This window comes from Mustela erminea, chromosome 20, assembly GCF_009829155.1.
Source record: "Mustela erminea isolate mMusErm1 chromosome 20, mMusErm1.Pri, whole genome shotgun sequence".
Classification (NCBI taxonomy): Eukaryota; Metazoa; Chordata; class Mammalia; order Carnivora; family Mustelidae; genus Mustela; species Mustela erminea.
In genome coordinates this window covers 7,700,361-7,963,280 of record NC_045633.1, presented here as the reverse complement: position 1 = coordinate 7,963,280, position 262,920 = coordinate 7,700,361, and the positions used below count along the sequence as shown (strand labels likewise).

The window sequence follows — 262,920 nt, the reverse complement described above, 5'->3', positions numbered from 1 at the left end:
AAAGTTGCCCAGGTATACATACAGTGAAGGCCCTGACATTATCTTGAAACTGACATTGTTGCTGGATTCTTTTCCTACCCCCAGCTGAGCTCCAACGCTCTAAGAGCTTAGCTGCTGTTTACTTCTTGAGACTCCAGTCCGGAGACAAAATAAGATCTGCCTTTGAATATGGGCTGGCACTTCAGCTCTGCTTCTGGGTAAGCCACTTACTCTCATCTGAGTATATTTTCACAGCTTATAAAATGAGAAAAAAGTATCTTTTTAAGGATTACTGTGAAAATTCAAAGATCCAGCTTGTGGAAAAATGACAGAATAGTGGGCTATGTGACTTTCCCTCTCTGAGCCTGTTACCTCACTTATAAAATGGGGACATTAGTACCTACTCCATGAGGTTGTTACGATGATTAAATTAGGGAAAAACCCACATTAAGTGTTCAGTAAGTGACATTTACTGCGGAGCATCTTCCAAGTGCAGGATCAGACAACAAATTTAGGCTCCATGTGCTAAAAACACCTTTACTCCTAGGAATAGCCAAGGCCATTTCCTTCTCCTAGATGGGAGGTTTCCCAGTGGGCCCCCAAGTCCAGAACTCTACAGAGATGGGCCCAACCATAAGGTCTCTGAGGCCTCAGTCTGCACACACTGTTCTTTCAGCTGATGCTCCCACCTTTTGGAAGCCAAAGCTGCCAACTTGGCCTCTTGCAAAATACACATTCCATTCATAAGTGCGTTTGTGCATTTTTCCTCCCACACCCTTCTAGGCAGCCAAGGCAGCTGCTAGAGAAGCAGCTTCTCATTTGGGGGAGAAAAGCAATTCCCAAGGGTTTTTGCACAACTCCTCATTGAAGCTTTGAACATATTACTCCAGTTTTCTGACCTCCTTGCCCATAATGGAATGGTTTAGGTCACTCAGCGATGTTTGTTTTCATTTCCTTTTCCCCCCCTTTTGTAAATAACTTCTTCCCTATTATAAAGAAAACCAATTAATGGAAACTTTAAAAACCCAGAAAAGGTAAAATTGCTTCTAATGCTACCACTCAGGGTCAACAACTGCCACTATTTCAGTCTTTCTTTCTTTTTACATCATTCAAAAGCAATTTTTAATAGCTGCATAATATTCCAACATGTTGTGTGCCATAATTTCTAAAATAGTCCCCTGTTGTTGACAGTGAAGTTGCCCCCAATTATATCCTTGCATAATATCCTTGATAAATATTTATCCTTGATAAATATTTGTCAAGGAAAAATTCCTAGAAGTGAAATTGAGCTAAAGAGTATAAACACTTAAGGTTGTTCTAACTTCACATAAGTTTTTTACTGTGTTAGCTAGCATGGACATGTTCCAAATCTTTGCTAATTTGTTAAGTTAAATCTATTTATGTAATGGAAAGTTTTTTAAAATTTCTATTTATTTGAATATCCTATAGATTGGCATCTATTTTTTTCAGAAGCTTTTTGGCCAACTGTTTTTCTTTAAGGTTTCCTTATGGATTAAGTATAGTGTCCATCTGTTGATTACTGCAAATATGTTTTCTACTTTTTTATTTTAGAAAATAAAATAGTAGTAGTTTTAGAAGTCTTGTGATTTCTTCTATTTGCTCTTATACTTAGAAAGTCTTGACTGATCCCAAGATCAATTTAATAGCCACTGGCAAGTATATATGGTTTTGCAGGGTAGGGGTGGGGGGGAGGAGCTTGTTTTTTAAGTAGGCTGTATGCCCAGCATGGAGCCCAGCAAGGGGCTTGAACTCACAACTATGCGAAGGAGACCTGAGCTAAGATCAAGTGGCATGCTTAACTGAGCAAGCCACCCAGGCACCCCTATGTTTTTTTTTAAATAATGTAATTTTTACACTTACACATTTATTCCTACTCGAATTCATTTTGGCATACAGCAACTTCTCCCCCAAGTATATTTTTACCTGTTTATCTATCTTTACTTACCCAGTCAAGGAGAATTTGTCCTTTACTATGTAAGTCCATGTATACGAGAGCCCGAGTGTTTTCTTCTGTCTTGTCTTACACTAGGTACCATACCATTTTGTAGCTCTTTATTTTAATATACTAGCAAGTTCGGCAGCACTACCCCACATAAAACACAGGGCCATGGAGAGTCTCCATCAGCATGGATTATAAAACACTAGTCAGATGCCTTGCTCTTGATTGCATTGCTGCCATATTCTAGTAGGACTTTTTCAGCACCCCTAAGGCAAGAGAATCAAGGTTGGAACATTACATAGGAAGAACATTAAGCCCAGAGAAGAGTGTCATGACTTTCGTAAGACAGGGCCTCCTGAAAAAGTCACAACAAAGGAGAGGAAATGGAAAGGTTAGGTTGGCTCTTACCTCTGCTTCCCCAAGACTAACTAGGTCACAAGCCAGAGCTAAAATGGGACTTCCAGAGCCAACCCAGCCATGCGCTTTTGGCAAATGAATTTGAGGAAAAAGAAGATGCCAGTACTGAGGTAACTCTTCTGAACTTCTCTGGACCCTCAGGACTACCTTCTTAAACTTTTTTTGATAGAAAAAGTCCATTCTACATGCAGTTAAGTTCATTTCTGGTGTGAAGACATTGCTTGCCCCTCATCTAATCAGAAATTGGGATTTTAGCCGTATATAATCTGTACAACACCATATTAACACCTCGAATAGCTCCAGGCTCTATATAAGAACCCAAATCAGTATCTTTCACTTTCTAATTCCCCAAAACTCTATTGGTTAAAGCCCTGGCTGGGCTCAAGTCAGAAAGGCCCTAGACCAGAAGACACAAGCCCAAGAGCCAACTGGGGAACAAGTACCTGTTTTGGAGACAGACCTTTTAAGTGAGGGAAAAAAGGTAACCTCCCTCCACCCCCACCCCATTTCCTTCCAGCCTCCATCTGACGCTAACCCTGGTAATAAGAGAAAAGGAAAAAAAACCCAGTTCATTGAGGAAACCTTTTTTAACCTTCTAGCTAAAGTATGTAGCCATGACTCCCAAGTCCTTTCCAACTGAAAGGAAAAATAAAAGCACATCTAGTCCCACCACTGTACTTACTTATTTTTAGGAGGTACCAACATGAGGCTGGAAATCTTTGGGAAGGTCATTAGGGCCTCCATCAAAGAAGTGAGTAAGATGGCTGGCCAATAGCTTTCCTGAATACAAACAATAACAAGACAGAAAATACAATGAAAGGAAGCTACGGGTCATAACTGGTCTACCATCATCAGACTTCTAGGATGTAAGAGCCAAATAAAGCCATCGGGGACCGTGTTAGTCGAAGCAACCCCCATCCCCCAACTCCACCCCCAATTTGGCACAGAGAGAAATTCAGCCCCCAGGAGGGGCAGTGACCTGAAAGGTCCTGTTACCATGCCAACCCCCATCTCTTCCTCTCTGGATTCCTTGCATTACTCACCTGGTATCCTTTAGGAAACCTTAAACTTACGTGATTTAGGTGCTTTTTAAAGACTTAAATCCTAACCCTCTGATGGAATTCTCTTGATTTTACAGATGAGTATAAGGAAACTTGGAATTTCACTAACTTGCCAAAGGTCACACAGCAGTGGCACTTGACAGTTTCAGCTTGTCTCCTTTGCCTTAATCCCTGCCAGCCTGATAGATGTAGGAGCCATCCATTAGCACAGTGCTCAAATTCACTTTTTGTTCCTCATGGGAATCCACATCAGTTGCTACCATAAGACTATTTAGGTAGTGGCCCTCTGAGGACTCATTTGCTTTTTGCCTACAAGTATCAGGACCCCAAAGGCCATTAAGCTGGTAAGTGGGAAGTCAACATCCATGTTTGAAGTCTGAGGATCCTGTACCATCTGGATTATTTTCCAAAGCAAAGGAACTGCTATCCAATATCATGTTGGAAGAGGCTCCCGATGGGTAAATCTCGCCCCAGAATAAAGTCACTGGTTTGGTTTTTTGTGGGGGTATTTTTCTCTCAGAATTGTCAATAGTCAAGTAAACAAATTTATTAAATCCAACAGCAGGTAACCTTCCAAATAAAAAAAACATCAAAAGAAAAATGTAGACAAAGACAGAAGTGTGTGTAACAAGTTAATAAAAATATTCAAGGGGCCATTTGGAGAGTGCAACAGTGCAGAGAATACAAACAAAAGTATTGACCTTTGCCAACAAGTTTGTACATCCTCAAGAAACAGACACACTGGTCACAAACCAAGAGGAATCCACAAAGGTGGAGGGTCACATGAGTAGCAGACTCATCACCTCAGTTAAGGCAGGGTATCTGTAGGACCAATTCATCCAAGTCCCATTTGCCTATTGTTTCAAGTCCCCCCCCCCTTGGAAACCTAGAATCATATTCATTAGTGCAACAGGTAAGAACAATTAATTACAGACTCAGGGCTGAGGACCAGAGTCAGAGGGAAGACACTTATCCAGGAATAAAAGGGGGTGGGGGTGGGGAGAGACACAGCATCTGCTGAATGGCTTCCTTTGGCAATATCCAAGAGTATGTCATAGTAAATAGTAAAAAGGGAAGGTAGGTGGTGGAAGAAGGTATCTATGAAAGCAGGCTTAGTTTCCAAGAGGAGTAGGGAGGATGTGAGGCCCCAGCACCTGAATCAGAAGCAGAACTTGATGGTTACTCAAAGCTATTTGAATCATCTTGGCTTCTGCAACCACTGCTCAAGCATAACTCTCAATAAGGAAAAACACCTCCAGATCCTCATTAAAACCCAGCCCCCAGTCCAGGTTAAACTGGATGTATGCTATAATTACAGCTAACCATAGAAATAATAAACTTTTGAAAGGGGGTAGGTGGGAACCCACTCTAGGATTCAGCAACAGATTATGGAGGAGGAGGATCAATAAGATAGGTCTTCAAATGAGACCCAATTAACACACGTTAATAACTTTAATAGTCCTTTCAGCTGCTTAAACAAGTTACTGCTAGAGTCCCAGCAAAGGAAGACCTTTGTCAGTTACCAGTATTTTTCAAGTCCCTCCAAGGGAAGACCTTTGTCAGTTACCAAGATGTTCAAGTATCACTAAGCAAACATTAAGAGACACAAGAAAAACAGCAAAGCAGGCAGCTAAAACAAACCTAGCAGCAGCTTCTCTCCAGCCTTTGTAATGGTATAATTGGGCTTCCCTACACTCAAGACTTCTCTTTAAATGTGGCAAACCAGTCCTAAATCTAGATGTTTTGGTTTTCAAACTTTTAGACCAAAGTCCTTATCCCCGTAACTTCCCACCGTTGTTTAATGCAGTTTGGCATAGTTTAGCATTTGAGGCCATCACATGAACTATGGAGTTCCACACCCTGCAGGTTCCAGCACTGAGGACTGAATTTTGGCACGAGTCTCTGGGAGATCAGAACTGTATCAACGATGAACTAATAAATACTCTGTGGCTTAATCCCTTCTTCCTTTCCAAGAAGGCTAGTTTGTGCCTTCCTTAGGGAAGTTTAATATTGAAAACACTGCCTTGTACATGACATTTCCAGTCGGATTACTTTGGGCCTCTGGGCTTGGGTTAAATTTGGATCTTTACCCAGCTCTAATTTTTCTTACCAGAAGACTAGATGGGGGTCTTGGACCCAACTGGCACAACTTGGACCACAACTGGCACAGATAAGGGAAACTATTGAGGCATCCAGCTAAAGCATAGCAAAGTGTCATTACAGAGGTCGGGTTAATGATACATTCAAATATGGCAGGAATGGGGGAAAAGCATTTCAATGAAGCAACACTTCATCTCATACAGCTTTCTAATCCCTAAAACATCACAAACTCAAAGCCATTTGCCAAAATCCAAGGATTTCCCAATCCATATTCAATTTCTTATAGTCACCTTCAGGTAATTTGTTATTTTCAAAATGGCGTCCACATCCTGCCCCTCTTCACACCACCCTGATGTTACACTGTTAAAGTGAAGAGCGCACTGGCTTACCTGAGGGGCATGCATCTGGCATCTTCTGCACAATTACGGCTCACTCATTAAACAGCAAACCTATTTCTAGGTTAAAAGGAATAGGGACCTTTCATTTCTCGATAGTGTGACTAGAAAACCCTACACAAACCCCACCTTCAATCCCTTTGAAAAAAAACTGCTTTTTCTGTGGTCAAGTCAGACATTGGCCCACAGGCACTACAGAAGCTTGGAAACCATTGCATCAGGAATGCCAACCTGGATAGAACCTGTAAGTCCTTCCCTAACTGCTCCCTCTTCTGGTTTCTCAACTGTATTTCTGTAACAGACAGATCATTAAAATATAACCAAAAATAATTTAATGGCTCTTTTTGTGGGGGATGGGGAGGCTGAACAGTTAACAAAATCCACCCACTCTAGCACACCTAATGCATGGAATGCCACCTTGTAGGCCGGGGAAGGAATCCAGTTCCTCCAGAGTCCTCAGGACCCTCGGTGCCAAGCCCTTTTGTGCACTTCTCTCTGTATACCCTTGTAATCTAAGAAGAGAACCTTAACCTGGCTAGATGCAGCCTGCCTTTCCCTTTTTCAACCTCTACCCAGTCTACAAGCAAGAAAAACTGGGGGTTGCAGGACTGGCTAGATGAGAAGGCAGTATAGTATCTTTAAGACTTCAGTCTGGGGACCCTGACTACAGTTGAGCCCACAGAACCTGCTGGGGCCCCTAGAAACTCCATTTATGGGGCACCTGGGTGGCTCAGTGGGTTAAGCCTCTGCCTTCGGCTCAGGTCATGATCTCAGGATTCTGGGATTGAGCCCCGCATCGGGCTCTCTGCTCAGCAGGGAGCCTGCTTCCTGCTTCCCCTCTCTCTCTCTGCCTGGTTCTCTGTCTACTTGTGATCTCTCTCTCTCTCTGTCAAATAAATAAATAAAATATTAAAAAAAAAAAAAAAGAAACTCTATTTATATAAGGAACTTGTGTCAGGCTAGAACAAAGCCAGATATCTGGACTGAGACCCTCTTCAGCTTTCCAGCAGTACTGCTAACTTGCTGTGGCTGATTTTAAAAGCTTCCCTTCTGCCCCTCTAGAAGGGGCAACTGCCAGGTTTAGGATCTTCAAAAAAAAAAAAAAAGAAAAAGAAATCAAACCAACCATTTCCTATGTCAATGTCAATCTTGGAAAAACATCGACTGCAGAAACTCCCTAAGTAATCGTCTTTGGAAAGATGGGAGCCTAGAGCCATAAGCTTCCTAATAAAGGAATTCAAAATAAGCAATTCCTGCCCAGGCTGAGAAACATATACCTAGGAGGCAGATGGAAGCAGTTAGGGAAGAAATTCCAAATGTTTAATAGACAAACTCTCATTACCTCAAAAGTATAAATATTTTGTAAGTTTTTATTTAAAAGATTCCCTTATCAATCTGTTCCCAAGTGTTGGGAGCTGAACTGTACAAGTTCCTGCCACCCACCCTTCCAGTACAGTTTTTTGAGGACATGTTTTTTTAATGGAAAAATAACAAGAGGACCCTCTACTGAAACCAGGTAGGACCAGAGTCAGCTCCTGTGTGGCAGTTTGGCCAAAGCTGGCCTTATGGAGCAAGCACGTGGAGGAGTCTGGGGAACTGGGCCTCCCTCTTGTGAGGAAAAGGCTGAGAAAATTCATCCTCTCTTTAGTGAGGATGGTCCAAATTCAGATTCAAAAACCTCCATTTATGATGTTCCCTGGCACTCTTCTTATGCATTATATATTGAAGGCAGCTCCCTCTTTTATGGCCAGTTTTAGCAGGCAAAGAAACAAAGGAATATAGATACATATATGTGTATATATATATTTTATATAGGTAAAATATATACATATCTTATATATGTATATATACATATTTGGGGGTAGGGGAAGGAGAGAAGGGTCATGTAAACCTAAACAGTCATCACATTACCCCAAATGAGCCTGACATTAACAAAGAAGATAATAAATAACTCCTGGGGGTTAAGTGACAACGTGGGTGCAGCAAGAAGGGAAAGGGCACACGTTTAACTATTAAATACACTTCTGTATTTGTTTGGCAGAGTTCAGGCCAGCCCCAGGCATCTGCACTTGCCAGAAAAGTAAGCTGATGATACTCAAAAAAACTTAAAAACAAAAAAAAAAAACAAAAAAAAATTCAAGCAGAGCTCCATACCACAGTTTTCCTTCAAGTCAGTTGGCCGGCAGGCACAGTTTTCCGACCACCAGGAACAGAAACTTTGGCTCCAAGGCAAATGAAAAAAAAAAAAAAAAAAGGTATTTTCACTTACAACATGAAAATACAGAAAATTCATCGAAAAAAGAAAACTATCAAAGTCTACTTCCAGCAAAACTGAGGTAGCACTGCTTTCTCTGCATTCAATGCTTAAGTGGTTCTCAGTACTATGTGTTCTAAAAAAAAAAAAACAAAAAAAAACAAACAAAAAAAAACCGCTCACTTGACTGACAGGTGCAGCATGTTGATGGATAAACTCAACATGAAATGCAATAGGTCAAAGAAGGAATGAGCAAGAAGTGAAGAAAATAAGGGTTTCGGATAAATTAGCTTAAAAGGGGGTTGTCACCAGACTACAAATGCTCTTGGCTGGCCTTGGCTCTCCAAGAGCTTTAAATTGCCTGGGAATTAATGCAATATGGTTAACAGTTAACACTGCTATTCAATTCTGTGTAAATCTTTTAAAATAATTATTACAACCTAAATTCAATCATGTAAACAGCACTACACACAGTACAGACCTGCCCTGAAAAACAGAATATGCAAAACTGAGATCTGGCACTGTATCATCTTGTAATGTTAATTCAACCTAACCGTCCCATTCCCCCCTCCCTGCTCTATACCCTCCCCCACAAAGAAATCTAATTTGTGCAAGAAATGGCAGGCTTATTCTATCTGAAGGCTTCAAAAAAAAAAAAAAAAAATACACAACATGTAGCCAGGTTCAAATATTTTGGGGAACCCCCCCAAAAGAAATAACCAAAATAACCAAAAAGTGAAGAAAGTGCCTAAAACATGATACAGCATTTTAGAGCCCTTTCAGATACAAGGCAGAGAAAGGTGTAAAGTAGAAAATATCTGGATCTTCAGTAATTTCCAGAAAGGTCCAATTCCTCGGTTGGCTGCAGGGCAGCAGGCAGATCCTTGCTGCTGCTGCTGCTCCTGGGATAGAGCCACTAAGTCTGCTCCCCGGGACACAAGCCCTCGGGCCCTGAGCTGAGTGCACCTCTCCCTTCCCCTTCTCTTTTCCTTCGCTCCATTTCCCACTCCACAAAGGTATCGAAGAGACTTGGCCAGGCCTCGTCTTCACTGTAGTTGCTGAGGTCAGGACCAATCACCTGAGTGAAGTTAAGGAACATGTTCCAGGTGTCCCGGGAGATGCCCTTGATCCCCGAGGGGTTCTCAGTTAGGAAGTTTAGCCACTGGTCCAATACTGGAGGATTGTTCTGGGTAAAGACTAGTTTCCACAGGGCAATGGCTATTTCCCGATGCAGTGACCGCTGCCCTTCTTCAGAGTCCAGACCGAACTGAAATGTAAACCGGTAGAGATCCTTAAATTTATCCTCTTGTTTGGCTTCCGTTAAGAGGCTAGGGAACCGTGCACAGATCCCATCAATGCTGTCTGCACTTATTGCTTTGCAGCCATCAAAAAACTCCTTCCTGCAACAGGAAGGAGGGGGCACAATTAATATTTATAAACAGTAGCATCTGCTGAGAAGCAACATAGCAAAGTAAGAGCATGGCTTGGAGGCTGGATGACCCGGCTTTGAATTCCAACTCCTCCACTAATTAGTCCTATTTCTTCATCTGTCAAATGGTGAGAATACCACCTTACTTCATAGGGTTTTGGTGAGGACTAAAAATATGTGACAACTGCTTCTAACCGTGTCTGGCACATGGTAGGCAGCTGATGGTCTTTGGTTCATTCACTTATTCATCCTTTCAAAGCAAAACTCCAGTCCACCGCTCGATGCCCTATGTCCTATTCTGCAACAGTGATTAAGCTGCAGACTCCCCTCTCAGGCGGGGAGTCTTCCTGCTTTCCTTTTGATTCTCTGGTTGCTTGTTTTTGGAATGTTTTTGGTGACTGCCAAGAGAGATCTTTAGAGCCAAAGATTCTGGATAAACCTGCCTAACTCTGCTCCAGAGATCAAAGTTCTGTTATTAAAAAACGAAAACTGCATATGTATTTTTAACATCTACATAATACTTTCAGGTTACAACCTGGTCTCTCACTGATGATCATCTCAGAGACTGCTGTTTCAGCTGAAGACACAAGGCATCCGAAGTCTGCCGGGCAACCTACCTTGGGGGGCAGGGCTCAAAGTCAATTCTTATTTATAACCCAGTGCTCTGCAAATCATACGTTGGGTGACCCTGCCACTCCCTCCCCACAAACCACCTCTACAGGGACGCGTGACCACAGCAATGTGCACAACTACTGTGCTCACCGAGGCCAACTGTCCTTGCTGACACAGACGCCGGCCAAGGGCCATGCGTCCAGAGCCAGAAGGGGCAAGGAGCTCAGTGCACTGATGGAGGCGGCTCCCCAAAGGCGCTCCCCAGCCCGGCATTCACAGTGCCTGGCAGACGAGAGGTGTACAATAAATATCCAGTGGGTGAGGGAGTGAGGGAATGAACAAGCCAAACGGTGGAAGAAAGATTAAAGGTCCCAAAAGGGCAGCGGGGCTGGGCAGCAGTGCGGGGCCCAGGCGTCACATGGGCTACTCCTTAACCTCAGGCAAAGATGGTCCCTGCCTGTTCCTCTGGGGCTGCACCAGCTTTAGAGAAACGGGTCAAAAAAAAGAACAACTTACCCCAAAGCCTAAGCAGCCAACCCCGTTCTCCCCCAGCTGGGCCCCGCTGCCCCAAAGTGCACTTGTCCTCCTCGGCTCACCTGCTGACATGAAGTTTTTGTGACTAACCTGGTGAATTTGCACATGGTAGCGGCCTGGAACTTCCAAGCCAAGAGCAGCACTCGAAATTCCGTGGGGTCAACACATAAGTCATTGCAAAAGCGCTCCATGCCTTCCTCCAAAATTGCATCCTCCCGCTCGTCCTTGTAGCGCCTGAACAATTCTTCCAGCCTCTGCAGGGAAGACTCCTCGGCATTGGACTTGGGCTCCCTCCCAGCATCTCCAGAGGACGTTGGCAACTGGCAGGGCTCGGTGGCAGTCTCTGCCTTCTTGGTCCCATTGACAAGGATATCCCCACCTGGCTTGCCACAGGCTGGTGGCTGTTCCTCGCGGTGGCCTGCGCTCCGCCTGCTGTGTGACTTGCTGCCAGGGTCACGGTCTCCGTTCTTGCTGCCCAGGGTGGATGAGGGATTCTTGCACTTGGTGACACACTGGCCCATGGTGCTGATGGCCTGGCCCCTAGAGTGGCCCCCTCTGGATCAGATGCCCTCGCTGCCACTGGCCCATGTGCCTCAACATGCCATCAGCCAGAGGAGCCAGCCAACCTAGAAAAAAAATACAAAGCAGTTACCACTGGACAGGGAGACGGGCATTCGCAAACTCCATTCCCTTCCCCTGCAGGGACTGCAGCCTGGGGCACCATTCTATGTCCGTGAGCCAAGCCTGAACCAGGGGAGAGACCCAGAGTTCTTCGCCATCCCCCCCACCCCCCTGCAAGCTCCAGACCTTCACACTGGAAATGCAGGGCTAGGACACGTATGGAGAACCAATAAGAAAATCCCTAAAATTCTTAAGGTAACATAGGCTACAAAGAGGTTGATTCATGTGCAGAATGCATCAAGGAAGACTACGGTTTTGCCAGAAATATTCCAGAGGAAATCTGTCTTGCCAACTTGCCAGAAGAAAGCTATTTGGTCCTGGGTTAAGCCAGAAGGTGTAAATAAAAAGTTCATCTTCTAGTCTCTCATGTCAAAACCCTCCAATTTTCTTTTTAAGTAGGATGAGTAGGGAGAAAAGGGCCCAAAGATGAGGTAAAGGATTTGTAGAGTCAGGACTACAAGCAGGGTCCTAGCCCAACAGCAAACTAAAATTTGTCTCTGATCTCTTCCGATTCCTTTCTCGGGCTCCCCCGACGGTAGGTGAAATGCCCTTTCTCCACCCTTCCTCTGCCCACCCACAGGAGCCAAACACCAGCCACAGTTCCCGGGCCTCCGGTGTCTTGTTCTCCCCTACCAGGTCTCTGGGAGGCTGCATGAAGAGTACAAGCCAAGGCCACACTAAACAGCAAGGTCCTACAAGGCTGCAAACTCAGTCCTCCAAGGGAGTGTCTCCACCTTAAAAGAGGGGCTGATTTATCCAAATGTCTCTAAATGGTAGAGTAATTGCTAGATAAAAAAAGAAATCTGCACTGATATATTACAAACTCATCATGGTGGTTTATTTATTACCTATGCTATTTAAAAGTGTTTCTAAAAGAATTGCTAGAGATTTCCTGGCCAGGGGTGAGGTGATATCTCTGCTAACTCTGTCTTCTCAGGACTCTTTTTTTTTACAGAGAGAGGGAGAGATCACAAGTAGGCAGAGAGGCAGGCAGAGAAAGAGGGGGAAGCAGGCTCCCTGCTGAGCAGAGAGCACGATGCCGGTCTCGATCCCAGGACCTTGGGATCATGACCTGAGCCGAAGGCAGTCGCTTAACCCACTGAGCCACCCAGGCGCCCCCAGGACTCTTCTTAACTTCAACCACTCGCGAGAAGATCCAGCGACAACTTAGTAGGAAAAGTCTACCTGCAGCGGCCAAACTCACAATGTTAATGAACTTTAGACCAGGAGCCAAAAGTACAGTAGGTTAACGGGCACCAAAATCAAGGTCAGTCCCATGCCTCTCCAGCTCTAGGAAGAAGCATTCATGGCCCTTCATGATCCAAATTCAAAGCCTTTAGGAGACAGGCAGTGGGGCAGAGGATGCTTTTTATAGAGGATGGACCTTTCAACTTTAGTTAAAGAGCTTTCATTTCCTCCAAATGGTGCCTGGATAAATTTGGGGTTATCTTCAAAAGGAATCCTATGGGTAAATTCTGAGTGTAGCAGTTTAAAATGACGAGCAAAATCATTCTTATAACTTATCGGAAACTCTGTCACAAGGAATGACAGAGAGACATGCCCATACATGCCCTCTAAAGATCTGCAATTTCACTTAGACTTTAAAAAAAAAAAAGAAACACACACACAAAAACCACTGAAACCTGAAAGGGTTTTTTGGTGTGGAAAGACAGATCCAAGTATGTTTTCTTGTCTTTTTATGCTTTAACAGTATAGGGAATAAACCTTAACCACAACCTATTAAAATTTAAAAGGCAAGGGATTAATTCTTGGAAGACCAGCATACAAGGAAAGCAACTGTTCGAGCTGAAGTATCTCAAAACAAAAAGGACTATACCATGTGGAAGGTCTGGTTTCCAGATTTGTGTTTCTAAAGACTACAGTGCTAAAAGAAACAAAAGGCCCAAACTTACACAAACCCCACATGCTCACAGACTGGCAATTCTAATTCCCAGGCATGCTGACTCACCAGGGTTTGCTGCTCAGCTCCTGCTGGGGAGGGAGGCCCAGGTACCTGGCAGGGTAAGAGGATTTCCTGGCCTCTATCTGACCCACCTACCCCAGGCCATGTTCCTCCACCCCCACAGGACAGATGCTTCATTGAACCAGCTTCCTCCAAATCCCGGCGCCAAGGCCTTCAGGTAGGGACAGAACAGATGGGCCTCCCAAAGAGGCCCTAATCCCATTTACCCAAACGGCCCTCCACATAAGAGCATCTCTGATGACCTGACACAGCAGAACCTGAAGGCTTTTAACATGCCCAGCAGATGAGAAAAAGGAGGGGAAAATCAATTTGAACAGATGATCAATCAGCAAGTACCAGAAGGTCAGATCTTTCTCTTCCATTCTGGTCCCTATCTGTAAAAGGCCCCCACGCTTGAGGGAAGTGATGATCTCAAGCCAGAAGAAAACATTTTCAGACCTGGTGGGGACTGCAGCCCCCTGATTATTCAATGGCCTCCCTTCTGCGCCTACCTCTTTCCCCAGGAAAACAGCTGTGCCCCCAGCGCCTTCCCCAGGCTCAGTCTCACACAAGCCCAGTGCCCCAGGCTGACAGCACTTCAAGTGTTTTAAAGCTGAAAGTCTCCCTGGGCTTGATAGCTGATGGCTAACAGCTAATAATGGCAGTTATCAATTATTGAATACTTGATATCATGTCTGGCACTACGCTTATAAGCATTTTATGGACTTCAAACTCATATATCCTCACCACAACCCCATTTAAAGACAGGGAAACTGAGGCACAAAGTAACTCATCCAACATCACACAATGTCTATCTTGAGAAACACACCTTTAGCACTAGGCTAGACTGCCGAGTACACCTCCCATCAGAGAACTGAGGGAAAGCCCACCAACACATGGGTCCTGAGCTCTGAAGTCACCACAGTGATCCTGGAAGAGCAAGTTTTACCACCAGCTACTGGAAAGAGAACGCACTGTCCATGCCCGGTGTTCAGGAAGAGCGTCCTACCCACTGCCCTCTCCCAGAGAGCCCTGCCACCGAGATTCAGGCAATGCTGATGCCCTTGGACTCAGCCTCGCCAAAGATGCCCTAAAGCAGTGCTGTTTCGGTCCATGGGCACGGTTAAAAGCTGCAGCTTGGAAATCAAAGCTCAACTCTGCCAGTGATTATGGCTGACCCTGATCAAAACCTGTATCTGCTCAACCCACAAAATGCTATCTGCCTCACAGAGCTGTTGAAAGGATTCCGTCAGTAGGGGCACCTGGGTGGCCCAGTCCTTAAGCATCTGCCTTCAGCTCAGGTCCTGGGACCAAGACCCACGGGCTCCCTGCTTCGTGGGAAGCCTGTTCTCCCTCTCCCACCCCCACTGCTTGTGTTCCTTTCTCACAGTCTCTCTAAAACAAAATCTTTTTTTTTTTAAAGATTCCATCAGGAAATGCAGATAAAGGGTACTTGCCACACAATGCCTCCTGGCCCCCACTAACAATGGAGGACAGCCATCAGTCATTATTATTACCAGCCAAGCTCTTAAACTACAACACTGACCTTGCTCAAATGCACCACTGCCCAAAAGCACGCAAGCTCGGGTTCTCCATAGGGTAAGACTTCCTTATGATTAATAATGAGTAAAATCAAGCTGGGTATTTGCTTTGTTCTAGGGACACCTTGAACCCAGTAGTTACCCCCGTCCCTAACCTGGGGCAAGCTTCCAGCTAGTAGTTCCAAACTCCTTTCCCTTTTCTACTTGGTCCTAGCTCTGTAGATTTGAAAAAGAATTTCTAGGGCGCCTCGGCGGCTCAGTGGGTTAAAGCCTCTGCCTTCGGCTCAGGCCATGATCCCAGGGTCCTGGGATAGAGCCCCACATCAGGCTCTCTGCTCAGTAGGAAGCCTGCTTCCCCCTCTCTCTCTGCCTACCTCTCTTCCTACTTGTGATCTCTGTATGTCAAATAAATAAATAAAATCTTTAAAAAAAAGAAAAAAAAGAGAGAATTTCTAGCTTGAAAATCACGTATACCACTTTAACGGAACTGCCTTTCCAGCTGGTCATCTCAGCTGCCTCTCTGAAGCAGACAGCCTCGGCACCACCTGGGCGCCCCAAAAGCCAAATTTTACCAGCAACAGAGCACCATTATTAAGGAATACCACTCTGTATTTAGTAGTACATTATAACCACTATACCCAAATGCTCCGTGCAATAGAAAAGAACTGGAGGCACAGCAAGGTCAAGGAGCTATCCAGGAAGGGAGAAAACAGGGTCAGAGTAATTAAGAGGAGGAGCTCTTGGAGCAAACAAACCTGGATGAGAATCATGGTGATGCCACCAACATGTGACTGTCAGCGTTCACTTTAAAACAGGGCGGGTGGACCTCAAGATAACGTAAATGAGATAATCCACGTGAGATGCTCTGCCCACAGAAAGGACTCACTAAGTGTTAACCTTTATCATAGCTGCTGCTGTTACCGCCAAGTCGGTGACAGAATCAAGCCTCTGTGCTCCTAGATCAGTGCTCTTTCCATTGGCCAGGGCAGCTCTTGGGGGTATGGGGTGGGGGGCAGCCCCGGTTGCAGGACTCCCCAAGTACCCAAGGCAGCTCCTTGTCCCCCTGTCCTCACAAGGACTCTGCTCTCCTGCTTCTGCTAAGGGGCATAGAAGAGTTCAATGGAGTCAGGGGCAGGCAGAAAGGAAAGGAAGAAGAATAAAGAAAACACACATACACACACCCCGGGAAACCTATGTCTAGGCACATTTAGAGAGTTCTGGGGTTTACCCGAAAGATCGATGACAGTAACTCTGCTCAGTTTATGCTGGATCAGGATCAGCCTCCAGCTTTTCTCCTTCAATCTCGGCTCCAAATGCTTCTGTTCCCCCTCCCTCTCTGCACATCAGCCCCAGCCCCCCACCACCCCGCACCGTGCTGTGCCAACCCTGGCTGCTACTCTTGGGGATGGGCTTGGCTGCCTGCCTGGACCCAGGCCTGGAGCTGGCACGGCCGGGCCTGGGGCAATCCCAGAGGCCGTGGTCCCTGTGGATGCTCTGGCTCCAAAGAAGGATCTGGAGCTGATCTATCTCATGGGCGGTTCCATGAAGCGAGACGCAGACAAGTCCCTGGGTCTCCTGGGCTTACTGTCTACTGCTGAGACAGGTTATGGAAGAGAAGTACCACGAAGGGCTACACCACACAAGGACCCAGGTGACTGGAGACAGGAAAAGGAGAGGCGGGTGAACTGGTGTCACGGAAAGAAAGGTGGAGGGGCTGCCGGAGGGGAAGTGATACGTCCGGAACATGGGGCGGCTTGCTTCCCATGCATCGTCGCCTTCGACCTCACAACCACCTAGCCTGTCAGACCTTTCGCAGATGAGGAAACCAAATTTTCTTAACTATGAAGCAAGCTGACTAGGAGATAAAACCAGCCTGTCAGACTCCAAAGTCTGCCCTGTGGGAAAGTTTCAGAGAAGTGCCTTTTGTTTGGTCTTTAAATGACTGGAAACACCAAATGGAAAGGAAAGAGTCAAAGGGCCAATCTGGTTGGTCCTGCGGGAAGCTGATTTAAAACATTCAGTACGAGCAGTATCTTTTTAGATTACACCTATGTACAGAGGGGACTCACGTTAACTGTCACACTTAACCCACTGCAACCAATGGTATGAGGCAGATATTATGTAAACTTTTTACAGAGAGGAGAACTGAGAGAGGTTAAGGAATTTGGCCTGAAGTCCCACAGCCAGTCTACAAAGGAAAAGTTCTGGATTCACATCCAGGCCATTTGATTCTAACTCCCCCATTCTTCCTCGCTAGCCTCACTACTATTCTCTGCTATGACATGTCCCAAAGACACACACTTCTCCTAAGAGATGACGATGGCCCAAGATGAAAAGGTATACCAGGAACACTTAAACATGCCAGAGATACAGAATCAACTCCCAGGTTTGGTCCTGGTCTGGCACCTCTATGCAGTGTGGGCCCTTGAACAAGTCACTTAACCTCTCCTTAACCTCGAGTCTGTGTGACCCCAACATTAAAGTGAGGGGTCTAGTCCTTCCGACTTTAATGTTCTGGGACTCCCTTCACTTTTATGCATCCAACAAGGCTCAAGTCCTAAACGTGCAAGCCTTCTAAGGACTGGCACATTGCCTGCTCAGGGAACGGCTCTCATACGTCCTGCCCAAGCCTATCAGACCCGAGAGAAAATGAGACCAGAAGTCCAAAAGGAGGAGAGAGAAAGCAGGGACGACTCTAGTCTGAACAAGGGGTGAAAGATTACACTGTTTTTGCAGGCCTGCCTCTCCTTAATCATCCTAGTTTGATCTCTGCAGGGTCAGCAAGAGGCCCTGGCATATGGAAAACAGACCAGAGCGAGCTGGCTCGCTGCTGCCACTGGTCAGGTCAGGAAGCCTGCTCAGGAATGTGCCCTGGCCGCTGATGGGGAGCCTGTCACCCAAGGAACAACCTCATGAAATGAGGAGCTAAAAAACAGGAGGCCAACATTGGCACCAAGCATCAGTGTCAGCAAGGCATTTGTGATCTACTTGGAGACTTCCTGGAGAGAAGGGACCCATCTCATTCACCCAGCCCATTTTGCTCCCATCTAGTGTCTACTCAGAATCAAAAAACCACTGGCAAATACTGGTGTTTCTGCAGAAAGGCAGTAAGAAACCACTTTCCAACTTTCATCTGAACAGTCTGTAGAGCTAGCTGGGTGCATGTTTTTATTTCTTACTATATATGCCAGACACCCAAAGGCCAGAGAACATGAGCACATGAATTCGTCAGATGGCTTTTCTCTAGCTGCCAGGGGTTAATGTGCCGTCCGTCCCGTCCTGACAGAGGCCACCCCATCTGAAAGTCTCCAAGCAAGACCACAAGAGCCCCCTGAGCCCACCTGGCAACTAGAAATGCTGAATGGCCTGAGAAAAAGATAGGGAATGGGTGGTGGCCGTTTGTAAACTACTTCCTAGAAAGTAAAGTTACAGAAGTAACAAAGAGGTAAGACTGAGGGAGTACTCGAAATGCAGAGTCGCCTGCTGTCACTTGGAACTTGGGACTTACAAGATCACCTTTGGAGTTTAGGTCTCTTACCCAGAGCTGCTTGGGAGGGAAAGCCGTTCCCTCTGCCAAAGCAAACGAGACCCGTCTGCTGCTATTTTCATGCTTTTAAAAGACTTTTTGTCCTAAAATGTACTACAGCAGCAAGCTCAGGCAGCAGTTCCAGTTCGGGTTGGGTAGGAACGCATGACTTTCTACATCAACAAATCTCAAAAGCACAAGAGAAAAGAAAAGAGGGATGCAGGGGCAGCGGGGGTTGGGGTAGGGGATAACTTTTTTTTTGAGAATAACTTTTTTTTTTAAGAAAATAAATCAACTGGTTTTATTTCTGTAAAATAATCTTAGGTCACATGGCTAAGACCAGCCTGCTTTCCACAGAGTAATTTTCTTTTCTTTTTAAAGTGTTCTTACTGTTTCTCACCTTGTACACTTCAAACAGACTAGAGCAAGAGTATATATCCAGTTGGAGGACGAGGCTGATGTGGGCTGGCTAGAACCAATACTACTTGCCAAATCCAACCAAGCCAACACACGCATGTACTTTATAGTTTCCAAATACCAAATAATGAGGCATTTTTGGTCTCTGAGCTCCAGGAATGAGCCATGTTTAATCCCACATGACTCAAAATAACCAAAAAAGGGCCGTATCATTTTACTGACCCACACTTGGAATCTTTTTTTTTTTTTTTCTGCTGTCACTACTGACCAGGACAGGTCAGGCTACCCACTTATGTGCAAAGCAGGCATCATTAAGGGGCACCGGACTGCTAGGTTGACTATTCTTTTTGTTTCTGCTCGAGCTTTTTCAATTTCCTTCCTTAGGAGGCTTAGGAGCCGAGGGCTGTCCTGGATCTGTGCTCCGTGGTAGCAGAATAAAAAGGGCAAGCCTGCTGCATTCTTCATCTCTGCTTTTATGCTTACTGCTTGTCTTCTTTCTTAAGAGACAGCCGCCTTAGGCCCTGCTAAAGGTAAACCACGGATGAGGCACTGATTGCTGGCTTCCAGTTGGCAGACGGGTACCAGCCCCCTAGAGGCTTACCTGACTGCAGAGGATTAGTCCTCAAACACCCAATTACCACATCAACTGTTCACTTTTCAATCTCCTTCTGAGCAATTCAGAACTCAGGAGTCACAAAGTGACTGAAAAATAGTTTAACTGAAGATAAGCTTTGGTTTTTTGCCCCTTAGTAAAAGAAAGGCAAGAAAGGAAACTGAAATGAGTAGAGAGATGAGGAAGGAACCCAATACAAAGATGATAAATGGCTGCATCTAAATGTCTTAAAGGGGCACCAGAATTACCACAGATGTATGGATGTGGTTTCTAGAGCCATACTTCCTCTAAGAAGGCCTCAGGTTCATCATGTGGTAACTAATCAATCTCTTAAATGTTTGCTAATTCTCAAAAAAAAGGAAGAAAGAAAAGAAAAGAAATCCAAATCCATTAAGGCCACATTAATCAGGTTTTTCCTAGAGGCCCATGATGGAAACTAACTGCTAATGCACAGTAGACGGGAAGAGGGAGAAAAGAGCTGTATAATAAAAGAATATCTGTTTCAACCACATCAGTAAACTGATCAGAGAAGTGAGGCCACTAAGTCTTTCTCTCCTGCTGCCAAATTCAAAAGTATTACATAGTTACTCTGTAAAGTTTAGAAAACACAGAAAAGCATAAAAAGGCCCCCAGTATCCCACCTCTTACAATTAATATTTCAGTATATCCCTCTTAGTCTTTTATATGAGCACATATGGACTGCACATGTAAAATACATGCATGTCCACATGTGTTTGGAACTTTCAAACAAAAGTGGGGTCATACTGTACAATCTATTTTGCAATCTTTTCCACTGAACATTTTTTTTAAATATAAAGCTTTTCCTCTCATAAAATTCTTCTAAAGAACAGCAATTCTGGGGCACCTGGGTGGCTCAGTCAGTTAAGAGTCTGCCTCCAGCTCAGGTCATGATCTCAGGGTCCTGGGATAGGGCTCCCTGCTTAGCAGGGAGCCTGCTTCTCCCTCTCACTCTGCCTGCCACTCACCAGGCTTGTGCTCCCTCAGTCAAATAAATAAATAAAATCTTAAAAAAAAAAAAAAAAGAAACATATTTAATATTCAGATAAATCTTCCACTGAATGGAGGTACCATACTGAATCTGGTCAATTTAGTCTCTTATTGTTGGACATTTAGCCGCTTCCAGTAGTTCCCTATTATAAACATTACTCTGATAAAACAGCACACACTTAAAACTCAGCACACTTATAATTCTTACTTGAGAATAAAACCCTCTAAGTGAAACCAACAGATCAAATAGGCAAAAAAATTCTGTGTGTGTGTGTGTATATATGTATATATATATATAATCTAATCTGAATTCCAAAGAAGATCAACTTGTACAACGTACTAGGAGTGTATATTTCTCCCAACATCATCTTGTGATATTTGCCAACTAATTCAACTTCTTGCCAAAAGCACATTAAGACATTGTGTTTAAGGGAAAATACCAAACCACCTAAAGAGAAACAGGTAAAAATAGATCACTGGCTTCACTGTAAATCACATCACAAAGGCTGACAAGAGCCAATGATTCTGGCTTCAAGGATTCCAAGCTGCTGTCGTTACATAAAAGGGGTACGGGGAGAAAAAGATTAGTCATAGGACACCTTTTAATTATATTTAAATTTCCCAATTATTCTTTCAAAAGAAAATCAACCTGGCCCCACCCCCATCAAAAAGCAGTAGTAGTAGCAGAAGCAGCCACTGCCGCTACCATCACCCATCTTAAGGCCTCATAATTTAGCATCAGGGTAGAAGGATCTGGCCCATGGAACAGGCAGAACCGGAACTCCTGGCCACATAGTTGGGTGGGGCTCAAAATGGACTTTGCAACTCGGCCCACCTGAGTCACACATGCCCTTGGCCTCGGTGACTGGGTCAGGGACACACAGGGTGACCTCAGCAGACAAGAGTAAATCTTAGCACTGAAAGTAAAGGAAGCTAGCGCTGCTATAGCTTTCCCGCCAAAGAAAATAGTAATGCCTATCGAAGAGTCACTGTGATGATTCAATGGCCCCTTTTTATCATATAGGTCTCATGTCAAATGTATGTAGAACCCAAGAATGAAATCACTGCCAAAAGACAAAGATAAAATGAATTCTGAAGGTATTACCTGCACCCAGAATCCAACTCTACTACCTAAAGTCAGACCAAAGCCTGAACTCCAGTTATGGGAGTCAATGAATTCCTCTTTTGCATAAACCGGATGTCAGGTTTTCAGCCACGAAAGATAGAGTCCCTACTAACCCACTGCTAAGTCACTTGGATCTCTTCTACTCAGAGAGCAAACAAATGATGCCTAGGCTCTGATTCATCATCCAGGACCAATTTACTAAGCCACAATTTCACTCCTTAGCTGAACACAAGGACCAATAATCCCAAACTCGAGTACACTGTAACATACCATTGTACTGGGCAGACCACCAGGATGCCGTTTAAAAGCTGATATGACTAACGAGAGTAAGAACCTTTCCAACTGCAATTTTTACAACCTTCGGCCTCCTTCAGACAGGCCACAGGGCACTTATAGCTACTTTCTTCTGTTGTGTACGCACGTTCTGTCATCTTCACGTTCCTAAGGAGGAACCTCTTCCCAGCACTCAGACACCACGTGAAAAGCTGTAAAGCAAGACTCCTGGAAGTCTTTCTCTGTGCAATAACAACATGATCAATGTTCCAGCTGAAACAGGTATTTGATCTAAACCACATCCTATGAAACTGAAAGGCCAGACCTGACCAGAATCTGGCTACCCTCTTGGTTTCAATTGCTACTGCTGAAACAATTTCTCTCTGGTTTCAAGCACTGAAGAGCCTATTTAGAAAGTACTCAGGTTTTAAAAACTCTAACAGGAAATGCTTGTGTTGTGTGCCTTTATTGGAAATATATTCCCTGCAGGGTGAAACCTGAGGCCTCAAGATTTGGGCTTTATTTTTTTTTATTTCAAGCAGTTACTTATTTCACCAACGGGCACTCATATGGCATGAGGCCAAAGGACTCATTAACACGTGTAAAGATAGGCAGATAATTAAATCAAAATAGAGCTCTATGCCTGATGGCTGGCAACACGGTCCCAGAGGCTTGGCAAAGACAGACATCTGAGGATTCCAGCCCCATTCCTGCCCACTTCCCGCCCATACTGACCTGCCAAAACTGCTGCCATCAAAGGGCCATTCCAATGCTGTCTATCAAAACTCCGCCCTAGGGCGCCTGGGTGGCTCAGATGGTTGGATGTCTGCCTTCAGCTCGGGTCATGATCCCGGGGTTCTAGGACTGAGGACCACATCGGGCTCCCAGCTCAGCACGTAGCCTGCTTCTCCCTGCTCCAGTCCTCTCTCTGTCTCGCGCTCTCCAATAAATAAATTAAATCTTTAAAAAAACAAAACGAAACTCTGCCCTAACAGCTAGGCCCTATTTTCATAAAACCGATTATGAGAAAATCCTAAAGTTAAGCAGCAGCACCATAAGCACTTTGGGTCATCAATATCTCTGAAAATCTAAGGATAGCTTTGGACCCAGAATAAACTGTGCATACGTGCACACACTCATACACTCAAATTCTGCATTCAATGCTTGGGATCTAGGATATTATATCTTAACTCTTCTGAAATGTGTCAGGGTTTTACCTACACTGCAACCACATTCATTCCCCTCGCCCAGAACCCAGCTGAAGACACGGCAGCTCCTGCAGCTGCCCCAGGATCGTCTCACCTCTCCTGAGCAGGGCAGGATGGGCTCAGCACGCAGATGACTGCGTGTGGACAGCTTGGCTGTATGTGCTCCCCTGCGCATACTTCATCACCTGTGCCTCAGTTTCCTCACCTGAAAACTGGGAAAATCAAAGGGTCACAGTGAAGAATAAATGGCCCCTTCACATCACATGGGTCTAAGTTAGAGGCTGAGGGCGCCCCCCCCCCCCCAGCCTACAAACCTAAACCTAAACTATTTCATTTCTTCCCAGCACATTTCACTTTCTGGAATTCTTGTTAACTTCCTTACTGTCTGCTCCCACTCCTAGAAGGAAAGTGCCCCAGGAGCTGGGATTTTATCTTATTTGCCCCTTTGTCCTGTGCACCCAGCTACCTCACATAAGCAAGTGTTGGATACATAAATGTTGAGTGAATAATAATCACTGTTATTTACTGAGTACTTATATGCAAGGCACTAGTTTGCGCCCCTGAAATGTATTCACTCATGACTGAATAAATGCTAAGTCCAACCTACTTAGTGCTGTCTCTAGCACGAGTTAGTATTCAATAACCGATAGCCATTTATACCAATTCTAATGATGATGTCACCAAATACTCAACAGTAAAGGGTGTTGAGCCCTAAGGATGTAGAACTTAATTAACTTCACCTCTCCAGAGCGGCTTCCTAAGCTCCAACTTCCCCTGGACTCCTCTCCTCCCAGGACTCCTCTACCTTCAGAGAGAAGGGAAAGTAGGAATCGGCTCCTTGTTCCATTTACTCCCTACCTCATCGGTTCTCAGAAAATGTCATACAAATACGGCCTCTCAGCCAGCATACACCACGCCATCTCTCTGCATGCCGCAAGCTAATTTTCACCTCAAACCTGACAAGAGCCAAAGTTAAAGGTGAAATGGGACCATGTTCATCCTGTCGTGCCTCTTTCTGATGTGCACCCCAGTCCCTTGGAAAAAATTCACAGACATGACGGTATCACTCCAGCCTCTCCTCTTAGCAAGGGACAAAGTCCAGAGAGTTCATGCAAGCCGTGGCCACACAGCACTCTAGGAAGCTCCAAGGGTTTGCCGATCAGGTGAACTCCAATGAAACGCCTTCTAGTGCTGATCCAAATTGCCTCTTCTCTACCTAAGTCAATCACACATTTAAGGTGTTTGGAAATGCAAGGGCAAAACCCAGCAGTTTTTTCTGACTACTGCATATTGAACCCGAAGGACTCACAGCCAGTATCGTATTTCTATTCCACTGTTATATTTTCTAAAATGTAGTCGATGACCGAGTGGCTTTTAACTGAGGGCTGAAGCACATACCTCATCAAAGATAGTATGAGACGTGGACCAGGGCCCTGCAACTTGTTGGAGCTGCAGGGGGACATTGGACTATGTTTTATATGACAGTAAGAAAAGGGCAAGAACTAAAGTCCTAGGCAGGGCCTTCAAAGCCACATGCACTTGCCAAGAAAGCAAAGGGCAGCTTCCACCTCCGCCGGCTGGCAGGCAGACCCACACATTCTGCTTAACCATGTGAAACAGCTAGCTTTTGCTCTCCCTGCCCCCGGGCCCAGTTATGATATTTGGGTAGCAACACTGGCGACTTTTCTAGGAGAGTGTTTTATAAAAATAGAGCTTCCAATTTTAGGTCTAGAATTGAAAGGAAAAATAGCCAGAATTAGAAATTTGTTTTAACACAATACATTGAAAATTACAAGTTTAAGGGCTGGTCGCTGAGGACGGGGATCACACCACCACGTGATTTCTCAGTGAGTCATAAAAAGTAGTATAGGCTTGTTTAACAGTACTAAGAGTTAAGGAGCCCACTTGAGTCAGATGATGGAAAGCCAACCTGACACCCCTGCGTTTGTTTCAGCTGTGGCAGGACTGACACAAATGAATTGCAGCAGCAATTTACAAGATAGAAACGTTAATAAAACGTTTTCTGAGCCTAGTCAAAGAGGAAATGTTTGAAACCCCGAATATGACTCATTTTTCAAAAGTTCAATCAGTTTAACAAGAAAAAAAAAGAGCTCTAAATATTAATAAATCAAAACTGAAACATTTCTAGATTTCTAATACCCATTCTTGATTAACATACCTTTGTGTCAAAGCAAAAACCAAGTGCAGCCATGTAACAGCAAGTTGCCACCCTTCCAGTTATGAGAACCGCTCTGGCGGAACTCGATGAGGGCAACGAGAATTAATCTTCAGGCCTAGATGGATACTGTCTTGGTAATAAGACAATAAAGACCTCCCTAAAGGGCTTCTGGGTGCCATAAATTATATAACAAATCCACTTCTGCCAGGCAGCCAGGATTAACTCCTATTCACCCAGGGCACTACTCTTACTCAGTATCACCAACTGGCTTATCGAAATGAAACAGTCATTATCCACCACTGCCCTTCGAAGGCACAGCATGTCTCTCACTGCTCATCAGTCTGCTGACACCAGCTACTCATCGCAGGAGAAGCCAACCTAACAATCTTTTCTATTTTTTTTTTTAGATTTTATTTATTTATTTTCAGAGAGGCTGGGGGGGGGGGGGGAAGCAGGCTCCCCGCTGAGCAGAGAGCCCGATGTGGGGCTCGATCCCAGGACCCTGAGATCATGACCTGAGCCGAAGGCAGAGGCTTGACCCACTGAGCCACCCAGGCGCCCCCCCCGCAACCTAACAATCTTAAAGACAACTTTGATACTTGTTTTTAACAGGCCAAAACATTTTTTAAAAACCAGAAACTAGGGAAGCCTGGGTGGCTCAGTGGGTTAAGTGTCTGCCTTCAGCTCCAGTCATGATCCTGGGGTCCTGGGATGGAGCCCCATGTTGGCTCCCTGCTCAGCAGCGGCATCTGCTTCTGCCTCTCTGCTCCCCACGCTGCCCCCCAGCTGTTCACTCACCCTCTCAAATTTTAAAAAAAAAAAAAAATCTTAAAAACAAGTAAGTAAAAGGGCACCTGGGTGGCTCAGTGGGTTAAAGCCTCTGCCTTCGGCTCAGGTCAGGGCCCCAGGGTCCTGGGATCAAGCCCCCCATCAGGCTCTCTGTTCAGCAGGGAGCCTGCTTCCACCTCCCTCTCTCTCTCTGCCTCCTTCTCTGCCTACTTGTGATCTCTGCCTGTCAAATGAGTAAATAAAATCTTAAAAAAATATATTAAAAAATAAAAAAATAAAAAATAAAATAAAAAAATAAGTAAAAATAAAAACCAGAAAGTATTTCACTGGTTTCTCCCCAGTGATTTCTTCTGACTGAATTTTTAAAGAATTGTCTATTATGACACCTTATCATAACAGACAATTTGTTACTCCTAATATGCATTCAATGCATTATATATTCTTTACTCTTCAGGAACATGAACATTCATGGCTCCCAAACAGGTGGTCAAAAATAACAAGTCCACAGAAGAGAAAGGACACTATTATTTCAGTGACCACATCTTATATTAGGAGTTCCAAGAAGACAGGGAATGCATACGGTAACGTGGAAAGGTCTAAATGGCACCTGACAAACATCTTCTAAAGAAGCAAATGTAGGGGTGCCTCAGCAGCTCAATCAGCTAAGTGTCCAACTCTTCATTTCAGCTCAGGTCAGATCTCAGGGTCCTGAGATTATCCCATTTCGGGCTCGTGTTCAGCAGGGAGTCTGATGGAGATTTTCTCCCTCTCCCTCAGCCCCTCCCCCTACATGCTCTCTCTCTCTAAAATAAATAAATCTTTTAAAAAGGAATCTAATGTAAAATAAGCACCTACTATGTACCAAGTGCACTGCACAAATCTACCTACATGCTCAGTATGAGCCACTTTTACACAATAACGTTCACAAATGCTTACATAAATTTTACAACGTAATATCCATCAATTTCAAAACACTTTTACACATATGCACTAACCCAACAAACATACCCTATGATATAAGTATTATCATCACCTGAGAAAACTAAGTCACAGAAAGTACCAGTAACTTGCCTAAGGATAAACAGCTAGCAAGTGACAAAGCTAAAATTCTAACCCATGTTCTACTCTTTCTCACAATTAAAGATACTGCTTTTCAAATCCACTCTTTTAAAAATATGAAAATTTAAACTGCAATTTAAACTGTCTCTTTGCAAAAAACATATTAAGTAGAGTAGTTCTTTTGGGAGCCTGGCCAGGCATGCGACTCTTGATCTCAAGGTTGTAAATTCAAATCCCACCCATGCTGGGTGTAGAGATTACTTAAAAATCAAATCTTTAAAAAAAATTTAAGATTTTATTTATTTAAGACAGAGAGCAAGCAACCAGCCATAAGTGGTGTGGGGCGGGCAGAGGGACGGGGCATTGGAAAAGGGAGAGGTAGGCTCCCCACAGAGAAGGGAGCTAGACATGGGACTCAATCCCAGGACCCTGAGACCATGACCTGAATGGAAGGCAGATGCTTAACCGTCCAAGAGTTCCAAACATCTAGGAGTTCCACCACCCAGGTGCCCCTCAAAATTTTTTTTTTTAAAGATTTTATTTATTTATTTGCCAGAGACAGAGGGAGAGAGAGCAAGCGAGCACAGGCAGACAAAGAGGCAGGCAGAGGGAGAAGCAGGCTCCCCGCCGAGCAAGGAGCCCGATGTGGGACTTGATCCCAGGACCCCGGGATCATGACCTGAGCCGAAGGCAGCTGCTTAACCAACTGAGCCACCCAGGCGTCCCCCCTCAAATTTTTTTAAAATAAAACATGAGTAGTTTTTTGCTTGGTATGTGTAAGGCTTTATATAGCCCAGTGTCTTTCAAACTTTAAGCACAGCCTTCATTGAGAAGTAACACTTCACCTCCTGACCAAAGACACGTATGTAAATACAGGTATAACTCAAAAGTTTCATGAAGCAGCATTTACCCTCATTTCTAAGATTCACTCTATGCTATTTCTTTCCTTCAGTTTGGTTTTTAATTGTTGTTTATAACCCACTAATTAGATACGGCCCATAATGAGAAAATCTCAATCTCAAGATCGAACTTAAAGGTTCCCTCCAACAGCCTTACTGTGCCAGACACAATACCAGGTGTTACAGAGTCATGACAGCAGTTAATCCCCACATCTGTCCTCTGAGGCTGGTACTAGAGTTACACTGATGAAGAAATCATCTCAGAAAAAAACACCTCACTCAAATCCCTACACTGTGGCACAAAGAAGCTCACCAAACAGTCCATCTGCTCCCCCAATTTCCCAGCCTCTTTTCAGTGAGGTGGGGAAATGTACTATTTCTGGCCAATGAGCTGTAGGCAGATGTGTTTCTTCTCATTTCTAAGCCGAAGCACAGAACTGGCACGTGACATCCCAGCCATCTTTCCCAGTGCCACGGTGACCAAGACAACACACAATAGTGGGATCTTCATCGGCCTGGGTCTTTGAGTTCAGACTGTATGGAACAGGGCACCCTTCAGGCCACTGACCCATGTGGGACATGCAAGCAATCACGTTTTATCAGATTAAGCCAGATTTTGTAAATTCTTCCTCCTGAGTATCTGCCCATCCTCAGTAACCCTACAGTTCAGGCCCCTGACATCTTCACCGCAGCACGTTCACAAATAGCTTCCCTGCTTCTGGGACTGTTCCCTTCAACCTCTTTCACGCTATTGCTGACATGATCTTACACACACGCACACGCGCATGCGCACACACAGACACACCCCATGTGAGTATGCCATGTCCCTACTCAAAATTACTTATTAGTTCCCCTTCACCTACGAAAGAGAATACAAACTCAGTAAGGCATACAAAGAAAGCCCTTCGGAGTTTGTCACTCTCCCCATCCCCTTCGCTCCGCATCCCCAGGCATACTGAAACACCTGCCGTTCCCCAAAGCGCCACAGCTTCTCCCACTTCTGTAGTTCTACAAATACTGTTACCTCCACTTGGAATGCCATCTCACTCTCTAGTCTGTGTCTTTCAAGCCCAGCTGAGATTTTACCTCCCACAGGACTCCTCTCCTGACTCCTTTAAGCTGACCTAGAACCTCTCTGCCCCACTCCCCACATCTTCATTTACAGCACTGGTATTTCGGGGTGCTGATTTTACCAGTTTCTAATTGTTCTGATATTTGTTTTCCTACCACATCGTAAGGTCCTAAAGAACAAGATCCACAAAAGACACTCAAACGTATCAGCATGAATAGCTGGCAACCCATAAACACATTTTTCCTGAAACACTGTGTATCCAACCCCAGGCTCAGTCCTTAAGAAAAATTCAGACTACACACACTTCACTTTGAATACAATGGTGAAAGCATCAAATCTGGAGGCCAAATTATCCTATGTTACAAGACTAGTTTTGGATTTCAGAAGTTCCCTATGAATGATCCACATTCTGCCCGGGAAAGCTGGTCCCCTGCTCAAATACAACTAATTTGAAAACTACATAGGCTTGTTCCTCTTAGAAAATATATCTGTTTGGAAATCAAGAGTGCTATTAAAAGCATGTTTTTAAAAGTTTTGTTCTGTTAAGCTGCTACTGTAATCAAAAGCTCTTTTGCTTAACCAGGCTGAGTCACAAGCACTAAATGCTGGAGACCTGCAGAACTTGGGTGTTGAGTGAGTCAACTTAAGCACTGTATGCAAATAGTAAAGCTACAAATCAGAAAGAGGAGGAACTTTGGCTAAACTACTCAGAGGGAAGGAAAACTGTATCCTTCCAAATGGGGAAAAGGCAACTGGAAAGATTTTTTTACCTGTTGCATAGCATTATTCTGGTTGCTTTGACTAGGGAGGTTTAAAGTTAAAGTCTTTGATTACATATTTGTATTTTTTTACTTGCAGTTACCATGAAAGTTCAAGTTTCCTACAAGATTTAAAATGTTAGTTTACCATGAGAAGACCACAGTGGTCTTACTCCAGTTAAGTGCTGGAAACATGGAAGAATGGCTTGAAAGGTTTTGAACTCTACCAGTATGTTTGTACATCTTTCAATCTGATCTAAATTACATTTTATCTTTTTAAGTGTGTGGTCTTGAATGCTTACACTTCTGTAGAGATTATCCTACCATGGAGATAATTATTTGCCTGACTGGGAAAGAATAGTCTTTCATGTGGCTCTCATCTTTAAAGCCCCAAAGACTCAGCTGCCACAAGAAATCTTAACCAAGACTCAATTGATCCAATGGCAGTTTTCCAAGATGAGAAGGAAATAAACAACCCCACTCTAGCTGTGCAAACCCTAGTCTAGAGACCAAGGGCAAATGTCATAAGCCCCCCCTCCAGCCCCGTTCAGAATTTCCCCAGACTCATCAGCAGTTATCTATAAATAATGACTAAACTCTGCACCAAGGGAAATGGACTCCGGAAGATGTCTACTCTGAGTAAGGCAGTCTTGTGAATCGGCACAAAGGATGAATGTCATACATGAAACAGATTTTAGTGAGAAAATAGATTTTTTAATACTGCAAAATATAGGCCTGAGTAAAGGCTTCTCTGCCCTTTCCCAACATGCCAAATACCACAAGTCACCACTTCTCTCAGGAGACAAGACCGTATGAATGACAAAACCAAAACTTACAAAGTATGAGGGCTTGTGGCTTGGAACATAAGATTTCACCTCAGCTGGGAAACATCTGAGAGCTTCTCATTATGAAATCAAGTAGAAACTCTGTATTAAATAAACGAAGTAGGGAAAATAATCTTGGGCTATATCGTTACCACCATTTTGCTCTATTTTGACCTCATCTTGACTAGATAACACATGGCACAGAAAGATAACAGACATGGAACCATCTTTATAACAATTTTTAAAAATTGTAATTTGAAACATTAAACAATTTATTACACGGAGCCATACCAGACGCATGGGCCTTTATGCTAAAGTAATTATAGAACAAAATCACTTGCAGATACAGGCCAACAACCAAAGTATATAATGAAAGATGACAGTGTGAAGATACACAGAAAATGTCAAGGGAACACAGGTAATTAAAGTTAAAAAAAAAAAAAACTCAAGTAACCATAGACTACATCTGAAAGCAACTTTCTTGGCTCCTCTTATACAATCGAGATTTCAGTTTTATTCTGGGGCTTTACTTAAAAAGAAAGCATCTCCTACAATAGTTTTGTTTCATTTTTACCACTGCTCATTTAACTTCTCAAGACCCCCCACTATATTGCATTAGAGCAGTATGACAGAAAGTGAAATAAAATTTTGTTTTATTATTTTTTTAAAGATTTTATTTGTCAGAGAGAGAGAGGGCGCACACACGCACAAACAGGGGGAGCTGCAGGCAGAAGCAGCAGGTCCCTACTGAGCAAGGATCCCAGTGCGGGACTCCAGGATCCCAAGACTCTGGGATCATGACCTGAGCTAAAAGCAGACACTTAACCAACTGGGCTACCCAAGCATCCCATGAAATGAAATTTAAATAGTTTTTCTCAGTGTTTAGCTTCATTTTAGGGCACGTGTCACACTGTACCTTTGAAGAAGTTACCAGCTGAAATTAACTAACGAGACATTAAGATATGGCAGAGCCCCCTGCCTTCCAGAACCCAGAATACATGCACTGACGTGCATTCAAGAAAGAGGGTTGGCCAAAAAAGAGAGAATGGACTGGCATTTGCAGGTCAACAGAACAGATTCCTAGCTGCTTCCATGGGGAGTCCCAACCCCAAAGAGTGAAAGGGACAAAAGATCAATCCAGGTAACAGGAAAACTGCTTGGGGTGAAAGAGGAAGCAATGCTACTTATTTTTCATTTTTTTTTTTTTAAGATTTTATTTATTTATTTATTTGACAGAGATCACAAGTAGGCAGAGAGACAGGCAGAGAGAGAGGGGGAAGCAGGCTCTCTGCTCAGCTTTAACCCACTGAGCCACCCAGGCGCCCCTATTTTTCATTCTTTAAAAAAAGCCATCACTACTAATATCTACAATATTTCAAATTCTACATCACTTACTTATGGGTATCTTCACCATGAATGCAGAAATAGAAAGCTGTCAATTTGTTTGAATGAGGCAAGTCTTTAAATCCACCAAATTTGGACCTGCTCTACTGTGTCCATCACCACAGGACTTCAGGCAGGTGTAGTACTGCAGAATTACTTGAGCTCAGAAATTCCAATTTTCAGCCTTTTCTAGACAACCTTTATGATCTTCCATATACATTTACCATTCCAACTACTGCTCCCCCAATATTTTTCTTAAAAGCTTCAAAAAAAAAAAGGGACCCCTGGGTGGCTCAGTAATTAGGCATCTGCCTTCGGCTCAGGTCATGATCCCAGGGTCCTGGGATCGAACCCCACATCAGGCTCCCTGCTCAAGCGGGAAGCCAGCTTCTCTCTCTCCCACTCCCCCTGCCCGTATTCCCTCTCTTGCTGTCTCTCTCTGTCAAATAAATAAAATCTTAAAAAAAAAAAAAAATTGTATCCACTTTAACATCATCCTAAGCAACACTATCCATGAAGACAAAGGTCTGACATGCTAGTTATGTTTTCATTAATACACATTAAAATACAGAACTAGTAAACAAATACTCATCCATGTACCACTGAAAATCCCATGTACTATCAACAGTACAAAAAAATACCACTCCTGAATACTCATTTCAGCAGCAGATACAGTAAAAACGTAACCAATGCCACACTTTGAGAAACAGTGATTTAGTCTCAAATCCTATGCCACAGTTAAGGAAACAGCCTCAAAGAGGGGCTGTAATTTGCCCAAAGACACACAGTAACTGATGGCAGAGGCCTAACTAGGATCTAAAGTTAATCCAGTGGTGGTCCCACCAGAGTACAAGTTCCAGATGGGTGAGTGACAGGAATTAGAGACTGACTTCGGTGAAGTTCACCAACAAGTGAACCTCAAGAAGCCAGTAAGCTCTTTACCAGTATACCTGGGCTTTTTACAGCCTCTAAGAAGCACACACACAATATGGTACTTGCCAGCTGACTCTCAAAGGTTTTCTGCACCAGCTAAAATAAATTTACAGTTTCCTTCCCAAAGTCTCAAGTAGTTTTGCCTAACTCAATAAACCTCAAGGTCTACTGTAAAGATAAAAAATCTCCTGGATCAGTTTCCCATTTTTTGGTTCAACAGTACCTGTACCTGTGCTACAGAGCCCTGGTCCCCACTGCTCACGCATGCTCTATACAATTTCAGGAAGATTTTCCATCTCTTGATTTTAGGCCAGCTCTGGAAACAGGCTGGAAGTTTCCATCACAGAGCCACTCCTATACTTCCCCGATACCCAGAGCAGGTTTTACTTTCAAGTGATAGATAACCTATGTCTACTGTGTGCCCAGCAATGTTTCACACACAGCCTCACACATCCCCCTATAAAAGTAAAATGACAGAGATCCTGGCTCCTTGGGAGTTGTCAACCCAGGTGAGCTTAGCTCTGTATGCATGTAGCTAATAACAGCTCATGTTCTTAGATGTTCATATTTATGCCAGGCACCGTGCCATATCCTTCAAACGGACTGTCTTATTGAATCCTCACAACTATTTACCATGATTATCCTCCGTTTATATATATGAAGAAGATAAAAATGAGACTTAGAGATGTTAAGTAGTTCATCCCACATCAAATTGTTAAGTAGGTGGTAAAAGTTCAGACTCAAACCCAGACCGACTAGGCTGATGTTCTTAACCACTGCACTATCTTTTTAAAGTCACACTGAAAGGAAACATGAATTCTGTATATTTTATATCTTACAAAGTGAGCTTATTTCTTACACTAGGGAAGTCCAGAGCTAGAGCACCTGTGAAGTATTCAAGAAACAGTAACACATTCTGGAAATGCCATTTCATACTGACTGAGGAGGGACATATCTAGTGTTTTGTAGTCTGAAGCTATTCAATTTGCACTTTAACCAAAAACTCCATCAAAGTAACAGTAAATGCATACTGTTACTTATCACCTAAATCAATTTTAGGTAGGTTTATTCCATTACTACTTATGCAATGCAAAGCTGGAGTACTAATGTGTTAATTAAGAAATACATTTGAAAAAAATAGATAGATAGATACACATATTTGGTCTTTGTCCCCAGTTTGCGCCAGCTCCTAAAACTCCTGGTTTGTCCTTACTGAAAGAAGTGTCCTTTGTTATTCATAAGGATCCCCTGCTGGACCACACTGGGGTTTATGCTAATGAGGTGACTCAGGGAAGCCCCTTAGATAGCTTCAAGACCGAGGTTGGCCACACCAGAAAGACCAGGCATTGATTAGAAGGTTGAAACTTTTAGTCCCATCTCCAGACCACCAGAGAGGGGAGAGAAGGGCAGCTGGAGCTCAAACACCAGGCCAATGATTGGATCAACTGGGCCTACTAAAGGGGCCTCAACTGAAACTAAAACCAGGCTAGGGGAGCTCCACGGTTGGTTGAACACAGTGATGTGCTAGAAGCCTGGCATGCCCAGAGGGGACAAGGAAGCTGTGCCAATTCATATCTCATCCCATGCATCTCTTCCAATCAGCTGTTCCTGAGTTGTGTCCTTTATAATCAAACTATAAACTATAATCCTAAATACACCTTCCCCAGTTCTGTGAGTCACATGTTCTGGTAATTATTGAACTTGGGGGAGGGCGACTGCGAGGAACCCTGGATTTACAGTCTGCCCGCAGAAGTGCAGATACCCTGAGGCTACCTGATACTTGTGGCTGGTATCAGGGAGAATCTTACGAGAGTGAGTCATTAACTTGGGGATATGCACTAACTCCAGGCAGTTTGTATCAGAATTGAATTGCTGGACACTCAGGTGGTGTCAATTGTTGTTGGAACAACGTAACTAATAACCTCAGAAAAAGAGGCCCACATTAAAACCAATTAAACTGGTGGCTCAGAAGCCACTTCCCTGCTTGATCTAATCATTACATCTACAGCTGTCACCAATTCGGAGCACTGCTTGCCATTTCTAGTGCGAGTAGGAAATCTGGCTCTATGGACAAATCCACAAGTATCTGGTAAAATAAAATTTTTTTTAAGAGAAAAGACTTACAAACTAATCTGATCGGCTAAAGAAAACATGGAATGTTGTAGAAATGTAAAGTAAAAAATGATTACTCTTTAATACTTTTAGTTGTGATTTAACTCCACATTTATTATAGTCTCCATGAGAGAACCAGAAATTACTTCAATAGTTTCCATGTAAAACTGTTCCCTTTGGATAGTAAATATTCTTAAATGACAATGACCATCACCTAGTATTTGCTACATTATGTACTTTTACCCAAACTCTAATGTGCCCAGGGACATCACATTCCCTCTTATTTACCAGCTTCTGATTTGTCAAAAGTAAAATCAAGAGACAGAGATCTCAAAAAACAGGCCAGCACTCTGCAAGCAATCTTTAAGACCAATCTGGTCAAACCAGACACTGCATGCCTGCATTCACCCCTCCCCATCAAAAATACACTTTCCAGTAATGGGAAAGAACACTTGTGGTCACAGCCCTGTTTGGGGCCACTGGATTACCAGACTCCACAGGCTCCCTGTCCCCCCTCCTTGTGAACGGTGTTCCCTGGAGTTGGGCAACCTTGTGGACCTGCTCCTTCCTCACCCACTCTTCCCCCAGCTTGTGCCATTGTTATCATTTTCTACCCTTTCCCAGCTGGACCCCTGGTGGGGGCATTTCTCTTCACCCTATACACCAGCCCATAATAACCCCCACTCAGGCTGTCCTACACATCCTCCTCCCCTACAACTCAACCTACCTATCTAAATGCCTTTAGAAGTTTTTAGACTTTTACATAAACTGTTAGGAAACCCCCAAACAAACTTCTCCTTACCATAGACAGGCATCAGCTGTAAACCAACTGTTTTGAGTAAATTACTGAACCCACTGACTAGTTATTACAAAGAAAAACTAATTTACTAGGAGTAAAAGAACCATGGAAACATTCTTAAAAATGGACACAGAGAATTCATTCTATCACTACTTGCTCTTGAATTCCACTCACTTAGAAGAAAGAAAATGTCACTGAAACAGAGGGCCTGGGACTTCCAGCATGTTCATGATCCTAACACACAGAACCTACGCTACTAGAATGTCAGCACCCTCCCTGCAGTGGTATTGTTAACCTTCTTCTGTTTGAAGAGCAGCTGCTAGCTGGGGTGCCTGAGTGGCTCACTTAGTTAAGTGTTCGACTCTTGGTTTCAGCTCAGGTCATGATCTCATGGGTCCTGAGAATGAGCCACAGTGTGCTCAGTGCAGAGTTTCTTGAAGATTCTCTCCCTCTGCCCTTCTTCCCACTTGTGCACACACACATGCATGTGTTTTCTCTCTCAAGTAAATACATTTTTTTCAAAGCTTTCATTTATTTGACAAAGGGACAGCGAGAGATGGAACAAAAGCAGGGGGTGGAGGAGAGTAAGAAGCAGGCTTCACACTAAGCAGAGAGCCCAATGTGGGGCTCAATCACAGAACCCTAGGATCATGACCTGAGTTGAAGGCAGAAGCTTAACTAACTGAGCCACCCAGGCATCCCAGGATCCAATTCTTGGCTGCAGCTCAGGTCATGATCTCAGGGTCATGAGCTCGAGCCCCATGTCTGGCTCTGCATTCAGCAGGGAGTCCACTAGAAACTCTCTCTCTGTTTCTCCCTTCCCTTCCCCCGTTCCCTCTCTAAAAAATAAATAAATGTGGAGCAGCCACTAGGTAATCATCAAGTAGATATAAATGAAAAAGTAGATTTAAATGAAAACAAATTTGCTTTACCAAAAAAAAATAAAATAAAATAAAATAAAAGGAGGGGAGGATATAGCCATTATAGTTATTTCCTGGAGCTATTCTAAAACTGTTATATCAATGGATATACCCAGGTTTTCTCGTTCAGATTCCAGGGCAGGTCACAGGGAAAAGGAAGTAATCCGTTCAGCATTTTGCATAGGTATTCTCTGCAGCATGCCTGCTAACTTATCTTCAAAATGTTTGAGAAAAGAACAACAGATATATAAAAAACCAAGGAGGGTCGCCTGGGTGGCTCAGTGGATTAAGCCTCTGCCTTCCATTCATGTCATGATCTCAGGGTCCTGGGATAGAGCCCCGCACGGAGCCCCACACGGGGCTCTCTGCTCAGCAGAAAGCCTGCTCTCCCCCCTTTTCCCTCCCCTCCCACTGTCTCTGCCTGCCTCTCTGCCTACTTGTGAGCTCTCTTTCTCTGTGTCAAATAAATAAATAAAATCTTTTCTAAAAAAAAAAAATAATAAAATCAAACAACAAGGATTCAAATCAAACCCAAACAAAGTGCCTACAAGGACACTTATGAGGCAGTGTAAATGTGAAAACAAAATTAGTACAGGGAAGACCTGATTCTAGTCCTATAGCTGCCAGTACTTGACTCTATAACTTTAAGCAACTTTTATTATAACCTTTCTAGATTTATATTTCCCTACCAAAATCACTGCTTTTCAACCTGTTTTCAGCCTCAGAACATTTTGTTTGATTGAAATCTTCCGGGGAAGCCCAATATAACAGAACATATATATTTTTAAGATTTTATTTATCTATTTGACAGAGATCACAAGTAGGCAAAGAGGCAGGCAGAGAGAGAGAGAGGAGGAAGCAGGCTCCCTGCTGAGCAGAGAGCCCAATGTGGGGCTCAATCCCAGGACCCTGAGACCATGACCGGAGCCAAAGGCAGAGGCTTTAATCCACTGAGCCACCCAGACATCCTAGTATAACAATATTAAAGTTAACTTTCAGAGTGAAGAATAGTGGGGTAAAATGGGAAGAAGACAGAAAATGCCCACATGCCACCACAGTGTACTCCAGCAATGACCTGCAAGAGGGTTCCAGTGTGAAAAAACAGCACACCAGATATTCTAAGGTTCTTTGAGGGTCTTTCTCCTGCTTCTTCCTAAACTGAAGGAAGAGGAATGCGCTACATCCAATTCAGTAAATGCGAGGACTTGAGTGTTCTTCAGAATTAGAATTACGATCACACACCAACACACCTTAAGTAGACACGGCAGAGTCCAAACTCTTCATTAACCAACAAGAGCTAAAACTTATAACCAAACTCTAATCCTGATAGTATGGAAGCAATCTATTAATAAAATAAGGGGGCAAGTCTTTCCTGCATTCTGTCTCCTGGAATGACAGGCAGAGACTAGGACAGTGGCTACAAAAGATGCTAAACACTCTCCAAAAAAAATGAGAAGTCCTGCAAGGTTGCTATCCAAGATTCTCTGTCAGTCATCATATCTGGTCTGGATCTACAGGCCTCAGTGACAGAATTATTTCCAGTCCCTAGATCCTCAGGCTGAGCCCTCCAGCAGGGCAGAACAGGAACACATATGATGTTTCCTAAAGCTCTAAAATCTAAGGTTCCAAGCTGCAATTCGGCCCCAAACCCAACAACACAGCACAGCTCACAGATCTGTCCTGAGCAAAGCCACGCACACCCCCATCATTAACATGATGCCTACCTTTCCACAGACTCAGAGTGGTACCAGGGCACTGGCCACGGGTGGCCTATTTTACCACCACAGGGCTAATCACCACCTCAAGAAGTGACTTACTGGGTTTCTCTATTCTGATGTATGGTATTTTTAAAAAGTTTCATTCACGCACATCTTAAAGAAGATTCTTTGGGACTCTCCCCCTCCCATTTTTTTTTCCTTCTGGCATATCACAACTTCAAAGAATTAGAGTTTGAGCTACTTCCAACCTTCTCTCTCATCATTTTGCTAAATTAATATGTTGAGTTCTAGTTTGTAATCACTCATTAATTAAATGGTCAGGTGCTATGGTAATCCTGTTTCCCCCAAAAAGAAACAGGACCCTCCATAACCTAGAAAAAAACAGACACCAGAACCAGAGAAACTAGATTTGAATTGAAACTCACGAACTCAAATAACCTGGTCCATAAAAAAACAAAACAACAACACACACACAAACACCCTGGTCCATTGTGCAAACAGCTTCAGAACACGTGCAAGATTTAGGGAGAATTGGTCCTGGTGCACTGGTATCAACATCTGTAAACAGACACAAAGAGGTAATTGTAAGTTATCAAGAGCTGGGGAAATAGGAGTTACCAAGTAATTACCATTGTTTCAGTCTGAGTTACCACATCTTCACCTCAAAACAACTGGCAGCTAGTGTACAATTAACTCTCCTTACTGCAGCACAGACATCAAAACAGTAGCCATATCAGATTAATTTTAAGTCACCTAATGCAATACAGAACACCACAACTTCAAGAGTGAGTGGCATCAACTGGCTCCCTAGCTTGCCCGTCTTTCAGAGGAGTGTCCCAAAACCCCCAAAGTTTAAGAAAGAAATCAACCGGTACTCTATACTAAAAGGCTAGCTCAGCTCCAAGACTCCAAATTCATTTAGATTTGTGGATTTTTTTCCCCCAAACTCAATCAGTGGCCAACGAAGGAGTCAATGGCTTCTCCCTGTGTTCAAGTCCCCACCTACCCAACCACCCCCTTTCAGAAATTAGAAAGAAGCCACCAGTCTCCAAACTGGCTGATGACATTTCAGCCTACAAGATATTTTCATACTTTCATTATAATAAACCACTGAAACGAAGATGAATAGTGGACACCTTATTAACCCACTGGCTAGAGCATTTAAAGTCCAGCGTTAGCATATGAAGTCCAAAATTCTTTAACCCAGACCAAAGCCCAGTATATATATGTTATATACATTTCATTATCAGTTCTCCATTCCTTTGTGTTACTCTGCAGTGTGGAGAGTGGAATCTATTGTTTGCCTGGTCCGAGCTGTCCACTTTCGTCACTAGCTTGCTAACTAAAAGACTTTCCATTTGTATTCAAGTCGGAATTCGGTAATTCAGTACCATGCTGTATTCCACTCCCTTCATTACCCTCAGGACTGCCCAGGGAGCGCTATTCAAATTAGTTCTCACAATCCATTTACCAATGCTAGTAAAATACCAGAACTTAAAACAGGTGATAGTCCTCAATTTCTAATTTTTCTCCAAACACTTAAAGGTTTTATTTCGCATTTCTTAAAGATTTTTATGTATTTATTTGACAGAGCGAGATACAGTGAGAAAGGGAACACAAGCAAGGGGAGTGGGAGAGGGAGAAGCAGGCTCCCCATTGAGCAGGGAGCCGACACAGGGCTCGGGCTCACGGGCTGACACGGGGCTCATGGCTCCATCCCAGGACCCCAGGATCATGACCTGAGCAGAAGGCAGACGCTTAACAACGGAGCCACCCAGGTGCCCCTTATTTAGCATTTCTAATACGGACTTTACTACAAATAGCCCAAGCAACATTTAAGTCTCTCAACCACATGGCTCAAAGGGCCAATTCACTCAAAGAACACACTAGTCACTGTTGTGGGGTTCAGAAGAAAAAAACAGTGTATTCTTTCTGTTTCGGCCCACTGTGACATAGCAGAAGAGGGCCAAATCAAGGAGGAGTCCTGATTGGGCTTCTCAAGTGGACAATCTGGTCAAGGTGAGGCTGAAAAGCAGCTGACTACTGGAGATGAATAGCCCCAACAGAAGGCAAAAGTAGGTTACATCCCCTGGTTACATGCCAGCCCAAAGATGCGGACATAGTGGGATTGAGCCCGCAATGGTCATTTATCTAATGTAATCCACTGAGTGAACTTTTAGCACCAACCTACACCTCAGCTGAGTGTTATTAGTCAGCAGGCAGACCAGACAAGAATGGAAATATTGCAACATAAAACCTCCCTACAAAAAACAACTTGAAACTTATATCCTGATGGACATCTCTGTAGACCAACAGGGGTATTTATTATCATTTGCACAATCTTCAACCCTCAATTCATAAATGGCTGGAAACTAAGGAGGATTCATATATTAGAACATATGCAGGACACTTGTTATGCAATTTTAAAGAGCAGCTTCTAAGACAAAATTCTGTAAGGAAAAAAAGCGTGCTTTCAGTTGAACATTCCGTTGAATTCTGAACACAGCTTGACATTTATCTGCCAGAAAAGACCCAGGTGACCACAGCTGCCTTGCCTCCTCTCCCACATTCAAATTGCAATAGTCCAACAGTACCTGAAAAATAATAAGTGATAATACTCTAGGAAAAGAACTGATCAAAAAGGAACATCGCTATTTCCTTCTTCTTACTCTTACTTTGCCTACCTACTCTGAGCCCAGCCTCCACCTTTCTGACCTAGACTTTTTCATTTCCTCTTTGCTCACTAGGCTCTAGCTGTTATTGCCTTTCCCGTTCTCCCTCACCTCCCTACACCCACCTTCTCCACCCTACCCCTTTCTTCCCAAACCCTAGAACTAGCCAAAGTCACTCCTGTCAGTTTCTGCACTAGCTAGTCCCTGAATCTTTAAGGCTCCTCCTCTATACCTGCATGGCTGGCTTCTTTTTATTTAAAACTCAACTTAAGTGTTAACCTCCTCAAAAAGGGCTTCCTTGACTGCATCCCAATCAGACATTTTCTGTCACATCACTCTTTCTTCAGCATTTACCAAAATCTGATTTATATACTTATTTCTTCTGTCCCCACATACTCTGGTGTAAGCTCGATGAGAGCTCAGACCTTATGCTTGCATGCAACTTCGTCCACCCAGAGCCCAAAATAATGGTTGGTCAATAATGCCTGTTGCATGAATGAATTTTGGACTTTTTATTCAATTATTCCAAATCAATTAAGGTGAGAGCAGGAGTCATTCTTCTCTTTTGTGACAGTTCTGTGAAACATCTAAACATGCTGTTACTTGCACAATCAAATCATTAAATATTGTTTTATCAGGCCTGAAAGCCCTGCTGAGGATGGGATCCATTATGATTCTTCTAGCAACACACATGAACTCAGTTATAGAGGGCCAGGATTTAGGGACACGCTCTAATCAAAGGATCCCTAAAATTCAGGCACTATCTCTTAAAGTTCTTCAGAAAACACAGTTCCACATTCAACAGATGACTTCCAAAGAAAACATCAATACCAAAATAGGAATCATCATTACATTTCACTCGAAAATTCCTACAACAAGCTAAAAGAGCACTACTTGATTTTTTTTTTAAACCAATAGAATATCAGTAAAGAGATCTTCCTAAACATTCTCTGCTTTCTTCAAATAATTTTTCCGTTACTGGTTTATATTCTTTTTTAAAACAAAACAGATCACATTTTCTCATTTAAGTCCATCTATACACAAACAATCAGCTAAATAGACAGAAATCAGCACAAGCCAAATGTGTCACTTAAGACTTGTGTGCCCCACACACAAACAGAGAAAGAGATAAAAGAGCTATTGTCCAATTGCAGAAACAAAAAAGTAATATGGGGTTTTCTGTTCTCTGAAGTGCCTCATGAAGTGTGGGTGGAGAGAAACACAGAAATCCAGAATTAGCCCAACATCAAATCATTTTGGAAAGAGTTGACAACATGTAAATTCCTCACACATAAAGTATTTAGGACAAGAGACTTTGATTCCTGGGCTATGATGCCATTTAGGAATCCCTGCAAGGGCTTCGGAATTCCAGTATTCATAGGAGAAAACGCTCATCTTAATTTGGAGCTACCAAGCATTGAGAGGTACTCCCGATGTGACACAGCCTGTAACTGAAGTATTACAAAGCTTGCAGTAAGATCTGGGAAAGAGGCTGAACACCAAATTCAAAACAGGTAACCAAGGTACCAAGTGCCATAAAGGAAAAACAGAAACAAAAACAAAAAAACACCATGATTACCACCTAGCCATGGAGAACTGAGGTGGAAACGAGGGGTGTATATGGGGGAAGGTAAGGGGTGAAGGAGAATGGAAAAAAAAATACATTTGTCACCCCGTCCCACTTCCTATACAGGATACAGGCAAAGCTTCCAGCCCCATTACCTCAGGCACAGATGGTTATCGTTTATAGCAAAGGTGCATAGAAAGGCCTTCAGGTTTGAGCCCCTTAATTCCAAGGCTGTTAATGATTAAAGAGAAAGATGGGGGTGGGGAGGAAAATGAGGCAGGAGGGCGCTGGAGATTCACCCACCACCTCCCGCTTGGACTCCTACCTCACAGCGCTCACCCGGGCCAGAGGACCAGAGCCTGCGACCCTCGCCAGGGCAGCTCCAGTCCCTAGATTCCCAGGCCTGGGGTGAGGGGTGCTGGCGGTGAGGAGGCAGGGACAGTAGGTAAGTTTTCTTGAGCCCTGAGGCTGACACGCCACAGGCTCCCCTCACAGCCTCTTCTTCCACAGGCACCAGTCCAGACAAGGAGCTGATTTCCACTCCTCCCCTTCCACCCCCTTTTCTCGAAGGTACCCAACCCCCGCCCCTTCATCTCTCAATGCTCCCCGCTTTTCCTCAACCCCCCCCAAACTCACAGCTGCTCCAGAGGTTCCTCCAGTCAAACCCTTTCTGGAAACGACGGCGGCCCGGCGGGTCCAAACCACCTACCATCCCCGCTCGCGTTTCCAGGCTCCCTACCCGCGCCGCCACCGCCTCTTCTTCCACCACTGCCGCCGCCTCCTCTTCATCTGCGGCCCACCGGCGGCGGCCGCCCCCAAGCCCCGCCCCCTCCATCGCCTCCTGCATCATCACTTCCGGTAACCCCGCCGGCCGCCAGCTCCAGGAGGGAGAATAGAAGAGGGGCGGGGAGGAACGGGTGGACGATTGCGTCACGACGTACGCAAAGACGTACGAAGCCGTCGCCAAGTAAGGGCAAAGACCTAGGGACGCTGAGGGAGGGCTAGGAGGAGCTGGACTGGACCATTTTTTTTTTTTTTTTTTTTGGCTGGAGTAGCGGGTAAGGATAACGAAAGGGTAAAGGGAAACCAGGGAGAGGATGAAGTTGGCTATATTGTTGCGTATACGGCGGAAGGTGGGTTAGAGTATACAGTTTCAGAGAAACTCGAGACTACCTCTGACCTGAAACTAATGCTCCCACAGAGATCCTCCGGTGGTTTAGTCCGGCCTGGCCTACCGGACCTGCCCGACCGTCGTCGGCCGCAGCTCAGCTAAGCTCCCGGCACCGCCTCCTCCTGGCCCGCGGTAGGCTGCGGCACTTCTGTGGGTGGGGGAAGGCGGGACTGACGCAGAGTGAGTGTAGGGGATGGAGGCGCGGAGTCCGGGCGCGGGAGACTGGGGGAAGGGGTTGGCTCCCCAGGGCAGGGATGGGGTGGGGGCGGGGGTGCGACGTTGCTAGGCGACGTGCTTGTGTGACCCCAGCCTCGCGAGGGCGGCTCGGTGTCATCGCCACTGGCCTCGAGAACCTGCCGAGGGAAAGCGGCCTGAGGGCCAGGAAGCGGAGGCCTGTTGTGGCGACGCTGAGATGCCGGTTGGGTCCATCCGAGACTCTCCTGAGTCCTTTGGATCCCTGAATATAGATGGGAGGTTAGTAAGGGCAGTTCCGGGAGCGAGAGGCGTCAGGCCGAGGAAAGTTGACCCAAACGAGGCCCGGTAGAGGCTACGGAGACTTTCTAGGATAGTGTGAACCTGCTTATTTCCTCGGTCCACAAACAAGAACAAGACGGAGGCTTTGCTCCGTGTCTTTTTATTCGAGCCCAGAAGAAAATTAAAATGTAAATCAGTAAGGATATGATTTCAGCCAAGTGAGATATCAGCAGGTGCCACATGTCCCCGAAAACCGTAATACCGCGTGAAGGGGTAGAAGATGGAAGGAGAGACAGTAACTCGGGTCAGGCTTTTCAGACAAGGCCAGTTTTCATAGAGATTCGAGAAAAGGGAGAAGCTAGGGAATGGACTTTCTAGGTGGAGAAAAGAACCAACGGGAAGGGTTCTGAGGAAGGAGACGGTGGGAAAGCCGTGTGGCTGGAACTGAAAGAACAAGGAGAAATGGCAGGGCCTGGTCAAGCACAGCATTTTAGCCCGAGGTAAGGAGGGCTTGGCTGTTACATTACCTGAGGGTTTTGAGAAGGGCAGTCACCTGATGGACATTTTTTAAAAATCCCTTGCCTGCTAGATAGAGAAGGGTAGCCATTGGCAAACCTATTAGGAGGCTGCTACAGTAGGCCAAGGGAGAGATGGGTAGTGGCAGTGGAAATGCAAATAATTAAATTCATAATGCATTTTGAAAGTAGTGCTTGCGAGACTTGCTGCCGGTTTGGATGTGAAGTGTATGGGAAGAGGAGGAACCAAGGATGACTCCTAAGGGGAAACAGTTTGGGAGGGAATATCCTACATTCTCTTTGAAACATACCAGATTTGCTAAGTCTCTTAACCATCCAGGTGAATTTGTCGAGAAGTTAGATATACAAGACGGGGGGAAAGCCCTAGAGAAAATAAATAGAGGGGTTTTAGAGGCTACCCAGAGAAGAGAAGCCAGCAGAGACCCCTGACACAGATAAGGCCTCAGAGATAAAAGAAGGCTCCCTTAATATCTCACAATAATGAGACTCACTCTCATAATCAGTGAGACTTATCCACCCAGTAGCCAGCTTCTGCTCATCCTCTAAGCCCTGGCTCAAATCCCTTTCTTCCCTTCCACTCCAGCTGTCAGTGCTTTTGGACTTATGCGCGGGTGATTTGTGTCCATTACAGTCAGCAAGCCTGACTTTGCTTGTTAATTGTTCATATGTCTGACTCCCCATGGGCTAGTTCTTCTTTGTGTCCTGCTGGCTCCTAATAACAGAGCTTTGCCCATAGGGCCAACTATATGATTATAGCTAGGTGGGGACACTACTCATAAGATACTAGTCATGGACTTCAACAGTTCTGACAAAGGGGCTTTTGTCTCACTGCTGCTGCCACTGCCAACTACAATGCAGATATGGTTAATCTCATAAAATCTAGAAAAGAGATCAGAAGAAGTTTGTTTCAGAAGGCCTGGGTTTCAGTCTTGTATCTGCTACTGACCAGCAGTGATATTGGATAAGGTCCTTTTCTTTGAGCTGGAGAGGTTGGCCTAAATTAGAGATTAGAGATACTGCATGCAAACATATTGTTTATCCCACAAAATGATTTAAATTCTTTTTAAAATTTACTTACCAACATTTAAAAATTGGACATCAAAATTCAGATTTTCAGCTTCATTTGAAAAATGAGACAATCTGGCAAAACTAACCTGAGGTTTCTACACTGCAATAGTCGGCTAGAGCCAGTAAGCTTCTCCTCGTCACCCTCTTTATTACCTTCCTCCTCTTCAACTATCTGCCTGACCTGTTGGCATCTGATTGGCAATTCTTGGCATAGGAATGTGCAGTTCCTAAAGAGCCATTAGCTACATGTAGCTATTTATTTGTTTTTTGACATGTAGCTATTTAAATAAAAATTTAAATGCCAGGTCCTTCCTCAGTTGCAGTAACCATATTTCAAGTGCTTAGTAGCCACATGTGGCCAGTGGCTAGCTACCCTGTTGAACAGCGCAGTTATAGAATATTTCTGTCATTGAAATACATTCTGTTGGCCAGCGCTAGACTGGAGGAGCTTCAGGGTAGTCCAGGTGCCAGGTGTTGCACATATGTAAGGATGGGCAGTCATTGCTCCTACTCTCAAGGAATTTTATCTAGTAAGGAGCTCTGTTGCCTCTGCAGATGGAAAAATTGCTTATCTGGTAGTTAGAGGGCACTTAGAAACTCTTCCAAGGGCAGGGACCCCCAACTCAAGCAAGGTGAGGTTGTTCATCAGATGGTTGGATCAAGGGTCAGATGCTAGAAAGCTCCAGCTGTATCTAATGTTCTAACCAAAACTCTTTTGTCGGTTTTCTAATCCATTTCCCTAGGAAATTATCACAAAGGAGGGATTTAAGTGTTAATTTAAACCTAAGTGTTTCTTGTTCTGGACTTCCCCAGTTCCTATGAAGGGGTGAGATCCTCGGTAGTTATGAATGAATGACTGGGGTTGATTTTTAGCATTGACCTAGTTTTCATCTATTTCCAGCACACACACACCCCCACACATGTCTAACACCTCCTCCTACTTCTGGTAACTGGTTCTCACTACCTCTGACTGACCCTTCTTTTGAATTTGTCTCTTAAAATATGCAGATAAGGAAATACTTGCATTTCTTTTGAATTGGGGGTCCAAAACTTGGTTTCCATTTAGAATTTCTGTCTCTGAGGGGAAAAAGAGCTTATCTCTCTTGGTTACAAAAGCCTGTTGGAGTTCCCCTTACAAGTATAATCTTGCATGTGCTCCTATGCTGGTATATTTAGAATGAGCATACTTGCGTCCTATGATCTTGTTTGGGATAATTTAGAAGTCTTTCAGATCAGTATTTTTGGTTTTCCCTTGTGTTCTGGAGATTTCCCACTTACAGGACCTAACCTAATTTCCTTAACTTTAAGTAAAATGAAACCACGATCCACCTTCTTTCTGCCTCCTATCTCTGACACACCATATTGTCACTTTCTGTGTAGAAAGATGCTGTTTCAGAGAATAGCTGTGGTATGATTAAGTATACCACACAAGCATATCCTGAGATTTGCAAAACAATGTGTGGCTTTACACTTCCCTTTTTGGATTCTAGTAACCAAAGACTGAGCCCAGGACAGGAAACAAGTCCATTGGGTGTGTCTGTGACTGTCTGTCTATTAATGAAGAGGAGAGAGGGTACAGGGGAGAGATGTGTAGAGCACAGATTATGTTGAAGGTTATTCGATTTGGGTAAGGATGGATGGTACTGTATAGGGTATGGGTGCACACCAGAAAGTAGGATATATAACAGATGTAGGAGAAAAACACACAAAAGGATAAGCAAGGAGTAAGAGATAAAGGAAAAAAAAATAGGAAGGGAAGTCTGGGCATGCTTTCGATGTTGGCACCTGCATTATATTTCCAGTAAGAAGTACGTGCTGTGGTCTGAAGATAAGCGGTGCCTCTGACAGGGTTATTTACTCATACTGAAGAACAATAGCCCTTTACTGTACAGGGATTATTAATGATCAGAGGGAAACAGCTTTAGGAAAATCCATTACTATCACAAAGCAATAAATTCGCCAACAGGCCTCGTGCTTCTTTGCCCTCCTCTGCAGACAAAGCTTAGAAAGAGGCCTCATGGTTTCTTCTTTATTTCCTCCTATTGAGGTAACATTTGCCTTTGTTAGCTCCCAATGCTAAGTGATTACATGGATTATCTCATGAATAATCCTTATCACAACTCTTTGAAGGGGGTTCTGTCATTAGCCCTTTTTCATTTTGTAAGAAACTGAGGCTCAGAAAGACTTGACCAATGTAGTCAGAATTCAAACCCAGGTATGAACATTCCAGAACGCATTTGCTCATTAGTTGCATCGTATCTTCTGTTCCTTGCATATGTGGAAAAACTCTGACTGCCTAAAACCAAGACAGTCATTTTCTATTCTTTCCGGGGCAATAAAAACTGGTTTGGCATTATGAGAGCATTTCAGTTCCCTAGAGGTTTTCCAAATTTCAGAAGCTTTAAATTACAATTTTGTAGGTTTGGGTGATCATTTGGGTGCAATGGATCTATTCCCCAGAAGAATTTTTTTCCAAGAAAAAATGTGTTAGAACCACATTTTTTGTATGTTTGGTTCTAAGCTTCATGGAAACACAGTAAATCATTTCAGTCCAGTGCACCAACCATTACTGGCTTTTAAAGAATTTAACTGTGTAGCTTATACTGCCTTAGATGGAACTGAGAAGGCCTCCTCCCCAAATAACAGTCTTAAGTTCCTTATCCTGACCCCCATAGCACCACTTTTTTTTTTTTTTTTTAATTTGACAGGGACGCCTGGGTGGCCCAGTTGGTTAAGCAGCTGCCTTCGGCTCAGGTCATGATCCCAGGGTCCTGGGATCGAGTCCCACATCGGGCTCCTTGCTCGGCAGGGAGCGTGCTTCTCCCTCTGCCTCTGCCTGCCTCTCTGTCTGCCTGTGCTCGCTCGCGCTCTCTCCCTCTGTCTCTGAAAAATAAATAAAATCTTTTAGTAAAAAAAAAAAAAAAAAAAGATTTTATTTGACAGACAGAGATCACAAGTAGGCAGAGAGGCAGGCAGAGAGGGGGAAGCAGGCTCCCTGCTGAGCAGAGAGCCTGATGCGGGGCTGAATCCCAGGACCCTGGGATCATGACCTGAGCAGAAAGCAGAGGCTTTAACCCACTGAGCCACCCAGGCGCCCTGACAGCACCACTCTTGAAAACATCTTTGTGTGGGTTACTTAGTATTTTTAAATAGTGGTCCAAATTACCACCATGTATGATAATGAGTGTTACTGGTGACTATTCTGTGTGTGTAAATTTATTCTTCTAATAAGTATATTTCAAGCTCCAACTTTGTACCAGGCCTATGAGTGTGATGAATGAGGCACAGTCCTAACCTTCTAATTTATCCTTCCCCAAAACACACACAGTGGAGGAAGAAAGGTAAGCAAACAGAAATTTAGGATAGAATAGGATGAGCAGTATGACACAAGTGTGCTGGAGGTGCCTGCCCATTTCAGCATGAAAGATGCACCCTGCAAAAACTAGGAGAAGTTCAAGGATAAGAATCAGCAGCTAGGCAAAGAATATTTCAGTTCTGTGAATTTGGACCTTCATGTGACAAAGACAAGGGGTGTCAGATCTAAGGAGATGGGACAGCAGGAAGAGGGACAGGCCAGCGTGGGTGCCCAGTGAACACCTAAGACAGCAATTTCATTCAGGTGTTTCACTATCTCTACCACCCCCACCCTCCCAGCCAATCATAAAGTAGTTGGGAGAGAAATTTAACTATAGCACATTCATTATGAGAAAAAAAAATATTCTACCTTGGAGCAGATACTGAAAGAATGGAAGGAGTCTTTCCTTCAACCTGGGGCTTGAAAGGCAGTTAACTCCCACTGCCTTTTCTGTCCCTTGTTTATACTGTAACACTTTTTCTTAAGTAGAAGGCAAAGCCTCATGAGAGTCCAACACTGGGAATTTTGACATTCCTGAGACCAGAGTCATACTTCTATAAATTTCATCTGGAGAAGGAATTTTCAAAGTCTCTGCTCTTCAGCTCCTCAGTGTTCATGCTGTGATGGTCTTTTCAAAGGTGGGGGAAAGGGTGAAGTGGGTAAATCTCCTAATACTAGCGTATCTTCGCACAGGCCTCTTATAACACTAAATCTGGACATGCCACGTGCCTACGTGTGCTATGTAGAGTGGGTTCTTGGAGCCTACCCAGACCTTTCACTATTTCCACTTACCATAGAGTAGAAGGGTGAGTGGGTGGTGTGTTTTGTTTTGTTTTGTTTTGTTTTAGATTGATTATTTCCCCATTACTCCAAAATAAAAATGGGAAAGCTCTTGGTCAAGGAAGTAATCGTGTAGCTTTATTGGCTCTTAATCCCAACTCTCCTGTCAATTAGATGGCATTAGGCAAGACTTTTTTTCACCATATGCAAGATACAATTTGAAATCCAGCACATTTTAAAAGATGTAAATTAGACCATAGTACTCCAGCTTGCATAAAATCTGCCAATGTCTTCCTTTTGTTTTTACACTCCAAACCAAACTCTTTTCCAGGACCTACCCTCCCCACCTGTGCTGGATTCTGCTCACCTGTGGCCTCACCTCCCAGATAGGTTCTGGCTGCACTGATGTTTACCGTTTCATAGCCTTTGTTGGTTCCCCCAAATCTTGCAGAAGCACCTTTCCCTCAAACCTTCCCTTTAATAGGCTCCTTCATGTTATTCAGGACTCAAATGCCACTAACTACCCAAAATAAAATAACCCTGCCCCTGTTCATTTGTTCATCATATTACTGTTTCATTCCTGGAGGGCACATATCACCACCAGAAATTGTCTTTTTCTTCTATCTCGTCTTCTCTGCCACTAGAACGTAAGCTTCAGGAGGGAAGGGACCATAGCTGCTTGATTGTAAGACTGTTTATCCCTAGAATCTCCTGTGCCTAGTCCCAGTGGGTACTGATGGATGGATGCTTGGGAGGGACCAGTGAGGCCTGCAGAGTGGGAGCACTGTGATGAGCCCTGGTGCCTCTTCTATGATGTTAGCTCCCTGTGGAGTGTCAGGGAACCAAAGAGCAGTGCAGTCCCGCCAAGTGCACAGCTTCCTTCAAAGCTGCTGATGTGCAACATAATTATCAAGGAAAGGCAGTTGCCTGGGAGGAAGAAGGGCTGAGCCCGCCAGGCGCCCCCTGGCCCCACTCTTAACAGCTGATGTGACCCTGGACTAGTTACTTACCTCTCTGCTCAGGTTCCTCCTTTATAAAGGAGATAATGGTAGTCATCTACCTTAAAGAACTGTGATGATTTCAGGAGTTAACATACGTAAAGCACCTAGTATAAGCCTCTTGGCACAGAGTAAGTACAAAGCAAAATGTAGTATTATTATCACTATTCTAATGAGCAAAACAGGCCAAGCCCTCCAGGAATTCAGAGACTGGAGAAGAAGACACAATGAAATTGCTAAATAGTAATGGTTGGCTTATGATAATAGCAGAGAAAAAGGCTCCCCCAGAAAAGCCAATAGGTGTCTACTAAGGACAGTAGGGTGGCTAGCAGAAAATAGGCGTTTTACTGGGATGGCTCAGCCAGAATAAACACCAAGGCAGGGCAGCAGGGTGCCTTAGAGCAATAGCTTTGAAACTTCTGTTTTTCAGCCTCTGTATCTCAATTTGTAGTATTAATTACTCATATTTTAAACCAGCTTTAAAAACTTTTGTAATACATTTATTTAAAGGAAGCTCTATATTGCTATATCAAGATCACTTTAAATTATGGGTTTGATGGATTATAGAATACATTAAAAGAATTCCTATAGGAAGATATTTGTACATCCAAAAAAACAAAAAACAAACACCTTCCTAACCAATCTTTGGGACACCTGCTATAGGGGTAACATCTCATAACTGTGACCAGAAGCCAAAAACATGCTAGCAGCAACATTTGTCAGTCTTTGCTTAGTGGCACAGGCTACAGTTGGCAGATGCTTGTTAGTGAATTTTGTCTTGGTACTGTGTTTATATGGGGGGTGATTTTAAGAAAAGACCAGTTTTCAGTCCCATTTCCTCCCAGGGACACTGCATATCTCTTACCTTTCCTCATTCTGGGGTTTTGCTGTTAAGAAAGTAAAATGAAACAGTTTGATGAAATTTAATCTCAGAATAAAAGTTACAAGACTTTAAGAATTCTTTAATAGTTGACTTTGTGGGCACCTAGGTGGCTCAGTTGGTTAAGTGTCTGACTTGGGCTTAGGTCATGATCTTAGGGTCATGGGATCGAGCCCAGTGTCAGTCTCCCCATTCAGCAGAGATCCTGCTTGTCTCTCTCCCCCTGCCCCTTCTCCTGCTTGTTCTCTCTCTTTTTAACTCAAATGAATAAATGAAATCTTAAAAAAAAAAAAAAAAAAAAAAAAAAAAAGGAATCGACAAATGGCCACTTGAGACTGTGGGTCAGTTGTAGTCCTCTAGGGGTGCCTGGGTGGCTCAGTCAGTGAGGCATGTGACTCTCTATGGTTGTGAATTCGAACCCTACGTTGGGTATAGAGATTACTTAAAAATAAAATCTTAAAAAAAAAAAAAAAGGTGGTCCTCTAGACAGATTGATATTCTTCATGCTGCCTGTGGGAAAATCCCAGCAGACCTCATTGCATCAGATCAACCCTTGAGATAAGTGAAGAAAAGGGGCTGCCTCAGCCTTGCGCCAGTAGTGAGAGATCACTGATAGTTTCAAAAAAATAAATGTTGATTTCAAGCCATTAAATCTATTGGAAGGAAAACTCAGGGAAAAGGCACTTTCTCTGAACAGTTTGTTTCCTAGGAACAAAGACAAAAATATAAACCAAAGGAAAAAGAGCTTAAAGAAAATTTTTTTATATGGTCAGTTTTGTTTCTAGAATCCCAAGCTTTCTGTATCATGAGATATTTTCATTTATTCAGCAAACGTTTGTCGAATACCAGTTATACGCCTGGCTAGGTACTCAGAATTGAGCAGTAAATAGGGTGGACATGGTTACTGTCCCCATAAACATGAGGATCAAAAGGGGGAAGACAGACACTAACAATCCATTATTACTTAAATGATTAGTGCTACAAAGAAGAAATTCAAGGATCCATAGGAAGGTTCAACAGAGACCTGATCCACTGCATGTGGTGAGGGGAGAGGGGAGGGTTTTCTGAGACATCCATGTTTGGGGAACTGAAGGAAGAGTAGGGATTGGTCAGGTAAAAGGGAGGAGGAGGTCAGGAGAGAGCCTTCTAGAAAGGGGTAACAACATGGTTATGCACCTGTGAAGTAAGAAGAACAAGATTCCCTCAAAGAACTGAAAGAAATCCAATGAGAAAATAACAAAAGAGGCATTTTTCTTGTCTGTTCTCTGAAGACTTGAAGTGTTATTAAGCTGCTGATAGTACACAATGGGGAAGACAGCTTTAGACCCTTGTCTCTGGACATCTTTGGGACTTGGGTTTTCTGGGTCACCTGATGTTGGAGAAGGAGACTTCCCTTATCTCGCTTTCAGGATTAGTTTTCAGAACACTTAAAACATTAATTAAAGTGTTTTGAAAATAGTCCTATTAAGTACCAATTGTTAGTACTACTCGTTACCTTGAGTACTCTAATTGCAGGGCTTGCATATCTGATTATGGTGTATGATCAGTTACAGTTTGAAGCTGTGGTTCTTTGGAGTCGTGGAAGGAAACCAATGAAAGTCAGGCTTTGGAGACAGTTGCTGCTATTTTAATATGCCCGACCTCCTCCTCTTTCCTCAAGTGCCATGCAGTCAGGGAAGTTTCATCTGTTAATGACAGGGAAGTGAAGCAATCATTAATAGAAGTTACAGAATCCCTGCTCCTCACAGGAACTGACTCACGTATTTTCATATGAAACCATGGAGTTTCAGGGAGAACCAGAAACTCAGAAACCTGTTTCCTTACCAGGAAAAGTCATCATCTCATCATCTCCTGGATTTTTATTACGATTAGCCACAAAGCATGATGTTCTCTCTTGGTTTTTACAAATTTCTTCTAAGCATTTTTTGGGGAGACATCATGGACGTCAGAATTGGTATTGATTGTAATTTTCACTTTTAACTTTTGAATTGGGTGAAGTAGTGCTTTCAAGCTTTTCAGCAAATGATTAAGCCGTGATTCATTCTGCGTTGCTCAAGAAAGATCACCAGGGTCAGGAAGGGCAATCATATAGTAATTCTTATAAGGTAAATTCCTTGCAGGTACTTAGAATTTCTGTCTAGATAAATATACCTCTTTCCAGCTTCCATCTGCATTATTCAGCTGCCTAAGTTCTCATAAGCTCAGGACCATCGTACAGCATACAATCTCCACGTTACCCCTCCCCCTTGGGTTGGAAATGGGTCCTGTTCCAAAGGGCTTACTTCCTGATTCTGATGAGCCTGTTTGAGGAAAGCCCAGTACTAGTAATGAGGTGTCCCAGTGCCTGGCCCTTTTACTCACTTACCAAATCTGTCCTTGTCTTCCCAGCCTACCCATTTGTTAAAGGCAGTACAGTATTCATTCTCTAAAACCTGACTAATCAGGATCTTCTAGTACTGGGAATTTTTTTTTTCTGTCTTCTTCTAGATGTAGAAGTAAATTATAAAACATAGGCTGAAGTTTTTGCATGAGTAAAAAGGAAGAGAAAAGACAAGTATACTGGGATATCTTCGTAACAGTGGACTGAATCACAGTGTTGAGAATATATGAACTAGAGCTACATGTAACAACCTAGATGAACACGGGCAAAAAAAAAGGCAAGTTGCAGAAGAACACAATACCTTAGAGAGAGAGTTGACCGTTGAACAACATGGGTTTGAACTACACAGGTCTACCTGAGTATAAACAGGTTTATCTCTTTATAAACAGATTTCTTTTGATAAATACAGAACAGCACTGTAAATATATTTTCTCTTTCTCATAATTTTCTTTTTTTTTTAAGATTTTATTTACTTATTTATTTAACAGAGAGAGACACAGTGAGAGGGAACACAAGGAGAGAGACAGAGAGGAGAAGCAGGCTTCCCACCTAGAAACCGATGCAGGGGTCATGATACAGAAACCTGAGCCGAAGGCAGACACTAAATGACTGAGCCACCCAGGTGCCCCTCTGCCTCATGATTTTCTTAATAACATTTTCCTTTCTCTATGTTACTGCAGTATAAGAATATAGCATATAGGGGCGCCTGGGTGGCTCAGTGGGTTAAAGCCTCTGCCTTCAGCTCAGGTCATGATCCCAGGACCCTGGGATCGAGTCCCGCATCAGGCTCTGTGCTCAGCAGGGAGCCTGCTTCCTCCTCTCTCTCTGCCTGACTCTCTGCCTACTTGTGATCTCTGTCAAATAAATAAATAAAATCTTAAAAAAAAAAAGAATATAGCATATAATACATATACATACATATGTGTTCATTGACTGCTTAGGTATTCCTAAGGCTTCATGTCAACAGTAGGCTATCAGTAAAGCTTTTGGGAAGTCACAAGTCAATCACAGATTTTTGACTGCGTGGAGGTCAGTGCTCCTAAGTCCCATCTTGTTCAAGGGTCAATGGTATAAGAGTTATAAACTTGCAAAGCAATACTGTATAACGTTAAATGTAAAGCTATGTGTGAGAAGATAAATAACAAGTTCAGGATAGTGGTTCATTCTAGGAGAGGGAAAGGGAAATTTGACTAGAAGGGGTATATACAAGTATATATGTAAAGTATTCTTTACGATCCACTGTGAATATATGGCTGTTAGTTGTTCTCTATATCTTTTTGCATACCTGAAATATTTCATAATAAAAATAAAGCTGACAAATTTCCTTTTTTTTTTCAGAAATTATCCTTTAAAAATGCAGTTAGCATTGGGGGATATACTTAGTTCGGAACTCACTTAGCCAAGTCTTCTGAAGTTAAAACTAATGTTTCAGAATAAAAACCCAAACCGGCCACAAGCTCTTCAGTCACCAGAAAGATTGTCAGTTGTACTTACTGTATGGTTCTTATGTGAATGAGGAAGCAGACCAGCAATTTTGAGAGAGATTTTCGATAAGATTAACGATGAACTAAAAGAGAGATTACAACTTGGCAGCCTCTGGGTAGGATAGAGCCTGTAGACCCATTTTGTCTGGATTTCATGGTACAAAAACTTTCAAAAAGAATGAAATAATGTCTTTTTTTTTTTGAGATTTCATATTCTAAAAATCTGAATTGCTACTTACTGTTAAAGTATCAGGAAATCTGGGATCCCTAGGCCCTCATTTCTTTTTTTTTTTTTTTAATTTTATTTATTATTTTAGGGGGCGGGGGGAGAGGGAGAGAGAGAATCCCAAGCAAACTCCGCACTGAGTGCAGAGCCTGACACAGGGCTTGAACCCACAGCCCTTAGATCATGACCCAAGTGGAATCAAGATTCAGATGCCCAACCAACTGAGCCAATTAACATCCTCTCCATTTGGCCACTGTCCCCACCCAACCAGATTCCCTCATTAGGCCCTAGAGGGGCTTGAATTTTCAACCCCTGCATGCAAGTCAAGTTACTTAACTAGAAAATTTAATTTTTTGAAATGTGCCTTTTCCAGGTCCTCTAGTGAGTGCTGTAGTTTTAAAAAAAATACACACAAAAAGCATCATACGTAATATAGTCTGGTAAAGAATTTTCTGCTTTAAGGTATAGCACATTTGAATTTTGGTTTACCATGTTTGTACAAAGGGCAGTCATGGCATTTGTATATGCCGTGTACTTCATGTATGTACAAGGGGTGATGTACAAGGACAGCTGAGAGATCGCTGGTATTCCTACAGCACCGTTCTGGCAGTGCTACCAAACAGATCTGTTGAGAAAGAGCAATTATTTCTAGACTAATTAAAGGGCTTGATTAAAAAAAGGTACATCTGCCTAGCTGCCTACTGTCAAATTGAATTTTCATGCAAATTTACCCTCTTCTATTTTGGTGGGTCTGAGGATGACAACAGCAACACGACAAGAAGTTCTTGGCCTCTACCGCAGAATTTTCAGGCTTGCGAGGAAATGGCAGGCGGCATCAGGGCAGATGGAAGACACCATTAAAGAAAAACAGTACATATTAAATGAAGCCAGAACACTGTTCCAGAAAAACAAAAATGTAAGTAGGCCCCAACTGGAGATCGTAAGGAGGAGGGCAGTTTCTTGGGATGTTTTTTCTTTTTCCTCTGAAAACTGAGGGACTGAGCTGTACCGGTCACAGTGGCAGTGTATGGGGCTGGAAGGGCGCAGAGGCACAGCCCAGCTGGCTTGCTCAACGACGGGGAAGCAGAGCCCAGCCTGGATTTCTCTCCCCATTTGTTTCAGGTCTCAGTCCAGCCAGTAAGTGGCTCAGCGTCCTCGGAAGACCCCATGAGCCAGGTGACACAAGCCAGGCCAGTGAGGGTGTTCGGGGGAGGAGCGGTTCCTTGCCCACTGTGCCTCTTACCACCCCGTCCCACAGGAGGTGTGCAGTTAAACTTTTTTTTTTTTCCAGTTCATAAACTATTCAAGGCCTCCAAATATAAACCCATTCAGAGGGAAGAGAATAGGATTAAGACACAGGGTTCCCTTCATAACTTCACTTTGAACTTGAGCCTCTTTGGCTAGCAGACTGAGTTTGCCCTTTGGGACCACAGAACTGGGTAAGATAGTACCTCCATTAGCTACTTTAATGGAACTGCCCACCCAGACACCAGGGAACCAAAGATCATCTGTAAGAGGCTTGATTTGACCCATCCCAACAAACTATAAAGCATTAGCTGTTGGCGCCTTACGAAGACTGCCTGGCACTGAGCATGGAAAGAGACTTTTCAGCTTCTGACTTTTCCTGCCTCCTTCTTACTGATCTCCCAGTCAATGCTATCCCTGTTCCCCTCATGAAATCTCCTGACAATCTATTCTCTTTTCCCTCTCTGACCCCCATTTCTCTATCCTTTTTGGCCCTGTCTTCTCCACACACCCTCCGGCCGGCTGTAAGGATCTCCTGAAGGTCAGCCCTCTGCGCTGAGGCCCAGGGATCATGCAGCCCCTTTCTGGTTCCAGCTCTCATATCCGAATACCCAACCTCAGCCTCTCACCAGCCACCTGAAGGAGCTCACGACCGGCACAATGACCCAAAACAGAACTCCTCCTCCCGCAAGGACACCTCCCCCTTCCAGTTCGCCTATTTCTGCTCTAGCTCCGGTGGCCACTCTGCGACTGTTTGCTCTCATTCTTTCAGTCAACAAGTGTTGGAGTGCCCATGCTGTGCCACACACTGGACTAGACATGGAGGATATAAAATGAGCGAAACCAAGACAGGATCCCTCAAAGATGTTTCAGAGTTAGATGGCAAGCAGTGTAAAATTGCAATTGGGGTAAGCGCTACAAAAGAAACCCTCCTACCCTGCAGTACCTTCTCCTTCTCGGAAGCCCTGAGGCCCCCCTGCTTCATAAAACCAACCTGCTTAGAAAGCTGCTTATCTCTCCCGTTCTGACCTCCAGCTTCTCCGACTTTTTGTGCCAAACACCAGAGTGTATTGAAAATGTCTGTTCTGTGTTTTTTTATGAGCTTATGGGTACATTTAATGAATTTATTAGTATATTTATAAGTCAATATAAGTACATAAGTGGTAGCCATGAGCTCAGAAACTTTTTATTGAAAGGAGTAGATAATCAAAAAGCTGGGAGACCACTAGTCTGTGCCTATACCTGAGGGGCTGGTCGTCCTCTTTTCTTGTTTTATTTCTGTTGCTGGGGTCTCCTCAACCAGATTGTCAGTTCCTCGAACACACAGTGTCTTATACTTTCTCCTGTATCCCGTGGGACCTGCCTTGTGGTTGTCCCTAAATTCACGAGCATTTACAAATACTTTGGCTTGACTTACCTTCTCCAGGAAGTCTTCCTCAACTTCTCTACACTCAGCCCCCAGCAGAAATCCGTTCTGAATTCCTGTGAGGCCGTTTACAGTAGTCACCCTGTTGATTACATGCCTCTGTGCCTTTTCTGGAGCTTCATGCCTCAGAGCTCTTCTGCCCAGGCAATAACCTTGATAGTTGAAGGCAGGGACCATGGCCTCCGTGTCTAGCTCAGTGCTGGAGATACCATAGCAGGATGGGCCTAGTAAATCTTTTCAGGCTGACTCATGTGAGGACTGCTCCAGACCCTTGGGTTTTCAGTTACGGCAGTAATCAGTCCTTCCTTTGCCTCTGCTTGAACTGGCCTGGTGTGGTGTGAGCCAGACGGAAGTGTATGTGCCAGTGATGCTACATGAGTGAGATTATTTTGTCGTGCCTGGGAAGGAGATATATGGGTTTTTAATTTTAAGATGTGTACTTGTTTTACCGTGTATTAGAAAGAAAATAGAATATCAGGTAATTTTACAGATACTATGCTTAGGAGGCAGTACCTTTATTTATTTATTTATTTTTGAGACAGCACATTTAAAGAAGAAGTTTAATATTAGTATAAATGGTGTGTGGATATAGCAGAATCATGAAGGCAGACTGAAAGACTGAATCTGGAGAACCCTAACCCCAACTTGTTCAGAAGGACAGCTGGAGTCTCAGGATCTCTCAGCCCCCATAACCATACATATCTTTATCAGGAGCTTCTTTCTCCCCAGGCCCTTATGCAGACATAAGTAGTTTCTTGGAACTTCAGTTGCTGTAAGTGTTTAATAATAATCCAAAGGTATCTCGTGAATTGCTCTGAATCCTAATGGGCAAATAGGAACGTGGAAATCTGTTCCCAATGTGGACATTAGAGCAACAGATTCTGAGAAGCACAGAGGTCAGAGAGCTGAGCCTCTGCCCAAGGGACCCAGCTGTAGTTCTGTGCATTGCAGTTCCTAGAACTCTTCTCTGCTCCAGAAGGTACCATATGACAGGCACACCTCGGAATTTCCAAGCCTTGCTGGCGCATTCGTCACTGGGGGTCATCTGGGACTGGTGCAATCCCAGCTCTGCTCTGAGGCTCACTTGCAAACTCTTGGCAGAGCCACGTGTCAGGCCATTTTCCATCCTTGGAATGAAAGAGCTTCTGCCCTTCTACCTGGCATTCTCTTTTTCAGAATGAACTTATAATTCCCTTACTTGAAACTGGACTGCCACGATTTGACTATTTGGGAATTTAAAAAGCCATTTTTTCCCCTTACCAGTGAGCAAGGCAGTTTACAGTTCAAAAGAAGATGTGGATCTTTCTCGGATACCTTACTTATGGGGTTTCTAGACAGCACTTGCTGCCACAATTGGATTAATGTTTCATCAACATGGGGAGGATGTGAAGAATCCTCCTTCAGTGTTGGTGGGAATATAAACTGGTACAATCTCTTAGAGGGTCTACTTTGAATCTAGAGGGAATATCTGTAAGAATTTAAAATGCATGAACAAATACCCTTTGACCCAGAATTCTCGAGGAATTTATCTTTTAGATATATTTGCATGTAAGCCAAAAACAATTTTAGAGGGATCCATAACAGAATTGTTTATAATGGCAAAAGACTGGAAATAACCTAAATGCCCATCAGGAAAAGATTGATTAAATGATAACAACAGCCTTATGTTGGAATTTTTGTGCAGCTATTAAAGAATGGGCAGCTGTGTACATCAGAAGGAGCTTCATGTTGTTAGGGGGAAAAGCAAGGTTCAAAACAAAGTGAGCTATTATTTGTGTAAGGGGAAAAAACTAAATAAGTACATATATGCTTTTATCTACATAGAATATCCCTGGAAGGACAAACAAAAAACTGCCAATAATTGTTGTCCTTGAGAAGGGGAACTATGACAAAGGTAAAAGGGAGACTTTGTTTTTATATTATATCCTTCTGTATTATTTGAATAATGTTTTACTGTGTGCTAGTATTACCTCTTGCAATAACTTTTTAAATGTTTACTCCACAGTAAATATTATATTAAATTGCTTTTGATTTTTCAGATTCTCAACATTTCATTTACTGGGTGGTGAACTAAGCAAGTTGAAGATGTACCCCTGTACATGAGGAACCTGAGAAGGATGCTAAGAGCCTCACCCATTTTTCTCTTTTAATAGCTCACAGACACAGACCAGATTAAACAGTGCATAGACGAATGCACAGCCAGGATTGAAATTGGACTGCATTACCAGATTCCTTATCCAAGGCCAGTAAGTGTGACTTCAGCTAAGTTGTGGTGGGTACTTATCCTCACCAACCCAGTTATTTCCAAGAATGTGTACCAAGAGTGCTCGTGTTTACCGAGAAGTCCAGAGCTTCTGTGGGAGGCATCTTGGAAGTAAGCTATCCTTGCATGCCGCCAACCCATCACAACAAACTAAAATGTCAGTGAATGCCGGATTTCTCCTACTCGTACAACTTTCCCACATTAGAAGGGAAAGCCAGCATATATTTATATAGCTTTCTCTTTTCGACTTTCATCTTTTTTATGGAAATATTTTTCTTTTTCTTTTAATGAAAGACAGGTTTGTTGTTAGCATTTTTAAAGAGGAGTACATGAAGGGGGAAGTGAAAATGGTCCAAAATTCTCACCCTGTAGAAGTTACCACTATAACTGTTAGGTTGGGGCATATGAAATTACCAGTGTTCTACTCTTGACCTACAAAAACAATTTTATACTGTACTAGCTCAACCTAATAGTTGGGGGCAATATATCCTTTGTCTTTTTTCTATATTCATGTACTACATTTTCTTAACGTACATGGAGTCCTGGGCATACTGTTTGCTGCTTGTTTGTTTTACTTCATCTGTTCTGGGCCTCTCTGCCTCCCATCTTTTTAAGTGGTTGTCGCCGTATCCTGTTACAAGAATGTGCCATAATTTACCCAGCAGCCATTTAGTAGCATTTAGATGGGTCCCAGTTTCCCACTATGCACAGGGCAGCTTTGTACACAAACTGTTTTTCTCGCGCTCCTTGGATTCTCATCTTACCATGTGATGTGGTCACTTTCCCTCCATGCAGGCGATATGACAAAGAAGAGCACAAGCCGTGGAATCAATCTGGGTTCAAATCCCGATTCTACCACTTCATGTATATATAAGCTTCAGCAAGTTATTTAACTTCTGAGCCTCCATTTCTCATCTATAGATAGTAATTCCTTATGAGATTACTGTAAGGATTAATGTATAAGGATCTTAAGGATTCATGAGTCAGTGTAGATTTAGAGCTTAGCAAAGAGCACAGTACCTAGTAAATCCTCAGTGGACATAAGCTGCTGTAATGATTATAATTCTTAATATTACCATTATTCTTATTCTCCTTATTCAGATTCATCTGCCTCCAATGGGCCTTACCCCACTACGAGGCCGGGGACTTCGAAGCCAGGAAAAACTGAGGAAACTTTCCAAACCAGTATATCTCAAGTCTCATGATGAGATTTCTTAACCCTGAAGAAAATTTATTTCTCAGAAAGATGAGCCAACTAGGTCTTGAATGTAAACCAGATGACAAAACCCTTCTGTTTGATTAGGGGCAAAAATTAAAGTATCTTCTTAAAAACCTCCAAAATATTGGTATTCACTCCATGATCTGTACTCACACATCCTTACAGTTAGTTCATCAGGGTCTCACTGCCTAGGTGAATGACACTAACCCTAGAGGTTACACCCTCACTGAAGCTCATTTGGAAACAAGACTAAGGCCTAGAGAAGGAAGACAAGGATGACAAAGCTTTTTCGTGGAAATGCCATTCACCAGCCATGGCCGCTGATATGAAGAAACTGGCCAGTTGCTGGACGTTCTCATAGCTACTATAAAACTGTACACCACCTTCAGAATATTTTTAGGCTTTTCCCCCAAAGTTTTCGCTTAAAAAACAACGGCTTGCCTGAATGTGAGTTTCTTTGTATATGTTTTGTTATCTTTTGACCTTCCCAATGTCTAGGATAAATTCCCCTTAAAAAGTGCATCATTGTGGGGGCACCTGGGTAGCTCAGTAGGTTAAAGCTTCTGCCTTCAGCTCAGGTCATGATCCCAGGGTCCTGGGATCTAGCCCTGCATCATCAGGCTCCCGCAGGGAGCCTGCTTCCTCCTCTCTCTGCCTACCTTTCTGCCTACTTGTGATCTCTGTTTGTCAAATAAATAAATAAAATCTTTAAAAAAAAAAAAAGTGCATCATTGGGAACACCTGGATGGCTGAGTCAGATAAGCTTCTGCCTCCTGATTTCGGCTCAAATCCTGATCTCAAATTCTTGGGATCAAGCCCTGTGTTGGGCTCCATGCTCAGCAGGGAATCTGCTTGAGGATTCTCTCTCCCTTCTCCCAGACCCCCTGTTCGTGCTTTCTCTAAAATAAATCTTTTTTTAGAAAGGTGCATCAGGGCTCCTGGGTGGCTCAGTTGGTTGAGCGACTGCCTTAGGCTCAAGTCACAATCCCGAACTTTCAGGATCGAGTCCCGCATCGGGCTCCCAGCTCCTTGGGGAGTCTGCTTCTCCCTCTGACCTTCTCCCCTCTCATGCTCTCTCTCACTCATTCTCTCAAATAAATAAAATCCTTAAAAAAAAAACCAGGTGCATCATTGGATTATTTTTTTCATGGGAAGTTTACATGAGACCCATCCCTCCCCCCAACATACACATACCCAGAAGTATTTGTGTTAGATAAATGCATATGTTTACTGTACCTTATAGCCTATGATCACTTAGCAATGCACTTAGGATCTGAAAGGCTCACTTGAAACCCATACTGCATTCATTATAAGAATTTTATCTTAACATAATTAGAAAGTACAAGGGCCAAGCTGGCTTTCAAATTATGTCTAAACAGAAACGGCACAAAGAGAAATCAAAATACAAAAGATTTTATACCCCTGCATGTGTGGAGTCCCATGGCAAGTCACGTGTACCTCATCATCATTCCTTCTGACCTCCAAAGAGGATGAGCATCACCGATAAACACAAATCTGTATCAGTTTTGGTCTTTCTCTGTTCTTTCCCAAAATGGCTTTGTGACCCTCAAAAGCAGCAGATAACTTCCTACCTATACCTACATGTAGGATTCCCTTGTCACACAGATCCTCTCATTCAGAGTAAACGTTATGGGGCAGCTGGGTCACCGGCTCAGTTGTTTAGTGTCTGCCTTCGGCTCAGGTCATGATCCCATGATCTCAGGATCCTGAGATCAAGCCCTGCATCGAGCCAGACATTGAGCCCCCCGCATCCGGCTCCCCACTCAGCGGAAAGCCTGCTTCTCCCTCTCTCACTCCCACTGCTTGTGTTCTCTCTCTCACTGTCTCTGTCCAATATATTAAATCTTTAAAAAAAAAAAAAAGTTATATTTCAATTCCCAAACCTGCTCCTGTGAGCAGAAGCATACACTTTTCATGCTGAGAGTAAGTACTGCAGAGTTCGTCAATGACCTGGAGAACAAATACATCACTGTAGCAACAGCATATGCGTATTGAACACAATTGCAGCTAAAGGGCTTTGGTGAAGAGAGACGAGAAATTTAAATGTGCCTGCAGATGTGTTGGCCATTGAGGGAGCACAAACCCTAGCTGCACTTGACTTGGGAGATAGCAATCTGCTATTTTTTTTTTTTAAGATTTTATTTATTTATTTGACAGACAGAGATCACAAGCAGAGAGGCAGGTGGGGGAGGTGGGGAGCAGGCTCCCTGCTGAGCAGAGAGCCAGTGATGCAGGGCTAGATTCCAGGACCCTGGGATCATGACCTGAGCTGAAGGCAGAGGCTTTAACCCACTGAGCCACCCAGTTGTCCCCAAATCTGCTATTCTGTTAGTCACTTTCCTTCTACCCAGTCTCACTGTGGAAGAGGCATCTCCCTGCTCAGAGGTGGTGCTAGTGTTTAAGCATTTTCTCATGCAACCCAGGGCCTGTGAAATCAAGTACTTCATCTGACAGTCAACCATTGAAACAGTGATCTGTTCTTGCATTGGAGGAAAAACTGGTTCTGCTAGACCCAAGTAAGGCATGGGTTACCTGTCTCCTTCCCGGTCCCTTTCCAAGTAACTCAGAGTGATTTCTGACAGTGCAACTTTTGTCTTTAACGCCGCTGAATCTGCAGAAAACACCCTTCCCCAGCCTCTTTCAAAATGGAAGTTCATCTAATTGCTAGCTAGCCTCCTGAGTATCTTCTGTGTGCCAGGAACCTTACCTAAATGTTCATTTTATATGTCTAGTCTCCTTTGCAAAAACGTATACCCTAATACACAGAAACACAACCGTCAATTTACTACCAAAACTACCACATAAGTTATGTTTATAATAGCGTTCCCTCTCCCCTCCCCACCCCCGCCGCCCCCGGCCCTCCATTTTTTCTCAAAGACTATAAGATCTCCATCTTTGGTCTTTGAAAGGCAGAACCTATCTTCCCTATGTCCCCTCTTTCAATGAAATTTTCTTCGAACACCAACAAGGACTGAAAACTATTTACCCAACAGCTAGAATTTTAAAGAGCAAGGACTATGAGGACGTTCGTCTGATGTTATCTGCTGAACTATTTATAGGCAGGACCTGCAGCTTCTCACTAAGCTGATTTCTGGCCATCTCTGCCCCAGGATCCCAGCCTCTAACTCACCAGGATTTCTGAAGAACATACTGCTCTTTCCCAGGAGGGAGACATTAATTACCACATTGGCCCCAGTAGAAAATGACCTCAAATTTAGGGCACTCTTTCTTTGCAAAGTCGAAATTTTTTAAATTACAAAAATTTAATCCATCGTACAGAAACATTCTGTCCCTTGACCCCTGAGGAATGAAACAGCCAGTCCCTGCTTCCCTCAGCTTTTTGTTGCTGAAGCCGGGGGTTAGAAAATTAAAATTCAATTGTTTTCTCAGCAACCCCCTCACTGCCTTAAAGCTCACAATATGACTTAACCTAACCATTCCAAGATTCAGGCATTTGGGATCCTGACCATCTTTCCATCTCACATGACTAACAATCTTACTTGGAACGATAATGACAGTTTCAGCTCTCTGTTCATTCTGATTCTCCTTCCCCCACTGGGGAGAGCGGAGGGCGGAACATCTTTCTCAACAACAACAACAGAAACTATTAAGCTACCTGCGATGAGCTGTAAGAGACTGCTCCTCTTCGCTGTTTCTTTATTGCCTCCTGGCAAGATCTGGAGAACTGCCCTTTCGTACTTAATCTCTAGGATCGCTGGGATAATTTGCTGATCTCAGAATTCAGGGTTCTTAATCAGAATTTGATCGATTCCATGTTTCCATGAATAGGTTTCTAGAAAAGGTTGGTTTGGTTCTCAGAAGCTTCCCATGTTCAGGAAAAATCAAAGACCTTGAGGACATTTCTTCTAGTGAAGAGGCAGAGAAACCAGCAGATGCATTAGGCTCTCGAACAGCCTTATGTCCTTGCTCAACAATGAACTGATCAGTGGAATGCCATGAAGGAAGTCACTTAGAGCCAAAGAGCTAAGTGAAGGAGTTAGCTGAGGAGTAAATATATCAACAATGTGATTTTCGTGTCCCCCAGGATTCTCTTCTAACTGGCCCCAAGGGAAAACAGTGATAAACTGGAAATTCTTTGGACATGGCTCTTGCAGCTACTCATTTAAGATTCTACATCATAACACAGACAGGTTGTTGGCAGGGAGGCAGCCTGTGGCAGTGAAAAATGCATGGGTTCTAGAGCCAGACAGCCCGTGCCTCAAATCCTCGCTCTGCAATGTGAAAGAGCTGGGTGATCTTAGGCAAGTTACATAATCTCCCTGAACCTCCTGAGAGAGAGAGAGACTGTCATACCTACCACAGGAACAAATGCCTAAAGGCCCAGGCACAACCCCTAGCACACAGTAGGCCTGCAGCAAATACTGGTTCTCTCATGTCTTCCTTCTTCCTGAAATTTCCACGCATTTTTGCAGGCTAATAGAGAAGTATTCACATCCCAGTGCTACAATAATGAACTGTGGAAACTTGAGCTCCTTATTTTTCTAAGCCTCCATTTCTGCATCTCTAAAATGGACATAATAATACCCTACCACATAAGATTGTTGTGAGAAGTGATTTTCAAATATGTCAAAACCTTAAAAAACGAAAGCAGCTCAGTCCTCTTTCAACCTGAGAGACTCTGATGTTAGTGCATAGAAACAGAGTAGGAAAGAAGCAATTAAAAGTTCAGTGGTAGTTAGAGCAAAAGCAGCAAGAGAAAACCACAGAGGAGCTTAGCCAAATGGCTAAAGGTCTAGGTTGAAGAAAGAGTCCCATTGTCAGTGTTCGAACCACTGCTTCAGTAGCTATCTGAATTGGGAGATCTGGCCTCCCCTGTATCATGGTTTCTACAGCCATAAAATGAGGATGATAATAATAACCTACTTTACAGGGGTGCTCTGAAATACTGGCTCACAGCAGGTGTCTATTAACTGCTACCATCATCATCATACCCTGTGCCTCTTAGGAAAGGAAAGTAAGGTTGTGGTCAAGAATGAAATGCCTTTTATTTTCTGCATTGAGACAGATGCCATTAATTATCCAGCTGGCACAGAGAGGCTACCCCTCGGTTTATCCAGTGCTTCTGGGGCCTGTCTGTCGGTAGTTCAATGGACAGGACGTAGTTGGTGGAGTGGCCCGTGGTGGACAGGATGCCTCTTCGGGCACTTGTTTTGTAGACTGGACACATGTAAATGTTCTGATGCAGAAACATCGCACTTTCCCCAGGTTTCAGCCAAATAATGGGCAATGGGTCATAGAGGATCTTGGGGAAAGACTCCCCGATCTGCTTTGTTTTCCTGTCCCAGCGGGCACCTTCCAAGAAGAGACCTTTTATGTAGGCCCCATCTTCTGGGTTACTCTCCATGACCGTTTCTTGTGTGGTTACCTGGAAGAGAGGAAGCTGTAAGTTCTATTACCTGCCATTTCCCTAGAGTGGGGCAGCATTAAGAGATGAGAAAATCTGCTGCAATGTTTGCCTTTCCCAATATGCATTTCCCAGGACCCTGGGACTTCCGTGATAATACTCCTGCCTTCGTACATGGACCAGGTCTGATTCCTAGTTAGCACAGTGGGCATAGGGAATGTATTAAAGTAGGAGTCAGGAGGCCACATTAACTATAACTAGCTTATCAACCTATGCACAGTCCTTTCCCTTTCTGGACCTGGATCAGTAAAGGGAGGGGTTAGATTCAGATGCATGCTCATAAAACAGTCCTCTGGTGGGAAGAAATAATGCCTTGATTTGTAGTTTTTGTTGATGTCTGTGGTGTAGTCAGTTAGTTTCAGGCTAGCAACTATGTAATAAGGAGCTACAACTGGCTCTGGTGAGTTGATATGGGCCAGCTCCAGCATACGACTGTTTAGGTTCCAAGGTGGTAAAGTCAGATTCCTTCAGTTAAGCACAGAAAATGGTCTAAGTGCAGGAAGATGAGGAGGGGTGTGGATTATAGTGAACCAGAGATCACAAGCTCCATTTAAATTCAAATTGTAAACTTTTTTTTTTTTGCGAATAGGATATTTTTCTTATTTTTACTTCTAAGTACTTACTGCCAGAATAGGAAAAGGTTACTGATTTTTGTATATTTAACCAGGATCTAGCCACTATATCTGTATTCTGATACCTATTACCTATCAGTATTCTGACAGGTGTGTTTTTAGAGTCTTTAGGATTTCTAGGTATGCAATCATTTCAACATCAAAAAAGATGGTTTTATCTTTTTTTCTCCAGTGTTTATCCCAGTTATTTCATTACTTTATTGCATTAATTTCAGCTTAACATTGTTTTCAAAGACCATCAATTTCATTCATAAACTAGATTAAGACCTAGGCAACCAGTCTGCAACCTCTGAACAGATGATCTTGCTCTTTTCTCTCCATATATGGGTAGAGTGGTATTTGATTACTGGGCATTCCTTTGACTTCACTCCAAGCAAAGGACTACCCAAGACCAAATGAAGAGTCCTTCCAAAGGAAGCGTCCATCATGGTGAATAAACAGTGGGGGAGAATGCTTTAATTTTTCTTGGTACAATGGTGGCAGAGTTTTCCTCTGGAAAGATTCCTTACATATATGTGTGTATATATATACATATACGTATATATATATATGTACACACACACACACACACACATATACATACATACAGAGACAAAGCCTTGGGAATCCTCTGGTTCTGTCAGGAATAACTTTGGAGCTATTTTAAGTTGTGCTAAATACTTTAATTGTACCATCTCAGAAACATTTGGGCCTTAACACATCCAAATGTTTGGACTCCTTAAGAAACAGGCAACACTGCTTTCCCTGGTTGGTCCCATGAGCTGGCCTAACCCAAAGCACTTCTACCTCAAATTCAAATCCGATGTGGTCAATGGGGATGGTGTATTTCCGGGCATAATTCTGAGAGACACCCGTCAAAAAAGACTGTGTGAAGTAGAATCCAGAGATCCAAAAGACCACAGGGGGCCCATGGTCAATCCATTCCTGGAGAGCCACAGAAATAAAAATTCAAAATCAACAGCACATAAAGATAGTTCAAAGGCAGATAATGTAAATGAGTGTCATTAAGAAAAATGGCTTTTCTCATTTTTCTTAAAACAGGCAGCCCTCTAAGTTTAGCTTATATTTTCCCACTTGTGAAATGAAGGTGCAAAGATATATGTTTCCACTTTAAGAAAAGCCTAGGTACAAGCTGGTGTCAGAATATAATAGAGACTGGCAGGGACTGTAGCAGTGGAAACTAGGTGTCTTTTCTAAACTGAGCAACAGCCACTCATCTCATAATACTTGCCATTCAGGAATGTAGGCCCATTGTTTCAGGTCTTCCCTCTTTTTGTAGGACATATATCTGGAGTTTTATGTGTAATACTTCAATTTTTACATGCTAGCTCAAAAAATTTAAATTACCAGGCAGCCAAACCAAATATATCTACTACTTGAATCTGACCCATGAGCCACCAGTTCATGACATATATTCTAGTTCCTACTCTTGTCTCTATAGGCTATAATCTTTCCAAAGATTCCAAAAAATCTCCCCCTGCCCCTTCTCCCCACTGCAATACTGGGAAAATTGTCTCTAGTAGGTGCTTGGTCCATTTCAGAATGTCCTCTCCACCTGAATGAGCATGCCAGGTACCCAGTAACCCTGACTCCCAGGTACCTGGAAGAAGGCCAGGCGGGCCAGCAGGTCAGCCACATAGCCCCCCAGTGGCTTTAGTGATGGGTAGGACTTGGCCATCCATATGGCTGGCACTTTACCCACGATCATGCTACTGAAGACATCCTCCAGCTCTGAGGACATCAGGACCTGTCCTTTGATGGCTCGGCCAAGATTAATGAGGCTTCTGCGAACCACTTTGGTCAGCCTGCAAGAACAAAGGAGCTGGCTCAGACAGGCTCTTCAGTTTTATTCTACCCAAGTATGCTGATTCCAGGTTTCCTTTCACTTTCCCTTGCAAGAGATATACACTCATGATAGAAAAATTATAAAGATGAGAAAAAATTAAATCATCCAGTATCTCATTACCTAAAGATAACTTACATATTTATTTTCCCATATTTTTCTATATTTAAACGTTCATTTTTTTGTATCTGTTTTTCTTTCTTCGCAAATAGGGAGCATCTTCTCAACTCACTAGAGACCTAAATCATCTTTTATAATAACTGCAAGTTATTTCATTTTATTGAATTATTTCCCTATTGCTGGAACATGTTAGTTCTAGGTTTGTTGTCACTGTAAACAACATTGTTAAGAATATCCATCCATATCAATCTTTGTAGAAACTTTTAATGATTTTCCTAGTAATGGTAGAATTTCTGGGTCAAAAGGTAATACAATTGGGGTGCTGGGTGGCACAGTAGGTTAAGTGTCGACTCTTGGTTTCAGCTCAGGTCATGATCTCAGGGTCAAGAGATCAAGACCCATGTTGGGCTTTGCACTGGGCATGCAGTCTGCAGTCTCTCTCCCTCTGTCCCTCTACCCCATGCTCTCTCGTTCTATTTCTCTCTCTCTGAAATAAATAAATAAATCTTTTTTTTTTTAAAGGTAATACAGTTTTAAAGGGTTTGTTCCATATTGTCCAGGTTGTTCTTTTTATGGATTATGAGATCCATGCCTGAGAAAAGGCAGCTGAAGGGCATCCTGAGAGATGCCAAGATTGCCTGTCTCTCTCTTTGGCCTCTATGTTATGAGACCTAGCCAAGCCTAAAGGGAATGCACCTGGGAATGGCAAAAAACATGCCACCAGAGAGAACTTGTCACGTCCAAAGACTTTTGGAATGCCTGCCAAGTAGATACAAGAATGATCAAATACAAGAAAGAGATTCCTAGATGTATAATCACTAAATATTCATATTAAGAGGAATTTAAGGGTCAGACATTTGGTGCATGTGCTTTGCTGAGGAGTCAAGGGGCAAAGTGACTATCTGAGGCATGATACAGCAGACCTGTAGCTATTATACCTAAAGACCTACTTGCAAGAGATTTTTCTATTTTTCAACTATGAGCTCTGCTAGTTTCAAGGTTTTAGTACCCAAGGAAGGAACAATTGCCCCAGAAGACACATTAATGTTTCCCCTGAACTGGAAACTGAACTGTCACCTAATCATCTCAGGCTTCTTATACCACTCAGTGAATCAGTCAAAAAAAGTAGGGTGGGGGGAATGTAAGAGTATTACTCAATGTGATTAACCCTGACCATCTTTGGAAAATAAGATTGCTGTTACCCTGTTCTCTTCTATTACAATCACCAGTGGGAAAGGCTAGTGAAGGTCCCTGCAATCACCAAGGAAGAGCTCCAGTGACCTTAGAAGAGGGAAGCCATGAGGCTTAGTATCTGGATGAATGACAACTCTCTTCCCATCATGCCAAGGTATCTGACTCACAGCAGAGCTGCTACATCCTAGCTCACAGCCCATACTTTGCTTGGTTCCCCCATATGGCCAACTGTCTGTTGACTCTAGAGAGTAATACTAAGACTGGAAGGCAAGGAATTTTTATCTAACATTCTTCCAGTTCTCTAGTCCTTCAGAGTCAGGGCTGTCCCTAAAACTGGGCAATGACCAAAGAGGCAAAAGGGAGACAGTTAACAGATAAAGAACTGGGAATAGTAGGAACCTTGGACTTGAAGGCAGAAGTGTTGAGTTTTCTCATTTGGCACAGATGGTCTTTGAGAATCCCTTCAGTTTTATCTAGAAGTGAAATCAAGATATCTATTGGGCTCTATGCTATATATAGTAATTGGAGAAGTGAGGAGGGCCCGAGACCCTAAGTCCCATGGCCAGCCCATAACAACCCTTTCCTAACTCTGTGGTTGGGGTAATGGGATAAGCTTCTCTCCACCACTTTCTCTGTTCATACTGATTTCACATATTGGCTAAGTGCATGGGCTCTGGGATCAGACAGCCTGGGTTCAAAATCAGTTCTGTCACTGAATGACTATGTGACCTTGTACTTAACCCTTCCAGGTCTCAGTTTTCTCATCTGTAAAATGGTGGCAGAGGGATTACTAACTGTGCATATTCCAAAGACTACTATATGCATGCATATAGTAGTACATATTCCAAAGACTATACATGCATGGTGCTTGGAGCACCAAGGGCTTAAGAAAAGTGGTTCTAACAGTTACTTTTACTGTTAGCCTGCTTGGTATTGGTTTTAACCTGATTTTACAGGTGTCATATGAATGAATGAGTGAGAATGAATAGAAAAAATGATTTAACAGTAGGTGAACGCATGCTTGGATGGTCCTACTTATAGCCCTCCCTATGGGAGGGGCAAATACCTCCTCTGCACAGCAGTCCTTGTCAAGTGTACACATCTGTTACTGCCCATTAGATCATACCCTTACACTCCAACTCCCAGGATTCAAGTTCTCAGGATCCAAGTAAGACCATCTGGCCTACCTGTTGAATCTGATGAGCTCCTGCCTTAGGACGGTGTTCATGGATTCCTCATAGACCACAGGATACAACTTCATAACCACTTCCAGGTCAAAGTCATTGGGAAGCTTGGAGAGTATGTCCTGGGCCAGCTCTTCAATCACTTCCTTAAAGCACAGACAGTAGAGAGGTGAATGAGAAACAAGGCCTGTACATTGTGGTTTTGTGTGGATAAACCTGAACCAATGGGCACTGGTCTTTTTAATCACAGTCTGTATGACCTTCCTGGGAATTCTCCCACAGAAGCCAACTCTGCCTGGCAGAAAGGAGGGCCCTTACCTCTCTACCGGTCTTTGGGAAGGCATCACCTCTTGGCCCAGAAAGCAAAAGAGCAGAGCAATGAGAGCCCTCTTTTCACACCTGAAGCAAGGGCCTGAGGGCTAGGCAGGGATTCCTGCTCTGTCAGGTAGCCTCCGGACAGAACGGAACCCGGCCAGCTCCTGTCTTTAAGGTCAGCTCTAGTAGAGCATCTCCCACAGCTCCCTCAACCAGTGTCTCAGAACCAGTTCACAGTACAGAAGGGACTCTTGCTCAGTGCCAGTGACAGGACAGGACGCCTGGGGAGGTATAGGCCATTCCTCAGGACTGAGCGAGAATAGTCCAGGGCAATGGAGTTGGCCAAGTGGAGAGGGGACAGGCCTAGACGACCAAGCAGTAGGACCAGGCCGTGAGAGAGGCAGAGACCTCCGCCACCCGGTGGAACATGCACTTTCTTAAGCTTCCTACCTGGTACCACTTACGGCACTATGAGCCAAAGCAAGAGAAACCCACTGGGGAGAGGGCTTGAACATGGGTTAGCTCAGAAGGTGGAGAAGGGAAGGAAAAGACAGGAAAGAAGAGGGTGTGGCAGCGTCGGGAGATGGTGGTCCTGGGTCTGGCTCCGCCTGAGGTATGAAAGCTATGAAGCAAGTGTCTTCCTTCCACTGCGTTCGTTTCACCCGTTTCACCCCCTTCTGTAGACTGAGGATGGTGGCCCAGGTCTTCACTTCATAAAGTGTGCACTAACTGGGAAAGGCACCCAAAATGATTGATGCTACGTGTCTCCAGGACATGGAACAAATCATGTTGAATCACATGATGAGAAAGTCACTCCCTTTCCGAGTTTCAGCCACCTTTCTCTTTTCATTCTTCTCAAGGACAAAGTCTCAGACCAGTGCTAACTAAATGCGCTGTAACCCTGGCCGAGCTTCCCCTTTCCACAAGGAGCCAGCAGGGCCTCAGCAACGTCATCTGCAAGGAATCTAATAACTTTCACTAGCTTTCATTTTCTTTTTTGTGGCTGTCATGACTTTATGGAAATGACACTGGGTTTCCATTTATGGCACTGATGAGCAGCTTTTAAATGAAATGTTTTTAAGCAAAAGAGATTTAGTTTTAAATATTATATATATGGAGTACAGATGATATATGGGTATAGCAACGAACCATGAGGAGTATCTGGAAACACTGGTGTTCTTGCAGCTCTGTATCTGAGGACTCTTAGCAGAAAGACTCAAGAACCCATGTCCTCATTCAGGGGTCTGCCAGACCGCCCCTCTTCTGCTTCCCTGGTCATCAGCCACAATCCTGTGTGACCACCAGGTGGAAAACTGCCTGGGAAACAGAATTATGTCTCCTGCCCCACACCTGGTTACCTGCGGGGACTTGCCACTCTCTCCTGACTGCCTAGGGAGGGTCAGCAACACCCCTTGAAACAGCTGGTTGGTTTCCTGGTTGTCCTTGGTGATGTCAGCGTTCTCATGGAGGCCAAAGACTTCTGGGTGGGCTGTGATGGGTAGATTCCTGAGATAGTCGATATAGGACTGGAAAGGAAATCTTCAATTGACACAAACCCAGGTTCCCTGGGGTCCCAGAGATCACTCAGGGATGGGCTGGACCTAACCCAAGCAAATCGTAGTGGGTTGGTAGCACGGGTCACACCTTCCCACCACCCACACACCAACCACCCCCTCCACTGACACACACAGGGTAAACACCAAGCTCTTTCTTTCTCAGATGGTTTTCTGGGGAGTGAAAATGAAGGCAGAGGTCTGCGTATCTCCCTTCCCACCCCTAGCTTCTCCTTATTTCCTCCTCATAGTTCTGGCTTTGCATTCAGACAGAGCTGGATTTGGATCCGGGCTCCACTGTAAACGAATTGTGTAAACTTGACCCCAGTTTCCTTATTTGTAAATGGGAAGATAAGTGAGGTTACAGAGGAATGGGCCTTGGCATATAACAGGTATTCAGTAAAAGAATTCCGTTCTGTTCTTCCTGTTCTCATTCTTCCTTCCAGTTTTTCTGTCCTTCTCCTTTGACTACCTTTTGAACCTTTGTTTTCAAGTACCAGTTTCCAGCCTATTTACTGCTAAACCCTCATCTTAGCCACCCTTCCCCTTAAACTCCCAAGATGGACCCCACATTCTGAAAAGACCTTATCTATCAAATGCCCAGTTTTCATTAAACAGTAATAATGTCTCTCTTAGAGGCTTTTTGGAATATTGAAAATAGCTTATGGACCTAAGTCAGAAAGCCCAAGGCTATCTCTGGGCCCTCCTTGCTTACACTGCAGCCCCTAGCCACATGGGGATTGCCGAGCCCCTCACCTGGTAGGGGCCATGAGGAGGGACATAGTAAATGTCTCCAGGAGCGAGACAGTAATGATCCTCCTCAATTTCCTTACAGTAGAACGTGGACAGAAGGGACAGCAGGAGACGCCTGTCTTTGTCATCAGTCACTCTGCCTCCGTAATTACATTCCCCTGGGGACAACCAACAGGAAGAAGATGAGCCCAGGAAGGTCATAATGAACTTGGTCATTAACCTAAAGCAGGATTCTTCCAGCCAAGGAGCTCTGCTGAGAAACAGGGTTGCTGAAACCAATGTTCACCTTGGAATGACCACCAGGTCTTTTTGGTATGATGTTTGCTACAAAAATAGTACACATTAACCATAGGAAAAATCAGGAAGCAGAAATAAACTGAGAGAAAAACAACACAATCACCAATAATTCCACCAGAGGTAACTACGAACATTTAGGTCTCTTCTTCATGTGTGCGTGTATGTGTGTATACGTACGTGAAAAGCATTACAGAAAGGTGGTTCAGGGCAAGCACTCTGGCATGAGACAGTCTTGGGTTCAATTCCAGCAATTTCTCATCCATCAAGAAGCAGAGATAATTGCAGTATCCATTTTATAAGGTTGTGGTTAATAAAGCTTATAAAACATTTAGTACAATGCTTAGCACACAGAAAGCATTCAATTTATTATAGCTATTACAAATACATATATATATTAGAAAATTGAGATTATCCCATACATCCTGCTTTGGGATACTCCACCCACTTCATTAATATCATTCATTGAGACTCAGGTTTCTACACTCAGATTTCTACAAAAAGAATTGGGTAATTCTTTGGAAGCCACATCAAATCCTTCTTAGTAACCCCATGACACGTTTTCTAGCTGGTCCAGATTCCACAGTATGTGGGTGCCACCTGGCATTTCGTAGTTATGGACAACACGCTAGTCTGCAGGGAGGAAACACATCTGTGTATATAGTGTGTGTGACAGACGGGCTCATTTCCAATTCCAACCATTCCAGGAAGACGCAGGTCTACAGACAGGAAACAGGAAGTACGGCCCAAGTTTGGGGCCAGACGCCTCGACTTCTCTTGGTTTGGGAAGTGTCTAAATGTCTGGGAGGAGGACCTGGGTGGTTCATTAGGGGATAAGTAAAGGTCTAAAGGGAAGCTCATACTTCTTGAGTCATTTGAGCCCTGGCAGAAGCTATTTTACCTGTGGACTTTTCCAAGCCTTTAGCAAAGCTCAGTTTGAACATTACAGCTTATCCTGGCTATAAACAAATTTTTAACCCACTGAGCCACCCAGGTGCCCCTATGAACAAGTTTTTGATAGCACTATATTAGATACAATAATCAAAATATGACATTAAAGAGACAGTGGTTTTTCCCTCACTGAAGTCAGCATGGCAGAGCTGAGGGCTCCCAAGAGGGAACCCAACTGAAGGTTAATCTCAGGCACAGAGTCATGGGGCACTTCCTTATCAGTGAAATTTCCTGAAGGCTTTGGGTTTTATGTTTGTTTAGGAAGGTCACCTCTTGGGGCCCCTGTATGGCTCAGTTCGATGGGTGTCTGCCTTCAGCTCGGGTCATGATCCCAGGGTCCTGGGATCAAGCCCCATATTGGGCTCCCTGCTCAGCAGGAAGCCTGCTTCTCCCTCTCCCTCTGCCTGTGCACACCTCCGCCCCCCAATGCCTGCTTGTGCTCTCTCTATCCCTCTGTCAAATGAATAAATAAAATCTTAAAAAAAATAAAAAAGGAAGGTGCATTTCTTTATAGCTACTTATGTGTCTATTCTGGTAACAAAAGCGTAAGTTCCCACAGGCCCCAGGATGTGTTTTATCTTTTCTAAGGTCTCTACTCTCTGCTCAAGGGCTGGGGGTATCAGATTAAGAATGTATTGACTTTGGGCAATTTAATTTGATAACCACTATCCAAAAGATGAGACTACTCAGAGACTACTGTCTCTTTGATCAGTGTCAGTACAGAGTTCTAATGATCATCTGTATCTGTTTTTTTTTTTTTCTTTCCTGCCGCACATAGAGGTGGTAGGGTCCCTTGCAGGGGGTAGGGTGTGCGAGAGGTGTTCGTGTGCACTTGATTCCTGGCGTGAGCTCTTCAGTGCTATCCCTGTGGCAGTGGCCACACACGTGTGTCCTGACACATGGCATCAAGAGTCGGTGGAGCTTTTGCCAGCTGTGCCCCTGAGAGATGATAACAATGAACACAGACCCTTGCCGATTCACGATGGACATGTAAAGAGGGTGAGAAATGGACCTTTGGTGTCTTACACCCTTGAGATGTGGGGACTGTTGATTAACTTAGCCTAACTAGTCCACCCTGACTGGTACAGGGGCAAAGTGAGGAAGCGCAAGCTGGCGGACACGGTGGGGGCAGGTCGTCTGACGAGCTGCGGACAGTCCCATACCAAGACCTTACCCCAGGGCAAGGACACATTCGTTCTGCTTTCTGAAGAAGAGCCTTGGCATGTGACTCTGAATGGCCTGAAATGCTGGGAACATGACTCAGTTCTTTAGAGAATGTCTAAAAGCCACTGCCTTTATGTTGTGTGTGTCACTTGGGATTTTGTTCAGGAGACAGGGTGCGGAGTTAAGGTCTGTGTGACCTTTTACAACTGAACTTGATGATTACTGTGAAGCAAGATTTCTCAGCCCTAGCACTACGAACATGTTGCCCTGGGTAGTTCTGTGTGTGTATGTTGGTGGGGGGGGTATGCTTTCTGTGCTTTGTAGAACACGGATGCATGGTTAGCAGCTCCCCTGGCCTCTACCCTGTGGTACCCCTATTTAGTGGTGACAACCAACAATGTCTCCAGATGTCGCCAAATGTCCCCTTGAGGGGAAAAGCTGCCCTTGGTTGAGAATCACTGCCCTCAGGCCTCAGTCTTGTCAGGTGTAAAACAGGGTAACTAACGTGAGGCTCAGAAGTTGCTATGGAGACTGGGTGCGACGACTGTGTATACAGAGCGCCTGCCTCATGACTGGAGAAAGGATCCAGCCAAACCCCTGAACATACGGAGCTGAGGAAGGAACTCGTGTGTAATCTTGAAAATGCCCAGGGTTTCCTGCTGAGCTGCATTTTGACCTCTGGCCATGGGATGGCACTCACTTAGCCCGTCTGTAGTTGATCTCCTGTTTCTGGGGTTCTGTGATCTGTTCCTGAGGGAAGCACGTTTACATTCTTCCATAGTATGCACTAGTCTACGCTGGGTGACTAATCAAAGGTCACGGATAGACTGTTTTTGTTTTGTTTTTAAAGCTTTTATTTATTCATTTGACAGAGAGAGAGATCACAAGCAGGCAGAGAGGCAGGCAGAGAGAGAGGAGGAAGCAGGCTCCCTGCTGAGCAGAGAGCCCGATGCGTGGGGCTCGATCCCAGGACCCTGAGATCATGACCTGAGCCGAAGGCAGAGGCCTAACCCACTGAGCCACCCAGGCGCCCCTCAGATAGACTGTTTTAATACAAAACAGCAAGTGCCCTTTTCACTGGAGGGAACCTCTGTTGGGGGTGCTCTCCTTCCTGCCCACTGCCTACCCTACCATCTTCTGCCCCTTATGAACTCATTCATCCCTCAAAACTCATCCTTCATGCCTTCATGAAGTTATCCATGATCATCCCCTACCCCCTCCCTGAGATTTAATCATTGTGTTACTTTTCTACTTTATAAATATTTCTCTTGTTGAACTTATCACTGTATTGTCTTTTATTTCTTTTTAAAAGCATTTTTTAAAAAAGATTTTTATCCATTTACTTGAGAGAGAGAGAGAAAGAGAGAGAAACAGAGAGAGCCCGAGTGCAGGGAGGGGCAGAAGGAGGGGGAGAAACAGACTCCCTGCTAAGCAGAGGGCCCTATGTGAGGCTTGATTCCAGGACCCCAAGATCATGACCTGAGCTGGAGGCAGAGAGACACCCAACCGACGGAGCCACCCAGGTGCCCTTCTTTGTATATATTTTTTACTTTACAGATTGTGAGCCACTTGAAGGTAGGAATTGTATCTTCGTTTTTTGTAACATCTGGTATGGTGACCAGCATTAGTAAGAGCTCCATGTTTGTTGACTGACTGAATGAATGAGCAAATAAATGGATAGAGATGGGATCAGAAGAGCAGAAGGGTGGAGTATGACACTGGAGATTTGTAATTGCAAAGCCTCCTCCCATAAGTACCTGTCAGGTAAGTTAGAGCCTCAAATGGCACCTCCTTGTAGTCATTCAGAAACATCTGGATCTGCCGCATACTGATCCTCAGGTCAGACTCGTTGAACTCATAAGGAATATTCCATCCTGCACGGAAGAATCGGAGGCTTCAGTGCCGAGAGCTCATAATTTCCATTCCGACATCGAGATGTACAGTTAAGCGTCATTACAGATCAGGAGCCTCTTTCAGCCCCATGAAGATCAAGCACCAGGCCAACTATTAGCTCTGACATTTACTGCCAACGTGGGAGCCATTCTGCCTGAGAAAACATCCATTCTAAAATCAATTTCCTTATGGATCTCCCCATTTGTTAAGGTAGATGTTAATATCGTGGGATTTGTGGAATGAGAAAGACTCTCCCTGGCTGGAATACTGTGGTAACGCACCGAGTTCCAAAAATAACACTAAAGCATAGCCAGACAGCAGTATCTGTGATTAGGCAACAGAACGAAGTCAGCTTTGAGAATTCCCCTCCTTGTGCTCATGGGAAAATGGGATGGCCGGCCTTGAAGAAACTACCGCTTGTATTTTCAAGGGTATCGTGATAAATGCCCAGTGGGTCTGGGAAAGGGGCACAAATTGCATGAACCAGCTGGGCATGGTGGGAGACAGCAGGGTACAGTCGGATCTGTGCTCAACAGAGACCTTTAATTTCCTCCCAAACATTTACATTCAAATAAAGAAATGTAGCAAAATAATAAAATTCGTGGTCTGGCACAGAAAACACAACTGGCCAGTTGGTTGCAAGCCAAACCGTTACATGGATTTTTGGAAATCTGACGTAGGTGGGAAAACAGTGGTGGGGGAACATGATGTATGAAACGCAGATGCAGGGGGAGTGCCCCCCCCCCCACACTGTCTCATCCCTGCTCCCCTCTGTGGAAGGGTCAGGATGGTAGAAGGAAAGAAGATGCTCAGAGAGAATCACTAAGAGGACAGTTTGCCTCCTTATCTAACCCAAAACAACAGCTGAAAATACATTTCAAGGCTTTTGAACAAAATCAGAGTCAGTCCAACCTTAAAACCATGTAGATGTCAAATCTGCATTTAGCAGTTTGATGTTCTGCTCTAACAGGAGCGTTAAGTTAATATAAAGTATTAAATTAAGTTAGGCCATGGAGAGGTTACACTAATAATGAAATTTGTTTTTATTTTTTCAAGAGGAAGCACAAATGTCCCGGCTGTATTTCTCTCATTCTTAAGCACATGTGTAGAGAGCTACTTACAATGTCATAAACTAGCTGCAGACAACTCCCTGGAAAGTGGCTATTGTGCCTAAGATAGGCAAATGCGCATCAAAGGGAAAGGCCTCCCATCTTCTCAACAACCTATTACTTTGGTAATTAGGAGACCTCTGATTCTGGAGCATCAGCTCTTTCCCTGACATTGATAGTGACCTGGTCTATGTAGGGGCTGCTGGATTTATTAAATAAAAGTACGGGACAGTCCACGAAAGTTTAATTTCAGATAAACAAATCATGCTTATTCTAAGTATGTCCCCAATAGTCTGTGGTATGTACTTATACAGCATTTTACTGGCAACCCTGAGTATGAACTTGAACATACACCTGTGATCTGTGCCCCAGCAGCCCAGGGGCACTGTCACCTCTTACCTAGGGGTCCGAAGTTTCTCCTCTCTTGAACAATGGCATGGAAGAAACAAAGGCCGAACAACAGCTTTTGCCACATGACTGCCTTTGTGCAGCTTTGGAAGAACACGGGGTCCGAGATGGGGTCATTGAGGTAAGAGCGCAAAAGGTTGGCCCGGAGCCCTTTGGGGGGCTCGTTGGTCATTTTGATCCCATTTTGGAGGATGCTGACTGGAAATTTCTCTGTTGGGTAGCTGGTTAACCAGAGTCTGCAAGAAAAACAGACCTAAGCAGGTAGAGCAATACAAGAAGTTATACTGAAAAACAGTAACAAAAAACAATAGCCCCCGTGTATTAAGCACTACTAGATGTCAGACCCCATGCTAAAAATTTAATATGTGTCCTTCCTTCACTTCAACCCTCATACAGCCACCCTGTGTGAAGGAATTAGCTATCCCCTGTACCACTGAAGAAATGGAGGCATGCAGAGGTCATGTGGGTTTTTCAAGGACACAATACCTAGAAGCAACTGACATGGGATGCAACTCCAAAGGCCCTCTCTTAAATGCCATGCCACATTCCCTTCTTGCTAGACTACCTGAGCATCTATGATGGCCAGATACTATCCCTGGAACCCCAGGAGTGGCCAGGAAGGGAGGGAAGAGGCCATAAACACATGGCCTGAGGCATTACGTCAGGAGGCAGTTATGTGGTGTTTCACTCATACCAGGCAAATCAATGCAATGTTAAAGCATAGTTTTGAAGTAGTTGCCAACTTGTAAAAATCAAGGGTTATTATTTTTTTTTAATTCTAGATTCCCACCTTCCCTTGAAAATGTTAGAAAATCTGATCACAAGGGGCCTGCCTTCCTGTATGGCATCAGTTGCTTGGTATTAGGCAGTCACTTCTCTAAAGGGCATGGGATTCTGGGCACCTGGGTGGCTTAGTGGGTTAAGCCTCCGCCTTCGGCTCAGGTCATGATCTCAGGGTCCTGGGATCAAGCCCCGCATCGGGCTCTCTGCTGGGCGGGGAGCCTGCTTCCTCCTCTCTCTCTGCCTGCCTCTCTGCCTACTTGTGATCTCTCTCTGTCAAATAAATAAATAAAATCTTTAAAGGGCATAGGCTTCTAGTTCACCGCAATCCCCACATCTCTCCATTGATGTCTGATAGCAAGGATGACAGCCCGTGAGTACTGTGGGAACTGCAAGACTTCTTGTGCCTGTCCTCTCTGCTCAGGTATGTTATATTCCTGCCTCCTGTAGGCACCTGAGGTAACAACTTTTGGGTTAGGACTGTAATATAGAAGAACTTAATATCAACATGAATAATTTTTGTTCATTGAGTGTGTCATTGATGGTAGTTAGTCAACTCATCATCCTGAGCCAGGTAGAATTCCTGAAACTGATGGATTGCCCTCAAAATCTTCCATGAATTTTATATGAGCCTTTCATGAATACAATAAGCTATGGCCTAATCTGGCTTTGAAAATAAACACCAAACACCTTCCTGTTTTCGGGCAGACATGACTAAAATGAAAATTACTAGCAAGTTTTGTGGCCTAGAACAGGAGTTGGCAAACTTTTCCTATAAAAGATCAAAGAGTAAATATTGTAGGCTCTGCAGGCCATGTGGTTTTGGTTACAATGACTTGTAATGTGAAAGCAGTCACAGACAGTATATGAATGAGCATAGCTGTGTTTCAATAAAACTTTATTTGTGGACACTGAAATTTGAATTTCATTCAATTTTCATGTGTCCTGAAATATTATTCTTTTTCCAATTTTTTCCCCTACCATCTAAAAATATATAAAACTCTACTTAGTTTACAAGATACACAAAAACAGGTAGCAGGCAATATTTCATCCATAAGCCATTGTTTGCTGACCCTTGGCCTGGAGTAAGAGAACATTTGAGTTGGAAACGGCTTTGAAGTCTGGTTTACCTCATCCTTCTGTATATGCAAAAACCAAGGCCCAGTGTTGCTGGGGTTAAAGTTCAGAAAAAACAAGTAGCTGTTTCCAATATTGATGAAATTCTACAGAGCCCAAGAAATATAGGATAGAGCAGCCTGGACAATTGTGCCCACACTCCAGGTTAAAAAAAACCCACATATTTTAAAAATCAGATTTGCTGACATTGAATCTACCTTCCCAGGCACATCTCATAATACATCCCCCAACAATGTCTCACTATACCCCATAGTCACAGAATAACATCTCAGTGTTACCTTCATACACATTTTTGCTTTTACAGATGCTGTCCCTTCTGCCTAAAGTGTCCTTCCTAGTAAACTCCTATTCATTTTTCAAAACCCCAGGCAACTGTCAGGCCTCCAGGCATTCCCCAACTTTCCCTTCCCTTTTCTGTGCTCCATGGCTCTTGTACTAACAAGTCCGGTAGGTAGTGTATGGTATCAACATCACTCATCTGTGGTCTGTCTTCCACTGGACTAAGAGCTTCTTAAAAGCAGAACTGTGTTCACCTTCGTATGCCCAGCCACCAGCATGACGTCTGCAGCTCAAGAAACAGGCCACGGGGCCTGGGTGGGGAGGACACCTCACCTGAATCTGATGTTGGTGCTTTCAGGAACAATCACCTCCTCACAGATCTTCTCTAGCATGGGCATCCAGCTCGTGGCCAGGTGGCAGTTCTGTAACACCACCCAGGTCCCATCTTTGATGGCAGTGTTGATCATTTTGGTAGCAATGGAGCCTTGGCCTTGGCCAAGGGAGATGGTCTGTGTTCTTGCACCTCCCATGCCAAGATCGTCAGCAAACTTCAGCAGGCCTGCAACCAGGAAGAAAAGGGGGCTTTTGAAAAAGGGCAAGCCAACTAAGACCATATTAACAACAACAATGCAGAAAAAAGGGTTGCATCAAAATTCTGGATGTGGAGGGTCACCTGGGTGGCTCAGTGGGTTAAAGCCTCTGCCTTCGGCTCAGGTCATGATCTCAGGGTCCTGGGATCGAGCCCCACATCGGGCTCTCTGCTCAGCAGGGAGCCTGCTTCCCTTCCTCTCTCTCTGCCTGCCTCTCTGCCTACTTGCGATCTCTGTCAAATAAATAAATAAAATCTTAAAAAAAAAAAAAAGTTCTGGACATGAAAAGAAACTAACTGGCTCCTGTTGACTACAAAAAAAAAAGTCTCTCAATGTGGAAGTTTTGGACTTTGGGTAAGAGGGTAAACAAAGCTACTGTTGATTCCTCTTTTGTTCTGAATACATAGACAGTCTTGATTTTTAAAAAAAATTACAGATATCGGAAAAAAATTCGGAGTCTGAAAGAAAGAGAAATTCCCAGGTGCCAAAAATGAAGAGAGAACTCAAAACTAGAGAGGTGAGCACACAACCAAAGAACTAGAAACTGGGTTGTTACTAATGTATTTTACTAGAAAAATAGGTGTTTTAATAGTGAAATTTCAAGTAAGTCTCTTTCACTTCTCTCTTCCTCAGAAGCAGCCAATGTTACTAGCTCTTTGTGAATCTTTTCAGAGATATTTTATACATTTAAATGAATGCATATATATGATTATACTTATGAGAATTGTAGAAAAATACATTTGCTTCTCTCATTTAGATCTTTTGCACACCAATACAGGCATACCTCATAGATACTGAGGGTTTGGTTCCAAACCACCACAATAAAGTGAATATTGTAATAAAGCAAACAAATGATTTTTTTTAGATTCCCAGTGCATATAAAAGTTATGTATATGATGGGGCGCCTGGGTGGCTTAACCCACGTTAAGCCGCTGCCTTCGGCTCAGGTCATGATCTCAGGGTCCTGGGATCAAGTCCTGTATCGGGCTGTCTGCTCAGCAAGGAGCCTGCTTCCTCCTCCTCTCTCTCTCTGCCTGCCTCTCTGCCTACTTGTGATCTCTCTCTGTCGAATAAATAAATAAAAATTTTAAAAAAGTTAAAAAGTTATGTATGGGGACACCTGGGTGGCTCAGGTGGTTGAGCAGCTGCCTTTGGCTCAGGTCATGATCCCAGAGTCCTGGGATCAAGTCCCGCATCGGGCTCCTTGCTCGGCAGGGAGCCTGCTTCTCCCTCTGCCTCTGCCTGCCATTCTGTATGCCTGTGCTCGCTCTCTCTCCCTCTCTCTCTCTCTGACAAATAAATAAAATCTTTTAAAAAAAAAAAGTTATGTATGATACATAATGTTATCCATTAAGGGTGCAATAGCATTATGTCTCAAAAACAATGCATTTTACCTTAACTTTATAATATTTTATTTCCAAAATATACTAACCATCATGTGAGCTTTCAGTAAGTTGTAATCACTGATCACAGATCACTATGACAAATATAGTAATAAGGAAAAAGTTTGAAATATGGTAAAGAATTACCCAAAGGTGACCCGAGACATGAAGTGAACAAATGTTGTTTGGAAAATGGCAATGATACTCTTTCTGCCACATTGGAGCCTGTGGAGTCTGCTGGGAACAGGACTCCCAAATCGACAAATGCATCTGGAAGGCTGTGGTCCAAGACCATTTTTCTTTGGAACCTGAGAGACCAGACGGCTCTTCTTAAAATTGGAGGTTTTTATGCTCAATATGAAACTGAATTCTGTCTAGGCAAGAGACGTGCTTATGTGTATGAAGCTAAGAACAACATAGTGACTCCTGGTGGCAAACCGAACAAAAATAGAGTAATGTGAGGAGAAGTAACCCGTGCTTATGGAAACAGTGGTATAGCTTGTGCCAAAATCCAAAGCAACTTTCCTGTTAAGCCATTGGCCACAGCATTGGGTGATGCTATACCCCTTAAGGATTTAAACTGACTGAGAAGTCAATAAAGGTGTAGATTTGTTATCTTTATTCTTTTTTGTAAAGATTTTATTTATTTAATTGACAGAGAGAGAAAGTGCACAAACAGGGAGCAGCAGGCAGAGGAAGAAGGAGACTACCCCTTGTGCAAGAAGCCCGATGTGGGGCTTGATCCCAGGACCCTGGGATCATGACCTAAGGCAGATGCTTAACTGTCTGAGCCACACCGGCGTTCCAATTTGTTCTCTTAAAAAAAAAAAAAAAAGAGGGGTGCCTGGGTGGCTCAGTCAGTTAAGTGGTCCTAGGACCTCAGAATGTGGCTGTATTTGGAGATGAGTTTTGAAAGGGATAATTAAGTTAAAATGAGGTCATTATGTCAGGTCCTAATCCAATAAGACTGGTATCCTTATAAGAGAGGAGACTGGGACACAGATACACTCAGAGAGAAAACCTTAATATAAAGATGCAGGGAGAAGCAGGCCACAGACAAGCCAGCAAAAGAGGTCTCAGAAGAAACTAGCCCTGCTGACACCTTGATTTGGGATTTTTAGTCTCCAGAATTTGGAGAAAATAAATTTCTCTTGCTTAAACCACTGAGTCTTTGGTAGTTGTTATAGCAGTCCTAGCAGATCAATATAATCTCCGAAAAAGACCATGAAAGAAACACAGCTAACAAAATCATTAAAGAAGGACCACAAAGCATAATAAAATTCCCAGTTCTGTGGGAAAAAAAATACATGGATTTGGAATAAAACTTCTGGAAATGGAAAGCACTGTCACTGAAGATAAAAACTTAAAGCACTGATGAAAAGAACAGGGTAGGCACAGCCAGAAAGAGAAATAGTAAACGGTAAGGTCTGCAATCAATGATGCATCTGGTAGGACCCAGACAGTGGTTTCCAAATGCTATGGCCTCTGCAGAAAGAGTCCTTTGAGGGGCGCCTGGGTGGCTCAGTGGGTTAAAGCCTCTACCTTTGGCTCAGGTCATGATCCTAGGGTCCTGGGATCCAGCCCCGCATCGGGCTCTCTGCTCAGCAGGGAGCCTGCTTCTCCCTCTCTCTCTCTGCCTGCCTCTCTGCCTACTTGTAATCTCTGTCTGTCAAATAAATAAAATCTTTAAAAAACAAAAAAAAGAAAAAAGAAAGAAAGAGTCCTTTGAGAAATGCTTATGCAAACTCAGCCTGGCATACACGGTAATTCTATACAACAAGGAAGCTATAAAAAACTACTGAGATTATGTGAGAACTTTAGGCGTGAAGGAGCCCCCACAGGCTGGGGACTAAATGACTTGAGAATCAGGAAGCTTGATAAATAATAAAACACTGCCATGTTTGAAACACCCACTACGTCAAAATTATGCACTCATGAGATGCCTGGGTGGCTCAGTCAGTTGAGCGTCTAACTCTTGATTTCGCCTTGGGTCATGATCTCAGTGCTGTGGGATCAAGCCCCATGTCTGGCTCTGACCTCAGCAGAGTGTTTCTCTCCCTCTGTCCCTCTCTCTCTCTCTCAAATAAATATATTTCCTAAAAAAAAACAAAAAAAAAACTATACGTTCACAATGATGCAAAGAAAATCTTACCAGCTTAAATAACTTTGCAGGTGACCAGGGTGCCAATTCACTAACCTGAAAGCTGAGAAATCAAGGGAATGAACTAACTGTCTATTCTGCAGGTCCTTTTTGAACTATACATCGAGTAAACCAAAGAGTTGACCACGGAAAATTCTTCTTAGTAGGAGAGTTCCAGCTAATAAATGTGGAAGGAGTGATAGAATTAAAATACCATTTTTCAGCCCCTAATGAAATAAGGGATCTGGGGAACGATTCTGTTAAGGCTGCTAAAAATCATCAGGTCAGTTGTTTCCAAAACATACTGGAATCACACGGAAAGTTTATAAAGCACAATGCCTGGGCCTCATTCACAAAGATTTTAATTTAATTGGTTGTGGGCATGGCCTGCACCTGGAGCTTTTTCTTAAAACCCTCTCAAGTGATGCCTGTGAGCAGCCAAGATTAAGAACCATCATCACGGGGTGCCTGGGTGGCTCAGTGGGTTAAAGCCTCTGCCTTTGGCTCAGGTCATGATCTTGGGTCCTGGGATTGAGCCCCTCATCGGGCTCTCTGCTCAGCAGGGTGTCTGCTTCCCTCTCTCTTGTCTGTCTGCTTCTCTGCCTACCTGTGATTTCTGTCTGTCAAATAAATAAATAAAATCTTAAAAAAAAAAAAAAAGAACCATCATCACGGGGCACCTGGGTGGCTCAGTGGGTTAAAGCCTCTGCCTTCGGCTCATGTCATGATCCCAGGGTCTTGGGATCAAGCCCCACATCGGGCTCTCTGCTCAGTAGGGAGCCTGCTCCCCACCCCCCGGCAGCCTGCCTCTCTGCCTACTTGTGATCTCTTTCAAATAAATAAGTAAAATCTTAAAAAAAAAAAAAAAAAGAGCCCTCATCACATTAAGTGTGAGCCCGATGGGGAGCCTTACAAGAGAAGTGCAATGGGGAATCGGATCGCACTGACAATGCCTGAGTCCCCTGATCAATCTCAATCAGGAAAGGAAAGACAACCAGATAGCAGGTGCTTCCTAGTGTGAGGCACTGTGAGAGACACAGTAGCCACGAGGTCTCCTGGGAAGTTATCCAAGCTGAATCTGATCAGGCCTCTAGCACAGACAGACAGGAATATGCAACATAAGGCTTTGGATGTAACCGGCTTGTCAACATTTTACAGAACATACCCTGACCTTTCTTCCATTTGTCTTCTTTACCTTTCCTGGTTTCCCCTCATTTCTCTTGTTTAAATCTGTCACGTGAGGGACACGGGAAAAAACAAAGCTACTAGAGAGGGGCCATGAATTGATCTTTGACTATTGCTTGGTGGTATGAAAAAGGGGAGAGGGTACCAGTTCATTTCAGCTCGCTCCTCTGACTTCCCCTGTGGGGCAGGGGTGCTGACCCAGGGGGATCTGGGTCGGGACAGGTGTCAAACTCCCCAGCTTCCACAGCAGAATGGCAAGCTTTGTCATTTGCATTTCTGGTCCTCTTTCTTCATTTAGCAAGAGACAGAACTAAAGCTTTGAGACCCAACAGAACAGAAAACGAATCTATTCCTGTCAACAACTCATACCTGTTCATATGCAATAATTGGTTTCTGGAAAGATATGCAAACTGGTAATAATGGTTGCTTCTGGAAGGAAGATGTACCTTTCACTCTGCACGATGGTTTCTCAACCTCAGCACTACTAACACTGGGGGCCATTGGGGCATAATCCTTTGTTGTGTGGGATGTTCTGTGTGGGTAGACAGTTAGCAGCATCCTCAGCTTCAATCTACCAGACTGTAGTAGCACCCTCTAGTTGTGACAAAAAAAGTTTCCCCACTTTGCCAAATGTCCCTTGAGGGGAGAAAATGGCACCGGTTGAGCCACAGTTCTATACTTTTCTGCAATGCTTTTTTTTTTTCTCTTTTTCTCTAAACTATACAAAGTTATGAACAGTATTAATTATCCAAAAGAATTTACTTTAAAAATCAAAAGAAAAGCCTAACTGGGAGAAGCAATAGTCAGAGAAAATGGTTTAAGACAAAGATGATAAATTCATAGCCAGCAGGCTTAAAACTAGACCCAGTCTGGTCCCCACAATTTTTAGGAAAAAATGTGAATGAGTTATTAAGATGTAAAAATGGGTGATTTCCTTAGTTCTGATTTCTCTTGAAAAATCAGATGATCTGGCCATCCTGGGAGCTGAGCAGCTGCTGCTTCCTTTGTGAGGGTGGGGTTGGGGGGGGCGGAGAAATCTTCAGTGGCTCCTTCCAGCCGCACATGAGCCTGTTAATGGTCTGGCTTTCAAAGCATCTGAGTTTGAGATTTCTGCTATATTTCTGCTATAAGGGACAAACATATTGTTACCTGACCATGCATTCTGGGCCATTTATATCCTTTATACAACATTCTACCCTTACCTGCCATTGGGTCTGCACCCGGAGACAACACGAAGATCAATGGGACACAACAACTGGAATCATTGTAGGACCCCTGGAGGTCAAATGTAGGGGCTTCGATGTACACGTCACCCATGTGTTCAGCAATGAACTCCCGAATGGCTGGAATGATTTTATCAGGCCGCAAACATCGTAGGATCACCATCCTCTCCAATCCCTTAAGGAACTTCCAATTTCCAGGGAAATTCTCCTCGTGGGGCAAAATGGAGTCATAGATGAGCCTCCATGCCTCAGGGTTTTGTTCTAAATGTTCCTTCAGGCCCTTCATTCTCGGCAACGCCGACGCACGAACCACTTCCGCCCATGCCTTCTCAGACAGCCATTCAGGAGCTGGGTTGGGGAAGGGGTTGTCCAGGGCGACTCCTCCAGTTAGAAGGAAATACCAAACCTCCTCGTTAATTTGCTTTCTCTCTTTCATGAGGCCGATGGTCAGAAGGAGGGAAAAAAGGAGCTTGTCCTTCTCAAACAGAGAGCGGCAGACGTTGTTGTAGATGCTGAGGGTAAAATGTCCGATGATGTACTCAATTCGAAGGTTCAGCTCTTCGCTCTTACTGCTTTCTGCCAGGGAATGCACATAGAGGTTTATAAACCAGGTCAGGGAGTACTGGTACATGGGCTCGATGTTGGCCAGGTCGGAGATACAGAAGAAGATGGTGGCAGAGTGGACAGCCACTGGCTTGTAGCCCATCCGAGTCTCATCGATCTGTGTTTCCGTTACTGAAGCAATTTCCTGTTTCTCAGAGATCTCTTCAGACAGCAGTTTGGAGGAGGACAAAATTTTGATGGCGGTCTCATCCTCGAGGATGTTGCCCTCAGACAGGGAGAGGACCTCTAAGATCTTATCTTCGATTTCTTTTAGCTGCTTCTTGTTCTTGGCACTTTCCACAATCAACTCATTCTTCTTCTCTTCCAGTTCTGGCTTCTCCTTGGCGGCCACGATGCCAAGGAGCTGATCTTGGAGGCCTAAGGGTGTGATCATGAAGTTGAGGAGGCAGACTTTCACGGCAACTTCAGGGAGGTAATGTGGGTTCCTCAAACGGGTTGTGATGTATAACTTAAAATCTCTGGAGTATTCTATGATGTTTTCACCCAGCCTCATGTACTCAACCCCTTGCTGCCTGAACGTGGACTTGAGCAAGATGGGTTCTATAAAGGCATCCAGCTCCTCTCCAACATTTTCTAGTAGGACGGGGGTGCCAAGCTGCAGAGCATTTTCCAGCGTCCTCACATAGGTGGCATCTGAGAATTTGATGATGGACAGCTTATTTGTTTTCTCCATGTTCTTGATCCATTTATTGGCCTGCCCCTGAGGGTCGATCATTAAGGCCCAGCGTCTGGAATTGGACACAATGATGCCATTGTCGATGGAGAAAGAGTCAACAGGTAGCCCAGCGATCTGCCAGGCACGGATTTTTACAGGATCTCCTAACGTGTTGCTGAGACTGAAGTCACTGGAGCTGGGGATGACCTTTTCTTTACACTGGGCCAACCACTGCTTCTGGCACCGTGCCCGATAATCCACAGTAAAGGCCCCAAGGTAAGCCACAGTCCCTGAGGATAACAGCACATCTCCTGTCAGATCAATATACCGGATCTCCAGCTGCCGGGCGGCTTCTGTCCATCTGTCCTTCTCTCCGCCAAGACCACTGATCAGCTTTTCTGCCCTGATCAGCTTTTGGGAGCAGATTTCAATGTTTTCCTCCAGCGTCTTTTTCTTGGTATTCATGTCTTCGAAGTCGTCGTTCAGGGCCTGGAGGCGGTCTTCCACCAGCTTCAGTTCTGCTCGCTTCTGGTTCAGTTTCTTCATCTGTGTGCCTAGCTTCCCCTCGGCCTCCCTCAGCCGCTCCCGTTTGGGAGCCACCACTTTGGCCACACGATCGTACACCTCCATGGCCCTCACCCATTTGCACAGACCTTCACAGGCAGATGACACATTTTTAATGACAGCTGGCTGGAAATCTGGGTGATCGATAAATCTTTCCCGGATCCGCTTCATGATCACTGGGGGGATGTTGTCTTTGTCATATGTCTTAAGACTCTCCAAGAATTTCAGATCTCCAAGAATCTTTCTTGAAACTCCCCAGTAGTCTTCTATCATTTTACCTGTTTGGAACAAGAAATGGAGATTGAACTACTAAGACCTTCTGGCTGAGACTTGAAGTCTTGCAGTGGTTACTCCTATTTGGGGGAAAAATCCAAAGTCCTGCCAAGAAGTTTTGGGCAGGGAAATACTCTGTATGATACGGTAATGATGGATACATGTCATTATATATCTGTCCAAACCCACAGAATGTGCAACACCAAGGGTGAACTCTAATATACACTATAGACTCAGGATGATAATGTGTCAATGTAGGTTCATCAACCTTAACAAATGTTCCACTGCGGTACATAACAGGAGATGCTATGCATTTGTATGGGTTAGGGGTATATGAGAAATCTCTGTACCCAGAAGGGTACTCAATTTTGCTGTGACCTTAAAATTGCTCAAGAATATAAAATCTTAATAAAATAAAACAAATATAAAAAATATAAAGAGAATATAAATATAAAATCTAAATAAAATAAAATAAAGAAAAATCTAAGCTTCTCCCAGTGGTCCAGGAGGCCCACTGAAGTCATCTACCTCATCTCTGCCTTGCTTCTTAGGCTTCAGTCAGGAAGAACCTTCCTTTAATTCCTCATTGATCTTAAGCGCTTCCCTAATGAGAGCCCATCACCTAGCCTGTAAATGGCATCTAGCTGGTTCCTAACTAGACTTTTCCGGGGTGCCTAGGTGGCTCAGCTGGTCTAGCCTCTGACTCTTGGTTTTCGCTCAGGTCATGGTCTTATGGGTCATGATTTCATAGGCTATGAGATGGAGCCTTGAGTGGGGCTCCACACTCAGCAGGGAGCAGGGAGGCTGCTTGGGATTTTCTCTCCCTCTGCCCCTCCCACTCTTTCTCTCTAATAAATAATTAAGCCTTTAAAAAAGATAAAAATCAATAATAATAAAAAATAAATTATTAAGTCTTTAAAAAAGATAAAAATCATCTCCACTGAGAGGTTTCCCTAGATTTTTATCATTAAGCTGGGCCACTCTACCCCTCTCCCAGCATTTTCTTTCATCTCAGCTGCTAGAATAGTCCATTCCCTTGACCGTGTTTATGCAACCTGTTTATGCAACCTTTTTTGGTTTCGTTTTTATTGTCTGCCTCTCCCTTAAAATTGTAAGCTTCTGCTCTGTTTACTACAATCTAGCACAGTGCCCGATACTGTTATCAATAAATATGTACTGAATGACTCTTGCCCCTTGTTCCAGTCATAGAGAAGGAAAAGGAGCCATGGGTATGTTTTTTGAATATTCCTTTTCAAGCTTGGTAGGTGGATTGGCTGGGACTCAATCAGTCCCCCTGAGGGAGGCAGTCTCAAGAGAAAGAGAAAGGTGGGGAAGCAGCATGTAGGCTTGAAACTATACCGAAGGCTGTCCTTGCCCTACCCAGGAACAAAGCAGGACCCTTATTCTCCCCAGCACCCATCCTGCTGACTAATGATTGAGTGAGCCTCAATTCCATCCTGGGGCTGTACCCATTTCATTCACATGCTAGAAATGAGTTGGAAGCCCGTTTGGCTCACAGCACTGTAAACACTTGCGAATCTCAGGCATATCAAAAAAATTTATACTTGAGAAATCATTTTAAGTACAATGGGTCAGATGTGTCCTGTTTCTAATGCAAGCACAGTAACCAAACAAATATTTCCCATGAAGGTTTTTGTCTGGAAAAGGATCTGTTTCATTTACAATCAAGGTACCCAAAATGAATTCAATTGCTCTTTTGTTCCATCTTCATGTCCTGGCTAAAAATCTGCAGGATCAATGAATAATATGCACCATTTGCTTCAACTTTAAAATAAGAAAGGGGAATGGTGGGCCCTTTGCAGATCATCAATGATCCAAGAACAGGATGACCTTTTGTGACCTTGGCCATGTTTTGTGTATCTTAGCCGTTCTCCACCCTGGCTGCCCCTTAGATCATTTGGGAGCTTAAGAAAACATACAGCTCCAGTTATACCCATTGACTTATACCCACTGACCAATGGAGTAAGAGTCTCCAGAAGTGGAGGCAAGGGCTTCAGCATTCTTTACATGCCCTGGGCGATTCTAGGGTGCAGCCAGGTGGAGAGGTCCTGGCCTGGCTCATCCTTACTGAGCCGCTTCCTTAAACGATTCTACTATGAAGTCCACTTCCTGCTTGTCCACTCCTGATCACCTCTGCATCATCTTCTTGCGGTTTTTGGCCTGACACCAATTAGGGAAGAGGAAATGTTAGTCAACGGGAAGCAGAAGCCAGAGGTTTCTGAAGCCAGGGATTTCCGAGCATTTCAGAAGAAACAGAGGAAGAGCAGGACTGTTCCCAGGACAGGAGCATTTAAAAGGCAGGGACTATTACTGAGGCTGTTTTTTAAAGTCCTTGTTCAGTTCTAAGACACTACTATTAATAATACAAAGTCCCACATCTCATTCGGATTTTAAGGAGAATAAATACTCTATTTATTAATGCTACTAGGTTCAATTACAGGGGGAGGCTTCCTCCCTGGCCTAATCCTTTCTCCCTATTTCTGATCCCTTGTCTCCCCACACCTCAATTTCTACCTCTGCCTCCTTTGCCCCTGTCTCCGTGCCTCTAAGTCTCCATTTCCAGCTCTTCTGTTCCCCCGGCCTTCCTTCCTTCCTCTTGACCTCTTGCTCAGTTCATTATCTGTGTGTCCGTCCAGCTGTCTGTCTCTTTCCAGCTCTCTGTAGCTCTGTCTTATTCTCTGTCTTCCTTCTCCGGTTATCTGTCAGCTTCTCTCTCTCTATCTTTCTCTACTAGCTATTTTTGTTTCTCTCCTCTGCAACCACTCACTACTCTGTCAGTCCTTTCATACCCATGCCCTTCATTTTTATAAAAAAAAGGTTATTTATTTATTTGGGAAAGAGAGCAGCAGAGGTAGAGAAAGAAGCAGAGTCTCCTGCTGAGCAGGGAGCCTGATGCGGGACTTGATCCCAAGACCCTGAGATCATAACCTGGGCCAAAAGCAGATGCTCAATTGGCTGAGCCACCCAGGCGCCCTCCATGACCTTCATTTTTGTACTGATTTGCTGTGACTAAGCTCAGCGTCACCTAAAGACGCCTGCCCCCCAACCCTGGATCCCCACCCCAGTGACTGAGAGGAGGGAGGAAGATGAAGGCACAGGAGAGAGCTGCGCACCTCCCGATAAGCGTGCACCTTCTGGCACCTCTCTGGTTTCCTCGGAGTCTCCAGACCCTGCCCACGGGCTTAGGGGTGTGAGGGAGGCTGCAGTACCCCTCCTGCAAGGGAGGAGCAGCCTGTGAAGGCCACTGGGTGGGCTGGGGGGGGCAAAGGGGGTTACCGCTGCCGCTGGAGTCGGGCTTCCTCTCTGGTTTCAGCCCTTTCATGACACAGATGCTTTCCATGACCAGCTTGACGGGGCCGGGTGGGTTCTGCATGGACTTCACCAGTGAGATGTCTGCTGGGTTCAGTGTGTCCAGTGCGGCCAGTGCAGCCTCCAGTGCCGGCATGGCCTCTGCCAGATCCCCCTCACATTCATCCTGCGGGCAGCAAGGGGGTAGAGGGTCGAGTGCCTGGTGCCCAGTGCACCCGCACTCACTTCATAGAGGAAGCTGGAAGAGGCTCTTCCTCCCCTCCCTGACCTCCCAGGACTGTGCCCCCTGCTGGAGGTCACCACCGGAGGTGGGCTCTAAGGGCTGAGGGGCAGCAGGGAGGTGTGCACAGACTTTTGGGGCTGTGGTTTTGATGCCTTGAACATTTGAGAATTCACCGGATTTGTGATCTTTAAAAAAAAAAAAAAAATCAAGCTTTGGGTTTTAAGCAAATTCCCAAGAGACGCACGCAGTGGGTAACTTCACACCTGCTGATCAAGGATGGGTGGAGAAATGGAAAAGGATGAAGCCTGGGGGGTTGGATGACAGCTGGGGAGGGGGTTAGGTCAAGTTTGGGGAAGAAATAAGGCATGGGGGTGGGGGTGGGAGAGGGTCAAGGATGCAGTGAGGGTTGGAATGAATGTATTGTAACTCAGAGATGAAGCAGGAGGAGAGTCAGGGATAAAGTGAAGCTTGGAGAGAGGGTGGAGTTTAAGGCAAGAGTTCAAGGATGAGGAATGGGAACAGAGATTAGAGCTGGGTAGGGAGCTCTGGGAAGAGGAGATGGTGCATGTTTTGTCCATTATTCATTCAGAGACAAACTTAATACAATGGAAAATGATTCGGCCATAAAGAAGAATGAAGTGTTGATTCATGTGACCACACGGAGAACATGCTAAGGCAAAGAAGCCAGACGCAAAACGCCACCTGCTCTACGATTCCATTTACATAAAATGTGCAGAAAAGGAAAATCCACAGAAGCAGAAAGTGAGTTAGTGGTTGCCAAGCATTGCGGAGGTGGTAGAGCAATGGGGAGTGACTACTCATAGATCTAGGTTTTGGTGGGGTGACAAAAATCATCTAGGATTAGCGGTGATAGGTGTACACCTCTGTGACTGTACCAAACACCTCTGAAATCCAACTTAGAAAGGTGATGGTGGATTATATCTCAGTGTTTATTCATTTAAGATTTATTTATTTTAGAGGAAGAGGGAAAGAGAGAGAGAGCAGTAGGGAGGGGTAGTAGGGCAGGAGACTCTCCAGCAGACACCCCACCGAGCGAGGAGCCTGAGGTAGGGCTTGATCCCATGATCCTGAGATCATGACCCCAGCCGAAAGCAAGAATCGGATGCTTAACTGACTGAGTCATCCAGGCGCCCCTCAATGTTTTTTTTTTTTTTTTTTAAAGAAAGCTTAACATTATAGGATTTTTGAACTGGAAGGGACCTTATGGATTATTTAGTAGCCAAATTACCAAATAAAAAAACAAAATAAAACAAACAAAACACAAGGTTTCAGGAGGCAAAATGACTTAACTCAGGTCACAAAGCTCCAACCATGGGCCCCTAGTTCCCACTCCGTGAATTCTCTGTCAGTCACCCAGCCCAATGAGAGGTCACACTGCCATGACTGAAGCAAAGTGTCACAAGGGAACAAGGATTCTTAGACAAAGCAACGTGTACGGAAGTCCACATCCCACAGGTTTATGGTAGGGAAGCACAATAAAGGTAGGTGCCCCTTCTTACATCTGTGTGTACACACCTGTGCCTGGGTGTACATGTGTGTACATCATGGATTCTTTATTTCAGGTTTTCTGGGGTTTTTTTGTTTTTTATTTTAAAGATTTTATTTATTTGTCAGAGAGAGAGAGAAAGCACAAAGAGGTCACAGCAGGCAGAGGGAGAAGCAGACTCCCTGCTGAGCTAGGAGCCTGATGTGGGACTTATCCCAGGACACTGGGATCATGACCTGAGCTGAAGGCAGACACTTAACTGACTGAGCCACTCAGGTGTCCCAGGTTTTCTGTTTTTTAAATACACTTGCAGCAATGTTTTGTTTGGGCTTATTCCTTTTTTTTTTTTTTTTAAGATATTTATTTATTTATTTATTTATTTATTTGACAGAGAGAGAGCACAAGCAGGGGGAGTGGCAGGCAGAGGGAGAGGACAAAGCAGGCTCCCCACTGAGCAGGGAGCCCTGGGGTCACGACCTGAGCCTAAGGCAGATGCTTGACCTACTGAGCCACCCGGGCGGGGGTCGGGGGGGTCCCTTGGTTTTATTATATTAAAATAACAGCCCTGCCCCCATGGCCCCTGTCAGATGTTCCCAATATTAAAATGGATGCTCTGCCTCAGGTGGTAGAAATGGCTCGGTCCCAGGGGCAACTTGGTTTCCTCCCTCTTCAGTCCTAGGATTGGTGCCAGAGGGGAAGAAAAGAAGTTGAAACCAAAACCCACTGTTTCTTACAGTCAGCTTCAGATAGAGTTTGGTGGCAGAGGAGGCCACAGGTGTTGGCTGAGCCATAGCTGTGGCTTGGTGGATTTCAGTGGTCCCAGGTACCCACAAGTGCTATCAATAGTTCCATGTTCCTTTCCTACAATGTGTCGGACAACTAGAGGCCCACACATGCTGCTTGTCCTCCAGTGGCCCAGTAGCTCTGCTCCCTTTCCTAGGGAGCACAGCCTGGCTCCCAGCAAGTTTCCTTGTCAAGTGCCTTGAACAGTCTCTAATTATATTATGGGAACAGTGATTTTCAACCCTGCCTCTGCCGCAGAGTCACTGAGGAACATATAAGGGCATCCTCGTGGTCAGGCTTCACACCCAGAGATTCTGATTCATACAGTTTGGGTGAGGTCTGGGTACCCACATTTTTCAAACTCCAAAGGTGGTTCTGACACACGGCGCTGTTGAGAAACTCCAGCTTCTACACTCAAAACACTGAAAATAGGGCAGGAAGGGATAGACTTCCGTGCCCAGTAGGAGAATGGCTACGTGATGAGAGAAACACTTACTTGAAATGGTCATTAAAATGATTATATGACATTTTGGAAAAACATTTGTGATGGGATGTTAAAGAAATACAAAAGCATGAAGCAAATTGCCATGCTACTATGACTGCGGTCACAGGAAGTTACTCAGGTGTATAGACAGGCTGGAAGGAAACTTGGGAAATTGAAAAGGCATTAAAGCTGAGTTCTTAAATGTTCTTTCATACGTGTTATTACTCTCATCATTTGTTTCTATGATAAAAAGCATTTTGATTAAAAATGACCCTGGGGCACGTGGGTGGCTCAGTTGGTTAAGCATCTGCCTCTTGGTTTCAACTCAGGGCACAATCTCAGGGTCATGTCAGGCTCCATGCTCAGTGAGGAGTCTGCTTAAGATTTCTCTCTCCCTGTCCCTCTGCCCCCTCTCCCTCGCTCCCCTCTCTCTTCCTTCTAAAAAAAAAAAAAGAAAGAAAGAAAAAAGAAAAGAAAAAGACCCCTGTTGCTTAGCAATACAAGGAGCATCAGGGCCTTTTGAAAGGTAGAAAGCACAGTGCCCTCTGACGACACACAAAAAAGTCAACTCTGCAATGATTCTGGCTTCAGTCATTATCCTCATTAGGGGGAAAAGAAATGATTCATTAGCTTAAAAAGAAACGACCTCTCTAAGCAAATTGCTGTACTTGGAAAGCAAGTGCTGGGGGCTTCTTTCTCTGCCAGTCTCCTCCCTGTCTCTGGGCAGATCCCACAAGCCTGGCCGAGCCTCTCTGCTGCGGGAGTCACCATACTGGGGGCTCTCCGAGGATGTCTCATTTCCAGGGGCGGGAGGAGACTGGAGAAAATTCTAGTCCTTGTGTGGAGAAGGACTGTAACTCTAAGAAGTACAGGGAGGGGTTCTGGTCCTCGGGGAAACTCAGAGCAAGCACAGCTTCTTTTCCTCCCTGGATGCACCTCGTGACTCACCTCCAGGATGTCACTCCTGACACTCAGGGATGAGATGCCAAAACCTTGGACCTCACCCTTGACACCGAAACCCAAGGGGGCGTTTACTGCCCAGGAATGGGTGTGGTGGGTCATCTCCATGTCACCTCCAGCGTCCCTCCTGTTCCAGCCAGTCCCTGTTTGCCCCTGCCATTATGCAGCAGAATCCTGGGGCCGATGGTACCCACACGTGGAAAGAGGCTGCCCTTTTTCAAACGGGCAAGTCCACTTGGTACAAGGTGAAGAACAATAGTTTTAGAGAATAAATGTGTGCCACTAAACTCTGTGTTTTGGACACACACTAAAAAATTTACATGTTTTTCCCTTGGTATCCCCATTTTATAGATGAGAAAACAGTTTTGAAAGAAGCAGAGCAAATACTGAGCCCCAATTCTAGTATAAAACCATGGAAGAATTGCAAATTCATGCATCGCTTGGGGCCAAGCCTGTGATCTGACTGTGGGAAGTGAACTGGGTGGGGCTTTGTTGAACTGGAACCTCCATGGGGCAGCAGCGAGTCAAAGCTGCTGATGGCCGCAACCCAGGAATGCAGGTCCAGTGCTGCCAGAATGCTTGATTTTCTTGTAAGAAAAACTGAACATTTAGAATTCTTACTTGAAATCTTTTGATTATTATTATTATTATTTTTTACAAATGGAGGATTATTTCAGATTTTTAAAAAATACTGTGTGAGTCACAGTGTAAATATGCACTCCCTCACTGCAAGTTTGCCACTTCTGGAATAAGAGTCAAATGCAAGGGCTTCAGAATCTGAGAACTCTAGGTCTGAACCCAGATTCCATCACTCGGTAGCCATATGACCTTGGAGAAGTCATTATAGTTCTTGTACCATAATTTCCTTATCTGTAAGCTGGTAATGACATCATGTGCTTTGCATGTTGCATGTTGGAATGATAAAAGGCAGCGTAAATCAAGGACGAGAGAATATAGTCTCCATGAGGGAAGGAATTGTGTCTGTCTTGCTCCACTGCCTAGGAAGGGGCCAGCACGCAGCAAGTATTCAATAAATATTTGTTAAATGAAGGATTACAAGAAACCAGGATGGTGCTGATAAGTAGTAGCTATTACTATCATCTTGGCCTGGCAAAACACCCCCCTGGATTCTGGACCCTGGTGGTCACCATCTTTTATGGTTCCACTGGGATCCTGGCTGTGCACCTGGGACTATGGGTGAGTACCCATTTCTCTTCTCCAGGGCATTCGCTGTGTGACTCTGAGACCAGGGAGGTATTAGAGGCCAGGTCTCAGGACTCACTGGAGAAAAGCCAGTCTGGAAGGCCTGCCCTTTTCAAGAAAGTGCCCCATGACTTATTTATCCTAGAAGCCAGACATAAGCAACTTCTCATTCAAGCTTTTTTTTTTCTTTTCTTTTTTTTTTTTTTTAAGAATGGTCAAGGAAGATTTTCTAACTGCTGAGGAGGGACAAGTATCTTGAGATCTTGAGCTAAGTGCCAATTGCCTTGGATTCTAAACCCACTGAGTAGCTGTGCAACTCTGAAAAGTTGCTTCGGCTTGAAACTTCAGTGTCATTGATACTGTAGATTCCTAAGTTCAAGGCAGTCATGATAGCCAAATGGAACTGAGCAGCTGAAAGTGCTGAGAAATACATATCACCTGAATTTCACATGAATAGGTTTTCTTCTAATACCAGAATGTTGATGAAGCCCTTCCCAGGGCTATTCTTTGATATACAAATCACCTTCAAGTAGGGTCTTCTAGGTTCAACATTCTGTCATTTGACAATGATTGATTCCACACTTGTAACATGCCAGGCACATCTGAGCAAAGACATGATGGAGGTGAAGGAGACAGACAGAAAACAGCCAGTGCAAGGGCCCTGGGGTGGGAGAGTGCCTTTGTGTTTCTCTGAGGAATAGTTAGGAGGCTAGTGGCCAGAGCAGAGTGAATGAAGAAAAAGTAATGAGATGAGGTTAGATCATGTTTGGTCTTGTAGGCCTTGGCTCTGAGTGAGATGGAGAATATTTGGAAAACAATCATTCTTCCTGGGGAGAGCTACATGTCACAGAGATCTTCTTCATCAGTTACTAGCTACATGATACTTGGAAAGTCACCTGTCTTTTTAAAGTCTCACTCTTCTCTGCTGCACGGTGGGCCTGACCATACACACCCTGCAGGGCTGTGTTAGGCTCTAGTGAGAGAAGGGATAAGCCTGAAAAATGCTGCTTCCCTCCCATTTCCTCTTGGCTTTTTATACCTTGATTCCTTGAGCAATGGCAGCGGCAGCATTGGCTTCTTTTTCATCTGCCTGCACCAGAAGTTTCTTGGCATCAGCTTCTCTCGTTTCCTCTTCAATTTTCACCATCATCTTGGCTGTCTCCTCGGATGTCTGGATGAGTTGAGGCTGGAGAGCAGTCAGTTGTACTTGCATTACTGCTACCTAGGATAGGGGTAGGGGGTGGGGAGTCAGTTATGTCAATGCTGAGAGTGGCACGGTTGGCAGGAGTTGAAACAATTCTCCAAACTGTCATATAGGCAGAAAGTACTAATGATTTTACTGTGGTACTGGGTATGCATTTGTTGGTTGGAATTTTCCTCTTTGATCTTTCAATGCTTAGTTGCTGAGTTCATACTAGGTGTTGTAAATTATCAAGCATGGGGCTAGACACTAGACAGAGAATGGTAAACTTAAACATTCTTTTAAAAGGTACAGTTTCCTCTGTGCTCTTGAGCCCATACTAAATTTAAGTACTGGGGGCAGGGAGAGATAGAATAAAAGTAAGTTAGGGAAAAAAAACCTCCCTTTTTTTTTTTTTTAAGTCAACGAAGAAAACATATACATCTGAGATACTCAGAATAAGAGGAACTTTCAAGGCCACTTTCCCCAATAGTCTGATGCCCTCTAAAGCATTCCTGCTAAGTGGTTTTCCAGCCTGTGTTTGAACACCTCTAATGGTGGAGAGCTCATTACCTTTCAGGAGAATTGTACCATTTTTTTTTTTTTTTATATCCAACAGCCCTGATTCTACCTTCTAAAGGCAGCTCAGAGGCATATTTGAGAAGGGTTTATAATCTTGCAACCACTCTCTCCAGCAAGCATGCTGGCCTGGTTAGGAACACAGGTTCTGGAATTCTGCAGAGCTGAGTTTCAGTTTTGGCCTGACCACTTGCATTGCCTACTCATGAGGCTGCATGTATGGCCTCGTCAAATCTTCTGGGCTCTCTGCATCGTGGTTTCTTTGTGTGGAATACAGCCCCTTCATACAGAAGACAAAACTGAGGCCCAAGGGGTGAGAAAACACATTCAGGGTTCATCCATGATGAATAAAATACCAAAATCTTAAAGGAATACAGACTCTCTTAGGGCTGGGTTGAGGCTGAGGCAAGCAAGGTGAGCTCTGCAAGTCTAGGAGTAGATGCTGTCTTTATATAGTGACCTCACCACATCTACCTAAGCCTGGACCTCTCTGTCCCCATTCTGTTGCAGCAGTGCTCACCTGTGAAGATGCAAACTCCAGTTTCTGCAGACCTGTCAGGTAACGGCTCCTCATCATATCAACCTCATGCCTCTTGGTATTGAGGAGGGTCTTAAAGGTTAAGATCAATTCGAGGTAGGAGGTGGGGGTGACGTAGTTATGTCTGCAAAGTGTGTTGTAATAATCAAGTGACAGGTTCTTCGCACTCTCCTGGAAATATTTGCACATGGAGATAACCCTACCGAGGACAAAAGGATGGTTAGGCAGGTGCCGTGTTCTCCAGATAGACCTAGCACAGCTGTGGCTATCCATATGAGGATTTGAGAAGGTACACACTGACTATGGCCTGGTAGAGCCCCAAATCCTCAAAGACAGGTCAAAAGAGCTTTGAGAAGTTTTGGAGATGTATATATCCTTACTAGAATGATTTTCAAGGGAGTAATTCCTACTTCTGATCACTTTGGTGAATCACCAGGGCTTAAGCAGGAACTCTTCATCTTTGACAGTCTGATGAATGATGTTTTAAAATGCATAAAGCAAAATACATTGGATTACAAAAGGAACCAATTATGTTGAAATTATTCTCAAAATATTTTAAAAATGAAATTTGTTATATGCCAGGGATCAGCGAACTTTTTCTGGAAAGGGCCAAATAGTAAAATCAATGGTACGCATGATTGAATAATGGTAACTACTGAAGTCTGCTGTTGTGTGGGGAGAAAAATGGCATGGCTGTGTTCCAATAATACTTTATTTATAAAAAGAGGCTGTGAATTGGACTTGGCCAGGAGATCATGCTTTGCTGACCTCTATATTAAATGATAAGACTGGGCAGCAGATCTAAAACCCACCACAACTTTGGAAATGATACACCAACATATCTATAATGACTGAGTGAATTATTAAAAACACACACAATTGTGAGTCCTGTTGGTAACAAGTCCTGCTAATCCTACTGGGATATACTGTCTACATTCATTATTGAAAGAATTTCAATATGCCAGTTAGATGTCCATGAAAATAAACGTATAATTTTTCTCCATTCACATTAACTGATCCTCTGAATTCTGTTCATGAGCCTATGGACCCAAGTAAAGGGACTTCTGGCTGAGAGCATGAAGTGCAACATTCTTAAAATGGAATTTAGAGCCATCAATATTCTGACCTTTACCTACTTCTTCATTTTCCATTCATTCATTTAATAAACAGTAACTGAATTACTATGTCCAGACACCTGCTAAACACTAAGGATATAGAGTCAGACAAAGCAGATGACATGACCATTGGCTTCATGGGGCACCCAGGAAGGTCAACATTCCCATATTTTCCTTTACTCTAGCTAAAATTAAGTGACTTGTGGGCTGTTTTTGTATATCTGTATTTTACATATAAAAGACTAAGTTTTTTTTCCCACCCTAATAATAACCAATTTTCATCTCCTTGACAGCAATGTCACCCCTACTGAGAAGGTATGCTCTATAACTATTGAAATAGCTATATTATTAGAGCTAGGTTCTCATAGTTATGACAACAGTGCACCTCCAGAACAATTCTGAACAATGAAATTTCATTCATTTTCAGCAAAGGTGTTTAAATATCTAACTAAATGTGATTTTCTATGCAGAAATTGAGAAATCTTAAAAACAATAATAACAACACAGCCAACATCTGGATTTTCATTCTGGAATATTTGGTTAGGGTACACAAATGCAGCTAATGCTTACTCTATCCGAATATCGTCATCCAGCTCCACATCTTCCAGAAATTTGTTGGCTACCAACTCCAGGGCATCCGTGGGCCAGGACTGGAACCAGTCAATTGTACAGCAATTGATCAGTGAAGGGAACATCCGCAGCCGGTTCCGGAAGGCGTCCCCAACTGGGCTCATGGCTGATGAAAAACAGACTTGGTTAGTTTCCTTCCTCCAAGGAAAGGAGCCAGGCAGTTATTTCCAAGGATTCTGATGGGTAAGGGGTTGGATTCCTGTAGCTACTCCAGGGGTGTAATGGGAATAGCTATGATGAATGCCTGGGAAGCACAGGGGAATCATTGGGTATTTTCATTCAACTTTATGATGGGAATTCAGAATATTATAACCTTCTGACTGGTCTCCCAAGCCCATTTGTTCTCCTTTCCAGATATTTTGCATCACTTAGCCAGCATGGTTTGTGCCCTTTGATCTTCTTGCTCTATTTGTGTTGACTCAGACATAAGGGAACCATGGATGCCCCATACTAGTTATTTATGGAAACTGAGTGGGGGCCATCGGCTTGTTTCTGACCCTATCTCCATCCAAGCACAAATTCTGGCTAAATTCCATACATTTTTAATTTAGGCTCAATGTGGTAGGAGGAAGCATGATACACAGGTGGAAATATGAGGAAGTCACTGTGGCTGAAGAACAGAGAGAGAAGGGGAAGCTTGGTTTGAGAGGAGAGTAGAGAGAATAAAGGGGAAAGTATGGGAGGTAGCCTTATAAAACCACAGATTAGGAATTTTGGCATTTATCCTGATAGAAGGCATATTAAGTGTGTGTGTGTGTGTGTGTGTGTGTGTGTGTGTACATATAACAATCAAATTTGCAATACATGCAAAAAAAAAAACCCATGAGTCAGTGGAACAAAAATCTTTGGAATGGACAAGAATAGACATAGAGAGAATAGTTAGAAGTTTGCAGAGGTGAGGCTGGGCAAGATGATGGCAATTTAGCTAATGCAAAGGGGGTGGAGATTGAGATAAATAGGTGGTTGTAAGAAAAAAGGAGGAGGTAAAAATTGACATGACATGGTAACATGAGAGAAAAGTATTAAATATAGCCCCTAGGTGTTTTGGATAGATTGAGGTTGTCATTCAGAGTGAAGAACTTCAGATGTGAGCCACCAGGGTAATGCACTAAAAGGAAGGAGAAGGTTCAGAGGAGAATTTAGAGAATTGAGAAGAGTATGTGGTGAGGGGCTAGGTGGGTGATAGGTATTAAGGAAGGCACTTGTGATGAGCACTGGGTGTTGTTCTGCTCCAGAAACCAACATTGCATTGTATGTTAACTAAATAAAATTTAAATTTAAAAAAAAAAAAAAAGGAGGGGCGCCTGGGTGACTCAGTCAGTCATCCAACTCTTTTTCTTTTTTTAAAGATTTTATTTATTTATTTGACAGACAGAGATCATAAGTAGGCAGAGAGGCAGGCAGAGTGTGGAGGAGGAAGCAGGCTCCCTGCTGAGCTGAGAGCCTGATGTGGGGCTCAATCCCAGGACCCTGAGATCATGACCTGAGCTGAAGGCAGAAGCTTTAACCCAATGAGCCACTCAGGTGCCCCAGTCATCCAACTCTTGATTTTAGCTCAGGTCATGATCTCAGGGTCATGAGATAGAGCCCTGTATTGGGCACGGTGTTCAGTGCAGAGTCTGCTTGAGATTCTCTCTCTCCTTCTCTCTCTGCCTGTTCCCCTGCTCTCTCCCCCTTCCCCCTCTCTCTCTGAAATGGATAAATAAATCTTAAAAAAAAAAAAACAAAAGAACTGAGACAAGTGGAACAGTTTTAAAATAGTGGTTTAGGGCGCCTGGGTGTCTCAGTTGGCTAAGCGACTGCTTTCGGCTTGGGTCATGATCCTTGAGTCCCAGGATCAAGTTCCATATTGGGCTCCCTGCTTGACACGGAGTCTACTTCTCTCACTGACCTCTCTCCTCTCATGCTCTCTCTCTCTCATTCTCTCTCTCTCAAACAATAGATAAATGGAATCTTTAAAAAAATAATAAAATGAAATAGTGGTTTAGGAGGTCATTTTCCACAGGAATTTAGGCACAAACCCCTGGGTGGTTGCCATGGCTAGATTAATCCTTGGACTACTGCAAGAGGATTGAGTTTAGGGCACTCCAGAGAAGAGGGGCAAACTGAGTTTGCTTCTTCTTACCAAGGACAATGTGAAGGTTCTTCTTCACCCTGTCAATAAAGAAGTTATACATAGAAAGAGGAGTGACTTCGATCTTCTCGCCTTCTGTCCTAGCTGCCATTTGCATTTTCTCTACAAGGTCAGCCTTCTCATCAGCCGGGAAGATGTTGGGCACATCCCCTATGTTCAGAAGCATGTTGATGTCCTCGATAAAGGATTCATCCTTGATTTGGTTATCAGCAAAGAGGAACACAGTACTCTTGTTGGCTACTCCAACCTGCAGCATGATCTTCTTCAGATCCTCCCGCCAGTCATGATTTGAGTAGTTCTTGGTGATCTCAATCTGGTATAGCTCGTATGAGTTCATGAATGTGGACAGTTTGCTGGCGCTCTGTCGCCCGCTGCCCCCGATGCCCACCAGGAGCAAGTGGCCTTTGTCCTGCTTCAGGACCCTGCAGATCCTGGAGATGTGCTCAATGGCAAACCTGAACATGACCAAGGACATGGGGGCCTTGCTGATGTTGTTGAACTCTTCCAGGTAGAACTCCATGACCACTGTGAGCTGTTTCAGGTCAGTGATCTCATCATAGATTTTGCGGTCACTGTGTGGCTTGAAATAATCTCCAAAGAAGAGGCTACGGATATTATCGTCAACAATCTTTCCAGTAGGTGACAGGTGAATGAGGACCTGTGGGAAAGATAAATCTCAGCCAGGCATTCCACCAGTGGCCCAATCAAGGTGGCAGGTATAGAGGGAGGGAACAAGAGATATGCTTGTTTCCTCTTGAATGTATTCTCCAAAGCAAGGGTTCATCAATAATTTTTTAATAACATGATATTTGGATCTGATGGGTATAAAGACTATGATAAAAGGGCATTAGAAAAAAAAGCATGAAAGTGAGAGTTAATCTGTTTGCCAAATTGTTAAAATGTTGGTGGTCAGACTGTGAGATCCCAGTGGATCATCCAAAAGGATAGGCACCAATTTTTTTATGTGCTTGCTCCTTCACCAAACAAGGGTACAGGTGCTACCCTTGGTCCCCACTCTGTGGCTAGAGTAGGAATGGTGTTCTAGATGATTTCTCTTCCTGATATTAGAACCTGGTATTGCTTCTGCACTTAGCCTCTGGATGCAACATGAAACACCTGCAATTTTTCTGTGTAGAAATCACAGCTTCTTAAAAATAGAGGTACAAAAAAAAAATAGAGGTACAACTAGATGATGTAAATGCATAGGCTTAAAACAACTCTTCTTACATCAAAACAGGAAAGAGAAAATATTTACAAATGGGAAACCATGACACTCTTCTACTTGGGCTTTACCAGGGCCTCAAACCATAAAAATTTCACAGTTCATTTTTTAACTCACAAATTAATGAAACTTAAAAGTGTATTTCAAGTTAATTATAAACAATTACATTAGCTCATAAGCCACTTTGAATGGATATAAATGTATATGTTATCAGGGAAGTGAAACAAAGTTGCGCCAAGTATAATATCAAATCAAGTGACTAGATGACTCAGTCCCGTTTCCTGAGATTCAGAAAGTAGAGCTCTGAGTCTCCACTAGCAAGCAAACTTGAAAACTTGAAATCTGAGACTAACATAGTCAAGTATTTGGGACCATTTCTTGGGCCAAATGCTCATAGGGTCTGGCTTACCTTCTCCATAGTCTGCTTGAAGCAATTGGATGTGGTTTCCTTCACCATGTTGAAGAAGACCTGTCTGTCCTCATGGTCAATCAGACGGTCATAGAATACCCGATAAACCTCATGGATCCACAGCCGGATAAATTTTTCCACATCCTGAAAATCCAGGGTTAATTATTTGTATGAATGGTAGGTGGGACCAGAGGTGGTAGTTCTCTTTCTAAATCCTGGGGTTGACTGAGCTATATTAAAGAAGATAATGTTTATAAAATACTTAGCACAAGGCCTACCAGAGATAAATGCTTAATAAAAATTAGCTATTACTATTATGCTCTTTATTCCATGCAGCCAAGGATATTGCTGAGTGAACTTGATAACAGAAATGGTAGTGTCTGACCTGCAGGTGAGTGTGCGGGCAGAGCAGTACCCCTTGGATAACTCGTGAAAAGTCCCGTAAGTTAAAGATGTAATGAGACTTGGAGGGGGTTGGCAAGAAGTTCTCCACTGCAGCTTTATAAATTGTCATAGTAGCTTGTACCAGCATCTTTCCATACCTTGGGAGGAAGGGAAAGGCAGATTCATCAAGTAGGAGCCAGAACTGAGGATAGAGGCCAGTACTGTGGAAGACACAGAAACCTCTTTTTTTTTTTTAATTATTTTTTAAAAAATTTTTAATTATTTTCTTTTCAGTGTAACAGAATTCATTGTTTATACACCACACCCAGTGCTCCATGCAATATGTGCCCTCCATAATACCCACCACCTGGCTCCCCCAATCTCCCACCCCCGCCCCTTCAAAATCCTCAGATTGTTTTTCAGAGTCCATAGTCTCTCATGGTTCACCTCCCCTTCCAATTTCCCTCAACTCCCTTCTCCTCTCCATCTCCCCATGTCGTCCCTGTTATTTGTTATGCTCTACAAATAAGTGAAACCATATGATAATTGATTCTCTCTGCTTGATTTATTTCACTCAGCATAATCTCTTCCAGTCCTGTCCATGTTGATTCAAAAGTTGGGTATTCATCCTTTCTGATGGAGGCATAATACTCCATAGTGTATATGGACACAGAAACCTCTTACCTTAAGAACATCACGTCAAATCCTTTCCCAAAGTGCCAGTCAGCAATTGAACTGAAAATCTTGGTTAAAATGTCATCCTCAAAGGCGTTGATGGAAAGAATATTTAGATGGCGAGTGAATCGTCCTGGAAAATACACACACTCACACATATCTCCTGAGCCTTGGAATCCTGGGATACGAAAGAGTAAGTTTTCCTCTGCCTTATTGTTCTAGAGCTGTGATATCCAATATGGCATCCTCTAACCATAGGTGGCTATTTAAACCTAATTAATATATTTTTTAAAAAATTTATTTATTTGGCAGACCAAGATCACAAGTAGGCAGAGAGGCAGACAGAGAGAGGGGGAAGCAGGCCTGCCAAGCAGAGAGCCTGATGTGGGGCTCGATCTCAGGACCCTGAGATCACAACCCGAGCCAAAGGCAGAGGCCCACTGAGCCACCCAGGTGCCCCTAAACCTAATTAATATTAAATTAAAAAATAATTTCCTCAGTCTTACTAGCCATATTTCAAGTACACAAGAGTAACATGTGGCTAGTGCCTGGCTTTTGTATCACATAATGCAAATGCAGAACATCTCCATGATTACAGAAATCCTATTAACAGCACTAAACTAGTGTTCGAGATTGTTTTTAAAAGCGAAGGTAATACGTGATCATTATAAAATAGTCAATTCAGAAATATTTTTATAGAAAGTGAGCATCATCTTTGACTTAACCCCACATATCAAATCCATTCTTCCTCCAATTAGCCACTATTAATTTGATATCCTTATATATCTACCTATATCTGTATTTACCTACCTGTCTAATATTAGATATCTATATATTTATATATCTATGTATCAGCTTTTTTGAGATATAACTCACATACCGTATGATTCACCCATTTAAAGTACACAATTCAATCATTTTTAGTATTTTAGTTGTGAAACCAACTAAATGATCAATTTTAGAACATTTTAATCACCTTAGAAATAAATCTTATACCCATTAGCAGTCACTTTCCATTTCGCTGGAGCCCTTGGCAACAGACAACCTATTTTCTATTTCTATAAATTTGTCTGCATATCTGTTTTTAAAAAGAATTTTATTACATAAAAAAATGCAGATACTGAAAACCAGACAAAAAAAATATATAAAGTTTAGTGAATCATCATAAGGTCAGCACCCTTATATCTACCATCTAAGTCAAAAAACGAAGCTTTGCCAACCCTTCATAGATATTCCTCCATATATTCTATCCCAATCATAGTCTCTCTGTCTCTCTCCAAAGGTTACTATTATCCTGACTTTTATAATAATTTGCTGTCTTGCGTTTCTTTATGTTTTAATCTCCCAATATACATGCCTGAGTTTAACCCTCCCGATTAAAAAAAAGTTTGATATGTCTTTTAAGTCTTTTTTAATTTATAGGTTCCCCTTCCATCCCTTTCATCTTTTGTCTGATGAGTATCTGGGCTGTTTGATCAGTAGAGTTTCCATAGTTAGGATTTTGTTCCTTGCATACTCAAGGTACAGTTAATTCTTTTCCTTTGTCCTCATATGTATTTCATAGTAATTTGCAGCTGGGTCTAGGGATTTGATCAGATTAAGATTCCATCTAGAGCCAGATGGTAGATGACAGTATATTCTTTCATTAGAGACATAATGATATCTCTCCTTTTGTGATGTTGGTAGCTATGGATGCTCAATGGCTAGATCCACTAATTCACTCATTAGTGTAAAATGGTGATATTCTGACTCTACCATCTCTTTTCATATATTAGTTGTAATATTTTATAGTTCAATCCTCTAGGATTTGCTTATACCATGGTACATTTCGTATAAGAAAATCCGGATAAATATTTGACTCTTTCCATTTATCAGTTTGCAAGATAATAAATGGGTTCCTTACCATCCTCTGAAAATGAACAACTATCATTGTTATAATAGACTAATGGATTTAAGTATATTTTGATAAATTCCAATCCATTAAAATTGCAATCATTGTTGAAGCTCAAATTTTCCCATCTTTGGCCAGTGAGGGCCTCCTTATTATGCCAACTGAGTCCTGTTGACATGACTGTTAAACCTTTAAAAGCTTTCTCATTATCTGGTATATCAAGAAGTTACAAGCTCATTTTGTATATTTTCTGTCCTAGAGATGCAATCAGACATTTCTCAAGAAGCCGTGGTTCCTTTTAGTAGGAAATTGGATTTCAAAACAATCTGGGTGCTGGGCATGTTCAGTGTTAATGAGTTGTTTATTATTTCCCAGACCTAGTACCTCATGAGTTACTACTGATATTTCTGACTACGGGGCTTTCTCTTAATTTCATTTATATTACATCTTGATCTCCTTTCTTCTATACTGAGACTCCCTGTTCTCAAGGACACAAGGGCCAGTGGAAATAGAAAATTTCACAATAATTTGTTTGTATAATCCTACTTTACACAAAGATCTTAGAATAAGAATATGGTACCACCACCAATTATGAGAACTGAAAACAATTTAAAACTTTGTGTACTTGCTATCCTAATCTCCCCTCCATTTTCAACTGTTCTGTATCTACAAGACTGGGTCTCATAGCCTTTACATATTGTAATCTCTCCCAGGTAGTCTTAGTTCAGCAAATAACCATATATTTAATGTTTACTACCAGTTGTTCTATTTCTTTTTTTTTTTTAATAAATTTTGAATATTGAAATACTTTATCTTTTAATTAACATATAATGTGTTATTTGCCCCAGGGATACAGGTCTGTGCATCATTGGGCTTACACGTTTCATAATACTCACTATAGCATGTACCCTCCCCAATGTCCATAACCCAGCCACCCTATCCCTACCCCCACACTCCCCAGCAACCCTCAGTTTATTTCATGAGATTAAGAGTCTCTTACGGTTTGTCTTCCTCCCGATCCCATCTTGTTTCATTTTTTCCCTCCCAACCCCCCACAACCCTCCACCCTGCCTCTCAAATTCCTCATATCAGACAGATCATATAATTGTCTTTCTCTGACTTGTTTCACTCAGCATAATACCCTCTAGTTCCAACCACGTCATTGCAAATGGCAAGATTTTGTTTTTGATGGGCTGCATAGTGAAATACTTTATTCTTAAAACTTTTTTTCATTATGTTCAGTTAGCCAACATATAGTACTTCATAAGTTTTTGTTGTAGTGTTCAATGACCCATTAGTTGCACATAAAACTTATTTCTTTACAGTAATTTTGATCATGTGAAACCCATTTTCTAGTATGTTCCCAAGAAAAGGTTTGTAGACATGAATCTGACTTCTTGCATTCTGATAACAGTTTTCCTTTTATATCTGAAAGTCAGCTTTCCTGGCTATAAAATCCTTGATTCTCATTTCATTTCCTTCTGGCATAAAGCATTGTGGTTGAACAGTTTTAAGATGATCTAATTTTATTTCTCTTAAAAGTCATGTAGTCTTTTGTGCCTAGATGCCCAAAAGACTTTTTCCTTTCCTTTAAAGTCCAGCAATTTTATGAGTACATGTCTTGGTAGTGATCATTTTTGAGTCGCTATTCTTTGGTACACAATGTACCAAATAAGATTATCCTGTTCATTTTCCTTATGAAAAATTTTACAGGTAAGAAAGCTAAATGTCAGAGGGGAGAGTGAGGTCAAAGAATCTTAAGCCTAGAAATGGTATTAAGATTCTTTATATTTAAAAAAAAAAGATTAATTACTTATTTGACAGAAAGAGAGTGCAAGAGAGGGAACACAAGCAGGGGAAATGGGAGAGGGAGAAGCAGGCTTCCTGCTGAGCAGGAAGCCCAATGCGGGGCTCTATCCCAGGATGCTGGGATCATGACTTGAGCCAAAGGCAGATGCCCAATGACTGAGCCACCCAGGCACCCCAGTATTAATGTTCTTAAGCAAGGATGTATCTCAGAATTAAAATACAGATCCTACAAGAATCCAGTTGCACCTGAAGCAAATGCATTCCTAACTGTTAGATGATAGGGGGAACTCTTATTTGTATTATTATTAGTATTAGTATTATTTTGATTAGGCCACTTTGGGTTAGTTGTTCTATCTTTGGCAATCTGAAGAACTGTTAAAAAAAACCACACAACCCGTGAATCCATCACCCCACTGAACTTTCCTTTTCATATGGAGAGTTCCTCCAGGGCTTAAGGAAATATTCTCACATTCTCTTTTCAAGTCCATTTCACACAACTGTCAACATGAAGTCTTCAAATTCCACTCCATGGAGCTAGCCTAAACCCTTCCAGCTACAGCCCAAATATACTTTTCTCCACCTTCCGTCAGGACAGAGTGCCCTGTACCAACCCTCCATCCATGAAGGTGGTCTGGCTCTGCTGGATGATAAAGAGGAAACAACTTTCTCTCTCACGTACCAGTGATGTCGTTCCTTCCACCCCCAGGGGGCCCCATGGCTGTCACAAGCAGCACATCCACGATGTCCAGCCTGCTTGTGTCCTTCTTGTCAAACCAGTAACCATGGTCGATCCATTGTCTCAAGAGCTCAATGGGGGGCTGGGCCCCGTACACCTCTTTGGCTGGCATGTTGAGGTCATCTAGGGAAAGAAGGCATGGCCACATATTTTAAGTCTTTGCGATCCCTTGTTCTCATAGGAGGCAATAGATAACTATTCCCTCCTGGGAGAGTCTGTGCCTACTTGTCCCATTCCCACCCTAGTCAGAGCTCAGCCAGTGGACATTCTGACCATATGAGAAGAGGATTTCCTAGGTTCTGCATTCTCCTGCCTCATTGAGATCTCTGCCCACTGTGACTTTAAGGATACATGGATTGGCATCAACAAACAGGTATTTAATTATTTTTATCATTCCATCGATCACAGTATATTGATTCTATACTATGTGCTAGACATTTTGTTAATTTTGGGGGGATATGATGGTGAGGAAGACAGTCATAATCCCAGCCAACAGGGTATATAATTTGATCACCAAGTAAAAATTGAACCCCAATAGGAGAAAGGTTTTGAGCTAGAGTTTTTGAGGAGCAAAATGAGAATGGCAAGGATAGTGACTTTCTCAATGGCAGAGTTTGATTTCCCCCAATAGCATATTGTGAACAGGTCACTGCACGTAGAAGACACTAATAGATGGAAGCTCTCTTGATTTTTCTCTAATGAACACTGACTGAATGCCAAGTTTGTGTCAGATAAAATTTCAGGAGTTTTATACATATTATCTCATCTAATCCAAATAATGACTTTATAAGGAAGGTAGTATGACCTTTACGTTAGAGGTGAGGAGCTAAGGGTCATGGAAGTTAAATCATAACATGCCTAGGGTTAGAAAGTGAATTTGAACCTAGATCTATTTGGATGCAAAACTTAAATTATTTCTGAAAATACCATAGATATAGAAAGGGAGAACAGTTTGGAGGAAAGGGAAAACGGAAGAAAAGAAAGAGGAAACAAAATAAAATTGGATCTCAGCCTTTAAGAAGCTAATGTTAGTGGGCAAGGATATAAATACAGATAATACACTATCAATACATGAATTTTAAGGAAAGGACATGAGATAACTCAGAATAGTAGGGCATTATTTTTACTAAAAGACAAACCTCTGAGTTAGCAGTAAAACAGTGGAAAATATGTTGTGTTTGTCATTAAAAAAAACTGGGTTTGGGTCATGGCTCCAGAATTTTCTAGGTGTTTGACAGAGAATTTAACCTTCTGGGGTCTCAATTAGCTGATTGGTAAAATGGTAATGATGGTTAATAACCTTACAGGGATGTTAGGCTCAAAGGAAATAAATGAGGGAGTACTTTGTAAACAGGTAAAATCCTGGGGAAACTCAATGTGCTTATTTCACAAATAATTATTTATCCGTTATTAAGTTTCTTCATTTACTGGTAACCTTTATCTGACACAAAATGGAATAAGGGGTTTATCACCAAGTGAGTGTTGTTTTTGGAGATGCAAGAGGGTAAACACGCTTCTGGAATTAATTCTCACTGCAAGGTAACCTTCCCTGATCCAAAGGCTCATTGTCACCTCAGGAGAAACTGGGAGCCTAACTGAGGCAAAAAGACCTGGACTAGGTCTTACTTACGGAAAATGTGACATATAGTACTTGATCAACAAATACATGGTAATGAAAGAATGGAAAGACAAAATTAAAGATGAGAGAAAGGGAGAGAAGTGGGAGGGGTAAAGTGTGGGAGGAAGAAAGGAAGGGAAGAAGGATGGAGAAGAAAAGGAGAGGGGAGGAATACTAAATTACATTAAGAAGAAATACATTATCCCTTAGAGTAGAAGGACCGTATGGTAGGAGATTCTGGTTTGCTGCAGCATAGAAGAATCTGGTTATGTTCATATTCAGGCTTACCCACAAATACCACCGCTTTCTTCCCTAGGGGAGGCCCAAACAGGCCTTTCCGCCGCCGATCCAGCTTGGACATGATGATATCCTGAGTCTGATTGGCTGAGGTTCGGGCAGAAAAATTGATGAAGTTGGGCAGGTAGGTGCTCTTGGGAAGGTGGAGAAGGAAATTGTTGGTAATGGCTGATTTGCCAGTGCCTGTGGGCCCCACGAACAGCACTGGAATTTCATGGTCCACGTAGGTTTTCAAGAAGAAGGACTGTCTGGCTGTCTCCATTGTGGAGATGATGAGTTCTGAGACCTGTACCACAAAGACATGGGACAGTCTTGTTACTGGCCTAGGGAGGCTGGGTCTTGGCATTCAGCTCCATCCCTTACGATTTTGAGTGAGTATTTAACCTCCCCAGGGGCTTCAGTTTCTTCATCTGTGATACAGGATAATAATGGCACCCAGGTCACTGAGCTGTTTTGAGGATTAAATGAGACCATGCATGTCAAGATGGGCATTATTGGCTCTGTTTTTTTAGACGAGGAAATTGAGGTCTATAGTTCTTCTGCAATTTGCCCAAGTAATATAGCAAGTAAGTGGAAACGCAGGAACTGGAATTCCAGCTTGTCTGATTTCAAAGTCTATATATATATTTTTAAGATTTTATTTATTTATTTGACAGACAGAGATCACAAGTAGGCAGAGAGGCAGGCAGAGAGAGGAAGGGAAGCAGGCTCCCTGCTGAGCAGAGAGCCCGATGATGGGCTCGATCCCAGGACTCTGGGATCATGACATTAGCCGAAGGCAGAGGCTTTAACCCACTGAGCCACCCAGGTGCCCCCAAAGTCTATATTCTTAACCACCAAACTACCATAGCATAGATACCAATTTCACTAAGAACCAGGCTAAAGCTATTGCCGTCTGAGATCATTGCTCTGAATCAACTTGTCTGCCTTGCCCCAGGCAAGGTCCACTTCTCATAAGTCATCCTACTTCCTGGCTTGGGAGGGTGGGGTGTGATCCTCAGCCCCCACTCCCTGCACTTATTCCTGATCTGCTTTTTCCAACACTCAGATGCTTGGTTCTAGGAGCCATCCCCATTTAAACTTGTTTTCCAATATGGGGATTATGACACTTTTCCTGTTATTCAGACCCCAGATAGAATCTAAGGGCTTGGTCTTGGGCTCCTGGAATCCCTATTACTTTGAGTGGAATACCTTACCTTAATTTGGCTTCTCTGAACCTGAACCCTGTCATCAACCATTTGGCGACATTTGGTTCCTCCATGGAAGCAGAGGAAGGGAATGGAAGATGTCTATCATATGCTGACATCTCCTTTATATGTCTAGGCTGGAAGGGGCCAACATGGAGCCACTGTTTGCACAAGTCCAGAAAGCATCATTCACACTGTGGTTTATGTAAGTGATGCCCCTAAAGCAAAGCTAGACCATAATGTCAATGATGCCAACTGAGTTTATGCAACATGGCAACTCTGTGTATACTGGTAGAAAAAAGCTGGGCTTCTTCTGATAAGTAATTTGCTCAAAGGAAAAGGAACAGGCAGAGCAGGAATTGATGTATTGATGAACAGAATAGGTGTTGAGCTATGAAGGTTTTCCCTATATTATTCTCAGCAGTTTTAACCAGGAATCCTATGAGGCTGGAGAATTTTTGGCTCACTTGTCCAAAGCCATGTAGCTGGTAAGGGGTTCTGAGTGCAGGATCAGGCACAAGATGCTTATTTTGCTACCAAGATGGAGTTTAAAGCAAATTGGGTTTCAGAGACAAGAACACTTGTTTGACAAGGGGAAAATTTTCAGCAGATCTTAAAATCTTCTCTGCATTGAACTCTCTTATTTGCATGAATTCAGCACGGTTTCAGACCTCTGGAGTTCAGGTGACAAAGCTCTTTAAGGAGAATTAAAGTTTTGGACCTGTGTGCTTGGGGCTTCTGCACAACACTCAGCCCCCAAAGTGGGTCCTGGATTCAGCACACATCCACCTCTGCTTATCACACCATCTTCAGGAGCAGCTGTGGTCCTGCCAGCTGTCTGACTTGATTGTCAACATCCCCACTTTTCCATTCCCTCTCCACCACTCCATTTGGGGCCTGAATGGTCTCCAACCACCTCCAGAAAAAGAAAAGTACGTCCACGAGATACTACTAACAAAGGCAAATTTTCCACAGGGAAATGAGCAGGAGTTGTAGCTGACTCATCTGTTAACCAGAAAACCCATTAATCAGACCTGTTTCTCTAAGAATTCTCATCAAGGAAACCTTCTTTGGGAATTTTGAAGAAAACGATCTTTTTTGGCTGAGATGGCTGAGAGATAAGACCAATGACCACCTGGCATTGGCTGCTGACCCCACGGCAATGCTCATCATCAGAACAGCAGCCAACACGGATCCAGCACATAATGCATGCCATGTGTTCATGTAGAATGACATCAATTCTCGCAAACACCCTTCTTCAAGTATTTTTTCTGCTACTGTGTCATTGAGTAAACTGAGGCAGAGAGCGTGAAGGTTGAGTAAGGAATCTGAGGCCCTCTAATTCTAAAGTCCATGCTTTTGAAGGCTGATCCAGCTCAAGTTTGAAACTTTTTCTAAAGACAGTTCTTAGAGGGGCGCCTGGGTGGCTCAGTGGGTTAAAGCCTCTGCCTTCAGCTCAGGTCAAGATCTCAGGGTCCTGGGATCGAGCCCCGCATCAGGCTCTCTACTCCGCAGGGAGCCTGCTTCCTCCTCTCTCTCTGCCTACTTGTGATCTCTGTCTGTCCAATAAATAAATAAAATTAAAAAAAAAAAAGAAAGTTCTTGTAAGTGCTAATAGAGAACTGACATCAATTACTCCACCTTGGAGAAAATTCAGGCAATTTTAGAAACCAAAGCTCCATGGCAAATCTCCCTCCACTTTTTTTTTTTTTTACCTTTGCATTAGCTGGGATACGTTCCTCCTCTTTGGTGATATAGTCTGTCCATGTGTACCAATGTCCACTACCTTGCTTGAGGAAATAAAAATCATAGATGCTTCCTGGATTAAAAAGACACAGAACAGGTCATTAGCTCGCCAAGGGTTTACATTTCATACTTCAGGTATTTTGCCACCTCAGCCAGAGGCATCTGAATATGTGTAACTACCAAAACTGACAGAGCTGTGGTGGAACTTACACATTAATGATAACTGTATAAACTGGAAAAATAGCTTTTAAAGAGTAGTAACTTAATTGTATAAAACATGATAGGTACTAACTGCACAAATAATTATTTTAATCAGGTAAAACAGGAAGTATTGAAAAGAACAATAAAGAAGGCAATAAATCAAATCTCACACGCCAAAGTAACTTTTTTTAAAAAAGATTTTTATTTATTTGACAGAGAGAGAGGGATCATAAGTAGGCAGAGAGGCAGGCAGAGAGAGAGGGGGAAGCAGGCTCCCTGCTGAGCAGAGAGCCCGATGAGGGGCTCGATCTCAGGACCCTGAGATCATGACCTGAGCTGAAGACAGAGGCTTAACCCACTGAGCCGCCCAGGTACCCCCAAAATAACTTTTGATGGCAATCCTTCTGACTTTCTTCCTTTCTTTTTTTCTACTTTAAAGGTTTTATTTATTTATTTATTTATTTGACAGAGAGAAAGAGAGAGATCATAAGTTAGCAGGGAGGCAGGCAAAGAGAGAGAGGAGGAAGCAGGCTCTCTGCTGAGCAGAAAGCCTGATGCAGGGCTTGATCCCAGGACCCCGGGATCATGACCTGAGCCGAAGGCAGAGGCTTAACCCACTGAGCCACCCAGGCACCTCTCTGGCTTTCTTTTTAGGCACACAAACACTTTGAACACGGAAGGACAGATGGAAGTAAGGATTTGGTAAGGATAAGATCACATATATTATATACTTACATATCACATATCAAAATTATTGTATATGATATATATATTAAACTATTAAAAAATAAAGATGTTAAATTTTATTACATTTAACTCTAGCAGAAGAAAAGGAGAGTAAAAACTGAAGTAAAACTGAAGGACTTACTGAACTTCAGATAAATCATGATTTACTATAAGAGATATTAGTTCCTAAAAGATGCTCTTTGAAAAAAAAATTGAGGTATGATTGACATATAATAGTTTCAGATGTACAACATAATGATTCGATATTTGTATATTCTGTGAAATGACCACCACAATAAGTCTTGCTAACATTCGTCTCCATATACACTTACAAATTTTTTTCTCTTGTGATGAGAACTTTTAAGATCTATTCTCTTAGCAAGACACTTAAAAAAATCTTTATTCAAATTTTAACCATCACCAACAGACAGTAACAAACTTTTTTTTTTTTTAAGAAAAATAATCTTTGGGGGCCCCTGGATGGCTCAGTGGGTTAGGTGTCTGACACTTGATTTTGGCTCAGGTCATGATCTCAGGGATTTGAGATTAAGCCCCATGTCAGGCTCGGTGTTGAGGATGGAGAATGCTTAGGTTTCTTGCTCTCCCTCTGTCCCTCCCCCAACTTGTGTGTGCATGTGTGCGTGCTCTTTCTCTCTCTCAGAAAAAAAAAAAAATCTCCACACCCAACATGGGGCTTGAACTCCTGACCCCACGATCGAGAGTTGCATGCTCTGCTAACTGAGCCGACCAGGAGCCACATGATGCTTCTTAATTAAAGAATAATTTTAAGTATAATGGGATTAAAGTTATTATGCTTTTAAAAAAATCATTTAGTCCAACTCTGATTGTATTTTAACTTATCATGCAAAAAATTCACATTAAAGACACGAAAGTGAGGAGAATAGTATAATAAAGTGCCCTGTACCCATTATCTGGCTTCAATAATAGCATTTTGCTATTCTTGTCTCATCCATGTTCCCACCACCAACCACCACCATATTCATTTACCTCCCTTCCTCTCCCTCTCCCTTTCCTTTTCTTTCTTCTCTGTCTGGAGTATTTTGAAGCAAATCCTGACATTACATTTCATTTGTAAATTCAAGTGACTCAACATTAGATCAATTTCATTGATTCGGTTGTAAGCTATGAGGTGATTAACTCACTCTTCCTTCCATCTCCCCTCCTCTGGTGCCTTTTGTTGGGGAGGAGAACCCTAATTCTCCCATTCCTTATTCTGAGGTCTATATTTCAATAGAGTCAATGCAGAAATTGATGGCTTCTACCACAGACCATTCAACAGTTCTTTATTTTGACTGATTGGTTAGTTGGCTGATTTCTTTTCTTTCTTTTTTTTTTTTTTTTCCCCCAAGAAAGGACTGATAGGGGCTTCATTCTCTAAGTTCTTGCAAGTTCAGTAATATCGGTCGGCTGATTTTGTTTTTGAACAGTGACTTGGCTGAGAGTGAATTCCCATTTCACATTTTCTTTTCCTCTAACGTCCGACTGTTCTCTTACGTTTCCCTGTGCACGAAGTTGCTGTGTGGACGTGTGAGATCCATCAGATCCTCCCCCTTAACTGACTTTGTTTCCTTACCTACATGTGTGACGCAATCTCTTTTATCTGTAAGCCCAATCATTTATTCAGCCTATGTCTTTTGGTCAATTATTCTGTATCAGTTTTTCTCGAAACATGGCATGCTCATAATTTGTTAAAGCAGATGTTCATTTTAGGAACAATTTCTCTCTCTTTTTTTTTTTTGGTATATAGTGTCTATACTATTTACTGGGTTAGTATTGTTTAGCCTCCATATCAACCATATTATTGATAATCACTTTAATGTATTTGAATTTTCTTGTATAGTAAGTGTAGTACTCTCAATCCTTCCCTCTAAGCCATTTATGAGATGTCTATACTTTATTCCTTGCTATTCTTAATGTATTTATTAGATCATTAATGGTATTGTTTCATTGTCAATTTGTTCCTTTGGTTTTTCTTTATTTTAAATTTATTTTTATTTTATTTAAATTCAATTAACATATAGTGTATTAACAGTCTCAGAGGTAGAGTTCAGTGATTCCTCAGTTGTATATAACATCCACTACTCATTACATCACATGCCCTCCTTAATGTCGTCACCCAGTTACCCCATCTCTCCACCTCCCACCCCCTTCAGGAACCCTGTTTATTTCCTCTACTTAAGAGTTTCTTGGGGTGCCTGGGTGGCTCAGTGGGTTAAAGCTTCTGCCTTAGGCTCAGGTCATGATGCCAGGGTGCTGGGATCGAATCCCGCATCGGGATCTCTGCTCAGCTGGGAGCCTGCTTCCCCCTCTCTCTCTGCCTGCCTCTGCCTGTCTCTCTGCCTATTTGTGATCTCTGTCTGTCAAATAAATAGATAAAATCTTCAAAAAAAAAGTTTCTTATGGTTTGTCTCCCTCTCTGATTTTGTCTTTTTTCTTCCCTCCCTGATCTGCTGTTTTGTTTCTTAAATTCCACATGAGTGAAATCATATAATTGTCTTTCTCTGCTTGACTTATTTCACTTGATACAATACCCTCTAGTTCTATCCACATCATTGCAAATGGTAAGATTTCTTCTTCTTTTTTTTTTTTTTTAGAAAGAGAGGGAGTGTGTGTAACCTGGTGGGGAGTAGTGAGAGGGAGGGGCAGAGGGAAAGGAACAGAGAGAACCCCAAGTAGGCTCCACACGATCTCATGACCCTGAAATTATGACCTGAGTTGAAATCAAGAGTTGGACCCTTAACTGACTCAGCCACCCAGGCGCACCTGTTTCTTTGGTTTTTAATCCCTCTTTTCCTCTAATTCTGTTTTATCACCTCATCTATAAACTTTGAAAAGACAGTTTTATTGAGATAAAAGTCACTCATATCAATGATTTACTAAAAAATATATGTATATGTGATGTACTAACATGCATAGTTGTGCAGCCATTACTATAACCAATTTTAAGTCATTTCATTATATGGAAAAGATACCCAATATCTGTTAGCTGTTATCCCTCATCTCCCCCTCCAATTCCAGCACTAGGCAACCACTGATCTACAGTCTCTATAGATTTGTCTATTCGGGAAATTTCATGTAAATGAAATCATATAATGTATGTTATTTTGTGACTACCTTCTTTTACTCCATGTTCAATCTATCTATCAATCTAACCTATCTATGTTTTTAAAATTTTTTTACTTAATTTTTCTAATTGATTAACACATTCACTTATTTCAGGAAGTAGTGTTGAAAGTATCTGTGTGACCAGTATTAGGGGACTCAGCAAACACAAAGCCCCAATATTTACTTACACTGTCTCAATGTCAAACCTGCTTTTTTTTTTTTTTTTAAAGAGTAGACTCCATTCCCAGTGTGGAACCCAATATGGGACTTGAACTCACAACCCTGAGAGCAAGACCTGAGCTGAGATCAAGAGTCAGACACTTAACCGACTGAGCCACCCAGGCATCCCTCATAATGATATTTTTAAGGTTCATTCTTAAAATGTTTTAGCATGTATTATTATTACTTCACTTCTTTTTATTGTTAAAGAATATTCCATTGTATGGATATACTCTATTTTATTCATTCATTCAACTGTTGATGGAAATTTGGATTGTACTTTTTGGCCATTATGAATAATGCTGCTATGAACATTCATGTACAAGTTTCTGTGTGGACAAATGTTTTTGTTTTTCTTGGGCATATACCTAGGAGTGGAACTGCTGGGTCATACAGTAGCTCTGTTTAAGTTTTGAGGAATTATCAAATATTGCTTTCCAACACTGCTGTACTATCTACATTTCCCTTACATATGTGAGGGTTCCAATTTTCCCATGTTCTCACCAACACTTGTTGTTTTCCATGTTTTTTATTATTCTCAGCCTGGCTGTGAAGTGGTATTTCACTGTGTTATTGATTTGCAATTCCCAATGGCACTTCCCTATGAAGCAGGGGCTTCATGTCCCAGGGTTTCTCTTCGACATTGTTTGCATCAACAGGCACCGCTGTAATCCACTTCTCTCCACAGTGGTCATGACCAGTGAGAACTCTCAGGATTTTGTCAACTCACCACCATTCCTCCCAACATGGCTCTTAGAACAGTGTGGTGTGGTGGGTTCTGGGCTGGGAAATGCAGCATACCAGATCTTATGTTTCTCTTCTTGTCCACTACTTTTCAATGTTTAGAGAATCAGGATGTTTATAGAATCAATCATTTTCCCTAGCTGTTGCAGCTGTTGCAAATGGTAAGATTTCTTTTCTTTCTTTTTTTTTTTAGAGAGAGAGGGAGCTTAATTATGTTGTTGTTGGTTTTGTTTATTTCATTAGGTATTAAAGGAGGGAGCTCTGTTATCCTACATCACTCTGCTGCTTTACCTAGAAGTTAATCTGGCATAACACTTTTAGAAAGCAATCTGGCATTATGCTTACAGAGCTACAAAAATGTTCTGTAGTCTAAGTCAGAAATCCCACTTCTGGGAATTTATCATAAGAAAATAATTCACAATGAAAATAATCTCTATACATGAGTATGCAGCACCATCTGTGATAGCAAAAAATTTGGAAATAATTTACATGTCTCACATTAGGAGACCAGTCAAAATTATGTCTTATGAGATGAATGGATTATTTTGCAAAAACTAAGTATTAACATAAAAAATGCATTTAAGAAACAATGACAGATCACGGCACCTGGGTGGCTCAGTCAGTTAAGCATCTGCCTTCAGCTCAGGTCATGATCTCAGGGTCCTGAGATGGAGCCCCACTTTGGGCTCCCTGCTCAGAGGGGAGTCTGCTTCTCCCTCTGCGCCCCCCTTCCCTTGACTAGTGGTCTCTCCCTCTCTCTCAAACAAAGACAATCTTAAAAACAAAAGAATGACAGATGAAAATAGAATAAAAATATGCCATTATGGTAACTAGAGAGCTGAAATCAGGTGGGCAAGACAGAGAAAATCTTTGAAAACTGAAACACTTGTGACGGGGTAATATGGACAAAGATACTTTTTGGTCATTTTTACTTAATGGAATTGATTTTTTTTTTTTTTTGAGAATTAAAAAAGGAGACTCTAAAAGCATGAATCAGAAAAGTATTTGTATCCCTTCTTTAGCTGATAGGATTTAGCTAGAGCTAGTTTATGGCTTGATACAGGAACATTAAGGCCAAACAGAAAAATTTCAACTGAGTAAAATTAGATTTACTGGCTATGTGACCTTGGCTAAGGTTACCATTTGTATACCTATAATATGGGCCTGATTTCATGTCAAGCTCAGAAAATCACTGTAGAAGGTAATGAGATACATATGTCAAACACGCAGCGTAGATGAGCACAGACAGGCACTGAAGACGGTTGAGCTCTAGGTCTCTGGTTCACTGTGCACTGTGATTTTTAACCCAAACTCTGGTGCAGCTATGAGGGCAGAAAGGAGAGAAGAGTAGTAATAGTAGAAATCCAGCTAATTCTATTCCCTCTGACCATGCCCTACTTCACTCTGTGCTCCTCTGTGGCACTTGAGAGAATAAGGTAAATTTTCAACAATGAAGTAAGTTTTCTTTCTTTCTTTTTTTTTTTTTAAAGATTTTATTTATTTATTTGACAGAGATCACAAGTAGGCAGAGAGTCAGGCAGAGAGAGAGAGGAAAGAGGCTCCCTGCTAAGCAGAGGAGCTTGATCCCAGGACCCTGGGATCATGACCAGAGCTGAAAGCAGAAGCTTTCACCTACTGAGCCACCCGGGCGCCCCTGAAGTACGTTTTCAAAGGGCACACAGTGAATGGGCGAATAAAGGGACAGTTAGCACTTTTTTGGACAAATAAATCTCTGGGTTGACAAACAAGGATCCGTGTCAGATTACGTGAACCCAACCTTGAGAGACTCCTCAAAGGCCTGTTTGCTTTCCTTCATATATGCTCCCCCATGTAGTTCCACCAGCATTTGTCTCAGAAGTCCACTCATCCCACATCTCCAGAGCATGAAAAACCTAGAGCGCAATGTCCTGTAAGGTCAGGGGAGGCTTCCCTGGAGCTCTAATCAGGAGAATTTTAACCCGTGTCCTTGAGGAAAGCTAAAAAGGCATTCTAAGCTTTTTAAGGTGGTAATAAAGAAAGTATACTCAGAGTCAGACATATGAGGTCTCTTACTCCATGATTTCATACATATGAAATATCTGAAAAAAGCAAATATACAGAGAGCAGGTGAGTGGTTGCCTGAGGCTAAAAATGGGAACAAGGATGAATTGAAAATGGGCCTGAAGGATCTTACCAGGGTGATGAAAATGTTCTGAAATTGGATTATGGTGACAGTTGCACAACTATGCAAATTTACTAAAAAGCCACTGATTTGTACACTTACATGGGATAATTTTATGGTATGTAAATTATACCTCAATAAAGTTGTTATATATAGAAAAGGCATACTTAGTACTTGAAACATGTCTTTTGATTCAAATGGGTTCTGGCTAAGAGCTTTGAAATTTCAAACTAAAATACTTATTAAGGCACAAGAGAAAGAAGTGGAATGATGTCCCTGGGGGGAAAAAACCTGAAAAAAAAATCCAAGCAGAGTTTACAGCTGGAATGGGAAATCTTACCCCAAAATATTGCATGAGAAAAGGCAACGGAGGCCACTGAGATGCCAGAGTCAGGTTACAATCCACACAGAAAACTGTTGCCCTGCCAGGTATTAATCTGGGAGGACTGTCTCATTTTTTCCTCACCAGGCCATCTTTCTCTAGCTGTGAGGGGCAGCAGGTTCTCAGTCCATAATGAGTGAGGAGGAGTCAGGCAGAGCACCTTAGATTCAGTGAGATATGGCCTTCCAGAGTAAAGAGTCACAGATGGCCCTCTGTCGAGGAACTTCCCTTTTCTAGAATGTTCACAGATGAAACAAATAGAAAAGGCTGCCTCCAACAGATGGCATTGGTTGATCATGCGTGGACATTGGATGTTGGCCATTCGATTGTTCTTACTCTAGAGCAGAGTTTACAGCATCTGGGGTTATTTTAAAAGTGTTATAAGTGGGCACCTGGGTTGTGCAGTTGGTTAAGCATCTGACTCTTGGTTTTGGCTCAGAGTCATGAAGTGGAGCCCTGTGTTGGTTTCTGTGCTCAGAAGGGAGTCTGCTTAAGACTCTCTCTCCCTCTCCATACCCCACCCCTGTGCGCACACATGCTCTCTCTCCCTTTCTCCCTAAAATAAATGAATAAATCTCTCTAAAAAATAAAAGTGCTATATGAATATTATTTACCCTAATCATGTCCAAAAGCAGGGAGAATTTGGAAAGCTAGCAGAAAGAGAGATGTATGTTTACCATGTTGAAAAATGAAGCTTAACTTTCTGTGGAAAATGTGCACTGATCACTTGCAAGGTGTCACTATAGTCTTATGAATGGCCTTTTCAGAACCAAACTTGCTTAATTTTAAGTAAAGTAGTTGCTGCAAAAGAAGGTATATGAAGAAGCCAATTTGTAGTACATGTGGAAATTACTGTTTTGTTTATATCAGTTGAGTAGGATGTGGAGTGAGGAGCCAGGCCATAACAATAGCCAGATAATACAGGGCAAAGTTATCTAGAAACTGAGTGGGAACTGGACACATCACCAGCCCCCTAGCTGCAGAAGGAAACGAAAGATGTTGTCACAAAGAGGGCCAAGAATGGGGTCAAGTTTACTTCGTGCACCATCTTTATGGACACAAAGCACAAACAGATTGATCTGGAAGGATGAGGAACGTATAAAATAACTGTGAAAAAAATGCTGCAATGTAAAGGAATATAATATGGAGATTACACCTGAAGAGTATACCTCTGCACCTTGCTTAATGTAAGACTCAAAACCAAATTTCAGGAAACTGTTTGGAGTCCTAAATAGAGTACAAAAAGACACCATTTAAAAAAATTAAACAGCCAAAAAAAAAAAAAAAGCTACAAGGAGGCTAAGATAAAAATGCAAGATGAGATTTAAAAAAGGAAAATGGATGAGCTAATAGAGATGAGAATGGTGATGAAAAGACCGCAGCAGAAATCGCTAATATTTAACTTTCTATATGTCATGCTTTTATTCTAAATGTATTTACATGTGTTAACTTGTTTACAGTGTATTTTATTCATTTATTTGAGAGAAAGAGAGAGAGTGAGCATGAATGGGGGAAGGACAGAGGGAGAGGATCTCAAACAGATTCCACACTGAGCGTGGAGCCCAATGTGGGGTTCAAGCTCAACCCCAAGATCATGACTGAGTCAAAAACAAGAGTCAGATGCCTAACCAATGGAGCCATCCTGGCGTCCCATGAACTCACTTAATTTGCACAAGGACACCATGACTGCATACTATTATTATTGTTCCCATTTTATAATTGAGGAAATTGAGAGGGGACAGGTAACTTCCTTAAGGCTGACTAGTAAGTATTGGAGGCAGGATTCAAGCCCTGACAACGTGACTTGCTTTTGTTACACTAAGAAAAGATAACAGGGAAACAAGAGAAAACAACAGCAGTACTAAAATCATTCAAGGCAGTAAAAGCATAACTGAAGTTGTGGGTGACACTAAAAATGAAAAAAAAAGTCTATCTTAAAAAGACAAAAACACATAAATAAGAAAAGAGATTGCATATATGGAAGCCAGACAATAAAGCTTTCCCTCGATGACAATGACAGAAAGGACTCATCACAATCCAGGGAAAACAAACAAAAGGAAACCTACACTTAAAGTCTGTTAAAAAAAAACAAAACAAAACCCTACAACAGAGCATAAAAAAAAGAACACAAACTGATCAGAACATAGGAAAAACAAACAGCTGCTATATATAAAAAAATTCAATCTCACTTATAATCAAAAAGAGAAGAAATTAAAATTAGAGACTATTTGCATAGTACAAATGTGAACAGAACACCAAAATACATAAGGCAAAATGATAGGATGGCAAAAATTAATAGAAAAATCGAATATTACAGTTAGAGACTTCAATCCTCCTCTATCTGTAATTGACAGATGGCAGGCAGAAAATGAATGAGGATATAGTTAAACTGAACAGCACCATCACCATCAACTGGACTTCACTGACATTTATAGATTATTTCAACAACAGCAGAATACATTTTTCTCAAGCTCATATGGAACAGTCTCCAAGAGGGACCACATTCTGGGACATAAAACACACTTTAAAAAATTTAAAGAGTAGAAATCATGCAGTAGGATGCCTGGGTGGTTTAGTCAGTTAAGTGTCTACCTTTGGCTCAGGTCATGAGCCCAGGGTCCTGGAATCGAGTTCCGCATTCAGCTTCTTGCTAAGTAGGGAGTCTGCTTCTCCCTCTACCCCTTCCCCTGTTTGTGAAATCACTCTCTCACAACCTCTCTCAAAAAAATAAAATCTTAAAGAAAAAAAATCATGCAGTATATACTTTCAGACACAATGCAATTAAACTAGGAATCAGGGGCCCCTTGGTTGGCTCAGTGGGTTAAGCCTCTTGCCTTCGGCTCAGGTCACGATCTCAGGGTCCTGGGATCGAGCCCCGCACTGGGCTCTCTGCTCTGGGGGAGCCTGCTCCCCCCCCCCCCGCCTCCCTCTCTGCCTACTTGTGATCTCTCTCTCTCTGTGTCAAATAAATAAATAAATAAAATCTTTAAAAAAAAAAAACAACTAGGAATCAGTAACAAAAAGATAGCTGGAAGATCCTCAAATACTTTAAGATTAAACAACAAACTTCTCAATAATACATGAATCAAAGAAAAGTCTCAGGAGAAATTTTTATATATTTGAAATAAATGAAAATGAAAACACAACTTTCCAACATCTGTGGAATACAGTGAAAGATGTGCTTAAAGAGAAATTGCATTGACATTGACATTGACATTGACATATGCATTGAATGCATAAGTCAGGAAAGAAGAAAGCTCTAAAATCAATAATCTAAGCTTCCGTCTTAGGAAACTAGAAAATGAAGAACAAATTGAATCAAAATAAGTAGAAGAAAATAAATAATAAAAATTAGAGCAGAAATAGAGGAAAATGAAAACAGAAGATCAACAGATAAAAATAAACAAAACCAAAAACTGTTTCTTTGAAAAGATTAACAAAATTGACAAACTTCCAGCCAGGCCAACCAAGGAAAAAAGAGAGAAGACACAAATTACTAATATCAGAAACAAAAGAGGAACCATCAGGACTGACACCAGGGACATTACGAAGAAAAAAAAGGCATATTAGGAACAACTCTATGACCACAAATTTGATAACTTAGATGAAATAAAACAATTCTTCAAAAGACATGATGTGTCAAAACTCATATAAGTAGAAGTAGATAATTTGAATAGAATGGTCTCTATTTAAGAAAATGAATCAATAACTAATAATCTTCCAAAAGAGAAAGCATCAGACCCAGATGATGAATTCTACTAAGCATTTAAGAAAAAGAAATTATACCAATTTCCAAAAATCTTCTCCAGAAAATAAAAGCATATTTACTTTATGAGGTCAGCATAACCTTGATCCCGAAACCAAAAGAAAGGAAGACTATACACAGTATCTCTCATCAAAACAGATGCAAAAATCCTTAACAAAATACTGGCAAATCAAATCCAACAATATATTAAAAAAAATACACACTAGGGCCGCCTGGGTGGCTCAGTGGGTTAGAGCCTCTGCCTTCGGCTCAGGTCATGATCCCAGGGTCCTGGCATGGAGCCCCACGTCGGGCTCTCTGCTCGGCAGGGAGCCTGCTTCTCCGTCTCTCTCTGCCTGCCTCTCTCCCTACTTGTGATCTCTGTCTGTCAAATAAATAAATAACATTAAAAAAAAATACACACTACAACCAAGCAGGATTTATTCTAGTTATGTAAGACATAAAATCAATTAACATAATCCATTACAGAAATAGGCTAAAGAAGAAAAATCACAAGACCATATCAATAGATTCAGAAAAAAACATTCGACAAAAGCCAATACCCACGCATGACAAAAGCCCTCAGTGAACTAGGAATAGAGGGGAACTTCCTGAACCTGATAAAGAGTATCAGCTAAACACCTACAGCTAACATCATACTTAGTGTCAGGAACTAGATACTCAGGAACTAGATAAGGATGCCCCCTCTCATCACTCCTATTCAATATCATACAGGAAGTCCTCTCAAGCAATTAGATTTTTTTTTTTTAAAGGCAATAAAAAGATTGGGAAGGAAGAAATAAAACTGTGCTTGCTGATGGTATGATTATCCATTCAGGAAATCCCAACAGAATCAACCAAACACTACTACTGGAACTTGAAAGTGATTATAGCAGAATTGTAGGATATAAGGCTAATATACAAAAGTCAAGTACATTCCTGGATAGCAGAAAAGAAAAATAGGCATTTGAATTTAAAACCATGATACCATTTACATTAGCACCAAAAATATGAAATGCTTGGTATAAATCTAATAAAAAATGTACAAGAGCTACATGAGGAAAACTATAAAATGCTGATGAAGGAAATCAAACAAGATCTACATAAAAGGAGATAGAACTCATGCTCATGAATAAGAAGACTCAAAATTGTTCAGATGCTACCCCTTTTCAATTTGATCTATAGCTTCAACACAAGCCCAATAAAAATCCCAGCCAGTTATTCTGTAGATGCTGACAAACTGATTCTATAGTTATTTTTTTTAAGATTTTATTTATTTATTTGACAGAAAGAGACAGAGTAGAGAGGGAACACAAGCAGGGGGAATGGGAGAGGGAGAGCAAGAAGCCTCTGGGCTTGATCCCAGGACCCTGGGATCATGACCTGAACTGAAGGCAGATGCTTAACGACTGCCACCCAGGCACCCTGAATTCTGAAGTTTCTATGGAAAGATGAAATATCTAGAATAGTCAATAAAATATTGAAGGATAACAAAGTTGGAGGACTTATACTATCTAATTTCAAGACTTAGTAGAAAGCTATAGTAACTAAGAAAATAATGGCATTGGTAAAAGAATAGACAGATCAGTAGAACAGACCAGAGAATCCAGAAATATTTTCACACAAATATTGTAAAGTGATTTTTTAAAAAAGATTTTATTTATTAATTTGACAGAGATCACAAGTAGGCAGAGAGGCAGGCAGAGAGAGAGGGCAGAAAGCAGGCTCCCTGTTGAGCAGAGAGCCCGATGTGGGGCTTGATCCCAGGACCCTGGGATCATGACCTGAGCCGAAGGCAGAGGCTTTAACCCACTGAGCCACCCAGGCGCCCCTGTCAAGTGATTTTTGACAAAGGAGCAAAGACAATTCAATTGAGAATAGTCTTTTCAAAAACTAGCCCTGGAACAAGTAGACATCTATAGACAAGCAAATAAAAAGAACCTAGACACAGATCTTACACCTTTCACAAAAATTATTTTGATATGGATAGATTTATTTATTTATTATTTTTAAAGAGGATTTTATTTATTTATTTGACAGAGAGAGACAGAGCACAAGCAGGGGGAGTGGAAGGCAGAGGGAGAAGCAGGCTCAGCACTAAGCAGAGAGCCTGTTTGTGGGGCTTGATCCCAGGACCCTGGGATCATGACCCAAGCCAAAGGCAGACGCTTGACTGACTGAGCCAGCCAGGAACCCCTGGGTAATGGATTTAAATGCAAAACACAAAACTGAAATACTTATAGTAGATAACATATGAAAAAGTCTAGGTGACTTTGGGTTTGGTACTGACTTTCTAGATACAATACAAAAAGCATGACCCATCAAAGAAAATAATTGGGGACTCCATTAAAATTCAAAACTTACGTTCTATGGAAGATACTGTTAAGAGAATGAAAAGATTTGGGGCGCCTGGGTCGCTCAGTGGGTTGGGCCGCTGCCTTCGGCTTGGGTCATGATCTCAGAGTCCTGGGATTGAGCCCTGCACTGGGCTCTCTGCTCAGCAGGGAGCCTGCTTCCCTCTCTCTCTCTCTGCCTGCCTCTCTGTCTACTTGTGATCTCTCTCTGTCAAATAAATAAATAAAATCTTTAAAAAAAAAGAGAGAGAATGAAAAGACAAGCCATAGTGTGGAAGAAAATATCTATAAAATATGTATCTGATAAAGGACTTATATCCAAAATATGCAAAGAGCACTAAAAACTCAACAATAAGAAAACAACCTAATTTAAAAAGGAGAGAAAGATGTGAATAACAACTCCCCAAAGAAGATATACAGGTGGGAAAAAGAATATGAAAAGATGCCCACGGGGCATTTGGCTGGCTCACTCAGTGGAATGTGCAACTCTTGATCTCAAGATTATAAATTTGAGGCCTATATTTGGTATAGGGATTATGTTAAAATAAAAAATATTTTTAAAAAAAGATGCTCAGCACTGTATGTCTTTAGGGAATTTCAAATTAAAACAAGATACCACTACACACCTATTAGAATGGCTAAAATCCAAAACCAGTAACACTAAATGCTAAGGCAGATGTAGATGAACAACAACAGAAACTCCCATTCTTTGCTGGTCAGGATGCGAAATGGCACCATCACTTTGGTATATATATTTGACAGTTTCTTACAAAGCTAAACACAGGCTCACCATATGATGCAGTAATCATGCTCCTAGGCATGTACCAGATGAAGTGAAAACTTAGATCCACATAAAAAACCTTTACATGAATGTTTATACCAGCTTCATTTTAAATTTCCCCAAACTGGAATAAGACAAAATGACCTTTAATAGATGAATGGATAAAAAGCTATACAATGGATTATTATTCAGTGAAATAAGCTATCAAGGCACACAAAGACATAAAAGGTCTTAAATGCATATGCCTAAGCTAATCTGAAAGGACTACACACTCTATGATATCAACTATGTCACATCCTGAAAAGGGTGAAACCATACAGAGAGGAAATCCATCAGTGGTTGCCAGGAGTTGAGGGGGAGGAGGGATGACAGGTGGAGATAAGGGATTTCTAGGGCCATGTTAAACTCTTCTGTCATGGTGAATAGATGATATTATTTGTCAAAACCCTTAAAAGTATACAACACAAAGAGCGAAAATATAAAATATGGACTTTAGTTACATAATAATTTATCAATATTAGTTCACCAGTTTTAACAAGTGTACCACATTAATGAGAGATATTAATGACAGGGAAATTGGAAGAGAGGGGTGGTTTGGGAAAGGGAGATGTGGGAACTCTGTACTTTATGCTCATTTTTTTCTAAAAACCTAAAACTGCTCTAAAATTAAAGTCTATTGAAGTATTTTTTTTACAGGGCGCCTGGGTGGCTCAGTGGGTTAAGCCTCTGCCTTCGGCTCAGGTCACGAGCTCAGGGTGCTGGGATCAAGCCCCGCATTGGGCTCTCTGCTCAGCAGGGAGCCTGCTTCCCACCCCTCTCTCTCTGCCTGCCTCTTTGCCTACTTGTGATCTCTCTCTCTGTCAAATAAATAAATAAAATCTTTTAAAAAAATATATTTTTTTTTTACAAAAAGAAGAAAGTTAAAATGAAATAGCATTTTCACATTTCAAATTGCCCAGGATTTTAAAAAAATGGTAACACTCAGGCACAGGGGAAATTTAGCAATCAAATCTTAAAATTTTATTGATCCTTGATTTGGCTATTTTATTTCTAAGAAATTATCCTAAGAAAATAATCATGGGTTAAGCAAGTAGGTAGCCACCAGAACACTGTTCATCACAGTGTTGTTAATGATAGCAAAAACTAGAAAATAATGAAAACAAGAGCAGAACAATCTCATGTTTGAGAAAATAAATCTAAAGGTACATATATGTCTAAATGGGAAATGTCTAAGAGGATCATTATCCAAATGTTAATGGTGGTTGTATTTTTAAAAACATATATCTTTTTTATTATATGATCTATTCATTTTTTTCTAAAAAAAAATCAAGAATCACACTTAGGATAGCTATTATAGGAAGCAAAACAAAACAATACATGAGAATGTGGAGAAATCGGAATTCTTACGCATTGCTGGTGGAAATGTAAAATGGTACAACCACTAAGAAAAACGCTGTGGCAATTCCTCACAAACTTAAATACAGAATTACCAAATGATCCCTAAATTCCACTTTTGAGCATAGAGCCAAAAGAAATGAAAGCAAGAGACTTGAACAAATATTTGTACGCCATGTTTATAGCAGCATTATTCACAATAGCCAAAAAGTGAGAGCAACTCAAGTGTCCATCGACAGATGAACAGAGAAACAAAATGTGGTATATACACAGAATGGAATATTATTCAGCCTTAAGAAGGAAGGAAATTCTGACATGTTACAGCACGGATGAACTCTGAAGATATTACAACGTGAAATAAACTTGTCAAAGAAGGACAGCTACTATATGATTCTACTTACACGAGGTAACTAGAGTAGTCAAATTTATAGAGACTGAAAGTAGAATAGCTTTTGCCAGGGGGATAGAGGAAGGGGAAAATGTGGAGATGGTGTTCACTGAAAATGAATTTTTCGTCTGTGAAGATGAAACAAGTTCTGGAGATAAATGGTGGTGATAATTGCACAACAGTGTATAACATCGCTGAACTGTACACTTAAAAATGGTTTTTTAAAAAAGATTTTATTTGTTTATTTGACAGAGAGTTTTTTTTAAGATTTTTTAAAAAGTTTATTTGACAGGGGCGCCTGGGTGGCTCAGTGGTTAAAGCCTCTGCCTTCGGCGTGGGTCATGATCTCGGGGTCCTGGGATCGAGTCCCGCGTCAGGTTCTCTGCTCAGCGGGGAGCCTGCCTTCTCCTCCTGTCTCTCTCTGCCTGCCTCTCTGCCTACTTGTGATCTGTCTGTCAAATAAAAAAAAAATTTATTTGACAAAGAGAGAGCACAAGTAAGCAGAGCGCAGGCAGTGGGAGAGGGAGAAGCAGGCTCCCTGCTGAGCAGAGAGCCTGATGCGGGGCTTGATCCCAGACCCCTGGAATCATGACCTGAGCCAAAGGCAGCTGCTTAACCGACTGAGCCACCCAGGCGTCTTTAAAGTGGTAAATGTTTACATTATGCAGATTTTAGCACAATAAAAAAATAATCTTCTAAACCAAAGAACAAGTAAAAGACAAAGGAAAAAGTGGAGGATGAGAGTAAAAGACAAAAGAAAGAAAAAAGGGGGCACCTGGGTGGCACAGACAGTTGGGCGTCTGACTCCTGCTGGCAGCTCAGGTCATGATCTCAGAGTTATGAGACCAAGCCCCGCTCTGGCTCCATGCTCAGTGCAGTCTGCTTGGATTTCTTTCTCCCCCTCCCTCAGTGCCACACCCTGGCCTCTGCTCTCTCTCTCAAATAAAGAAAATAAATAAATCTTTTAAAAAAGAAAGAAAAAAGAATGAATGTACTAGTATCTAAATAAAGGCCCAGGGCCTCTACGCAGTTTATCTGACAGATGACTATATCGCATGAAGTGTGCCACTTACGCCGAAGAAGGATTGTGTAGAGAGGTGGTGACGCCTACTTATTCACTCTTTATTATGATTATTATGTAAAGTTTTAAAAATACATACTGAAGGGCGCCTGGGTGGCTCAGTGGGTTAAGCCGCTGCCTTCGGCTCAGGTCATGATCCCAGAGTCCTGGGATCGAGTCCCGCATCGGGCTCTCTGCTCAGCAGGGAGCCTGCTTCCCCCCCACCCTCTCTGCCTGTCTCTCTGCCTGCTTGTGATTTCTCTCTCTGTCAAATAAATAAATAAAATCTAAAAAAAAAATACATACTGAAAACATCATACAGAAAACATTTGTATACCCTCGCCTAGATTTTACCATTAGTTTTCACCTGTTTTTGTTTTTGTTTTGTTTTGTTTTAGTTTTCACTTGTTTTATCATATACCTGTTTACCCCTCTATCCACCAATAAGCCATCTTATTTTTGGGGACAGATTTCAAAGTAAATTGTATACAGCTATACACTTCCTCATAAATTTGAGCATTTATATAATTTACTGTTCAATATTTGTTTACATTTTTTCTTGATATAAAATTTACAATGAAATGCACAAATCTTAAGTGTATATTCACTGAATTTTGACAAATGCAAATATCTAGTGTAAAACAAATACCTCTCCATATATCACTCCAGAAGTTATTTCATGGCCCTTTATATACTATTTAATAATCACAAAAAGTAAAGCTATTTGGAAAGCATTTATAGTATGATGCCCTTTTTAGTACAGAAATATAGAATAAACTGGAAGAAAAAATATAAAAAGTGATTATTTCTGGGTAACTGGATTATCATTGGTTTTTATTTTCTGCAATTTCCTTCTCTGTATTTTCTATATTGGTGAAAAGAAAAAAAAAACAATTAAAGCTACTTAAAAGAAAAAAATCTTTTGACCTTTTAGTAAATGATGGCACACATGGAAAATTTAGTCATTAAAGTGATCATTTTGAAGATAATGTATATGGCAAAAATGGAAACATTTCAATATGATATTAGGTTACAATGACAAAATTCTAACAGATATTAATGTCATAATCACCATGATATGATGAAGGTAAACACATAGAACAGAACTAGAAGGGAATAAGAAAAAACATAAGTTATCCTGGGGCCTGTTTGAGTGATGGAATTATGGGTAATTTTTGAAAAAAAGGTTTTTCAACTTTTCCGAATGAAAATAATAGTTAAAACATCCCATAAGACCCTGATTTCAGGATCACCCATCTCTTATATATGTGGGTCAGCTCTGAAGACCTGAACCCTACCAGGCAAATTACAAAATCTCCCCCTGCCTTTGTGACGCCCTTACTTGGGCCAGATGTTTTGGTTGGATCTGGAACCATATGATCCAAATTATTAGAGCAAGACAAATCAAACAGGTACTGTTACCTCTTTCTGGAAATATGTTGTTTTTGGTGAGTTTGACGCTTTTGGGCCTTGGATTGTTATCATCCATACCCATGATCAGGTTCCGGAAAAACAGATCAAATTTCTTTCTGCTGTCCGCATTGATGGTGCCTGCCACGGTCCACACCAAGGCAAAGAGGAAGAGACCTTGCAGCCAGAGAAAGATCTGTTGACTTGTCAGGCCTTCATGTAATTCTCTTTCCTCCTCATCTATTTTCTGGATTTCATCTAAAAGCAAGAAAAAGGAACCTCAGGAGAAGCTGCATATACCTGCTTATATACAGATCTCAACGCTGTAAACTGGGTGGGCCTTCCTGCGAGGGCTCTGGGGAGGGGACTGAGAGTGGCTGAGTGGCCATCACCTGCCAGATCATTTATCCACATATATTTTTTCTTAGTTTTTAATAATTTTTCTATTTTTTTTCCTATTTTTTAAGTAGGCTCCTTGCCCAGTCTGGAGCCCAATTTAGGGCTTGAATTCATGACCCTGAGATCAAATCAAGAGTCAGACGCTTAGTCAACTGAGCCACCCAGGTGTCCCTTTTCTTATTTTTATTTTTTATGTATTTTATATTTAAACATATTTTGATATATTTTGTATATTTGTATATATATTATAATGATTTTGTATTTGTGAAAGGACATGGGAACCAAACTGAAGGAGCTCTCAATGGCTGAAGACATTTGAGGAACAAAATAATTACAGAATTGGATTATAACCCATAGAATAAAATAAACATCCATGAGCCCATACTTTAATCAGTAAATAACTGAATTAACAAATAGGGAAGAACAGTCTTTCTTACAGAAGAATTCTAATTAGTAAATGTAAAAGGAATACACATAGAAATGGAAAATAAACATTAGGCAAATGCCACTGTTCTAACTGTGGTAGGCAAGGCTCACCAATGGATGTTAAAATCTGTGGGTAAAAATTTGAGGAGAAATAGGATATTTGCATAGTTTTAAATTATTTTCCCCCAAATACTTATTAATTATGAGGGAATATAAGAACATTACAGTGGAGAAATGTGGCTCTGGCCAAAGCTAACTTGGACAAAGAGCCTTCACCAGTCATAAGATCTATCTTCACGTACCCCCAATCATGCACCAAGAAGAATGCATCACCACTTTCGTGATATTCTTACTAAATATGCATAGCCCTAATCTAATTATGAGAAAACATGAGGTAAATTTAAATTTAGAGACATGCTATGAAATAACTGGCCAGTATTTATCAAGTGACAAAGTTATAAAGACTAGGAAAGGGGCACCCAGCTGGTTCAGTCCGTGAAGCATGTGATCTTGTTCTCAGGGTCATGAGGCCCCATGGGGGTAGAGTCAAAAAAAAAAAAAAAAAAAGAGAAGAAAAGAAAAGACAAGGAAAGGCTGAAGAACTGTCACAGATTAAAAGAGATGAACAAGATGCAACAATTAAAAAAAAAAATGTGACCCCCTGGAACAGAAAAAGGACATTTGAGGAAAAATTGGTGAAATTCAAATAAAGTCTGTGGTATAGTTAATAGTATATATTATCAATGTTAAGTTTCTTATTCTGATCATTGTGCCTTAGTTATATAAGATGTTAACGTTAAAAAAGGCTAGGTGAAGAGCTATGTGACTCAATATAGTCTTTTAGCAATTTTTTTTGCAAGGCTAAAAACGTTATTTATTATTCCTTATCTCAAGGCCTTGTTGATCATAGTTACCATTCTCTTGCATTTTAGCACTGACAGAATAAAAGTTAGGGCTCTGAAATTAGGTACGTGTGCATTCAAACCCAGTCCCCAGTATTTAGTTGTTGTGTGTCTTTCAGCACTCCCGTTAAGGACTCATGGCTATATATTTGGGAAGGCAAGAGATTAGGTCACTCAGTGTTGGGGACAATGAGTCCGTTATTTCATGAGATGCCTTCTTTCCTGGAGGAGATACTACACAAGAACAGGAAACAGAGCTTGAGAAAATACTCAAAATTTACAACTAATGATGCAAATATCTGGCACCATATAAAGTTAGTGTGCTTTTGAAACAATTGCATGTAATTCCTATAATTTTAACTTCAGAAAAATCACATAACATTTAGCCAAAGAAAGTCTCCATTCAACTGTTCACCATGTTGTATTTTTTTATCTGCACCTGTAATGCTTTTGGAAGAAATGAGCTGAGAAAATGTCCATGTAACAGGAGTCGTAGGAAGATCCACCTTGAATTTGAATTATGTGCCATCTTGAGCAAGAAATGGCACCCAATAAAAAGTTCTCCAAATTGACACATCTTTGGTCATTTTCTACAGAATTCAACAAAATTTGATTTATATGAGATCATTACAGAGAACTTCTCTAGGTCCGTTAAACAAATGGTCCATGATTTATTGCACTTCTCATGTCTGAAAGAAGGGTCCTTAGTTTTGTATACTGATATGATCAGTTCTCTTAAGAATGTAACCATGTGGGCGCCTGGGTGGCTCAGTGGATTAAGCCGCTGCCTTCGGCTCAGGTCATGATCTCAGGGTCCTGGGATCGAGTCCCACATCGGGCTCTCTGCTCGGCAGGGAGCCTGCTTCCCTCTCTCTCTCTCTCTCTCTCTGCCTCCATCTACTTGTGATTTCTCTCTGTCAAATAAATAAATAAAATCTTAAAAAAAAAAAAAAGAATGTAACCACGTTACACCGTTTTTTGTCAGTTTCTTTAGCATGGGAAAATTCGCAGTCTCATTTTTTGGGGGGATCCTTTTTTGCTCAGACACATTCTCATGTATCATCTAAATGCATTTCCCTCCAGGATATTTTAGTTAGGTAAAGAGGGATAGAAACTGTTATTCCCTTTGTGTGGATGAGGAACCTAACATGAGAAAGGATGGAGTAAAGTGCATAAAAATACCCAAGAAATCAATCCAAGATTAAGGGTAAAGCCAAAACCCATGGACTCTTTCCACTAAACTTTTTTATCTAAACTCCAAATGCTTGCTTGTTCTAGACTAAAATTCTGGTCTCATTGTGACCCATGAAGGTGAGGGGAATCGAAGGAATGGGAGCAGAAGAAATATCCCGCACCTACCCACCTTCATTTGGCTTAAGAATTGTAGGTAGCACGTACCAAACAGGGAGGAATACAGTCTCATCATTGAGAAGACAAGGTGGATAGGAGATGTTTGGACCACAAATTTACACTGAAGGCGAATAAATTCCAGGCAGGGCTGGACAAGCCACATGAACATGTCATTGACCTGAAGGTAGAAATGAAATTTGAAGAGATGTTATAAAAAAAAAAAAAATGAGTTTAAGACTAAGGGCTGGGTACCCCTCTGGAAGGCTGGAGTTGCTGGTAAGGTTGCTGGTTATTTTTGAGTGTCAGTATATCGGGGGAAAGACAAGGGGCACGGAGGCCTCTGACTCTGACTCCCATAGGCCATGCCCATCCCTTCCATTTCACTGCCCAGAGCTGGATATTCAGAGAGGCTTGGAGCTACTGTGGGTCAGCTACAAGATGCACAAAAAATTTTAGGGCCCAGACTGAGTATCTGACTTGCTTGTACAAAAATCCTTAGGAATTCCAAAAGATTTTCAAATGACTCTTGTGCATTTTTGAGGCTGGACTCCTGTATAAAGTGGCCACAGGAAGGGCAGAGCTACGTTCAGGGCTCATTTTCAGTAATTCTCTGTATGTACTAACTTGGGGGTATAATGATTCTTGTCTCTGCTCCCTTCCCCAGCTACTCTTTTTAGAAAAAAATTCCTTCTTTCTCCTCTTATTTGAGGTTTTTTTTTTTTTCATTTTTGTTATACCATATTTGTGGCTGTCACTGAAAATTTATCTTAAGTCATGTTTTTGGAAATAGGCAGGTCATCACTAAATAAATACATGAATAGATGTGTATATATGTGGATGTATATCTGTATTATAAATAGACACATTAATGTGTATGTAAATACACATGTGTACATGGATATGGTATATGCATCCAGCCAACAAATATTTATTGAGCATCTGCTAACTGCAGTGTTGTAGGTGCTGAGGATAAACAACTGACAAGATAGATAAGGTCCCTCCTACCCTTGTGGAGATTACTGAGGGGCCAGGGAGACAAGTAACTAAACAAGCAAGGAAATAAATAAAATACTTACAAGTCATGTCAAGTACTAGCAGGAAACAAAGGTTTTACAACGGGGAGTAACAGGAAGGGTTTAATATGGGGGTCAGGGAAGGCTTCTTAGAGGAGGAGGCCTTTATGTTGAGACCTGGATCATCCCTCACACGATAAAATAGGAAACATTTTCAGGAAGAGTAAGAAAAGGTGCAAAAGCCTTGAGGTGATGAAACTTGGGGTCTTCCAGGAATGGAACAAAACACAAGGGCTGCAGGGTAATGAGCTGAGGAAGAAGGTAGGAGATGAGGTTGGAAAGGTGAGCAGGGCCAGATGCCAGCCTCAGATGCCCTGATAAGAAGTTAGACTTTAAGGGGCACCTGGGTGGCACAGGTGGGTGGCATCTGGCTCTTGATTTTGGCTAGGGTTATGATCTGAGGATTGTGGGATGAAGCCCTCCGTCAGAGTCTGCCTCTTTCTTTCTCTCCCTCTGCCTCTCTTGAGAGCGAGCGAGAGAGAGAGCGTGCACAAGCTGGGGGGAGGAGAAAAGTGGGAGAAGCAGACTGTCCACTGACCAAGGAGCCCGACACAGGGCTCGGCCCCAGAACCCTGGGATCATGGCCTGAGCTGAAGGCAGACACGTAACTGACTGAGCCACCCAGGAGTCCCTCAAATAAAATCTTAAAAAAAAAAAAAAAAAGTTAGACTTTGAGCTAAGGACACCGAGGAGTCCCTGAAGGGTTCCGGTGCAGGTGCATAGATGTCTCTGGATGTGCATATAAATGTATGTGATTATACTCACTGTAGATGCATATAAATGGGACAGGAACAGGGCCTTCCTACATAGCTCACCAGAATGCTTCTGCAGTGGGAAGAGAACCCAACTCATCCTTTCTTGGCTTCTTCAATGGGAAACCTTCCTAAGGAACTTTATTTACTAACACAGGGAGGACTAGAGGCACCAAAAGCCTGAGTTCTCCCTTCCTGCTTCTCTAGTCCGAGACTGTGCTCAGGTACTCACCTAACCTGAATGTTCACCCCTCTTTTAGGAAGGGAAGAAGGGGGCAGAAACTCTTCGTACGTGTAATACAACTTTTCTAAACCGGTTCCAGCTCCGCAGCAATGGGAGGCATGAAGCTGAGGTCACCAGGATGGGGAGTGGCAGTACGGAGCAGAAGACAGCTCCTTCTAATCGGCCTACCTCTAGAGCAACTTCTAGAGACATTTCCACAAGTAGGGCAATGGGGAGAGGTGTGCCATTCCATCCAACACGTCGAATGTTTCTCTAGCATCAGAATTCTCCACTGGGGAGACAGGGAGGGACGGAGAAGGTAGAAGGAGAAACTGACCATACTATCCCATTCCTGCCACAGGGAGAAGAAAGCTGGAAAACTGTCAGGCAGCCAGGAAGGATGATAACTAGAGACAGGCAGGGAATTCCCTGCCCCTTCTTGCATCCTGGAATTAGGAAGGTGAATTAGGAATGAGGAGTATGGAGACAGAGAGGGAGGGGAAGGAGAGGAACATGATGGTCTCACCAGTTCCTTGTGCTCCTCAGTGAGGCTGGCAGGCAGGGTGTCCATGTATGAGTCCTTCAAGGGCTTCCAGCCTAGTTGATGGGGCTCCATGTAGATCATCCCACACCTGGCAGGCACAAAGAAAGGACCAGCTCAGTCCACACCCGAGTTCCCAAGCACACAGGGGTGAGGTAAATGGAGGCAGTCCTGCTAAGGGAAGGGGCTGGAGTCTGGGTTGGGGCACGGACCCCCACCAGTTCCACTCCAAAGGGAAGGTGCCCAAATTTCGTCAGGAAAGGATGGAGACCAGGGATGACAGCTGGGGCTTGGGAGTTAGAGAGACTTGGATTTAAATCCCAGCCCTAGATTCTACTATCAGAGTACCCTTGGACAAGGTTTCTTTACTGTCCCTGAAAGTCTACGTCCTTGTCATAAATCAAGAAATATAAAAAAACACATAGTTCAGGGTACCTGGGTGGCTCAGTCATTAGACATCTGCCTTTGGCTGAGGTCATGATCCCAGTGTCCTGGAATCAAGTCCTACATCAGGCTCCTTGCTCAGCGGGGAGCCTGCTTCTCCCACTCCTACTCCCCCTCTTGTGTTCCCTGCCCCTCTGTGTTAGATAAATAAAATCTTTAAAAAACAAAACAAAACAGAACAGAAAAAAAATGTATAGTTCATAAGGCTCTTGTAGTGGTTACATACGAAAATGCTAGTAAATAATTCAGCACCATTTTTTTTTTTTAAAGATTTTATTTATTTACTTGACAGACAGAGATCACAAGTAGGCAGAGAGGCAGACAGAGAGAGGAGGAAGCAGGCTCCCTGCTGAGCAGAGAGCCCGATGCGGGGCTCGATCCCAGGACCCTGGGATCATGACCTGAGCCGAAAGCAGAGGCTTTAACCCACTGAGCCACCCAGGTGCCGCAATTCAGCACCATTTCTAGGACATAGAAAACTCTTAATCCATAGAAATTATTAACATTACCATTAGCATGTACTGATATTTTACGTAGTACATTTTTTCCCCCATTCTGTTACATCTAGGTGTTTCCTTGTTTGTTACTAATATGGCTGCTATTCATTGAGTACCTACTGCATGTCAAGCACTATGCTAAGTCCTAATGGCCTTTATCTCTCAATATTCTTCTTAATGGTCACGTTTTTAGATATGAGGAGTGTGTGGCTCAGAGAGGCTGAGAGCCTTGGAAGAGGTAACATAGCTAGATAATGGCAATGGCCAGAGTGGGAGTCCAAGTTGGTCTAACTTGCCAATATTCTTTCTACTCCTTGACATTGCTTTTTGGAATGTGGACTGATTTTTACTTTTTTTTATGAACTTCAGGTGCACAGGATTAGAATAATGATCATCTTTGGCATACCATCATTAGCCCATGTATGGCCTTTCTTAGCTAACTGTTTTCAATAATGTAGTGAGTGCCCATAAACTCACCTCCCAGACAGAAGCTAGGATTTTGACAATAACCTTCATCTAACCCTGATGGTCTCCCTTATCCTATACCCCTGGCTTTCCCCACAGGGGAAACAGTTACCTTGGATAACACAGTTATCTTGGATCTCATGGTTATCCGTCTCTTGATTTCTTTCTTTCTTACATAGTTTTATAACATTTCTATATGTTCCTAAAATGTATATGCATTTATTTTAGTTGTTTTTAGAGGTTTAAAGGGAGACACTATGTTGTATGTAATATTGTGGGCTTACTTAATATATAATATTGCTGAGATTTTATACTTAACATATTTAATAAGATTTATCCATAGAGTCCTATGTCAATACAACTCATTTATTTTGAGTGATATATAAATATTACAATTTGCTACAGAACACTCATTCAAAGGGGTATATGCACCCCTATGTTTATTGCAGCATTATTTACAATAGCCATATCATGGAAGCAACCTACAGATAAATGGATAACGAATGTGATATATCTATACAATGGAATATTACTCTGCCATGAAAAGAATGAAATCCTGCCATTTGCAACAACATGGATAGAGCTAGAGAATATTACACTAATATTAGTGAATATTACACTAATAGAGAAAGACAAAGACAATATGATTTCACTCATATGTGGAATTTAAGAAACAAATGAGCAAAGGAAAAAAGAAAATGCAAGAGAGAGGCAAATCAAGAAATAGACTCTTAACTATAGAGAACAAAGTGATGGTTACCAGAGGGGAGGTTGGTGAGGGATGGCTAAGATAGGTGATGGGGATTAGAGAGTAAGCTTACTGTGATGAAAATAAAATAGAATAAAATAAAATATAAAAAAACACAATTTGTGACTGTATTACACATGAATTCACTCCTGTTAATGGGCATTTAGGTTGTTTCCCAGTGTTTGTTATTGTTAAGTATGCCACTTGGAAAATTCTCATATAGGAATTTTGTTGTAGGTGAGCAAAAATTTCTTAGAAGTAGAATTGCTGGTCATGAGGCATATGAAGTTTCAATCTTAGGAAATAATGTTCGATTCCTTTCTGAAGTGCTTGCCTGATTTTAGACTTCTACTAGCACTGTGGACTGCAGACTGCTTTTAGGATAAATTGTGGGGACAACAAATATTGTAGGTGATCTGCTAGGGCTTAATCACATTTGTGGGTTTTTGGGTTCAGTGAAGGCACATGTTCCCTCAGGGTGCCAGGGCAAGACCGACTAACCTGCTCACAGTGGCCGGAGAGGCCTGCTCCAAGTCTGCTGGCTCAAAGATCAGACTCATCTTGGGGCTCATCTGGATAATCTCTCCACTCATTAAACACAGCTGAAAGCGCAAAGCAGAGGTGGGGAGGTCAGGCAAAGAGGTTAAATTCCATCCCCAAGTGAAAGGCCTCAGTGCAGACAGAGATGGTTCAAATTCATTCAACAAATATTTCTTGAGCACCAACTATGCGTCAGGGGCAGGTGCGGGGAATCAAGCAGACAAAAATCCCTGTGCTCTTGGGATTTACAGTCTGCTGGGAAGAAACAGATGACAGATGATAAACAAAACATACAGCATATAAAATGATGAAAGTGCTTTGGAGACAAATTAAATAGAAGAGGAGGCTGGAGAATGTTCAGCCAGGGTTGGGTGAGTTGTGATTTTAAATAGGGGGGTTTGGCAGGCACTTGGATGGTTGAGTCAGTTCAGTGTCTGACTCTTTCTCTCTTTCTCTTTTTAAAGATTTTATTTGAGAGGGAGACAGACAGAGATAGCAAGAGAGAGCCTGAGTGGGAAGGAGAGACAGTAGTAGACCCACTGAGCAGGGAGCCCAATGTGGTGCTGAGCCACCCAGATGACCCAAGCACCTGGCTCTTGACTTCAGCTCAGGTCATGATCTCCACGCTGGGCAGGCAGCCTGCTTGGGATTCTCTCTTTCCCTCTGCACCTCCCAAACCTGCTCAAACATGCATGCTCTCTAAAAAAAAAAAAAAATCCAAAAAACCAAAGAAATGAAAAAGAAAAACCACCAAAAAAAAAAAAAAGAACCTCCCCCACAAAATTAAAATAAATAAATAGGGAGGTCAGAGAGTCACTGAATTGCAGCCTTAGATAGAAGATCAAGGTTATCAGACTATGGCAAGTCTCAAGGTTCTTACTTAGTTTTTCACATAGAACTTAACTGCACACCTTCTTCCTGTTTTATTTGCTTGTTTCCCATGAGAGACACCTTCTGGAACCTGTCATGGACTAATGCAGGCCTAGAAGGACAAAAATATCTCCACAAGTCCTTTCTGCAATGGAAAGAAAGGCCACCAGAAGTCCTAGCATTTAGTAGGTATGTCCTGAAAGAAAGTAGTGCAAACACGTGGGGCAGCCTCAGTGTATGTACAAAATTAGTGGTACTGCTTTCCATTTGACAGCATGGGTTCTAGTGAGATGGTTAAGACATAGGGTTGCTTGAAGCTTTAGTCTTTCAGGGGCAAAGAGAAAACCTCATCATTCCCTGCTGCTCACCCAAAGATGTGCTTAAAAATTCCCTTGTACATTACCTAGCCTACATAAAACACTCCTGGAAACAGGCCACTACATGTGTCTCCAGGAAGGTCATAGCTCTTATGGGCCTGATACCACCAGCAGTGTCAACTCTGAATATCAAGAAAAGTAAAAGACACCCATATCTCTGATAGTAGTTTGACTTACACCCACGGAAGAGAAGAGTCATCAGGAAATTCCCTGATCATGACTCTTTACACTTTTTTTTTTTTTTGACTGTTTATAAACATTTGGAATTTTATTTAAAAAAAAAAAAAAACAAACATCACAACCATGAACATTGTTACAGTTAGAGGCCCTCTTGGTTCTCCACAATGATACTGAGCATGCTCACAAGGGGTTCCCATTATTTAGTCTTAGTTAAACAACCATCTTTAAAAGAAGGAAAAAAAAAAAACTCGGCACACTACCATTTAACTTGTTTTAATGTTTCTTCACAAATGGTGAAAAATACTAAAGTACAGACAAGGAATAATCATAATGTTGTGGCCAACATTATAAATATGGAATTATAAATTTAAAACATTTTCTGGTTTAAAAAATAAATCTGGTAGTCAATGCAGCTCTGCGGGGTCTCTGCGTCTAGTAGGGCCGGTCTCTGCGTTCCTGACGGTGCTCGCCTTTATCCATTTTTCCAGGTCCTCCGCGCCCGCCTCTTCTTCCTCCCATCTGTTCCATCAAAGGTCCAGGGGGTCCGCCGGGGCCACCCCGTCTTCCTCCACCAAAACCGCCTCGGTCCATGCCCCGGCCACCACGGAAGCCCCCTCTGTCTCCACCACGGCCACCTCTGAACATCCCACTGGGACCACCGCGGTCCATGAGGCCGCCTCTTCCGCCCCGCATTCCACCAGGGCCACCTCTGCCACGGTCACCGCCAGGAGGTGGAAAGGGTGGTGGAAGGAAGCCTTCAGGCTTCGGGGCCTTACACTGGTTGCATTCTGTTCTCCAGGCAAAGTTCTGGTTTCCACAACCCGGATTGGGGCACTGCCAGTCTCCAGCTCGGTGCTGGACATTTCCTCCTCCGGATGGGTTCCCTCGGGAACCCCGGGGCCCTCTTGGGAGAAAGCCACCTCTATCTCCTCCACGGCCTCCCATGCGACCCATGGGGCCCCCAGGACCTCCTGGGCCCCCTGGACCTGCACGGAGGGGCGGCGGCATCCCTCTGCCCTCACGGGGCGGCATGCCACCCCGCAGGCTGTTCATTGGAGGCTTCTTCCGAGCAAGAGACACCTTAAGTTTGCTCCCTTGAAAATCTTTCCCATTAAACCACTCCACAGCGGCCTTGGCAGTTGGTGGGTCTTCATAGGACACTGTAGCGTCACCTTTGGGCTTTCCTGTTTCCTTGTCCAAGTAGATGTGAATCATGGGTTGTCCGGTTCTCTTGTTCATCTTAACAACTCCACACTGCTTAAAAAAGTCAGCCAGATCATCTAAAGTCACATTGTCATTTAAGCCTTGCACATAAATTGCACTGTGGTCAGAATCTTCATCTGGATCTACAGGTGGGCCTAGATCAAGATCTGGTCCTTCATCCATGGGTCCACCAGGCTTATTGAAGCCACCTCGCTCTCCAGCGCCCATTCCACCGCGTCCTCCTCCCCGCCCACCTCTGCTCATGCCTCCACAATCAAATCCCCCTCTTCCCCTGCCCCGGTTATCAGGGCCACTCATGCTCCGGTTTTCTCCTGGTCCGGAAAATCCTCCAGACTCCTGCCCATAAACACCCATGCTACTGGGGTGGTCCTGTCGGAATGAACTCTGCTGCCCGTAGCTGCTGCTCTGTTGGCTATATTGACTTGGAGCCTGGCTGTAGGATCCAGTTTGGGGGGGATAACTAGTGGGCGGCTGCTGCCCATAGCTGCTTTGTTGACCATAGCTACTCTGCTGTCCATAGCTGCTCGGCTGCCCATAGGTGTTCTGCTGAGAGTAACTGCTCTGATCATAACTAGTCGGCTGTGTAGAGGAGTAGCTGGTAGGAGGATAAGATGGTGGTGCCGTGACTGGCTGCATGGGGTAGCTCCCAGGTACCTGGGGATAACTGTAGTTACTCTGTCCATATCCTAGGCTGGGCTGGTTGTAACCCCCTGTGCTAGATTGAGGTTGACTAGTCTCAGCGGGTTTGTTACCATCCTGCGGTCTTGCAGGTGCGGTGGCTGCCGGCTGCTGCCCATAGGCTGGGTAAGCAGGTTGAGTGCCGTAAGCAGACTGAGCTGCATAGGAGGCCTGGGTGGTAGTGACCGTAGCAGTGGTGGTATCGTAAGCACCAGTGCCATAACCCTGGACAGGCTGGCTGTATGCCTGGGGGGCAGTTGGAGTAGTATAACCAGCAGGAGGCTGTCCATAAGAAGTTGCATAGGCGGTCTGCCCATAGGTAGCAGTGGTCTGAGCTTGGGTATAGCTGACATCAGTGGGCTGTCCATAGGTTCCATAACTTTGCTGCCCATATGCCTGGGTGGTCTGTGCATATCCTTGAGTGGGTTGGGCGGTGTATGCACTGTAGCCCTGCTGGGCTGCAGCTTGGCTGTATGTACTGTAATCCGTGGACGCCATTTTCTCTCCTTCCTTCTCGTTCTCTCCTACACTTTTTTTTTTTTAAAGATTTTATTTATTTATTTGACAGACAGAGATCACAAGTAGTCAGAGAGGCAGGCAGAGAGAGGAAGGGAAAGCAGGCTCCCTGCTGAGCAGAAAGCCTGATGTGGGGCTAGATCCCAGGACCCTGAGATCATGACCTGAGCTGAAGGCAGAGGCTTTAACCCACTGAGCCACCCAGGCACCCCATGACTCTTTATACTTATCTCAAGACCAACAAGTACATTTGTACAATTAGTTTATATAACATAGCCTAGATCATGTAATAAAACCTTTGTATTTCTATGTTATGTAATCAAAATCACACATGTGTTATAATTAGTGTGTGTATGTAATTTGGATAATTAGGCCTTCCATTGTTGAGCATGACTCACTCATAGTCCTGTGAAATTTTAATGCAGTAGGAAAGTATATTTTGATTTGATAATCATGTATATTCAGTGTAGAAACTCTTCCTTAAAATGGTGACAAATTTTACTTTATTTTAGCCTACAGTAAGATAATGCTTGTCCTATGCCGGGTGCCATTGGAAGCAGCTTGCGAATATTAACTTATCTCATCTTCCTGATTAACACTATATTCCCCATTTTACAGATGATGAACCTTACTCAGTGTCTCTTACTCTACTCTCACTCAGTTTTTCACATAGAACTTAACTGTGCACCTTCTTCCTGTTTTATTTGCTTGTTTCCCATGAGAGACTCCTTCTGGAATCCGTCATGGACTAGTGCAGGCCTAGAAGGACAAAGACATCTCCACAAATCCTTCTGGAATGGAAGGAAAGTCCATCTGAAGTCCTAGTGTTTAGTAGGTATGTCCCTATAGAAAGTGGTGCAAATACATGGAGGCACATAGCTTGCCTGGGTTCATTTCAGCTGGCAAGTGGCAGTGTAGGGGTTGAAACCAGGCTGTCGGGTTGGGGGTCCAAGCTCTTTAGGCGCTATGCTTACGGTGGCAGAATGTTTTTTCCAAAGACTGCTGCAGTGATAGCTTCCATCCCGGGTGTGCTTCTGCCAAGTGGCCTTGCCCTCCTCCATCAAGACGTGGAGCCTCTTTCCCCACTCCCTTGAATCTGGGCAGCCCCTGTGACTTCTTGGACTCATGGAATTGAGAAAAAGTGAGGCTATGCTAGTTCGAAGCACAGCTCTCAATTTCCTGCAAGCTGTCACTTCCTGGCTTTTGGAAAAGTTAACCACCATGTAAGAAGTGGACTACTCCAAGATCACTAAGTGAGACACCCCAGCCAACTGGAAAGGCCTGGAGGATGATACTATCTGAGGAGAAAGAGACAGAGAGAGATATGCCAATGAGGAATGAGTCCTCAGGCACCGAGGGAGGAAGCCCCCTTGGGTGTGGATCCTGCGCCATGGCTGCCCTCACTGATATCACAATGATTAGCTGAACCCAATTAAGCCCTTCCAAAGTTTATAATCCATAATATCATCAACAGAGTAAATGTTTGTCTTAAGTCCCTAAGGACACAGAAATGTATAACCAACATCCATTTCATATATCAGGCACTATGTATATGCTACTTGGTTAATTGCCAATATCCCTGTTTTATTACTACCTTTTTACAAATGAGATAATTGAGGTTCAGAGAAGTTAGTGACTTGCCCAATACAACAGCTCAATACAAGAGCTAGTGGTCCAATAAGATGCCAATACCAAGGCTTTTAACCATGATGCAAACTTATCCCTAAACACACATAGCTTACCCACTACAAGTACAAATGGAAGCATAACTCATACGCTGTTACCTTCTTGTGGGGCATTTATTCTTTGTTTAATAAATGTATGTATTATATAGTTTTGGTTAATTACTCACTTGAATAAGAGGATTTATACCTTACCTATGTAAAATTGATAGGAGATTCAGTAGTACCTTTTTATTGTCATCCAGAACTGTATTCATATTTTCGATCCAAACAGCATCTACTGGCCCGTCAAATATAATCCACTTGCGTTCATCAGATACTGAAGACGCTTGCTCCCGGAAAGTATTGGCAAGGATACCGTCTGTCCATTCATGGCTCACTTGGTCAAAGCACCCATAGAGCTGCCCCATGGTGATGGCCTTGGGGTTGATGATCTCATACTCTACAGCAAATTCGTCCATCTGTTTGGCTGGGCAAGAAAGTCCAAAATGAGTTACAAAGGCTCTATTGAGACCAGAACATTAAATAAGAGATAAAGTCACCTCGAAGACCAACCAACCTTCATGAATATGTCCTCCAAAGAGAGTCCTTATAAAATTTGTACTCAGTCCTTACAAAGATTACGATATCTGGGTGGGCAATGACTTAAATTGTTAGGTTCTTTTGCCCATTAGTTTCTCATCATATTTTCTTCTGAGTCTCATTTCAAACAGGGCAAATGTGCTGGTCAGATCCAAAGAAATATGCCTGAGCCTAAATGAACTCAAGCAGTAATGGAGAGAGGTCCATGCTACCAGGTGTCTTTATGTACCTGGCTCTCACAGCTACCCTAAGAAACTTGGCTTTGACTTGTGATGAGGAAACAGCTAACATTTAAAAGATTCTGGAAAATAGAATCTTTTCCTCTATCTGAAGGACTGAAGTAAAGCCCTGAAACCTCTTCTTTAGCTGTTCGGCAAGTGGCCCGAGACATTCACACCATTGTCATCCAGAACTATATTCGTATTTTTGATCCAACACAGGCTGATAGGTGGCACAGGCTGACAGGTAGCACATTTGGTGCATATGGTAACAGACCACAAAATAACCAGACTTTTTAATGATCCTTCAAAGTAAGGAAAAGGTGGAGTGCCTGGGCCATGAATTAAAGAAAGAACCATTTCTGCAGAATCCCAAGGCAAAACCAATGGGGTAGCCTCTTTTCTCTGTTTAGTTTCTTAAACTGGGTTCAAATGACCAGAATATTAAGTTTGAAATGCCCTAATTAGTTACTAGGGCCAAGTTAGTCTCCAAAACAAAAAACTGTAAAAATTCAACAGTAAATCAACAAATATTATTAGAAAAACATGTTAAGATGAAGTATAAGAAGGGAATGTAGAAAGAGAAGGTATTGCCTTTCAAAACCACAGGCTTGTGGGGCACCTGGCTGGCACAGTTGGTTGAGCATCTGAGCATCTTGGTTTCAACTTGGTTTCAACTCAGGTCCTGATCTCAAGGTCTTGAGACATTAGCATTAGGCTCAAGATCTCAAGGTCTTGAGATATTAGCATTAGGCTCAGCGCCGAGTCTGCTTGGGGTTCTCTCTCTCCCTTTCACTCTCTAAAATCAATCAATCAATCAATCAATCTTAAGAACAAACAAAACAAACAAACAAACACCACAGGCTTGCTTTTTATAAAAGAAAAAAGCCCCAAAATTGTTTCTCTGGCAATACACGTAGCTTCCATTTGTTGAGCAGGAACTATGCCAGGTTATTTTCCCACATAATCTCATTTAATTCTCACAACAATCCCATTTCACAGATGGGAAAACAGAGGCTAAGAGAGATTTAGTTATTTGTCCAAGTTCAAAGAAACCATGCAGTATTGGCTTTCAGAAGAATCTGGTCAGGACAGTGGCAGGAGTTTCTCATAGGAAAGCCTTTGGAGAAGCCACTATTCAGCATTTGAGAAATTCAAGAAAATTCCTCCACTTAATGACATGCACATAAAATCCCTGTTAGACGCTCCCCCACCCCCCACCTTTATTTTCTGCCTGCAGACATCTGTATGCCAGCTTCTATTTCTGGCTCCGACGTCACAATCCAAGGATGGCAAGGACTAAGAGTCTGGCATTATCTCCACGGAGCCAGCCAACCTACTGGGGACTCCTGTGCTCCTCGGAAGCCAGGGATGTGAGATTTACCTTCATATAAATCATCCAAAGCTGCAGCCAACACTTTATAAGCACAGGTCTTGCCACCCATGGGGTCTCCAACAATCATAAAGCCATGTCTTACCAGCATCATCTCATAGATCTGGAAGAAGACATCATTTCAAGCAGTTAATCCTTGCAGACCTCCCAGAAGTGAAGCTAGTCAGAAGTCAGTGGTGAATGAGGGACAGTCACTTCTACATCTGATGATCTATAGTTTAAATATCTTTTGGATAGGGGCACCTGGGTGGGTCAGTTGGCTAAGTGTCTGACTCCTGATTTTTGGCTCAGGTCAGGATCTCAGGGTTGTGAGCTTGAGGCCTGTGTCTGACCCTGTGCTAGGCTTGAAGACTGCCTAAGATTCTCTCCCTCTGCTCCTCCCCCCTCACTTGCAGGTGCTCTTTCTAAAATCAATCAATCAATCAATCAATCAATATCTTTTGGATAAATAAGTGTATGTGTATTTTCATATTATTTCAGAAATGGGAACTCCTATTTGCTCTGTACCTACCAATATGCTAAGTAAGCATCAAGTGACTTACCAAATTATTTCATTTAATCCACTCAGGTATCATTAACCACCTTCTAGGGGTGGGAATACTGAGCCCAAGAGAGGTTAAGTAACTTGTCCATTCCATGCTCCTCAGTGGTGGAGCCTGGATTTGGACACATGGCTTTCTGACTTTACTGTCTCTAATTTTTTCATTAGGCCATTTCTATTTGCGTTTAAAGGGGAAAAGGAAACAGTGGTAATTTTAGCAAATTGCACTTAAATTGGAAACTTCCTTTTTTGATGCCTAAATGCCGTTCTGACTTGATTAGAACTCTCAGCAGGTAAGAGGTATTTTCTAAGCTAGGACGCATGCTGTCAAATATAAATGATCCTCCCTGTTACTAGTTCCGGGGTGGTCATGTGACTCTACCAGCACAGTTCAAAGCTAATCTTGAGACCTATGCTGAAACTATTTGGAGAGCAATGCTCTTCTTCCTTCTGGGCTTGAACCTGGGACAATCAAAGACTGAGGCTACTGGGGACCCAACCAAGAATGAAGTTGTAAATCAGAGAGCCCAGAAATGAAGAGAAAGGTTCTCGGATCCCGCTGTGTCTAAGGTCAACTTACACCTGGGTTTTCAAGTTAGGTAAGTGAACAGATTCCCTTCTGTTGACTAAGGTGGTTTGAGTTGGGTTTGTATCACTGGAAACTGATAAAGTCCTGACTAGTTCAAGCCCAATGCCTCCAAAGGTTTTGTTTCATACCTAAATTAAAAAAAAAGAATCCCAAGGGAGATGGTCAGAGGAAAAACAGTGAATTTCAACTCCAGCTCATGGAATTGAGACCTGAAGGCACCTCCCACTGTAACCAGGCACTTCTGATTGCCATCATTGAGTTCAATCTATCATAATTCCAATTCCTGATCTCTGTGTATAGTCCAACAGGTGCATCCCTATAGGGATGCAGGGAACAAACCTGGATAATTTTCCCAATAAACCAAGGTACTGGTTGGAGTTTCATCTTTTTGATGTTCTCATTCAGCACTTCTATAAAAACTTCATAGTCTGGCTTTGGGAGAACAACTCCAGGAAACAAGTCTGATATAATCCCCTGTTAATAAGAATTCAAGAGAAGGTGGAAAGGATGAATTGTCAGAGGTATGACCTCAACATTTTCTGAAAATGAGATTTACAGACGGCAGAGATCTTTGTAAAATTCCAAACCTCATTTTTCTATGCCAAAACTCATCCACAATTACAAAGTCCAACACTATTTGTAAGACATGATTTCCATCCCAAATAAATTTACAAGGTGGCAAAGATTTAATAAGTCTGTATTATCTACCAATTAATGTACTAGGAATGAATAAGATAGTCATGATGTCTGTATTTATGGAGCTCCCACCTGATTAGGAAGAGAGACATTAAAATAATTACAAAAGAAAACTATATTTGGTTAAAACAAAAACTTACCCAAACCCAACAGCAGATGTTATTCTATCAGTGATCATTTTTAGTGAAATCAGAAACTAGACAGGGATAGTGCTATCACTATGATCAAACATTTGGGAGAGGGTATCTGTTGGTGGGGTTGCTGGCTGGAGATGGAGAGGGTGCCAGAGACACAGTTCATCTTCAGAAAATGAGTCTCAGGACTTGGTCGAGGTCCCAAAGCCCTCACCTGAAACAGAGGGACATCTTGAGCCAAGAACTTGGCCAGGTTAACATCAAGCAAGGCCCGAAGCAACAGGACACTCTCATCCTCTTCAGGATACTTGAGCTTCAGGTTGCCAGCAGCAGTGAGCACAGACTTGACTGCCCTCATGCCATAGTCATAGTGATGCTGTGAAGACAGCTGCTCTGAGCACAGGCGGTAGGTCGCGACAATCTTCTGGGCAAGACTAGGAGGGCAGAGACACCATTGCAGACCACCAAAGAGCACCAGCTTCTGGCCTGCAGACATTCCCAGCATCCCGTTGCCCTGTCCCTTCAGGAATCAGGCTTGCTCATGGACTTGATGGAGAAGCCCTATCATCTGAAGTCCTTTTAATAGTTACCATGATGAGATAAGGAAGCATTCTGACTCTTTCAAGGTTAAGAGGAAAAGAGCAAGCACACACATATATGTATAAAATCTACCGCAGAAGAAATTATGTGTGTAATACTTCTCTGAGTATATGAACATGAATGTACAAGTACACACACACACACACACACACACATATTTTGGAAGAAACATCAAACTACTAACAATGTTAACCCCCAGAGTGTGGGACTCAAGGTTGCTGAGTAGAAACTCCCTTTATTCACGTCTGTGACATGACATTTTTTTTCCATATTCATGCTTTACTTTTTGAAGCCAGTAAATGTTATGATGATAACAATGTTAATTCTAAATTATACTAAAATTTTCCTATACAATATTGAAATAATTTCATGTTTTAAAGTCTTGCTTTAAGCAGTGTGTGTGTGTGTGTGTGTGTGTGTAGCAGGGGCTGGGATAGAAAGGATAATTTCTTTAAGAGAAGTCCAAGTATGGGGTGCCTGGGTGGCTCAGTGGGTTAAAGCCTCTGTCTTCAGCTTGGGTCGTGATTCCAGGGTCCTGGATGGAGCTCTACATCAAGTTCTCTGCTTGGCAGGGAGCCTGCTTCCTCCCTCTCTCTCTGCCTGCCTCTCTGCCTACTTGTGATCTATGTCTGTCAAATAAAAAAATAAAATCTTAAAAAAAACTATTAAAAAAAAAAAGAGAAGTCCAAGTATACATAAAGAGAGAGGAGGACCTTTCTTGGGAATCTGGGCTATTTCTTGGCCAGGAATGGTGTCAGAACAAAAGCCAGGGCTATGTACTTTCAGATCAACTAGGGAATGGAAGTCCATTTCTCAAGTTTCTCTCTTTTCTTCCATTGGGCAACCTACCTTAAATCCAACACACAGAAGACACTCTTTCAGAGCCTTTAGGATCTACTGGAAAGCCAATGTAACATACCTTCTAGAGTCCAGAAACCCCATGGAGTAGAGGGAGATTTCCCCAATGAGGGCATAATCTGGCACCATCATGGCTACCGTCCGGAATAAGGCCTAGAAAAGAAACAGCGATTGAGAACCTGAACACATTCAGTGAGCAATGGGTGGCGGTATGTCTACAGATGCAAAGAGAAGCAGCATGGTTGTTCAGGCCACTCCAGTAAAATAAAGGAAGGGAAAGTGGGAGGAGAAGCCAATGCAGAGGGACTACCTGTGTTGGAGAGATCCACTGTTCAGCCAACTTCCCTACTGATGCTGGCTATGTACTTATTGTCACACCAGGTCCCTCCATGGTTATGTGGAAGGCCGTAGGTACTGGTATTCTAACAACCTATGCCAGAGGAGCATCCTCCAACCATCAGACCCTTCCTGCGTCCAACAGGGACATGGGAAGTCAGTTAGGAATGCAGGACCAATATGTATCCGAAGAATCTTGAAGTCAGATCTTGATTCGCATCATGACTCTGCTACCTAGTGGCTGTGGGGTAGTAATGTAACCCCTCCAGTTATTTCATCTCAAATGGGCCAGCAACCGTACCACTCTCATGAGAACAAATGATATCATATAAGTGTTTAGAACAGTGTGTGGCAAACCGTGAGAGATCAATAAACATCAGCTATTGATATTACCTTAGATCTTAGAGGAGAAGTCAAGCAGTTAGTTAGAGGTAGAGCCAGGGCTAGAACCCAGGCTCCCTGACACCACCCCCTGGTGCTTTCTGCTATACCACACTATCTCAAGAAAGCTACTTAGGCAGACCTAACAGGCTTGTTGGCTGGGAGGGCTGTGTTGGTGCAGGGGGTAGTGAGTCACAACAGTTGAGTGATAAAAAGAACTGTGGGTCCAAATTCTACTTTGGTACTCACTGGCCTATGCTGGCCTAGAGGGGAGGAGCCATTCCTAAGACCCCCCCGACCCTTTTCCATCTGGAGGGTGGAAAGAAAGTGGATACATTTCTGTCAGGTTAAGTACTAATTTGGGTTTGGCTACGTCTCTCTTGTGTCTTTGGTTCAATAGGATGGAGCAATGTCTTAGAAGAAAATCCATAAAGAAGCAGGCCTGGAAGTCTCTCTCTGGTACCTCTTTTCATGCGGTGGGGTTGCTAGGGTCTCTTCCCACAGGAGGAGATCAAGCCATCTTGTACTTTGGGGTTTTTCCTCCCATGAGAGCAGCAGGCTAAGGTCATCACAGCCTATTCCCTTGAACATGGCCTTGGTGACTCTCTCTTCCCTTCAGAGGAGCCGTCCTTCTCCACTAGCAGCAGGACCAAGGCCTATTGCAATGCTATAACTCGGGCCAGCTAAGCAGTAGGCACTGGAGACATACATGCTTCCTTATCATCTCTGCAGTTGGTTGAAACAGCCTGCTTTGGTATGGACACCACCTCGGCTTAACTGTAGTAATAAAGGGGAGCTCCACGTGGTTCAGCCTAGGGGTTTTTTTCGTTTGTTTACTTGTTTGTTTTAAGACTTTATTCATTTAGGGTGCCTGGGTGGCTCAGTGGGTTAAGCCTCTGCCTTAGGTTCAGTCATGATCTCCGGGTCCTGGGATTGGCCTCCGCATCGGGCTCTCTGCTCAGCGAGGAGCCTGCTTCCCCTTCTCTCTCTCTGCCTGTCTCTCTGTCTACTTGTGATCTCTCTCTGTCAAATAAATGAAAATCTTTAAGAAAAATATTTTATTCATTTATTTGACAGAGAGAGAGAGACAGACAGCACAAGGGGAGAGGGACAGAAGGAGAGGAAGAAGCAGACTCCCCAGTGAGCAGGGAACCTGACACAGGGTTGGATCCCAGGACCCTGAGATTACGACCTGAGCCACCCAAGTGCCCCTGGTTCTGTGTCTAACTTTGATGCTGTCTTATAATTAGATGCTTTTGTTTGGCCTACAGGATTTTTTTTTTTTTTTTTTGCATTGAGCCAGGATCACAAAATCAGATGTAGAAATCCAAATTTCTGGTTTTTCCTGAAAAATGAGAAGACCTGACAATTCCTGCTTGGCAACAGTAGGCTGGGGCTAAGGAGGGGCTGCTGATCTGGATGGGGTATTTGTCAGAGTCCCTACCATGCCCAGCTGGTTCCTCTCACTTATATTAGCTGTCTGATCCCCTGTAGACGAATTAGTGACTTTACTCCAGTGTCCATCGTTTTCTAATTGCCATGGTTCATCCTGTATATATTATACACCCCTCCCCATGACACCTTGTTGGGGGTGGAGTTATGTTCTGGGGCCTATCTTAGCACCCTTGTTGCTCCACGACTACTTCTCAAGGACAAAAAAATGCCACCCACTGTTTGCCTTCTCTGTGAGATCCCTGGTTACTTCCAGAGGTTTCTATACCATAAAGTACACACAGATTTTATACATGCTGACATTTACCTTGAGGTTATCTGGGAGCTCAGCCCTGCCAGCATACCCGGGGTTCATGGTGATGAAGACAGCACAGGTTGGGTTGAGAGAGAGCTCGGTGCCTTCAAAGATGAATGTCTTCAGCTTCCGGATGATGGCCTGTTGAATGCTGAGGATCTGCTGAGCCACCACAGACAGCACTTCTACCTGGGGTGAGAGTGGCTGGCTGACGAAGCTCCTGCTGCGACAGCCACCACCCCACGCTGCCCGAGGCCCCCTCACTTGGTGACAACAAAAACTCATCTGAGAACCAGACCTTCACATCAAAATGAGGAGAATGATTTGGGGTTTTGGTAAAGAAAAAGAAAATTGGTGTGTTTGTGTGTGTGTGTGTGTGTGTGTTACTACTTTCCCTAGTATTTTATCTTTGTTCTAGCACCCAGCATAATGTTTGACCCATCGTATGGATTCAAATAGTGTTGATTGGTTCTAATTGCATGTTTACATTTCCTGACCTAAATTCCCCGCCCAAAAAGAATTAATCACCCCTCTCTTTTATGATGGCTCCTTTATACGATGACTACAGACTTCTATCATTTTCTATTTGTTTCACTTAACTTTTATTTGCCTTTGCTAAAATTGCATCACTCTTTTCTTACTTAGCTTTGTGTCCTGAACAACTGCAGAGTATCTGACATATACTAGCTGCTCAGTAAATTTTTGAATGAGTGCGTGAATGACTACAGTGAGGATGTATATGTACTTTGTCTTCCTGGGACTGTTTTTGTTTAGCTCATTGAATACTTACTCTGTGAAGGGGTCTTAGAGGACACATAAAGCCCTGTCACTGAGGAGCTGAGAGCCCAGGAAAAGGCCACTGCATGTCCAACCCCTGCTCTGCAGGCGAGTTGCTGCATTACCTCAATCCTGTTGAACTCATCAAAACAGGCCCATGCTCCAGCCTGGGCCAACCCCTTGAAGAACTTCCCCATGGCTTTGTAATCCAGACCATCTGAGCAGTTGAAGACCACGCACTAGAGAGAGGGAGGATGTAGGCACCATTAGGGATGGGTTCTCTCCTATCTGAATTACTCTGCACATGAAATACGGGTAGGGCTCCTTTCCTCCTATTCCACTGCAGGAGCTGGGGCCCCACTTTACCTCTCCCCCTAAACCATCTTGAACTTCACGCCAACCCTCCTGGACAGGAGTCTGGAGAGGAATGGGAAGAGAGGTTAAGAACAGACCGCATTTCCCTACCTGCTTGGCTAAAGCTTTGGCCAGATCTTTGGTGGTTTCTGTCTTGCCTGTACCAGCTGGTCCCTCTGGAGCTCCCCCAAGGTTCAGCTTCAAAGCCCCCATCAGTGTCCTAAGGGGAAAAAATAAGAATTTGGTGTCCAGTGGGGTGCCTGGGTGGCTCAGCCAGTTAAGTGAATGACTTGATTTCAGCTCAGGTCATGATCTCTAGGTTGTGAGATCAAGCCCTAGGGTTGGGTTCTATGCTCAATATGAAGCCTGCTTAAGATTCTCTTCCTCCTTCTGTACCTCCCCTGACTCTCTTCCCCTCTTTAAAAAAAAAAAAAAAAAAAAAAGAATTTGGTACCCAAGTCCTAAGACACAGGAAATAAATGGACTTTTGCTTTATTTTGCTCTGATTCATACAAATAGCTTTAATTTTTTTCCTGTTTATATGACAAACATATCATCATTGTAAAAAAAAAAAATCTGTTTTACTCAGCACTGTAACCCCAGAGCCTGGTGCGTGGGTACCCATAAACACTTGTTTGAATGAATGACTGAATGGGTAAATGAATACATACATAAATGAATCAATTAAGAGTTAAAAGCCTTCATAAACTCCAGATTCGAAAGATCACCAGTGTTAATGGAGTGGTGGAAATAAATATATTTCTCTCAGTGGATTATGAACTCTTGAGCTCAGAATCTGTATTTCATTCGGTTTGGTAAGAGTAGGGCAAAAATAAATGTTAGAAATTAATGATGTGTTCTTCACTTGAGGCACTGCGGCCCTTGTATGAGCTTCTATGGTTTCAGTTAACACACCATCTTATACTCATCCGACTACGTCCTGTCCCCTAACCCCATTAGGTTGAAGGTTTCTTGATGGCATGCATGGTGCACAGGAGTGTTTAAGAAATGGCTATTGAGTAACAGGTGAAATAAATGCATGAATGAAGACCAAAAATCACAGAACACAGAAAATAAGTGATTGAGGGCTTTGAATGAAAAAATTCTCAAGAATTATCTTTACGATTACAAAAAAATTTCACTTTAAGGAATATACAAAAATTGGGTGCCTGGGTGGCTCAGTGGATTAAGCCTCTGCCTTCAGCTCCAGTCATGATCTCAGGGTCCTGGGATCCAGTCCCGCATCGGGCTCTCTGCTCAGTGGGGAGCCTGCTTCGCCCTCTCTCTCTGCCTGCCTCTCTGCATACTTGTGCGCTCTCTCTCTCTCTCTCTCTCTGTCAAATAAATAAATAAATCTTTAAAAAAAAGGAATATACAAAAATCAAAGAAAGTCTAAGTATCACAAAGTTGACACATTTACAGAGGTCAGATTTATTTTTTTGTTATTATTATTATTTTTAAATTTCTTTTCAGCATAATAGTATTCATTGTTTTTGCACCACACCCAATGCTCCATGCAATCCGTGCCCTCTCTAATACCCACCACCTGGTTCCCTCAACCTCCCACCCCCCGCCCCTCCAAACCCCTCAGATCGTTTTTCAGAGTCCATAGTCTCTCATGGTTCACCTCCCCTTCCAATTTCCCTCAACTCCCTTCTCCTCTCCATCTCCCCTTGTCCTCCATGCTATTTGTTATGCTCCACAAATAAGTGAAACCATATGATAATTGACTCTCTCTGCTTGACTTATTTCACTCAGCATAATCTCTTCCAGTCCCATCCATGTTGCCACAAAAGTTGGGTATTCATCCTTTCTGATGGAGTATTATGCCTCCATCAGAGGTCAGATTTCTAATGGTATGAGTATCAAGAAAAGTATAAAGCATTTTGCTCAGCATGGAATGACTACGTCTCACCAACAGACTGGCTGGCTGAGCTTGGAGACTCCTTGCCAGAGTCCTTCATCTGGCCCCTTTTCTATCTTTCCTCCTTGCGATCTCCAGGCACCATCTTGATTCCTGCCATCAGAGAACTTTCTATTTAAGTACTGTGGTATTTTTAAGGACAGGCATCAACATTCTGCTTGTTGGTTTGGCCACATTAATTTGCATTAGGACTCCTACTGGGTTCTCATTTCTGGCCTAAGGCCCAATTTCCATGCCCATCTGTGGGACCATGGTAACTAAGGGCAAAATTCTAAAATCTGAGAATATGAAATGTAGATGTAAAAGTCACAAACTCAAGATGCCCCACACCTTCTTCCCCAGAAGCTTTTCCTTCTGGGATTGTTATTCACCCTTTGCGTCTGGGAGGGTGGGGGAGGGCAGAGGTTACCTGTAGCAGCGGTCCGTGAGGGGAGTAATCACCAGCCGGGGGGAGTTCCCCAGGTACTCATAGCCATACAAGGCTTCTGTGGTAATCATCTGCACCTGCACGTCCTTTGAATCCCAGTAGTAACGCAGCTGGGAGATCCACTGGAAATCGTTCAGGTCACAGATGTTATCCCCAGATAACTTGGCCACCACATCACGAGCTGTTGGGACAGACGCAGACATGGAAACACACAAATGTGTATGTCAGCATACACCCATGCCCACAGACTGCTCAGTGGAGGTCTGAGGACATCATCCAGGCCAGCAGTCACTCTCCACAAACAGTTTCAGACTCAACCTGCCTCCCTGCCTACCCCTAACCTGCACATAGCAATTTCTTTTGGAGGCTGGTCTTTGCTTCACCTGAGAAGCCAGGCAAAGAATCTGCTGTGTTGTCGGCAAGCAGTACAGCAGAGGCATCAAAAATATATACTCTGAAATCAGATTGCTGGGATCCTAATTCTGAATCTTCCATTAACTAGCTATGTGACTTTGGGCAAGTTGCTCAACCTCTCTATTGAGCTGCATAATCTGTAAGATGGGAATAACATAGTACCTACCTTATAGGATTATTATAAGGTTATCAGGAGGATTAACTGTACATACAATTAACCCTCAAACAACAGGGAGGCTAGGTGTGCCCACCCATGGTACAGGAAAAAAATCTGCATAGAACTTTGACTCCCCTCACAATTAATTACTAATAGCCTACTGCCAACTAGAATACTTACAGGTAATAGCCAATTAACACATCTTTTGTAAGTCATATGTATTATATACTGTGTTCTTACAATAAAGTAAGCTAGAGAAAATATTTAAGAAAATCACAAGGAGGAGAAAATACATTTATAGATTGTATTTATCAAAAGAAATTCCCATGTAAGTGGACCTGTGCAGTTCAAACCCATGTTGTTCAAGGATCAACTGTATACACACACATATATATATCTACACGTACATATATATGTACATATGTAAATATCTACACATCTACACATATATAGATAGATAAAAGGAAGAAAAGAAAGATTATATAAATATTAGATACTGTTATCATTCCCAAATTCTTGGGGGACTGACCCCGAGAGCTTTGTAATATGTAGTTACCCTAAATGCTGTCATATCTCCAGTATGACATTTTTGGCCATGTTCTAGGCTTCTAGGATATCCTAGGAGAAAACAGTCAGCTTGGCCTGATGCAGTTGGCAAGGGAAAGGGTCTCATGAACCTATGGTTAGATATAGTCTTTCCATCTGGGGGCCTGAGAAACCAGATGGGAGATATACTTCTGGGTTTCCTTCTTTCTCTCACAGGATTATGAGCCTAATTTAATCTTCTCACAGTGATGGGAGGCCTTGATGTTGAAGAGTGCACAAAGATTTCTAAGAATCATTAGCTATTTTTTAGGGAACTCTTAGGTGAGAGCTATTGAGATTCTCAGAACTAGGACAGTAGGGGTGGCTGGGTGGCTCAGTTGGTTAAACCTCTAACTCTTGATCTCAGCTCAGGTCTTGATCTCACAGTCGTGAGTTCAAGCCCCATGCTGAGCACAAAACCTACTTTAAAAAAAAAAAAAAGTAGGACAGCAGCTCTAATTTAGTTATCTCAGAAATAAAACTTTGTAAAGGGATGTTTCTGCAAGTCTACTGCCTGTCTGCGAAGAGAAGTCTTTATGACAGTGAAATCCAAAACCCTCCAGAGAAGAGTCCTTCAAGATTATACTGACAGCTCTTCCATCCTACTGAGGAATTTAATTCCCCTCCAGGTTCTTGAGAGAAATCATAGAATGGTAGCAGGAGTAGGGGTCTCCAGGAGGGACCCAAGACGAAGGCAAGTCTCAAGGAAATGACTTGGGGATGCCTGCGTGATGCAGTGTGTATGTGCATGTATGTCCCATGCATACAGGTGTATGTGCGTGTGTGCACGTGTGTGAACACAACCACCCCGGGGCAGTAACCACACCTGCACTTCCTGCCAAACGAAGGTCACATTTTTCTTTCTTTCTCCCTGATTTCATGCTAGTCTATCCAAGAGAAATTAGATTGAAATGAGCATTAACCTTAGGGAGAATAAGATGCCACGAAATGCCAGGAGGAAGCTGGGTGTATGAACAAGAGAGACACTGTTTCCAGGCAACCAGCTAGTCCAGCCCTAGTTTCCTTGGTGGTGATGGAGTGAGGGTGAGGGGGTGGTTTGTTTTATATAAAGACCCCAGTTCTTCCTTCTCCTCCCCTTCTTCTTCTTCTTTTCTTTTTTTTTTAAAGGAAAGTGCTGGAAGGCATTATCTCTCTCTCTCCTGCTGGCTCCCTGCATACACTGCCCATTTCCAGTCTCTTGGGTTTGGAATCAGACATAGAATTACAATTAAATCAATTACATCAAATTATAAAACAACCTCTGCTCCTTAGTAGCTGCTGTATGCCTCTGGGTAAGTTATTTACCTCAGCCTCAGGTCCTTAATTTGAGAAGTGTGTATAAAAGTGAGCTCATGTGTGTCAAGCACTTAGCACAGAGCCTGGCACCTGGTGAGTGTTAAAAAATATGAGCCATGGTCAGTCTTAAGAAATCATTCTAAGATGGTGAATCTCAGAAATGGCTTTGGCTGCCATGGTCTCTGTGAGAGCCCTGCTTGGAGGTTTCCTGGAAACCAGGGTGGGCATGGGAGGGGAGAACACACTGGAGATTCACAGACGCTCTGGCTTCTCTCCTTACCTCCTCACCTCACTCTCAGTTGGACAAGCCCCTCCCTAATGGCAAAGGGGCCCCCGAACCACTCCATCCAGGGGAATGGAGAACAGCAAGCTTGGCTGCTATTCTTAGACAGTCCGCAACGCCAGGGAAGCCTCCTTGCTCACCGTGGACATCGATGACCGTGAGGGCCCCGAGGGTGAGTCGAGCCCCACTGCTCAGCTTCCCTCGGACCAGCTGGACGATCTCTGCAATCTGATCGTTGCTCTTTTTCAGAAAATCCTGGCAGGGGCACAGGAGGGGACGACGGGTTAGACTGGATTCTCCTCTGTTAACTCCCTCTTGGGGAATGGCACCCTCTACCACCCCATGGTCCAAGCCATCCCTCCGAGTGCCTTTCCCTTACCCTTTCATTAATCTCTAGACAAACTGCAAATGCATTATGTTAATTGAAAGAAGTCAAATTTCAAAGGCTAGATACCTTGATTTTATGGTTATGATATCGTGGAAAAGATAAAACTGCAGGAGCAGACAGCAGATTGGTAATTGCCAGAGGCATGGAGCAGGGGAAGGAGTTACCCCAAGGGGCTTGAGGGAATTTGGGGAGGGCATGGAACAGTTCTGTATCTTGATTGGGATGGTGGTTACACAAAAGGATGTGTTTGTTCAAACTCAGAACTCTATACTAAAAAGAGTAACTTTTACTGTATAGAAATTACACAATAAATATGAATTAATAAAAAAAAACCTGAAATTTTTCAGATTAAGGGAGACACAGGGGATGTGAAAACTAAATGTACGTAAACGATAATCCTGGAATGGATCCTGGACCAGACAAAAAAGACATCAGTGGAGCAAATGGCTAAATTTAGATTAGCCAATTTAACAGGTTTATGGATTAGATAGAAATGCATCTTGCATCACCGTTGGTTTCCTGATTTGGATAACTGTACTGTGGTTATTTAAGATGTTAATGTTGGGGGATTCTGGATGAAGGGTGCATGAGAATTCTTTGCATTATTTTTTCAACATTAATTGTAAGGCTGGCATTACTTCAAAATAAAGAGTTAAAACACAGAGGCACCTGGATGGCTCAGTGAGTTAAAACCTCTGCCTTCGGCTCAGGTCATGATCCCAGGGTCCTGGGATTGAGCCCCACATCGGGCTCTCTGCTCAGCGGGGAGCCTGCTTCCTCCTCTCTCTCTCTCTGCCTGCCTCTCTGCCTACTTGTGATCTCTGTCTGTCAAATAAATAAATAAAATCTTTAAAAAAAAGGAGTTAAAACACAGAAATAATTGTAAAAAAGGGGGAAAAATGGAGACTAACTTCATAGGTTCATAGCTCACCTTCCCCACTTCCTAGCTAGGCAGGTCCAGGCAAAAGATATTAACCCTCTGAGTTTCAGTTTCCTGGTCTGTCGAGTCTAGATAATTACAACTACCTCTTGGAGCTGTTTTGAAGATTAAATGAGATGGTGAAGCACTTGGCACAATGTGAATAAAGTGCACAGTAAATACTGATGGTTGTTGTTATTAATAAAGTACCTGACATGCAGCAAAAAACAAACAGCCTTTTCAGTGCTTTCCCATTGCCCTTGCTGTGGGTCTGGAAAACCCCTGGGGATAGGGCTGCTTCGCACATCTTTCTGAACCACACCCGTACCACAGCTACTCTGGACCCAAGTGCCTTCAGTTGCTGGAATGCACCGTATTTTTCATCTTCTGACTTCTGCACATTCTGGTCTCTCTCTCTGGAACACTCTTTCTCCTGTTCTTTGCTTGGCTAATTCCTATTTATATCTTATGTCTCTTCTTAGACGCCATTTTTCTGGGAAATTGTCTCCATTTCTAATGCTTCTCTTATTTCTGTCCTTCCTCCCCATGCTTCCTGGATCGCTGTACTTCCTTATCACAGTTCTAGCAAAGAGACTTTTTATCTCCCCCAGTAGACTGTAAACCCATGAGGACAGACACCATGTCTCTCTCATTCAACTCTAAATCCCTTTGCCTAGTAGCCTCATTCCAGCATGGAGCAGACGTCAAACAAATATTTGTTAAATGAACAATAGATGGATGGATGGGTGGATGGATGGCGATCCCATACCAGTACCTGCTTCCTTTAGGATGCTGAGCCACGTTATTCAGCATCCATATCCATCAGGGCAGGGGTGTATGATGGGAAGCAGTCTCCCCTTTTTATAGGTAGGAAAATGGGGGCACAGAGATGCAGTCACAAAAATCAGAATTTTTTAGTGTTTCAAAAGTTTGAAATGAAATACATGAAAGCAGTTTGCAAGTGTCAAGTGCAATATGTCTGTAGGAATTATCAACATGGAATGTGTGTAAATTTGAACCTTGGTCAAATGCTCATGTTCTAATTTTAAGGTATAAAGCAAAATACAGTAAAGTGAAATATTTTTTGGTCCACAGCCAGTCATCTATGGGGAGAAAGAACAGAAGGTCTGATAAGATCATCATGGGAAATGATACCATGGTGAAAAGTTTGAGAATGAATTTCCATTCATTTCTTCAGTAAATATTTATTAAGCACCTACTATGTGCTCAGCATTGCAATAACCCCAGGAGATACAACAGTGAGCCAAACAAACATGGTCTCTGCCCTGTGGGGTTCATAGCCTGGGCTCTAGTACTGACTAACTTGCCAGCATCTCATTTAACTCTCCCACAATACAGTACTATGAAGTTGTAATACAACGTGGTGTGCTGTAGCACATTATATAGTCAAGGAGACTGAGACTCAGGTTAAGGAACTTGCCCATGGTCACACAGCTAACAAAGGAAAGTATCAGGACTTGAACCCAAGTCCATCCAGGTCTTGAACTCTCAAACACTGGTTTCAATGGCAAGAGTTAACTGGAAATATACAGGCCTGGATCTGAGGACAAGTAAGACTTGAGCACTCTTAGTCTCAAGGGAACATGGAAGGAAGAGCTGTAGGTGGGTTTGTGCCCAATTGCAGGTGGCAGGAAGTGGGTAATGGTGGAGGAGGAGGGGAAACAGGACCAGGTGATCATTTGGCCCAGGAAGAAGACCAGAGGTCTCTGTTGGTGGAAATTCTACTAAGTTGACCCTTGAAAGCAAAGACTGATACAAACTTAAAATACTGCAGCCTAGAATTTCTGCCTGAGAAGGACCAGGGTGGGTATTACAACAGAGAACTCCATGGGTCAGTTCCAACGCCAGATTCTCCATCCCACTGTCCCCATGAAAACCCTAACTTCTCTATGCCATGGTTGGATGCTGTGATTTTTTATTGTTTAAAAAACATGGCTACTTTAATTATATGTCCTTCAGATCCTAATCAAGTTTGACTCTCCTCCACTAGCTTCAAGACATGCTCACTTACTGGTAGGGTCTTTTCCACCAGGGCTTGGGACACCTCCTTGGTCCAAAAGATGGAAGAGACACAGATGACCACTTGGCCAGGCCACTGCAAGACCCACTGATTACGCCGTACCTGGGAAAGTGCAGGGGGTCATGTGGTATGTCAGTTCATCCTGTGGGACCAAAACCCACTTCTGAAAAACATTCCTCACCGCCATATCCCCTCAACAAACACACAACCCTCCCACACTCTTGGAAGCTACTAGACTTGACATTTTTGGATTACTGATTTATGCCTTCCTCCCTGAATTTTTTGAAAACAAAACAAAACAAAACAAAACATCAACAATCTCATCAAATTTTTTTTTCTTTTTCCTTAAGCTACCAATCCAAGGATTTTACATAATTATCATCAAGGTGTTGTTCAGAGAGAGTTTTCATAACTACCCTTTCTGAAGGCTACACAATGTTGCAGTTCCGGGCCAGTTTTCTCAGCCTAGCCCAGAACCCCAACCCCCCAAACTTGTTTTTAGACTACAGATGTGGCAAACTACACCAGAGGGCTGAATGTGGCCTTGCATTTGTTTTTATAAATAAAGGTGTACTGTAACAGAGCCTCACCCATTCTTTACCAATCATCCACAGCTGCTTCTGCACTACCAAGGCCAAGCTAAATAGTATGTGCGGCCCACAGAGCTGAAGACATTATAATAACATTTGCTTTACAGAAAACGTTTGCTGACTCTTGCTCTGGATGCAATGGCATGAGGTTCTTCCATACAGGTCACCGTTTATCTTTTATTTACATTTAAATTAAATTTAAATGTAAATTTAAAAATTCTTAATTTTTATTTAAAATAAATCATAGGACAAAGGACCGGCCTTTCATTTATAATGCAATCCTTCTAAGAGGGACACCAGGGTCAGTACCCTGTACTTTACTAGGAAGGTGTTAACTGAATATTCTTCCGTTCGATGGAAGTGGTCGTGGGGGTGGAGCCCTGAAAAGTAAGAAGAAAAGGCACCCAAAGTCAAGGAGCACAAAGACCTGGTCTGCCTATATTTAACCTTGCTAGGAGATGGCTGAAGAGTGATCACCACCAGTTCTTTTCTTTTGGCTTTCTTCGGTCTTACCTGTTTCCCCTAATACTTGGGGAGTTTAATGAATTGTACTGTTCATGACATGTGTACTATAAACGAAAAGCCTAGAGGGAGAAACGCTTAATTGGAAGGTGCTCTAAAAAGACCTCCTGCCATCATTTCATTTCACAGAAGGGACTTGTAGCTAGCAGCCAGAGGGTTCTGGTTAACCATCTTGTCTTGTGTCACCTGCTTCTAATTGTAAATGTTTCACCAGAAATATGTGCACCACCCCAGGATTCAGAGGGAAAGAAGAAAGAGGCACAGCGGGGTCACAGAAGGGTCAGGTGTTACCCAGCAGGATCTGGGTGGGTTTTGGTAGAAGGCAGAGGGGTGCTTAGAATTGATCCATTTACTCTTCTTCCCAATGTTGTTGTCGCTGTACTAACACCCTGGCACCTGTACCCCAATTTTCATTTACCTGGACATATGCTTCAATCCCAAGTCTAATAACTTCCTGCATACTGGCAATCATCATCTTCTCCACCTGCTGGAGCCACTTCTCCACCATGCCCTATAGGGGTGAGACAAAGCAGCCACAAGTTAGCCAAGCCCAGAGGGAGGGATCATGGGCAGATCCAGCTTTCTCTCTGGAGGTAGGCTGGAGGGAGGTCAAAGGTTGGACACCCCCTCAAGCCAATATTCTTTAATTATACGTGTTATATTTATTTACTTATGTCTATTTTTTTATTCTGAGAAGTATGTGTGATGTAAACGGAAAAATAGGGAATACTTAACATGCATTTCATGTCATTTTCTGAAACACAACTTCTTAGGAAGCAAGTGATACATTTGTGTTTCAGTTCATAAAATAAATTGCTCATTTCTAATGAGTTGTCCTAATTCTTGTCTTATTCTAGTGGTTTCCAAACTTTGCTGTGCAGTGGAATCATTTCGAGATTCTTAAAAAATATGGACACCTGACTTCTGTTCCTAGCCATTCATGCAACATGGGCATTTGGATTTTTTTTTTTTTAAAGCTCTACAGGTAATTCAAATATGCAGCAAATAATTCAGTTTTAGAATCTCAGGTCACTGTAGCTCTTAACTTCAGGTACCTGTTAGCTGGCTGGGGTCTATCTATTTGGCAACATGACTCCTGGTTATTACAACTTAGATGTGTGGCCAGCAAAAATGCCTGATGAAGTAAAGCCAAGAGTGCTTGTCTATTTCTACTCCACGGTGCTGTCATGTTCAGCAGGAGTGGGAGAAATTTACATTTTACTCATTATATAAGGACACTTTATAAAAATCTGAGTAAAACAGCATTGATTCCATAACTTTTTTTAAAAAAGATTTTATTTATTTGACAGAGAGAGCACAAGTGGACAGAGCGGCAGGCAGAGGGAGAGGGAGAATGGGATCACGACCTGAAAGGAAGGCAGCTGCTTAACCAGCTGAGCCACCAGGCACTCCAATTCCATAATGTTTTATTGACCTTTAAAAACACCTACCCCATGTAAGCCTGATGATTCACAGACCTGTACTCCTGGGGAAAATAATATTATATGTTAATAAAAATAATTAAAAAAACAACACCTACTTCAGCAAGCTGTCTGACCAGATCACTTTTTTTTTTTTTTTTTGAGAGAGAGAGAGAGACAGAGGCAGATGCACATGAGCAGTGGTGGTGGGGGGTGCAGAACAGAGGGAGAGGGAGAGAGAGAATCTTAAGCAGCCTCCATGCTTAGCACAGAACTGACACAGGGCTTGATCTCATGACCCTGAGATAATGATCTGAGCCAAAATCAAGAGTTTGACGCTTAACCAACTGAGCCACCTGGGTGCCCCTGAAAGCAGATCGATTTTAACTGGGCTACTCACGGAGATCTGAACAGCATCTGCTGTTGGTCTGATGCCTCCTATTGCCTCCACATCAGGTTTGGTTGAAATCCTCCCATAAATTTAGAGGATTGCGTGGATTGCAGTACAACCCCCAACGTAGAGATGAGCAAACCAAGACTCAGAAAGATTACTCAATCTCCCAGAGTCACCCAGTCAGTGAGCTGTGAAACCCAGGTGTTCCACACCCTGGCAGTATGGAACTTGAGTCCAAGCAAGGGCTTAAACAATCAATATGCTCTCTGCCTCTCTCTGTATTGCTCTGCCAGGGAGAAAAGAATGAAAATGAGTAAGAGGAGAGTTACTTTGGCTTGAGCTGGGTAGATTTTCTGTTTGAATGGAACGGTTTCTTTTTCTGAGCTGATCATTCCCACAATCTCCAGACTGCTTGTAAATTCTAGCCTGGCAATTCCTTCAAAGCACTTCTTCAAATGTGGTTGCACACGGAGCGGGTCCTTCGTCTCTGACAAGATCTCCAGCAGCTCATCGTTTGACAGGAAGAAGAACCTATTTCAAAGCAAAAGAAGATGGCAACTGGAGTCTCTTTTGAGAACTTCTTTTCCCAACAAGGTGATATTCTCTAAAGGGAGAGGACACCCCAGGAACACCAGCCATGTTCTAGAGTCTTTTTAAGGCACATTCCTTTTCACCATTTTTCATCTGGGGCATAGAGCGTGGACACAGTTTGGACTCAGAGCAAGAGAAAGTGAAAAAGCTGGTATATATGAATTTAATATGGTTTGGGCGTAGGATACTACCTTTTGGGACAGTGGTTCTGAACTTTGGCTGTACTTTAGAATCACCTGTGAAGCTTTTTTAAAAAACTTCAATGCCAAGGTTGCACTGCCCAGAGTTTCTAATATAATTGATTTGGGGTTGGGTCTGGGGATTGACAGATAGATAGATTGATTTGAAAGATTTTATTTATTTATTTGACAGAGACAGACACAGTGAGAGACAGAACACAAGCAGGGAGAGTGGGAGAAGGAAAAGCAGGCTTCCTGATGAGCAGGGAGCCCAATGCAGTGCTCGATCCCAGGACCCTAGGATCATGACCTGAGCCGAAGGCGGACGCTCAACCACTGAGCCACCCAGGCACCCCACGACTGAGCCACACAGGCGCCCGTGGGGATTTATATTTTTAAAATCCAAGGTAATTCTAATATACAGTCAGTACTGAGAAGGAGAGAGAAGACCTCCTTATTTTTCCTTATCTCAAAGTATGATATGTCACAGGTGTGAAATAAGAAGTATGTTATTAATGAACCTATCTGATGTGTACAACAAAGGCAAAAGGAAATGTAGGTAGAATTAAATTTCCTTACATTTTATAGCCCATTGACAAATACTTGAGACAGGCAGAGTGTGACACTCCTCCAGGAACTCACAACTGTCTTAATGTTAATGCTTTGCTAAAGGCAAAAAACAACCTTTGCTTGACAATAGCCAGACCTCCAGGATCCTGTAAGTCTTAACATATGACAATCCTTTTGGAAGCTTGCTTTGTCTCTACCTGCTCCCCCAAATTTACAAGAATACAATCAATTGTTCCTCATAATCCTGGGGCAGCTCTTTCTGCCCATGGGTCCTGTCTCTGTGCTTTAATAAAACCACCTTTTTGCACTGAAAACATCCCAAGAATTCTTTCTTGACTGTTTGCTCCTGGACCCCACAACACATCACATCACTATACATGCAGAGGCTCTGACCATGTTTTAAGTTAGAAATGATAAACTCATTCTCTTGCTCAGACCCTTCAAGCAGCAACCACAAACCATTAGGAAATACTAAAGGTGTATAAACCTTTATTGTAACCACCAAACTGAAAGTCCCATAATGGAGGGACCACGCGATTATGGTCTTCACTGATTATGGTGGATTATAAAAATGACCACAATATTTATGGCTCCTTTCTACAAGAGGTAGAGTCTGTTTTCACATGTCTCATATTTGGCCTGGCTCTTTGTCCTGCTTTGGCCAACAGACTGTAGTAAACATGAACTCATGTAAGTTCCAAGCCTAGATCTAGCTGGCCTTGGAAATCCCACTACCACCACTATGTGGATAAATCCAGGCTAGCTTTCTGGCCCAACTATCCTGGTTGCCCCAGCCAAAAGGAAGCCAACCACTAGACCAGTGACTGATTTTGCCATCAACTACCAGCTGGCAAAAGTCATATGAATGAGCCCTCATGAGACCTTTGGAACCAGCTCAGATCAAAGGAACTGCCTGGCTAGACCAGAAGAACGATCCAGCTGAGCCCAGCCCTATTTGCAAACCCACAGAACTGTGAGCTAAATAAATAGTTGCTGTTTCAAGCTTCTATGTTTTGGGGAGGTTTGTTACACAGTAAAGAAAACTAATGCATTATAGCTGCAGTGTTGAGCAGGTAGAAAGAGCTCAATCATTATTTGTTGACTGACTAACTTACCAATAATTAATGATATCCATTTCTCCCACTGCCAAGTAAAATTCAAAACAGATGGTCTCTATGGATTTATCATATGTGATAAAGCATATGGCTCAATGGCCATAAGAGTCATTAAAAAAACTTATTACCTACCATAAAATCGTTATTTAGCACTCTGCATTTTCAAGATAAAATTAATTTCAAATATGTGAAATTATTAAATAACATTTTCCAAAGTGTTTTCTCAGAGTGCTTGACTTTATTCTGTAAAAATGCATAAACACACATTGAGAGAGAGAGACAATGTGTGTGTGTATGTGTGTGTGTGTGTAACGTAGGGAACAAATGAGGCTTAGAGATGTCAAATAACTCAGTATTTTATGTAGACTGCCTGGATTGAATTCTGGCTTGTCCATTTACCAGTCTTATGTTTTCTGGCAAGTTACTATTTCCTTGTTTGTAAAAGGCAGATGATAATAATGTTTTTAACCTCATAGGATTCTTGTGAATTTAAATAACTTAATGCAGGTAAGGCACTTAGGCCAGTGTCCTGACATATGGTAAATGCTGTGGCGGTGTTGGCTCTTGTTCATATTTTTATAAGGAATAACACTAGGAGGAATAGGACTAAAAGCCCAAATCTCAGGGGTTTCCTCTTCCTAAGTTTTGTGCTTCCAAATTGAAGTTCCTTCCACTATTTGTGCTGTATTTGTGTTGTCCAATCCTGAAGACATTAGCCATATATGGCTAGCTACATCACAAAATTATTATCAAATAAATCAAAAATTCACTTTCTCAGGTACACCAGGACATTTCTGAGTCCTACACAAATCACTTTTTAAAAATTTGTGGTGGAAAGCAAGAAACTAACTTTGTCTCCAAATAAGGGAACAATGAAATTCTCTTTTCTTAAAAGCACATTAGGATCAAACCTATATCCAAATGACATGGAATGACCATCCATGGTGAGCTAGACATGGACAGATTATCAGGGGCAAGGACCCTCTTTTCTGGAACCAACCCTCTAAAATGACTTTGACTTTTAGGTAGAAGAACACTAGTTCTTGTGGAGAAAAAAAGAGCCAAATATTTATAAGCATACCTAACAGAAACTACAACATTTGATGGAAAAGATATTCAACTGACATTTCTTAAACAGTTTAGACAGCCAAATGCTTTACATGCATTATTTCACTGATCTACATAAATATATGAGTAAGAGCCATTATTGTATTTCTATTTTACAGTGGAGGCTCAGATAGACTTGCTAGGATCTCAAGATTAATAAGTGCAAGAGCTGGGACTCAAACCGACGTCTGTTTAACTTCAAAGTCTAGGCTCTTAATAATGACTACTGTATCCCTTCAGTTGGGTATTGGACCCTGATGGTTGGCAACGATGTAGACTTGGCCCCTGTCAGTGTCCATTCAACTTCATTCTAAGTAATGACCGTGAAGATATGCCCTCCCCATGAAAGCGGTCTTGTGGAGAATAGAGAACCAAGAAAGACTATGAAATAGGTTGGTAGAAGCCAACTCTCAGGATGAAAAAATGTAATTCTACCTATAGATGGGTCAAAAAGGCAACTCCGAACGAAAGAAAAGTACCAGATACCTGGGAAAAAATAGTCTCTTCTTCTCCAAGTAATCATTCAACCCCTTCTGGATGTCCTCCAACAGAAGGTTGGCTTCTTGAAGCTTCTCAGCCATCCTTGGCTGGTCTGCTGCGACCAGAACCCTGGTATCTTTCACCTAGGTTCCATCAAATAAAGTGAGAATCACCATGGGGGTCCCGGATTCTGACACCAACCATTGTAGCGAGCCTACAACCAGTACAACAAACACTGACCTCCTGGCCCAGCTAACTTAGCCTCCTAATCCTATAAGGGTGAAATGCTCATACAACATGATTCTATTCCTTTGGACACGTTTGGCTCTTTCTTCTACAAAAACCTTCCATTTCGTGCAACTCCTTGGAGTGACCTTTTATTTATTAGATGTAATGCTGCCGATTTAGGAATTGTTTAATAAAGTCAATTTGCTCTTTAAAGTTTAAAATCAGCCAATTTGATCTTTAATAACTAAGATCAATTGAATTTGTGTTACTTAATACTTGCAACCAAAAAATCTGAACTAATACAGAGTTGGAGGAAACAGGATATCATGAATCCTGGCTCTACTTGCTGGGTAATATAAATGCCTAATAGGGTGGTTAAATTTTCTTGAGATATGTTCTCTACAAGGGAGCCCTAATGGAGCACATTTGGCTTCAAAAAGGAAAAAGATACCATCTCTTAACAGATACTCCTGATTGCCTCATATACCCAGTGAACTCACCCTTCAAGGCTTGTTTCCAATGTTGCTCCCCTTTGAAGGACTTCCGTGACACTGCCAGGCAACAAAATCACTCTCCTGTGTTCTAAAAGCTGTTTGTGTATATACTCCTACAATAGCTCTCCTATTTACCTAAGACTCTCTCCTCACAAGACAGTGACTAGGCAGAAATCATTTTCTTGTCATCTTCAAATATTTTCATCTTCAAATAATTCAATGCTGAGTGTCAAGTAAACATTTGTTAAATAAGTAACTGAATATGGAGGAGAATTTGAGTTCTAAAATGATTCTCAATCTATAAAAGTTTTATTGCATTATCCTGTGACAAAAGTCTCCTACTTTGTTAGGAATGAGAGCTAAATTATACAGACTGCTAACAGTTGCCTCTAGGGAGGTGGGCTTTCAAAAGGCCTCCATTCTCTGTATTACATATCTCTATGTTCGAATGTTTAGTAACAATAAGTTTCAAAATCAGAAAAAAATTTATAAAAACATTTGAATTTGGAAAAAAATCTGGTTTACTTATAAATTTCAAGGAACATGGTTATGATGCACAATGAGGAACATCTGTACGGCATCCCACATTCCTGATGGTGAGATGTGCTAGGGAGTTAAAAACTTACCGCTTGGGACATGATTGATTTCCAGTAACTATCAACGATGGAAAATTTCCTGCCCTCTTCTGGCATCTGGGCTATGATGTCCTCTGAACTAAAGATTGGTTCCAGGTAGAGCCAGGTGGCTTGGCATTTCAACCAGGCATCCAAAATTTCCTGCACACGAACCAGCTTTTCTTCCCACTTCTGTGAATTTAGCATTTCATATCTGAATCATTAATCTGCCACTTTGCAACACAGGCCCACTGACTGAACATATTGGATGGATTCGTTCATTCATTTGCTCATTCACTTGTTTAGCAAATACTTGTTGAGTATTTGCCCCCTATGTTCTGGTCATTGTTCTAGGCATTGTGGATTCAGCAAAGAAAGTAACCGACAAGCATCCTTGCCCTCACGTAGTTCTTTTTCTACTGGAATAATAACAATAATAACAGCCATAATACATCTTCTGTGACTAGTGATGGTCTGAGTGCTTTAAGTGAAACCAATTAATCCAACAGATTTATGAGGGAGATTTTTTTTTTTAAGATTTTATTTATTTATTTGACAGAGAGAGATCACAAGTAGGAAGAGAGGCAGGCAGAGAGAAAGAAAGAGGAGGAAGCAGGCTCTCCGCTCAGCAGGGAGCCCGATGCGGGACTTGATCCCAGGACCCTGAGATCATAACCTGAGCCGAAGGCAGCGGCTTAATCCACTGAGCCACCCAGGCTCCTATGAGGGAGATTTTATTACAAAACTCACTTTACAGATGCAGAAACGGACATACAACAGTTCAAGGAACTTGTCCAAGGCCACACAACAAGGGGTGAAGCCAAGAATTTGAACCCAGGCAGTCTGGTTCCAGAGTCTCTGCCCTTAGCTTATGCCATTTCTATAAACAATGAGCAGAGGAGGCCAAACCTGTACCCTTGTGTAGTTTACATTCTAGATTACTCTAGCCCATAAAATACTTTCCAAATGTATTTTTATTCAGTGCATTAAAATCATCTCATCTTCTCTTTTGGCAGACTGTTGCGAAGACACAGTGTGCCATATGCTTACTTGGATGGTTATGGCTTTCAGTCTTGTGTTATTTTTTCCAATCAGGAAGAACGGAGCTTCTTTGTGAACTGAACTTAAAAATCTTCTCCCTCCTCCAACAAACCCAGAGCTAATAATGAGACATCACAAACCCTCCACCTCATTTCCTCTTACCCGGCATTCTGCTTCGATTGGTTTGATGAATGGGGAGCCACACATGGTCTGGGTCTTTATCACGTGATCATCAAGTAATAACTGAATGTCATCAACTGCACACAAGATGCTTGTATCCTGCAAAAAAGATTTGCTGAGCTGTCAAAACCACAAGACCCCCCCCAATTTTCACGATCATCTCCAAAGGCCCCAAGCTCTGCTGTCCACCCAAGTGGGGCAGAAATCTATCTCACAGAGGATGGAATTTCTATTTTCTTCCTTCAAAGTATGTGTGTGTGTGTGTTTTAAAAAGATTTTATTTATGAGAGGGAGAGAGAGAGAGAGCACACAAGTAGGGGTAGGGGTAGAAGGAGAGGGAGAAATAGGATTCCCAATGAGCAGAGAGCTCTATATGGGGCTGGATCCCAGGACCTCAGGATCACAGACCTGAGGCAGACACTTAATAACAGACTAAGCCACCCACCCTTCCTGGAAAGTATTCTTAAAGACATTTATTCTCAACTTCTTTTGCAGAAATCAAATATGATCTCAGCCCATATCTGCAATTATTATCTGTTGGGGATTGACAGGGTGGGGGAGGGGGAGAGCATATTGTTCTATCTTCTCTATGTTCTACTTCCCTGGCCACTTGCTTTGCTGGCAAGCTGATCCTCAGGTGGGCTCAGCTGCTGACCTCAATGGTTGGCCCTTTACCTGTGGTTCCCAAACTATGTGCTGAGAGGCTGCTGAGCACTGCAGACAACTCAGAAATTTCATTCAAAAATGAAATACAATTTTTTTTCTTTTAATTTATATGTATTTTTTAAAAGCAGTTGTGGATAGGATACAACTACTTACTAGAGTTGTTTGAACCTAATTACTTCATAAACAAAGCTGTTAGGAATTTCTTTTGGCCCAGGGAGGGGAACTATGAAAAAAGTACTAAGATACAAACAGCGCCACAAACAGAAAAAAGTTTGGGAACCTCTGCCTATACTCTGTTTGTTTGTTTGTTTGTTTGTTTTTTAAAGATTTTATTTATTTATTTGACAGACAGAGATCACAGTAGGCAGGGAGGCAGGCAGAGAGAGAGGGGAAGGGAAGCAGGCTCCCCGCTGAGCAGAGAGCCCGATCAGGAGCTGGATCCCAGGACCCCGAGATTATGACCTGAGCCGAAGGCAGAGGCTGTAACCCACTGAGCCACCCAGGCACCTCTATACTCTAAGGTTTTCCTAGTAGTACAGGTTACTGTGCCGTGAGGGTCAGCTCCTACGAATGTCACTCTTTTTCCTGGGCCACCTTGGTGAGCCCAGCTGAGAGGAGTCTGCCCCTCTTCTGGCAGGTCTGGCCTCTCTGGCTCTGTTTTCACTTCCTTGAAGCCTACATCTGGATGGTTAAATTGGGGCTAGGATATATTCTCTCATCTACCTACCAGTAGTTTCTACCAATAGCTCTGCACTTGAAGGTGTGTCTAGCTTTTAATAAAATGATACTGCGAGTCCCTTTTGACTGTCAAGCCTTGTCTATTAGCTGCATCACTCAAAAACTCTTTTAAGATGGGCCCACTGCAACTGAGCTGTTCCCAGGTTCCCTAGCTCAACCCCTTGATCCAGCCCAACAGCCTCCAGCAGTATCTAATCCCATCAGGGGGTGCAGCACCAAGTTGTTGCTGACACCCTCAGGTGCCTGGTCTTGCTGAGAGAGACCCCAGTTCTTTTCCCTTGCATTGGCTCAGCTATAGTTCTTATCCACACCAAATCGAGGCGACGTGACCGTTCGAAGCAAAACAGTGGAGAAGGCACAAAAAGATAACGTGCAGCCTGGAGAACAGGGAGATTCTCAACCTGCACTGCACGTGAGAAAAAACAGGGCAGCCTGAAAAGAAATACATTGTTTTGAGATGCTTTAAGCGTTGTTGACCAGGATGTTCCTGAAGGACAGTGGTGGGTAAGCCCTCCCTGGGAGGTGCTAATTCAACAGTCTCGTTCAGTTCCTTTGCACTGAGAAAGCTTGTTGCTCTGAATCAAAAGCCCTTTCTCATTTACAAAATGCACCCTTCCTGTGGGGCCTGGAAGGAAGAATGACTGGCACATGAAGGCAGATGGGAGGAAACAATCTAATGCACAGGATAGTGATTACAGACAAGACCGCATTAAAAACTCCAAAGTTGCTAAGAGACTGATCTTAATTGTTCCCACCACAAAAAAGAAATGATAATTATGTGACATCACAGAGCTGTTCACTAACACTAGGGTGGTGATCATATTGCAATACATAAATGTATCAAATCAACACTTGTACACCTTCAACTTATACAATGTTGCATGTCAATTATAGCTCAATAAAAATAAATTAAAAAAAAAGATGTTAGGGATCCTTCTTTCCTGAGCTCTGCTGCAATTCTGAATGACTACTCTCGGTAAGCTATAATAAATGGGCTGCTGTCGGGGGCTGGGTGGTGGAACTGACACTCACAGTGTCTCTGTACTTCATGAAGTTGAATGTCATGTTAACCCAGTCTGACTTCATTTTCTCCAAGTTTTTCTCCAGAGAGTATTCCTTACTGGCGGCTGCACCAATGGGCTCCAGTCTAAAGAGAACACAGCAACAGCAACATCAACAGGAGGAGGGCAGTTAAAACACGGCAAAGGAGGAACTGCGGTTCACCCTGAAGACAAATTTAAAAGGCCCTTAATTTTACGAAAATGTTTACTATCCAACTCTAAGATGCGCCAGCTAGCTCTGATGTTTTGCAGGGTTTCTTACCCTCAGCACTAGCAGCCTGTGGGCTATATTATGGGCTGAACTGTCCCCCCTGAAATTATGTGTTTAAGTCCTAAACCCCACTATCCTAGAATGCGAGGTTCCCTATTTGAGATAGTGTCTTTAATGAGGTAGTTCAGTTACTGAGTAACAAAAAGAGTTGTTGATCACCATATTGTACACCTGAAACTAATATGTTAACTATAACGGAATTAAAATTTTTTTATTTTATAAAATTTATTTAAGTTCAATTAGCCAACATAGAGTACATCATTCATTTCAGAAGGAGCATTCAAAGACTTATCAGTTGTGTATAACGCCTGGTACTCATCACATTGAAATTAAAATTTTAAAAAAGAGGTAGTTCAGTTAAAATGAGGTCATTAGGGTGGCTCCTGATCCAATATGACTTGTGTCCTTACAAGAAGGGGAAATTAAGGAGCGCCTGGGTGGTTCAGTGGGCTAAAGTCTCTGCCTTCGGCTCAGGTCATGATCCCAAGGTCCTGGGATCAAGCCCGCATTGGGCTCTCTGCTCAGTGGGGAGCCTGCTTCCTCCAATCTCCCCGCCTGCCTCTCTGCCTACCTGTGATCTCTGTCTATCAAATAAATAAATAAAAATCTTAAAAAAAAAAAAAAGAAGGGGAGATTAAGATAGACATAGGCAGAGGGAAGACCATGCAAGGATACAGGAAAAAGGCAGCCTTTTGCAAACCAAAAAGAGAGGCCTCAGAAGAAAACAATTCTGCCAACGCCTTGAACTTTCTGTCTTCAGAACTAGGAGAAAATAAGTTTCTGTTGTTTAAGCCACACAGCCTATGGCATTTATTATAGCAGCCCTAATAAATTAATATAGGGTTGGAGAGGGGGCTGTCTTATACATTGCAGGACGTTTAGCAGCATCCCTGGGCTCTACTCAAAGGAGACACCAGTAGCAGACTGCCTCTGTTCCCACCTCTTGTCAGTTGTGGCAACCAAAAATGTCTCCAAATATCCTCAAGTGTCTCCTAGTTGTGGGTGGGGGGAGGTGTCCCCAGTTGAAAACTACTCCTTTAAAGCCATTAAAACAAGACCTCCTTTCCCCCCATTTGCATTTACTCCTTACTCCAGAATTATTATTCTGACTTCCTGTTTGAATCTTAGAACTTCTGTTACCCTACACAATGGCTTTGCTCTACTTCTTGTCCTAATTATTTTTTTTCTTACATAATCTCTACACTCAACGTGGGGCTTGAACTCACAACCCCAAGATCAAGTCGCATGTTCTACCAAAAGAGCCACCCACTTACCCCATCCCCACCTTTTTAAAAAACCACTGCAATTTTCCTGATATGCTGGGTCCACATCTATAGACTTTCTGTACCACAGAAAGAGGGAAGACAAGTTTCTTTCTTCATGCTTCCACACGGGGAGATGGGTCCTAAACTCAGGTGTGACCTGGGAATTGGGAAGAACCCAGAAGCCAAGTACTTGGAAGGAGAAGGAGGGGTTAGTCTCTCTGTCTCAGCCCTTGTCTTCCATTGCAAACCCGACTGCAGAAGAAACAATCTGGTCTTTCCAGGAAACTGAAGGCCCGACGAAGCAAGTGATGTGCCCAGAGCCACATATGCAGCTGGGGAGTGCCAGAACCAGGTCTAGACCCCAGTTCCTCTGGCTTCTATCCAGTGTTTCTTCCTCCCCCACAATGTACCTTTTCCCCTTTCCTTGTCAGAAGGAGCAAGAGAATTATTCAAATGTGGTCAACCAAATAGGACCAACTAAACAGAGCTGAGAACCCAGCCTCATTCAGGGCAGGGGAGGAGGCACATTCCAAAGCATGACTAATCAAGACCTCAGCAGCAGGGTCGGCATCCTAAATGTGGCCTTCTTGGGAGACGACCACAATGAGTGTGCATGTAGGAAATAATTAATAGAAGCAGGTGCCAACCCAGGTGGGTGTGAGACAAGGAGGCTGGCTGCGTGGCTGTGCCCAAGTCACCTGACAGTCCTTAGGTCCCCCCATCGGCATACACCCGGGATTGTTGGTATAATTAAGTAAAATGTTTGGAACATGCTTTAGGACTTAGAATTTTGCAAATAATTGCACAGGGGAAGGATTAATGGGTTTGGGGGTTCTCAAAGCCCATCAAGAGTTTACCTTACACAGGGGCTAAAGAATCTGGTGAACTCTGTGCCACAGGTGATAACGCTGCATTAACTGTGGGTTGGGGGTGTAGGGGGACGTCCCAGCTCACTCACAGGTAGTGGCTGAGAATTTCGATGTTAACTCAGTGCAGGTTACATGCCTTGTCTCCTAATCCCCACCATAACTCGAATCACCCAGCTACTAGTCTTCTTCCCACTTTACCAGATAAGGAGACTGAGATACAGAGAGGTAAACAACTTGGCCAAGGTGTTGCCACATTTGGGTTTGTCATTGTCGAGCCCACTGGCATGGAAAGTGGCGCAGCTGCTGGGTGTTTACTTGTTTTTTTCCTCTCCTTAGATGGGTTTGTTCTTTAGGTGGTACAATATGGCTCTGGAGTCAGCCAGTCTGGAGTTAGGTCTTGGTTCTTTCAGTTACCTCTGTGACCTCTGGCTAGTTACCTAACAACTCAGATCAACTTATTTCCTCATCTGTAAAACAGGGTGACAATAGTAGCTACAACCTTGGGTTAGAGTGAGGGATTGGTTAATGTTTATTAAATTCTTAGTCCAGCATATAGCTGGTATCACTTAGAAACATCTTCAAGGGGGAAAACGTGGCCTTTTAATGAAATAACTCACACCTGGTAGAAAGGCACCTGTCTCCAGGTTGCTCCTCAAAGACAGCCTGTGATGGTGGTATGGAGGTGGGGTAGGGGGTGGAGACCATCAGAGCATTCAGGCAGCAGAGAGATTTGGGGTCCTGGGAGCACATTAGATTAGACCCATCATTCCCATGGGAATGGATGCCATTCTGATGGCATGTATCAGAATCACCTAGAGCAGTGCTGCCCATTTGAGATCAAAGGTGAGTACCCCACTTTAAAGTTTCCAGAAGCCATATTTTTAAAAAGTAAAGAGAGGGGCACCTGGGTGGCTCAGTGGGTTAAAGTCTCTGCCTTCTGCTCAGGTCATGATTCCAGGGTCCTGGGATTGAGCCCCACATCGGGCTCTCTGCTCAGCATGGAGCCTGCTTCTCCCTCTCTCTCTCCCTGCCTCTCTGCCTACTTGTGATCTCTGTCTGTAAAATAAATAAATAAAATCTTTAAAAAAAAAGTAAAGAGAAACAGGGGAAATTAATTTTAATAAGTTAACTCAGTATATCCAAAATATTACCATTTCAATATGCAATCAATATTAAAACTTATTATTTTGCTTTTTTCCTTAATAAGCCTTTGAAATCCAGCTCCTATTTATACTGCCAGCACCTCTAATTCAGAATAGTTTCATTTCAAGGGCTCAGTAGGATATGTGGCTGGTGGCTCCCACACTGGAAGGTGCTGACCTGAAACACTGGTTAAAACACAGATTGCAGGGTCCACACCCAGAATTTCTCATTCAGTAGACTGGGATGGGGCCTGAGAACGTGCATTTCTAACACGTTCCCATGGGATGCTGATGTAGCTGGTCTGGGGACATGCCCAGAGAAGTTGTGTGTCGAGTTAAACCTGAACCCCACTGTCTAACAGGATTCTAGTCCACGTAATACAGCACCTCCCATCTTCTGCCCCAAAAAAGGTGCAGACAAACCATCAGAGTCCTCAGAATATCTGGTCCTGAAAATAGCAATTCAAATAGCACCCATTCCTGCATACAGACTCCTGCATACAGGGGCATTCAGAGAAAAGGAGAAAGCAAGTGAAGAATTCTATCATTTGACTGTGTTTTCAGACGCCTAAGGGCTCAGAGAGCCACTCTGTTTGTTTAAAAGAGGAAACTGAAGCCCAGGAAGGTGGAATGATTTTACCTGAAGTCACTCAGACCAGGGCTTGGAGCTCCGTTTCCAAGAACTTTTTTTTTTCCCCCTTTGAAATAAAATCTGACAATTGTCTAGTCACAATCTGTCATCCACTCGGCAACTGAAAGTGAGTTTCACCAGGAACTTAAGTCACCCTGAACCAGAAGGAGAAAAACAGCCCAGTAGGAGGCCAGTCATCTCTTGTGGGGATTCAGATACTTGGACTGAAAAGCTTCCTGGAGCGGGGAGGAGGAGTCTTACTTGTCAACGAATTTGCCGAACCCGTATTCCAGCATATTCGAGAGGCAAGTTGTTTCTGTGGGCTTTATTTCATAGCCGACAATCTCACTGATCTGCAGAAAAGAGAGGAAAACAAATGCGTATTGTCCAAGGTAGTAGCACTGGCCAGTAGATTGATGATGAGAGATGTGTTCTATCCCCACGGTGCCTTATAGTAGCTGCCTGTCACATTTGGCCATTGAGCCCTGGAAATGTGGCCAGTGTGACTGAGGAACTGATTTTTAACTTTTATTTAGTTTTACCTACCTTAAATTTAAATAGTTGTACAGAGCTAGTAGCTATTGAACTGGATGGTGTAGGTCTAAAAAAAAGTGGGAGGCAGCCTAGGGCCCACACTGAATTTATCTGGCTTACTGGGGATCACTGCCTATCAACACTTGCCTAGTGCCCACTTGTGAGTACCCAGGGGGGTGAAACTGGATCCTGGTTTGTTTCTGTGCTCCCAGAGCATAGTGCAAAGCCTGGTCTATGACAAAAGCTACAGTAAGTGTTTGCTGAGTCAAAGGAGGAAGTTATGAGCAGATCCCCCAATTCTACAATCTGAGGATGCTGGGAAGGAAGAAGAAACCCCCTCTGCCCAAATATCTTCCTTTCCACCTCAGCGTGCTAACTTGCTGGAATGGTTAGCACTCGTTGTGCCCATTCCCATGGTGCAAATACTGCCTCGGGCATGTATTTTAACTGAAAATATCCCGGAAGGAGGTCTCACATGAAGTCACCTAACGGCTTTGAACACTTTTCTCAAGGACTGAGAGATCTGGATGAGGGTTCCATGTGCTCAAGAGTAGGAGGTCCTGAAGGATAATGAGGCTCTAGGAGAAACCTCACCTGCTGCCCACCTGTCTCTGTCCAGTCCCAGGAGGATTATAAGATGTCAGAGGGGGAAGGAATATGAGAGCTGGGTCCTGTTCTATCTCATTTAGCCATGTGTCCCTGAGGCCTGGCATTTAGTAAGAATCAGTAAGTGTTTATGGAGTGAAAGCATGCGTGAACCAGCTAATTCAAATGGCTTATCAATCGGGTCCTGAGGACACCTGGAGGACCACCAAGATGATAGAAATCATAGAAGTAATTAACATTTATTGAGGGCTTACTAGGAAGTAGGCAGTGTTTTAAGACCTTTATGCACTTATTTCATTCCCCCAATATGATGAGGAAGATACAAATGTATTATTATTCCTGTTTACATATAAGGACACGGAGACAAAATAAGTATCTTGTCCAGCTAATAAATGGCAGAATTGTAACTTGGACCCAGTTCTGCCTAAAATTAAGTTCTTCTCCATCACATCTAGTGAGTCTCTCAGGTTGTCTATGTACAGTTGTGAAAGTTATACACTGCATAACTCTAAAAAGTACAATTCACAGTGTAGTTCACAAAAACCGCATTTCCCCGAGTTGCGGAGTGCACAACCTGCACAACTGTCCCTGGTGGCCCTGGACTTTGGTTTATTCTCTAATACTTGAAAGTGCTCTCTCTAGAATTCACATTAACTATGTGAAGCACTAGGCATAATACTTGGCCCATAGGAAAGACTCAGAGATTAGAGGTTTTTAAAAAATTCCTTTTGTTAATTACGGAGACTAACAAAGCATGTTTCTCTAATTCTAAAAGCCTACAGCTGCCCTGTCCAATATGGAGCCATCAGCTTCTTGTGGCTATTGAGAACTTGAAATGTGATTAGCCCAAACTGAGATGTGCTCTAAGTGTAAAAGCATACCACATTTCAAGGACTTAGTATGAAATATGTGGGAGAACACATTAACATTTTTATATTGATTACCTATTGAATAATATTTTGCATATGTTTGGTTAAAGGAAATATATTCATAAAATTTATTTCACCTGTTTGTGCCTTTTTTTTTTTTTTAATGCGGCTACAAGAAACTCTAAAATTAGACATATGGCTCCTATCATTTCCATTGGGCAGCACTGTCCTAGAGAGCCAGCCTTGGTACACATCAGTGTGCTTTCCTCTTAAGGTCAAATGTCACCCTGTTCATCTTGTTTTAAACCACAGTAACAACCACTTTGCTGAAATTTGTGCCCTAACCCAAGGGACTAGCCCTTCCTGCTTAAGTTCTGGGAAATGATCAGAAACCACAGCACAGCCGCCCCACACCCCATGTCCCCGGAAGATCCTGTAGCCTTAAGAACTAGAGGTGGTTTAACCTTCACAGTCCCCTGCCACAGCTAGAATTGGTGCGTATAGATCTCCTGAGTTAGGCATGAGGGCAGAGAATGGCTTCCCCAGGCTGGTGGCTATCAATGGGATGGTGTGTGGTTTGACCTACAGTGCAGGCAGGAAGGGCTCTTTGTGTATTTGGTGATCTCTCTCCTTTCTGAGCTCACTTTTAATTGTTCAGGCCCTGGGTTTCCACTTTAGGGGCTCATTACTCAGGGGCCTCCACCCTGGGTCCAATACTCTGCTCTTATCTACTAATCCCTTTAACCTGATATCTCTTGCCCCATTTCCCCCAGTCAAACAGACCTAGATTGCAATTCCCTCTCTCACCACTTACTAGCTTTGTGATAATTTACTTATTCTCTCTAAGCCTCAGTTTTCTTAAAATCTGTGAAATCAGACAACGATATTTCCTGCTTCAAAGGGCTGTTGGGAGGATAAAATGAGGGAATCCACACAAAGTATATAACACAGAACCTAGTTCATTGTTGGTGTTCAGTATGTTTGAACTATTACTGTTACTGCTTTTTTAATTCTCGAGTTTTTCCAATCTGTTCAACTAAGTGATCTATAAATGAGAATTATGAATGTCTAGGAATGGTTGGGATTTTTAAAAGTGCCCACATGTGAGAAGAGCATCATTACAGGGAAAGCACCAGGCCGAGGAGTTTCCTGGGATGGTTGTTTAAATGTGCCACTGATGAGGGCACTTTCTGTAGTGTCATCTCATGGAGAGAACCCAGCATTACCAAAAGCAACTGGTCTATCCAATCTCCCCAGCCCTCCAAATGGGTCAAAGTTCTAGTTGGGCTAGGTTCATGGGGAGAGGCACCCTAGGAGCACCTTTAAGTGGGAGCACTTCCGCTGGGGCAAGGCACGACCAGAAGTCTGCTCAGATGAACCCTCCCTTGTCCTCCATTACACCCTTTGCTTAGGTGTTGCATTTCAAGACTTCCTGGGAAATTAAAAGCAATTCCCTTTAACAGAAAACTTCAGAATCTCTCACGTATCAAGATCTCTGTATTCCCAGAGAGATCAAAATGCTCCTAGCTCAGACTTCATTCTCTGAAAGGTAATGGGTGTGCTGTCAGCTTGGGTCCTTCCCAATGATGACCTCAGTCATGTGCGTGGCTCCCAGAGAGGAATTCCAGGCCAAATCATAGAGAAAACTGCCTACGGAGAGCCAGTCTCATCTCCACCTCCACACAGAGCAACTTCGCAGTAGAGGACGTTTCAAGGCCATTGCTAGCCCTTGAACGTGGTGATTATTTTAGAAACACAGCGAGTTTTCTTTTTTCTGCTTAGTGTTCACACCGCACTTATCACCCTCACACTTGGTTGCTTATAAAAGTCCCAACTATTTTTAGGGAGAATATTTATTATTCTCATTTATAGACTCAAAGGGCTGAAAGAAGAGTGAAATGTTATTTCTGAACATAGCCTGTTGGACACTGAGGCTCTACAGTAGAGTCTGCCCCAGCAGAAACCATCTGGCACCCTCAGGAGGCCCCCAGAAAAGGTGTGGCTCTCTATTTTGTCTGTCCTAGGTCAAAGGACAAATCAAGGTCCCTCCCACTGTAATTCAGTGCCCTTATCGCCCTTTAGGACCCTGAGCAGCCGTTTGCTGAGGAAGGCAGATAAGGAAAGACTTTGTGGTCACTGGCTGGAGCATGCTTAACCATCAGCAACAGGGTCCCCAAAGGAAAGGGTCAACCTGCTCACATGAAGAGGCAGGCACTTCTGCCTGTTCCCTTCCTCTCCCCATTACTTCCCCTTTAGCCTCAAGTGGAATCTCCCACTCAGAAAGGAGAAGCTTGACCCAGTATTGGTTCCTGTCTTCCAAAGGGCTACCAGGACTACGTATAGGTTGGGTATGGATTGGGCTGGGTAGGGGGTGACAGGGACCTGTTGCCAGTGCCGCTCCTTCATTCCTGGATTGCAGGAGATGCTGAGGATAGGGATGTGCTGTTTGAATTTATCAATCTTGACTTTCACATTCTCGGCTAACCGTCTGGGTGCGGGGACATCAGCTAGGGTCTTGGTCAATTTATATATCGTTCTCCACATATTCCCTATTTCTTCTGAGATCTCCTCAGCATTCAGCAAGAAGAGGGGTCCTGAAATAGAAAACATGGGATGAGGGAAGGGTTCAGACCCACCAAGTGGAGGTTAGTCCTGTGTACTTTTAAGTTAGAATGGTGCCTATGGTATGGATATTGGAACAGGCACAGGCTGTGGAGTTGGGTCTGGATCTGAAACCTCTCCTTGGCTGATAAAACCCTAGGGGTGTTTTCCTGGAACTTTTCTAAGCCTCAACAGGGTCACCTATGACACAGGGGTGATAATGGACAGCCTGGCAGGTGATCGTGAACATTAAGTGAGCTAAGTGGCAAACACAATGCCTGGCATGTAATGCAAGTGCAATTAGGGAATTAACTATTAGCGGTGGTTACAGATGCTATTATAGAAGCAGTAAAAATGCTCTACAAATCCTGTGAAATATCAACGAGCGGCGGGTGGGGGAGTTCTTTGTACAGATCTGGCAATTTTTCTGTAAGCTTGAAATTATCTTAAGATAATTTTTAAAAAACAAGGACCCCTCATTTAAAAAAAGTACTCTAAAATGTTAATTTCCTTCTCCTCCTTTTCTTCATAGGGATCTTCTAGAGTGTGGGTTTCCACAGTCAGTCAAAATCCTTCCATGCTGCTGCTTTCTTCCCCTTGGGCATTTCAAATCGGCATTAAGTCTTGCATCATGATGTTGCAAATTGATTCAGAAACACTTTTCTTTCATGGCTACTGAGACTAAATAAAGCCTTGTTAATTTCACATGCTTCATCAGCCTGACGTTTTTGAGGCGAGTAATCAAAATTTAAAACTTTTTGAAAAGAAAAAAAGAAATGTATGTAGTGTCTGGGCAATATATTAAAATAATAACACATCATGTCCAGTTTGGGTTTTTCATGGGAATGCAAGGCTGGCTTAATATTTGAAAAAAATCAAACAATGGAATAAGCAATCTAAAAAAAGAAAATCACATGACAATAACAATTAATGCAGAAAAAGCATTTGAAACAATTCAGTATCCATTTCTGATGAAAACCTCTAAACCAACTAAGGATAGAAAGGAGATTACTCAGCTTGATAAAGGGCATCTATGTAAAGCCTATACTACCTTTATACCTTTGTATACTGGAAATACACACAGCTTTTTACACATCAATCATACCACAAACCAAACCCAAAGAAAACAAATCCCTAATAGTTAATGGTGAAAGATGGAATACTTTTTCCCTAAGATCAGGAACAGGGCAAAGATTTTCACTCTCATAACTCCTAATCAACATCATACTTAAAGTCCTAGACAATGCAATGAGGCATGAGAAAGAAATCGGAGGCATACAGATTGGAAAGGAAGAAATAAAATGTCTTAGTTTTCCGGATGTCCTGACTGTTTATATAGATGATCCAAGAAATCTAAAGAATAGCAATAATGGGGCACCTGAGCCTCACACTCTTGATATCTGCTCAGGCCATGACCTTGAGGTCATGGGATTGAGCCCCATGTTGGGCTCTGCTCTCAGCAGGGAGTCTGCTTGAGGATTCTCTCCCTCTCTCTCTCTGCTCATCCCTGCTCTCACATGTGCATGCTCTCTATCTTAAATAAATATTTTTAAAAAGCAAAGGACAGCAATAACAAAATCTTTGCAAGGGAACAAAACATTGTAACAGAAATGAGAAGACATCTGAAGGCTCCATTAGTAGACTGGGCACAGCTGAGGAAAGAATCTTTGAGCTTGAGGATATATTGTCAGAAACTTCTAAAATTAAAGCAAAAATTAGATGGGGGAAAAAATGGAACAGAATGACTAAGAACTATGGGATAACTACAAAATGTGCAACACACAAGTAATGGAAATACCAGACGGAGAATAAAGAGAAAGGACAAAGAAAATATCTGACCCAATGACTGAGAATTTCCTGCAAATTAATTTCAGATACCAAACCACAGATCCAGGATAAATGCCAAAAACCATATCTAAACATACTATATTCAAAATGTAGGAAATCAAAGTTAAAGAGGAAAACTTGAAAAAAGCCAGAGGGAGGGGGAAAAGCACCATAACTTTGGAGGAGCAAAGATACGCCATTACATTCCCCTTCTCCTCAGAAACCACACAAACAAGAAGAGAGAGGGGGCACCTAGGTGGTCTGCCTTCAGCTCAGGTCATGATCCCAGGGTCCTGGGATCCAGCCCCATGTTGGGCTCCCTGCTCAGTGGGAAGCCTGCTTCTCCCTCTCCCACTCCCCCTGCTCGTGTTCCCTCTCCCACTCTCTCTCTCTGTCAAATAAATAAGTAAAATCTTTAAAATAAAAAAAAAAAAGAAGAGAGTGGAATGAAATTAAAGTATTGGGAGAAAAATCCCACCAACCTTAAAATTCTCTATCCTGAGAAATTATCCTTCTAAAGTGAAGGAGCAAGAGATACTTTCTCAGACAAACAAACTGAGGGAATTTGTTGCCAGGGACCTACCTTGTAAGAAATGTTAAAAGAAGTTCTTAAAAGAAGGAAGAGGATTTGTCAGAAACTCAGACTTAGGTAAGGAAAGAAACAGTATTAGAGATACTTTAATTTTTCTTATTCTTAGCTGATCTAACAGTAACAGTTTGTTCAAAATAATAATAGCAACAATATATTTGATGATTACAGTTTATATACAGATGACATAAATACCAGAAATGACACAACAGATGGAAGGGAGGAATTAGGGATGCTTTACTATTACAAGACATTTTTGAAATAAAGTTATATATAAACCTTAAATAGAGTCCAGCAATCTACTCCTGGGCATGTACCCCAGAGGAATGAAAACTTAATGTCAACATGAAAACTCATGTATGAATGTTTACAGCAGCTGTATTCATGACAGCCTAAAACTGGAGACAACCCAAATATCCGCCAATGGGGCAATGGGTAAACAAACTGGTATATCTGGGGCACCTGGGTGGCTCAGTGGGTTAGGCCTCTGTCTTTGGCTCAGGTCATGATCTCAGGGTCCTGGGATCGAGTCCCATATTGGGCTCTCTGCTCAGCAGGAAGCCTGCTTCCCCCTCTCTCTCTGCCTGCCTCTCTGCCTACTTGTGATCTCTCTCTGTCAAATAAATAAATAAAATCTTTAAAACAAAACAAAACAAAACAAAAAACTGGTATATCCATACGATGGAATACTATCCAGCATAAAAGGGAAGGACCGATGCTTATAACCAATAACTGGGATGGATTTCTAAGTAGTGTGCTGTGTGAAGCAAGCACTGTCAAAAAGTTACATACTATATCATTCCATTTGTATAACAATCTCAAAAAGAGGAAACCATTGTAACAATGAAGAGCCCAACAATACCAGGCACTCTGGCTGGGGGTAGAGTGTGACTACAAAGTGGGCAGTACAAGGAATTTTGCTGAAGTGATGAAACTTCTGGCTCTTGATTGTGGTGAATCTATGTATGTGTTAACAGTTATAGAACTGTATGCCAAAAATGTGCTTTCTGCTGTGTATGAATTTAAAATTAAAAAATTAAATCCAAAACAATTTTTTTTTTTAAGATTTTATTTATTTATTTATTTGACAGAGAGAAATTACAAGTAGATGGAGAGGCAGGCAGAGAGAGACAGAGGGAAGCAGGCTCCCCGCTGAGCAGAGAGCCCGATGCGGGACTCGATCCCAGCACCCTGAGATCATGACCTGAGCCGAAGGCAGCGGCCCAACCCACTGAGCCACCCAGGCGCCCCCAAAACAATTTTTAATACAATATCACTTTCTAATAAAAAGACTTGGTAAACTACAAAATATTTCCCTAACACCATAAAAATTTTGTATCTCAAACCAAAAAAAGCAGCATGTTTAAAGGTGACACTCTGCAAGAGCTCCCATTAAAATAAAGAATAAGGACACCTGGGTGGCTCAGTGGGTTAAAGCCTCTGCCTTCGGCTCAGGTCATGATCTCAGGGTCCTGGGATCTAGTCCCGCATCGAGCTCTCTGCTCAACAGGGAGCCTGCTTCCTCCTCTCTCTCTGCCTGCCTCTCTGCCTACTTGTGATCTTTCTCTGTCAAATAAATAAATAAAATCTTAAAAAAATAATAAAGAATAAGATGAGGGTGTCCATTAGTACCACTGTTTACTTTGGAAGTGCTAGTCAACACAGAAGAGTGAATTAAAAAAAGGGTATACAAACAAATAAATAAGGTAAAGTAATATAATTGCATAGATATGGCTGATTACTTGGGAAAATTAAGAGTGCTAGTGAAGAGGGCACGTATTGCATGGAGTGCTGGGTGTGGTGCATAAGCAATGAATCTTGGAACACTGAAAAAATAAAATAAATTAAAAAAAGAAATAATACCAAAAAAGGCATTAGTGAAAATGAAAATTTTTTTTAAGAAAAATAAAAATTAGGGACGCCTGAGTGGCTCAGTTGGTTAAGCAGCTGCCTTCGGCTCAGGTCATGATCCCAGCGTCCTGGGATCGAGTCCCACATCGGGCTCCTTGCTCAGCAGGGAGCCTGCTTCTCCCTCGGACCCTGCCTGCCACTCTGTCTGCCTGTGCTCGCTCTCATTCTCTCTCTCTCTGACAAATAAATAAAATCTTTTAAAAAAAAAAGAAAAAGAAAAAGAAAATTTAAATATCAAATCAGCAATAAATAAATAAAAATAAATTGGCAAAAACCATTTTCAAAGCTATTACTCCTAGGTTTGTTAAGGGTGTGAAGAATGGGTACTCTTAGATACTGCTAGAAGGGCAATAAATTAAAACATAACTTTTCTAGAAGATAGTTAATAACAAAAAGTTTTTAAAATTCTAATTAATTTTCATCCCATGATCTTTGATCTAGCCATTTCACTTTTTAGGAATTTACCTTAAGAAAATGATCATAATTGTACCCATTACACTGGTGACAAAGATGTTCACCATAGTTGTGCTTATTGTAACACTGAAGTGGTGCAAAAAACTTCAGGCTCAGCTTTACATGTCTCAAGAGTTGGTCCTCTGCTCATATACACTCTCCCCAGGAGACATCATCCATGGCTTTTAATTGTAATCTACACTCAATTATTCCCCAATATAAGTTTCCCCCCAAAACATACAACTTAACTTCAGGCTGATATCCTCATATTCCCAGTGGGTGTTTGCAGACACCTTGAACTTGGTATATTCAAGCTGATGGGTCTTTTTTCCTAACAAATTTGTCATTTCTCTTATTCAGTGATGGCAATATCCACCAAATTACCTGGGCCAATAATCTGAAAGTCACCCTAGGTTCTTCCTTTTCCCTCCCTGACACCTGCCCCCTATCAGATCAGTCATTAAGTCCTGTTGACTCTCCCCCCACCTCCCCACCGCCCCACTGCCTCCAACCTCCTTTTCTTTCTAGCCTCCAGGATCTAGAGAAAAAAGGAGTAGTTTACAGATAGATGTCTCTGGCACTCTGGCCCTTCGTGGAACAGCACAGTGATGGAAATGCTATCTTATTATGCCCCCCTCTCTACAATCCATGGTCCTGGGCGGCTTCCTCTTCTGTTATACCCTGGCAATAGGTCTGGCTCTTCAATCCCCACTTTCCATCATTATCACGTTAGAAAAATTTGACTGTGGGACTGCATTAAACCAGACTATAAGAATATGATAAAAATGGGTGCCTGGGTGGCTCAGTGGGTTAAGCCGCTGCCTTTGGCTCAGGTCATGATCTCAGGGTCCTGGGATCGAGTCCCGCATCAGGCTCTCTGCTCAGCGGGGAGCCTGCTTCCCTCTCTCTCTCTCTCTCTCTCTCTGCCTGCCCTACCTACTTGTGATCTCTCTGTCAAATAAATAAATAAAATCTAAAAAAAAAAAAAAGAATATGATAAAAAAAAATCTAGCTTAAATCTGAAGTTTAAACCCTATTCCAGAACAGGCTGGGTTGGACCCATTGCCCCAGCAGCCACCATGTCCCAGTAGACTGAGCCCGAGCGTACCGTACCGTTCATCCACTCCTCTGACTTGATGCTAAACTCGTAGGTTGTCAGCCACAGCTGCTCATAAGGCACTTTGTTGCTGATCAAGGCTTGCAGGAGAGGGAAGGTACTCTTCTCCTTTTCCAACAGCTCTTCCTCCTTATTGATCAACTGCAGGGCAAAAGGGTTGCTCTTTATTGGGTGGGTGGTTTTCTGAACCCTAGAAGCCCCCATGGCAAAACCCTCAGTGCTTTGAAAACCAAGTTGAGGAAGACGTTCATTCATTTGGAGAGCAAGAGAGGAAAGCAAGACATGGACTCAAGTCAGAAAGTCCCTCCGCTACCTCTGAGGGCTGGGATTGCTAAGATCTAGCAGGACGAAGCTCTAGGATAATTTTCTACTTGCTCCATCATCTTTAATCCTCCTCTACCATATCCGTATCCCCATTTTTGCAATTTTCATATATGTACTTTAGTTGTTTACATGATGCTGCCCCTTCTTATGATGACTTGCCTCAAAGATAAGAACTTTAATGGTTAAAGAACTTACTAGTTGACCTTCAGGGCAATTTACTCAGCTTCTCCAAGCCTTAGTTCTCTTATTTTAAACAGGGATAAGTGGGGACAATAACAGTACCTACTTCAAAGGTCTGTTAGGGGTATTTAGGGATATATCACACAAGAGGCCCTTTGTACATTGCTGAGCACATAATAAATACTCAGTGTATGTGAGCAATTATTCTACTGTCATTTCTTCTTTGCGTACCCAATGACTAACAAAAAAGCTGATATAATGTAGGGTTGCAGGAAAACGTAGTTGAAAGCACCAATGAAAAGAATTGGTTAATTCACCCATCGACACTATCCACCTGACAGGTGATGTTAGGAAAACACAAAATCAAGAAGCAGAACCAACAGGGCAGGACAGTCATAAGTCTCCAACCCCAGACCCCAAGACCCCAAACCTCAAATTCCATCAGGGCTTGATCTAGGTTCTTTGAAAGCTCGCTGAGCTTTTCAACATTGTTCTTCATTTCTTCTGTGCTCATCACTTCACGTTTCCTAAACCCATCCAGTTCCTTGTTGTAGCTTTCAAGTTTCACCTCAAATTCTGAGCACCTAAAAGCAAAGGACAGACCAATCACATTTGGACTTTCCACTTTTGATATTCAAAATATCAGCAATTGCTCACCCATATTCAAGCCTGGGGAGAATCTGATCCTCTGACCTTCTATATATCATATAGACTAATATATATATATTACTTAAAATCCTACTTCCCAGAGATGTCTGCTGTGACCCTATTGATGATTAAACATTTCCACATATTTACCTGTATGAGTAAATATATATATATGTGTGTGTGTATATATGAAATCTATATAATACTTATCCTATACAAAATGTATATATATACATGCTATTCAGTCATCCATTAGGTATTTATTATTAAGGGCTTGATACATTCCAAGGACTGGTCTAGGCATCAGGGATACATTTGTGATATATGTTATTAAGCTCTCTATCTTCATGGAGCTTGTATTTTAGTGTGGGGAGACCTAGATAAGAAACACATGGATTAATGGATGGGTAGGTGTGTGGATGGATAGATGGATAAATTTATACATAGATAAAGATAAAATGAGTTATTCCTGATAAGCATAAAGGCTCTGAAGAAAATAAAACAGGGCAGAGGGCCTAGTGGATGGAAACAGAGGGCTACTTTAGCTAGAATGATCAGGGAAGAAATTTTAGCAACAAAGCAAGTTGCACAATTACTTCTCCCTTTTTCTAACAGAGTAGAATATATTACACAGTGTTAAGTTGTAATTGCTTAGCACACAGTAGTTTCTGAAGTACTTTCATGTCCATAATGTATACATATGTATATATTTCATACAACAGTACAGTCATCAGTAAATAGCAGGCACTCAGGCTGAGTAAATGAGTTGTATTTGTGGGACTACCTGGATTCTAAGGGAGGATAATTTAGGGATTTAAAAATGGTAGGTCAGAATTCTGGCATGAAATGGAATTCACTCCAATGTTCAAAGAGAGAGTTTTTAATGAAGGGACTACCTACACAGGTAAGATATGGGTAGCCTCAAAAGGAAGCTATCATGACCCATAGGGCCAAGAGAACAGTGGGAACTGAAACCACGGAGAAGCAAGAATTGTCATTCAGGAGGGATGAAGCTCCTACCGGAGCACCAGGGCCAAACGGGGAAGAAGAGGGGAAAAAGTGATCACTGTCCAAACTCCTGAGGGCTCTCCACTGGGGGAACCCTGCCTGGATCCAACAGTCAAGGGAGCCAGTGGCTTGGGTTTTAATCAACCAGGCACTGTGTAGACAGAGGAGAAAGAGGTGCAAGAAGGAATTGGGTGGGGTGTGGTGGGGGACAGCAAGTGGAGAGTAGTGTTGAAGCCAAAAATTAATGTGGGCTTGTAAAATAGGTCAAATTTCTTGGAGAGGGAATGAGGTTGGCTTCATAGAAAATGAATGAATAAATGAATACTTCTCAGCCCCCCTCACAAGTCATTCTCAGGATTAACGCAAAAATGATGGATGTGAGGTTTAAATGTTCACCAAAGAGAAGGCTGAGGCCAGGGTTTCAGGTTATTCTTGGAGTTCCTCCAGCGCTGAATGAATCTGCTGTGGAGAGCCTAGGAACAAGCTGGGCCATTGGTGAGAGTCACCCCTCCAAGAGGGGATGGCCAGTGCCCTTCTCCTCTCATTGTAAGTGCCAGTACTCATTTCTCCCAGGGTCTCTCCTCACTCCTCCGAACTTTAACAGCACTTACTGCCTCTAAGCAGTCTTGCAGCATTGTTCCAAAAGTATGCTTGCAAGGTCGTGGTTTAGAAGTGAAGCATTAAAAAAATGCTTTCTCCCCAAAGAAGTTATTACCCAAAGGATGAAGGAAGTAGACAGATTCTGAATGCCTACCAGGTGCTGGGTAGCACTCAGGCACAATCTCAGGTCATCTCATTTCGTCCTTCTGCACAATGACAGCCCCTTACATAATGAGATGATTTGAGATGGGCTCTGTTAACTCATTTTCTGGATGAGGATACGGAAGCTCAAAAAAATGAAGAAAAACTTGCTCCTGTTCATCTAACCTACAGATAGGTTCCATGGTGGGGGCTCTTCATAAGGGGACATGGGGTAAATGGGAATGCTGTACTTTCTTAATTTTCCTGTGAATTTAAAACTGTCCCAAGAAATGAAGTCTATTAATTAAAAAATATCAGTAGCATCCATTTGGCCTAAAGTTCTGGGTAGAGAGAGAGAAGGCTGCTGGAAGAAAAAAAAATTGTGTGCAGGAAATTGTGTATACATACACACACACACACACAAATTTTTGTTGTTGTTACTGTTTTTTCTGGATGGCAGACCTAGGCCATATTCTGAAGGCGGTGAATAAAGAGTTTTCTCCTTCAGCCCAAACTCCAATTCTGGGTAGAAATCCTGCTTTTATCCATCCTGGCTTTTATCTACTCTTTTCCTTTCTTGGGAGTATTTGCTGGGATTATAGGACCTAGGGCTGGATGGGTGGGGGTGGGGAGTGTCTCATGTGTGAAGGGGATAATAATGGGAATGACTCCACAGTTACAAACCAAGCGTCCCAAGCTGGGACGGCCAGGCGTGCGTGTGTGACTTCCCCACCCACATGGTACTTGGCCCTCTTCACTTGAACATTGTTTGATTTTTCAGTAGGTCTGTATTTTCTCTGCCACTGGACTGAAATCTTTATTTAGCAGCCAAACACACTTACCTGTCCAGAATACAGCACAGCACATAATAAAAATCCATAATAAATACCGGTTGTATTGACAAATAATGGATGAATAAATGATACGGCCACATGAGCACTGAATAAAACCCCAGCTGCCGAACGGGCCATTTCTCAGCCTCCTACCACGCCTCTATTATCCCCATCTTGCTGTCTCCCAGATCTGCGGTCTGCAGTGTAAGGCTGACGATTTTGCTATTCTTACTGCGAGGCCATTATTCTGTGCCACTATTTTTGTCCTTTTCTCCCTGCACCGCCGAATTCCAGTTGTTCCAGGCAGGGAGGGAAGGCACTGGCAGGGTCACTACAGTGAAGCAGGCTTAAAGAGAGCATCTCTCAGTGGGAAACAAAAGGAAATCCTCTCTCCACCAGTTGTCTTCAGCCTTCACCCACGCCTTGCCGTGGGGGCTCTGAGCAGAACCAGAAACCCGCAGCGTGTTATCAAGCTGGGTATCGTTTCTGAAACAACCTCACACTCTCTCTGTACCTTTTAATGAGGTCCATCTCGGCCTGATCCCTCTTGTTAAGGAGCAGGTTTCGGCTGTTTTCAAAGATATCTTCGATCTGGTCTGGCCAGAGGAACAGAGTGCTGTTCAGTTTGATATCCTCTTCTGCAAAACACATACAGTCTGCTCCAGGACACTGCTCATCATAGGTCAGCATGCAGGGAATTAATTCGGCAGAACGAGAGGTTAACGGAAGTGCGTGAGGGCGTGGCTATGAAATATGGGGCCATTATGGATTAGTGATAGCCAACATTTACTGAGCACTTTCCAAGTGTCAGGCTAGAAGGACAAGAGCATCCTTGCTTTCACAGATGGGAAAACAAAATTGAGCCAGGTAGTCAAGCCAAGTAGTCACTGCTAGAAGACAGCTAGAAGGTAGCAGAGACCATTTTAGACCCAGCCTAACCAACGCCGAATGTTCTAGCCACTATACTCACTGCTTTCCCAGGCTGGGTCTGAGCAGGGTAGCCTTGGGCTCAAGTTCCAGTTCTCCTCTTTAAAAACTGTCACCTCTTCTGAGTCCCAGTCTCCCTTTTGGTTAAATGTCAGTAATAAAATCGGTGCCAGATGCCCCACGCATCCTAAGGCTCTGGTCAGCTGAAATGTCCTAGGTTCCCTCTGTGCCCTTGCGAACTTAGGAAGCAGAGGTCCAGTGTGTGTTCATAAGGTCAAGGGCACAGCTCATGAATGTGCAGTTTAGGGCACTGTTTTCCACTCCCAGTCCCTATCTCTCCCTCCCATCACCCTTGCCCCCAAACACCATGAACACTAGGTAATTCACAGATATTTTGAGATGGAAGAAGGATCTGAAAACTTGGCTTGTGGATAGTGTCTCAGTTTTTCCTTCAGAACCTGATCCCTACAAAACTCTACCAGTAAGCCTTACAGGGCTCTGGCCATTTCTTTCCTTTTAAGATATGCAGGAGCATGAAGGGAAGTGTCCTGGCCTCTCCTCAAAGGCAGGACTGTATTAAGACTGTAGATGAATGAAATCTATCCATTTATAAAAGGACTCTGCATTTGGAAGTGACTTTTTCAGAAACACCAGCCAAAAGATATCAAGAGAGGCAACTAAGAACTCATGAAATCCTTAGATACTTCTCATGGTCTAACAATAAGATCCCCTTGGCTTGATTAGAATTCCTATGGATAAGAGCATGGAATTCGTGCCTCTAACATTCTGGGGACGCTTGAAAAGCAGCTCTCCCGATATTGACATTGAAATGGTAGGACTGCTAACTCCCCTTCTTAACTCCTTATCTCAAAAAATATAGATATACCTATACATTTGCATATAAATCTTTAGGGTGTTGGACTTACGGGGCAAGACTGCATAGTCCATCAGAAACTCCAACCGTTCAATCGCATCTCGAAGTTGCCTCCTGAGTTTGAACACGGTGACATCACTGGATTTCTTCAAGAATTCAATGAGGGATACCAGCTCCTCCGTGTTGGCAGGAATCTCACTGACTTTGTCTGCGATGGTGTTATACTGATTACAAATGCTACAGAGAAAGAAAAAGCTACTCTCACCATTATCCTCTAAAATCACATTCTTATAAGATCCATTATGCTAAATAGGCATGATTCTTATTTGGAGACTAGAAAAATGGTTTCTAACTTTTCACTACCTGCAGATCGGTGATGGGTAATATTTACATGCACGCTACTCTTCAAGCAAAAAAAACCCCAAAAAACCAAAAAACAGTAATAAAAGAAATAATAACTCATGGGTTTACTATGTGCCATGCCCCATTCTAATCACTGGATATAGATTAGCTCATGTAAGCTCCACATCAATTCTTAGGTGTAGGGACTATCACAACCAACATTTTAGGATGGAAGAAAGTGAGGCTGAGTCACTTTATCCAAAGCAACATGGTGTGGAGGAGTCAGAGACAAGATGTGAACTTGGTTCAATCGATTCCAAAGCTTGTTCTCTTAACAAATGCACCATGGGTAGAACCCAGATTTAGACCACAACAATATGAATAGCACCACCACCACCAATAGCGACTCCTCGACTTTTAGGCTGAAGTAGAGCACTAAGTTAATTGGTAATCACTACGCTTCAAAGTGCGGCAGCAAACTTATCCTCGTGTGCTGGAGGTAGTTCCTGGATGGCAAAGAGAAATTGACATTCAGCCACTGGGACCACTAAATCGAACTGCCCACTTCCCAGACAGGAGACTATGAGAAAAGGATGCTACTCAGTATAATTCAAACACGCTCTAATTTATGCAAAAACCAATGAGGAGGGACGCCTGGGGGGCTCAGTTGGTTAAGCATCTGCCTTCAGCTTGGGTCATGATCCCAGGGTCCCTGCTGAGCAGGGAATCTGCTTTCCCTCCCCTTCTGTAGCTCCCTCTGTTTATGCTCTCCCTCTCTCCCACACTCTCTCAAATAAATAAATAAAATCTTAAAAAATGATGATTTTCATCCATATTTTAATTATCATTAGGAACAAATGATCTGCAATACATCCATTCCTAACAGAGTGGCCCTCAAGAAAGATTAGCGATAGCTACCACAGTTTTTGTCATTAGTAAATAATCATTATATGTTGACATTCACACATTATAGATAAAAAATACATCAAAAACTAATGACATACTGTATGGTGACTAACAACATAATTTAAAAAAACCTATTTCTCTCAGTATTTTCAGTCCTCAATATTCCTTTTTTTTTTTTTTAAGATTTTATTTATTTATTTGACAGAGATCACAAGTAGGCAGAGAAGCGGGATTGGTGGGGGGAAGGAAGCAGGCTCCCTGCTGAGCAGAGAGTCTGATGCAGGGCTTGATCTCATGACCCTGGGATCCTGACCTGAGCTGAAGGCAGAGGCTTTAACTCACTGAGCCACTCAGGTGCCCCCCCGCTTTTTAAAAAATTTAATTATAAGTGACACTCTATATTAATTCTTAAAGTAAGGAGACACCCCCATTGTGAAGCTAATTGTATGTACCGAACTGAAGAAAAAAATAATTAAGCCATCTTTGCAGATGCTTCCAGGATTTTAGAAATGAATTTTTATACAACTTAGAAACTTTCTGCAGAGAAACATTACCTACTGCACTACTACATGGTATTCTCCACTTCAGACCTAGAAGACACATCCAGGCTCCTTTGTATTTTTAGCTGGATATCTTACTTGTCACCTTGGGCTGCCATAACAAAATATCACAGACTGGGTGGCCTAAACAACAGAAAATTATTTTCTCACAGTTCTGGAGGTGGCGAAGTCCAAGGTCAAGGTACTGACTGATTTGGTTCCTGGTGAGGGCTTTCTTCTCTCCTTGCAGACAGCTGCCTTCTCACTGTGACCTCATGTGGTGGACGGGGAAACAGTTCTGGTGTCTCTTCCTCTTCTTATTGGGGCACTAGCCTTATTAGATTAGGGACCCATCCTTGTGACCTCATTTAACCTCATCATCTCCTCATAGGTCTTGGCTTCAAATGTAGTCACACACCGGGCACTAGAGTTTTGCGGTAGACTGAATGCATGGGCACCCCCAAATTTTTAATGTTAAAACCTAATCCTCAATGTAATGGTGTTTGGAGGTGGCCTCTGGAAGGTAAGTAGCTCATGAGAGCTTCCCCTCATAAAGGGGTTTAGAGCTTTTATAAGAGAGAGACCCCCTCACTCATTTTTCCATGTGAGGACACAGGAAGAAGAGGACCATGTACATAGAACCAGGAAGCAGGCTCTCAATAGATACCATATCTGTCAGAGACTTTATCTTGGACTTCATAGCCTCCAGAACTGAGAGACATGAATGAATGAATGGATGTTTTGTTGAGAGAATGAATTTCTGTTGTTTATGAGCCATTCAGCCCATGGTAGTCTGTTGTGGTATCCCAAACAGACTGAGACAGAATTCAACACATGAATTTGGAGAAGGGGACAGTTCAGTCCATGGCAGGTATGGTCACGTGACTGAGTTGCAGTCAGTATGAAATGGGAAGCAGGGATGAGTATCACCTTTAGGGGCAGCACATAAAACTGTCCTTGCATATCCCTTCACGCTCTTTCCTCCTTCCAACTGTCTAGCATGTCAGCACTTAGAATGGCCCTGAAAGCTACATCTTAAAGAGGTAAAGTCATCATCTGCTTGAATTTCTGGGTGTACCATAGTAGGTCACCCCCACCAATCTGGAGCTACCCCGAGAAGAAAAAACTTCTATAGTGTTCAGTCATGGCATCTTCAATTTATTTGTTACAGCATCTAGCCTAGCCCAATACAGATAGGTCCTCTCAGTGTGACAGACTCTTACTTGATGAGAATTCATCCTTCCTCCCTTTTGTATGAGAATTCAGAGGATAAATATTATGTGGCTACTAGTTATCAGCTTCTTGCAAAGGCCCAGAAGGGTGGCAGAAAACCACTACCCATTAAACTCTCCAAAAAGTCCTTGGTATGGGTCATTGATATGAGGCATCTATCTGACCAACACAATACCTTACCAATATCCAGGGATAAGGTGAGGACAGAAAACATTGCTTTCTACATAGACAGATGATGGTATTTAAAATCTAAAAGGCCAGAGGTTCCACAAGCACAGGGCTATTCTCTGGTGTAGGAGATAACATAAGGGAGACCAATTAATCCTGCATCAGTCTGTGGTCTCTCTAAGAGCTCTCACACTGAAGGAAACAGGCAGCTGGACCACAGGGATAACTATTTATCTCTATGCAGGTCCTTGAATTTTTCATCAGTATTTCAGGTCTCTGCTTTAGCAGCTTTAAACCAACGTACCTGCAGTGGGTATGAATGGCATGCCCACTTTTCTACCAGTGCACTCCAAAGTGCCCTCCCTGCCTTTATGGGCAGAGCACCCCCATTCTAGGGTGCACCTAGTCACTGCCAACAGAAAGGCACCCCACTCCCAGCAATGGCAGGACAATGAAGTGGCAAGGACAGGGTTTGGGATGAGAAGACTCAAATTCAAAACCACTTACTTGGGCAAGTAAGGTTTTCTTCCTGGGCCTCATTTTCTCCTCCATTCAGTAAGGGATCTTACTTGTATCTGTCTTACCTACTCTTGGGGTTGTTGAGAGAGTTCAGTGAGTCAGAGTCATTATTTATTTTTAAGGCAGAAAGAAAGAATCTTAGCCACCACCTTGGGGTTTCTGCATCCTTAGAAATCCTTGGGGTCACAAGGAGACTTTTATTTTCACTTACATCTAAAAGGCCTAATTACACCACTTATTTTGATGAGGATGGATACTCTGACCGGCCAAAGTACCATGTTGCTTTAATTTAACATGAAAAAATGGACTACTTCTTACAAAATAAATTTTCTTTGATGCTCAAACTTCCCAAAGAAAGCATCCTACTAGTTTGAAGTATTTCTATTGTCCTGGTCCTCAAACCTTAATTCTATAGGCAAAGACACTGAAGATCTAGTAGGTAAAGCCAGAGGACACACAACAGAAGGTCTTAGATTCAAAACCAAATCTTCTGGCTCCTAAACCAGGAACCTTACCATTTCATCACTCTGTGAAAAAGCTGAGTGTGGTAAGTGCGGTGGTTGGCAGCAAGGACTCTGGGGTCAAAATAAACTAGGTGAAGCCCTGTATGTGCTACTTGCTAACCTCTGGGAAGTCTCAGTTCCTTCATCAACATAATGAACAGACCAGTGAACAACCTTTTAGGGTTGTTCTATTTTTTTTAAAGATTTTATTTTATTTTTTTTTTTAAAGATTTTATTTATTTATTTGACAGAGAGATCACAAGTTGGCGGAGAGTCAGGCAGAGAGAGAGAGAGAGAGAAGCAGGCTCCCGCTGAGCAAAGAGCCCGATGCGGGGCTCGATCCCAGGACACTGAGATCATGACCTGAGCCGAAGGCAGCGGCTTAATCCACTGAGCCACCCAGGCGCCCCTAAAGATTTTATTTATTTATTTGATAGAGAGTGATCACAAGTAGGCAGAGAGAGAGAGGGAAGCAGGCCCCCTGCTGAGCAGAGAGCCTGATGCGGGACCCGATCCCAGGACCCTGAGATCATGACCTGAACTGAAGGCAGAGGCTTAACCCACTGAGCCACCCAGGTGCCCCTAGGGTTGTTCTAAAGACTTGATTAGATCTATACTGTTCGGAATGCTTACACAGTGCCTGGACTATAACATGTGCTGGAAAAACGGTAGCTTACTATTATCCAAAATTTGCTCATGAGTTTCTGAAAAGTATTTTGTAAACTTAAGGTGCTACATAATGTTAAAATTCTCTCTCTACATTTTTATATATGTATATGTAATAAGAATAATACAACATATAACACTGTTGGTAGTGGTAGTGTTTACTAAATCATCTTAGTCTAGAGCTAAAAGCACTCTGAAGAAGAGAGCTAAAAAGACGTGGATTAATCATTTTGTAAGTTTCAAATAGTTCACCATGGTGTTTGGTTCAGTGCTGCCCAAAAGACCCACATCAGCCTGGTGTCACACACGCCAGGACTTTCTGAGGCAACTGGAAAGAGAGAAACCATTTTCCCCTCTGGATGGGATTCTGAGAGGATATGAGCCTGGAGCTTCTGGGCCCACAAACAGGACAGCGCCTGTTAGAGATGAAAGCTGAGTAGAGGGAGAGATGCTGCATCCTACCTGCAGGTTTGAGGGCCTGAAGCTAGCAATTCCCGAACTTTTCAATATGTGAGCTCCAAATTCCCTTTTTCATTTTAGCCAGTCTATCTGAGCTTCTATTCCTTAGAAACCAAGATATCTTGACAAATATATAGTCACCAGTGAAATGAAGCTACCGCATAGAGCTTAAGATTGGCCAACAGAATCCTCAGACCTATACAGCAGACACCTGCACAGGAGTGATTCCAGGGGGGAGCCAGTAAGCACCCTCTATCTCTGAATATATGCTAGATGGCCGGGGAGAGGGCCTCTGACCTCAGACAGCAAAGCCCATGGGGCAGCATCTCCCTGAAGATGTCTCCAAGAAAGCCAAGGCTGAGGGATCAGAGATGGACAGCTGCAGGAGGCCTCCCACCTGCCTGCTCCAAGCCCCAAGTTCACCTTCTAGCCTGAACCTGAATTCCCTGCCACCCTCACTCTGGGGCAGAAACAACTTGAGCCAGAAGTTCTGTCTGGTCATGGCTGGGAGGTGCAAGTTCTGGCCACATTTTCATTGTCCCGTTCACACCCCATGTTGTTGTCTCTCTGTCCACAGTAACAGTACCTGGTATTCATGTTCCGGTTTACGTCCACTTGAAATTGGATCAGACGGTCTTTAAGATTTTGGGCTCGCTCACAGAGGTCATAATTTAGGCTCATAGTGTCAAGGCAGAACATGGCCAAAGGCACGGTAATGTGCATGGATGCAATTTCATTTCTCCGCCTTTTTATGCTACGGATCCTCTGTAGAAAGGAGCACAGTTGGTAGCTTGATTTGCCTTTAGCCTCTGTGCACCTGACCCCAGCACCCCCCCACCAGCCAACCTAGTCCAATGCTGAGCACAACATGTATACTAACAAACACACTGACTGTCTTGGATTGTGTGCAGCATGTGTCACCAAGGTATAAAATATCAAATGATATGTCCTACCACCACAAAATCCTCAATTTCATGGTTTTCTTTCAGGAACGCGGTGATGTTTTGTTCTGCCATGTTATCCAATAAGTCATCATACTTTTTGTAGACATTTAAGTATCTGCCATAATCGAAGAGCATAACATCAGACATGCAAATACGGGTCACCAAGTCAGATTACGAAGAGTGGCAAATGAAGACATAAGATCATAAAAATTAGCCCACACCAGGAAAGGGAAACAGAATGTGGCAAAAAGTGTAGTGAACTGGGAATTCAGACCGTTGGCTTCAAATTCCAATTTTGCCACTTCCTAGCTGCATGAACTTAGACAAGATATTTCTGTTTTCCAAAAATCAGTGTCTTTAGTTTTAAGTGGAAATGATGACACCTCGTAGTATTGTTTTAAGGCTTACCTATAATAATGTGCATATAAAGCATCTGGTACAATGCCTGATATACAGTAAAAATGTAATAAACATTGGTTCCTATCCCTTCATTCAGCTCTAAAATTCTATGTCTAAATTTTAAGATGAAAATTTGGAACTGACAAACCTAAAATCTATTGGATAAAATTAAGTTTTCCTCTCTTAAAAGATCACGCAAAAATGGCTGCACAGATTTCTCTCAAATTGGAGGTTGTATTTGGGATGCTGTGACTTTAAGTTTGAATTAGGGACGCCGGGCTGGCTCAGTCAGTGGACCATGTGACTCTCGATCTTGTGGTCATGAGTTCAAGCCCCACGCTGGGCATGGAGCCTACTTTAAATAATAAAAATAATAAAATAAAATAAAATAATAGTGAAATAAAATAAAAATGATAATGGAGTAAGCAGAATTAGTTTTGTCGGGCCCAGGAGTTGGCCAATACTTCAGAGAGTCTAAAGCTGAGATATAATATGAGGATCAGTCAGTCCAAAAAAACAAAAAAAACAAACTGTGTGTTAGACTCCAAGAACAGGGCAAACAGAGCTTTCAGATAGATGTCTCCAAATCAAATTAATAAGGACAGAGATTCCAAATTGACTCTATGATTTTCAGACCAGAAGTAGTTCTTAACTGGGGGTGATCTGACCACTCAGGGGACATTCGGCCATGTCTGGGGATGATTTTGGTTGTAATGACCACAGGGGAATCCTGCTGGCTATACCTATACCTATAGGTATAGGTCAGGGATTCTGCTAAACATCCTACCATGGCACAACAGCTCCTCACAGTTAGAGTTTTCTGGTCTAAAATGTTGACAGAGCCACAGTCAAGAGCCATGTATTCTGGTTTGACTGGGAGAGCCCAGATTTACACTTGTTGTCCCACAGCAATTGTTAATAAAGCCCTCTTCCTTCTCAAAGTATCTCCTTTTGGAAGCTGTATTATACGAGCCCCTGAACTAGGGACTGCTCACATGAGCAACTGTGAGACATTTTACAGTACGATGATTAAAGAGCATTCAGATAACTTGTCCTCAATCCCCTTCCTTTAATTCCTAAATCCAAAAACCTCTAAAAACAGAAAGCTTCTTCAAAATGTTATTGGATGGCAAAAGCTGGCCTAAACCAATGTGAGGTTACTTGGGGGAATATTCATATTTTTCACTATAGAAGTATCAACATGTTTCATTAAGGGATGCTTCCTGAGATGCCACTGAGGCTGCATCATTGTATAAAATATAATCATTATGTTACTTTTCTAAAATCCAGAAATTTCTAAAGGCCAAAACCTGTCTGGCCTCATAGCTTTCAGATAATAGAGGTGGACCTGTAAATTGAATTTGAATTCTGGCTCTTCTATTTATTTGCAGTGTAATATTGGGAAAGCTTCCTCATCTGTAAAATGGGGATAAGCAGTAATACCATTGTAAGCATTGGCTATTATTACTATGAATGTGTTTCTGATGTGTGGGAATAGTGACCATGTATTTGATGACAAGCAAACCAATATGAAAATGGCTAAGTTACAAGTAAACCAACTTACTTGTGGGGGCCAACTTGATTTTTCTGATACACCTCAAAGGTTTGATCCACAAAATCAGAAACTAGTTTTTCTTCAGTGTTCACAGTTCCAAGAATCAAGTTATAGCCTTTCAGCTCCGGGAACAGGATAGATTCCACCTGAAGAACAGAAACCACCTCTGATGTCACAGGACATCCACGAGACACAAGAAGGGAATGGCACCAAAATGTAAAACCTTTTGCAGCAGACACATTTTCAGGGACACCAGATACATTTTCACTCTTTTTCCTCTTGGATAATGCCAGAACGATCCTCTACTTTCTTCTCCCTGGTTTTGGGTTACTCGTCTTTTCCTCATCCTTGTAAGTCTCCGGTCCATGAAGAATCACCCTGTGCGTCCAGTTAGGATGTTAGGTGTCCCTGCTTAAGGTTCACATTCTGAACTTTTTCCACTCAGCACGATCATAATTAAATAATGTGTAATGAGCTTCTCTGCGTTTGTCATGGGATTAAATACCATGAAGGCCTGGATCCTATCTCACTTTATGAGTATTGTGAAGGGTTCAACAAGTGCTTGGCACATAGTTAAGTGCTTAATAAACACTGTGTGACTGAATGAATAGTATAGCGATGCTCCTTGTCCCCTGCCCACTTCAGCTTTTCCTAATGAAAAACTACTAGAGACATGAGTTCTAATCCTGATTCTGCCACTATCTAACCATGCAACCTTAGCTAAGCTACTTCTCCTCTCTGAACTTCCATTTTCTCATCTGAGGAAAAGGAGAGATTCTCGGCGCTTCTCTCAGCTTGGGGTTGGAAAAAAATCCATGGCTTTATGGTCTTGAAGCTAGAACAGTATCTTTTCTGATAATTCAAGTTCTCTAACTTCTTCATGGTATGTGTGTGTCCCTGAGAAATGTTCTCACTTGCATGACTCATGAAGATGGCCAAGTCCCTGCTGGGGATCTGGTGCCCTACCCTCTAAGAAAGCTAACAGTGATTGGTCCCAGAAAAGACTGTCAGAGAGCTCTACTTGGTGACAGCCATTACATACAGCAGATAGGAATGCACTGATTTAGAAAGGGGGAAAGGCTAGTGCAAATAGTCTGTGTTCCTTCTTTGGACAACCCAAAAGTTTCTAAGCCAGTGGAGGAACAACTTCTTGGCTGTGGCCATACTGAAGACAGCAGTTGAAAGCAAAGAGATGAAGGATCCGGCCTTGGTCAAGCATACGGATGAAATGGTTTAAAGACACACGACTGGCGCATTTAGGCCATGTAAGAGATTACATATGGGCAGCATAAGGGATTGTTTCTTCGGAAGAGGTCTTCAGTTGAAAGAGGAAGTAACACCTTTTATTGCCCTTTAAATCGGGCAGAAATCGGGCAGTCTGTAAAACTAAGCTGAGATCAGTGGTGTCTTCTCCAGATAATCATGGTTACGATCTGCAGATCTCCCTGACTCTCCGGTCCCTGACTTCCCGGTCTTGTGGTCACCCTCAGAGCTTACGCCTACACCCTTGCCCAAGTTTGGGATTTCCCTGGCACTTGGAGTGAGAAAATTCTCCCATCAAGAGAGGCACTGGCCCAAGGAGACCCTTTCCACAGTAGTGTGTGTGTGTGTGTGTGAGAGAGAAAGAGAGAGTGTGTATTTCTGATTATGAAAGTAATATGTTAACATGGTTGCTAATGCGGATTTAAAAATTTTTTTTAAAGATTTTATTTATTTATTGGACAGAGAGAGCAGAAGAGGGCATAAGCAGGGGGAGTAGCAAATCAAGAGGGAAAAGCAGGCTTTGTACTGAGCAGGGAGCCCCATGCAGGATTCAATTCCTGGACCCTGGGAATATGAGCTGAATTGAAGACAGATGTTTAACCCATTGAGCCACCCAGGCACCCCTGATTTAAATTTTCCTTATTGCATTTTTAGTTTTAGAAAACCCTTCCTTATTTCACCCCACCGCATTTTATTTATGCCTCTCATTCCCCTCCTCATTTCAATCAGTATTATAGCATTTATGTTTCTTTCTTTTTTTTTTTTTTGCTAAGACAACTATTTTCTAATATTTACTTTGGTTTCCTTTAGTAACCTTCTCATAAATAGGCTTCTCTTTGCACTTTGAAACAGTTATTTTCAGGGGCGCCTTGGTGGCTCAGTGGGTAAAAGCCTCTGCCTTCGGCTCAGGTCATGATCCCAGGGTCCTGGGATCGAGTCCCACATCGAGCCCCACATCGGGCTCTCTGCTCAGCAGGGAGCCTGCTTCCTCCTCTCTCACTCTCTGCCTGCCTCTCTGCCTACTTGTCATCTGTCAAATAAATAATTAAAAAAAATCTTAAAAAAAAAACAGTTATTTTCAAAGCCTCATGTTAACATTTTTTTCCAACTTTCAAAATTTATGTTTAAATTTAGGGGGCACCTGACTGCCACAGTTAGTGGCTCCACAGTTAGTGGAGCATGGGACTCCTGATCTCGGGATGGAGTTCGAGCACCACACTGGGCATGGAGATTACGTAAATATAAGATCTTAAGAAAATAAAATAAAAAAAGGGGTGCCTGGGTGGCTCAGTTGGTTAAGCATCTGACTTCAGCTCTGGTCATGATCTCAGGGTCCTGTGTCGAGGCCTGCCTCAGGCTCCCTGCTCAGCATGATGTCTGCTTCTCCCTTTCCCTCTCCCTCTGCCCTTACTCCCACTGTGCTCTCTCCCTTACTCTCTCTCAAATAAATAAATAAAATCTTAAAAAATTAATTAAATAAAACAAAATTTATATTTAACCTTAAAAAAGGCAAGTCTGGCAAGGGTTGGGGATACTGTCCACCCGTTGTTGATCTTAGATCTTATTAGATATTCAACCTGAGGGGTTATTATTTTAAAGTTATAATACCCAGTTCAGAGATAAAACAGTGTGAGGGGTTTGAGGCAGGAGGCAGTGCTGTGGGCATTCTAGATGGAGAATGTTGAGCCTGGGTTGCTTTTCCTCACAGCCTGATAAAGTCCCATTGGCATTCACCTGGGTCTAGTTTTCAACCCCAGTACACACTTTGACCTGTGACTGTTATCTTCTTGCCATGACAATCCACTAAATCTACTACCATCCTTGCTGGGTGTTTGCTGGAGCAGCCACATGAGCCCTGGGCTCTCCTAGCCCAGCTGCTCGCAAGCACTGCTAATCAACAGCAGTGAAAGAGAACTTGACTGGTATGTACTTAATCTGTCCCCAAGCCCCACACTTATCCTTCCAAATTACACGGTCCTCTCTTTCATTTCCTTCCTAGGAATATGGATGGGTAGGAGAGTAGCCCACTGTTTCTTCCCCCTCTGCACACCCAGTTTTCTTGTTAACCAGGCTTGGTTGGGCTTGAGACCCCAAATTTAGAGTTATCTGGTGAAATCAACTGGAGCATTTGGCCTATAGCCCCCAACTCTAATCTTGAGCTCTTAGAATCCTCTAAGTACATGACTGCAAAGAGAAGAGTACTTAAGAGTACTTAAGAGTACATCACACATAATTCCTGGGGAGGGAGGGTAGGAGAGAAGAGAGAGAGAGAAAAACACTCCCCAGTTTCCTTCCCCATGTGGGGCTAGACACTGGTCTTGCCACATCAACCACACAGAGGGAAACAGAAGACAGATCACAAAAGAGTCACACTCATCTGGGTGATCCTGCCCAGCTCTAAAAGTCTGCTAAGCGTCTGGAACATGATTGGCAATGCCACCCTGGGAAGGAAACTGGAAGGGGCTTGAACCAGGAAGGTAAGCTTCAATCTTTCCCTTTGATGCCTGTAGTGGTTAAACAAACAAAGAAACAAACACACACATGAAATGTCAAGAACTAAATTAGATATCGTTTTATCAAGGTTCTGGTGGGTTCATGGCATTGTTCCATCGTGAATCAACCCAAGTTGGATATGACTTGGGACATATCTGCTCCTTTGAATTTGGATCATGGTGGGCTGGACAGGGGTGTGGGGGGGGACTCTACTTGGTCACTCCTAATGCTCTTATTAAAAGTACAATTCTTGGGACACCTGGGTGACTCAGTTGGTTAAGCGTCTGACTCTTGATTTTGGCTAAGGTCATGATCTCAGGGTCCTGGGATCAAGGCCTATGCCAGGCTCCACATCAGTAATGAGTCAATTTGAGATTTTCTCCCTCTCCCTCTGCCCTTCTCCTGCTTGTGTGCACAAGCATTCTCCTTCTCAAATAAACAAATAAATCTTAACAAAAAAAAAAAAAAAAAAAAGTAGGAGCACCTGGGTGGCTCCTACTTTTTTTTTTTTTAAGATTTATTTGTTTGGTATTTCTCTCCCAAAGTAAAACTCCTTTAACTGAATACCTTGTGCAAACAGCTGTTTAAAATTTATTTTATTCAATAAGTAAGTAAAAGCAAAACAAATGATTAAGTTGATACTATACCTTGGGGATCTCCCTAGAGTTCTTAATAATTTCCAAGAAAGAGTTGCGTATTAATTCCCAGCAGTCATCAAAAGATGGATTAAAGACGATAACGGGATCATTGACTTCAAGTTTGATCATGATGAGCTGAGGCATGAAGAACTCCATCTCTTGGTAAGGCTCCTCAAAATCATTCCCAGCCTTTAGGAGACATAAGATATGGCAGCTTTCACAAGGTAAGGCCTTCCAGAATCAAAGGAGTGAATTTTACCCATTCACAGTACAAAACAAACACCAGAAAAAGAAATGCAGAGTCTCACACACTATTCGTGTTCAAAGAAGGGCTAAGTATGGCATAGCCCACCCTGAGCTCACCTACTCGCCCTTTCCCAAAGCTTTTATTCGGAATGCTTACTTTGCTTAGAAATTCCTGCGTTAGTATTTCCAAATTCTTCCTATCCTTCAAAATTCAGCTCAAAATCCCCCCCTGGGGAAGCCTCCCTGTTCTTCAGCAAGATACAATCTCTTCCACTTCTTAACTTCTAAATTTCCACTTCCTTCACGGGACTTTCTCTTTCTATCTTGCAGAGATTATATATATATATATATGTGTGTGTGTGTGTGTGTGTGTGTGTGTGTGTATATATATATATATGTGTGTGTGTATATATATATATGTGTGTGTATATATATATATATATATATATATATATATATATATATATATATACATACATTTTATCTTCTCTACTCTAACCTTGAGGGCAGGATCCATGTCTGAACCCTGTACTTCCTCCAAAATATCTGAGGCAGTATTTAGCCCATAGTTGGTGCTCAATAAAAATTTGTTGACAGAATCCAAAAGTATAAATAGTTATCTGAATGCCTCAAATGGAGCTTGCTAATGAGTGAATAGTCTATTTTACATACTCAAAATGTCTGCCTTCCTACAACAGAAATATTGGCAGGGAGATATCTAGAATTCCCTATCAGGCTGTTAATATAAGTTACCTCTCATCAACTGCACTGCCTAAAGAAACTGTTCATAGTGCAGCTTGCAAAGTACTTGTCTAAGCCAATGATGTTAGACATTTCCAGATCTGTTTAAGGATGACTGATAAACATTTGTTGAATAGCTATCATGCATCAAATACCCATAAATCTCCCCTTCTTTCAGACATACAAAGATTTTACTTTTCCCTTTGTGTGGAATTTTAGAATGGGATTTGTTCCCACATCTCAGTCTCTTCTGCTTAGCAAAGTAGATGATTACAGTGACATCTATAGATGGGTTCTTGTCAGACAGTTAACATCACAGTCTAAATTCAGCAGCATTGGTGTCTACATTTTTTTGAGCATAAGGTCAGTTGTTCATCTTGACTTCATTTGGAAAAATACTTAGAATTTAACCTTTTGTAACCAGGCAATTTTATATTTTTATTACTCCTTTTTAAAGGTAAAATGTGCATGTGGTATGAAATCCAAATGAATCTTCCTTAATCCTCAGGCTATCTAAGTTTAGGGGATGCAATGATGTTTTGAAAACCAGGACACGGTGCTTTTAGCTTTTATTTTGACTTCACTGGAGTTTCATGAAGAAAGTTACTAATTAGGTCAACAAAGCCTTTTGTTATCAGAGATGCCCCTTTCAAAGATCAAAGAACAAAAAGTCAACATCTGCAACAATACACATAACACTCCCTAAATATCAAGCCAAAGATTTATAATAAAACTTTTTCAATTCCTTCCTTTAACAGAGAGGATCAAAAAGTGAACTATTTCCCTCCTATAAGGGGTATGAATTCCATTTTACTCAATCTTTCCTTAAATAATTTTAACAATTTCTCCACTTCCGGAGAACTTGGCCAATTTAGTAGTAATTATCTCAGGAAAGATTTCATGAGCTGATAATGATCCGATGTGTGTGGCAATCAAGAAATGTTTTACTTTTTGTCCTTCCCTCACAGCTGAGAACCTACGTGATGGAATTCTGATTGTCTCAGTTGTTTCCCCGCAAAAGGGCCTACTGCTGATCCCCTACATACCTTGTGTATCATGAAAAAGGAGACCAGGTCCTCGAGAGACTTAATGACCAAGTCCCTCAGCTGGAGTGACATGAAGGAAGCAACAGAAGCAAAATATTCCTCAATGTTATGAGAGGAGTCATAGTCACTTTTGGGAGCAAAATGGACCCAATGCTCCTTCTGTGAGATGAAAAGCTGGGCACAGGTTGGGATCCACCTGTAAAGACAGGAGGGTACCCAAGTTACAAGCTCTTCTGAGCTCAGAGAAGTCTGATCAGACAGTCCCCACACTCTGTGACCAGGCAGATGGCTCACTTCCCAGCTAAGCACCGTTCCAAATCGGTATTTTCATATCCCTGGCCATCTAACCTGCCAACATCCCTTTCCAGAGAAGAAAGTAGTAAGATCTGAATTGCGAGACTACTCTTCCAGTGGTAATGCCCAAATATACAAGCAATGCTGGTGGTGTGTCCTCCTCCAAGAGTCTCTAATTTCTTCACTATAATCAGAGATTGTGGTGAAGGGGCCTAAGGAACTGGAATGTTCCATGCAACTTCTCTCTCCGGCAAATGCCTGGCCTCTGTTCAGATTTTATAGGGGGAAAGAGAGAAAGAGGAGAAAAAGAAGAAAACCTAAGAAGAGAAACTCCAGTATGACAGCAGCTTCTGCTCAGAAGTTGGGACTAGAAATAAGAAAAGCAAAAGAAGAAATGGACACCTTGTTCTTTCTTCCTACCTCCCCCAGTTTCTAATTCCCAGTGGGAACCACTGGCCTTTTCATCCTATCCCATCTTCTCTCTGACTGCTAGAAAAGCACTCCTCTAATAACCAGAAAAGTACTAGGAGCAGCCATAGTTGTAAAGACAGTAACTAGGATATTTATCGAGCGGCTACTATGTGCCAACAGTTGCATATACATTATCTCTGATAATAAAAACCCTGCGGTAGGTATTACTGCCATCATTTTGCATAAAGGTGATTTCTCTGGCTCTGGACACAGTCTTTCATGCATTTGCAAAAGAAAAAGGAATTGTCACCTTCCTAACCCCCAAACTTTGTAGTTGTTTATCTGGGCCACCTGAACACAGGTCTTTCAAATGCATTGTTGTGTAACCTAGCAAGTCCTAATGGACTTCAGAGGAAGGGAAGAGAAGTGGTACCCCCAACAGAGAAGAGTAATGAGAATTTCAGAAAGGCAGAGAGGGTTGAAGAAGAGTGGACATGGGGAGTCACAAAGACCGGCAGGGAACTAGTTTTCTCTCCACAGGGTTTATGATACTGTGATGCCGTCCCATTCTGGGGCCAGATACTGACTTGTTGAGAAGAATTTGGCGCGCTTCCATGCAGTGTTTCTGGATCACATCCTGATATTCATGAGGCTGCAGAGGCAGTTTTCCTGCCAGTAATTCTGCTGTTCGAACAAACCTGAGGTCTCTAAATCTGCCAAAAGAGAGGGAGAAACGTCCTGGGCTGAGAAGACACTTAAAAATGAATTCCTAGGTTAAGTTCAAAGGGCATATATCTTTATTTTTTTCAAGGAGAGTAACACTAATTATCACTGAGAACTCTGAGAGTCTGAGGAGGGAGGAGAAAGTCCAGAGGAACCTTGCAAAGGGTAGATAGATGAGCCAACTCAGCTGGTGTTTGCTGAGCCTCTGGGTAACCTATCTGGGGACTGCTTTGGAACCAACCTGGAATTTGCCTGGCTGGGAACTGGAATATCAAATGGACTAATCAACGTTCTTTAACAGTGAGGACAGAGAAGATAGGTCAATAGAAGCAACACCTTCATGATCAAGGGGGTTCCTCTAATCCTCAGGGTGGTTCCAGGTGAGCTACTCAAGCAACTTGGAGGACTGCTTTGGTCTAAACAAACACAAAACCCCCTATAGACCTACACTTGATTGGCAGGTTCACCAAGACACACACATTATCCCTTGGCACACCGCCTTACACAATGCAGGCACACAATAGGTATCTGCGGAATGAACACATGAAACTCCCTGCACCTTCTCTTATGAGGCTCTTCTATTTTTTTCAGATCAATGGATGTGTTGTCCTTTACCATATTCCCAGAGGTGTCTTTCAGCTCAGAGGGCCACATACCTCTTCCTGACGTCTATTCCATCCATTTATAAATCACTCTTTTAAATCATCACTGTCTTTCACTTCCCCAGTTAGATCTTTGTTCACTCCCTCAACTCATCTCATTTCTTGCTTCTCATTTTCATCATCCACTGGAATGACCTCTTGGGCACTTTTCCTCATCCTTCCTAAATCCCACAGCCTATATTTCTATTCCTTCTTGGTGGAGGTGGTGAACGTGGTCCCCATCTTGTCTGGCCAGCCACAAAGCATTGTTAGGGAAGGAAGGAGAGAACTTGAGAGCTCCCTCACCACACATTTGATATCCAAACCAAGTATGGCCCTTGTTACCATGTGGTAATTATGTTACTTATCTTGAATTCAATCCTTAACGAACGTCCTACAGTGGCTCTTCAGACCACAACTCTCATTCTGGCCCCCAAGCCCCTTACCTTTCACTGGTCACTAGGTGACTTCTTAGAATTTTTAAAATTAAATCATGCAGGTCACAGAGAAAAGCTGTCTGTATCATTTCCTTAACAAATCTTTCTCATTTTTTTTGTTGTTGTTCAACTGACAAAAATCTTCTAAATGATTTTGGTTCACTTTCACTTTTGTTGCCTGTATAATCTTTAGGGAACCCCTAAAAGCAAGTAGTAAGTATCCTTTCTTCTCAGAAGCTATAGATTCAATAATGTGCCATCTTTACTACATGAAAAATTAAATGCATCTGTACATCTCCTTGGCAGTGAGTATCTGGCAAATTTTACCATCCCTGAGACTCATCTTTTTTTGTTAATTTCCAGGTTATTTTTTGAGGTCATAAACATGCTTATAGTTAAAGCAGTACCTTCATTTATTGAACAATTACTATATGCCAAAGCTGTTCTAAACAACTCATCAAACAAAACACATGAGGTGTGTATTATTATTATTCCCATTTTACATATAAATAGACGGTGGCTTAGAGAGATTAGCTTCCCCAAAATCACACCATCTGTTACTGACAAAGCAAGAACCAGAACCTATGCAGTGTAGTTTGGGAGCCCATTCTATAAATTATTACCTTAAACACTTCTGCCTCATTAGAAAGTGAATTTTTTTTTCAGTGTCCTGACTGACACCTCCAATGACTTAGAAAACTAAATTCAGTCCAAAGAAGGGAATGTGCTTATTTCTTACCATTGGTGGGCTCCATGCCAGCTTGACCTCCCCCTCAATTATCTTTGGAAATATAGGGACAGCTAAGAATGTGATAAACAAGTGAGTTCTCCAAGTAACAGGTCTCCCTTAAGACTAAACACATTCGAAGCTACAGAGACGTCCCAAAATAAAATATCTGAGTTACCGGTAAGGTCAGTCAAAATTAAGTAAGCATATTTGCCTCCAGTTTTTCTAATAAAAACTCAGATGGTGGCAACTCATCATGTCATCAGCCTGACCTTTCAGTGAACTCTGGTGGCCTCATTCTCCCACCAGGATTTACACCTCCCTTAACGGACCCCCCCCCCCCCAAAAAACAGTCTTTCTCTGCAGCTGATGAATGGATAAACTAAACATGGGGCAGCCATGCAGTGGGGTAATATTCGGCTGGAGAATGGAATGAAATACTGATACATCATTCAATGTCAGATGAACCTGGAAAACATGTGCTAAGTAAAAAGCAGCCAGACACGAAAGGTCACATATTGTGTGATTCCATTTATACGAAGTGTCTGGAATAGGTTAAATCTGTAGAGACAGAAAACAGATTAATGTTTGCCAGGGAAGGAAAAAGGGGTGGGAATGTGGGACTGCTAATGGATACTGCATTTCTTTTCGGGATGATGGAAATATTTTTGAAGGACAGAGTGGTCAGAGTTGGACAAATATGGGAGTGCACTAAAAACAATGGTCCTGTGCACTTCAGAAGGGCAAATTGTATGGTGTGTGGATTATATCTCAATTTAGAAAAAGTGAAGAAGGGAAAAAAGAGCGGCTCCTATATTCTCTGAACTTCTTCACTTGCTGTGGCCAATTTAGTCATTGATGAACATAACCAAGACCCCTGCTTGCCATCCCTGGGCTGGCACTGAGTTACCTCAGGAATAAGACCCAATCCTCCATATGTCTTGGAAGCTAGAGTCAAACTGGCACACACACGATTGTAATTCAGTGCGATACATGTCCTCATGGAGGTAATGGCTCATTCACACTTAATAGGTACTTACAGTTTGCTGGGCACTGTTCTAAGTACTTTGAATGCATTAAGTTTTTTATTTATTTTTATTTATTTTAAGTTTTTATTCCTCCTACCAACCCTATGAAGCAGGAACTCTTTTCCCAAATTTAGGGGTAAGGAAAGCAAGACACAGACAGATGATCTAACACACCAATGTTACCTAGGAAGCAGCTGGGCTAAGATCTGGCCTCAAGTGGGCTGGCTCCAAGACTGAGCTCTTCACCAGTACACGCCAGGGCTTAGCGACAGGGTCGGGGTGTCACGGGAACACAAAGCAGGGTCACTTCACTGCGTGGAGAGCTGTCACTTAGAGTTTCCACGCACTTTGGGTCTAGGATGTTCGTCATTTCCCTTCAAGGGCAAGGCTACCCCCACTGTGCCCAGCATAAGATACTGTCTTTTGTGGGCAAACCATCGAGAAGGGAAAGAAAAGGGAAGGGAGGAATGTCTTACTCTTTAAACCACAGTTCTTTCAGGCTGAGCATCATGGGGTTCACCGTGTGCAGATGCTCCTCATTCCATTTCTTGGCATTCCTGTAGACGTGGTGCCAGGGCACAGGGGCCCGGATCACTCTTTGAGGAAACATGTGGGGAATGTTCTTGATGAAGAGTCTTTTTCTCTCTGTTGGGTCCATGAGGATGTAATCAACTATAGAACCAACAGAGCAAACAACTTGTTAGTAAGTAGGGACCTTGAACACCCCATGCTCTAAGTTGCAGCTTGGAAGGTAAATGAGCCTCTGACCATTTACGCTGATAATATCCATTATGTTAATAATCCCTTGGGCATAACCAAATTGGGGAAGCGCCACTCTGTTGGTTTGTTTTCTTTCTGAAGATGTTTCGGGGGGAAGGAGGAGTGTAACTTCACAGTCCGAGGCTTAGAAACCGGGGGTTGAGCTCTATTTGGATAGCTAGCATCATGTAGGACAATGAACTAGTATTTGCTGATGCCTCATTAATCATTAATTGACTTCTCACACCTAAGCAGTCACACAAAAAATTCAATGCAACAGATGACCCCAGATACTTAGAAATGGAAATTTAGGGGTGCCTTGGGTGGCACAGTCCAGTTAAACATCCGACTCTTGGTTTCAGCTCAGGTCTGACCCCGGGGTGGTGGGATCAAGCCCTGTGTCGGGCTCTGCGCTCAGCAAGAAGTCTGCTCAGGGGGTTTCTCTCTCCTTCTTCCTCATTCACGATCACTCTTCCTACCCCGCCCTCTCTAAAATGAATAACCTTAAAAAAAAAAATGGAAACTTAGAGACCAACTATTTCACATACTAAGGAAAGAAAGATGGGAAAAGCTTCACAGAGGGAGTGACGTTTGAGCTGGACTGGGAAGAATGAGTAGGAATTTGGAGACAGGATAAGAAGGGAAGAGCACAGGGCTCAGAAGAAACAGCATGTAATGAAGTGCAGTGCTAGGACTTCTGTAAAACATGCTCAAGGTGCTGGGAGTTATTTGGGGGCAGAAATATCAGACAAAAGTGGTAGAGTTCAAGGTGATAAGATTGCAGAAGTAGGTTAAAGCTGGAATTTGAAGGACTATCCATGTTTATGCTTATGAGTTTGGTTCTATCCTAGTGTAGACAAGAGGCCATTGCACTGACAGCATTAGGAAGTTAATTAGGAAATTTAAAATAACTAGGCTGCCTGGTATAGACAGCTGCTGTCCAGATAAAATAGGAAGGCGAGGAACTCATATGATCACCACTCGTCTTTAATATGTTTCTCACATTCCTCACCATCATTAAATATTTCCCAGTAACGTCCTGCATGTACAAGACGCAGCCCGAAGGGTGAAGGGGAGCTAGGATCAGTAACATCTCCTTCACCATCAGAGAACTGACAGTCTGATAAGGGAGCCAAGACCCGCAAGAAACGAAAAGACAATACCAGTGTTACATAATAGAAAAGAAATAATGGCCCAGGAGATATTCTAAAGCAGAGTGAGTTGAACGCAGAGACAGGAAGTCCTGTGCATGCAGAGCGATGGAGGGACCCCTGAGGGCTGCAGAGAGAGAAAAGTACTTAAGAGGCAGGTCTTGAGCTAGATCTTAAAACTTGAGTAGATCCTTGTTATTCCTAGTGCTGCCCCGGGGTGAGCAGTATCCACAGATCCTGGGAGCTTGTTAGAAATGCAGGCTCTCGGGCCCTACCCCAGATCTGTCTCATCAGAATCACAAGATCCCCAAGTTATGTGGATGCACATCAAAGGGCAGGAAGTGCTGGTGTTGACCTGAATGATGTGGGGGAAATCATCTGAAGAAAAAGGGTATTTTTGGCATTTTCAGAGGAACCAGGGTGGACTGATGGTGAGAGAAAGATGGTGTCCTCTGCAAAGGAGCCCTCTGCCCCATTTACCCCCAGCCTTACCAATGCTTTTCATGAGGCTACTGTAGTAGTCATTTTCCTTCTCCTTCACTAGGCTGATCATCAGGGGCTCCAGCGAGGGACTTGTCAGCAGTGTGTTAGGAATCAGCTTTGAAATCTGATGCATCACTTCATCCTCCTCGGGGGCAATCATGTCTTTTCGGATGCCATTGGTCACATAGTAATAGTACCTCTTCCATAAACAAACCACCGGCAAGACAATGACTGTGATTGGTTAACGGTGCCCACCTGCCCACACCTGTCAGCCTCCAAGGGGCCCGTTCACACAGCACCTATCCAGACCCTTCACTCGCTGATGTTGGACTTTCTGGGCCCATTGCCACACACTCACTGCAGTGTGATGGTGGGCAAGTTTCTCCTTGACTCTGGAGTATTCAAACAGAGCCAGAGATTTCAGTGGGGTAAAAGGATGGACTTGCCAAATGCTATGCAGGTAGGAACAGTGGAATGAGTACTACCCAGGGCTGAGGGAACCTATCTGGTGAACTTTAAGAAGATGATTAACAAGCTCTCAAAGGGACCCAGTGATTCACCCTCTTCAACAACAACAGTGCCCTACAAAGCACTTTGATCCTGTGGCTTAAAGCTGCCAGTGAGGGAAAACTTCCCCAAGTCCAAGTGAGATTTACTTCTAATCTGACTGTGGGTTTCTGAGTTTAGAAAAGCAACACAAATGCACAAACTGAACAGAAATGGCCAGTGTGACCTGGTGACTTCAGGAAGTTTTGTTTGTTTAGGGCACTAAGCTGCCAGATGGCTGATGAGCTCTAGAAACCAAAACTTTAAGACGGCTGAGAAGCACAAAGTGTAGGAAATCAGGTCTGACCTTTAGTGACTACTGTCTGTGGTCAGAGGAGGCTGAGCTCACCTTGCTCCGATCTTAAATAGAAGTTCCTTGGAGAGAAGAAACTTCCAAACTTCCCTCATTGTAAGAACCGTGTGGGGTGGGGAGAGAGGCTCTTATTAAAATGCAGATTCATGGGACCCCCTTAATCAGTTTGGGATTTTTCAACAAGCACCCCAGTTGATTCTTATCTTCAGGCAAGTGTGAGAAATGCTATCGCAGAGACTTTATGGTCAGTCAGAGCTGGTCTTAATTCTAGTTATGCCTCTCATCAACTGTGTAACCTTTGTCAAGTTGCTTAATCAGACCTCACCCCAATTTCCACACCTGGACAACAGGAATCGTCATAGTACCCAGGTCTCGAATGGAGTCAATCATCTAGAGGGTTTAGTGTGGAATCTTACCAGTAGCACATACTCAGTTGCTATGATTTTTATTATAAATTGGTTTATTATACATACTATAAACTCATAAGGTATGGCTCTAAAGTTTTGTTCCTCTTCTTTTAAAATAGGTTGGGAACTCAAAAGTCTATCTAGAACCAAGCAGGTAGTTAATTGTTGAAAGTTGGGTGGACATAAGAAAATAATACAGAATACTAGAGATACACACAAACTGGAAAATATACTTTTCATCTAAAGGAAGTAGCTATTTCTCAGCTTCAAATATCTTAATTTTTTCCAAAGAGGTTAGAAATCCAGCTTATGTGAGATTTCTCTCATTTTCAAAACACATCTATAGGCCAAATTCAGCCTATGGTAGAATTGCCATATAAAATATAGGATGGGGGCACCTGGGTGGCTCAGTGGGTTAAAGCCTCTGCCTTCTGCTCAGGTCATGATCTCAGGATCCTGGGATCGAGCCCCACATCGGGCTCTCTGTTCGGCGGGGAGCCTGCTTCCCCCACTCTTCTGCCTACCTCTCTGCCTACTTGTGGTCTTTCTCTCTCTCTCTCTAACAAATAAATAAAATCTTTTAAAAAAAATAAAATATAGGATGAAGTGAGTTATACTTATACATTTAGTACTTTGGTATAATTTTAAAAATTACTCATTGTGTATGTAAAATTCCAATTTAACTAGGTGCCCTGTTTTTTGTTTTGTTTTTCAAAATCTGGCAACCCTAGCTTATGGGCCAGCATTTTGCAACATAAGTTCTAAGAGACCCAAAGGTTTCTAAGACTTACTAAAATCACACACACACACACACACACACACACAACTCCTGTTATTCAGTAGTCTGTTATGGGGTCTGGACTTTGGTATTTTTAAAACATTCTGCTTTAAAATCATTCTGGGTGATTGTGCTGTTCTCCCCGAGTTTTGAATCCCTGAGATGCCAAGAATCATACTCAGCGAACTGAGAGAAAGGAAGCAACAAGAACGTACCTCTAAGTCTGAATCAGATAGCTGGGTTTCTTTACTTTCTATTTCCATTTCCCGCTGTAACATCACACTAATCTGTTCTTCCGGACTCATTGGCCTGCTTTCTGGAAGGGCTGAAGATGTCACCACCTCCTTCTTTGTGGGTGATGAGTTTGAGATATTGAAGGCCAGCTTGGTCCTGAAAAGTAGACACAGCTCAGCCCTTGCTTCTCCGCTCTGTGTTGGGTCTACTGTCTTCAAGCTGCTAAGAGTTGTTCTGCAGTGGAAGCCCTTCTCCTCTGTGTCATCTATTAGCATGAGTCCCTCAATGACAACCTCTAACCATGGAACACCCACAGGGATGCTAGCATTGGTTTTACTTGTTGGTTAATTTAGTTTTATTCAGAGCCTTAAAGAATTGGGTTAAGAGCACTATGAGAAAAAAAAAAATGTGTTACCTGGAATCTGAGAATGCTCTGAAATCAAGATACATAGCAGGGTTTCAATGAGACTACAGGCTTCTGTAGTTCAGCTTGGTGTCCTGCAAACCCCAAAACCCACAGGGACACTTACCTGGTGGAATCCTCTTTGCCTCTAGAGGAGAACTTTCTTTTCTTCTTGTTGGGTTCTGAAGAGTAGTTAGCTGCTAGAACAGTGGAGAAGAAACACATCAGGGATGGCTAGTAGCCTTGGGCCAACCTTTGCCCAGAGGGACAGGACTCTCAGGACAGTCCCAGAGCATAGGAAGGGAGTAGACTTGGCGCAGTGGGATGAAGCCAGAGATGGGCTACCTGGCCCCACATGCACCACTAAACACCTGTGTGACTCTGAAGAAGTAATTTCAACATTCCAGGCCTCGGCTTCCCCCACTGTGAAATGGGAACGCACATAACTTCCATTCATTTATACAACTGACAAGTATTAAGAACTGCCTACTTGGGGTGCCTGGGTGGCTCAGTGGGTTAACACCTCTGCCTTTGGCTCAGGTCATGATCCCAGGGTCTTGGGAACGACCCCCTTAGCAGAGAGCCTGCTTCCCCTTCTGTCTCCATCCGCCTCTCTGCCTACTTGTGATCTCTGTCTGTCAGAAAAACAAATAAAAATCTTTAAACAAAAAAGAGAGAGAGAGAGAGAGAAGTGTCCACTTGATTCACTCACTAATCCTGTATGCTCTGTTTTCTAAACATTGGAAATTACTCCTTAATGTTTTTCTTCAAATAGGTGCGGACTTTCAAACTTAGTATATTTGTTTTAAAGGAAATACCATATGATTATTACAAATAAAAAAACCAATATCATTTGTAATAAATACAAGGTAACTACAAACAAATTTGGTAAATGATATAAAACTATATTAGTAAACTTTAACTAGATACTGTCACTTGCTTAAGTCTCTAGCCTAAACAAATTAACAAGTAACATAGAAATGTTAGACAGTATTAAATCGACATTTTGACAGAATCAGAGAGAACTGAAGACCCCTAATCTTCAGTTCTGAGTATTCTGAGTTCATACTTTGAGCTTCTCAACTGACTCCAAATACAACAATAATAGACTCTTTAAAAATTAAAAAAAAATTACAATATTCAACAAGATGCTTCCTAGGTGGACCAGAAATACACAGAGGATGAAGTAAAAGTTATAAATTTGGCTTCTGTGTCCAAGAGCAGGGAGGAGTTTAGGTATTTTATACTTGGGGGAGTCAGAGAATCCAAAAACACTCCATGATGTAGGAGACTGGTGCTAGGCTCACAGCATAAAGCCAGGACTGAAGCAAGACTGCCCTACCCACGAAGACACAGCAACACTGCCATACAGATAAAGCACAGAGATACTCAATTCATATGGTAGCCAGAGATAACAAGAGAGCCAGATAATAACTAAGCTGGGCTTCACACAGCTCAGGGACTGCATCTACATGACCCAAATATCACCTTAGAATGGGAGTCCTAAATCACCTATACAAGGTCTGATACTAATTTGAGGTCCTAAGTGGACAGATGAAGGCATAAGAATTAAAAAAAAAAAAAAATCAGGAGTCGGAATCAAGATGGAGGAGAAGTAGCAGGCTGAGACTACTTCAGCTAGCAGGAGATCAGCTAGATAGCTTATCTAAAGATTGCAAACACCTATAAATCCAACAGGAGATTGAAGAGAAGAAGAACAGCAACTCTAGAAACAGAAAATCAACCACTTTCTGAAAGGTAGGACTGGTGGAGAAGTGAATCCAAGGCGACGGGAAGATAGACGGGGAGGGGCCGGCTCCCGGCAAGCCACGGAGCAATGGAGCACAAAATCAGGACTTTTAAAAGTCTGTTCCGCTGAGGGACATCGCTCCAGAGGCTAAATCAGGGTGAAGCCCACGCGGGGTCAGTGTGGCCTCAGGTCCCGCAGGGTCACAGAAGGATTGGGGGTGTCTGAGTATCACAGAGCTTACAGGTATTAGAACAGGGAAGCTGGCTACAGAGACAGAGCCGAGGACTGAGCTCCCAGCTTGGGGTTACCTTGAACCGGTCACAGGCTTGGTGAGCTTGGAGCACGGCCAGAGGCCATGGAGACAGGAGTAACTGGGCGCAGTTCTCTGAGGGCGCACTGAGGAGTGGGGCCCCGGGCTCTCGGCTCCTCTGGGCCGGAGACCAGGAGGCCTCCATTTTCATTCCCGTCCTCCGTCCTCCGGAACTCTACGGAAAGTGCTCAGGGAAAAGCTCCTGAAAGCAAACCTGAGCGGATTACTCAGCCCGGCCTCTGGTAAGGGCAGTGCAATTCCGCCTGGGGCAAAGACACTTGAGAATCACTACACCAGGCCCCTCCCCCAGAAGATCAACAAAAAATCCAGCCAGGACCAAGTTCACCTACCAAGGAGTGCAGTTTCAATACCAAAAGAGCAGTGGAATTCTAGAGGAGGAGAAAGCAAAGCACGGAACTCATGGCTTTCTCCCCATGATTCTTTAGTCTTGTAGTTAATTTAACTTTTTTTTCTTTTTTTTAATCTCTTCTGCTAACTTTTTTTTAACTTTTACCCTTTTCTTTTTTAACGCTTTTTTAACTAGTTTATCTAATATATATTTTTTCTTTTTTATACTTTTTTTTTATTCATTTTCTTTTTTTAATTGTTTCTTTTCTTTCTTTCTTTGTTTTTCTCTTTCTGAACCTTTTTTAAACCCCTTTCTCCCCCCTCACGATTTGGGATCTCTTCTGATTTGGTTCAAGCATATTTTCCTGGGGTTGTTGCCACCCTTTTAGTATTTTACTTGCTCCTTCATATACTCTTATCTGGACAAAATGACAAGGCGGAAAAACTCACCACAAAAAAAAAGAACAAGAGGTAGTACCGAAGACTAGGGACCTAATCAATACAGGCATTGGTAATATGTCAGATCTAGAGTTCAGAATGATGATTCTCAAGGTTCTAGCTGGGCTCGAAAAAGGCATGGAGGATATTAGAGAAACCCTCTCGGGAGATATAAAAGCCCTTTCTGGAAAAATAAAAGAACTAAAATCTAACCAAGTTGAAATCAAAAAAGCTATTAATGAGGTGCAATAAAAAAATGGAGGCTCTCACTGCTAGGATAAATGAGGCAGAAGAAAGAATTAGCAATATAGAAGACCAAATGACAGAGAATAAAGAAGCTAAGCAAAAGAGGGACAAACAGCTACTGGACCACGAGGGGAGAATTTGAGAGATAAGTGACACCATAAGATGAAACAACATTAGAATAATTGGGATTCCAGAAGAAGAAGAAAGAGAGAGGCGAGCAAAAGGTATACTGGAGAGAATTATTGGACAGAATTTCCCCAATATGGCAAAGGGAACAAGCATTAAAATCCAGGAGGTGCAGAGAATAGAATCCCCCTCAAAATCAATAAGATTAGGTCCACAACCCGTCACCTAATGGTAAAATTTACAAGTCTTAGTGACAAAGAGAAAATCCTGAAAGCAGACTGGGAAAAGAGGTCTGTAACATACAATGGTAAAAATATTAGATTGGCAGCAGACTTATCTACATAGACCTGGCAGGCCAGAAAGAGCTGGCATGATATATTCAGAGCACTAAACAAGAAAAACATGCAGCCAAGAATACTATATCCAGCTAGGCTATCATTGAAAATAGAAGGAGAGATTAAAAGCTTCCAGGACAAACAAAAACTGAAAGAATTTGCAAATACCAAACCAGCTCTACAGAAAGTATTGAAAGGGGTCCTCTAAGCAAAGAGAGAGCCTAAAAGGAGTAGATCAGAAAGGAACAGAGACAATATACAGTAACAGTCACCTTACAGGCAATACAATGGCACTAAATTCATATCTCTCAATAGCTACCCTGAATGTTAATGGGCTAAATGCCCCAATCAAAAGACACAGGGTATCAGAATGGATAAAAAAACAAAACCCATCTATATGTTGCCTACAAGAAACTCATTTTAAATCTGACGACACCTCCAGATTTACAGTGAAGGGGTGGAAAACAATTTACCATGCTAATGGACATCAGAAGAAAGTAGGAGTGGCAATCCTTATATCAGATCAATTAGATTTTATGCCAAAGACTATAATAAGAGATGAGGAAGGACACCATATCATACTCAAAGGATCTGTCCAACAAGAAGATCTAACAATTTAAAATATCTATGCCCCCAACATGGGAGCAGCCAACTATATAAACCAATTAATAACAAAATCAAATAAACACATCAACAATAATACAATAAAAGTAGGGGACTTTAACATTCCCCTCACTGAAATGGACAGATCATCCAGGCAAAAGATCAACAAGGAAATAAAGGCCTTAAATGACACACTGGACCAGATGGACATCACAGACATATTCAGAACATTTCATCCCAGAGCAACAGAATACACATTCTTCTCTAGTGCACATGGAACATTTTCCAGAATAGATCACATCCTGGGTCCTAAATCAGGTCTCAACCGGTATCAAAAGATTGGGATCATTCCCTGCATATTTTGAGACCACAGTGCTCTGAAACTAGAACTCAATCACAAAAGGAAATTTGGAAAGAACCCAAATACATGGAGACTAAACAGCATCTTTCTAAAGAATGAATGGGTCAACCAGGAAATTAAAGAAGAATTGAAAAAATTCATGGAAACAAATGATAATGAAAACACAATGGTTTAAAATCTGTGGGACACAACAAAGGCAGTCCTGACAAGAAAATACATAGCGGAACAAGCCTTTCTCAAGAAACAAGAAAGGTCTCAGGTACACAACCTAACTCTACACCTAAAGGAGCTGGAGAAAGAACAAGAAAGAAGCCCTAAACCCAGCAGGGGAAAAGAAATCATAAAGATCAGAGCAGAAATCAATGAAATAGAAACCAAAAAAACAATAGAACAAATCAACGAAACTAGGAGCTGGTTCTTTGAAAGAATTAATAAGATTGATAAACCCCTGGACAGACTTATCAAAAAGAAAAGAGAAAGGACCCAAATAAAATCATGAATGAAAGAGGAGAGATCACAACTAACACCAAAGAAATACAAACAATTATAAGAATATACTATGAGCAACTCTACGCCAACAAATTTGACAATCTGGAAGAAATGGATGCATTCCTAGAGACATATAAACTATGACAACTGAACCAGGAAGAAATAGAAAGCCTGAACAGACCCATAATCAGTAAGGAGATTGAAACAGTCATCAAAAATCTCCAAACAAACAAAAGCCTAGAGCCAGACGGCTTCCTGGGGGAATTCTACCAAACATTTAAAGAAGAACTTATTCCTATTCTCCTGAAACTGTTCCAAAAAATAGAAATGGAAGGAAAACTTCCAAACTCATTTTATGAGGCCAGCATCACCTTGATCCCAAATCCAGACAAGGATGCCATCAAAAAAGAGAGCTATAGACCAATATCCTTGATGAACACAGATGTGAAAATTCTCACCAAAATACTAGCCAATAGGATTCAACAGTACATTAAAAGGATCATTCACCACGACCAAGTGGGATTTATTCCAGGGCTGCAAGGTTGGTTCAACATCTGCAAATCAATCAATGTGATACAACACATTAATAAAAGAAAGAACAAGAACCATATGATACTCTCAATAGATGCTGAAAAAGCATTTGACAAAGTACAGCATTGCTTCCTGATCAAAACTCTTCAAAGTATAGGGATAGAGGGCACATACCTCAAGATTATCAAAGCCATCTGTGAAAAACCCACCACAAATATCATTCTCAATGGAGAAAAACTGAAAGCTTTTCCACTAAGGTCAGGAACACAGCAGGGATGTCCATTATCACCACTGCTATTCAACATAGTACTAGAAGTCTTAGCCTCAGCAATTAGACAGCAAAAGGAAATTAAAGGCATCCAAAATGGCAAAGAAATAGTCAAACTATCACTCTTCGCAGATGATATGATACTATATGTGGAAAACCCAAAAGACTCCACTCCAAAACTGCTAGAACTTGTACAGGAATTCAGTAAAGTGTCAGGGTATAAAATCAATGCACAGAAATCAGTTGCATTTCTCTACACCAACAACAAGACAGAAGAAAGAGAAATTAAGGAGTCAATCCCTTTTACAATTGCACCCAAAACCATAAGATACCTAGGAATAAACCTAGCCAAAGAGGCACAGAGTCTATACTCAGAAAACTATAAAGTACTCATGAAAGAAATTGAGGAAGACACAAAGAAATGGAAAAAATGTTCCATGCTCCTGGATTGGAAGAATAAATATTGTGAAAATGTCTATGCTACCTAAAGCAATCTACACATTTAATGCAGTTCCTATCAAAGTACCATCCATCTTTTTCAAAGAAATGGAACAAATAATCCAAAAATTTATATGGAACCAGAAAAGACCTTGAATAGCCAAAAGAATATTGAAAAAGAAAGCCAACGTTGGTGGCATCACAATTCCGGACTTCAAGCTCTATTACAAAGCTGTCATCATCAAGACAGCATGGTACTGGCACAAAAACAGACACATAGATCAATGGAACAGAATAGAAAGCCCAGAAATAGACCCTCAACTCTATGGTCAACTAATCTTCAACAAATCAGGAAAGAATGTCCAATGTAAAAAGGACAGCCTCTTCAATAAATGGTGTTGGGAAAATTGGACAGCCACATGCAGAAAAATGAAATTGGACCATTTCCTTACACCACACACAAAAATAGACCCAAAATAGATGAAGGACCTCAATGTGAGAAAGGAATCCATCAAAATCCTTGAGGAGAAAACAGGCAGCAACCTCTTCGACACCAGCCACAGCAACTTCTTCCTAGGAACATCGCCAAAGGTAAGGGAAGCAAGGGCAAAACTGAACTATTGGGATTTTATCAAGATCAAAAGCTTTTGCACAGCAAAGGAAACAGTTAACAAAACCAAAAGACAACTGAAGAATGGGAGAAGATATTTGCAAATGACATATCAGATAAATGGCTAGTGTCCAAAATCTATAAAGAACTTAGCAAACTCAACACCCAAAGAACAAATAATCCAATCAAGAAATGGGCAGAGGACATGAACAGACATTTCTGCAAAGAAGACATCCAGATGGCCAACAGACACATGAAAAAGTGCTCCATATCACTTGGCATCAGGGAAATACAAATCACAACCACAATGAGATATCACCTCACACCAGTCAGAATGGCTAAAATCAACAAGTCAGGAAATAACAGATGCTGGCGAGGATGCGGAGAAAGGGGAACCCTCCTACACTGTTGGTGGGAATGCAAGCTGGTGCAGCCACTCTGGAAAACAGCATGGAGGTTCCTCAAAATGTTGAAAATAGAACTGCCCTATGACCCAGCAATTGCACTACTGGGTATTTACCCTAAAAATACAAACGTAGTGATCCGAAGGGGCACGTGCACCTGAATGTTTATAGCAGCAATGTCCACAATAGCCAAACTATGGAAAGAACCTAAATGTCCGTCAACAGATGAATGGATCAAGAAGATGTGGTATATATACACAATGGAATACTATGCAGCCATCAAAAGAAATGAAATCTTGCCATTTGCGACGACGTGGATGGAACTAGAGGGTATCATGCTTAGCAAAATAAGTCAAGCAGAGAAAGACAACGATCATATGCTCTCCCTGATATGAGGAAGTGGAGATGCAACATGGGGGGTTAAGGAGGTAGGAGAAGAATAAATGAAACAAGATGGGATTGGGAGGGAGACAAACCATAAGTGACTCTTAATCTCACAAAACAAACTGAGGATTGCTGGGGGTAGAGGGGTTAGGAGTTATGGACATTGGGGAGGGTATGTGCTATGGTGAGTGCTGTGAAGTGTGTAAACCTGGCGATTCACAGACCTGTGCCCCTGGGGATAAAAATATATTATATGTTTATAAAAAATTAAAAAAATCCGATTAAGAAGGCATTGTCAAAAGGGTACACATTGATTACAATTATAAGTGAAAACAAGCAAAACTAATCTATGGTGACAAAACCCAGAAAGCGGTTATGTTGGCCAGGGATGGTATTGGGTAGGAGAGAGAACTCATTGGCAGTGAGTACAAGAGAACTTTCTCTAGTGAAGGAAATGCCCCGCATCCTGTTTGGATGGTGGCTATATGGTATAAACAATTGCCAATACTCACTGAACTGAACATGTAAGATCTATGCATCTTATTATATGTGAATCACACTTCAATAAAAACAATGGGGGGAATCATGTAGCAAGAATGGAAAAAAACCTTTCAACACAAGTCAGCGAACTAAAATCACAGAAAAAAACCTGATTCTAAGAAAGATAGCTAATAAACTAAAAAATCAAGGGATAGATTCACAAAGTGAAAATAATACAGCATTATAAACATTGCTCCAAAAAAAGTGTTTAAGATCCTCCCAGGAATTGAAAAAGCTATGCCCATAAGAATAAAATGAGAGGGGCTCCTGGGTGGCTCAGTGGTTAAAGCCTCTGCCTTCAGCTCAGGTCATGATCCCAGGGTTCTGGGATTGAGCCTCTCATCGGGCTCTCTGCTCGGCAGGGAGCCTGCCTCCTCCTCTTCTTTCTCTCTCTCTCTCTTCCTGCCTCTCTGCCTACTTGTGATCTATCAAATAAGTAAAAATCTTAAAAAAAAAAAAAGAATAAAATGAGAAATTGGGAGGGGTGACACCCATTGAGTAGAACCAATTAGAAAATCTGAAAATGTAAAGATATTGTCATGAAAATAAAAAAAAAAAGGACATTCATTAGACATGATAAACTCAAGTCTCAACAGAGTTGAAGAGCAAATAACTGAATTAGAAGATACATGTGGGGGCGCCTGGGTGGCTCAGTCCTTAAGCATCTGTCTTTGGCTCAGGTCATGATCCCAGAGTCCTGGGATCAAGCCCCACATCAGCCTCCTTGCTCTGTGGGAAGCCTGCTTCTCCTTCTCCCACCACCCCTGCTGGTGTTCCTTTCTCGTTGTGTCTCTCTCTGTTAAATAAATAAATAAAATCTTAATAAAAGTAAAAAAAAAAAAGATACATCTGAGGAACTCACCGAGACACTGGAGAGAAAAAAAGGAAAAATATGAAAATAAGTTTGAGACAGAGGGCAGATGAAGAGTTTCCAACATACATGCAGTAAGAATTACTGAAGAATAAGTAGATTAAATTGTACCTAGTAGTATTAAATAAATTAATAAAGTACTATGGTAAGTAGTTTCCGAGATGGCCCTCAAGGATTCCCCACCTCCTGGTATCAAGCCATTGTGTATGTGGGCTAGACCTACAGGCTCACTTCTAACAAACAGCATACAGCCAAAGTGATAGGATATCATTTCCAAAATTAATAAATTCCCAAAAGACTGTGGTTTCTGTCTTTTTGGCTCCCTTCTCTCTCTTGTTCTCTCCCTTGTTCCCTCTGAGGGAAGCCAGAAGCCATGCTGTGAGCTGCCCTCATGGAAAGGCTCACATGGAGGAAACTGATGTCCATGGCCAACAGCCAACAAGAACCTGTGGACCTAAGTGAGCATGGAAGAGGATCCTTCCCTGGGTGCCTTTAGATGACTGTGGTTCTGGCTGATACCTTGACTGCAGGCTTGTGAGAGACTCTGGCCCAGAACCATTTAGTTAAGCCATGCCCAGATTCTTGCCTCATAGAAACTGTGGGATAGTAAATACTGGTTGTTTTAAACCGTTAAGTCTTCGGGGTAGTTTGTTATGCAGCAATCAATAACACAAGTGTTTGGTGTGTGGTAAATGTAAGGGACATGGCATATGGTAAATGTAATCTTAGCTGTTACAATCATTATCATTTCACTGACTGAGAGTCTGTGAGGTTATCCAAGGTTAGCTGCAGCAAGCAAAGGAGAGAGAAGTAGAACCCAGGACTAAAAATCCCACCCAACACCCCATTCTGAGCTGGTATGGCCACATTGATACAAATACCTAATGGCAGCCCCTGAACATTCTTTTCCCTAGGGACATTGATGGTGACCGGCTGGTAAACCTTCAGCAGGTCCTTCAACTTCAGGTCCTGGGCCGTCAAAGAATAGTTGTTGGCAATGGAGTCGCTGGGTCCGCGGTAGTGGTGCTGCTCTTTGAAGGGTGCAGCCAGGGTCCACGATGTGCGTTGCATCAAGGGGGGATAAAAGCTGTGTGACATGACGGTCTACAAGGGAAGATATACAGAGTATGATGCGGGGAAGGACACCTCTTGGAGAAGCTTAAGCTTCACTCACATGGAAACTCAGGGAGACCCGCGCGCGTGCCTTATGCTGTTTCTACCTTTTACAAACTCAGGCAAATGTTTCCTGGATGGTCACCAATTACGCTTCTCTGTCTACTGTGAGCATGATTTCTGATGTCAAGGACCAACAGCTGGCTTTCAATAAACCGTGTATCTGTGAGTCAGGTAATTTATTTCTATTGTCTTTATTCTTTACAGACATGGCTATAAGGTAGAAATAATGGAAGATTTAGAAGTTTGGAAAGGTTCAACAGCACAGAGAAGGGAGAAGGCTGGATCTTAACTCACCGTTGTGCTACGGGATAGCTTCCCCCCCCCCACACACACACCTGGAGTCTTTTCTGGTAGCAGAGGTGACCAAAGAGCCAATGACCCCACTTGTCAAATCTGACTGCTTATCCCTCACTCCACTCCCCCACCCCACCACTGCCCAGTCACAGCAGAAGACCAGTAGCCAGATGAACATACCTGATAGAGTTCAGACGGTTCCTCTCCAGCAGAAGCAGGCAGAGGGGGCAGCTCTGGCTGCATCTGGGAGTGGCTCATATGATGTATAGAGTCACTCTTGGTGATCTGTGGGAAAGGGGAACAAAGCCACTCTTTAGGAATTAGGAAAGATTTCCAAACCTCTAGGTTGGGCATAGAGTAAAGAGATCCCCGAGATGGGGCACCTGGGTGGCTCAGTGGGTTGAGCCTCTGCCTTCAGCTCAGGTCATGATCCCAGGGTCCTGGGATCGGGCCCCGCATCAGGCTCTCTGCTCGGCGGCGGGCCTGTTTCACCCCCTCCCCTCTCTCTGCCTCCCTGTCTGCCTACTTGTAATCTCTGTCAAATAAATCAATAAAATCTTTAAAAAAAAAAAAAAGAGATCCCCCAAGAAAGGGGTTAGAGAGAGTTTTGTCCACTAAACACCCTTCTCACCCCCATCCATCCATCCATCCATGGTGTAGGTTTCATTTTTAAATTAGCAACCTGTCTCTCCTCTAGTGTCTTTTCCTTGTGCACCTCACTATGAGCAAATTAACATACATTTTTCCCCAGGAAGACCCCAAGTTACCCTATTTTGGGTCGTGATTCAAGGGGCTAGCTTTAAAAAAATGGACTCTAGCATTTTACAAATACACAATTCCAAAGAGAAATATGCTTATGCAGGGGCATTGTACTTTCTGTGAGTGTAACATATACATGAGCAATCCTCTGTGCTGCCTATAAAAAGAAAAAAATATCACTTATATGGTATGGGTATCTGAGTCCACCAATCCCTTCAGTGAATGTGCACTTAGGGGTGACCCTCAGGTAGGGGCGAACTTGTGGCTCCCATGGCTATTCTCAGTTCCCAAGCACCTCTCCTGAGCAGAGCTAAAAGCGAATGCAATGTTGAGCGATTCTGTGTGTGTTTCTGTCCTAGGACCCAGCCCCTACATGCAGGACCAGCGATGGAGACAGTGCAATGTGTCCCAACATAGAGGAAAACTGCAGGGCTGGGCTTAATTTAGAGGTGTTTCTACATGGCTCTTTAAAGATGGTTTAAGGGATTTTCAAGGACACTTTTGACTCTCCATGAGTTTTCACCTTAGGCAATGACTTTGGACTGAACTCTGTAAGATGAGACATTACTGGATTGATTTGATTTACTTGAATCAGCAAATTATGTCATGCAGGCTAACTGGCAGGGGGTAGCAGACAGGGGATATATGAAGCAGATGTCAGCCACCCTCATACCCTAACCAACTGCTCACTGATGACTCAACCTCAGAAAATATTAGCAATAATAACAACACTCTCATTATTCTGAATTATTTCCTTCTAGGCCACATAGAACCCAATGAGTTTTTTTATACCCCTGTTCAACCTGAAAAAAACTAAAGCTCAGAGAATATAGGTAACACATCCTAGCCACACAGAGGTGCTTTTAAATACACATGACTCCATCCCAACATTGGAAATGGCAAGTATCACTAACAGGACAAGTTATTTTAGGAAGGTGTTAAAATGAAACGAAAACATGCAAACCCATAAATACAGATAGGGAGCAAGCCTGAGATCTTTAAAAACATACAACAGGCCCACTGGTCTGATGGCCTAATCCAGTTATTCTCAAAAATGGTGGCACACCAGACTCCCCAACAGAACTTCATTAAAAATCAGGGTGCATAGGATTCAATTTAAACAAGATGAGTTTGAGACCTACAGACCTTGTTTGTAGCTTAGAGAGTTCACTTTGTTGATTTAAATAACTACATCTCTCTCTCTGCTCTTGACCTCAATTTCGAGGACCTAAGAATTGATCGATTATCTCCAAGATGATTTTCTCTACTGAAATCAGTATCAGAGGGTGCCTGGTAGCTCAGTGTGTTGAGTATTGGACTCTTGGTTTGGGCTCATATCATAATTTCATGGGCGGTGAGATTGAACCTTGTGTCAGGCTCCGTGCTCAGTGGGGGTTGGCTTGAAGAGTCTCTCCCTCTGCCACTCCCCCCACCCATTCGTGTGCATGCCCATGTGTGTACATTCTCTCTTGCAAATAAAATGAATCTTTAAAAAAAATTAATATCAGGGATGCCTGGGTGGCTCAGTTGGTTAAGCGGCTGCCTTCGGCTGAGGTCATGATCCTAGCATCCTGGGATCTAGTCTCACATCCGGCGCCTTGCTCAGCAGGGAGTCTGCTTCTCCCTCTGCCTCTGTCTGCCACTCTGTCTGCCTGTGCTCACTCTCTCTGACAAATAAATAAAAAAAAGTCTTAAAAAAAATTAATATCAGATCTGCACCAATCAGTTGAACAAAATGAGAAAACTCTGACATCAGCCTGAAAGGAAACTGGTCATGCAAAGTGGGTACCACACCATCTGGGGCAGATTCTGACAACACACTTCTAGCACCATGAAGTTGTTTATGATTTCCTTCAGGACCCCAGATGTACAACATATACCGATTGGTAAGTTACAGCTGCCTGTTTTTTGTCTTTGCAAGCAAGGTTTTGTGGTCCGTGGAAATCCTTCCCCTTAGCCTAGCTTTTAAATCTGTTTCAAATAAGATGTCTTCATTAAACGAGCAACAAGCAAACACTTAAGTGTTTACTTAGACATCTCAGTAAGTGACCAGCAACAGTGGTAATGAGTAACTAACCCCCAAACCCTGACCTTTTGCAGTCAAGGAGGATGTTAATATTTTTCAGGAGATGCCTTGGCCTTCACACTTCTGCTCGTCAGTGGGAATAAACCTGACATCAGCCCTGATACCAGTTGGGAAGTTACTCTTCCTATCAAGAAGCAGAACACAGCCCTAAGTGGACATAACTGGCTCTTCTCCAATTTCAGTCCATGTTACACAATACGCTGATCCCAGCCTCTGGCTACCATGAAGGACATGTAACACAGGTCTGGCCAATCAGGGCACTCCGTCTTCCTAGACACAGTGATAGCCCAGGGACAGGCATATGACCTAAGCTGGGCTGATCAGAGTCTTTCCTGACACTTTCACAGACCTACTGAGAAAGAGGCACTCTCAACACCCATCTCTGCCTGATGCGGGAATAAAGCCCTCCTTAAAATAAAGCCAACCTGGAAGGCAGCATTAACAACCAGAAGGCGAAAGATGGACTCCAAGTGACATCAGCTGACTCCGGGATCCAATTTGGACTTCTCAATTACTTGAGCCCAGAGATTCCCTTTTGGGTTTGAGCCAGATTGAATTATATTTGTGTTCCTCCATACTCAGAGATGGTCACCCAAGGGGCAGACACAGAAGCAGCTGAGTCATCATACAAAGAGACAAACCAGTCTTGGGAAAAGAAAGAAAAGCAAAGCATTTCACAAGAAAGCCAACATTAAGAATTTTACAGAACGTAATAGAGCAGAACCTTGGAAGCAGAACCTCTGAAGAACAAATTAAGTTTGAGATAGTTTATAAGCACAGGCTAAGATTTATACACACAGAGCCATAACTACTCTGAGAGCAGAAAACATCTCAGTGCATGGGACAGGAAAACCTATACACACAGCATCAGCAGATCTGGAAATCAATTCCAGAACAGAACAAAGATACTTTTCTTTTAAAGAGTTTTTATTTATTTCTTTGACATACAGATCACAAGTAGGCAGGGAGGCAGGCAGAGAGATAGGGGGAAGCAGGCTCCCCACTGAGCACACAGCCTGATGCAGGGGCGGGGCGGGGGGGGGGGGCCTCAATCCCAGGACCCTGACCTGAGATCATGACCTGAGCCAAAGGCAGAGGCTTTAACCCACGGAGCCATCCCAAAGATACTTTTTTCTTGATTGACCATACCTGGCCAAGAACTCTCTGTGGCATCTTTAAGGGGAAAGAGACAGTGACTTTTGTAAGAACTACGCAGTATGCAAAATAGTTTGTTAAAAATGTTAATGCTTAAGTGTTTTCTCTAGTAAACTGTAGGGAGTTTTCATTTTAGGTAGTGGATTCAGCCATTACCAACAAATCCACTTTAATTTCATTAAGTTCCAATTTAAAATGCTCCTTTGGGCATGTTAGTGTATGGCAACCTAGTGGAGCTTGGCTTTTAAAATCAGGATTCAGACACCTAGATCAGGAGGAACTATTACTTTCAGAGGGCTGATTTCTGACTTCAGATGTCCTTTGCACATTCTTCTTGGGGGCCATTCCCAAATGCTCACCTGCTATAACAGAAGCACTCAATTCTTAGTTAAAAATACAGATTTGGAGGGGCGCCTGGGTGGCTCAGTGGGTTAAAGCCTCTGCCTTCGGCTCAGGTCATGATCCCGGGGTCCTGGGATCGAGACCCACATGGGGCTCTCTGCTCAGCGAGGAGCCTGCTTCCTCCTCTCTCTGCCTGCCTCTCTGCCTACTTGTGATCTCTGTCTGTCAAATAAAATAAATAAAATCTTAAAAAAAAATACAGATTTGGGGACCCCACTGCAACCCTTCTGGATCAGAACCTTTGGAAGTGAGGCTAAGTCTCTGTCTGCAAGAGGCTATCTAGGATATTCTCATGTACACCCAGTGTTGGGAATTACTGGGTGTTAGAGATCATCTAATGGCCTTGGAAGGGAGGGGAAAGGAACAAGAAGTGTCTGTTCCTAAAATTTTCACAGCAAAACCTGAGGATGTTCAAAAGCCTAATTCAGCAAAGAGCATATTTCAAAGGACACACATAAAAATGTGGCAAACACACTTGCTCAGTCCAGGGGACTGGACATGGCAATTAGTAATTAGTCTATCATCGAAATATCCCCTTCCTGCCCACCCTCCAATTTCCTACATATTGAAAATACAGGTTTAAAAAAAAAAAAAAGAAGAAAAAATACACCTCAAAATTCACACCTACCTTCGGAGATGAGCAACCCATGTCATTCATATTGTCCACTCTAACTGGACCTATTACAATACGAATAAAGAGCTCTCAGTTTCTTGGGGGACGATCCTCTCCTACCAGTGGCTCTGAAATTCACACTTCCTTATTGCATAATGGGGATGACACAGAAGATGGAACTTTCTAAATGTTCTGAAAGCTCTGTTCACCGGGCTGCCTCTCTGAGGTCACAGACTTCAGCCCCCTGGGGAGCTTCCCTGGTAGAAGAAGAAAGGGAAGCTACAGAATGAAGGGACAGCACTGGGGCTCTGCTGGGCTTTTCTGCTATGGTTCCCGCACCTCCTGGTCTGGGCAGTCTTCCCTTCCACTGAGCAGCTCCTCTCTTGGAACTTTTCCAGGAACACACCGAGTACACTGTAGAAAAACTGAAGCAGGGTTACATATTAATACAGAGAAGAGGGAGGAAAAACCCTACCAAACAATCCCCTGGCAGCCTGAGCTCTTCTCTCTCCTCTTCTTTGGGCTCTTTTAACACTGGAGGTGCTTGCTTACACCCAGGCTCTGGGGCTGTAACCAGGCTTCAGCGTCTGTTGCTAAGGAAGGAGGGGCCTTAGTTGTGCCCAGATACAAGACGGGGCTTGATTCAGCTGGTGTCTTCCTTTGCTGGAGTCCGGCCTGGCTGGGCAGCGGAAATTGCTGATGACAGAAGGGAAGATGGGAGGGTGTTCAGCAATGATCGGGCATGTGGAGGTGAGTGGCAATAAAAGACTGTGGCTTTGCTGAAGTCTAAAGGCAAACAGTGTGGTGGTTAAAGTCTTGGGCTGGGCAGAGCTAGGTTCAGATCCCACCTTTCCCATGAATTAGCTAAGCTGCTTGAGCAAGTTGTTAATCTCTCTGAAGTGTCCTTTTTAAACAGAAAATGGCAACCATGTGAGTACCCACCTCATAGGGTAGGTTTAAAGGTTAAGGAGATAATGTCTGTAAAACAATTCGCACATAGCAGGGGGATGGCCAACTTGCCCCAGTTTGCCTGGGATTTTCTGGGTTTTAACAGTGTAAGTCCTGCATCATGGGAAGCCCCTCAATCCTAGGCAAAGTGAGATGGTTTGGTCATCTGATACAGGACGCACTCTATAGATGTTGAGGCTAACGTAATCCTTATTATAAATACAGAAAAACACGTACCTTTGCACAGATGTGCACTCACAGGTTACAATATTATGGGCTGCCCAAACATTTAAAGCACGTGTTCCTTGGTCGCATTCAAAGTTCTCTCAAAACCAGTTTAGACTTACTGAGCTCTCTTGGGGTGCCATGCGTGCATATCTGTTATTTCATTCAATTTTTCTCCAGACTCCATGTTGTTCCCATTTTGTGTACGAGAAAATCAAAATCGAGCAAGATACAGAACTTTCCCCAGTTGATGCGAGTCCTAAGAAACACCGATCCAAGTCGAAGCCTGTCCTCATGACCCCAGTCCAGTGCTCTTTCCACAAAGGACCTGCCCAGAACACAAACATTTCTGAGATCCTACCCTGAGCCCTGCACAGCACCAAGTACTTCCCTTGCTCCTTTTTTCCTACTTCTTCCTCAAAGTTGGGCACTCCATACTTTCAAAATAACCTTGTACTTGCTCATCTCTTGTATTTGTAGTCTCTATCATCAGGCAAATAGGTAGAGGTGGGCTTTTAGGCGAACAGGCTTGAGCAATGGAATGCAGGCGGGGCCCACAGCAACCCCCTCGCTGTATACAGACAGGCCCCTCAGATGACCCAGAATATCCATAGGCTCTAACTAAACAATGGGCTACTTACAACCAGGCACAGTTACCAAAAAGGGGAGAATTCTGTCTGTCCCCACACCTCCCTCACCTTCCCCCTTTAAAAACAGCCCCCACCCACTGGCTCCTTGCAGACAGCCTCTCCTCTGCGATCCCCAGCCCACCTAGCCCTCCCTAGCAGTGTATTCAATAACCTGCTATCTCCTTTGTTTTGCTTCAGGTGAATTCTTTCAATGACTGTGCCATCAGCTTCCACCTGATCGTCACCCCATATTTGGGGGCCCCTATCCAATCAGATGCCATAATATATACAGTTTCAAGTAGCATCTGGAATAAATGAATTCGTGACAGGGTTTGAAACTTTGGTTTCGACAGAAATGGGGTTATAACCAGGCCTCCTATACAACGGGACATGAACCCAATGTCCCACCAAAACCAGCAGCTGTAACTCAACAAAGTGAATTAGTAGAAAGGGACCGGTAGGATGCTAATGAGCCTCATGACCCTGTGGGTGAGTAGCAGACATGTCTGCCTCTGAAAGTCAGTGTACTTTAAGTTAACCTGTGTTCAAAATAGAAAAACAATGATTATGGCTTTTATGTAGTTGAGCTATATGTATCTGCTGGCACCGTGCTAAGTACTTAATGAGCATCATCTTTCCAAATCTACCCAGTAACCCAGAAAATAAATAAAATTATTATCCCAAGTTTTATAGCTGAAGAAACTGAAGCACAGAGAGGTTAAGTAACCAGCCCATAGTCACTCAGCGAGGTTGGTGGCAAAGTTGGGATTTGAACCTGACTATGGAATCTGCTCCCCTGCTTTAACCAAAAACATACATATGGTCTGAAGAAAGGTAGAAATAAATAAAATAGCTACTAAGGAGAATGAAAATGCCATGCCCCCCCAACTCCAAATCTTGCCTACCTCATCTGCAACAGAATTATCTGACTTAACTTTCTATGTAATGATTCCCTAGAGGGATGCAGGCTTCAAGTCCCTCAATCCCTCAACTCCAAGTACACAGGGTTGCTAAATTAAACACTGGATACCCAGTAAAATTAGAATTTCAGGTAAACAACAAATAATTTTTTAGTGTGAGTATTCAATATTTGGGACATACTTACATTTGAAAAGTTATCTTCACTTTGAATTGGGTGTCCTGGATTTTTATTTGCTAAATCTGGCCATTTGGAGAGAAGAAGTCAGTTAGTCTGGGTTGTCCCCGTCTCTGTGATATTAACAGATTAGGGTCTCAATGTGTTGCTGGGAAATTTTCATACATTTCTTATTCAGAGCCCAGTGCTCCTTTCAGGTCTTTCCTAAGACCTGAAATGGTTGCTTAGCCAGAGTAAGTAACCTTTGAAAAGCATAGAAGAGGCTGCGTATGGCTTTATTTTATTGACCCATCAGTGGTTGCCAAGTCCTGATGATATGGAGAAAGCTAAGATCCCAGCCATCAGGGACCTCATAATATGGTGGGAAAGGCAGCCAACATAGAAGGAAAAAAGCAAAATCTGGCTGTCCCTGCAATGACAGAGGAGTGCAGTGTTGGGGTGGGGGGAGGAGGGATAGAGGATTCACAAAGACACCTCTAGATGGCACCCTTGAACAAAAATACCCGGGAAGGCCCCAGTTCAGCTTTCCAAGGAAGCAATGCCTGCCAGGTAAGGACAGTTGTAATGTTTTGTTCTAAAGGGGGGGGGGAAAAAAAAACCCACAACATTTTCTTAGGTGGGGTACCCATTATACTGCAGAACAAAATGCATGAAGCCACACTGTCTGAAACTTAAGAATCTAGGGACATTTGTCTATCCATGTCTTATCTCCACCAGTAGCTCCTCTTTTGCTCACTGTTGTGGGATTAGATGGGATCTCTTAGCTCCTTTTTACTATTATTGTCCTCAAGCTTATTCCTTTATCCACCAGCCTGTTTATTTCTAGAGATATTAGTTGGTAGAAGACTGCACCATTGAATCTTTTTTAATCCCTCCTATACTCCAGGTAGGTACTAAGTTCTTTACAGCTATTTTTGCATCCGTCCTCTCTAAAACCCTATGACTATTTCCCAGGCTGCTATGGACACAGGCCACAGAGGAAAGGGAGGTCCACAGAAGTCCCTGGATGAAAAATGCTTGAGAACGATGCAGTAGCAGGCCAATGCTCAGGCAATGCTCAGGTCTGTCATTTTACAGATGAAACCCTGGACCAGAGAGGTAACTTATCCAAGGTCACACAATAAGAGTCAGCCCTGAGATCAGGGCCCAGGGCTGTTGGAACCTCCCTCCCCCAGCCCACAGTCTATACCAGTGTTTTTGTTGTTGTTGTTTGTTTGTTTTTGTTTTTAGATTTATTTATTTGAGAGAGAGACAGGGAGGGGCAGGGGGAGAGGAAGAAGCAGACAAGCAGACCCCCCAAACCCGCGCCCCAGCCCCGCCACGGCCCTCACTGAGCAGGATGCCAGAAGCGGGGCTCAATCCCAGAACCCTGGGATTACTACCAGAGCCAAAGGCAGATGCTTAAGCAACTGGGGCACCTAGATGCCCCTATGGCAGTGGTTCTTAATAGGAAGATTGTGTCCTCACAGGACATTTGGCAATGTTTGGGGACATTTTTGGTTGTCACAACTGGGAGGAAGGGGATGACTCCTGGCATCTAGCGGGTCAAGGCCAGGGGTGCTGCTAAACTTTCTACAAAACACAGGGCAGCCCCTTCAATACAAAATTTCCTGGCCCCAAATGTCAATAGCGCTGCCATTGAGAAACCCTGCTCTATGGGACGGATATGAGCCAGGGAACATGTGTCGTCGGGCTCTGACGTGGAGCTGAGGGACTTGGGTTTAGACTTCTTCAATTATTAAAAAAACAAAACAAAACAACAACAACAAAACACAGAGGAAATAACCTAACCCATCTTTAAGGATCTCGCTGTTTCACGTTATCTGTGTGAGAAGTAATGGCTAAAACCTGCGGGTCAAGGCCATACCTCCTCCTCCGGTGTCCTGGGCTCCAGGAATGCTTCCAAAACAGGTGCCTCAGGTGTAGGTATTCAGGCAGGGGAAGCCCTAAATCGCTGCGCAAACCGGTGCTCCGAGGCCATTCCACCTGTCTCGGCGGTGGCCCGGGCACTCTCACTTCAAGCCAGGAGTGTAGGATGGGCCTCAGTTTCCTCATCTGTAAACTATTCATGGCCTGTCAGGGCGGCTTCAAAACGCCGAGGAGAGCTCGCTTTGCGGAGCGTGCAGCCGGAGGCCTCCGTGCCCCTCTGCCAGCTCCCCACAGCCGTGGGCGGGGAGAGCCAAATCCTGCGCGCGGGTAGGAGGTGCCGGCAGCCGAGGGGCGGAGGAAGGGGCGGGGAGGGGGAGGAGTAAGGGGCGGGGCGGGGCGGAGGAAGGGGCGGGGGGCGGAAGAAGAGGCGGGGCGGGGGCGGGGGAAGGATGCAGTCTGGGCGGGGCAGGAAACAGGCTCCAGCTCCCGCCCTTGCCCACGAGAGTTCCTCCCTTTTCTTCTTCCTTCTAGTTCCCCCACTCCCGCCTCACTCCTCTCCGCCTGCAGACCCCGGTCAGCGCGGCCGACAGGACCGGTGAGAGCTCGCAGCTTAGATGCTAGGGTACAGCATGCCCGGGCTGGCTAGACCCCCCTCGCGGGGAGGGGCAAATGGAGGGGCGCCGGGGCGTGGGTTGCGCGGGCAATGGATGTCCTGAGCTGTGGCCCTCAGCTCGCAGTTAAAAGGGAAGTCTTACCCCTTCGAGTCCACAAGACGGGCTAGGCGCGCACACCCTCACACACCCCACTAGATTTGGTAAAAAGGGTTGCCAACCCCATTCCATCCCCGAGACCCTGCCTCTTCTTGGAAAACCTGGAGGAGGAATCTCCCAACCCTGTCCCCAGGATTAATGAAAATAGGTACCTCTTTCCCACAGGACCCTCTTCTCTACCGAGGGACACCCCCTTCCCCGGTCACTGCAAAGAGGGGGCTCCAAGTTAACAAAGGTGGACTCTTCTCCCCAAATTAATGACTCCACTCCGGCGTGAACGCCCCTTTCTCAGCCTCCGTGCGCTCTCGTGCGGACCCTCTCTCCACAGCGTCCTTTCCTCTTCACCTCTGCCCCCTGGATACCTAGAAGCTGGGCGTCTGGAGGCTCCCCCTCGTGTCTTCGAAGGCCGAGAGACTGGAAGCAGATGGGGAAGGAAGGGCCTGGGTAGGCCCGAGCCGCCCAGCATTCCCTTCCCCCAGCAGGAGGTGCACCCCCTCTCCCTTCCAGCTGGAACGCCCCGCCCCGGGTGGACGTTAGTTAGCCCCGGGAGGGGCGGGATGGCCAGTGATCTCTGGAGTCAGCCTGGAGAGAGCAGAGAAGGCGGGGAACTTAAGGGTTGCCGCCTTGCCTCCAGAGACTTCTCAGTTCCTGTGGAGACCCCTCTGTAGAGTGAGTGACAAGGGGCTCTAGGGTTGGTAGCCAGGTGGTTGCATTTGACGGCTGTGGCATTGGCATTCTACCTAGGTTTGTCCCATCAGACTCCCCAAACCGGTCTGGGTGGCCCTTGGATTCCCTAGGTCTCCGGAGACCTGTAAGGGGAGCTGGGCTTGCATCTGCCTGCAGCAGAGATGAGATTAGGGGAGCTCCATCCTGGGAACATCCCAGATCCAAAGTTTGTCCCAGCTGTAGCTTCAAAGACAGAATATGGCTGTGGCGGGGTCAGTCCTTTCCGGACCAAAGGGTTCTTGGTTGACAAACAGGGTTGTAGCAGAGGCTCTCTAGCTGGGGTAATGAAAATGCACTTTAACCTGCATTCTAGACCCTATAGGTGTTAATAAAGTAACTCCTCCACCTTAACTCACATAATTGCCATGTTGTATAGTCAACATGGTAAACAGATGTCGGCATCACTCAGTTAAATTTTGGCCACTGTGATAGGATCTTTGAGGCTTTTTTACTATCGGTAGTCAGGAGATCGTTTGTAAGGAAGAGACAGTGTCCGGCCCTACAGCTGTTCTGGGAAATAGAAAATAAGAACAAGGGGCACCTGGGTGGCTCAGTGGGTTAAAGCCTCTGCCTTCAGCTCAGGTCATGATCCCAGGGTCCTGGGATCGAGCCCTCATCCGGCTGTCTGCTCCGCGGAGAGCCTGCTTCCTCCTCTCTCTCTGCCTGCTTCCCTGCCTACTTGTGATCTCTGTCTGTCAAATAAATAAATAAAATCTTAAAAAAATATATATATATTTGTTTATATGAAAATCTAACAAGGGTTAGAAAAAAAAAGATAATCTTACTGAACAAGTTGGTTTTATAATTGCATGAACTTAGGACAGTCCTGGAAATTAAAGGCTGTTGAGTCACAGAGTATGTGTGGCTTGGTCTGCCCTCGAGACACCCCACCCATTAAGAGGAGACTTACAAGTAAATAGAGAATGATTTATGTGGTTGGAAGCCAACCTGTACAGTGTGGGTAGTAAATAAAGAAATTGGCCACCATCACTGTTTAAGAAAGGCTTTCTGGGGAAAAGGCAATGGAACTTGAAATAGTGTATTCAGCTTTCTACTATATTCTTTGCAGCAGTTTGTCAGGCTAAAAAATAAACATAAGTCCCCAGAGATAGTACCATTAACATTTTGGTATTAAATAATCTCTATCTTCTAAGTCTTTTTACTATGGAATGTAAACATAAAATACATATTTTCCTGTAGCCATATGGGGAATCTTATAATTTTTTTCCCTTACCTTGAATGTATGTTCATGTCACTAACTAGATGTCCACATTATCATTTTAATAACTATGCTGAACACCATTTTATGAATTTATCATTATTTAACCAATTTCCTGCTAATGGGCAGTTAGCATCTTTCCAGTGTTTTGCTGTTTATACCATACATAGAATTGCACTGCACATCCTTTTTGTATGTTTTGTTATCCCTTTTTGATCATTCCCTTCAGATTCCTGGAAAATAAGTGGTTGGATGAAGGTGTGTGCACTTAGAAATTCTGATAGATATTGCCACGCCACCTTCCTCCTGCACACCTACCATCAATGTGTGAGGATAATGGAAGCTTTTGTTGAACTAGCTGGGTGAATACCACTAATGGTTCAAGATACTTTTTGTTTCACCAGTGACAGCAAGAGACTGGGTGACATGAGTGATTCGACTGCGCCCTGCCCTGGACAGTTTACCGGTAGAAGAATTAATCCCTAAAGGGACTGGAGTGGATTTCAGGATGGCAAAAGAGGAGCCTCTGAGTACTTCAAAGGACTTGAAGGAGCTGCAGAAGAAGCTATCTTTGTTGGTAGAGTCCATCCAGAATAACTCAAAGGTCAGTTTCCGATCAGGTTCTATAATGAAAAAATCCCCAAATAGCCCAGCTTAAAGACCCATAGAAGGTTATTTTTCTCTGAAGTAGGAGAAATTTGGAGGTAGGTCAGTAATCTTTGCAATTCACCATCCTGCCCTGGTGTCTATATTGTGATCTTCAAACTCATTGTCCAAGATGGCTGCTAAAGCATCAGCCATTGTATTCACATTCCAGGCAATAAGGGTAGAGGAGGGAAGGGGAGAAAGACTTAAAAGCCACCTCTAATTTAAGATGACTTCCTGGAAGTCACACACACAGCATTTTCAATTCTATCTCATAGACTAAAATTTTGTGTGTCTCCCCTTGCATTAAATGCGGTTCTTTAGCTGGTTAGCGAGGGTGGGTCTCAGTCTATGCCACAGATACCAGCCTTGTTTGGTTTTGTTGTGTTGTTAATTTTCCCCTGTTACCCTGAGACTGAGGGGGGCTAAAGCCTACTTTAAAATTTGAGTCCAGTTTTCCGCTAGAAACCCAGCATCCAATAGAAGTACGATATGAGCCACATATGTAATTTAAAATTTTCTAGTAGCCCCATTTAAAATGTGAAAAGCGGGTGAAATTAATTTTAATAATGTGTTTTATTTAGCCTAATAGATCTAAATATCATTTCAATATGTAATCCTTAAAAATGTCTAATGAAAAAAAGTTATGGAGATGTTCTTTATTCTTTTTTCATAGTACATCTTCAAAAATCCAGTGAGTATTTCACACTGAACAGTATATTTCCATTTGAATTAGCCACGTTTCAGGTGTTTAGTAGCCATTCAGTGACAGTGGGGCTTGAGATGGTATATTCTGCTTTCTTGAATTTCATCTTTCTTCTATATGTCATTCAGCATTTTGTCAAGGAAAACAGCTCTCAGAGATAATACTAACATTTTGTTGTATTTCCCTCTAGATATTTTTTTCCTGTATAGAATACCCATAAAATATATATGTGTTTATAACAAGATGAACTGGTTTGTGAACTGTTTTTTCTATCAGCACGGTTCCCCTTGGGTCTATTTGAAGAGACAGGACTTTGCAGTCTAGAGCAATATACTCCATGGAAATCTTTCCTGAACTCATCCCAAAATGCCTCTGGCCCTGTTTGTGGAGTTAGCAAGCTATTTTTAAATCAGCCAAGCAGCTTTCTAGTCAGCAGGCTGAGACTCTTGTTACTAAAAGTTAGCTTAGTAGGAAAGGGCCTCCTGCTCATCTCCTTGTGCATTTGGTTCTCATTAGATGTTTTAGTTATGTTCTCTGAGGTCACCGCAAACAACGGATTAGCAACTGCTGAACAATTTCTCCTAGGGGAACTACAGGATTAGGTTCTGGGCAAATTTCTGGTCACAGCATTTTCATCAGCTGATAAACATATAAACTGTTGTATGTATATTTCTGATTAAAGACAACTTAATTTAGTATATGTTGTTGATTCATCAACATTAAACTCCTGGCCAGTAGCACTCTAGCTAGCTCTTGCCTGAACGAAGCTTAGTAACACACACATTTTCTCTTAAGGCAGATCACACCCTTCTTACAGTGAAGAACACTAGACGGTACTTCTGCCATTTTAAATGGTGAAATTACCAACAAAAAATGTAAGATGTGAGAAGAGGTGGTACTAAACTTACCTTGGAAAGGACAGTTGTTTAAAGAGCTGAAATAAGAGCACTGCCTCGTATGACCTTAGCTGGGAGCATGTGTGTCAGGTGACTTAAGTTTGTCCATGCTCTGTACATGTTCTTGAAAGCACCACAGATACTGATTTCGGGGCCTCAAATAAATTTTGGTGAGTAGGTGAATTTGCAAATACAGAATCTTCAAGTAATAGGGATTTACGGTAAATTGATTAACCCTGATTGAGGAGTACTATATGCCAAGCACTGTGTTAGACATTTGGCATGTTTTATTTAAATTTATATCCACATTCTGAAGTAGACATTTCAAAGCATGTGACCTCTGCCTTCTTGGCATTTCTTTACTTTTTTGTCGTAGATTCTCAGTTATGGTCATTGGAATAGATTTGGACTGGATAGCTTCCAGGCCAGCTGACTCCCAGAGTGATGGGACAGATTATCAGCTGGCTAAGCCCTGATGTTCTTTGGATAGTCCTAAGGCAGAGCAGTTTCTTTTAAAATTTGTTATTATGTTAATCGTATTAATATGAGTTGTATTAACTCAGTAAATTAATATTGAGGAAAAGGGAAAGCAAATCACCTGTAAACCCATTAGTAACAAATCCACTGATGGTGATTACTATTATTATTAGGCACCTTCAGGATGTAACTTTCATATGTAGTGGTTGTAATTCTGACAGATATAGTCCTGTATTTTTATTTTGCTTGGTATTGCATATTGGTGTTTTTCCATATTGAATCTTAGGTCCTTAGAACAGTTGCTTGGTGATAGAACCTTCCATCAGATTGACAACCATAATTTATTTAAACATCCCCTTGTTTCCACGATATTTAGATGATTTCTTCCCCCAGATAATTTTTAACCTTTCCTTAGAGTTAATAGGCCCTAATTCCAGAAAAGACCAGATGGGCTTCCACACGAAGTGTTTGTGAAACAGCTCCATAATTTATTCTAGGAAGCCTCTGGAATGTCAAGTCTTCATTGACATAGGCTGAGAGAGTCAGAAAGCTGCTTGAAATAGCTTAAGCAGATGAATACTGAGACCTGCTGAGACTTTGGAGAAGTGGGAGGCTATCTTAGAAGCCAAGGGCTGGAAGTGAATCAGGGTCTGGCAGGTCACTGGGGTCAGATTTACTCTCAACACCCTCTCTTGGGCCATGTTTCTTCTGGTTGTAACTTTCCTTATGCATCAGCTTCATTCTCCTCCCTCTACAGCTTGGTTTTCTTGCTCTTCCATTCACATGAGCCATTGTGACTGCCCAGGCTGGCACCTTCAACTCCCATTGTCTCCCTCAGCTCCCAGCTGAAGCCCTCGAAGCGACTTGCTCTGGCAATACCTGATTCTTAGGATCAAGAATCTGTTTTGAGGCACCTGGGTGGCTCATTGGGTTAAAGCCTCTGCCTTTGGCTCAGGTCATGATCCTAGGTCCTGGGATCAAGCCCCACATCAGGCTCTCTGCTTAGCAGGGAGCCTGCTTCCTCCTCTATCTCTGCCTGCCTCTCTGCCTACTTGTGATCTCTGTCTGTCAAATAAATAAATATAATCTTAAAAAACAAAAAAAGAATCTGTTTGACCAAGTCACCTATGGCCAGGGAGGCAGCTGGACTGGGACTTTTCATTACATGGAGGGAAACATGGCTTCATGAGCCTGCCTCTGCTGTGGGAGGGAGCAGGGTTCCAAGAGGAGGGAAGATAAGGAACATGGGGTGGGCAGATGCCTCCTGATGGCATCCCCACCTGTGGCTTACCTATGACTAGTTTTGCTCCCATGCTTGACCCATCCTTCCACAAGGTTGCTCCCATGCTTGACCCATCCTTCCACAAGGGATGTTTTTGAATTACATCTCCGGCATCTTTGTGCCAACCCTGAATCTCATGCCAGGGGACACCCAAGCTGTGGTCTGGGAGATGTTAACACAGCACCTTGGAGTTGGCATTACCAGTTTTTTTTTGTTGTTGTTGTTTTTAAGATTTTATTTATTTATTTGAGGTAGGGGGAGAGCACAGAGGGAGAGTAAGTGGGAGAAACAGATTCCCCGCTAAGTGGAGAGCCTAATATGGACTCAGTCCCAGCATCCTCAGATCCCAGGATGCCTGAGCTAAAGGCAGACGCTTAACCAACTGAGCCACCCAGGCACCGTTACCGGGGGTTTTAAATAATCTTGATGCCTTCTTCCTCCTCCTGTCTGGTAGCAAGGGACAGTGGACACTGGTTGTCTTTTGCATTCTGACACCAGGGAATTGACCTGTCTCTTGAGTAGTTTCAGATGGACCCTTCATGTCTTTAAATACTGGCCACATTACTCCTACATTGGAACTTGCCATACTCATGTGAATTTTTAAAATAAATTGCCTTTGTCTGACCTTGGGCGAATTGCTTAGGTCACTGAATCTCCATCACCTCTTATCTCAAATAAGCAATGCCAGACTCATTGCTTTGTTGTGAGGATAATCTCAGAAGCTGTTCGAGAAGGCTGTAGCATGTAGCTTGGCACATAATGGTGCTCATCTATTCCAGCCTGGCATTCCTGAGTTCTTCAGCACAGTAACATACCTGTAAAATCCAGGTTGGATGACCTGTGTCTGCTTCCAGGATAGGGATGGAAAATTGCATTTCATGTTACTGTGTAATAAGCTGTCTTCCTTTCCATCCTTCCATTGTATCCCTCCCTGTTGCCATGAGAGTAAGAAGTTAATTGCTACGTTCTAGTTCCCTGGGTTTAAATAATGTTCCTGATTACCTGCTTCTGGGCATTGAAGGGAGAAATAAATGAGGCAATACATTGAAAGAACTTGAAACAGTGCTTGGCCCCTGAGTGTTTAATGAATGTTCTCTATTACTAGATGTGACTGAATCCTGTCCTTCTCTTCTATGACAGACTGGCCTGAGCAGGGAGGGCCCTCCTTCCTGAGGGAAGACAATTTCTACAATTAACTGCATCTTAAGTGGTCTCTGCATATCTGAATGACTTTCTATTTTTTTGGTTGTAGGGCCCAGACTCATGAGAGGCTAAGAGAAAAATAGATTTCTTGGGATCTGGAAGAACAGATCTGCTTTTCTCCTTTTGGATCCCCGTGCCCAACTGTCCCCAAGTGCTATTGATTTTTCTTTTGTCATTACACTTTCATATTCCCCAGCAGCCTAGATTTCGCCATCAGTATCTCTTCCTGACTTTCCGCAAATCTTTTTTTTTTTTTAATTTCTTTTCAGTGTAACAGTATTCATTTTTTTTGCACCACACCCAGTGCTCCATGCAATCTTTGCCCTTTCTAATACCCACCACCTGGTTCCCCCAACCTCCCATTCCCCCGCCCCTTCAAAACCCTCAGATTGTTTTTCAGAGTCCATAGTCTCTCATGATTCACCTCCCCTTCCAATTTCCCTCAACTCCTTTCTCTTCTCCATCTCCCCTTGTCCTCCATGCTATTTGTTATGCTCCACAAATAAGTGAAATCATATGATAATTGACTCTCTCTGCTTGACTTATTTCACTCAGCATAATCTCTTCCAGTCCCATCCATGTTGCTATGAAAGTTGGGTATTCATCCTTTCTGATGGAGGCATAATACTCCATAGTGTATATGGACCACATCTTCCTTATCCATTCATCCGTTGAAGGGCATCTTGGTTCTTTCCACAGTTTGGCGACCATGGCCATTGCTGCTATAAACATTGGGGTACAGATGGCCCTTCTTTTCACTCCATCTGTATCTTTGGGGTAAATACCCAGGAGTGCAATGGCAGAGTCATAGGGAAGCTCTATTTTTAATTTCATGAGGAATCTCCACACTGTTGTCCAAACTGGCTGCACCAACTTGCATACCCACCAACAGTGTAAGAGGGTTCCCCTTTCTCCACATCTTCTCCAACACATGTTGTTTCCTGTCTTGCTAATTTTGGCCATTCTAAGTGGTGTAAGGTGGTATCTCAATGTGGTTTTAATTTGAATCTCCCTGATGGCTAGTGGTGATGAACATTTTTTCATGTGTCTGATAGCCATTTATATGTCTTCATTGGAGAAGTGTCTGTTCATATCTTCTGCCCACTTTTTGATATGATTGTCTGTTTTGTGTGTGTTGAGTTTGAGGAGTTCTTTATAGATCCTGGATATCAACCTTTTGCCTGTACTGTCATTTGCAAATATCTTTTCCCATTCCGTGGGTTGCCTCTTTGTTTTGTTGACTGTTTCCTTTGCTGTACAGAAGCTTTTGATTTTGATGAAGTCCCAAAAGTTGATCTTTGCTTTTGTTTCCTTTGCCTTTGGAGACATATCTTGAAAGAAGTTGCTGTGGCTGATATCGAAGAGGTTACTGCCTATGTTCTCCTCTAGGATTCTGATGGATTCCTGTCTCACGTTGAGGTCTTTTATCCATTTTGAGTTTATCTTTGTGTACGGTGTAAGAGAATGGTCGAGTTTCATTCTTCTACATATAGCTGTCCAGTTTTCCCAGCACCATTTATTGAAGAGACTATCTTTTTCCACTGTATATTTTTTCCTGTTTTGTCAAAGATTATTTGCCCATAGAGTTGAGGGTCCATATCTGGGCTCTCTACTCTGTTCCACTGGTCTATGTGTCTGTTTTTATGCCAGTACCATGCTGTCTTGGTGATCACAGCTTTGTAGTAAAGCTTGAGATCAGGTAACATGATGCCCCCAGTTTTATTTTTGTTTTTCAACATTTCCTTAGCGATTCGGGGTCTCTTCGGATTCCATACAAATCTTCTTAATTGCCTTTTCACATGATGGCCATGTTTATATTTCTTAAATTAGTCCTTTGATTATATCGTAATCCTCAAATATCAACAGTTTATATTTTTATCAACAAATATCAACAGCTTATATTTTTCTAGGTAAAGGTTAAGCTTTAGTTAAAACTTAAAAGTTTAAACTTTAGTGCTTTGCAGTGGCAATAATAGGCAACCAGTGTAGGGAATTTAAAAATTTGCTAGTAGTCATATTAAAAAGCATGAAAAGAAAGAAGAAAAATTAAATTTAGCACTATATTTTATATAACCCAATATATCCAGAATAATATAATTTCAACCTGTAATATAAAAAATTAATGATGAGATAATTTACCTCTTTTAATATGCTTAGCACAAGTCTCAATTGATATACTAAATTTCCATTGAAAATATGTACTCTCTATTGAGATTTCATAAAACTTCCTTTCGAAAAATTTATTTGAAACATTCCTAACTTATGTGAAATGCAATTAAAAATATTCCAGTGACTGAAACATCTGTCAGTTTTTAAATATAAATTAAGTTGAAAATCTAGTTCATCAGTCACACTAGCTACACCTCAGGTATGCAGGGGACACATGTGGCTGCCGTGCTGGGGAGTCTGCGTGTAAACTCACAAGCCTGGCCTTTGAGCGTTCCAGCCTCATCTGCTCCCCACTGTGGTTACTGGGTGTCTTGACTATAACGGATCAGAGAGAACCGTTCAGTCTATCATAGGATACCTGGGTGGTTTTACTAAGAATATGTGTGGACTGGAGCCGGAAAGCAATCAAGACTTAAGACAACTCCAGGGACCAGCTCCCCCGCCCTGCACCCCCCACCCCCCGCCCTTCTTCAGCTGCCTTCACAGGAGTCTCACTGGGTTCTCACTGGAGATTCTCCTAAGGAGGCAATGATGAAGCCCCAAGACCAATGGCAGTGGCTTCTTGGAACGACAGCCTTTTTTAGTTAAGCAGCCTAAGCCCTGCACTTTGATCACCATCAACTTGAACTGTAAAACCCTCTTCTAGCTGGCCCCCCGATTCCCAGCATTGGAGTCATTAAGAGGCATCCGTGTTTTGGGTAGTGATACCTGTGATCACTGTAGCTTGAATTTCCTCTTCACTTCAGCTGCAGCCCTCTAAAGCCTTAAGGAACGAGACCCGGGAAGTTTGTGATGGGGAAAAGTTCTGGAATGATGGAACCTTTTAAGAGAACAGGAACTAACATGTCTGTAGTCAGGAGAGAGACAGAATGGGGCTTAAGAAGGGGGGGAAGCCCATCCTTGTGGATTTTCTAGGGTCAGCTCTGCATTAAAGCAGCCCTCCTCCCACTGAGCTAGATCCAGAAACTCTTTTGCCTGGTGAAGGAAGACAGCGTGTTCATTACATAAAGCTTGCAGTAATTATCAGGCTGTGGCCTGACTGCGGTATCCATTTTGACGACGTGAAAGCATTTTTTCCTAACCAGGTGGCAGCCCTTACCAGCATCTGACATTTAGAGTGAAGAGATTCAGCTTCGAATGCCTAGATTTTGCCACTTGGATACTGTGTGACTCTAGGCAAGTCCCATTGCTTCTCAGACTTTCATGTGTGTACAGATCACCTGGGGATCTCGTTAAAAACCAACACCTGATATAGCAGGTCTGGGGCAGGGCTTGAGATGTTGCACTTCTAACAAGCTCCCTGGTGATGCCAAGTAGCTAGGACTTAACCTCTCTGTGCCTCAGTGGCCTTGATGCTGAAAGCTCAGCCGTGGAGCAGGAGATCAACTGTGTGTACATTATACCCACGCACACACATGCTGAGGGTCTCTTGAGACGGTGTGTGTGAAGTGATAGAGCCATGACCAGGTCTTTCCTCCTTTCACAAGATTTGAGGTTGAGTGGGACCCTCAAACTTGCCACCTGTCTACAGCTGCCTTACGCAGTTGCCGGGGTGACTCATGTCTTGGGAGACTTCTTAGCATTGACTTGTTATGTTACCGATGAGCTGTCCAACTTCACAGCCTCTGGTTCGACTTCCTGCAGCTCAGATGGGGTTCCTGGGGTTCAGACATGGCATTCAGTCCTGGCTCTTTCTCCCCTGCCCGCAGGTGATTGCCTTTATGAAGTCTCCAGTGGGTCAGTACCTGGACAGGCATCCTTTCATGGCCCTCACCGTGCTGGTGTTTGTGGCTATGTCAGCCATTCCTGTTGGGTTCTTCCTGCTCATCGTGGTGCTTACCTCCCTGGCTGCTTTTGTGGGAGTCATTTTACTGGAAGGTATATCCTGTTCATCTCTTCACTGCCTCGGAAAATGTTTCAGTTGGGAGCACAGTATTTATTGGGTACCTGCCACTCTTATCAAATGCTCCTGTTCTTGAAAAGATCAACAGTGGCCAAGGCAGATTGTCAGTAGTTACAAGATGGACTTTGGTCTCCAGATTAGAATCGTACCTTCCCCAGTGCGATTTTGGACAATTTATTTACCCTCTCTGAACCTCAAAATCTTTATATATAAACTGAGGAAATAATAACACTGATTCAAAGTGTTGTGGTAGGGATTGAAGCTTAAAGCGAAATATTGAAATATTTAGCAGAGCCCGTGGCATAGAGTGACTTGTGCATGAATGGTAACAGAGTCCAATTATTCCACACCTTGTTATTGAACACCTGTTGCATGCCAGGTGTCTTGCCAGGCACTAATGTTCCCCCTCCTCCACCTTTCCTCCTGAGGTCACGCTGCCAAGAGTCACCTTCTCCCTTTGTTGCTAAGGTAAAATTACTGAGAAGGCAGATCTAATTGGCTCAGATTGCCTTTTCGTATCAGATCCAAATCACAAGACGCTGGCTATAGAGCTGGTTGCCATTGTTCCACTGGTTTCCCAGAGCCAAGAGCACCCAGAGTTGTTTCCTGCTCAGGGGACCATAGATAAGGCAGTTTGCTTCTGAAGGAGAAGGTGGGCATCATCGACGGATGAGTTAAATACAGCCTGTATTTAACTCATATTTCCTCCTCTTTTTTTTTTTAAGATTTTATTTATTTACTTGACACAGAGAGACATCACAAGTAGGCAGAGAAGCAGGCAGAGAGAGAGGAGGGAAGCAGGCTCCCCGCTGAGCAGAGAGCCTGATGTGGGGCTCAATCCCAGGACCCTGAGATCATGACCTGAGCCGAAGGCAGAGGCTTAACCCACTGAGTCACCCAGGCAAATCTGGATTTTTAGGGGAAATATCACTTAAAAAAAAAAATCTGAGTTAACTGTCATAAACATAGTGGCCTGGGGTCTGGCAGTTTTGTTTGTTTTAGCTGACTTCTAACTATGCTGTCCTCTAGGACTGGTCATCTCTGTCGGCGGCCTCTCACTACTTTGTGTCCTCTGTGGCTTGAGCTTCGTATCACTCGCCATGTCGGGGACAATCATAGTGTCCTACGTTGTGGCCTCCAGCCTTCTCAACTACTGGTTTCCTCCCAGGTAAATATATGTTAATGCAGTAATTTAATCTTTACCATTTAGGGGATTTTCATAAATACCACCCTGACCCTAGCTGGATGTCTAGAAGTAAAATTGTGAGAGGCCAGTGTTCTATATAGTTCCCTGTATACATCAGACATCAAGTGAGAATTGACAATGGAGTTTCAAACAAAATGCTGTCATCTTTCACCACACACAAGTAACTCATTTTGTTGTCGTGGCCATGCTATGAAGTAATTGTTACTGATTTTTTTTTTTTAAAGATGCCACTAAATTTACAAAACTTCAAAATAAGGCTTTTTTTTTTTTTTTTTTTTTTTTTTTTTTTGCGGGGGGCTACAAGAATAATGAGCCATTATTCCACTGACCGTGCACGTACCTCAGGGTCATACAGGGGGCCGTGAAGCTGCTATTCCCAATGTCCACCGTCATCCTCTTTGCTCTTTAGAATGTGAGTGTCTCACCACACTCGTGGTGACGGTTTGATGGTACGGATCTTATTCCTACGTTATGGCCCCTAATGCCAGCTACACCTCATCTGGAGCCTCCGCTGAAGGAACAGTCACTCTTTTAATGCTGGAGGGAAAACCAGCTGTGTTGGAATTACTGTATGACAGTATTTTTGTCTGTAATGGGCTGCCCTCCTAAGGGATTTTCAGAGATGATTTTTTTTTTTTTTAATGCTTGATTTTTATCTTTTTCTCTTTGTTGGATTTAGGATCTCGGTCTCAAGTGGGATGTAACTCCATTGTGCTTCCTTTAAGCTCTTGCTTAATTGATGACAGTGGCTAATACCCATCAAGTACTTGCTCTGTGCCAGGGACTCTGTTATGCACTTTCCAGGCCCTATCAGCTCACGGAATCCTCACAACCACCCTGTGAGGGGGGTACTAGCTCCATCCTATGGCGAGGGAAATGAAGCCAAGTCCCAAAGCAAAGTGTGGTAGAGAAGGGACTTAATGCAGGTCAGTTGACTCCAAAGCCTCTTAACCAAGATTCCAAGGGACTCCAGAACAGGCATCAGCAGACAATTTCTGTAAGGGGCTAGAGGATAAATATTTTAGGCTTTGTAGGCCATGTGGTCCATATTGTAGCTCTTCAACTCTGCTGCTGCAGCCAAAAAGCAACAGAGACAATAAGAAAACAAGTGAGCATGACTTTGTTCGAATAAAGCTTTATTTGCAAGAACAGGCAGCAAACTGCATTTGCCCCAAGGAATTTGCCAACCCTTGCTCTAAAAGAACCAATATCCTGAATTTTGCTTTTCTGTAGAGTAGCCCTTGAACTTTTTACCAAAATGTTATCCTGTGGTTACTCAGGTTAGAAAATAAAATGTGAGGTGGGTATAATTTAAAAATAGCTGAGGGCTGGTTGTCATAGGATTGCCTGGTTGATATCCCTGGAATTACATCCAACTTCTTAAAAATTGTTTGTTTGTTTGTTTGTTTTTTCAAGATTTTATTTATTTGAGAGAGGGAGAGAGGGATCGAGAGAATGAGTGGAGGGGCAGAAGGAGAAGCAGACTCCCCATAGAGCAAGGAGCCCGATGCAGGACTCGATCCCAGGACCCTAAGATCATGACCTGGGCTGAAGGCAGACGCTTAACCTCCTGAGCCACCCAGGCGCTCCCCCTTCCTAAAAATTGTTTTGACCACTGTCAGTCTTAAAGGAGTTAAAAGAAGAAATATGGGCTTAAATTTGGCTTATCAAAGCTGATGCTTCTGAGCCAAAATCTCTGCCTGCCTCTCAACCCGGCTGTGCTCTACCACAGGTGTACCAAAATCTGCATACCACCTGTTTCTCAATGAACAGGGGAAAAAGATTTCCAAGATTTGTCCTTGAGCTCCTTATACTCCCCTCCTCCTCCCAACCAAGGCACCTGGACCCACTGTTTTCACCAGGGCAGTGGTTCTCAAGCATTTTGTTCCTGGACACATTTTGCTTCTTACTGAGTCTTAAGGTTTTGTTCATGTGGTTTTAAACGTATCAGTAATTACTATAGTAGAAATTAACAACAAATTTGAAAAATGCTTATTTAAAAAGGGACAGTATTACCTGTTATATAAAAAACATCTTTATGAAAAGTAACTAGAGGCGCCTGGGTGGCTCAGTCAGTTAAGTGGCCGCCTTCGGCTCAGGTTATGATCCCAGGGTCCTGGGATCAAGACCCGCATTGGTCTCCCAGCTCAGTGGAGAGCCTGCTTCTCCCCCTCCTTCTACCTACAGCTCAGCTTACTTGTGCTCCCTCTCTCTCTGTCAAATAAATAAATAAAATCTTTAAAAGAAAAAAAAAGAAAAAGAACTATATTTTCCAATACAAAATGAAATGAGTGAGTGGCATTATTTTACATTTCACAAATATCTTTTTTTTTTTTTTTAAGATTTTATTCCTTTATTTGAGAGAGAGAGAAAGAATACACATAAGCCTGGATGCTGGAGGAACAGAGGGAGAAGGAGAAGCTGACTCCCCACTGAGCAGGGATCCTGACTCAGGTCTCAATCCCAGAACCCTGGGATCATGACACAAGCTGAAGGCAGACACTTAACCGAGTGAGCCACTCAGGCACCCCTGTATTTCACAAATATCTTTAATGTCTGCCTTAGTAGACATCAGCTGGGTTTTGAAGACCCAGCCTCACAAGGGTATGGGTGGCAAAGGGCAGAAAAGCTTTTTCAGATAACTGTGGATGTTCTTTAATAGTACACCAGAAACTCAATAAGTTGTCGTTTCTTTAAGGTTAATTGAAATGTGACCTTTTTGTACTTTGTTGCATTAACATATCCTGGTCTGTCTTATACTTTTTAAAGATCTTTTACCATACATGTTTTTGTAACTTCATGCTCTGCTCATTTGCAATACCCAAATTAGAATAGGGGGAAGGGGCCAGAATCCCTACCCCTAACCCAGTCACTTTAACCTCTTATGCCCTCAGTTTCCTCATCTCTAAAATAGGTGTAGCCTTAAATCTGGTGTGGTTGCAAGAAGCAGATAAACCAACAAAGAATGTCATATATTCAGCGTTGTGCACTTTGCACAGTAAAGCTCTTGAAAGAGGCCCTAGAGCTAACCATTTCTTCTTGTTACCAAACAGACCTGTGACACAACAAAACTCCAGTGGCGACTGTCAGCTGGCTATGAAGTCTGCAGACTTAGAGGGGCTCTACCAGGAATGACCGGCCCAGCGGAGCCAGAGCTTTTCCCAAGCACCTCTCGAAGGCTGTGGATCATACTCAGCCCTTGGGATTATGAGTCAGAAGGGGGTTAGGTGGTCAAGCACTACTTGGAAGTGTCCTCTAGCTTTTTCATGTATTCATAGGATCCCACAGGGGCCAGTTTGGGGCTCTTGTTGCTCTTGCAGGAGTCCTGTGGTTCTGTTGGTGGGCCCATCTTCCCAGGAGACTTAGCAGAGACTGGCAGTGGCTCTGCACTTCCTGGCCTGTGACCCGCCCTCCTCAGTATGCAGACTTGACCTTGGCCCAGTCCTGAGCCTCTATAGCCTGGCAGCTCCATCCCAAAGACTCAGATCTTGTGGCTGAGGGCCCAGTTTGGGGCAATTGTGGATTTTTTTTTTCTTTTTTCTTTTTTTCTTTCTTTCTTTTAGAAATGAGAGAAGCTGTTTATATCTTCACTTATTTGAAACATGGTGGGGACAGAGCAGAACAGAGCAAGCTCTTCTGCCTTATTAGCATTTTATCAGAGAAACCAGCACATTTGGCAATAATGGCTCCTCAGACAAAGTTGGAAAAGTTAACTATATGGCCAAGGGCACTTTTGAAAAAATCTAAAGATATGTGGAGTACTGTTAAGTGCCATTACTCTTTAAAATACTTGCACTTGATACATTTGTATTGTCTCGAAGAACGTGGCTTGTTAAGCCATTTCTGTAAAAAATCCTATGAAAATGCTTAAGGACTAAACAAGTTTTTAAAGTCCTGTGGGATTTCTCCTTCAGTGGTCTGCTGTGGCATTTTATTAAATATTTATTTGGATGAGCTTTTTTAATTTACTCTTTCTTTCACCCCCTAGACATCAGATCGCCTTATTACTTCTCGTTGATTTCATGGCAAATCCCAGGTAATAGGGCTCATGACAGACACTCCAACCAAAGTAGCTTTAATGGGCGGGTGGGGGCAAGAGGGGGAGTTCATTTCATTCCACTGAAAAGCCAGGGTGTAGATTTTCAGGCACTTCTGGATCCAGGGGCTCAGGCGGCATCTTGAGGCATCTCTCTCCCTTCATCCGTCAGCACTGCTTTCCTTGGGTGAGCTGCTTTTCCACTAAGGCCATGCACACGTGGAGGTCCCAGCAGCTCTGGCTGTAGGTCAGCCTCACGGTTAGCGCTCCACACCTGCACCAGTGAGGAAGCTGCTCTTGTCCAACAGCACAGGCCAATGATCTGGATTTGGCCC

The 262,920-nt window shown here is 42.9% G+C and overlaps 5 protein-coding genes and 2 long non-coding RNA genes across 29 annotated transcripts; 3 read left to right on the top strand and 4 right to left on the bottom strand.

The window, feature by feature from the left end:
• Positions 1–1,836: 1,836 nt before the first annotated feature.
• LOC116580799 lies at positions 1,837–6,693 on the bottom strand. Its single transcript, XR_004281795.1, has 2 exons — positions 3,039–6,693; positions 1,837–2,205 (listed from the first exon to the last, which is right to left on the bottom strand). It is a non-coding gene; the product is annotated as an uncharacterized LOC116580799 (long non-coding RNA).
• Positions 6,694–7,268: 575 nt separating this feature from the next.
• DCUN1D3 (defective in cullin neddylation 1 domain containing 3) lies at positions 7,269–44,041 on the bottom strand. 6 transcript variants are annotated; one of them, XM_032327200.1, is made up of 4 exons: positions 43,962–44,041; positions 23,192–23,309; positions 10,832–11,367; positions 7,269–9,566 (listed from the first exon to the last, which is right to left on the bottom strand). In XM_032327200.1, exons 3-4 carry the CDS (start codon positions 11,260–11,262, stop codon positions 9,083–9,085), a joined length of 915 nt encoding a protein of 304 aa, XP_032183091.1. In that variant the 5' UTR covers positions 11,263–11,367; positions 23,192–23,309; positions 43,962–44,041; the 3' UTR covers positions 7,269–9,082. The 6 variants fall into 6 exon arrangements, with proteins under 6 accessions (XP_032183091.1, XP_032183090.1, XP_032183087.1 ...); XM_032327199.1 differs by lacking the exon at positions 23,192–23,309 and having other exon boundaries at positions 43,962–44,031; XM_032327196.1 differs by lacking the exons at positions 23,192–23,309; positions 43,962–44,041 and adding an exon at positions 43,418–43,637.
• LYRM1 (LYR motif containing 1) lies at positions 43,758–62,408 on the top strand. Of its 6 annotated transcripts, none has more exons than XM_032327207.1 (5): positions 43,758–43,914; positions 56,890–57,049; positions 57,256–57,270; positions 60,958–61,050; positions 62,169–62,408. In XM_032327207.1, the coding sequence occupies exons 2-5, from the start codon at positions 56,891–56,893 to the stop codon at positions 62,283–62,285; spliced, it is 384 nt and encodes a 127-aa protein (XP_032183098.1). In that variant the 5' UTR covers positions 43,758–43,914; position 56,890; the 3' UTR covers positions 62,286–62,408. The 6 variants fall into 6 exon arrangements, with proteins under 6 accessions (XP_032183098.1, XP_032183095.1, XP_032183096.1 ...); XM_032327204.1 differs by lacking the exon at positions 43,758–43,914 and adding an exon at positions 43,983–44,084; XM_032327205.1 differs by lacking the exon at positions 43,758–43,914 and adding an exon at positions 44,048–44,132.
• A 4,880-nt stretch (positions 62,409–67,288) lies between these two features.
• Positions 67,289–245,674, bottom strand: DNAH3 (dynein axonemal heavy chain 3). Of its 10 annotated transcripts, XM_032327122.1 has the most exons (64): positions 245,345–245,674; positions 242,554–242,686; positions 241,875–242,080; positions 240,595–241,004; positions 235,745–235,849; positions 234,976–235,198; positions 225,170–225,242; positions 224,621–224,795; positions 222,371–222,560; positions 220,445–220,640; positions 217,000–217,125; positions 215,708–215,903; positions 213,684–213,863; positions 209,290–209,426; positions 207,336–207,441; positions 206,969–207,147; positions 201,100–201,284; positions 199,761–199,884; positions 196,447–196,600; positions 195,509–195,653; positions 189,397–189,608; positions 185,267–185,358; positions 180,799–180,913; positions 178,345–178,461; positions 177,154–177,333; positions 175,812–175,948; positions 172,093–172,294; positions 170,367–170,459; positions 168,828–168,938; positions 165,629–165,743; positions 162,736–162,934; positions 160,514–160,622; positions 160,174–160,287; positions 159,284–159,460; positions 156,869–156,960; positions 155,564–155,783; positions 154,859–154,993; positions 153,381–153,492; positions 151,424–151,665; positions 145,631–145,731; positions 142,961–143,066; positions 140,435–140,564; positions 137,322–137,567; positions 118,587–118,690; positions 115,676–115,970; positions 113,713–113,892; positions 109,343–109,466; positions 108,660–108,816; positions 108,275–108,418; positions 106,635–107,301; positions 104,450–104,615; positions 102,747–102,963; positions 101,507–101,689; positions 95,275–95,473; positions 89,841–91,982; positions 83,675–83,900; positions 81,137–81,381; positions 79,493–79,609; positions 75,330–75,484; positions 74,379–74,546; positions 72,709–72,851; positions 69,965–70,169; positions 69,151–69,288; positions 67,289–67,693 (listed from the first exon to the last, which is right to left on the bottom strand). In XM_032327122.1, exons 4-64 carry the CDS (start codon positions 240,622–240,624, stop codon positions 67,340–67,342), a joined length of 12,210 nt encoding a protein of 4,069 aa, XP_032183013.1. In that variant the 5' UTR covers positions 240,625–241,004; positions 241,875–242,080; positions 242,554–242,686; positions 245,345–245,674; the 3' UTR covers positions 67,289–67,339. The 10 variants fall into 10 exon arrangements, with proteins under 10 accessions (XP_032183013.1, XP_032183012.1, XP_032183015.1 ...); XM_032327121.1 differs by lacking the exon at positions 242,554–242,686; XM_032327124.1 differs by lacking the exon at positions 242,554–242,686 and having other exon boundaries at positions 225,170–225,239.
• LOC116580644 (RNA-binding protein EWS-like) lies at positions 147,354–149,517 on the bottom strand. The gene has a single exon (XM_032327132.1). The coding sequence runs from the start codon at positions 149,494–149,496 to the stop codon at positions 147,529–147,531; it is 1,968 nt and encodes a 655-aa protein (XP_032183023.1). The 5' UTR covers positions 149,497–149,517; the 3' UTR covers positions 147,354–147,528.
• On the top strand, positions 212,840–215,714 carry LOC116580647. The gene is made up of 3 exons (XR_004281750.1): positions 212,840–213,020; positions 213,745–213,836; positions 215,630–215,714. It is a non-coding gene; the product is annotated as an uncharacterized LOC116580647 (long non-coding RNA).
• Positions 241,249–262,505, top strand: TMEM159 (transmembrane protein 159). 4 transcript variants are annotated; one of them, XM_032327136.1, is made up of 5 exons: positions 241,249–241,329; positions 248,466–248,665; positions 257,149–257,317; positions 258,372–258,510; positions 261,603–262,505. In XM_032327136.1, exons 2-5 carry the CDS (start codon positions 248,570–248,572, stop codon positions 261,682–261,684), a joined length of 486 nt encoding a protein of 161 aa, XP_032183027.1. In that variant the 5' UTR covers positions 241,249–241,329; positions 248,466–248,569; the 3' UTR covers positions 261,685–262,505. The 4 variants fall into 4 exon arrangements, with proteins under 4 accessions (XP_032183027.1, XP_032183024.1, XP_032183026.1 ...); XM_032327133.1 differs by lacking the exon at positions 241,249–241,329 and adding an exon at positions 245,823–245,941; XM_032327135.1 differs by lacking the exon at positions 241,249–241,329 and adding an exon at positions 245,877–245,968.
• The last annotated feature ends 415 nt before the right edge of the window (positions 262,506–262,920 follow it).

Bases quoted from the DNA above. Each gene is read 5' to 3' on its own strand.
- DNAH3 (XM_032327122.1), bottom strand. From the start codon at position 240,624: ATGAATGACATGGGTTGCTCATCTCCGAAG. The intron at 235,850-240,594 runs GTAGGTGTGAAT...CCTTTCCCACAG, and splicing joins TGGGTTGCTCATCTCCGAAG to ATCACCAAGAGTGACTCTAT. The intron at 178,462-180,798 runs GTGAGTGTCAGT...TCTTTTTTGCAG, and splicing joins TCATGAAGTACAGAGACACT to GATACAAGCATCTTGTGTGC.
- LOC116580644 (XM_032327132.1), bottom strand. From the start codon at position 149,496: ATGGCGTCCACGGATTACAGTACATACAGCCAAGCTGCAGCCCAGCAG.
- DCUN1D3 (XM_032327200.1), bottom strand. From the start codon at position 11,262: ATGGGCCAGTGTGTCACCAAGTGCAAGAATCCCTCATCCACCCTGGGC. The intron at 9,567-10,831 runs GTTAGTCACAAA...TTCCTGTTGCAG, and splicing joins ACCATGTGCAAATTCACCAG to GAAGGAGTTTTTTGATGGCT.
- TMEM159 (XM_032327136.1), top strand. From the start codon at position 248,570: ATGGCAAAAGAGGAGCCTCTGAGTACTTCAAAGGACTTGAAGGAGCTG. The intron at 248,666-257,148 runs GTCAGTTTCCGA...CCCTGCCCGCAG, and splicing joins CCATCCAGAATAACTCAAAG to GTGATTGCCTTTATGAAGTC. The intron at 258,511-261,602 runs GTAAATATATGT...GTTACCAAACAG, and splicing joins AACTACTGGTTTCCTCCCAG to ACCTGTGACACAACAAAACT.
- LYRM1 (XM_032327202.1), top strand. From the start codon at position 44,365: ATGCCGGTTGGGTCCATCCGAGACTCTCCTGAGTCCTTTGGATCCCTG. The intron at 44,427-56,889 runs GTTAGTAAGGGC...GGTGGGTCTGAG, and splicing joins TCCCTGAATATAGATGGGAG to GATGACAACAGCAACACGAC. The intron at 61,051-62,168 runs GTAAGTGTGACT...CTCCTTATTCAG, and splicing joins AGATTCCTTATCCAAGGCCA to ATTCATCTGCCTCCAATGGG.